The sequence below is a fragment of the Heloderma suspectum genome, chromosome 6 (assembly GCF_057233095.1).
Source record: "Heloderma suspectum isolate Gila_16-S chromosome 6, 16-S_ref, whole genome shotgun sequence".
NCBI classification, from domain to species: Eukaryota; Metazoa; Chordata; class Lepidosauria; order Squamata; family Helodermatidae; genus Heloderma; species Heloderma suspectum.
Genome location: NC_139463.1, coordinates 128,105,006 through 128,361,973, shown reverse-complemented (window position 1 = coordinate 128,361,973; position 256,968 = coordinate 128,105,006). Strand labels below are relative to the sequence as shown.

General features: G+C 49.8%; 8 protein-coding genes and 1 long non-coding RNA gene across 19 annotated transcripts; 4 read left to right on the top strand and 5 right to left on the bottom strand.

The window, feature by feature from the left end:
- Window positions 1-5,265: 5,265 nt before the first annotated feature.
- Window positions 5,266-13,155, top strand: EPO (erythropoietin). 3 transcript variants are annotated; one of them, XR_014784009.1, is made up of 6 exons: window positions 5,266-5,958; window positions 8,191-8,318; window positions 9,340-9,429; window positions 9,524-9,691; window positions 11,147-11,370; window positions 12,402-13,155. XR_014784009.1 is itself a non-coding variant. In XM_084806845.1 (5 exons), exons 1-5 carry the CDS (start codon window positions 5,946-5,948, stop codon window positions 11,282-11,284), a joined length of 537 nt encoding a protein of 178 aa, XP_084662971.1. In that variant the 5' UTR covers window positions 5,338-5,945; the 3' UTR covers window positions 11,285-13,146. The 3 variants fall into 3 exon arrangements, 2 of the variants coding, with proteins under 2 accessions (XP_084662971.1, XP_084662969.1); XM_084806845.1 differs by having other exon boundaries at window positions 5,338-5,958; window positions 11,147-13,146; XM_084806843.1 differs by lacking the exon at window positions 5,266-5,958 and adding an exon at window positions 6,041-6,260 and having other exon boundaries at window positions 11,147-13,155.
- TFR2 (transferrin receptor 2) lies at window positions 11,863-34,914 on the top strand. Its single transcript, XM_084808124.1, has 24 exons — window positions 11,863-11,926; window positions 13,132-13,200; window positions 14,378-14,416; window positions 14,731-14,941; window positions 14,995-16,057; window positions 16,105-16,192; window positions 19,215-19,276; window positions 19,800-20,034; window positions 22,651-22,834; window positions 23,635-23,775; window positions 23,888-23,999; window positions 24,908-25,030; window positions 25,403-25,519; window positions 25,739-25,878; window positions 26,056-26,228; window positions 26,464-26,583; window positions 26,878-26,960; window positions 27,872-27,935; window positions 28,270-28,337; window positions 29,885-29,961; window positions 30,421-30,505; window positions 31,380-31,607; window positions 32,660-32,800; window positions 33,883-34,914. Exons 1-24 carry the CDS (start codon window positions 11,863-11,865, stop codon window positions 34,123-34,125), a joined length of 3,930 nt encoding a protein of 1,309 aa, XP_084664250.1. The 3' UTR covers window positions 34,126-34,914.
- A 1,969-nt stretch (window positions 34,915-36,883) lies between these two features.
- On the bottom strand, window positions 36,884-76,091 carry LOC146343187 (phosphatidylinositol 4,5-bisphosphate 3-kinase catalytic subunit alpha isoform-like). The gene is made up of 21 exons (XM_084806831.1): window positions 75,838-76,091; window positions 74,201-74,363; window positions 73,879-74,088; window positions 71,941-72,191; window positions 70,742-70,984; window positions 69,572-69,657; window positions 68,937-69,042; window positions 68,396-68,548; window positions 67,702-67,836; window positions 65,617-65,741; window positions 65,399-65,480; window positions 64,888-65,052; window positions 56,862-56,965; window positions 52,832-53,003; window positions 51,872-51,978; window positions 51,577-51,698; window positions 41,037-41,115; window positions 39,372-39,542; window positions 39,009-39,126; window positions 38,766-38,917; window positions 36,884-37,820 (listed from the first exon to the last, which is right to left on the bottom strand). Exons 1-21 carry the CDS (start codon window positions 76,024-76,026, stop codon window positions 37,535-37,537), a joined length of 3,219 nt encoding a protein of 1,072 aa, XP_084662957.1. The 5' UTR covers window positions 76,027-76,091; the 3' UTR covers window positions 36,884-37,534.
- Window positions 76,092-88,113: 12,022 nt separating this feature from the next.
- Window positions 88,114-150,768, bottom strand: ZCWPW1 (zinc finger CW-type and PWWP domain containing 1). Of its 6 annotated transcripts, none has more exons than XM_084806834.1 (18): window positions 145,409-145,505; window positions 142,840-142,919; window positions 133,807-133,864; window positions 128,323-128,591; window positions 126,110-126,188; window positions 121,635-121,692; window positions 119,266-119,414; window positions 118,769-118,906; window positions 116,694-116,810; window positions 103,814-103,934; window positions 95,955-96,030; window positions 95,558-95,662; window positions 94,054-94,137; window positions 91,550-91,616; window positions 89,971-90,068; window positions 89,657-89,720; window positions 89,369-89,506; window positions 88,114-88,932 (listed from the first exon to the last, which is right to left on the bottom strand). In XM_084806834.1, the coding sequence occupies exons 3-18, from the start codon at window positions 133,829-133,831 to the stop codon at window positions 88,610-88,612; spliced, it is 1,911 nt and encodes a 636-aa protein (XP_084662960.1). In that variant the 5' UTR covers window positions 133,832-133,864; window positions 142,840-142,919; window positions 145,409-145,505; the 3' UTR covers window positions 88,114-88,609. The 6 variants fall into 6 exon arrangements, with proteins under 6 accessions (XP_084662960.1, XP_084662959.1, XP_084662962.1 ...); XM_084806833.1 differs by lacking the exon at window positions 145,409-145,505 and adding an exon at window positions 145,206-145,402; XM_084806836.1 differs by lacking the exons at window positions 142,840-142,919; window positions 145,409-145,505 and adding an exon at window positions 150,743-150,768.
- Window positions 147,699-157,601, top strand: MEPCE (methylphosphate capping enzyme). Its single transcript, XM_084806839.1, has 4 exons — window positions 147,699-149,456; window positions 153,852-154,070; window positions 154,912-155,038; window positions 155,995-157,601. Exons 1-4 carry the CDS (start codon window positions 147,885-147,887, stop codon window positions 156,045-156,047), a joined length of 1,971 nt encoding a protein of 656 aa, XP_084662965.1. The 5' UTR covers window positions 147,699-147,884; the 3' UTR covers window positions 156,048-157,601.
- Window positions 157,602-157,624: 23 nt separating this feature from the next.
- PPP1R35 (protein phosphatase 1 regulatory subunit 35) lies at window positions 157,625-163,801 on the bottom strand. 3 transcript variants are annotated; one of them, XM_084806841.1, is made up of 5 exons: window positions 163,622-163,801; window positions 162,673-162,898; window positions 161,790-162,114; window positions 160,251-160,381; window positions 157,625-159,514 (listed from the first exon to the last, which is right to left on the bottom strand). In XM_084806841.1, the coding sequence occupies exons 2-5, from the start codon at window positions 162,871-162,873 to the stop codon at window positions 159,341-159,343; spliced, it is 831 nt and encodes a 276-aa protein (XP_084662967.1). In that variant the 5' UTR covers window positions 162,874-162,898; window positions 163,622-163,801; the 3' UTR covers window positions 157,625-159,340. The 3 variants fall into 3 exon arrangements, with proteins under 3 accessions (XP_084662967.1, XP_084662968.1, XP_084662966.1); XM_084806842.1 differs by having other exon boundaries at window positions 159,179-159,514; window positions 163,647-163,801; XM_084806840.1 differs by having other exon boundaries at window positions 159,179-159,514; window positions 163,771-163,801.
- A 21,834-nt stretch (window positions 163,802-185,635) lies between these two features.
- On the top strand, window positions 185,636-233,164 carry EPHB4 (EPH receptor B4). The gene is made up of 16 exons (XM_084806830.1): window positions 185,636-186,366; window positions 198,181-198,251; window positions 201,670-202,351; window positions 206,360-206,515; window positions 206,601-206,930; window positions 210,802-210,926; window positions 212,085-212,241; window positions 215,709-215,811; window positions 216,542-216,612; window positions 217,202-217,315; window positions 219,098-219,345; window positions 220,522-220,737; window positions 228,483-228,632; window positions 229,763-229,956; window positions 231,005-231,160; window positions 231,304-233,164. Exons 1-16 carry the CDS (start codon window positions 186,312-186,314, stop codon window positions 231,425-231,427), a joined length of 2,952 nt encoding a protein of 983 aa, XP_084662956.1. The 5' UTR covers window positions 185,636-186,311; the 3' UTR covers window positions 231,428-233,164.
- Window positions 220,954-226,900, bottom strand: LOC146343183 (uncharacterized). Its single transcript, XR_014784008.1, has 3 exons — window positions 226,634-226,900; window positions 224,893-225,041; window positions 220,954-222,091 (listed from the first exon to the last, which is right to left on the bottom strand). It is a non-coding gene; the product is annotated as an uncharacterized LOC146343183 (long non-coding RNA).
- A 5,301-nt stretch (window positions 233,165-238,465) lies between the features above and the next one.
- On the bottom strand, window positions 238,466-245,888 carry LOC146343181 (C-type natriuretic peptide-like). 2 transcript variants are annotated; one of them, XM_084806829.1, is made up of 3 exons: window positions 243,830-243,962; window positions 243,164-243,456; window positions 238,466-238,782 (listed from the first exon to the last, which is right to left on the bottom strand). In XM_084806829.1, exons 1-2 carry the CDS (start codon window positions 243,902-243,904, stop codon window positions 243,166-243,168), a joined length of 366 nt encoding a protein of 121 aa, XP_084662955.1. In that variant the 5' UTR covers window positions 243,905-243,962; the 3' UTR covers window positions 238,466-238,782; window positions 243,164-243,165. The 2 variants fall into 2 exon arrangements, 1 of the variants encoding a protein (XP_084662955.1); XR_014784007.1 differs by lacking the exon at window positions 243,830-243,962 and adding an exon at window positions 245,366-245,888 and having other exon boundaries at window positions 238,473-238,782.
- Window positions 245,889-256,968: the final 11,080 nt, after the last annotated feature.

Here is a 256,968-nt window from a genome sequence, read left to right as displayed (position 1 = left end):
CACCCTGGTGCCCTCCAGGGGTGTTGGACTACAACTCCATGCTGGCTGGGGAATTCTGGGAGTTGTAGTCCAACACATCTGGAGGACACCAGGCTGGGGAAAGCTGGAAGATGCTCTGATGGCTCGAACAGCTGCGCTGCAGGTGGAAATTCAATCATTGCAGCATTTGGCTGGCACCGAAAGACCACGATGGAGGAAGCTGCACCACTTTAATTTATGCCTGTGGTGCAGCTGTTTAAAAGCACAGGGGCCCTGCTGGGGGGAGGGAGGCACTTGGCCGTCCAAGTTGGGGGAGGGGGAGGGGTGTGAGGCAGGGACCCTGTGTCCCCTGGGAGAGGAATTGCCTGTTGTGAGTCTGCTGGCTGGCAGAACACCTGGGCTCTCTGGAGGGGGAGTTAGTTCTAGATAAGAGGGGCAACAGAGTGGATCCAGGGCTTCTGGGTTCTCTATGGAAGGAAGACATGCCTGGAGATCGGTCAGTTGAGAAAGCAGCTGGAGAGCAAAATCCCTTAGTTTGCTAGCAAATGGATGAGGACTAGTGGCTTGCCATGGCTGGTGGCCTCAGATCTGGGGCAGAGGAGCCAAGTCCAACCCCCCTCCCCTCACTGACACACATGGTCAGCGCTGCACTGACTGGGCAGACTTGGCTAGTGAAAAGTCAGCCTTCTCTTTCTGTGAACGCTGAATAAGAACGGAGAGGTGGTGGGGTGGCGGCTCCAGCCCAAGCGGGTTGGGTTCCGTGTCAGGAGGTTGGGTAACTGGGAGCCGGGGCTCCTGGCTTCTCTAGCAGGAACAGGTCGGGCGGCATGGAAGACCAGAGAGGGGCGGCTGAGAGCCAGGACCCGGCATTCTCCGAGGCCAGAGTGCGCCACCGCCAGGCCTTTGGCATCTGAAGCAAAGTGACCCCGCCGTGGCTTGGACTTGGGGCACGTACGCACCAGACGGCCGAGCGTGCACTGTTCGCCGAGTGGTCCCCAGAGGTGCCCTAACTCCTGACGGGCTCTGATGTTTTCACGCCGGGCTCCACTCAACAGCATCTTGTCGCCAAGAGCATCAGACATGGGTTTTCCGTCCCCTCTTGGCTGGAGGAAGCGACAAAACAATGGCTGGAGGGATTGTATTTGTCCGCTCCTGGATGTGGGATCAGACAAGGTGGCTGCCTGTGGCGTGGCTGTTGCGTGCGTGTCTGCAGATCCCTTATTGCTGGCTCAACCTGTTTGAAACAAAGCAGAGGCAGTTTCTCCTCTCCTCATTGTGGGTGGCTGTGCAGAAGTGGATTTGTGTGTAAAGAAGACCAGACACACACAGTCACAGCATGCAATTTTCACATGAAGCAAAGAAGTGGAAGGCCGTAACTTTCACCCCTGTGCACCATCAGCCACGGCCACTGCTAGGTCCAGGGAGTCAATACTCAGGCTCTGTGTGTGGATCCTGCGATCACACATGCAAACACAGATTCTAGCACAGGGGTAAGGAACATGGGGCCCTCCAGCTGTTATTGGACTACAATTCCCATCATCCTCACCAGCATAGCCAATGGTTGGGTATAATGGGAGTTGCCTCCAACAATATCTGGAGGGCACCAGGTTGGGGACATCTGGATTGCAGAGCAGTGGGGGGGGGGTGCCCCAACCTTTTTCGGTTGGTGGGCCTGTTTAAATTTTGAGAGTGTCAATGGGTTCTGTCACAAAATGACTGACATGGGGCAGGGCTTGCCCATTTACAAAATGGCTGCCATGGTGGACAGGGCCAGTCATGAAACTCTCACTTCCCAGAAGGCGAACCAGTGAGGCTAAAAGAAAAGTAATTTGCCCAAGAACTGACACAGAACAAGGCAAAGGTGGGGGCTGAGCTCCAAAACACCAACCCACTGGTTTGAACCCAGATAAAGATGGCGCTGGAGGGCAGCTCTTTGCTCTGCAGCAGACCAGAATCCCAGTTAAAAATGGTGGGTTTTTTTTTTAATGCTAAGGAATAAAATAAAAACCAGGCCCCACACTTCATGTTCAGAAGGTTCTCTGGTTGAGGGAGGAGGGCAGTGAGCAGCGTGGGCTTCCAGGGGCCTTGCTGAATCATGGCCAGCTGGAGCAGCCCATGACGCAGCGGAAAGCACATCCCCCATGAATGTCAATTTGCTCCGGAGAAGAGCCCCCAGGGTCCTGCAGAACAGCCCCGGTCACCCCAGAGAGAATGCCACCGCCTGTCTAAAGTTGCCGTAATAACTCGAGGATGATGGAGGGGGCCCCGTCTCCCTTGCCCTGAGTAATGCCCCCTTTTCTTAGAGAGGTGGGTTACAAGCTAGTCTTGTGGGCTCCATACCAGACAGACCTTGGCAGCACGAGGGTTTGCACATCGATAGCTGGGAACATGGAGCGCTGGACACTCGGCCAAAGGCAAGAGGCTTGGTCAACATTTCAGCTCAGAGAACACTGGGTGCAGGCCGGAGCTGCGGGGTAAGCTTCAGCTTCAACATTGCAGGGAAGGGGTGATTTTAATACAAGGGAGAATTTGAACCTGGAACACATGCCCACAGAGATGAGAGAGCTCTCCTGAGCATGTTCCCTAAGCACCAGGTTGCCACAGCCTGCATCCCCCCACAGTCACAGGGCAGGGATTCCAGCTTTGATATGGTGGCCACCCTTTTAATGGGGGCATTAAATGTGCCTTTGATGGATGCAAGACAGAGATCAAGAGGTCAGGCGCCCTGCATTAAATAACATAAATAGTAGCTGAACAAAGTGTGGCTACATCAGCTTTGCCCAATCTGGTGCCCTCCAGATGTTTTGGACTACAACTTCCAGGATTCCTGATAATTCGCCATGTTGACTGGGGCTGACGGGAGTTGAAGTCCAAAGCATCCGGAGGGCACTAGATTGGGGAAGGATGAGCTTCATAGGTTTATGTAACGGCATGACAAGACAGGCTGCCATATTGGCCATCCTGTTCTGAATAAGCCTTCGCAAGCCATGTGCCCTTTTCACCACCGCAGTCTGAGCTGACAATCTGGGTGAGATCTGACGTACTTGCCACAACCGCAGCAAACGATGGTCTCTCAACCACCCAGAGAGTTTGGCTGTTGGGTGGCGTAGAAATAATATCAGAAATGATCCATGTTAAACTGGTAGGACTTGCAGCAGGTGGCAAGGTCTTGTGACTTCCTAAACTGCTGGAACTGGGAAAAACTGGAAGAGGATTTGTGTGTGAAAGCTCCGGGGCTATAATAGCTCTGGGCCTGAGTGCATGCTCAGAGGCATCCTGTTCCTTAATTCCAAGGGGCTTCCAGATGATGCCATCGGCCTGCAACACTGACAGAAATTTATGGGGTGCTGTGTGTGTCATAAGAACCTAACAGCCCTGTTGCATCAGATCAAGGGTCCATCTCCTTCAGGATTCTGTTCACACAAACAAAGTATTAGCGGGAAGAAATTCCCACTGCCTTGAACACAATCTCAGCTGTTTCCGGGAGTCAGCTGTCCCTATGCAATAGCAAGGAAAAGGCACTCTGCACCTGCTCAGAGACCCACGTGTCTTTATCATACGTTTCACATCTTCCAGAGATAAACCCAGACAGTGAAAACAAGTTATTAAGTGCTTAAGAGAAAAGGGGCATATATACTGCGCATTATTGTCCTGATGGTCATTAACCCTGTTGTTGCCACCCCAAACTACTGAGCTTGAGCTTCCATTGAAGCCTGAGGGGGTCAGTGACTGCTCAATGTTCATAGCAGATGCAATTAAAGTGGACTGCTCCCCTGCAGCCCCCCCATCCCATCCCACCCCACCCCACCTCTTCTCTGTATCCATGTGGCCAACTCACTGCCATGGAAAATAGAAACATCTGTTGCTTTTGCAGCTACCAGCCTGGGGTTTAGCTCAGCTGTCTGACATGGACCCATCAGCCCTTGCAAAGAACCCGGGCATCCAAGCTCCCGGGCATCAACTTCCCTCCTTAGGAACTGATGAGCCCCCCGACTGGGGTTCTGTCATAAGAACGCGGGAAGAGCCGTGGTTGGATCAGGCCCAGGGTCCATCCAGTCTAGCATTCAGTGGCCAACCAGCTGCCTGTGGGAAGCCCACAAGCAGGACAGGAGTGCAGCAGCACCCTCCCGCCCATGTTCCCCAGCACCTGCTGTACATAGGCTCACTGCCGCTGCTACTGGAGGGAGCCATTGACAGCCTTCTCCTCCAGGAATTTGTCTACCCCCCTTTTAAGGCCATCCAAACTGGTGGCGAACTCCATAGTTTGACTCTGCACTGTGCAGCCATCATGGTCTTTCACTCGGCACCTTACTGTGTTTCCCCACCGTCTTTTTTTCTTACTTCAGAAATTACATTAAGGAGGGAAAGACAGAATAGCTGCAAGATGTCTACTGATTGGTTGTGCTAGACACTGGCCCCCCACCCTCCCGCCCCTGCACTCTGGAAGCATCCCCAACCTGGCGTCCTCTGGAGGTGTTGGACCACAACTCCCATAATCCCCAGCCCACATATCTGGCTGGGGATTATGGGACTTGCAGTCCAGCCCCCTGGAGGCCTCCATGTTGGAGAAGGCTGAGGCAGTAGTTCTAATGTTACAATGATAATTTACACTAAGAAATCTCAAGCAGTCCAGTTAAAAAACTTGACAGCAGGAAGGAGACGCTGTCATAAGGAGAGCTTTGCCTGTTGGATCTTTGCCAGCTGTGCAGGCAAGGAAAAACAGCCCTTGTGAAATGGAACAGCCTTAAGTTGTAAAAGGGAAGCGCAGGTGTGTGGGGGGATGTCCTGGAGCCAGGAGACCGTGCTCAGAACTAGACCGCGGAGTGTCTACTCGGAGAGAGAATGGTCCCTCTGGGGCCCAGGAGGCCTCATGCGCTTTGGGAGAGGATGTGGAGGAGAAGCGCGGGGGAAGCTGAGAGCCCGGATGCCTGGGTTCTCTCCCCAGGAGAGGTCTCCTGCCCTGAGTTCTCTGGGGCGACAGCGTCATCTGAGGAGTGTCGCCCTGGACAGGCGTGAGGAAGCGGTGATCCTCGCACCCTTTTTGGCACCGCTCAGCCTGCGAGATGGCTGCCGGCCAATGGTGTGACCTTTTCCACCTTCGCGCCTTAACCTGTCTGAGCCTGGCCTGTGGCCCAGGGAGAGACGTGCTCCGTCTTGCGTGGGCCCTTTTCTTGAAGCCTTCTGAGCTTGGCTGTGACCTGGAGACAATCCCTGTTGGCTTCCGGGCTGGCGGAGGGGGGAATCGTCCATCTCTCTCCTGTCCTGTCCAGTGGCATTCCTGCATTCAGAGAAGCAAGGGTGCTTGCTGGAGGGGTGGGGGAGAGGGAGAGAAAAGCCACCTCAGACACAGGGCACAGAGATCAGGCGGATGAAACATTAACCGCGCCGCGTGCGTGTAGTGTCGCAGCTTTGCAGGCTCTGGGGTCTGCAGGGGAAGAGAAAGGGGGTCTCTTTTTCCCCCAGAGCAAACATAGGTGGGAAAATGTGCACAATGCAAGTCATGACCCACCACTGCTGGCAGAGCCTTCGCCGCATTCGCAGAGACTGAGCCCACGTCCCCAGGTTTTCCAGCGGCTGGAGAAGAAATCGGGTTTTGCAAGTGGCCATTAGGATCCTGAGGGAGGAGGACGTTGCTGAGAGCTGAGGCCTGGTGGCAGAGCCAGCGTAAGGCCCCCCAGGAGGCACCGTTGAGAAGAAGGTCCTTTGCAAACTCACGTAGCCGTGTGGATTGTGGCCGAACGCCTGTGCTGTCTTCCTTGGGCAAGCCGGTTGGACTCTGAGTGACCTGAAGAAGGAGGCAGGCAGGCAGGCAGGCAGGCAGGCAAAAGGGGGGCATCTTCACCGCCCGCCACCACTCGTGTGACCCGGACGGAAGCCGGTCCAGTCGGTAGCCCCGAGGTGCCTGTCCATGGCTAACCATGGCACACGCGGAGTCCACTAGACTCTAGGACCATGAAGTTTTGGCTATGGGGATGCCTGGTGAGTAGTGTTGTCTCCAGCGGCTGCCAAGGGGGAGGTCAGTGTGGCGGCGCCAGCCGTGGTGATCGATGCAGTTGGGCACCTGCCAGAAGGAGCTGGCCGGGGGTGGCAGTGGCCCACAGGGAGCCGCCTCTGGCCGGGCCTGATGCTCCGTCCAGCACCGCCCAGGATTGTGTCCTCTGGCTCCCAGCGGCTCTCCAGGGTTTCAGGCAGAGAGACAGGGCTTCCCTTCACCCAGCGCTGGACCCATCTTACCTGGAGATGCCAGGGGTCGAACCGGGGACCTTCCCCTTGTACAGCAGGTGCTCAACTGTTGAGCTGCAGGCCCTAAGGCAGAATCCCCCCCCCCTGGCTAATACTCCCCTTCCCTGATCCTCCCAAGGTTTTGAAACCAGAGCTCTTGCCATTAACATTGGTCACAGCAGGGTCTGCTGAGGTCTACCGGTTAGGAAACCCTACTCCTGTGATTAGAGATTGGGGAGGAGGTGATGGCAGACAGGTTCTGGGATGGGATGGGGGCTTTAGATAGGCAACTGCTGGGGGGACCCAGAGGCCCTAGGGTAGGAGCGTAGCGTAGTGTAGCTGAGAACAGAGGATGTTGTGGGACCCCAGATATTTGAGAAAGATGGGCCAGGAGATGGGGGGTAGGGGAAATGGTGTGTGTGTGTGTGTGTGAGAGAGAGAGAGAGAGAGAGAGAGCGAGAGAGAGAGAGAGAGAGAGAGAGAGAGAGTTACAGCCAGGATTCCTGAGGTTATATTCCATTTCATCAGTGCAGGATTTGTGCATGGAAACCTGATAACCAGCATACCTGTGTTCTCTGGGAGTGGGGCAGGGGGCCTTGGAGCCAGGACTTCTCAGCAATGAGGGTGACAAAAGGGGTGTGGGTCTCCCACAATTACAGTGCCTCATGGATATAATCTCAGTCCTTCTTACCACCAGCCTTGTCAGGTAGGTCAGCATGATCATCCCCATATTGCAAATGGGAGAGAGCTGGGGGTGTGCTTGTCGAAAGCCAGTGAGTCAGGATTTGACCTGGGCACTCACAGACCACACCTTTTAGCTGCTCAGAGCTCTGCTACATCAGGTAGAAAATGGGGCTTGTTTGCATGTCCCCTTCTGGATAGCCATGTCTGGAGGGCTGCTTATAGGAGTAACTGTGTATATGGGTCGGGATGCAGGGAATTTGTGCTGGGCTGTGCGCAGTTTTCAGACAGACTAGAATGAAACTGAATCAGTTAAAGCATGAAGGAATGGAAGGTGCTGATAAGGCGTCTGTCAACACTGCAGGCTCATAACTACGGTTGAAGTGGATCTGAAATGCCAAATTTGAAACTGGGTGTGGAATTTGGAACGGCAGCATCGCAAACAGAGCAAAACAAAACAACTAGCCAAGGATGCAAGAAGGGTGACAGAACGAATCTGTCAACTGCAGATTCTGAAGCCCTATTTAAAACCTTGAAAAACCGTGCTGGGGCGCTGGGGGAGGCTTCGCCTCCGTGCCTGCCCTGCAGTTGCTCAAGGCACAGGGTGCCAGTCCTGCTGCGTGGGGAGACTGGGCACCCCTGGGGTCCGAGGGCCCCGAGCGTGGCTTTCGGGGATCTACAACTGGAGTTTGAGAGCAGACTTCCACAGGCCGTACCTGGAAGGGGCTGCACTCCAGTCTATTTGTGGGATCTCTGACATAAGCAATGTCTCATTCCATTGCTTGTGTCAGAAAGGATGGACAGGCAGCCTGATTTTTTTTAAATGCAGTGATTCCATTTCTCTACTGCCCAATAGCCCAAGTTACTGGGTGGTATAGATGGATTATGTGAATGGATGAACAAACAGGTGGATGGACAAACTAGCTAGGCGGTTGAGCGTAGAGGCACAGGGATATATATGAAGATGCAACATGGACCAGAACAGGGTCTAAGTAGCCGGGGAGGCTAGAATCATCGAATCACAGAGTTGGAAGGTGCCTCAGAGAGCATCTAGTCCAGCCCCTGCTGAATGCAGGCTCTGCACTGCAGGATGTAACTGCAGGGTCCCTGCTAGAGGGCCATTCAGCCTCTGCTTAATTGCCACTAGGGAAGGAGAACCCACCACCTCCTGAGATGGCCTGTTCTTCTGTCAAACAGCTCTTACCATTAGAAAGTCTCTGCTAATGTTTAGCCAAAATCTGCTTCCCTGCTATTTCTACTGGTTGCTTTAAGGATGACCTAGTTTTTCCTCTCCCCTCTCTCCTCCAGGGCTGACTCCTTTCCTGTTAATGTTGGGATTTCTGGCCCCGGCTCTGCTCGCTCCCCCGCGGCCCCTCTGTGACCAAAGTGTCATGGACAAATACATCCAAGACGCCAGCAAAGTCGAAAGTGAAATCGTACGTCCACATCTTTTTCCTGGCAGTGATTTCTTGCTGCTTTGCTTCCCCCCACCACACACACATCCTAGTCCTTGATCCTGGGTGCCCTTTCTTGCCTGCCTCTCTGCAGCAGGCAAAGGATTTCTCTGGACAAAATGTGTCCGTAATGTGGCACCTACACCTTGTGCTCAAGCCAGTGTCTAGGCTGTTTCGCAGTCATGGATCCTGACCCTGGGAAGTGTGAAGGGTTTGGGATGCCTAACAAGGGACTCCAACCCAACTCATGGAGAACAGCTTTATCGAAGGGGATGATCCTGAGGGTTATGTAGAACCAGCCTGACAAAGACAGGCTACCTCTGAATAACTGTTGCTGGGGAGGGAGGTCTGTAGTCCTCAGGACCTGCTAGTGAGCTCCCAGGAGGCATCCGGCTGGCTGCAGTGGGAAGCAGAGTGCTTGACTGGGGGGTCTTTGGCCTGATCCAGCACAGCTCTTCTGATTTATTCTGTCTTTATTCTTTATTTATATGTATATCCTGCCCGTCCTTGCAAGGAGCCCAGGGCAGCTAACAGCCCATATAAAAATGATACAACACATGAACACTGCTACAATCATCTCTAAAATTACAAATACCCAATAACGTACTCCATCACTACCACACCAAAAGCAGAGAAAACACTTGCCTGTATCCCCAAATGTTTGTCCAAATATATCTTTAACTGGCGCCTGAATGACAACAGTGGAGGCAGGGGGACAGCTGAATTTCTCCTGGAAGGGTGTTCCAGAGTTGGGGTGCCAGTACCGAGAAGGCTTTTCTCCATGCAGTGTGGCCCCATGGGCCACATTTCTCAAGGGCATCTCAAGCAAAGCCCTCCCTGACCCGGTAGATCTTAAAACCCAGGTGAGTCAGGCGGTCCTTCTGACATTCTTAAAATGACACTGTTCCCAGAATTCCTTGAGGGAACCCACGCCAGCCAAGCAAATGTCAAGGCAGCGTAAATTTGCAGCACAGACATGAAGAGAACTTTGCTTTCTTTGCAGCTGGAACTTTGCAGGACTTCCTGTGACTTACCTGAACATGTCATGGTGCTGGACACCAGCGTGAATTTTCCTGCGTGGAATGCTATGAATGTAAGTTTGATCTGGGGGAGGAAATGGGGGCAAGGCAAGGCCTGATGCAGTGGGAGATGGGCTCATCCAGTGACTTGACTTCTGCTCTCCCCAGAGGTCGAGGCAGGCATCTGAGGTGTGGAGGGGGCAGTCCCTCCTTTCGACAGCCATCAGCCAAGTCAAAAGCCAACAGCCGGCAATGCAGCCATTTCTCCTCCAGCTGGAAGTGATAGAAAGTTACTTACGGAGCATCAGGGAGATTCTGCGTGGCCACAGTGCCCAGGTGAGTACCGAGTGGCGAGGGAGGAAGGGAACAGGGCTGCTGCTGAATGGGGAGGCTGGTGTTCCATGCTGTCCAGGTTTCTTGCTCTCTTCTGCTCCTTGACGCCAGAACCGGGCTTGGCTTTTTGATGAGAGAAATGTGCTTTGCATGTGCTCAGAGCCACCCAGTCAATAAAGATGCCCAATTTGCCTGAAGTCATGCACCCCAGCTGAGCCGTGCTGCCTGCCCACCCCAGGTGCCTTGGGGTCATTTGGGTTGACCTAATGGTGAGATACTTTGCTTATGCTTAGAGGCGGTCTCTTTTCCAATGCAGAGAGAAACTGTTTTCTTGGCATTCATTCACGTATTCCTGGTGAGTGGCAATTGTGAAGCTGCAAGATTCTTTTTAGTAAGAAACACAGGTGCAAATGTATGGGGCGGGGGGGTGGAGAGAATTCTCAGAGCCATTCTGCAGATTCAGATTTGCCTGCACATTTTCCTGACTTGCATTGGATATAGACCAACCAGCAAAGGTCAGTCCCTTCTGGAGGCAAGATAAGCAAAGAGAAATGCCTGTGTAGCAGCCTGGCAGGGCAGTAGCACCAGGCCAGACCAAGCCGGGCGACTCCGAGGGCAGAAGCACTGCAGCAGCCCTGTGCGCCTGAGCAGTGCTGACCATCCTGGGCTCCTTTGCTCAAGCTTCTCTTTCTAGCAACCAAATTCAAACCGTAGCTTTGCCGGCCTCATCTGCCTGCCTGCCCTCCTAGGTCTGGCTTCTAAGACAACCCCTCTGAATCCCAGTTCAATGGACAGGTCCAAGGGCTCCATTTTTGCTCCCTGAAAACATGAGCCAACTTTATACATTTGGTTTATTTATATTTAGAATTTTTATTTCATCATTCACCCAAAAAAGGCTTCCAGAACAGCTTACAAAGATGAATAAAGAGGCAGTCCCTGCCCTCAGGTTTACAGTCTAAAAGACACGAGACAAAAGGAAAAGGGATTAGGAGGGAGGAGGAAAAAATAAAACTCAGACACCAGTTCTTAGTTTCAAAGTTAGGGAAGGGCGAGACACGCTCCCTGCAGCTGCTGCTCCTCTGGCTGATAAATGGGGCCAGGTGGGCCTCCCCCTTGCCACGAAGTTTTTCCTGGGAGGTGGCGGGAGGTAGCCTCCGCATGGCCCTTAGTTCTCTGGCCAACGGATTGCCCTTGTTCTCCCTGTTTCAGGAAAGTGGTTTCCCCAGCAAAAGGCAGGCATGGCAAACCCCTTGATTGCCCACTATGTGGAAAAGGAAGGGGGAAAGAGAAACAAGGAGGACAAACAATGCCAGCAGCCATAATGGCAGGACAATCATTACAGGGGCAGGCCTGGGGCAGAATTGAGGAGCACTGAGAAAGGCAGAGGAAGAGCAGGTTTTTGCAAAGAGACAAAGAGTTACGCTACATTTTTGTACCTGCTTTCCACCTCTCCTACAGGCTGCCCCCCTAGACGAGATCTCGACCCGCATGTTGAGCGTACAAACTGTGAACAAGCTGTTCAGCATTTACTCGAGTTTCCTTCGCGGAAAGGTGAATTTGTTCATCGCTGGAGCCTGTAAAGGCAACGGCAGGTGACGGCGGGAGGCCTGCAGCACCGCTCACCACTCCGCATGCCGGCCCCCTTGTGAGAGGCCCTTGTTTTGCCACCTGATAGAATGACAGCTTGATTGATTGGCAGGGTCGCACGCACACACGCACCATGACTCCGTGTGGATTGCAGTTCTGTCAAAGGGAAGCCTCATCTCACTGGAAGGGATGGCAACCCAGAAGCCATCCCCGCACATTGACCTGCCTGCACACAGGCACTTGGTTGTTGCACACGGCTCCTTCCAGCTCCAGGTTCCACAGCTGAAAATGAAAGCTGGGATAGTTTGCCCTTGCGGGATGGGTATCTTTCTCCGTGAGTAGATCAGGGCGAGGTGTGAGCTCATTTGGCTGAATTTCTCTGCCGCAAGGCTGTCCCCGAATTTTCAAGAGGGAAAGGAGACACATCTATGAGACGGAGCACTGCAGCACGGACATAAAAACATCAGAAGAGCTGTGCTGGATCAGAACAAGGTCTGCATCATCCAGCATTCTGTTCATGCCATGGCCACCAGCTGAGTGAAGATGCCCTTCTGTGGTGGTGGGAGGAAAGCCATGTTGCCATCGGGATGGAGGCAAAGCCTCTCCAGCCACCCCCACCCCTGAGCCCGGAGGAAACGTGTCCCAAGGGAGGTACAGTGCGGGGAGGAAGGAATTCTTAACAAATCTCAAATTCAGCCACGGAACATCCCCGGGGTGCCTTTTCCAGGTCTCGGAGCTGGTTTCTGGGAATCATCAATTTCACAAGGCGGAAAAGGCCTGTGAATATTTTGGGGGTGGGATTGGGGTGGCTCTACACACACACACACACACACACACACAGAGAGAGAGAGAGAGAGAGAGAGAGAGAGAGAGACTGATACTGGGAAGCTGACGGGATGTTTTCACCATTCTGTTCAAAAGGTTTTTCTGCATGGGAACAGTTGAAAGTAGCTTCTTTCAAGCAGCAATCCTACGCATGTTTACTTGGGAGTAGGCCACCTCAAATTGAGTGGGGTTTACTTCTGAGTAAACATGCATAGGATTGCACTGTGGGATTTTAGAGCATTGCTGATGGTTGAATGGAGCAACTGGGAATGGAACAGATGGATGTAAGAGAAGAGGTGAGGCTTGATAATGTAACTAGCAGGTCTCAGTCATCTCACTACCAGGCTAGGAGGACTGCAGATAGTTTGAAGTGCCGACGTGGAGTGTGTGTGTGGGAACAGTTGGCAGTTCTCCCACACTATGCCTCAAGGGACAATAAAGCCTCAAAAGATGATTGGCAGTTGTCAATCTCTTAAATGTGGCGGAGAAAGAAGCAGATTGTCAGAATGTGACTTGAATAAATGTCAGATGAACTCCATCAAAATAGGTCCACCCCCTCCTCTCTCTTCTCGCAGAATGTTAGAAATGGGTGTTGCAAATATTTTCTGTGAAGCCTAGGTGGGTGATTGACAGCTGCCAGTCTTGTGCACCGAATTTGCTGAATCAAGCATTGCTTCTTGAGAACCATTGTTTGGTTCTTCCCCAGAAGGGGATAAAGGACCTTCAGTGTCACTCAGTGCATAAAAGAAGAGCCTTGTGGCACCTGAAAGACTAACAAATGTATTCTGGTATAAGCTTTCGTGGACACTCTCTACTACATCGTATATACTTACATGTATATATGTATAATTTTGTTCTAAGGGACTTTCATGAGAGTTTATATTTGATATTAAGTTAAACATGTACAGTTTTCTGTATATTTATCTTGTAAACTTCAGAGAGCAGCTGGTTTGTACACTGGGTCCAGGAAAGGAAGATTCCTGGTGGATGGGATTTTGTTTTTTTGTGGTTCTCTTTTATCTTTATTAAAGGTTGTTATGCTTCCCAGAAAATCCAAGACTTGCAAGGCTTGCATTTCCGGAAGGAGAGCTATCCAGCTTGTGAGGAAGTATTGACAGGAAGAAATTCCCACCGCCTTGAATAACCCTGCCCCAACCTCAGCCATTTCTGGGAGTCCACTCTTCCTATGCAATAGCAAGGAAAAGGCACTCCGGGCATCAACTTCCCTCCTTAGGAACTGATGAGCCCCCCGACTAGGGTTCTGTCATAAGAATGCGGGAAGAGCCCTGGTTGGGATCAGGCCCAGGGTCCATCCAGTCTAGCATTCAGTGGCAACCAGCTGCCTGCGGGAAGCCCACAAGCAGGACAGGAGTGCAGCAGCACCCTCCTGCCCATGTTCCCCAGCACCTGCTGTACATAGGCTCACTGCCGCTGCTACTGGAGGGAGCACACGGCCATCAGGACTCGTACCCTTGATAGCCTTCTCCTCCAGGAATTTGTCCACCCCCCAGGAATTTGTCCACCCCCCTTTTAAAGCCATCCCATTTGGTGGCCATTGCTATGTGCTGTGTGAAGAAGCCCTCCTTCCTTTTATCCATCCTGAATCTCCCACCAGTCAGCTTCATGGGATGACCCCTTTGGGTTCTAGTATCATGGGAGAAGGAGAAAAAAATATTTTTTAGGCAGATCACTAAAATGTGCTGTGCGTTTTGAGTAGTGTCTCTTCCTCAGGAGCAACTGATCTCTTAGGCAAGCCTCCTTCTGTCGAAACTTGTCAGTTCTGTCAGCTGACATAGTCTCAAAACACATCCAACATTTTAGTGATCTGCCTAAAAATAAACAATTTTTATATAGTCCATGAGTACTTTAGAAATCTGCACAACAAATAAATAACTATTATGGTCCATACTCAGCGGTGCTTTTGGATTTTTTCCTTTTTGGTGTTTTTTAACACAGTCATTGCAGCATTGCTCAGGACGTGCTTTCGGAGTATGGTCTGTTATTTCCTTATGGAGAAAGGCCAGCAGGTCTAGCTTTCCATTCACATTGCTAAATTATTCACATTATTTGTGTAGTACTGAGCAATCTTGTTTCCTCCCATTTGCCCAATAGTTTAGCACCTGTAATGGCCCAGGAAGCCACAGCCTGTATGGCAATCCAAATGTGTAGAATCAAACATTGCAGTTTGCTTGAGAATTCTCCCCCACATTTGTTTGGGGTGTAACCCAAGCCAGATTTCCCCTGCCCCATCACACATTCCCCTTTTGGCCTCAGCAGGGTCCCACTTGCTAGCCCCCATTTTGTTTGGGCCCAAAGGTAGATGCTTGTACTGAAAGAGAAGTTTCCACTAAATCATCCTTCCCCAACCAGGAGCTTTCCAGATGCGGGGAAGGTGGCACTAAACTGTGGGTGGAACAAAGCAAATATTCAGCAGAGATGAATGGATCTTCTTTAAAAAATGGCCCCGTTTCTTCCTGGTGTGTGTATGTGTGAAATGGATCCAAGGGTTAGGCAGGCAGGCAGGCAGGTCCAACGGCCATTTCCCTCTTCCGTGATTTACCCAGAATATTACAGAACTGGGTTCACTTCCGTCCTTGAAATTCCCTTCCTCAAATCCCCCTTATCTTAAGAAAACATGACAGAAGGGCCCGGGGCTGCGTTTCCCGGATACCATGCAGAACGGCGCCCTTGCAAACAAGCCATAACGCAGCCTCCGCCAAGCTGGCGCTCTCCAGATGTGCTTGACTCCAACGGCCGCGACCCCCGCGGGGGAGGGGGCTTTGGGGGCGGCCCAGAGGCCTCGCCACGGAAGAAGAGGGGGCTTTACTGGCTGGCCCGAATGTGACCAAATGCAGCCGGCCACAGCGACGCACCTGCTGGCGTCCCCTCCTCAGCACGGCCACGAAAGGGGCAGGAGCAGCCCTCCTGCGCGTATCAGGGGGGATCTGGCACCCGGCCCTAGCCGAAGACTCCCCAACGCTCGGACTGGGGGGCACGGAAAGTCCACGGCGCGCGACAAACGCGGGGGCCACGCTGCGGAAGGCGCCGCTCCTCTCGCAGGGGGCGCCGCCTGCGCGTCACGCCGCAGCCCGCCGCCCCTCGCGGGGCCCCTCAGCGCGGCTCCCGCGGCGGGGGAGCGCCGCGCCCGGCGGCAGGCGGGGGCCTCGGCTGCCCTCGGCCCGCCCGGGCCTGGCCGGGGGCGCCTCGCGCGCTCCCTCCCCGTGGACCTGCGAGCGGGGCGGGAGCGCGAGGCGGCCTTCCCGGCCTCGGGGGTGCCCGCTGCAGCCCCCGCGCCGGCCCGGCCCGGAGCCGCCTCCTCGGGCGGGCTTCTCGTGCGCCGCTCCAGGCGCCGCTAGCGGGGCCCCGCCTGGCCGGGCGGCGCTCGCGCGGGGCGCTCGGCGGGCCCGGGCGCCTCCCGCGCAGGGCCGGCGTGCGCCAGGGCGCGCTCCCCGCGCGCCGCCTCTGGGCGGCCTTCCGGCCCTCGGGGGCAGGCGCCGGCTTGGAAGGGCACGTCGAGCCGCGCAGAGTACGCGGTGCGCGGCCCCACCGATACGGGAGTTAGAGGGAGTTCACGAAGGACACGCACCGCCGGGGAGCGTCGAGTGCCCCGAGCCCGGCCCGGGGCTGGAAGCGATGCTCGGCCCGGGTCGGGCTGCTCCGTCGCGACAGCCACGCTCCGGCCCGGAGCACCTCCGGGCCAGGTGTGGGGCCACGAGCCCCATCATCCTCGGCCAGCGGAGGGCCCCTGAAGAACGGGCAGGCCTAGCAGCGGATGCGAGCAACTTCGAGCAGCCGCCTCGTCGTTCTCGGATCGCCAACCGGGCGCTTCCAGAGTGGCCGGCAATGTTCACAGGCGTCCGCGCAGGGGCCGTCGGGCAGCTGGAGCCCGCGGACGGAGCCCCCGCCCCCGCGCGCAGCCCTGGACGGCGCGGGCTCGGCTCGGCTCGGCCCGGCCCGGCTCGTCGAGGGGAGGAGCGGCGCAGAGGGGGAGTAACCCGGGGCAGGGAGCGAGGGAGGGGAAGGGAGGCGGACGCCGAAACAGACGGAGTCCGGCGCTGCCTCCGCGGGCGCAGCGGGCCTCCCCAGGAGCTAGTGAGTCGGGGCGGGGCGGTGGGGAAGCTCTTGGGAGTGAGGCGGCGGGGGCGCGGGTGCGGGTGCTGTGGTCTGTGATGATCCACAGTTCAGGGCGGGGGGATCCCAGGGGAGCAAGGTGTTGGGGGACTCCCTTGGGATATCCCCGGGCAGCCTGGCTCAACTGGGGGCCCTCCAGACACGTTGGACTACAACTCCCATCCCAGGAATGATGGGAGCCCTAGTCCGACATACCCGGAGGGCCCTGGGTTGGGCGACACGGGCCCGTCTCCCAGCCAAGGTGCCCCCTCCACTCACACACACTGAGCCCCCCCCCCCCCCCTGGACACCAACAGCAGGCCCAAGATGCCTCACCTGGATGGTCTCCCCTCCATCGTCCAGAATCCCCCTTTCTCCTGTGTTCGAAGTGCTGGTGGCGGGGAGGAGGCGGTCCTGGTGCAGCAGAGAGGGCCACCTGTGCGTGCTAAAAGAGGCCAAGCCAGCCACCCAGTGTGGGCAGGTGGGAGATTTCTGAATCATCTTTGCGAAGATCACTTCTCCCGCTGCCACTTGGCCCGCAGGGGAGACCAGGTGGGGGGAGGACCTCAAAGGCAGAGAAGCACCAAAGATGGAGGTTGGAGGGTCACGGGATAAGGTGACACCTCCATCCTGAAAAACGAGGACTAATTTTTCTGTTGGCCTCTGGGAAGGGAATAGGAGGCGGACGGGTGAGATCAACGGGGTCTCCCACCCAGAACACCCTGCCAGGTTAGAAGCTGGCTTCAGGGACCACCCAAAACTGTGGCTAAAGGTCAGGATCCCTGGTCTGTTCTCTGCAAAGATCATGCAACTTAGGAAGGTAGAATAGAACGGCCAAGAACCAGGGCTCCTGGGTCTTTCTCTGGAAGGAGAAAAAGTATCTGTGGGACAGGGTGGCTTAACTTCTGCAGGCCTGTCCCAGGGCTGTCTCACGCAGGAGCTAATCTTTAACCTGGGTGGATGAGGAAAGAAAGAGGGTATTTATTGAGCAGAATGTTAACCCTAAAGAAACTGGGCCAGCTTTCCTCAACCTGATGCCCTCCAGAGGTGTTGGACTACAACTCCCATTGTGCTGGCTGGGGATGATGGGAGTTGGAGCCCAACACCTCTGGGGGGTGCCAGGTTCAGGATGGCCTTCCTCCAGGGCAAGTGATCTTGGGTACAGGAAGAGAATGCCAGGTGGTTAGGCAGGAGGGGACACAGTGCTGAAGAATATTTGTGGAGTTGGGGGTGGAAATGTTCTAGAAGAGCCCTTCTTGTCATTCATTTCGTTCATTCACTACATTTCGATACTGCCCAGTAGTCAGAGTCAATGGTACCAATACATAGGTTTGCCTTTTTTTAGCCCCTGTGTGGCAGTGGGGTGAATTGGAGGTGGGGAGTGACGGGGGAAGGTTTAAACCTCCCCTTCGTGCTGTGGTGGTGATCTGGATTGGTGCCCTGCATGCACACTCCATGGTAGAAAATAAAGTCACAATCAGCTGCATGTTACTTAAGATGAAGATTAGGAAAGAAAACAGGATGCATTACAATAATTTTACTTATCTGAGTTGAGTGCACAGTATTACATGAGTGTGCGTGTAAATAAATACATTGTGGTTGTGGCTTGCCTACGTCCTCTACTTTCTTGGCCGGTTGGCTAAGAGTATCTGTGTGGGCTGTTTGTGCAAACTGGAACTTTGAAAGTGACTGCGGGAGACCGAGAGTCTCCCTACCTGGTGGCCTGCAAGGAGTCCGGTGTGGACGCAGAGAGAGCGAGAGCACACAAGACGACGCGCTTTGACATATTCCTCTTGTAAGTGTAGCTGCATCTTGTATTAATGCTCCTAAGTGTTTGAAGGAGACAATATACTCCAAAGAGCATCCGGAACTGTTGTTTAGGTAAACCTGCTTCTCAACCTCCTGTAAACTTTCACCTCACCATTAGTCCCTAATTTTATGCTGGCAAGAAAAACGACAACAGCATAGTAGAAATTTATTGGGGGCGGGGTAACCCACTCATCCCTGTAGCTGCAGGAGGTTCAGTTTGTGTTGCAAGCGGAACTCCCACCTCTGGTTGCATCATCCTGACTCTGAATTGCAATAATAAAGAAAGGAAATAATAAATATGAAAGTTAAATATTATTAAGAACATCAGAAGATGCTGCATCAGACCAAGGCACTGGTCATGCAGTGGCCAACCAGCTGCCCGTGGGAAACCCACAAGCAGGACAGGAGTGCAGTAGCACCCTCCCGCCCATGTTCCCCTGCCACTGGTGCACATAGGTTCCCTGCCTCTGATACTGGAGGGAGCACAGAGCCCTCAGGACTAGCAGCCATCGATTGCCTTCTCCAGGAGCTTGGCTAATCCTCTTAAAGCCATCCACATTGGTGGCCATCACCACATCTTGTCATGGCAGCAACTTGCATGGTTCATGCGCTGTGCGAAGAAGGACGCCCCTTTCTCTGTCCTGAACCTCCCACCGCTCACCTTCCAGGGGTGGCCTCCAGGCGTGTTGGGCCACAGCTGCCGGCATTCCTCGCCAGCAGTTGCAGCTTGACACAACTGGAGGCAGCAGGGGAGGGAGAACGCTGCTCCAGAGCATCTCCTCTCTTCCTGGGCCTGCAAGGATCTCCTGAGAGCAGGCTGCCCACCCTGGGGGGCTCCACACTGCGCCTGCTCTGGGACGGGGCATGGCTGATCCCTTCTGCTGGATGTGTTTTCAGCACTGCTGGGAGTGCAAGCAGGGACGGCACCCTGGGTCCCTTGTGCTCCCCTCTGCCGAGGAGGGGAAAGGTGGGGCTGCTGGGCCAGTGTCAGGGCTGGGTGTCTGCCTGCAGGGGATGATAACAGCCCTGAAGCCCAAGTCCCTGATAAAATGGCCACGGCAGTCACGTATTCACCGTGAGCTCGCCTGCCTCGGTGTGGGGGAGGAATGGGGAGGGGGCATCCCGATATGCGGTGGGGGCAGGGCGGGAGCTCTTCTGCACACTCGAACGCTTTCTGTGTCCATTTCTCTGCCAGCAAGGGCCGGCGTAGGACCCAAGGACGCCCCGGCGCTTTGGAGAGCCTGGAGGTGGAGCATGGTAAGATCATCATCAGCGGCCCTTCTCGGTGAGCCCCTGCCAAAGGAAGTGAGGCGGGTGGCTACTAGGAGGAGGGCTTTTTCTGCTGTGGCACCCCGGCTCTGGAATGAGCTCCCTAGTGGGGTTCGCCTGGCGCCTACATTGTATTCCTTTCGGTGCCAGGTGAAGACCTTTTTATTTTCCCAGGCATTTTAGCATTTTAGCTTTCTAAATTTTTCTTTGCTGTTTTAAATCTGTATTTTAAACTCCTGCACTGCTGCTAGGTTTTATTGTGGTTGTATTGTTATATTGTGGTTTTAATGTTCTGTATATTTTAAATTGTTTTATTGTGTGTTGCTTGGATTTAATTTTTGTGAACTGCCCAGAGAGCTTCGGCTATTGGGCGGTATAGAAATGAAATAAATAAATAAATGGTAAGGCCGGGTGTCCCGTGTCCGCAGCCCAATGAGTGCTGGCTGACGCACACCCACCCCCCCCGACCTCCCACACCAAGCCCCCTTTGCTGCCCTCTCCCTCCCTCCAGAAGAGCAAGAAGCCACCGCGCCGCTCATACACCATCTACCGCAACGCCACCGAGGGGGACGGGGAGCCCAGTGCGGAGGGGCTGCAGATGATGGTCGTGGCAGGGGACAGCCCCGCGGCAAGCTTGGCCCATGGCGGCAGGGAGAGGGCCAGGGAAGTGGCACGATGCCTGTGGCGGGATCCCTGGAGGGCCGTGGTGTACCTCGTGCTCGTGGGTCTGCTGCTCTTCATTGTAGGTGAGAGGAACTAAGTCTGACCCTGCTGACATATGTGCAGCTCCACGGCCACAAACGGCTTTTTCTGGCCACCAGCCCTGTGCTCATTGCTGTGGCTGTTGTTCGCTATTTTGCACAGCCTTCCCCATCCTGGGGCCCTCCAGATGTGTTGGGCTACAACTCCCAACACCCCCCAGCCTGCAGGAGTGTAGCCCAACACATCTGGAGGGCAACAGGGTGGCAAAAGCTGCTCTGGATGCTGTTGTTATTCTTGATCTGCTGGTTCCGCTGTCTTCATCTTGCTGGCTCTGGCTTAGGATTGCAGCTGATTTTATTAAGAACAAGAGCTGTGGCTCAGGGGTGGAGCCCCTGCTTTGCAGGCAGGAGGTCCCTGATTCGATCCCCAGCAGCATCCCTGGGTTGGGCTGGGAAAGACGCCTGCCTGAATCCCTGGAGGGCTGCTGCCGCCAGGCCGTCTGACTCCACCTAAGGCAGCTTCCAGTGTTCCAGTGAGGCCTAAGTGCAGCCTTGCTGGATTAGACCAGAGGTCCCTTTCATCCAGCAACCTGTTTCCCAGAATGGTCAGCTGGATGCCTCCAGGAAGCCCACAGGCAGCAGTGCAACTAGGTAATTTGAGACCCTGGACTTAATGGCCTGGGGGGGGGGGGCATGGTGATGTCTGTTATGTCAGTGGCCAAGCACGGAACTAGCATTTCTCTGCCCCTGCCCAGCCACTCCTGCATTCCTGAGAGGTTAGAGCCAAAACCAAAGCCCCAAACTCGGCTTGCTCACCCCGATTAAAAGAAAGAAATACTCTGAGCACGTGTAGTGTTGCATTTTAAACTCACCTAAAATCACAGCAGCACCGTCATGATGCCAGGACCGAAACAGAGTTTGCTCCTGCTGTTTGAGTACAAAACACCTTGACTTGGGAATGAGCGCCACTTCGTTGTTGAAAAGGGGCATGTGGTTTAAAAGTAAAAAAGGATGAAATGAGCATCTGTAGCCATGTGCGTGCTCAGACGGCCGTCCTGTAACCACACAGTGTTGCTCTGAATGCCCATGCTGGCCCAGGTGCCAATACGGCCCAGTTTTCTGCTCCCTGATCAATTGCCACTCTCTGGGCCGTTTGCGGGGGAGGGCTGGACGTTGGCCTTGAGTTCCAGCCCTATATCAGCACCACTGCCCACAGGCACAACAAGATAGCAGCAACACTCCTCCAGCATCTGGGATTTAGGGGTAGACTGCTTCTGAATATGCAAGTTCTACTGAGCTATTATATGGCTAGTTTCCAGCAAGAGATCTCTCCTCCTCCTCCATGAACCTAATTCCCCTTTTAAAGCCATCTGCACCAGTAATTTGCTTCAAGACCATGTTTTTAAGGGCAAAAGTGGGAGTATACATTATTTAAATAAATACGTATATGTTTTTGATCATGATCCACGTACACTATCCTATTGCCACATCACCCCAGGCGCTGACCTGGCATCCACTGGCCAATTCCTCTCAAACCATACATCATCATCTTCATCCTCCTCCTCTTCCTCATATAATTTATATCCTACTTCTCTGCCAAAAAATTGCCTTCAGGGCTGCTCACAATATAATCTAGTTTAAAAACAAAATCTGAATTAAAACATAACATAAAAACCAAATAAACACACAAAAACACATCAGTAAAGGAAACAGACAGCACCCAGCCCATTAAAAACCCCTCCAGCCAAGGGGCCTGCCTGAGTGAAAATGTATTTGCCGGCCAGCAGAAGGAGGGGGTGAGCCCAGCCTCCCTTGGCAGGGTGTTCCAGAGCCTGGGAGCAGCCACGGATGTGCCTCTGGCGGTGGCGGGACGGAGTGAAGGGCCTCCCTTGAAGCAATTAAGACCTGGCAGGCTGGCCTGGGAAAAGGCGGTCTTCCAGGTCAGTTGGCCCCAAGCCTGATAACCCCACCTGCATGCCCCCAGATCAGAAACTCTGTTTGGGGCTTGGACTGAGGGCCTCATGATGGGTGGCTGGGGCCGCTACTGCAGGATCTGTGTGCATGCAGACTCTTCCTTGGGAAGGGGGGATTCAACAGTGGCCCCTCCAAGAGGCAAGCAAGGCAAGGGCTCCACATGTCGCTGCACCTGACGGCAGGGGCATTGCTAGGCCTGGGCCTAAATCTATTCCTAGGGCCCTGGATCTCTTCCCCAGAGCACAGAGTGTCTGTTGGTGCCAATGGAAGGTTTTTTTCCCAGCACAATTGCCGTGCAGGGGGTGATTTTGGAAGGGGATTGCAGCTGGGGGGGAAGGGCTAACTCTCCCATCCCCACATGCTACAACAGCCCCCCCCCCCATGGCAATTAATCTTAGAAAATTTTTCCATTGGCTTGCAGTGATCTGAGAAATTAATTGGCTGGCTTTGCCTCCTGTGAAATCTAAATAAATCCTAGTAATTCTTTCTACAGTTGCACACGTAGATATAAATGCACATGATGGTTGTCCTTTGGGCCTGGCTCCCAAATCTTTTGAGTGCTTAGCAGCAGCACCCCTGCCAAGCTTTCCAGAGTTAGGATTGGGTCCAGCCGCTCACAGCCTTGGCGCCCTGTTTCCCCGGCTTTAAAACCGGACTGCCTGTCCTCCTGTCTGCTGGTCTTCCCAGGGTTCCTTCTGGGGTACATCTCGTCCCGCCACTCCTCCTGCACAACGTGTGCAGACATCCTGGTGAACGACGACGGCCCATACGAGGTGGAGGACAACCAGGGAGGTGCCCCCATGTACTTGGCTGAGCTGTGGGAGATGTTTCAAAAGTACCTCAACGAGGAGAAGATTGAAGGGACCATCCGGTGAGAGTCTCCCCGCAAGGGGCTGATGTGAGGTGGGATATCCAAGTGGCATCATTCCCCTTCCACTCGTTCATGCAGGGCACAATCTGGCAGTGCATTCTCCTGCACAAGCCCCATTGAAATGAAGGGAAGTGCGCAAGAGCGCCACTGTGCTGTTGCGTGCCTCCCATTCATTTAAATGGGGCTTGTGCAGGAGAACTTGCCACCAAATCGTGCCCATGGCAAACTGCACCTGCCTGGCCCTCAGATGCTTCTGTACCCCCAGTTTCGCCGCATGAGACGGGATGCCTCAGACACCTAGGTTTCTGAAAAGGGGTCTGAGCAGCAAGCAGGAAAGGTGTTTGGGGAGTTGTCTGGGAAGATCTTGGCTTCCGTGAATACGGTTGGACTTTGCCAGGACACCTGGGTTCCTCATCCTGCTGCTCCCATGTGGGACTATCCAGAACCCGCTCCAGGTTTTGGAGGGCCCCTCTCCCGGCAGGCCTGCCTTCTCGCCATCACCCTCGCCAGCTGCGCCCACTCCTGCTCCTCCTTGCCTCCCTTCGCTTGCTTGTGAGCCAGGGAGCGTGCAGGCTGCGGCCCCTCCTGTCCCCCCCCCGCCATGGTCTGGGCAGGGGACAAGCAGGTGGCTATGGGAAGGGGAGGAGGGGCAAGTCCAAGGGGCTCCTGCCAGGGTGTGGGCCGTCAGCAGGTGCCCAGCCAGGCCGGCCCTGGGATTCTCCCCTCACGTGGGTTCCTTGTGTCATGACAGGGGGAGGGGATAAGTGTGGGTCTTCTAACATTTCTTCCCCCCTGCACAGAATGATGAGCGAGGCCCCCCACCCACCTGGCTCCCCTCGCCTTGGCGCTCTCTCCAGACACATACTCGGCTCCTTCACCTCCTACGGCCTGGACCACAGCTGGACCGACAGCCATTATGTGGGGCTGCAGCGCCCCAGCCGGTCAGTGGAGGACCCCAGAGGGGGACTGGGAAGCTGGGGCAGGTGCTGGGAAGGCTCTGTTTTGGGGTGTGCAGGTGCGCCTCTTTTAACACCTCCTGCCCTTCTCCTTCAGGATACAGCCCAATTTTCTGCACCGACTGGATGCCAACGGCATTGTGCTGGAGAAATTGCCCCTGGAAGACCCTGAGGTCTATTGCCCCTACAGTGCCGCTGGCACTGTCACGGTAATACTAGCTCAGCGCCAGCAGTGCAGACCCTCTGTGGGGAGGGACTGTGGGTTGCAATTCTGCCTCTGGGCCCTAGGTGGGGACTTAGCTGTGCCCAAGAATCTGGAATATTAATACATCTGTCAAAGATGGTTGCCTTTAAAGGGGCAGCAAATTGAAAACACTGTCTGTCTGTCAAGTATTTATATGCCACCTTATAGCAGGGGGGTTGAAGCTCTTTCAGCCTGAGGGCTAAATTCTGTGTCGGAGGAGCTCTCAGGGCTGCATTGTAGTGGTGGGTGGGGCCAAGGGCAAAAGGGGCGGGGCCAAAATGAAAAAAACACACCAGCCTATTTGAGCTTAGCACTCTTCCTGCCTGCCACTCAGCGTCCCTAAATCCTCCGGAGGCATTTCAGCTTTTGAGAACCAGGGGCAGGGGGTGGAACGGCAGCCAAGACACTGTAGACCAATTGGTGGCTGAGGGAGAGGGTGTGTGGCCATCTGGGGGGTTCTGGGGGGCTGGATTGGGACATCAGGTGCAGCCTGCAGGGCTGGGTTCCTACACCCTATAACCAGGACAGCTTATCACAAGAATAAAAACAAATTAAAAATACATAACAGTAAAACAAGCCAAGAGTAAAACATTTCTAAAAGTCATAACAACAGTAGCGAAGATAAAACACATTAGAGCTGGAAGCAATTAATAGGACTGGGGAAATTAAAAAAAAAATTACTTGGTGCCAACATTGGCATCAAGGGAGGCACCCAGAAAAACCTCAGGGAAGAGGTTCTGAGTTGCATTTCTCCATTGCCCCACTGCCACCGCCGCTCTCCTTCAAGTGTCGGGGGACACCTGGCCTTTCCTGCTTCTGAAATCCTCTTGCCTCCCCGAGCTTCGCTTTCCCACGCTGTCTGTCTGTCCACAGGGTGGCCTGGTTTTTGCCAACTATGGACGCCGAGAGGACTTTGCTGTCTTGAAGCAGCGTGGCGTTAATCCATTGGGTCACCTGGTCATTGTTCGCGTTGGGGAGATCAGCTATGCTGAGAAGGTGAGCCTGGACCCTCGGCGCAACCGTCTGTTAACAGCTGATTGGTCTGTTACATGGTGTGGTGAAGCCCCAAGGATTCTTTCGGCAAGAAGAGCAGGTGTGAGCGAGTGTGGATGTGACTGGCTGCAATTTTGCCTCAGGCCACATGGCAGAGCTCGAGAAAATGACTTGGAATATTAATCTGCCAGCCAAAAAAGATGGCTGCCTTGAAAGGGAGGAAAATAATAACACCATTTTGAGGACTTGGAGGGAGTGAAATAGAACATTGCGGGCCCGGAAGCCAGAGCATCTGGCTTCTCTGTGTGGTGAGAGGGATATTGTGGGTTAAATCTAAGAGGGACTCAGTGCCTGGACTGGTTCTTTTTGTCGTAGGTCGCCAATGCGGAGGCTGCCCAGGCCAAAGGAGTCCTCATTTACCCAGACCCCTTTGATGTCCCGCAAGACCCCCGTAAACTCGGCCTATCCCCAAACACAGGCATTTATGGACACGTGAGTGGGGGCAGGGGGCCTATACTGGGATCTCAACAGAAAGATGGGATGGGAGCCTACATCAGAAGCATCCTGCTCGATCACACCCAGTGTTGGCTCCAGGTTGCCATGCCCAGCAACTGCTATTCCCAGGTAGACGTCCCCCAGACATGGAGGTCCCACTTAGCTGTCGCGGCTTATGGTGTTCTCTCTTCCCCAAATCTCCCCGTGTGTGTGTAGGTTCACATGGGCGCTGGAGACCCCTACAGCCCTGGCTTCCCTTCCTTCAACCACACCCAGTTTCCCCCAATTCAGTCCTCGGGTCTCCCCACAATCCCTGCTCACCCCATTAGTGCTGACGTTGCCGCGCATCTTCTCAGGTGAGTCAGAGGGTGGGTTTCCTCAGGGTGTCGGGAGGGGAAGTGGGTTAAACAGTAGGACGATAGATGGGGAGGCAGGGAGGCAGGGAGCACCCTGGGGTCTCAGAGAAGATGGCGGCGGAGGCCTCTCCTGTCCTGGTTGCCGATCCCTGGACCCTCTTTTCATTTTCCCTGCAGACGGCTCATGGGTCCTGCTGCCCCCCAAGCCTGGAAGGGGCGCCTCCCCGGTGTGCTATACCAGCTTGGCCCGGGGGAAGCTGGTTCCCGCCTGCAGCTGGGAGTTCAGAATACAAAGCAGTCAGTGATGATCAGCAACGTCTTTGGGTGCATTGAGGGTCGATTTGAGCCAGGTGGGTAGGGCTGGAGGTCTCCTTGGTCTCCTAGGGAGGGGCGAAGGGGTGGGTGCTCAGAACACCTGTGTTTTCTGAACGGGGGTGGGTGGGCATTGCATTAACTGTGGAGTGATGCAGAGGGACTGCATTGATGAGGAGTTTTGCAGACAGGAGTTCTTCCTCCCTCTGCATGAGAAAGTGGGTGGTGCGGTTTTGTTTTTTATACACATGATGCATTACCTCTGCCCGCTAGATCATTATCTCATTGTGGGGGCCCAGCGGGATTCTCTGGGACCAGGAGCTGCCCGTTCTGGTGTGGGAACAGCCATCCTGCTGGAACTGGCCCGTACCTTTGCAGCCATGGTGCGAAATGGTGAGCAGTGCTGGGGTTTGGACGAGTCCTTTAGTAAGTTGGACACACCGTGAGTCAAAATGGCAACCCTTTTCTTTGCCCAGAGCAACACTGGAAACATATGTGACGTGGAATGTGTCTGTCTAAAAAGGTGGCTGCCTTAAAGGGGATGGAAAGAAATACACCATTTTGAGGAACAGGACCTGATTAGCGCTAGATTGGTGGGTGTGGGGAGACATCCTAGGATCCTGGATGTTACGATTTTGAGGGAGGGGGTTTGGGAGTGCCCTCTTTGTTCTCTTTTCACCATTGTAGGGTTCCAGCTACGAAGAAGCTTGCTCTTTGTGAGCTGGGATGCTGGGGATTTTGGCAGCGTGGGCTCCACTGAATGGCTGGAGGTGAGCAGGCCAGGAAGGAGGGTTGTCCCTTTATGACCTATGGATGTATTGGGCTGCTTAAGAAGTGGATGTTTGAAAGAGAAGAGGGGGCCAGGCCACCCGATGTGTGTGTATTCATGTCTGTACGCACTTTTCACTTGCCCACCTTTGATGGCAGCAAGGTGGTCAAGTACACAAGGGACAGCTTTATGCATTTTTTGCTGCTTTATTACTGTACTGAGTTTTAATGATATGGGATTTTGTTGTTATCAGCTGCCTTGGGAGGGCTGTTGCCCTGAAATGCATCCTAGGAGTATTTTACATACAGAAATGTGTCAAAATGCTGGTGGCCAGGACACCTGGGTTCTCTGAGAGGGCATCTGGCCAGGATGGGGTCACTCTTTTGAGCCTGGGGAAGCATGGGGGAACCTCCCAGATGTTGTGCTGAGCCGAGAGGGATGGCCCACTGCTTCCCTCACCACCCCTGTGTTCAGGGTGGGGCCGTGGTGTCACCATGAAGACCCCTCCCCTCCTCAGGGAAGGAAAGGGGCAGATAGACAGCACGTGCTGGGGCTGGCTGCAAAGGCCAGGCAAAGTGCGTGCCCCCTCGGCAGGGGAAATCCTGGGCAAGATGACACTGGTGGTGGTGGAGGGGAGCGCCGTCCAGTTCCTCTACGAGAGGCTGCCCAGCCGTGGAGGATCCCCCTTGTTTCTGACTGCCCCTTCCTCTGGTGCAGCCCTGGCCAACTTGGCGCCCGCCAGATGCGTTGGACTACAACTCCCAGCATGCCCTAGCTAGTGATGCTGGGAGTTGTAGTGCAACACATCTGGAGGGCACCAGGCTGGCCAAGGCTGAGCCTTGTGCTTGGTTTATCTTATTCACCTGCCTTGCTAGGTCCCTCCTCCCCTAAATCCCACTCTTCTCTTTGCAGGGGTACCTCACTATGTTGCATCTCAAGGCGGCCGCATACATCAGCCTGGACAATGCAGTTTTGGGTGAGTGAGGGAGTCCTGGGCGGGTGGGTGGCTTTGGGAAGGTTTTCGGCCTTGTGGGCAGTGTGGTCGTGGAATCCAGGCTCCTGGGTTCTCTGAGAGAGCGAGAAGGGGTCCAGGGGATAAAGGGATGGGATGCTGGATTCCTTGAAGCCTCAGTCTTCTGATGCGGGTGTAAACCTATCTGGTGGAGGGGTGGGCAACCCTTTTAAGGTTGAGGAAAGAAGTTGGGAATTATGGGTGAAGATGATAGGGGGCAGAGAGGCGGGCAGCATTAGGTGTGAGGACCAAAACCTGGACACTGATGCTCAGCATGTGTTTTCTCTCCTCATTCCAGGAGATGACAAATTCTTGGCCAAGACCAGCCCAGCTCTGATCAGCCTCATTGAAAGTGTCATCAGACAGGTGAATTGGACCCCTTCCAGGACCCCCAGGCGGGGGTGCCTCTGGGTTAAAGCAGTAGATGGGAAGGCCGTCAGGGTTCTAGGGTTCTCTGGGGGAGGCATGGGGTGCAATAGGGTTACAACTGGGGGCCAAGATGGATGCAATGTGGTGCTTAGGATGGGGCAGGGAGTCAGGACTCCTGGGGCGACGGTTCTCCACAACAATGGAAGGAGAAGCGAATGGAGGCTCATCCAGATTTTCCCAGGAATTGGCTTTGGTCTGTGCAGGGCTCTACGAGTGAGTGCATTGCACCAGCATAAGTCTCTTCACAGAACATACTTCCGGGGACGGGGGGTGGAGTGAACATCATCTGATTGCAGGGGCTGCTCAACCAATAAAAGAGGCTCTCTGCCATCCAGGCTCCCCAACCTTTCTCCTTCCATAAAATCCTGGGAGGTTTCCTCCTGTGTCACAACAAAAGCGCTCTCCTTCTCTCCCCCCCCGCCACATTAATTGCTTCCTTACAGCTTGAAACATTACAGAAACACAGCTGTAGATCCTTCTCCCTCCATTAAAGCTCCTGATGTTGTGATAGCGCAAAGCCCCACATTAACTACTCCCTTACAGCTAGCAAAGCATTTCAGAGCCTTTAGGAGACCTAAGCCTGTGAATACGTGAAGCACCCTGGCTCCAGCCAGCCCTTTTTCTAATCTGCTTTCTCCTTTCCCCTGAAGCTGCCAATGCTGCAAAGGAGTGAAACTGCAAATTACTTCCAAAAAGAAAGGAAGTAAACATCAAAGAGAAGCCTCATTGAACACAGTGGGAGTTACTTTTGAGTAGACACACATGTTTGTGGTGGGAAACACAGGGACGGGAAAGCAGCCCCCTTTCTAACCTGATGCTGCGCACGAAGGTGCGAATTAGTTACTTCCGAACGAAAATAAACCAAACAACGGAGAATCACAGCTTCAAGATAGCACTTTACAGCCTTTAGGGAAATAGTGCTTTAAAAGGTGCTTTTTTGATTGAGGGGGATCTCTGTAAATTCTGAAGTGCGCATTCAGGGGACAAGCTTCATTGACCACAACAGGAGTTACTTCTGGGTAGACACTAATTGGTTTGTGCTGGAAAACACGGGATGGGAAACACAGGGACAGGAAACACCCCTTGATCAGGGTCATGGTGAAAGGCACACCCCTGGGCTGGGCTGGCATACCTGAGGTAAATGCAGGGGTTGGGGCTCACAACAACTATACTGGGGAGAACCCGACTTGAGGAAAAGACTTTAAGCACTCTCTGGAAATACGGGTTTTCCGCGAAAAGCTCCAGGGTGGCTGTGGGATGGCCATGACGGCATGTGCCCCGAACAGCCTCCACATGGAGCCAGCTTGCAGCAGATCGACTGTGGAGGCTCCCCACTGGGTTCTCTGGACTGGACATTTTTACAGGGCAAAGGCAGCCCTTCGAGTTTCATTAATTGTCTGAGTAACGGGTTCAGGGAGTTTGGTGCTTTAGCTTCAGGTCAAAGATGAGGGTTTATTCTCCATCTCCTGACCTCTTTTTGGCAGGTGGATAGTCCCAACCGCAGCGGCCACAGCATCTTTGACCAGGTGACGGAGCAGGGTCGGCGCTGGGAGAGCGAGGTGTAAGAGCTCAGCCTTGCCATTTGACTCCCCCCACTCCCATCCCTTGTGATTTTGAGGTCCTCCCTGTGGTCCCGCTGCTTTTGACTCCCAACTCCATTTATCTTTCTCTCACTTGATCCAAGGCTGAGCCCTGAAATCCACCTTCAGGGTTGGAGCTAGAACCTGGAAAGTAGCGAGTAATGCTAAAGGAAAGAATGCCCCTGAGCATATGCAGAATAACCACACCAATGAATAAGAAGTTTTTGTTTCCGCCCACAACTGCACAAAAAGTGCTGGAAGGAGAATATCAATGCGGCTGTCAAAAAAGATGGCTGGTTTAAAGGGGGTGGAAGTAAATACACCACATGCAAATCCAACCCAAAGAGGGACCGTACCCCCAAATTAGACCTCCCCTACTTTCCCTTTCCTTTTTGTTTCTCCTTTTGTCCTCCAATTTTTTTATCTCCCCATTGTATCAGTATCCGTCCTCTTCCCATGGACAGCAGCGCCTTTGCTTTCACCTCGTTTGGGGGCGTCCCTGCTGTGGAATTCTCCTTTGCAGAGGTTAGAGCTCTTTGCCTGTGTTCTGGGTATGGTTTCAGGGCAGAAAATGTGGACTGAATTTTGGGGGATTTGTGGAGGGCTGGCTGCAAAGCCCACATCTCGCTCACCCCCTCAACACTGAAATACATTGCCAGCATTTATTTCTTCACTCCTGTTAATGTACTTGGTGTGTGGTCTCTCTGGGCTCATTTTTAATAAAAGGGAGGTGGCGGGAAGATTATTCTTTCTCCCTACCACAGCCTCTAAATGTTGGGGAAAGACTCTTCTGTCCCAGCAGATAGATATACACATACCAGCCCCGCGGTCTGCCAGTTCTAGATTTCCCACAGCTTTGCCAAAGTCCCTCAACCTCTAACTTGGGGCGGGCAGCGGGGAGGCCCCTCTCTGCCTCTGGGCCAGATTCAGTTTCGGAGAAGCTCTTGGAGCCACATTCCAGATTCCAGTGGTGGGCGGGCCAAAACACTAGAAACGCCAGCCTCTTGTAGCTCGGCTCTTACTGCCAGCCATGCACCACAAGTTTCAACCACTTAGAACTGGGGGAAAAACTGCACAAAAGCAGGGAGACCCCCAAATGGTCGCAGGCTGGGACAGTGGAAGCTGGTGGCTCCGATGCCAGTGGGGCGGTGACTCTGGTCCGGGTTTCAGTCAGGACTCTATAAAGGAGCACCCCAAGGTGCAGATCTCTCCAAGGTGCGGAGCTCCCCAAGGCATCACAGAACCTTGGTGAGCTCCAGCTGGCATCGGAGCCACCAGTATCCACTGGTTTGGGGGGCATGGGGGGGCCATGAGAAGGAAGTGTGGCCATCTGGTGGGCCAGCTTTGGATCCAGACCGGATGTTCCCTGCCCCTGCTTTTGCTGGCTCTCTGTCTGTAGGACTCTCGGCCATACCCGTTCCTCAATACTATGGCGGACACATACGATAACCTCAACCGTGCGCTCCACGGGCGTCTCCCTGCCGTGGCGAAGACTGTGGCTGAGGTTGTGGGCCACTTGCTGATCAAGTTGACCCATGACCACCTCCTGCCCCTCGACTACTGGTGCTACGGGGATGTCCTCTTGCAACATATCGCTCGCTTCAATGAATACACCACACAGCTGAAGGTAGGGCACAGAGATTTTCCTGGGGGTGGGGGGGGAGGGATCCTGCAGCGATCCCTCGAGATCTACTCCAGAAAGGGAGAGAGATTAGGAATGTGGCTGAGCCTGACAAGAGCTTCCCCAGGCGGTTGTCCTCATGCACTCCTAACCAGGCACACATAAGAAATAGGAAGTGGGCCAGAGGTAGACTTCTGTGATGCTCTTCTCCTTGCATGCTGGCATTCCTTGTCCGAGTCTCCCTTCCTTCCTGCCATCAGACATTTGGATCAGAACTGGGCCAGCATGACACATCTGTCATCTGGGTATGCTCCCACTGGTGACGATCAGACCCAATACATTGTTCTGCCAGGTGTGTTCCCAGTTATTTTCCCCAGGGGGCACAGGGTCCTGGATGTGCCTTCAGTATACTCTGGCACCATCTAGTGGCCAGAATGTGCAGCTGCAGCCCTGGGGGCTTGAACTTCCCTATAGAATGGGACCCCTTATTCCTCGACCAGCCTCCAGTACTTTCCAACCCACTCGTTGCCTGTGTGACGCTGTTTGTGTGCATGGCAAGCCTCCTTGCCTGCCCTTTTCAACACTGCACCAGAACCTTCCATGCTTCCAAATCTTAACTACCAGTGTAGGGGTAAATGCGGAAATGCAGGCACTCATCATGACAGCCCCGACATAGCCACACCCCCAAGGAGAGTTCAAAACTGCAGGCAGCTGGTTTGATCTGTATCAGCAGTTCTGGCAGCTTCCCTTCCCTCTCCACCAGGAGCAGGTCCTTTGTAAAGCTACTGGGTCTTAATTGCCCATTTAATAATGGGTCTAAAATACTTTACGTTACAAGGAACAATACTGTTGTAGGGAAAATTCATTTGCCCCCAGCTGCTGTGAGGATTGTAGCTGCGCTCAGAGGGAACGGAGGTCTGAGTGGGGCGGCACATGATGTCAGAGTCCATTAGTGAAAAAAGTGCAGGTGTTGCATCCCTGTTAGCCCCACCTCCACACCACCACTGATCTTAACCCCACTTTCTGCCTCCCCTTGTTATCCTCTTCCCCTGATCAAGAGCCGTGGGCTGACCCTGCAATGGATGTACTCTGCCAGAGGCGATTACACGCGGGCAGCAGAGAAGCTGCGAAAGGACATCTACAGTTCTGAAGAACATAATGAGAGGCTGTTGCGCATCTACAACGTCCGGATCATGCGGGTGAGACAAAACAGGATTTGGGGTGCATGGGTGGGGCCTGCCAGCATTTGTCCTCTTCTCTCCACCCATGAATAGCATTGAGTTTATACATACGTTGGTGGGCAAGGGTGCCCCAGCACAATTTGTCCAGAGCAATGACCTCTTCCTATACCATAGCTACTCTTTTCAGCTCCGAATCAGAGTGGCTTATGGGTAGCAAAAGGCAGCCGTCTCCTGCTTTCCATGTATACTTTGTCCTCGAATTCACATTAGCAACTGCGAGTGCAGGAAAAGAGGGTGGCAGTAATTCTGGACAAATTAGCCTGGAATAAAAGGGAGCAGCCTTTTTGAGATGAGGCGTGTGTGTTTCCTCCTCCATCATGGGCATAGCTGGTCCCTCTAAACTTGCAACATGGGACAACCCAAATGATCAAGGGGCTGGAGCAACTCCCCTAGGAGGAAAAGTTATGGCAGCTGGGATTGTTTAGCTTAGAGAAAAGGTGAGTGAAAGGAGACATGATAGAGGTGAACAAAATGATGTGTGTTGTGGAGAGGGAGACATTTTTCTCCCTTCTCTCATACCACGAGAACCCAATGAGGTCATCCCATAAAACAGATTGGAGATTCAGGACAGAGCAAAGGAAGGACTTCTTCACATAGTGTGGAGTTAAACTATGGGTGGCCACCAATTTAGATGCTTTAAAACAGGAATTAGACACATTCACGGAGTATAAAGCTATCAACAGTTACTACTCCTGATGTTTCCATGCTACCACCAGCATCTGTGGCTGTGTACCTATGCATATCAGTTGTTGGGGAACTTGGGTGGGAGGGTGCTGTGGCACTCCTGTCCCGCCTGTGGGCTTCCCACAGGCAGCTGGTTGGCCACTGGGAACAGAATGCTGGACTAGATGGACCAGCCATTTTGATGGTCCAAGATGGACTCTTAATTTGGTCTGGCATCAGGGCTCTTCTTACGTTCTTAACTTTGCTGACACACCAGCTTCTGACTCCCCTGCACGGAAGGCTGCTAGGTGTGGGGGACAAAGCCATGGACTTTAGGGTACCTCTGCTCCACTAATTGCTCCCCTTTTCTGCCCCAGGTGGAATTCTACTTCCTATCTCAGTATGTGGCGGTCACAGAGACCCCATTTCGACACATCTTGCACGGCCGGGGGTCCCACACACTGGGAGCTCTTCTGGAACACGTCAGCCTCTTGCGGGAGGCCCCGGAGAACTTTGATGAAGTCTTCTTCCGTCGCCAACTGGCACTCGTCACCTGGACATTGCAGGGGGCAGCGAACGCCCTGAGTGGGGATGTCTGGAATATTGACAATAACTTCTGACCCCAGGGAAATATGTACAAGGATGCCCCCTCCCCGCTGGAGCTGAAATGAAATTTTGCACACACCAAAAATGTGCCAAATGTAAGTCTGAAGTTTGAAATCTCAATATTCAGTACTGAGAAATCTTCAGTGTTCAATATTCTCCCATTTCCCTCAAATCTTCTAGTATCTAACAGCATCCCTTATTGGAGAATGTTGCAAAACAGTTCAATTAGGCAGAATAGAGATGTTTTAACTTGGGCAAGCAAATTCTCGAACACACACGCACGCAGAGTTTCAGCTCCACCTCCTAAACCCTTCCATATTCTCTACTCAACCCTGGTCCATCCCCTATTCTTAATTTATCAGTGACAGGGGTCACTATAAATTGTTCATATATTGCTATGCAATGGGATAACATGCTGTTGTTGTATTCCCCCAACTTAATTACCCCACTTCGTTAATTACCTCATCGTTACTTTCCCTCCTAATTCATCAGTGGCAGTGTCTGCTATGAATTGAATTGATTTATTGCTATGTAATAGAGCAAAATCCTGTGCTTAACTTCCACCTTTTATTTTGCAGCCCTCCCACCCCAATTTCCCATTTGTTAATTGCCCCTTTGCAATTAACAAATTGCACAGCTTTGCTGATCCCCTCCAGCTTAATTAATTTATCAGTGGCAGTGATCACTATAAATGTTTATTGCTATGAGATATGATGAAAATCTACCTTACTTACCTAGTTAATAATAACTGAAATCTTATTAATGTATCAGTGGCAGAGAGCACTATAAATTATTTCTTATTACATCTGTGTGATTATTTCTCCGCATATCGTATTATCAAGCTAATCAAACAAACACACAAATGCTAGAAAGGACCCAATTCGATGGCTGCTTGTTCCTTGGCCCCCACCCCACAGTACAGCTTTTCCCAACCTGGGGCCCTCCAGAGGTGTTGCAATATAGCTCCCATAATCCCACAACCAGAGAAGATGGGAGTTGTAATCCAGCACCTCTGGAGGGCCCCATATTGGAGTAGGCTGGTATAACGGGGCGCTGGGGTTCTGTCAGACAGGAACGGAGTGAAATTCACATCATCAAAATGCAGCAGGTGTTATTTTAGAGTAGTTGTTCTGAGATAACAAACCCAGTTTTTATGCAGCTAAGGAACTGCAACAGTTCATTGCCTTGGTCATGCAACCGGTCCCTGGCGATGCGGTGGCCCTGCAACTCCGTGTGTTTCTTGATGGATTCATGAATGCCACCCACCTATTATTGCTGATGTGAGAGATGAGCCAAGAGCCCTGACCCTGATAAACAAGGGCTGTAGACTATCCTGTAACCTTACTCACCCCTTGAATTTCTAACACTACAGAGCTCTTACTGCCAGAGTTTGGGGACTCTTATTCCAAGATACTTATTGCCAGCTGACCTGAGAAACGCTAACCCTGTGAGGTAACTGTCTTTAAAGACACAGGACTATACAGGCATCCACAGGTGAAGTTTGTAAGGGAACTTAATTAAGCGTTAACACCTACTAATGGTTATAGATCCAACTGCTGTTAAAGGGATAGCTAGAAGAAGACAGCTGAAACTGTGGCAACCTTCCTGCCTAATCATGGAAGCAGGCCTTAAAATGTGGGCCAGGGCTGGCAGGTCTCAGGGTCCCCATAATGTGTAACTGGCCTCTTGCCTCAAGAGATCTCAGGCTAAACCATGGGGGGATGTGCGGTTTTCTGTCCATGGGGAACCATTGTGAAAGTGTGCATAGCCGTAACACTGGAGATGCTTGACATGCAACTCCAGTCACTAGGATGGGCGAGACATTGTAATAAATATGGGGAGTATATTTTCTTGGGCTCCTAAATCTTTTCTGTGCACAACTGGAGATGCCAGGGATCGAACCTGGGACCTTCTGCATGCAAAGCAGGGGCTCAACCGCTGTGCCATGGCCCCTTCCCAAAAGTATGCACCTGCTTTGCATGCAGAAGGTCCCAGGTTTGATCCCTGGCATCTCCAGGTAGGGCTGGAGGGAAAATGACGGGCCTGCAACCCTGGAGGGAGAGCCATGGCTGCCAGTCAGGGTCAAAAATCCTATTTCTAACTATCACAGGAATGTCGGAAGTGGCCTTCGATTGAGGCAGACCCTGGGTCCATGTAGCCCAGGATTTGTATTTATTTTATTTATTTATTTGCAATATTTATATACCCCTCCACATCAAAAGATTTCAGAGCGGTGAACAGCAAGGATAAAAGAATAAAACACTATGTTAGAACAATGAAAACATTTTAAAAGAAACAAGTTCCGATAAGACCGGATTTAATAAACCACAGTGTTATCAGGAACGTGTTTTAAATGTTTTGATGGTTTTAACATGGTGTTTTATTCTTTTATCCTTGCTGTTCACTGTTGCGAAATCTTTTGATGTGGAGCGGTATATAAATATTGCAAATAAATAAATAAAAATCCTGGGCTAGACAGACCCAGGGTCTGACTCAGCCAAAGGCCACTTCCAACGTTCCTGTGACTGTTAGAAATAGGAGCTCTCCCACTGGAAGAAGCCCTTTAGATAAGCCTTTGGTCTTATGTCTTATAACAACTAAACTCACTCCAGATGCATTAGCATCTCATGGCCCTGGATGGTGCAAATCATCTCCCTTTCTGCCTCCCACTTAACAGTGCAAAGAACAGGGGAGGGAACTGTAAAAAAGCCAGGAAGGTTCAGAGTCCCCCACCTTTCTAATCCAAGGTGAAATTATACATTTTCCAGATCATCTTTTTAAAAGTTTATTTGGAAAACAAAAAACCTTTCCAACTCAGGAGATGTTCAAGTATTGTCACTTTCTCTTTCTGCCCACTCCCCAACAGTAAAAGGAGCCCACTCTTCTCTCCACCCCCACCCCCCTGGCCCACCAACAGCTCTCATACTCACTCTCCCCATCTTCTTCCCAAGGAACTCCAAGAAGGGGGAGAGAAGGGGGACATTCAATTATAAGCTGCCTGTAGGGCAGGGGAGAGATTGGTTCCTGTTTAGCCTGGAAATGAAAGCGGGGAAGAGAATTACAGTTCCATGATGGAAAAACAAAGGCGTCTCTGGAGGGAAGAGGCTCAGCTCCCTCTCCAGAAGGCGAATGGAGACCAGGATGCCTGGGTTCCCTTTCCGGCGACCCACCCTCAGCCTCCGATCCCTTAATGCGCGGGGCTTCCACCCGCCCTCTCCTTTCTCCTTGCCTCTCTGGGCACACCAGCCCTCCTGGCTCCTCTCTGCTGGAGTCAAGAGAGATCCAGGGACCTGGTGGCCTAAGGTAACGTGGGCCTTTCCCCCGTGGTATTGGCAAGGAGCTGGTGACCCTGCACTTGGCCTCCCATGGCGCTTTGGAGGGCTTGTGCACACTCCCTTAGCCGCGGAGGCCCCTGTGTGGCCGTCAGTCATGGCTCGCCTCACTCAGGGGCATGTGGCGGATTGTGTGGAAGATCCAGTCCATCTTGGTGGTCCAGCCGCCGTGGTGGGCCTCGTTCATCTGCTTGGTGAAGTATTCGAGGGCCTCCTGCTCGGACTTGTCCAGCGCCAGTGTCTTGCGGAGGTAGGCCACGTCATCAAAGGACTGGAGCTCTGGCATGCCTGAGCCCAGCATCATGGAAAAGAGGTTGATCAGGAGGTTGGCGTGCTGGCGGATTGTCAGGTAGGCCTTGTAGCACATCTCCTGGAACCTGGTGCAGGGGAGACATTGGTGGTGGGGGGGACTCAGGCAAGAGGCGGGTGGGCTGGGAGCCAGGATGCCTGGGTCCCTTGGGAAAGGCACTGAGGGAGGGTCTAGACCAGCTTTCTCCAGCCTGGTGCCCTCCAGAGGGGCTAGACTACAACTCCCACCATCCCCCAGCTAGCATGCCCGTGGGAGTTGTAGTCCAACCTGTCTGGAGGGCACCAGGCTGGAGAAGGCTCATCTAGACATACATAAAAACAAATGTCAATAATAATAATTTATTATTATTATTGACATAGAAGCCCTAAACACTGAAAGATTGTCTCCACCCATATGGACCCACTAGACCACTACGGTCTTCAGGGGAGGCCTTGTTGTCTGTGCCGAATTCCATCTGGCAGCAACACAGCCTTCTCTGTGGGGGTGCCTCCCTTTGGAATGACCTCCCCTCTGCGATACGTCAGGCACAGATGATCTTGTGCTTTCGACACTTCCTAAAAAGTTACTGGTTTACCTGGGCTTTTCCAAATGATCAACTTACCTAAATGCTGTTATGCTTTTAATGATATATTGTTTTGTAATACCACTGCAGGATTTTTAAAATGGGAAGTGGTGTATAAATGTCCTAAAATAAATAATAAATAACAAGAGCTGGTGCTGTTTGGAAAATGCCCTCACCATGATTTTGTCCAACAGGCCTACAATTGGGGATGTACGTGAATACCATTCCTGTCTACAAACCATGTGAACACATCCCGTTCACAACCCCGAACCTGAATGCCAGCAGGAGCGCAATCCTCGGGAAATTTCCGCAACTACACACTTCCGAAAATGTGTGTTTCCACCCAAATGCAGCCTCAGAAAAGCTTCTCTGAAATGGAATCGGCCCTTGGGCTGAAAGAGGTCCACAGCCCTGCTGTAGGAAGATGTGCCCAGATTCTGTGGTTCCCACCTCTCAAACTCTTTGGTCTTGGTACATTCCTGCACCCCTTTGCTGATGACAATGAGGAAGTCTTGCGTAAGGACGAAGGGGACCCGTTCCCGCTTGTAGCCAAACTTCTTCTTCTTGTGGTCCAGGAAATGCCCGAAATCAATATGGAACAGCTGCGGGGAGAGCAGTGTCACTCTCACTTGTCTTCCCGATGGGGTTCCAGCATCAAAGAGGAAGAAGGCTGAGGGTGGGGAAATCACTCACCTGCCCGTCGTCCTTTACCATGATGTTGCTGTTGTGTCGGTCCCCAATGCCCAGGATGAAGGTGGCAACACAGTAACCGGCACAGGAGCGTGTGAAGAGGTCGATGGCTGCATCGTACCTGAGCCAGGAAGCGGAAGGGTGAATAATGGTGCAACTGAACTACTCACACCCCAGGATTTCTCCCCACCTCACCCTGTAATCCTTCCAATACCACCCCCATAATTCTGAGTGGCACAGCTCTCCCTGCACCACACCCTTGGGGGAGAACTGAATGCCCTCTGCACTACAGAGCTCTGTATGGGACCTCCTAATCCACCCCCTCCCCAGAGGAGGAGCCTCTTCCAGCCCATGCCCCCAACTGACCCCTCTCCCTTGTTCTTGTCCTTCAGCCAGTGGTGCAAGGCGTTGCTGTTGAACTGCAGCGCCCCCTTCAGACCACCTTTGCACTGGATCTGCATGATGGTGTGGGAGCTCTTGACCACTTCGATGAGGCCCACACAGTCCCCGATGGACAGGCAGCCGTAGGGCAGCATCCTGCAGAGGGCCAGAAGAAAGCCAGGAAGGTGGAGGGCTGGGTGAGGGGAGGGGGACAGCTGCACGGAGAAGCCCAGCTGTTGCTGTTCATTGCGATGGCAGAGTGGAGCCCCCGTGCACAGGGGGCAGAGCTATGGCAGCAGGGGGGCAGAGCTGCGGCTTGCTGGTGGGTCTCTGTCCCAGAGGTATCTGGTCAGCCCATGGGCTGCTGGTCCAGGCCAGCAAGGCTGGGGGTATGGATGGGGCCCCTCTGGGATGGGTCCAGCGAACAGGCTTTCCATCGCTACGCAGGGCAAGCCACTTGTGAGGCGTGCCATTCCCCTTCCAGCTGTGTCCGTCTCGACACAGGCAGCAGTGTACGAGGGAGACCGGAAGCTGCTTGGTACTAGGCCGGGCCCCTTGTCTGTCCAGCCTAGGTGGGCCTGCTCCAGCTGGCAGCAAGCAGCTCCCCGAGGCCTCGGGTGGAGGGGGGCCCTCTCCCACCCCCGGCTTCTGGATCCTCTCAACACAGGGATGTCAAACAAGAGGCCCGTGGGCCAAATCCGGCCTGCCCCCTCCCCAGGATCATGTGCTGGTTTCCTGGCTTTTGCGTACTCCCCTCTGCTCCTCCATTATGAAAGGCTGAAGCGCCTCTCCTGAGGTTTAGTTCCTGGCAGTAAGAGCTTTAAGCTACAATACCCTGGGTGGTGGGGGCAGCGGGGGTGACTTGTATTTGGCCCCATCACCTTGGCCCTCATCCCCTCCCACCCCTGGAATGCAGCCCCTGAGAGCTTCTCCAAAATGGGATTTGGCTCTCGGGCTGGAAGAGAGGCAACACTTTGACTGGAGATGCTGCTGGGACAGACAGCGGGGGCTTTGGCAATCAAAGCAGGGGCTCTAGGATGGAGCTGTGACCCCTCAGGCAGAAGGTACCCAATTTGGGTGAGGAGATGCTGTGCTGGGACACCTCGCCGTGAGGCAGGCGTCCCCTGCAAGTGCCGCCCCCGATCCTCAGACTGCGGAATTCTACGCCAACACAGAGCCAAAATGGTGGCTCTTTAAGGCAGGGATCCCGCTGACCCCTTTCCTCTGGGGCAGGGAGCCTGAGGCTCTTTGTGGGCTACCTCCTGCTTTCCCAAAATGCCATGAACATTTCCAGCCCTCTGCCAGTGGAAACCCCCATCTCTGAAAAGGTCTCACAATACTTCGGGAAGGTGCTTCAGTGTGAAGGGCTCTGGGGGATCTCCAGAGGGAATGCGTTCGCTTAGAACAGCCTTCCTCAGCCAGATGCCCTGCAGGTGTGCTGGACTGCAACTCCAATGCCGGCTGGGAGTTGCATTCCAACACACCTGCAGGACATTTGGCTGGGGAAGGCTGGTTTAGAAAGCGAAGGGCCAAATCAGGGAGTTCTGGGTGGGAACAGAGTCTGACTCCAGGCTGCTTTACACACCCATCTCCCTGATCCCAGGTCTGCTGTGCTCCTCCCCACCCCACCACTATGCATTGCTTTAATACCGAAGGTCTAGTCCTTGGTTCTGCCACATACTCTCCATTATCCTAATGATTTGCAGAGTCAACATGTCTTGCCGGAGATCTGGGGATGACAGAGAAAAGTGGCTGTTAGGGAAACAAAGAGGTAGCTGATGTGGTGAATCATCTTCCTAAAGGTGGGACAGACAGGGGGGGAAAGGATGCAGAGCTTGGTGGGAAGAAAGATTATTGACAGTCCATCCCTGTGTTGCCCTGTTGATCTGCTTATTAACTGTTATGCTTTTAGCTTCGGTGTTAAACATTTTAACTTGTATTTAAATGTTTCAAATGTTTCAAATGTTACAAATACTTCTTGTATTTGCAATTCGTTTCAGGATATCTTTTGATATAGTAAATGCTATATAAATTGATTCAATAAATAAACTCATTAAATAAAAGTTGTGTGGAGAGAGAAAATAGTGGTCTCTCTCCAAATTCCAGAACTTTGGGTTGACTGGATGTTACCTTATTTATTTATTCATATATTTTGTATCTCATCTTTCTGCCAAAAAAGGGTGCTCAAGGCAAATACCATTAAAATCTAGATTAAAAACATCTTAATTAAAACACAACATAAAACCAAATGAATTGAAATCACAATTAAAACATACTAATCAAAGAAATGAACAGCACCAGCAAATTAAAGAAAAAACTATTCAGGAAAAGACCAGTTTAGAACACAATCCTATGTATGTTGAGACAGAAAAAAGTCCTGCAGCTCCCAGTATTCCCCAGCCAGCTTAGCTAAGAGTTGGAGGACTTTTTTCTGTCTCAACATGCATAGGATTGGACTTTTTTGTGTCAAAGGTCTGCCAGAATACAAATGCCTGTGCCTGCAGGTGGCACACCAACAGAGAGGGGCCAATGTAGACTCCCTCAGCAGGGCATTCCAGAGCCTGCGAGTGGCCACCAATGGCAGTAGTCCCAAGAGAAGGGTCTCCTTGGAAGAACTTAAAAACCGGGCATGGTCATATGGGATAGAAATGGCGACTATCGTGCATTTGTTTTAAGGGCTAGATACATAGCTGGTGGGTAGAGCTGTGTCGGTGCCCTCTACACCTGACTGCCAGGTGCCAGGCAGTGGGCTTATGTCAGGGAACGGATATTCCAATCCCGCTGCGTGCGAGCCTGCCTGAAATGCCCAGCTGGACAAAGTCAGATTGTTTACCTGTAACTGGAGTTCTTTGAGTGGTCATCTGTGCATTCACACATATGGGCTCTGCGCCTGTGCAGAGCCTCGATTCAAGAAACTTCTATAGCTGAGAAATTTTGGCAGGAACCCCTCCCCCACCATCCCACTGCGCATACTCCAGCAGGGTTCCCGCTCAATCCCTCAGTTCCAAGGAGACCACCAATTGTGGCCCCTTAAGACCAAGGAACCTCAGTACCAAACCAATGGACAAATAACAAGCTTACACACATGGAGGTGGGTCAGTGACCTTATCGAAGAACCTCTGACAGCACTGTCTGGTCGAAGGAGCAGTCCTTTCGGGCCTGAACATTGAGACGGTAATGCTTGACAAATGTGGAAGGAGTGGCCCAGGTTGCAGCCCGACATACAGCTGGTATCGACACCCCTCTCTGAAAAGCCACCGATGTTACTATCACTCTGGTTGAGTGGACCCTCACTAGACCAGATAACTCCAAGCCCTGTACTTCATATTAGAGCTTACTAGCATGAAGTATCCAGGATGCTAAACGCTGGGATGAAACTGGAAGCCCCTTCTTAGATCCCCCATAACAGACAAACAATTGCTGAGATTGACAAAATGATTCTGTCCTCACTTTATAGAATGCTAGAGCTCTGCGAACATCCAATGTGTGCAGTGTCTTCTCGAGCGCCGTTGCAGGCAAGGCGAAAAAGGCAGGGAGAACAATATCCTGAGCCAAGTGAAAACCTGAAATGACCTTAGGTAGGAAAGCAGTATCAGGATGAAGTACAACTTTGTCCCTATGAAATCATAGGTAAGGATCGTCCACTCGCAGGGCACATAGCTCTCCAGAACGCTGTGCTGGTTAAGAATGCCAAGAGAAGATGCAAATCCATGGTAGTGAGAGGCTCAAATGGTGTTTAGGTAAGAGCACGTAGTACAACAGACACACTCCATGTCGGTATCAGAGGTTTAACAGGAGGAACAAGATTTCTAATTCCCTTCATAAATTGATGGATCAAAGGATGCGAGGAAACCGAGGAAACATTCTAAACAAGCCAGGAAGCCGAAATGGCTGCAAGATAAACCTTCAAAGAACTTGGGAGTCCTTGCTCATGAAACAAAAATAAAAACTTCAGAATATCCTGTATAGAACAACGGACAGGATCAAAGTCATTGTCCCTAGCGAAAAGTGTAAAATGTGTCCATTTACTGGCATAAGATTTTCTTGTATCAGATTTCCTAGCTGCCTCCAGAACAGACTGCAGTGATGTAGGTAAGTCTACCCAATCTACTACCGGATTCTCCATGCTGTGAGGCGTAAGGTCAGTAAGTCTGGATGTGACACCTTGCCTTTGTCCATGGATAACAGTACTGGTGTAGACGGGAGTCAAAGGTAATCCCCTCTGGACCACCAGAGGACCTTGGGGCTGCCTGGGCCACCACGGTGCAATCGGGAGACCCTCTGCCCCGTCTTTCTCCAGTTTCACAACCACCCATGTGCGAAGAGGAAAAGGTGGAAACATGTACATGAGACCTCCCCTCCAATTCCTGGCAAAGGCATCCCCAAGAGACCTCGCACCTCTGCCTGAACAGCTACAGAAACGAAGGCATGCTGCATTCTCCTCTGATGAGAAGAGGTCCAAGGATGGGCGACCCCACCAGTGGAACAGGCGATTGCAGACACTCGGATTGAGCTCCCATTCATGGGAAAGAGCGGCTCAGATGGTCGGCCAAGATGTTGTCTTTGCCTGCAATATGGATCGCCGTAAAAGTGATGTCCCGTGGAATGCACCATTCAAAGATTTGTATTGTCAGTCGAATCAATGGCACCAAATGAGTCCTGCCTTGTTTGTTTAGGTGGAATACCACCATGGTGTTGTCAGATGCGATTTAGATGCAATGACCATGAAGGACTACTTTGAAAGCCTTCAAGGCTTTGTCGACTGCAAGCAGCTCCAGGACACGGATGTGGCTATCTGCCTCTGCCTTTGACCAGAACCCTTGCACTTTGAAGTGAGTGCAGTGAGTGCCCCAGCCTGACACTGAGGCATCTGTCATGACTGTCAATGTTGGTGTGGGAAGCTGAAAAGACAGACCGCTTATGAGGTTGGATGACACAGTCCACCACTGAATGGAAGTCTGGACCACCGGGGTAAGCTGCAGTCTGACTCTCCGGGAGTCTTGCCACAGGTCGAGTGCCCTGATAACCCAGTTTTGCAATGTCCTCATGTGGAGGCGAGCATATGGGACCACTGCAGTTGTAAGTAGCCACCATCAGTCCTAGTAGTTTCTGTACCATGTAAGCTCATATGGTACTAGGAATGGACGGACTGCTTACCATCTGATCCGCAGCATTGTCCGCACGCCGGCTCCGGACTGCTTCCAATACAGTAATGGCAGCTGCCATTACCGTATCGCAAGCGGTCCAGAGCCAGCATGCCATTCCGGAGGGAATCCTCGGGAGGTGGAGGTAAGTGATCCATTTCCGCTGTGGGTTCGCGGCAAGCTAGAACATCCGACACAAGTTGCATTAGCACCTGTGCTTGATCCCGAGGCAGGAATGCACAATTTACTTGGGAATTTATGGAGGCCCTAATAAACTGCGCAACTTGGGATGGCACTAAGAATTATTTTTCCATGTTCACAAACAAACCGAGGTCTCCTAACAGTTCCAGCATAATTTGACACTTTCCAGCAGTCAGGCCCTTGATTAAGCAACTAGGAGCTAATCATTGATGTAAGGATAGATCTGGACCCCTTGAAACCTGAGATGGGCGCACACCACAGCCATGCATTTTGTGAATACTTGTGGAGCTGTAGCAAGCCTGAATGGCAACACCCTGAACTGGTAGGTAAGACTGTCGACTGAGAAGCAGAGAAAGTGCTGGCTGAACTCTATTGCGATATGAAAGTACGTGACTTTCAAATCGATGGTCGTGAACCAATTTCCCATCTGTAGCAAGGGTAGGACTGAAGTCAATGTGGTCATTCTGAACTTTTTGGGTGGAATGAACAGATTGACCCCTCTGAAATCCAGAATTGGGCAAAGTCCACCATCCTTTTTGGGCACTGCAAAATATTGGGAATAGAAGCCCTCATGCAGCTCTATCAGAGGGACCGGTTTGATTGCTCCCTTTGAAAGGAGTTTATCTACCTCTTCTTGAAGTAGTGGGGATGACGGCGCCAATGTGATGCCCGAGAAGGGGGGGAAGAGTGTCGAACTCGATTCTGTAACCTCAACGAATAATAGCATGGACTCACAAGTCTGTTGTTATTCTCTGCCATGATGGAAAAAAGACTGCGAGGTGGGAGTGGAAAGGGGGAAGATGATCCTGGGAAAGAGGCAGTTCCAGGGACAGTCAAAGGCATTGCTTCTTTGTAAAGTCAGGACTCTTATGAGAAGACCGGAAACGAGATGTCGAAGCAAATTTACATTTCTGTTGGAAACCTTGTTGCTGTTGTACCGCTCGATCCTGATGAGGTCAAGATTGAGTGAAAGCCGACTGTCAATGCCAGCAGCATTGTCTAATAGGCAGTGGAGCCTGCGAGAGATCCATCTTTCTTGCCGTGTTCTTGGCCTTTTGAATAGTGTCCATGGCCTCATCGGTTCTGGAGTTAAATAAACCCTCACTGTCAAAAGGGAGATCTTCGATATGGGAACGTGCCTCCTGTGCAAGGCCTGCCGACCTCAAGCAGGCATGTCTGTGAAGCACTAGCCCCTACCATAGCCTTGCCATCACAATCAGCTTGGAGTCTGGCAGTGTTAACTTGTTGCCTAGCTACCTTCATGGCCTCTGCTTGAAAAACTCTTGCCAGTTCATGTTGATCATCTGGTAGGTAGTCACAGAGGCAGCCAATCTTTTCCCAAAGAAAAAGCTGGTACCGAGCCATAGTTGCTTGATGACCTAAATCATATCCCTTATGAATATACAGTGGAGGTGAGGAATAGATTTAAGGGATTGCGTAACTCAGTGAAGCCATAAGCTATGCTGTGCAGGGCCACCCAAGACGGACAGGTCATGGCAGAGAGTTCATACAAAATGTGGTCCACTGGAGAAGGAAATGGCAACCCACTCCAGTATTCTTGCCAAGAAAACCCCATGGAACGTATCACAAGGCTAAAAGAGATGACGCCGGAAGATGAGCCCCTCAGGTCGGAAGGTGTCCAATATATACTGGGGAAGACCAGAGGGTATTTCCAAGTAACGCCAGAAAGACTGAAGCGGCTGGGCCAAAGCCAAGAGGACACTCAGCTGTGGATGTGTCTGGTGGTGAAAAGAAAATTTGATGCTGTAAAGAACAATATTGTTTAGGAACCTGGAATGTCAGATCAATGAATCAAGGTAAGCTGGAGGTGGTCAAACATGAGATGGCAAGATTGAACATCGACATCTTGGGAATCAGTGAACTAAAATGGACAGGCATGGGCGAATTTAATTCAGGTGACCATCATATCTACTACTGTGGGCAAGAATCCCTTAGAAGAAATGGAGTAGCACTCATAGTCAACAAAAGGGTGGGAAAAGCAGTACTGGGATACAATCTCAAAAACGATAGAATGATCTCAGTACGAATCCAAGGCAAACCATTCAACATCACAGTAAATCAAGTCTATGTCCCAACCACTGAGGCCGAAGAAGCTGAGGTTGATCGGTTCTATGAAGACCTACAACACCTTCTAGAACGAACACCAACAAAAGATATCCTCTTCATCATAGGGGATTGGAATGCTAAAGTAGGAAGTCACAAAATCACCAGGATAAGAGGCAGGCATGGCCTTGGTGTACAAAATGAAGCAGGACAAAGGCTAATAGAGTTTTGCCAAGAGAACACGCTGATCATAGCAAACACTCTTTTCCAACAGCACAACAGACGACTCTACACATGGACATCACCAGATGGTCAATATCGAAATCAGATTGATTATGTCCTTTGCAGCCAAAGATGGAGAAGCTCTATAGAGTCAGTCAAAACAAGACCTGGAGCTGACTGTGGCTCAGATCATGAGCTTCTTCTTGCAAAATTTTGGCTTAAATTGAAGAACGTAGGGAAAACCACTAAACCATTCAGGTATGACCTAAATCATATCCCTTATGAATACACAGTGGAGGTGAGGAATAGATTTAAGGGATTAGACCTGATAGACAGAATGCCTGAGGAACTATGGATGGAGGCCCGTAACATTGTTCAGGAGGCAGCAACGAAATCCATCCCAAAGAAAAAGAAATGCAAGAAAGCCAAGTGGCTGTCCGATGAGGCTTTACAAGTAGCTGAGGAAAGAAGGGAAGCAAAAAGCAAGGGAGAAAGGGTATATCCAACTGAATGCAGAGTATATCCAACTGAATGCAGAGTTCCAGAGAATAGCAAGGAGAGACAAGAAGGCCTTCTTAAATGAACAATGCAAAGAAATCGAGGAAAACAACAGAATGGGAAAAACTGGAGATCTCTTCAAGAAAATCGGAGATCTCAAGGGAACGTTTTGTGCAAAGACGGGCATGATAAAGGACAAAGAATGCAGATGAGATTAAGAAGAGGTGGAAAGAGTACACAGAAGAACTATACAGGAAAGATCTTAATGTCCCTGATAGCCATGATAGCGCGGTCACTGAACTTGAGCCGGACATCCTAGAGAGTGAAGTCAAGTGGGCCTTAGGAAGCATTACTAACAACAAAGCTAGCAGAGATGACAGTATTCCAGCTGAGCTATTTAAAACCCTAAAAATGATGCTGTTAAAGTGCTGCTCTCAATATGCCAACAAATTTGGAACACTCAACAGTGGCCACAAGACTGGAAAAGGTCAGTTTAGATTCCAATTCCAAAGAAGGGCAATGCCAAAGAGTGTTCTAACTACGGTACAATTGCGCTCATTTCACATGCCAGCAAGGTGATGCTCAAAATCCTACAAGCTAGGCTTCAGCAGTATGCGAACCAAGAACTACCCGAAGTACAAGCTGGGTTTCGAAGAGGCAGAAGAACTAGAGATCAAATCGCCAACATTCGCTGGATCATGGAGAAAGCAAGAGAATTCCAGAAAAACATCTATTTCTGCTTCATTGACTACGCTAAAGCCTTTGATGGTGTGGATCACAACAAACTGTGGCAAATTCTTAAAGAGATGGGAGTACCAGACCACCTTACCTGTTTCCTGAGAAACCTGTACGAGGGCCCAGAAGCAACAGTAAGACCAGACATGGAACAACCGATTGGTTCAAAATTGGGAAAGGAGTACGACAAGGCTGTATATTGTCGCCCTGCTTATTTAACTTATATGCAGAGTACATCATGAGAAACACCGACCTGGAATTAAGATTGCCAGGAGAATTATCAACAACCTCCGATATGCAGACGATACCACCCTAATGGCAGAAAGCGAAGAGGATCTAAAGAGGCTCTTGTTGAGGGTGAAAGAGGAGAGTGCAAAAGCTGGTTTGAAACTCAACATTAAAAAAACGAAGATCATGGCATCTGGCCCCATCACTTCCTGGCATATAGAAGGGGAAGAAATGGAAGCAGTGACAGATGTTATTTTCTTGGGCTCCAAGATCACTGCAGTCGGTGACTGTAGCCATGAAATTAAAAGACGCTTGCTCCTTGGGAGGAAAGCTATGGCAAACCTAGACAGCATAGTAAGAAGCAGAGACATCACCTTGCCGACAAAGGTCCATCTAATCAAAGCTATGGTTTTCCCAGTAGCAATGTATGGCTGTGAGAGCTGGACTATAAGGAAGGCTGAGCGTCGAAGAATTGATGCCTTTGAACTGTGGTGCTGGAGAAGGCTCTTACGTGTCCCCTGGACTGCAAGGAGGTCAAATCAGTCAATCCTAAAGGAAATCAACCCTGACTGCTTATTGGAAGGACAGATAATGAAGCTGGAGCTCAAATATTTTGGCCACCTAATGCGAAGAGAAAACTCCCTGGAAAAGACCCTGATGCTGGGAAGGATTGAAGGCAAAAGGAGAAGGGAACGGCAGAGGATGAGATGGCTAGATAGCATAACCGATGCAATGAATATGGACTTGAGCACACTCCGGGAGAGAGCGCAGGACAGGAAGGCCTGGCGTGCTATGGTCCATGGGGTCATGAAGAGTCGGACATGACTTAATGACTGAACAACAACAAAGTCCAAGGGAAGCAGAGGAGTAGATGTGCCTTCCCATCAAATTTAGTCTCCTGCCTTCCTTGTCTACTGGGGAAGAATGCACCCGATGAGACCTGCCCTGTGACGATTCCATAGTGACTGAATTGGGTGGAGGATGGGTGAATAAAAACTTCGCATCCTTCTCTTGGATTCTATACATGGTCTCCAGCTGTTTAGAGGTTGGAGTCATGGCGGACGGAGCCTTCCAAGAGAGCTGTACCGTCTGTAATACAGTCGGGAGAAATGGAATGGCAACCGGAGTGGTTGAATCGGTGTGGAGGACAACAAACATTGGGTCTTTAACTCTCTTCACGGGCTGAGTCTCAAGACCAAGTGACTGGGACATTCTAGAAACTTGTTCTGCAAAATGACCCATATCCTCCGAGGGAGACGATGGGTCCTGGGAGCCCACAGCAACATCGGGTGACAACAGCGACAATGGAACGGATGAGACTGAAGCTGAGCCAGACTGATAATCTTCCCTCGGGGAGCAGGAAGACATTCACTGAGTATCCCAGTCATCAGGCTTTGGGGCCTCAGCCTGAGGTAGTGGAGAAAGAGCTTTGCCTCCATCTATGCTCTGCATAACTAATGTTTCCGGAGCCAATTGGTGAGACGGCTGTAAGGGACACCTCGTAGCAAGCACCGGCAATGCAGCAGACGGCACCCGTACTGGAGGCGGCAGAGGCATAACCATCTCCTGCAGCGGTGGCCAAGCTAAAGCAGCCGATTAATAGGCGTCGCAGTCATGTCAATAATCACTGGAGTAAGTGTAATGACCATAAGGATACTGATGAGGTCAATAATAGTTCCAATCATCCCACCTGTGATGACGTGGCGGAGGACGAGACCAATCCAATCCTCTTTCCCAACCCGAGTGAGGGAACAAGACCTGTCTCTGTACCAAGGCTGTGGAAACTCTGGTGGCTGGTCGCCCCTTCGGGAGCAGGTGGAGTAAGCCGAACACGGAGAAAAATCTCCACGTTGACTATGTGGTTTGGTCAAACCCAACCTCTCCTCAATCCCGAGTCAGTGTTGAATCCCTAAGCTCCCCTTCTGACATGGAAGGCATTGGTGGTACCATGGTCGATACTGAAGGCACTGAAACCATTGGAATCAGCAACTCTAACATTGGAGGTGGCTCCGGCAGCCGAGCTGGGGTCCCAGGTCAGGAAATTAGCTTTTTTGACTCCTTCCCCTTCTTCTCTCTCTTTCTGACTTCGGAGGAGTGAGAGCATCGTGCCTTTTTCAACAACGTTTTGGCGAGGGAAACTGCCAAGGAGTGGCCCGGGGTTGGAGGGTCAGAACAGCCCATGGTTAGAGCCAGAGCAGACTGGATAGGCAAATTCGCCAACTTCTCAGGAACCTCTGTTTGAGGGGCCTTATCTGCACCCTTAGACCAACTTTTCGGCTGATCTAAAGCCGATGCCATGGGCTGTTTAGGGGCGTCCACCGCTTTGAGAGCCTTTTCTCACAGGACCACTTTAAGTCTATCAGTGCAATTTTTTCTCGCCTGCTTACTAAAGGACATACAATGATGGCAGGCCTCCACGATATGACCTTCATCCAGGCAGAGAAGGCACAAGGAGTGCCTGTCCGTGGGAAGCAATTTTGCCCCACAACACATGCACTTTCGGAAAGGGGCCTTACCGGCCATACACCCAAAGGCGCCACGCGATCAACTATTGCAAGACCGACATAAAATTGTAACCCAAAATGAGAAAACAGGTAAATGCAGAAATCTAGAGAAAGAAGAGAGAAAGCCAGAAAAAATATATAATTTCTCCTCAGCCAAAGCCTAACGAGAAGTCCCTTCGATCAAGTGCTACCACAATGGCAGTCGATGAAGAATTGAGGGATTAAGCAGGAACCCTGCTGGAGTATGCGCAGTGGGATGGTAGGGGAGGGGTTCCCGCCAAAATTCCTCAGCTATAGAAATTTCCCGAATTGAGGCTCCGCACAGGTGCAGAGCCCATATGTGTGATGCACAGAGACCATGAAGAAGAAAGTCAGGAGAGAAGGCTGCTGACGGTCTTTGGGCTTGCTGCAACAAGCAACTCTCCAGCTCTTAAGAACATCTAAAGGGCCCTGATGCTGGATCAGACCATGGTTCCTCCAGTCCAGTCTGCTCCCAAGCGGCCAACCAGATGCATCTGTGGGAAGCCCGCCAGCGGTTCTGTCCCCTACACCCCCAGCCTGGCGTCCCTTCCTGCTCAGCTCTCCTGCTCTCACCATCTCCATTTTTGAATATGATCTCGTGGTTCGTGAAAAGCAGCTCCGACATGATGTCCGGATTCTCCCAGTTGAGCCACAAGGGGCGCTTGGCAGAGGACATGATCCGGCACTCGTCCAATCTGGCAGAGAAGGAACATCTGTTGCAGCCACACGCTTGGAGGCCGTGTTGAGTGGCTCCTGTTCTGCTAGTCCTCTTCCGAGGAATCCAGGAGTCCTGGCCCCTTTCCTGCCACCCCTGCTCGGCCCCCCACCCTTGCTGCGTGAAATGGCTGAGCCTTTCCCTTGCTCTCACCGGAGGTTGCCCAGCTGGTGCACGGGGTTGAGAGGACAGATAAAGCCCTGAAGTGCCTCCATATAATCCGGCCTCCTCATTTGTTCCACCAGGAACTTCATCTGCATCTTGTGAGGAGGGGGAAGGGAGCAAAAGACACAAAGAGGGGGACACATGCAGGGAAACAGTTCCTCTGAGTATCTACAGAGCACTTCCCTTCATGGCTCCAGTGACCCCTTTTGCCACCACCCTTTTAAGGTAAAATTAACCACTGTTTAAGTCTGGGGTGCAGAACCACAGTATCCCAATCCAGCTCTCTGGGGTGATCCAGATGGCCATGCTCCTTCCCCTGGCCACGCCTTCCCCTAGCCACGCCCCTTCCCCCGATCACCAGTAATTCAGTGGTTTTTGTGCAGTCCCCCTGCCCCCATTATCGAAGGCTGAAGTGTCTTTTTAAAGACCCAGGGATTGGCAAGATGCCAGTCCCTGATGCTGGCCCCACCCCATCTACCTTCACCCCATCCACCCCTGAAGGTGCCCCTGAGAGCTTCGCTGGAATGGAATTTGGCCCTGGGATTAAAAAAGGTTCCTGGCTTACATTCTCCCAGTTTATTTAGCCCTTCCTTATGGGATGTCCCCCTTAATTTGTCTGTTCAGGAAAGATGAGGGGGCTCTTCCCAGTGTTCAAATTGCAGGGGAGTATAGAGATGGCCCGACCCCCTTAACTTGTATGAGTGACAGCCCTCTGAGTTACTGTTTTTAGAAGGTTAGAGGGGATGTGATTTGCAGGGGAGGGTCTGTGGATTTCTTTATCTCCCCCCCCCCCCCGCCTTTTCCCCAGTAACTCAAGTACTGGCTTTGGCCTCTCTGAGGATGTGCGAGAGTTGGTGTGTATTGGCCCGTCTGTGACCAGCCACTTTGCTGTGGTGGCAATGAGGAGGCAAGCCAAACACAGGATGTGATGGGATCCAAGGCGGATACCTTCTGCGTCTCGTCTTTCTTCTCTTGCTTGAGGATGTCAGTGAGGTTGATGAGTTTCTCCATGGCCTCCACTTGCCGGTTCAGGTGTTTGAGGTACATCCCACAGCCGCGGCAGAAGGCCTCCAGCATTAGCCCGAAGCGCTGTGAGACCGGCTTGCTGTGCATCTCTGACCTGTGGGAGGCAACAAAGGCCATCTCAAAGTCCTGCTCCTGACACGCCATCCAGGTCTGAAAGACCTGAGACCAGCTTGTGTCTTCTGGGAATGACCCTTTGGAACAAAGCAGGGAGCAGCTGTAGCTCAATGGCAGAGCACAAAAATCAGACCTGTAACAGAATCTTGCAGCATGGAGTGCTCCCCATTCAGGGTGCCAGCCGGCTGGCCATGCCCTCTTCCACAATACTCTAATCCATTCCCCAATAAGCTCAGTCATGACTGGGCTGCTTTAGGTTCCCCCTGCTTTGTTGTTGTTCTAACCAATTTTTTGGACATCTGCAAACTTTGTGATTTCTCCAAGCCTGCTCATACCTCTTTCTTGCACATGGATGGTGCCATTTTGGCTACATACGGATCCACACTTGGAAAATGAGTTTGCTAATAGTATGTAAGAGCCTCCTGCAACCAGGCACCCTCCAGATGTGCTTGACTACAACCCCCATCATCCCCAGCCAGTAGCCATGCTGACTGGGGATGATGGGAGTTGAAGTCAAACACATGTGGAGGGTGACTGGTTGGGAGAGGCTGCTTGAGAAGACGCTTTGCAAGCAGATGATTCCACATTAAATTCCTGAGATTTCCAGTAAAAAAAACCCAACAAAAACACCAGGTGGGCATATGATGAGAAAAGTACTTGGAAAGCCATTTCCAGATATTCTGGCATGGCTCAGTAGAAGACAGCTCCCAGAGTGCCTTGTGTGTCCATTTTCCTCCCTGTGACCTGTGTGTGTGGGTCCTTCACATATCTATGTTTCAGCTCATTACCCACGGGACCTTTATCTGGCAGCAAAGGCCTGTCATCTACGTAATCAAGGTGTTCCAGGGTGTTTGGGGCTCTTTCCCGTCTCACTCATCAGATTGACTTCTGTGGGGTATCTCCTCTTTGTATATTGCACTTATACATGGCTTTTCAACTTTGGAAAACGTTTCCAGGCAAATTTAATTTGCCTTGAAAATTTATCTCTTTAAAAAGACAAAAATGTACTGAACTGAACAGGAAAAAGCAGCACAAGGGGTAGATTTAAAACCTGCACCCCCAACGGCCTTTGTGACCCATTGAAAAACTTGCCTTTTGCTTTGAGAGTGGAGACTGGGATGGTCCTGCCTTGGGGGGCAGCAGGGGGGCCCTTCCAACTCTGAACGTTCAAACTGGACCCTGATAATATTTCCTTCCTGACCCCAATTAATCCATCTGCCTGCTCCTGCCCTCCACTCCTGCTTCCAAGGGTCATTCTCTTGGGAGGCAATGCCACCTTCTTGAGCTTCTTGGGAGGCAAAACAAGTCCTTTCTGTTTCACCAGGGCTCTGGAAGGGCCCTCAAGGCTGCCGCTAGTTTTAGAGTTATATTCCCTCAAATTACTCCACCTTTTCTCCCTTGCTTTTCTCCCTTACACCTAGAACTACCTCCCAAAATACCTGTATGATGCCATCTTTTATGAGAACATAAGAACAGCTGTGCTGGAGCAGACCAAAGGCCTCTCTAGCCCAGCATTCTGTTCACATGGGGGCTGACCAGATGACCCCATGGGAAGCCCACAAGCAGAACATGAGTGCAACAGCACCCTCCTGCTCGTGTTCCCCACCAACTGTTATACGTTAACATACTGCCTCTAATACTGAAAGGAATATATAGCCATGAGGGCTAGTAGCCATGGATAGCCTTCTCCTCCAGGAATTTCTCCAATCCCCCTTTAAATCCATCCAGGTTGGGGGCTATCATTACATCTTGTGGTAGTGAATTCCCTAGTTTAACTCTGTGCTGTTGAAAAAGAACTTCCTTTTGTCTGTCTTAACTCCCTCTCACTCTGCTTCATTGGATGATCCCACTGGGTCCTAGTATTATCTACTTATTCCGCACTATGCATAATTTTGTGCACCTTTATTGTGTACCTCCTTACGCAGCATTTTTCTAAGCAAAAAAGCCCCAAATGTTGTAAACCTTTCTCAAAGGAGAGTTGTTCCAGCCCCTTGATCACTTTGATTGCGCATTTTTGCTCCTTTTCCAGCTATACAATATCCTTTTTGAGCTGCGGTGGCCAAAATTGTACACAGTTTTCCAAGTGTCATCACACCACAGATTTATATAAAGGCTTTATGGTACTGGCAGTTTTATTTTGGTTCCTTTCCTAACAATCCCCAACATGGAATTTGCCTTTTTCATAGCAGATGCACACTGAGTCAACGTTTTCATTGAGCGGTCCACCATGACCCCAAGATCTCTTTCCTGGTCAGTCATTGCCAACGCAGACCCCATCAGCATCTACATGAAGTTAGCATTCCTTTGCCCCAACGTACATCAGTTTCCAATTGCTTGCATATAACTGCATTTGCCACTGAATGCCCATTCCCGCAGTTTGGAGAGATCCTTTTGGAGCTCATCGCAGTCCCTTTTTTGTTTTAACCACCCTTAATAATTTGGTGTCATTGGCAAACTTGGCGACCTCACTGCTCACCCTGAACTCCAAGTTAGAAAGCACCAGGCCCCCTACAGATCCTTGGCTGACCCCACTGCCTATATCCCTTTCTGTTGGGGGAACTGTCCAGTTATTCCTACTCTTTACTTTCTGTTCTTTAACTAATTACCAATCCATAGGATTACCTCTCTGTTTAACCCATGGCAGCTACATTTGCTCTAGAATCTTTGGTAGGGGTGTACAAGAATTTTGTTCCTGTTTGCAAATCATGCAAACATGTCCCATTTGCAACCTTCAATGTGAACATGAGCAGAAACACAATTATCAGGAAATTTTTGCAGTTTCCTGAACTTGCATTCACATTTGAAAATGCACACTTGTGCAAATCCCCCCCAAACCTGTATTCCCATGTTTTAGCCTAGAGGGAGAAATGCACATTTTTGGTTGGGGAAAAATGGGCATTTTTAAAATGCGTATCATTCATTCATTCATTCATTTATTTATTATTAATTTTTGTGAACTGCCCAGAGAGCTTCGGCTATTGCGTGGCATAGAAATAAATAAATAAATAAATTCATTTCTGTACTGCCCAATAGCCGAAGTTCTCTGGCTTCTTTCCATTGGGAAAAATGGCACACTTTTAAAATTTTGAATTTTTCCCAGTCAGAAAGAAGGCATTTGTGTTTGGCAATGCAAATGAGGCAAAAATAGCCTTGAGGAAAAATTCGGAGAAAATCAGCAAGCTCAAACATTGCATGTTCTCCCATCCCTGGTCTTTGGTGAAGGACTTTGTGAAAAGCCTTTTGGAAGTCCAAGAAAACAATGTCAATCAGATCACCCCTGACCACATGCTGGTTGATGCAGGCTTGTTGCTAAAAGTAGGATGCCTTTGGCATAACACCTTAGTCCCTGTGCCCTGCTATAACCTAGTGGAGTACATATAACTGAAAAGAAAGATATTTTTCCCTTGCCTGCCCCTGCCTCCCTCTCCTTCCCCTTCCTCCATTATTTCCCTATGTTGAATTTTAGACTGTAAGCAAACTGGGGCAGGGACCTGTCCTCTTGAATTTTGTAAAATCCTGTGCACACTGAAGGTGCTACATAAACAAATTAATAATTTTCTGTAATGATGACTATGCCGCTGTGATTTTGTTGTGGAGGGTTGCTGTTTTTAACTTGTGTTTTGTGCGTGGTGGTATTTTAGTTATTTTAAAAGGAGTACATCACTGTGGGTACTTAATGGGTGGAAAGGCATTTCAGAAACATTAAAAATAAATAACCCAGATAAACACGCTGTCCCTACCTCAGGTGGTCAACCTATAGCTGCTGCAACCTTTTGCCAACCTCTACTGTCACCATCCAACCCACCTCTGCAATTCCTCCCCTCTCCCTGACACTTACTTGAGATGCCAGAAGTAAAAGTGCCCGATCCGCTGGTTTGTCAAAGCCTTCATGGTAAGGAAGCGAGCCAGGGGGTTGTCCAGGTACTGCTCATATTTGAGAACCTTCCGGAAGGAGAGTCAAAGTGGTCAGGCAGGTTGATCTCTAGCTAGGGGGCAGGATGTCATGCAGGAAGGGCACTCAGCAGAGGTAGGGGTGCAACTTGCCCTTTTTTCCTGTAACCGCCAGCAGCTGCGTAACAGGCAGAAATTCAACAAATGCTGCTTTCCCCATCAGTGCATTTCTGTATTGTTATGCTGCCCCACCCCGCTTCTGAGCAGCGAGAAGTCCCGGGGCAGTTAGTGCTACTGGCCTGAGTTCAGTTTATGAATGTATCCCCCTTTCCATACAACGTATAGTCAAGGCAGCTTATGATAAATAAAATAAAACACAATAGCATTCAATAAAACCAACACCAACAACAGAAATACAGCAGGATAAAAAAAAACTTTTCAAAGAGGCAACTTTTCAAAAGGTCTTAAAGCCTTGCTCAGACAACACTGACTTTACTGCCCTTCTGAAAGCTGGCAGTGATGGGGCTGGACCTACCTCTAGGCAGGAGGGGGGTACTCCACAATCTGCACTCACAGACAAGTAACCTGCATCCCTCGTGGGCACCCGTCACACCTCTGACAGTGAGGGAACACGGATAAGGACCCCAGGAGAGGAACAACAGCAATTCTTTACACAATGTCCTTGTAATATTATCTTTATTTACAGAGCATATTGGATGCAAATAGGCACTCCTTCTGCAGGTAGATCTGCAGAGAGTAATTTGAGCAGCCCCCCCTCCACCAAGACTGCACCGTGAGTTTCAGCTAGCTCCAAATGGAAGCTCTCCTCTCTCTCTCACCCCCCATTCAAACTGCTGAGTCCTCCTCCTCCTGTTCCTTCAGTTGGAGGATACTCGGCTGGCGAATATGCCTGCCCAGTTTGGTATAAATCAGCACATGCTGGGCAAGTTGATGTCGCTTTGACTGAAACAAGTAGAATCATTACCGGATGTTTAAAACCTACTTCTCTAGATAAGATCTACCATATAGCTGGCATTGTCCCGCCTGCTGTTCGTAGAGAAGCAGCAGCATACAAAGAGAGGCTTAAATCCTCAATATCCAAACAACACCCTCTTAACGGCCTACAACCAGCTCCTCAGAGATTAAAATCCAGGAAAAGCTTCCTCAGATCGACGGAAGACTTGATGAATTCAAAAGTAGAATGGACTTATGGAAAGCTACAAAGAATCAACACTGGAGGGAACCAGTAGAGGAGCTGGCACCCGGTTTCGATGAAAGCTGGGAAGTTTGGAAATCATTGAATAGACTGCGTACGGGTGTAACAAGATCTAGAGATACTATGAATAAATGGGGTTATCCGGTAATCTCTGCCCTATGTGACTGCAGAGACTTGCAGACAACAACACATATGTATACTTGCCCTTTGTGCCCTGACCAATGTACACATGAGGACCTTATGACAGCGCGACAGAACGCAATTAATGTTGCTAGTTTGGGGGCAAGATTTGTCTAATTTTTATATATTTTAACTTCTACATTTTATATTTTAAATGTTATGTGTTATAGTATGTTTTTTAATTGTGATGCTTCTGACACGAATAAATAAATAAGTTGGAGTATATCACCTTCTCGAAGCTCTGCTGAAGTGTCACATTCCAAAAGCTGAGCAAGATACCTAATGATCCATCAGGAGAACTGCCACCATCTCCCATTGATGAATCATCAACCAACCGCACAGGGCTCTTAGCAAGCCAGTGAGCGGCTTTACAAGAGGGGGTCTGTCAGCATCAGCAACCAATGCCAATATCCTGGGAAGAACTTTCTCTGTTGAATCCCTTCCTGTGATGCATCGCTAAAGGCACAGAAGCCCCCTGCCAATCAAAAGAAGGAACAGCCCCACAGAGCTACACAGAATTTCAACGTAATGTTTTAAGTCCCCAATTTCATCACATATTTGGATAGGACGGCAGCAGGGGGCAAAGGATTAAAGCCCCCCTACCCTGCCCCCCTCCATATCTGCCAGGGTCCCAATCTGGACTGGAGGATTCAAACCTGCTATTTATGTTCTTCCCCTTCATGGATCACTGCCTTGTTGTGGCGAAGGGGCTTGCGTAACTCAGTGAAGCCATAAGCTATGCCGTGCAGGGCCGCCCAAGATGGACAGGTCATGGCGGAGAGTTCTGACAAAATGTGGTCCACTGGAGAAGGAAATGGCAACCCACTCCAGTATTCTTGCCAAGAAAATCCGATGGAACGTTTCACAAGGCTAAAAGAGATGATGCCGGAAGATGAGCCCCTCAGGTCGGAAGGTGTCCAATATACTACTGGGGAAGACCAGAGGGTATCTCCAAGTAGCGCCAGAAAGACTGAAGCGGCTGGGCCAAAGCCGAAAGGACACTCAGCTGTGGATGTGTCTGGTGGTGAAAAGAAAGTCTGATGCTGTAAAGAACAATATTGTTTAGGAACCTGGAATGTAAAATCAATGAATCAAGGTAAGCTGGAGGTGGTCAAACATGAGATGGCAAGATTGAACATCAACATCTTGGGAATCAGTGAACTAAAATGGACAGGCATGGGCGAATTTAATTCAGGTGACCATCATGTCTACTACTGTGGGCAAGAATCCCTTAGAAGAAATGGAGTCAACAAAATATTCATAGTTTTGAATATTTTGAATAGTTTTGAATAGTTTTCAAAGTTTTGAAAATAGTTTTCAAAACTATTAGTTTTGAATAGTTTTGTTGACTATAATACTCATAGTCAACAAAAGGGTGGGAAAAGCAGTACTGGGGTACAATCTCAAAAACGATAGAATGATCTCAGTATGAATCCAAGGCAAACCATTCAACATCACAGTAAATCAAGTCTATGCCCCAACCACTGAGGCCAAAGACGCTGAGGTTGATCGGTTCTATGAAGACCTACAACACCTTCTAGAACTAACACCAACAAAAGATGTCCTCTTCATCATAGGGGATTGGAATGCTAAAGTAGGAAGTCACGAAATCACTGATAGAAGGTGTTGTAAAACCACTAAACCATTCAGGTATGACCTAAATCATATCCCTTATGAATACACAGTGGAGGTGACGAATAGATTTAAGGGATTAGACCTGATAGACAGAGTGCCTGAGGAACTATGGATGGAGGTCCGTAACATTGTTCAGGAGGCAGCAACTCAATCCATCCCAAAGAAAAAGAAATGCAAGGAAGCAAATTGGCTGTCTGATGAGGCTTTACAAGAAGCTGAGGAAAGAAGGGAAGCGAAAAGCAAGGGAGAAAGGGGAAGATATATCCAACTGAATGCAGAGTTCCAGAGAATAGCAAGGAGAGACAAGAAGGCCTTCTTAAATGAACAATGCAAAGAAATCGAGGAAAACGATAGAATGGGAAAGACTAGAGATCTCTTCAAGAAAATCGAAGATCTCAAGGGAACGTTTTGTGCAAAGACGGGCATGATAAAGGACAAAGGTGGTCTCTGATGTGCGTGTACAGTCCCCTAACTTATTGGTGTTGGGGGACTTCAACGTACATTCGGAGGCCATCCTCACAGGAGCACCTCGGGACTTCATGGAGACCATGGCCTTGTGGGAGCTGCACCATATTCTAACTGGGCCCACCCATGTAGCCGGTCATGCACTAGACCTTGTGTTTGTTTCTGGAGAAGCGGGGAGTGATCTGGAAGTCTATCCACCACCCCCTTGTCATGGTCAGATCACTATCTGGTGACGTTGGACTTCTCGGTTCCACAACCCCTCCGCAGGGGTGGAGGACCCATTAAAATGGTCCACCCCAGGCGTCTTATGGATCCAAATGGATTCCTGAACGCGCTTGGGGATTTTCTGGGGCACACCAACGGCCACTCGGTCGAGACCCTGGTGGGTGGCTGGAATGCCGCAATCACTGGGGCATTAGATCAGGTGGCTCCGAAACGCCCTCTCCCCCTGAACAGGGCTCGGACTGCACCATGGTTCAATCTGCGGTTACGAGCTCTGAAACAAGAGGTGAGACGGCTAGAGCGCTGGTGGCGGAAGTCTCGCTCCAAAGACAATCAGACACGGGCTAGAGCTGTATCTTCAGCCTATCACGTGGCGGTGAAGGCAGCAAAAAAGGAATATTATGCTGCCTCCATCGCGTCTGCAGAGTGCTGTCCCAGGAGGCTGTTCCAAGTGGTCTGGAGCCTGGTCGGTCCTGTGGCTCCGGAACCACTGGAGCATTCTAAGGCCTCCTGTGAGGCCTTGGCAAGGCACTTTGCAGATAAAATTGATCAGATTAGGTGTGTTACTCTGCACGCTGTGGATACAGTTAGTGAGCAAGAGGCGGCCTGTGGCAAACCGGTTTTGTGGGATCGGTTCCAGCTTCTTCCTCCTGATGAAGTGGGCAAGGTGCTTTCATCTGTAAGGCCGACCACCTGCTTACTTGATCCTTGCCCATCTTGGCTCATTATGGGCTGCAGAGAGAGACTGGGTGAGGGGATCAGGGCGGTGGTGAACACCTCCCTTGAGGAGGGAGTGATGCCATCAGCCCTCAAGGAGGCAGTGATAAGACCGCTCTTAAAGAAGCCCTCCTTGGATCCTCAAGTTCTGAACAACTTTCACCCAGTCTCAAATCTGCCATTTTGGGGCAAGGTGATTGAGCGGGTGGTGGCGGTGCAGTTGAAGGCACACTTGGAAGAAACTGATTATCTAGACCCATTTCAGTCGGGCTTCAGGCTTGGGCATGGGACAGAAACAGCCTTGGTCGCCTTGGTAGATGATATGAGGAGGGCTCTGGATAGGGGTGAATGCTCCTTCCTTGTTCTCCTCGACCTCTCAGCGGCTTTTGATACCGTTGACCACGGTATCCTCCTGGACCGCCTGGAGGGGTTGGGCATTGGAGACACCGTATTGTGGTGGTTCCGGTCCTTCCTCTCCGGCAGGTACCAGAGGGTAGCACTGGGAGAGGAGGTTTCAGACCCGTGGCCACTCACTTGTGGGGTGCCACAGGGTTCCATCCTCTCCCCGATGCTATTTAACATCTATGTGAAGCCGCTGGGGGCTATCATCAGGAGGTTTGGGGTGCAGTGTCATCAATATGCAGATGACACGCAGCTCTACCTCTCATTCAAATCTTCACCAAGGTTGGCCGTAGAATCCCCATCCAAATGTCTGGAGACGGTGAGTGGCTGGATGGGGAGGAATAGGCTGAAGCTGAACCCTGACAAGACCGAGGTACTTTTGGTGGGAGACAAGAGGAGGCTAGGGGATGTTGACCTGCTGTTGAATGGGGTACGGCTACCCTTGAAAGACCAGGTCCGCAGCCTGGGGGTCACTTTGGACTCCCAGCTGTCCATGGAGGCTCAGGTGTCAGCTGTGAGCCAGACAGCGCTGTATCAACTCCATCTGATACGGCGGCTGCGCCCCTTCCTTCCCGACCATCTGCTCCCATCGGTAGTACATGCCCTGGTCTCCTCTCGTTTAGACTACTGTAATGCGCTCTACATGGGGTTACCCTTGAAGACGGTTTGGAAGCTGCAGCTGGTACAGAATGCAGCGGCTCGCCTGATTAAAGGCAGCCGCCGGCGAGATCACATCACTCCAGTGCTGAAGGAGTTGCACTGGTTACCAGTTGTTTTCCGGGCCAAATTCAAGGTGTTGGTTTTGACCTTTAAAACCCTATATGGTTCCGGCCCAGCCTATCTTAAGGAGCGCCTCCAGCAGCACCAGACAGGCCGCTTAACAAGATCAGCCTCGGATGGCCTTCTCTCTGTCCCATCAGCCAGGACAGCTAGACTGGTGGGGACGAGGGAGAGGGCCTTTTCTGTAGTGACCCCCACTCTGTGGAACTCCCTCCCTAGGGAACTCCGTCATGCCCCCTCTTTAATGAGCTTCCGTTGTGCATTAAAAACGTGGCTGTTCAGGCAGGCATTTGGGGTGGGTTAGGGTATTTTAGAAAATGTTTTTATTGTAGAATTTTATTTATTTATTTATTTATTTATATTTATTTATTTCATTTCTATACCGCCCAATAGCCGAAGCTCAAAATTTTATTGTTTTATTGTATGTTGTACATTGCCCAGAGTGGCTGGGTGACCAGCCAGATGGGCGATTAATAAATTTAATAATAATAATAATAATAATAACAAAGAAGGCAGGGACCTAACAGAAGCAGATGAGATTAAGAAGAGGTGGAAAGAATACACAGAAGAACTATACAGGAAAGATCTTAATGTCCCTGATAGCCATGATAGTGCGGTCACTGAACCTGAGTCGGACATCCTAGAGAATGAAGTCAAGTGGGCCTTAGGAAGCATTACTAACAACAAAGCTAGCGGAGATGACAGTATTCCAGCTAAGCTACTTAAAATCCTAAAAGATGATGCTGTTAAAGTGCTGCACTCAATATGCCAACAAATTTGGAACACTCAACAGTGGCCACAAGCCTGGAAAAGGTCAGTTTACATTCCAATTCCAAAGAAGGGCAACGCCAAAGAGTGCTCAAACTACCGTACAATTGCGCTCATTTCACATGCCAGCAAGGTGATGCTCAAAATCCTACAAGCTAGGCTTCAGCAGTATATGAACGGAGAACTACCGGAAGTACAAGCTGGGTTTTGAAGAGGCAGAAGAACTAGAGATCAAATCGCCAACATTCACTGGATCATGGAGAAAGCAAGAGAATTCCAGAAAAACGTCTATTTCTGCTTCATTGACTACGCTAAAGCCTTTGATTGTGAGGATTACAACAAACTGTGGCAAATTCTGAAAGAGATGGGAATACCAGACCACCTTACCTGTCTCCTGAGAAACCTGTACGAGGGTCAAGAAGCAACAGTAAGAACCAGACATGGAACAACCGATTGGTTCAAAATTGGGAAAGGAGTACAACAAGGCTGTATATTGTCGCCCTGCTTATTTAACTTCTATGCAGAGTGCATCATGAGAAACACCGACCTGGATGATTCACAGGTCGGAATTAAGATTGCCGGGAGAATTATCAACAACCTCCGATATGCAGACGATACCACCCTAATGGCAGAAAGCAAAGAGGATCTAAAGAGCCTCTTGTTGAGGGTGAAATTGGAGAGTGCAAAAGCTGGTTTGAAACTCAACATTAAAAAAACGAAGATCATGGCATCTGGCCCCATCACTTCCTGGCATATAGAAGGGGTAGAAATGGAAGCAGTGACAGATGTTATTTTCTTGGGCTCCAAGATCACCGCAGACAGTGACTGTAGCCATGAAATTAAAAGACGCTTGCTCCTTGGGAGGAAAGCTATGGCAAACCTAGACAGCATAGTAAGAAGCAGAGACATCACCTTGCCGACAAAGCTATGGTTTTCCCAGTAGCAACGTATGGCTGTGAGAGCTGGACTATAAGGAAGGCTGAGCGCCAAAGAATTGATGCCTTCGAACTGTGGTGCTGGAGAAGACTCTTACAAGTTTCCTGGACTGCAAGGAGATCAAATCAGTCAATCCTAAAGGAAATCAACCCTGGGTGCTCATTGGTAGGACAGATACTGAAGCTGAAGCTCAAATATTTTGGCCACCTAAAGCGAAGAGAAAAGTCACTGGAAAAGACCCTGATGCTGGGAAAGATTGAAGGGAAAAGGAGAAGGGGACAGCAGAGGATAGGATGGCTAGATAGCATCACCGATGCAATGAATATGAACTTGAGCACACTCTGGGAGAGAGCAGAGGACAGGAAGGCCTGGCGTGCTCTGGTCCATGGGGTCACGAAGAGTCGGACACGACTTAACGACTGAACAACAACAACAACAACTTATGTTCTTAAAGCCATCCATGTAACTGCCAGTTCTGAGGAGAATGGCATCTCACCTGGTGCGGCCTGAACATTCCCACGTTTAACGGACTCAGGTGGCTTTAATTGGGTGGCACCTTTAGCCACCACATGACACGTGAAACACCCCGAAGCCCAGGCAGAGTGGTACAGTTCTGTGTTGCTTGCTGGGGGGGGGAAGGGGGGGCTGTTACCTGCACAAGCTGGATAAGATACTGTGAGAGTTTGTCATCCGTGAGTCCCTTCACAAGGCACTTCAGCGCAAACTCCCTCACAACTGGGTCTGGGAAGTTGCAGTCCAGGAGCTCCATAGAGAGTTCGGGCTTGATCAGTGGCCACTCCCGGAGAAGGCAGTACATCTATGGGGGCGGGGTGTGTGGGAAGCAAACGGTGGGAATTCAGATGGATTCTATCAGGGAAAATGGTCAAATCTCAGCCATGCGCCTGTGGGGAGGTGGCCTATTGCTGTGACATGACAGCTGCCTCATACCACATGGTACAGCCAGTGGGGAGAGGCCGCAGCTCACTGGTAGAGCCTGTGCTTTGTATATGGAAGGTCCCAGGCTCAATTCCCAGCAGCATGTCCTGGCAGGGCAGGAAAAAATCCTGCCTGAAACCCTGGAGAGCCGCTGCAGCCAGTCAGTGTTGACAATGCTGGCCTAGATGGACAAAGGCTCTCACTCCTCTTCTCCTGTGTAACCTCACCTGTGCCACCTCATCCCGTGAATTCCACTTGACAGACAGTAGTAATTTGGGGAGGGTCTCTGGTATGTTGACACAGTAGTGCCTGGGAAAAAAAGAGTGGATAGATGGGACCAGTCCTCCCTTGCGAATCCAGCCATCCTGTGCCTCTCCCCCCGCTCTAATCCCCCGAGATTGGCTCTGCACCCAGACAGAGCAGCCTGGAGCCCTCGCCCACACACCGGTGCCTCCACAGGAAGTCCTTCTCTTGTTCAGTGATCTCTGAGAGGGGGTCCCGGTTGCATATATTTCGGAGCTGCTCCAGTTCACTTTCATCAAGGGAGCTGTCCCGGGCCAGGCGGTTACTCTAGAAGAAGCAGGTGGGAGGAGAACATGATCGCTCTGGCTCCAGTTTCCCAATTGTTCTTCCCTCCCTCTCCAAGCCAGGCCCTTCCAGATCAGAGCTGTGTGGCCTCAAACTGCCCCACCCGGAACTGGATGTTCCCTAGCAGGTAACCAATTAGATAGCAAACAAGGCGTTAGCAACACAGGAGCCATCTTGAATCCATGTGCCCTACATCTGGCTTCCCTGTCAGTTGCTAGCTAAAAATACAGACTCCCTCAAGTAGGAAAGGTTTCACTATGGAAACAAGGAGACTTCTTTCTTGTTTTCTTTCTTATGTAAGACCTGCAGTTTGGTTTTATCTAGCGTGCAGCTTTCATGTGTTCTGTGGTGTGATTGTTCTCTTATCCCCATCCCGGGAGAGCAGGGGCTACTGTGCAGGCTCCTTGAGACCTATGTGAGTAAGGGGGCTTTCAGACAGAGGGCTCCTCACACTACGTCTCAGAAGGCATGGTGCAGGAATTTTGTCTTTCTTTCCTTAACAGATTTTCTGCAGTAACAAAGAAGATGAAAGAAGTGGTGGGAAAACACAGGAAGACAATGACATATGTAACCCCGTTAAATCCTGTGAATGAGGCAGGGCAGTGGCACTATACAAAGCCCCACCTACAAGCCCTTGGAATCTGATGTCCTTCCCCACTCCCCCTTGAGATCCATCCTTCTCCCAAAAAATGCCAGCTCCATGCAGCAAATGTACAAAAGATGCATTCAGAAATTAGGAGGATTTGGAGGCCCTTCTGCATCCTGAACATCTCTGCTGATTTCCCCCTGGGGCATCTGGACAAGAAGCAGCCATCCTAAAACCAGATGCTTCAGACTCAAGGCTGTCCAAAGGATTGGTAAACACAATGCATAACTAATTTATGGAACTCACCACCACAAGATGTGATGGCGATGGCCATTAGCTTAGAGGGCTTTTTAAAAGGGCTGGGACAAATTTATTATGATAGCTCAGTGGTAGAGCCCCTGCTTTGCATGCAGAAGGTCCCAGGTTTCATCCTGGGCATTTCCAAATGGGACTAGGAAAGACTCCTGCCTGTAATCTTGGATGGAGAGCCACTGCCCATCCGTGTCAACAATCCTGGGCTACAGGGATCAAGGGTCTGACTCCGTATGAAGGCAGCTTCCTCTGTTCCTGTCATCCTTATTTATTAATTATAATTAATAAATACATTCATGGCTATCCATCAGTGGCTGTTCACCATGATTGTTATATGGAACCTCCACATTCAGAGGCAGTGTATCTCTGAATACAAATTGCTCTAGAGACGACTGTTGCCTTCATGTCCTACCAGTGGAGGCTCTGGCTCCAATGTCAATGGGGCGGTGACTCCGCTCCAGGTTTCAGTTTTGCTTCGCACATTGGAGAGCTCCTTTAGAGTTCTGACTGGTCTGACTGAAGCCTGTAACTGATTCACCGCCCCACTGACATCGGAGCCACCAGTTCCACTGTGTCCTGCTTGTGGGCTTCCCAGTGGCATCTGTGGCAAACACGGTGCTGCACTGGGCAGATCTTCGGTATCGTCCAGGAGGTCTCTTCTTACATTCTTATGAGGTACTACTTGCCTGCTAAATTCCACAAGGGCAAAACTGCCCTGACCGAGGAGGAAGCAGGCAGCCTGCCACCCCCTGGGCTGGTGGTAAGCAATAAGGCAGGCAGGAGGGGATGAGGGCAGATGCGCCTATTGGGTCAGCCTCCCCTTGCAATCCTACGCACATTTACTCAGAAATAACTCCTGATGGGTTTGGTCAGCCCCTCAGATTACAGTCTTAGTGGGCATTGTAACAGAGCAGACAATAAGCCAATAAACCTTTGCTGGCTTTGGCTGTTCATCTGGCTGGTGCTCCATCCCCCAACTTGGTACCTGGGGCAAGTATCAGATTGAACAGACAGAATATTTGGTGTAACAGATGCTGCCCTCACCAGTCCCACCATACAGTAGTTGAGCCCGAGTTCCCGAGACATGGCCCAATTGGCGTGTTCCTCTATTTCTGCGGCATCAGCAAATTTTACCGTGTGGCTGTACCAGGTGAATTCCAGCTCAAGGCATGGGGTCTCCTGCAGAGGGCAAAGTGGGGCAGCAAATCAAGACATCAAAGGTCCTCTTTAGAGGCTCTACCCTACTTTCTAGCGCTGTCACACTGGGGAGTTTATGCTGGTTCAAATGAACCCAGAAGGCTGGGCCTCTGCTGCTTAAAGGTTCACGTTTGGCAAGCTGTAACTTGGACTTAAATTAGATCCAGCAGTGGTTGGAAGCACTCCTGAGAGCATGTAATAGGCTGGTCAGGAGTAGAGAGCAGCTGCTTAACAGCTTGCAGAGAAGTGGCTTTAAACTGGCCAGGATGAGGCCATAGGGATGCAAGGAATGGGGGAGAGCTTACTGGTGGGCCAAGAGGTAACATGGTGAAGGGGGAAGCATTTGTGACCAGTGGCTACAGTCTGAGAGTCACCCCTCGGAGATCTTGGTTTGGGTCACTGGACGAGTCGTCCCCTCCAAGCCTTAGCTTCCCCTATACACAAGATGGGCACCACAGAGGCTACCTCACAGGCTGCCGTGAGCTCAACACTGTAAGGGCTGGAAAGGGCTTTGCAGAGCAGAAGTGCCGCGCTGCCTCACCTTGTTGGGGTTGGAGCCTCCCACTCCAATGGGGTTCAGCAAGTCTTCTAGGCCATGGGGAACAGGCCAAAGGTTGAGTGCCATCTTCCCAGCCACGAGGGTGTCTTTGTAATCAAAGAGGTTGACATTGCCCCAGGCAAGGGGGCAGTGCTCCTGTTGGGCAGGGTGGGGAGACCAGGAGGAGTTGAGTCAGACGCAGGAGGGCAATCTTCCGTCCCTTGAACCAGTGTATCCTGGGGCAGTGGAAGCCCCGCTGCCCCACATTCAGCCAACCCGTGAGTCTTGGCTCCCAAGTCATTCTCCCAGCTTCCAAAGGGAGAGGCACTGGGGCTCCAGCACTGCCTGAGTGGAGCATCCAGTCCCCTCACTGGGTGGCTGCCTGGGGCTCCGAGCAGGAAGGCCTCGCACCCCTGCTCCGCCACTCTCTCTTCATTGCTGCCCTCCCACATGCTGGAAGACTAAGCAGACAAGTGCTGGGGCTCCACTCAAGCATGGATTAAAGCCCAGGCCCCTTCCAGATCCTGTCCCTCAACGGGCTCACCTCCTTTGCTCCCTTTCGGCCTTTCACCGAGCAAATGGAAACGCAGAGACGAGCGGCTCGTGGCAAGTCGGTCAGATAGATATCGTACGACAGCCACTCATTCCACCTGGTGGCAAACAGAGGGCATGCCGGAGTCAATCAAAGGGGGAGTCAATCAAAGGGAGACCCCCACCCCCACCCCAGTTCAGAATCCACTAATCCCTGTGGTGTTCCCCTCCCCCACAAGGAAGGACCACTGCTTGGTGGCAGACCACTTGCGTTGCCTGCAGGAGGCCCCCGGTTCGATCCCCAGCAGCATCTCCAGGTAGGGCTGGAAAAAATCCTGCCTGAAACCCCAGGGAGCAGCTGCAAGCCAGTTCAGACAATCCCAGGCTAGACTTTAAAGTATTGCAGTGAGTTGCATAGTTTACTTTCTTTTTTAAGCTTCTGATTTTTTTTAATTTATGATTTTATCATAGAATATTGTGGCATATTTGATCTTTATGCCTCTTGTATACCCCCCTGATATCCTAGGTTGAAGGGCAGATTAAAAGTATTTTTAATACATAAATAAATGGATGGACTGAGGGTCTGACTCAATATGGGGCATCTTCCTATGTTATTTATTCCCTCCCCCGACCCCCATCCACTGTTACCGAGGGTTGGAGCACGGAACACGCTGGGTGTTGACGTTATCACAAAGAGGCTCCCCACCATGGAAGATTCCTGTCCGGACATAGATCTAGAAGGAGGGAAAAGGGGAGGAACAGCATTCATGGGTCCACCCGGTCTAACTCTTCTAGTCCCTCCCTCTCCCAGAGAATCCAAGTAGGCCCCACACGCCCTCCTCAAAGGGGAAATCTAGCAGAATTGGCCATCATGTTTATAGTTCACTATGATTTCTAGTTTATGCTGTTCAAGACACCCAAGAAATAAGTGGCACCTGCAACAAAATATGGCAGTGTGGAATACTCCCGTCCAGGGATTGAGCCAGCCATCCCCTCCTCCACAATACTCCCCTGCCCATTTCCCCCTCCCCTCCAGTTGCCCATGTCCTCCACCAAGTCCATCAGACTTTTTTACTGGGTTGTTTTGAGGTTCTTGCCCCACCTCTTAGGGTTTTCTTTCTAAAGGGTTTTTTTTTTTTTTTTACTTCTGCAACCCCTGGTGTTCCCCCAAGCTGATATCTCCCCCTTGCATATGGGTGGCGCCATGTTTGGCTTCCTAAGGATCCACGCTCAGAGAGTGGGTTTACCCTTTGTATATACCAGCCTTCCCCAACCTGGCACCCTCCAGTTGTTCTGGACTACAACTTCCAGCATGCCCCAGCCAGGCGAGCATGAGAGGGCACCAGGTTGGTATATATACCAATTAACTGAAAAATGCTGTCCTGTCTTAACTGGTGAGCAGCTGGTGACTCTACAAGGACAGGGCCACTCTGCTCCTGGGGTATCTGACCAGATTCCCTGTTACAAGATCTCTGATCTGCAGTGCTCTGGTTCCTCAATGGCTGACCTCAGAGCTCTCCAGACCTCGGCCTTTTCCTCTCCCATCGCCAGGGCCTCCAAACAAATAAGTGTCAGTGCGGGGTGATAGATAACTGTTGCTGTGTGGAAATAAATATGAGGCTTTTCTTGTTACCCACAGGGTTGGCCGCATTTCACGCTATGTGAAATGGGGAACCACTGGGATCCTCAGGTGCACAGGAAATACAGGGGCAGATCTGGAAGTGGGTCTGGTCTTCCTGCCAGTGTCATTTGGGCTGTACAGCCACCTGCTCCTATCCCGAGAAGCTCTGGTAGCGTCTGGGCCCACTCAGTCCCAACCTTATCTATGTCCCGGATGTTGACGTTCACATAAGTGGCGCACAGGATCTTGATGCGCAAGAGGCTGTTGATGGACCAGAGCGACTTGGTGGGAACATCCCCGTTCACGTGTGAGGAGGTGGCTGAGCGACGCGCATAGGAGGGCAGCACAAACACATTGGCGGGCAGTTGGCTGTAGAGGCTCTCCTTGCTCATGAGCATCAGGTGGGGCAGGCGGCCAATGGTGATACAATTCCTCATGTACTGGGGGAGAGAAAGGCAGGGGGAGGGGGAGACAGACACATTGCAAGCAGCCACTTGTTTCTCTTGGAATGCGTAGACCCCATTTCCATTCAGACTGAACTTCCAAAGTGGTTAACCATAAAAGAGCATGAAAACACACATCAAAAAATTGTCAAGTACAAGAACCACACCAGCAGAGGAGTCAAAAATAAACCAGCAGAATAACAAAAACATATCAGAGCCAACTAACCCAAACTCTACAGCAAAAGCCCACCAGAACCTATTTGGTCTTGTTTTCTACAGTGCCAGGAGTGAGGGGCCCACTCCCAAAGCCCGGGTTGAAGAGGCCCTTTCCTGTGTACTCACCTGTCTAAGGTCTGAGAGTGGGAGGCGAGGGGAAGATTAGGGTGGAGGAGAAAGAAATAGCCCTTCAGCTGCCCCCATCTCAAAATAAAATGAAATTAAAACCATGTAAGCCTTTCAAGGTCAATGCAAGCATGGGTTCCAGAAGCAAACTGTGAGACAATGAAATTGGTGCAACGTTGGGTGTCAGGTGCTCCTTGTGGTTTGCTCAGAACTCCTGCTGAGTTTTTCCCCAGTTGAAGCTTCCAAACACATTGTAAAGGTGGCCCCATATTCCAAAGAACTGCCCACTGGATTGTATCTGCCTGCCATTCTGGTTCCCTTAATGCATGGAGCGGCGGGGGTGGGGGAACAATCTCCTGCCCGCAGGCCTAATCTGGCCCACGTAGGTAGCCCATCCGGCCCACGGAGGTTTGGGCTTCCTCCACTCCCCTCCTGTTAAGGCTGAATGGACCAAAATCTGCAACAGGCGCAAATCAACAGAACAACAGTCCTTCATTTCTTGTGCTGCAGCTGGGAGGCAAGGAGAGTTTCCCTCACCTGACAACAAGGTGCACGGGCAAGCAGTGCTCTGAAGCAGGGGCACTGGGTGTGGGCAGAAAGGGTTTCCTCACCTTGTACTGGCTGAGTGGGTATTTCTCAAGCAAATACTCGTCACAGCCGCACACCTTGAGGAGGTACTTCCCCTGGTATTCCTGAACACACAGACGCAGCTGCTCTGGCGACAGGTGCATGCTGCGCGTCTTCTTCCGGATGGCCTCAGCAATCACCTGCTCTGGCAGTGCGTCGTGGGGGGTCTTGAGGGTGTATTTCTGTTTGTCGTTGTTTGGAGACACAATAACCCAAATGGTAACTATGATCCGACCTTCAGGAGACGGAGGGGGGGAAAAGCAGGACAAGCAACCGTCATTTGGGTGAGCACTGCACACAGCATATGGGACTTGGGGCAGGGCCCATTAAAAAAGGCAGTGGGGGGGTGACCCTCTGATCTGTCACTAGCTCGCAGCCTGGCTTTATATCACAGAGTTGTCTTGCACTATGGGACACTATTTTCGGAAGCTAGGTAAGCGGCAACAAGAAATAGGGCCCTAGTGCTCTTATCAGAATGCCTCAGCTGTAGAACTCCCTGCCCCCGGAGGCTGACTTGGCCCAACCTTTTGTTTCCTTGCAAAAAACGGGGGAGACATTCCTCTTCGGGGAGGCATTTGGGTGTGACCTGATTGCATTAAAAAGCAGTGCTGTTACCTATCATATTTTATTATAGCTTTGCTAACACCACTTGGGTTCTATTAATTTCTAACCCACCTTGGGTCTGTGTTTTAGAGGAAAATGGATACGAAATGTCATACATAACTATTAAATTAAATCAATATAAGGGAAAATGGTTTGAGCTCCTCAGAGGAAGGGATACAAGTGTGATATCCATAAAATGAAGTGTTTGCACGCTTACATTTTGGCCTTTTAATGCCATCTTGTAATTTAAAAACAACAAAGAGTCTTGTAGCTCCTTAAAAACTCACACATTTATGGCACAATCCTATGCATGTTTAGATAGTAAAGAAGTCCTACAACTCCCAGCATTCCCCAGCCAGCATCTAGGGGAATGCTGTCTGTCTAAACATGCATAGGATTGTGCCTCTGCATGTTTCTGTCTAATCATACATAAGATTGCACCTTAAGTCTGGCATAAGCTTCCGTGGACACTGTCCACTTCATCAGATGCATGAAGTGTTAACCTCACACTGACAGATTTAAAAATTGAGCTTAACACTTCATCCATCTGATGAAGTGGACAGTGTCCACAGAAGCTTATGCCAGCATAAATTTGTGAACCTTTGCTGCTGCAACAGGCTAACACAGCTACCCTTGTGGATTCTGTCATTTGCCACTCGTTTGAAGCCAGTTGCAAACCAACCCACCCCAAACTCTCCTGACCAGGGCAGGGCACTTGAGCCACAAACTACCCAGGGGCTCCATGTCCAATGCCCTGCTCCCTGCTGCCTATCTCCTAGCAGTTTCCCAGTGACTCAGGACAACCCAGTTGGCCTGTATCATGAATCTCCACATTGTATGTAGTAGACGTGGGTGGGGAGAGCTTCGGCTGAGAGGCAGCAGCTCTCCTACAGCCTCATGGATGTGGTGAGATTGGAACTGGGCCCTTCCTGGCTCTACAGTCTCATGCTCTTGGCCACAGCTGTGCACCAGTTCTCACTGACCATAAGCATTTATAGCAAGTTGGCTCAGACATGTGACACATGTCGGAAGGACTTGAAAGGATTTTGTCACACCAATACAAAATAAACTTGTCTCTGTAGAGAAGCTACAGAGAAAATCATCCAGTCAAGTTGATTTAGGGAAAACTTGCCTTTTATCTTTCCTCCAACCCCACAGTCCCCATTTTTCCTAGCCAAGCCTTAGACTTTTAAAAAAGTACAGCACAGCAACCCCTCACAAATATTTCTCTCTCCACACCACTGACCTACATACAAGTCAAGCCTCTGCTTTACATCCACCCACTCCCTGTAAACCCCCTCTCAAAACTCCCAGCTTACCTTTGTCCAGTTTGCTGAATACATGTTTGGGCAATTCTGGGCTGGATTCCACATTGGGAGGGTAGACATACAAAGCCTGACTTTGGGGGCCCGCAGACCCCCGTGTCTCCACGGCTTCACGGCAAACTGACAGGATGTTCCGCCGGAATTCCTGCACCTCGGGGTCCTTGACCAGTTCAAATTCGCAGATGGGCATCCCGATCGCAAACCCTAGGGGCCAAGAAGACACGGGAGGGATGTGGAAACGTGTGACCAAAGGGCCCATCGATCATGGCCCTCCTTCCACAACCCACAAGCCTGCCTGGCCTGGCCTGGCACCCACCAATCTCCCGGCTGAGGATCTTCTCCTCCCGGTTGCCCACGGGCTCAATGACCTTCAGGATGGGTTGGAAGAGGCGCAGGTCGCAAAGACGCCGGGACTCATCAAAGAATTCTTCCCGTTCAGCTTCTTGCGTCACACCCACAAAGATATAGGAAGATTCCTCCTGGGTGGGGTGGGGGGTCAAAAAGAAAGAAATTGGAGATGCCAATCTTGCCCACCAGGACACTTCTCTTCCCATTATAGCTCAGTGGGGTAAGATTATCGCTCAGCGACAGAAACCCTGCTTGGCCTGCAGGAGACCCCAGGTTTGATCCCCAGCAGCATCTCCAGGCAGGCCTGGGAAAGAATCCTGCCTGAAACCCTGGAGAGCCATTGCTGCCAGTCTGTGTCTACAATGCTGAGCTAGATGGACCAAGGATCTGACTCAGTGTAAGGCTGCTTCCTGTGTTTCCACCCACAAATCCAAGCTCCTAGGATTCCTGCCATGACTCACTACATCCCTGACTTATTTAGTATATTTATTTAAAGCACTCTTACCCCACACCTCAGCCCCCAAAGACCCCAGAATAGATCACATAGGGTCAATATCAAACAAGACAGGCTCACAATGTTAAAGACATGTCACAAAAAGGAAAAAGGGAGGGGGGGAGCAGAAATCAAGCAAATGCAGGTGCCAGTTCTTCAAGTTTAAAAGTTCTGACAATGACCAGCTCAACTGAAACAGCTCAGCGTGAGGAGGAGACAAATGGCAGCCAGTGAAGTGCCCCACTAGCTGCAGGTGAGACTACTCAGGAGGAGGGGGAAGTGTGTGTAAGTACCAGCCTGGATCATGGCTCAGCTGAGAGCCAGGAAGGGGTGGGGCCTCCAACTCCTATATAAGCTCTCAGTTGGAGGGAATCACTGCTAAAGCAGCAGCTGCTTTGGAGTCCCTTTATGCTGGGGAAATTAGCTTTAAAAGGGACTAGACAAAATAATGGAGGATATATCAGGCCACGGATGACTATTAGCTCATGATCGCTAAATGGAACTGTTAAGTTCAGAGGCAGTCTGCCTCTAAATCAGGGATAGGCAACATGCAGGCAGTATGTGGCCCAACACAGCTGTTTGTGCACCCCCCTAGTCCCTGCTACTGCCACCCCCAGCTCAATTCTGCTGGGAAACAAGGTGGAAGGGGAGCGTGCACGTTGTTTCTCAGCAGGATGGTGCTCCCGACACAGCCAAACAGTTGTTCAGTGGCCTGTCAGGAGCATGATTCTGCTAGGATTCCAGCAGTGCAGCCACTTCTGGTGGCGGTGGGGAGGGATGCAATAGGGTTCCACGGTAGCCAATGCTGCCCCCAAAAACTCCGGAGTTGCCTGGCCCTGTTCTAAATACCAGCTGGGGGGGGGGGGACACAACAAGGCCTTCATGGCCTGCTTGTAGACTCTCTAGAAGCCTCTGTTTGGCACACTAGATGAGATGAACCTTTGGTCCGATCCAGCAAGACTCTCATACCTGTATCTCCCTGAGAACCCAGGAGTCCCAGCTCCTCACCTCCCTTGCTTTGACTCTCAACTCCATGCTTGTGCAATGAATCCAAGCATCTCTTCTGTTTTCCAACGGGGGGGGGGGGGGGGCTTTGCCTTACTGCTGCTAACCTGAAGCAGATGGAAGAGGGGATATTTCCTGGCCTCCTTAAAAAGGTCATGCTTGATGCCCAGAAGGGTGGCTTCCCGCAGACATTCAAGAGTGACAATCATGCCATTGGGGAGGCAGCAATCCACCATGATCCGCGGGGGCATGAGGTGGAGCCCCCACAGCTCCCCGGATGAGGGCCGCGGCGGCATAGCTGCGACGGGGCAGGAAGACTTCAGCACGTTGCTAGAAATGTTTCAGGAAGCTAAAGCATCTTGTCCACCTGTTGAGTGGGGAGAAAGAGAAAAAAGCGGGTGGTGGGTAGGGTTTGCTGCAAGGGTAGAGGCGGCGCCAGGTCCAGGTTTTGGAGGGCCCTTGGACAAGGCCCCCTCCCTCAGTGAGTCTACTTTCTCATGGCCATTGTCACCAGCTGCTCTTGCTCCTCCTCCTTACTTGCTTGGCAGTCAGAGAGCCTTGGAGCAAGGAGGCGGCGGCATCTCCTGCTGCTCCTTCTCGCCAGCTCTGTTGCCTGGGCCAGAGCGAGAGGCAGAAGAACAAGCAGGCAGCAAAGGTGGAGAGGAGGAGCAAGTCCAGGGGCTCTTGTCAGCAGGCCCCTGCTGGGCTGTGGGCCCTCGGCAGGTGCCTGACCATACTGACCCTGGACACCAGCCCAGGCAGACGCCAGCCTCAGCACCATATGTGAGCTCTGCAGGCCCATTCGCCCCAGAAGGCTGGGCTTCTCAGGTCCCTCTCATTGACATCCCCCCACACACACTTCCTATTGGCCACCCAAGGGTATATAAATACAGAGCAGGAAAGAGGAAATCATTTCAGTCAATGACTCCCCTAACTTCCACATTTATGGGAATGTCTTCTTGCAGATGCACCATCTGACTCAGAGGGTAGCCCATCTCTGTCTCTCTAAACCTTACCAGCAATGGTGGGGTGCAGCCAAAGAAATTTAATTTGTTTGTCCTGGGATAAAAAGGGCTCCCTCTGTCTCAGAGACTTGGCTGGAGGAAAGTCTCAGCTTTTAAGTCCTAGGAGCCTGGACTGTTTTTTTCAGTAGGGTGGGGGGTTGCTTCTTCTCCCAAAATGCTGGAATGTGAGGTCACTCAATAAAAGCGATAGGCAGGAAACTCAAGAGAAAGTCCTTCTTCACACCATGCACAGTTCAATTAAGGGATTTGCTGCCCCAGGGTATGGTGACAGCCAATGGCTTAGATCAGCCTGCTTGAACCTGGTGCCCTCCAGATGTGTTTGGACTACAACTCCCAGTATCCCCTGCCATGTTGGCTGGGAGTGCTGGAAGTTGTAGTCCAAACACATCTGAAGGGCACCAGGTTAGAGAAGACTGGCTTAGATAGCTTTAAAAAGGCTCTTAGACAAATTCAAGGGGGAAGAAGATCTATAAACAGCCACAGACAAATGCAACCTTCAGGGCCAACGGCAGTCTACCTCTGCATACTACTTGCTGGGGTGGAATCTTGGGAGAATATTGTTGCGCTCTTGGGGGCTTCCTGGAGACATCTGGCTGGCCACTGCGGGGAACAGCATCTCTGGATTAGACGGTCCCATCCAGTGGCACTTTTCTTACATTCTTATGCCCTGATTCAAACTTTAATATCAAACTGCTAGCAAAGTAATATTGCAGATGTATTTCATTAGAAACAAACCAGCCTTGGGGAGGATTACAATTAAAAATGCACGTTTAAATAAAGCCGAATTAAAGTAGACCCTGACAAGATTTGGCCCTTGGTTGCCAGAATATAAATATATTTTTTCTTGTAATGCTTCCAGAAAGTGGTAAAGCGCTCAGGCCAGGACTTTGGTGAATCTTCAAGAGGACAAAAAGAGTATTCTCCTAGTTATGACATAGCGAATGAGGACAACCTCACTCCATGACACTCCTGTCTGAATGGGGCACACAAATAGGGGACATTCTCCATGGATATGAGTGATCATGGTGGGACAGAGGAGAAATGGCTGTCCCGGAGGTCTGTGTGTACATCTTGAGTCATGCTCATGCAGCCCAGGTGCCTGACACTTCCTGTTTATAGTGACCCTTATGGGGGACACTGACATAGGGTGCAACCAGAGAAGGGAGGAGGACCTTACATCAGCCTTCCTCAACCTGGTTGTGTTGGCTGGGGGGAATGCTGGGAGTTGTAGTCCAACACATCTGGAGGACACCAGGTTGAGGAAGGCTGCCTTACATTATACAAAACACCACTTTGGGGCAATGCAAATATGAAATGTTCTACACTGTCCAGCTCCAATTCAGCTTCATGGACACAGCTTGGCCTCCTCCCACAAAAGGTTTTTCAGTCATACTAGCCATCAAGTCCCCTTTTTGCTCCACTGAGATTGGTGGTGCCTCTTTTAAGTGCACCCCTTCCAAGGATACCGGCCAGGCATCCATGCATCCCCAACCACTCTCCCCAAAGCAGCTTACTCTAGAGCAAGGGATGGGAAACCAGAAGGGTTAAGCAGGAGGAATTTTTTTTTTTTTGGTGGCTGGAGCTGTGGGCTAGATCCCACCGTTTCCTTAGGAATGCGTCACAGGGCTCCTGACCACCGTGCTGTGCCTCATAGCTGTCTCTCTTCTATGCCAACAGACGGTTTTTCTCTTTCTGCAGTCAAAAACTGTCGCAAAAAATAAAATAACATTTAAAGAGACTGTGAAGGGGGGAGGGCAGAAAAAGGAAGGCTGTGGGGGGGGGGAGTGTAGGTAGAATGTCTGTCCCTATCCAAAACATCTACATACATATCTGAAACATCTTTTTTAAAAGGGAGAGACCCCCACCCCACCCCCAAGAGCAGCCACCCCCCTAGCTCCCATAAACTCAGGGTAACAGTTCTGCGTATGGAATATAGACGGAGGTGGGGGCTGTTATGGATGGGTCTGATGTACGCTTCACCAATGTTGCAGAGAAAGAATGTTCTCTTTCCTAGTTAAGGTGGTGGTGGTGGTGGTGGGGAGCTAGCCAGCTGGAGTTCCCAAAGGAAAGATGCCTCAAGTGACAAGTAACCCCATAAAAATATGACAGTGCCCCCCCGCCCCCGCATGGAACTTGGCTGGATTATATGTCTCCCTCCCCACAGCACTGGAAAGGGATTTTGTAACAAAAGAAGGCTACTTACATGTCTCCAAGTCCTGGAATCAGAGCAGCAGGCGAGCCTCAGGCTTGGTTCGCAGGATGCGGAGGCTCTTCCTCTCCTCTCCCGCCCCCCCACATCGAAGGATCCTTCTCCCACCCCCTACCATCAGCTCCCATTCCTCTCTCTCCCCCCCCCACCTTCCAGCAGCTAGAGAGAGCTTTTGCAAGTGGTGTATCCGGCATGGGAAAGCACGGATTTCCGTTGGATCCGGGGTTTCTCACAGCTGGGAGGGGAGAGAGAAAAATCGGTGTCTTTTCCTGCAACACCCAAATTAAAGCAGCCTTTTCCCAGAGAAGATGCAACCTCTCACTGCCCCAGTCCACGACATCTTTCCCGTGCCAGGCAGGAGGCACACTTTTTGGAAATGGAGGGGTTTGGGGGGGGCTGGCAGGGGGGATGAAAAGGTATTGCAGCAGTGTTTTCTCTTTTATCCTCTCGGGGGGGGGGGGGAAGAGCAGTTGTGGAGAAAATGGATTCAACACCGCTTGTGTAAATTGATACAGACATTGGCACAAAAGCGGGTGGATGGGAGAGGGCTGGCAGCAGCTTGCGAGCATGTTTGTGTGCGCGAAATTCTGCAGCACTTTCGGGAGAGCCTAATTGGAGAGTTGGCTGTAAAGCAGCACAGGCCAGAAAAACCTTCCTGGAGAATTAGCCATGCTATATGGTGCAGTAAAGCCTTCCCCAACCAGGCACCTTCCAGATCTGTTGGACTACAACTCCCATCATGCACACCCAGCCATACTGGGAGTTGCAGTCCAACAGATCTGGAGGGCAGACAGTTGTAGAAGGCTATAGCTGGAGAGACCCAGGGTCAAATCCCCGCTCAGACCCATGAAGCTTGGGCGCATCATTCTCTCTCAGCCTAATCTACTTCTTAGGGTTGTTGTGAGGATACTGTGTGTGTGTGTGTGGGGGGGGCAATTAGAGCTCCTTGGAGGAAGAACAGGCTATGGAATAGGATATATAATAAGTTTAGGAGGAAAAAGGTGAATAAAATAAAGCAAGATATGGAGAGAGAGAGACGTTTCTCCCTCTCTCATAACTCTAGAAGTTGACGGAGATAATCCCACGAAGATAAATGGTGGGAGATTCAGGACAGACCAAAGGAAGGCCTTCTTCACACAGCACATAGTTAAAGTATGGAATTCACTGGCAGAAGATGTGATGATAGCTTTCAAAGGAGGTTCATGGAGAAAGCTATCAAGAGCTAATAGTCCTGATGGCTATGTATTGCCTCCAGCAGCGGGGGCAGGATGCCTCTGAGTCCCAGGGTGGGAGGGTTCTTTTGCCCTCATGTCCTGCTTGTGGGCTTCCCGAAGGCATCTGGCTGGCCACTGTGGGAAACGGGATGCTGCGTGTCACAGGCCCAAGGTCTTATCTAGCAAGGTTCTTCCTAAAATCTAGGGAAGAGCTGACTTGTTCTCAAGCCTTGGGCTAGCCACCGAGCATCTCTACACCAGCCTAAAATCCTGCATTTAAAATGGGGCTTTCTGCTTCTGTTTTAAACACAGGATCACGACAGTCTCCCTTTACACGTGCTTCTTCCCCCCACCCGACTTTCCCCCCTCCTTTTCCCCCTTATCTGAATCTTCCATATGTTTCATTATACAGCTGCTAGATGGTGCTGTGGTCTAGCTCCTTTTATTTCGGGGTTTCCTTTTTCATGAGGGAACTCAAGCAGAACTCAAGTGCTGTAATTTGGTAGCCCATTATCCCCAATCTTTGAAAAAATTGAATAAAAGTCATTTAGGGTGCAATCCTATGCACGTTTAGACAGAGAAAAGGCCTACAACTCCCAGCATGGCTGGCTGGGGCATGCTGGGAGTTGTAGGCCTTTTCTCTGTCTAAATGTGCATAGGATTGCGCCTTTAGTGCGAGAGACACCCTGGAGGTTCATGACATCATCTAAAGGACCCACAAACTTCTGTGAGTAACCAATCTCAATAGCAGGATAAAAGCTCCACCTCTCAGCCTCAGTTGTATTTTGTGTTGTTAAAGGGGGTTGACACAATAAAGACCCTCCAAAACTAAAAGGGAGAAAGATTTGAAGGGTCAGCAAGGGGAACGCATGCATGCATGTGTATTAGTGTAAGAACAAGGAAGTCTTGTGTAATCTTAAAGACTAGCCAGTTTATTATGGCATAAACTTTCATGGGCCACAGCCCACTTTATAGGATGCATGAAGTGTTAGCCTAAGTTCCAAGTGTATATACTGTATATAGTATACATACATTTGGAAGGGGGGTGGTGCACACAGAAATCCCCACAGATTTCTAGAATCTCAGATCGGAGTTAGCAGTGGAGAGTCCCTTAGCAGGGGGTCGTTTCCTCAAAGCCCCACCCACCGGAGGAAGCCCAGAAGGCTTTGTGGGCTGGATTACGGAGACCAGTGCGCTGGATTGGGCCTGTGGGCCAAGGGTCCTGCACCCTTGATTTATGCACACACACATGGGGGGGGGGAATTGGGGGGGTGCACTATTGTCTATTTCTTATTTTAACTTCTGTTTTGGAGCATTTTGCCAGAAACGTATAAAAGAAATAAATCAAACAAGGCATTTTCTCATTTTTGTTATGGTGATCCAGTTGGGTGACCTGCTAATTGTGGGCAGTACACAAGAAGAGCCCTTCTGGAGGCCCATTTGATCCGACTTCCTGCCTATTACAGTGGTCAACCAGACGCCCCACAAGCAGGCCATGAACGCCACAGGCTGCCATCGCAGCTACTCCCCAACAGCAACTGCACTTACCTCCATGGAGGTTGTGTAGAGCCATTGTAGCTCCGACTCTTTCTCCTCCTCCATGAATTTGTCTAATCCCCTTTTAAAGGCACTTAATCTAGTGGTCATCACCGTATTGTGATATCAGTGTTTCTTAAGCTAACGATGCATCGTGCTGACACTTATCAGGAATCAGCAACATAGGTGGTGCCGCCTTGAACAAGTTCATTGGAACTCATCTGGAGTGAATTGAGGGAGAGTCTGAAACATAATGTTCTTGTTCGCAGTGCCCAAGCTCTGGAATTCCCTGCCTCAAGAGATCTGTCAAGCTCCTCACAGTTGGTCTTCCACCATCATCATCTTAAGGCAGCCTTCCCCAACCTGGCACCCTCCAGATGTGTTGGACTACAACTCCCATCATCCCCAGCCAGCACGGGCAAGGCTGAACTAAAGTATTCCTTGTTTCAGCAGGCCTTTGGCCTGGCTTCTGTGTTTTCTCTCTCACTGGATGATGTAGGTATTGCCCTGATATTTTGGTTTTCAAATTTTGAATTTGTTTCTATCCTGTTTGTTAGCCATGGCAAGTGCTTTGTTTTAAGTGAAAGGGTGTGTGTGTGTGGGGGAGAAACAAACAAATTACAGGTCTGTGTAAACACCTCATGTCTCTTGTAAAGGATTTTGCCCAAGCAAAGTCTCATCACTGTACGAAAAAAAACTGCTGGACTCATTCAATCCAGCTGACCACAAAAATGAGTATTTCTCGACATCAGACTAGGGGATCAGCCTGGAACTCACAAGCCATTGAAGCCAAATGCTGATTCAGTCTGCAAAAATGCTGCATGAACATCAAGCAATATGGTATTTCTCTTTCTTTTCTTTAAATATATATTTTTAAAAAATCTTGGCCTGCTTTGTTGTTGTTCAGTCGTTCAGTCGTGTCCAACTCTTCGTGACCCCATGGACCATAGCACACCAGGCCTTCCTGTCCTGCGCTCTCTCCCAGAGTGTGCTCAAGTCCATATTCATTGCATCGGTGATGCTATCTAACCATCTCATCCTCTGCCGTCCCCTTCTCCTTTTGCCTTCAGTCTTTCCCAGCATCAGGGTCTTTTCCAGAGAGTTTTCTCTTCGCATTAGGTGGCCAAAATATTTGAGCTTCAGCTTCAGTATCTGTCCTTCCAATGAGCACTCAGGGTTGATTTCCTTTAGGATGGACTGATTTGACCTCCTTGCAGTCCAGGGGACTCGTAAGAGTCTTCTCCAGCACCACAGTTCGAAAGCATCAATTCTTCGGCGCTCAGCCTTCCTTATAGCCCAGCTCTCACAGCCACACGTTGCTACTGGGAAAACCATAGCTTTGATTAGACGGACCTTTGTCGGCAAGGTGATGTCTCTGCTTCTTACTATGCTGTCTAGGTTTGCTATAGCTTCCCTCCCAAGGAGCAAGCGTCTTTTAATTTCATGGCTACAGTCACTGTCTTGGGTGATCTTGGAGCCCAAGAAAATAACATCTGTCACTGCTTCCATTTCTTCCCCTTCTATATGCCAGGAAGTGATGGGGCCAGATGCCATGATCTTCGTTTTTTTAATGTTGAGTTTCAAACCAGCTTTTGCACTCTCCACTTTCACCCTCAACAAGAGGTTCTTTAGATCCTCTTCGCTTTCTGCCATTAGGGTGGTATCGTCTGCATATCGGAGGTTGTTGATAATTCTCCCGGCAATCTTAATTCCGACCTGTGAATCATCCAGGTCGGTGTTTCTCATGATGTACTCTGCATATAAGTTAAATAAGCAGGGCGGCAATATACAGCCTTGTCGTACTCCTTTCCCAATTTTGAACCAATCGGTAGTTCCATGTCTGGTCTTACTGTTGCTTCTTGGCCCTCGTACAGGTTTCTCAGGAAACAGGTAAGGTGGTCTGGTACTCCCATCTCTTTAAGAATTTGCCAGTTTTAAGAATTCTTTAAGAATTTGCCACATCTTTTGTTGGTGTTAGTTCTAGAAGGTGTTGTAGGTCTTCACAGAACCGATCAACCTCAGCTTCTTCGGCCTCAGTGGTTGGGGCATAGACTTGATTTACTGTGATGTTGAATGGTTTGCCTTGGATTCATACTGAGATCATTCTATCGTTTTTGAGATTGTACCCCAGTACTGCTTTTCCCACCCTTTTGTTGACTATGAGTGCTACTCCATTTCTTCTAAGGGATTCTTGCCCACAGTAGTAGATATGATGGTCACCTGAATTAAATTCGCCCATGCCTGTCCATTTTAGTTCACTGATTCCCAAGATGTCGATGTTCAATCTTGCCATCTCATGTTTGACCACCTCCAGCTTACCTTGATTCATTGATCTGACATTCCAGGTTCCTAAACAATATTGTTCTTTACAGCATCGAATTTTCTTTTCACCACCAGACACATCCACAGCTGAGTGTCCTCTTGGCTTTGGCCCAGCCGCTTCAGTCTTTCTGGCGCTACTTGGAAATACCCTCTGGTCTTCCCCAGTAGTATATTGGACACCTTCTGACCTCAGGGGCTCATCTTACGGCGTCATCTCTTTTAGCCTTGTGATACGTTCCATGGGATTTTCTTGGCAAGAATACTGGAGTGGGTTACCACTTCCTTCTCCAGTGGACCACATTTTGTCCGAACTCTCTGCCATGACCTGTCCGTCTTGGGTGGCCCTGTACGGCATAGCTTATGGCTTCACTGAGTTACGCAAGCCCCTTTGCCACAACAAGGCAGTGATCCATGAAGGGGTGGCCTGCTTTATTATTTTCCAAATCTAAAACCCTCTTTGGGTTTTACCAATCAGACTTACCAGCAATTTATCCAAGAAATTTCCACAGTAAAAGGAGATGGTGGGAAATAAACAGAAGTATAGTGGAAAAGGCATGTCCTGTTAACTAAATATTTTGAAAATGGGTAATGGTGTATTTTTTTGAGAAATTGCTTTGGAACTCTAGCACTCTGGGTGCAAGTATTGTGCCCAGTCATGTATTAATTGAGTGGTGAACTGCATGCCAATTTCCTATGAATAGGCTGTGGCAGCATGCATGGAAGTTAGGAAATGGGGATTTTTTATTTGTGTCTGTGTCTTGGATGGCCTTGGGCAAAATGCCATTTCCCCCAAGGCTGTGGTTTATGTCTTCCCCTCCCTGCCTCTTGGATGAAACCTTCAAGGGCATGAGGCAGCTGAGAAGGATGGTGGAGGCTGCAAGAGATAACTTTTTGGGTCAAGACCCTGGTGGTCTCTTTCAGATCCCACTGGCCAGGGGGAAGCAAAGTTCAGAGGAAGACACATTAGGGAAAGATGGAGTGATCCATCCACATGTTATTCTACCCCACAATGCAGGTACACCCTGAACATGAAATGGTAAAGTCAATGTAACTGAAAACTACTGATAAGCAAATCCATACAAAAGGTTTACAGGAAGATCTTAATTATACTCTGTGTACTATGTAATCTGCACCCCCCAACATACACACACACACACACACACACACACACACAAAGACAATCTGTGACCAGGGAAACCACATCTGATCAGAAGAAATTATGCAAATTAAGTTAATTACTTAGCTTTTCATTAGTTAACCTGCTTTGAAGAAAGAGATTTTTGAACAATCTGCCTTATCTCTTTTCCTTTGACAAGGAAATGACTGGAAAAAGAGAGTAAGTTGGAAAGGGGAGGACATAGGGAAACTCTTAAACTGTTCTCTGAAACGATGATGGAGAGAAACTTGTCTGACATAATTAAAGAATGCTTAGGCATAATAGGCATCTCTGCCCCCTTCATTGGTTAGTGGGGCCACCTCTCAAACTGTACCTTTCTGAGTAAGGGACTCTCATTTAAAGATTTCTGGCTGTGATAGACAGAGAAAGATTTATCACGATCTGTCAACCCCTTCAGTGCCCCATCATTCGGTGAAAGCAGATTACATAAGGAGTTACTTACAGTAAAATTGTTCAAGATACAGCTCACATGCATGCACCTGGACCACCTAAGCCTTTTCTGGATTCCAGAATTTCCTATCAGCTGTTAAGTGACAGTTAGAGGCAAATACAGTTCCAAACGTTGGCATGCGTTCTGAGAGGCAGTGTGAAGGCATAGGAGAAGTGTGAAGCTATTCACTACTCAGTTCTTCCTCTCAGGCTTTCCTCTGCTTATAGCTAGATGTTCAGCAAGTTCAGACAAAGGGGGATTCAATTTAGCAGTAAATTATCTTGCTGAACAAAGGGTTTTAGGTGTTTTTATTATTAAGTTAAAATTTGATGCTAGTGCTATTACTATTCTGTTTCTATTGCATTTTTATCCCACCCTTCCTCAAGGTGGCGTGCTTGGTTCTCCCTGCCCCATTTTATCTTCACAGCAACCCTGTGAGGTAGGCTGAGATAGTAACTGGCCCAAGGTCACCTGGTTAACTTCATGCTCTTCCTGGGTCTCCCTGGCTCTAGAACAACACATCAACCACTCTACCACACTGTTCTGAGGTCTTGGGGTAGGGTGAGCTAGAAATACATGCTTGCATACACACACACACGAAGAGAAGAAAGCAAAATGAGAGAATACATGTATACAGAGAGTATCTCAGGGAAACTATGGGTTCTTATTATCCTGTCTCCTCCCGTTTCCCACAATCCAGGGTTGCACTCCTTTGAACTAAAGCAGCCTTTCCCAGCCTGGTGCCCTCCAGATGTGTTGGACTACAACTCCCATCATCTCCAACCAGTATGGGAGAGGCTGAACTAAACAAGTATTAAGGAAACAACTCCACCCGCTGATCATTAGAGGAACAATGATGCAATGCACTTCAGTGTACTTTAAGGCAGGGATGGACAGATTTTAGTCTTGTGGGACCAACTTTGTTTTTCACTAGAACCCAAAGATCCATCAACTCAAGCCTGTTGCAAAACACAGACACTGAAATTTTAAGAATTCTGAGCCCAGGAATTTCTTCTGAGTCCCAGCAAGGAACAGAGCGTAAAGTACTTCCACACACAAAACTACGCCTGGTTACAATCCAGCCACCCCTACCCCCCAAGCTTGGATAAAGCTATCACTGGCTACTAGTCCTGATGGCTATATGCTATCTCCAGTATCAGAGGAAGTATGCCTATGTACACCAGTTGCTGGGGAATATGGGCAGGAGGGTGCTGTCACACTCATGTCCTGCTTGTGGGTTTCCTGCAGGCAGCTAGTTGGCCACTGGGAACCAAATGCTGGACTAGATGGACCCTTAGTCTGATCCAGCATGGCTCTTATGTTCTTACGCTTTCATTTCAGCAATACACACACACACACCCCAACATATATGAGGGGGTGGTGATGGTGATGGCAAGTCTCTGTTGTTGCTATTGTTATACAGTTGCAAATCAGAAATCCTTGCTGAGGTGGCTGCAAATCACCTTCTACCAATCCCTGCGTTAATGCTACTCAGCTAACTCTCGTACACTTTGAATGAAGCATGGAAACAGGTGGGTTAATGCGGGAGCTACATCTGGCTGGCATAAGCATATTGTGCCACTCTACTGCCTTTTCTTCCTTATCAGATTTTCTGCGTTAAGACTGATGGAGTGTTGGGAAAAAACATGGGAGGATTACAAGTGTATGCCAACTATGTCTGGACCCCCATAAAATTTTATGAATGAGGCAGGGCGACTGCACATCAAAAGCCTCGTCTAGAAGCACCTTAAGACTGAGTGTCGTGTGTGTGTGTGTGTGTGTGTGTGTGAGAGAGAGTGTGAGGGAGAGACTGACTGAACTTTGTGGACCACTGCAACAGCCCTTCAAAACCTTTAACTTGGCCATGCTGGAGGGCTTTTTCTGCTGTGGCACCCCGGCTCTGGAATGAGCTTCCTAGCGAGGTTCGCCTGGCACCTACATTGTATTCCTTTCGGCGCCAGGTGAAGACCATTTTATTCTCCCAGGCATTTTAGCATTTTAGCTTTCTGAACTTTTAGCTTTGCTGTTTTAAATCTGTATTTTAAACTCCTGCACTGCTGCTAGGTTTTATTGTGGTTGCATTATTATATTGTGGGTTTAATGTTCTATATATTTTAAATTGTTTTATTGTGTGCTGTTTGGTTTTAATTTTTGTGAACCGCCCAGAGAGCTTCAGCTATTGGGCGGTATAGAAATGAAATGAATGAATAAATAAATAAATAAATAAATGCTGATACACAAAGCTCTTCTCAAAGTTTTCTGATACAATTGTACTGGCATCTTCATTGCAAGCAACAGCCTATGAATCCATAGGCCGTGTTATGCAAGTGACTATAACCTACTCCTCTGGATTTGGGTGGGTGGGTCTGCTTTCTTTAAGCCTTTCATTTTTAAATTAGTGTATGTACAAGTGTGCAGGCATGCTTCTAGCATCTGTGGTGTTGATAAAATTGAACAGACACAGAGGACTCCCAGTTCAACCCCAAACTAGACTTTAATAGAGTTTTGCCAAACTGTAACAAAACAATTAGTGGGGGAAAAGCTGAATATCTTTAACACAAACAAGATGATTGTCAATAAATTGGTGCAAAACAATCCCCAGAAAACATATACGTTTTTATTGCTGTTTGCCTGGTTTCTCTTTCGCACTAAACATTAAGCAAGTCCAAGTTACTAGGGGGTGAATTTATTTTCCAAGTCTTGTTTATGGTTATACTTCTAGTTAACTGTTTAATTAAGGAATGGAAACAAGCCATCACCAAATTCCTAGGTGGATGAAACTCAGGAATCAAAACTGTAAAGGCCTTCTCCACACATCCCTTCCTCTACTTCCACTCTCTGATGCTATTTATCCTTGCTTTCACCCTCATGCTACAGTTGGGTATCTGTAGTAGGTTCTGGAGGGAGAAATAACCCATTCCTTTCATTTTGGGGGTAGGTAGAGAGGCTCACCTCACTCTGAACAGCTACTCTTCAAACAAGACCAAGGAAAACTCTTCAGGGGAGTAATTTTTCTCCTCAGCAAACACAGCCAACTCCTGGCTGCTGAAGATTTCCTCTTCATCTTTTTCAACTGCCATAGCTCCGTTTGATTCCTCATGGCCCATAACGCCCTTACTCAACATCAGTTTGCTTTCTGCCATGGGGGAGCTCTTGGCCTTGTTCAAACTGTCTTTCTTGCTTGCATAACTGGATAGCACTATGTTAGTGGTGCTGTTGTTTGCACAAGAACTGAAGTGTTCAGCTTTGGTATTCTTACACTGTGGCATAAGGAACGATTTCTTAAAACCTTGAAAGGAACACAGAAACCAATTATGGTCTCCTAGAGGAGCAAATGGTAATTCTGTGTGGAAAGAACAATATCCTCTCCCACTTTTAAGAGGATGTTGAGCAACTCTAGTCCCTACTGCACTCATGTCCCACTTGGGGGTTTCCCAAAGGCAGCTGGTTAGCCATGGTATGAACAGCATGCTGGATTGGATGGACCCCGGTCTGATTCAGCAGGGCTTTTCTGATGTTCAAAAGAAAAACACCCTTTCCATGGCCTTGCTTTGTTGGTGCTAAATAAATTTTAAAATAATTATAAATTAATAACAAAGTGCTTCAAAGCTTGGGATTCTGTTCCCAGTTGTGATTTAGAAAGTTCTTTCTGGGCCCACTTGGTCATAAGTTTTGTTGCCAAAAATATACTTCTCATGTATGCAAACAGATGAGGGTTTTCTTACCTTTCTGGTCATTCTGATGTTCAATAATTTTGCCAGATCCTTTTGGCACAGTTGCAGCTTTGGGGGGTGGCAGCTCTCTTCGGCTCTTCTTCGACAACCGGGAGGAAGCTTCAGGTGCTAACTTGCTTTTTCTGCCCCCTGCATGAACATGTTGGATATATGCCATGCAAGATTCTATCATTCAAGGTTGATCCTGCCAATAGCCTATGCTTGCTTACACTCACTCAAGGTTATGGAGCATAGCTTAAACAACAGATGACAGACCTGCTTTATTGGACAAAAACTCACCATCCATGTTGATTTTTTTCTTGACGTCTCCATCTGGTTTCATCACTGCTGTCCCAGGAAGAAGCTAGAAGACAGATATTGTTTGTTAATAGAAAAACAGAGAGCATAATAGAAAAACAGAGAGCATAATAGAAAAACAGAGAGCATAATAGAAAAACAGAGAGCAAACTTAACCAGACCGCTATGTTCTACTGAAGCAATTTCTAACAACTTTGTGGGATAATGTCTGAGAGCCTTCTTCAGTGGCCAAATTAAATAAGGGCATTGCCTAAGCATTTCTGCTAGTGGAAAGACTGAACCCTCTCTCAGCCAACCTTTTCTTGACTCTTGTGTGATGTTGCAGTGTTCTTGTTCCCACCCCTTGGTCCTTGGATTTTCTTGGCATGAGGCTTGCTGGTAATGTTGCCATGATCTACAACACAAAAAGGCGCAGAGAGGCTGTGAGGCACCTGCTAGATAGAGACCAGGGGGGTGTTTCCACCAGCAATTTACTCCGAGCCGGCTGCGTGTTGAGGTCATTAGGGATACATAACGTAGTGGCCATCCAGCAGCCACCCTGGAGCTTATCAGGGAAAAACAGGATTTCTTGAGACTGCTTAAAGTCCGATTCTTTTCCTTAAGTCGGGTTCTCCCCGGTATAGTTTTGTATGCCCCAACCCCGCCCCCCATTTAGCTCTGCTATGCTAGCCCTGCCCAGGGGTGTGCCTTTCAGCATGACCCCAGTCAAGGGGTGCTTCCTCCCATTGTGTTGAATGAGGCTTGCCCTCTCAGTGACCACAGAAATAACAGAGAACCCCCCCAATTGACAGGGCACATATCAAAGCCCAATTCTTTAAATACGATTAAGTGCCATCTCCAATTCATTGCCTTAGGACGTAACTCCTTCACAGCTTCCTTATAGAGATCCTGTGCGTTAAAATGGGGGCTGATTTTGGTCTCTTTCCCACATTAGTGTCTCCCCAGAAGTAACTCCGATTGTAGTCAATGAGGCTTGCCTTTGAATGCCCACATCAGAACTTACAGAGATTCCCCCTCAATTGAAATGGCACACTTTAAAGCCCAATTCCTTAAGTGCGATTATGCATGAGGGCTCCGATTACGTCACAGCTTCGTTACAGATTTCCTGTGGGTTACAATGGGGGCTGGTTTCTGTCTTTGTGTTTACTGGTCTCTTTCCCATAACAAACCCATTACTGTCTCCTCAGAAGTAACTCCTATTGTGGTCAATGAGGTCCTGTGGGTTAAAATGGGGGCTGGTTTCCTTGTTTGTGTTCTCCCCCCATCTTTCCCAGCACAAGCATATGTGTGTCTACTTGGGATTAACTCCCATTGTGCTCAATGAGGCTTGCTCCTAAAATGCAGGTGCATCTGGACTTTCACGGGAAAGAAGAAAGCGGGGGAGAGGGGGGAAGCCTCTCTTATTGGTTGAGCAGCCCTTGCCAGTCAGATGACGTTTACTCCAACCCCACCCCCACCAGGAAGTATGTTCTGTGAAGCCATTTTTACTGCTGCGGAGAACCTGTTCGTGGAACCCTGCTCACAGCAAAGCTGAATCCTTTAAAAAATCTGGTACTCCTCCATTAGCTTCTCCTTCCATTGTCATGGAAACACGGCCTCTGCCTTTTAGGGTGCTTCCTGATGCAGAGCTCCTAGAGCTACCAATCAAAAGGCATTGTGCAGCTATTTCATCTTTCCTTCCTTAATATATATATTTTTGTGGCAAGTAAAAAGATGGAAGAAGTGAGAAAATATGGGAGGATTACAAATGGAAAACAGTTATGTCCACCCCCACCCCCAATTCTGTGAATGAGGCAGGGCAATTTCACAATAAACACTTCATCTGGAAGCACCCTACATTTCTGAATTCTGATCCAATATAGCACTAAAAACTACCTTTTACGTCTTTGTGTGACTCTCTCCCACTGAATCGGCTGAGGAATCCAAACATCCTTATTCTCTCCTGGTGCAGCAAAAGGGAAAAGTAAGAAGTACTGACATGCTAATACTGTAAAGACACACAGACCAGTCTGTAGTAGGGATGTCAGAGAATTCCGCCATGGATCTCGGGGAGGCCGAATGCCAGTGCATTCGGCCCCCCGAAATTGGTGGCAGAACGGCCTGCCCCCCTGCCCCCCCCGGGACGAGACTTACCTGGGGCGGATCTTCCGGGCGGCGGCAGCTGCGGCGGCGGTTCGGCAGCAGCTGCGGCGGCCGGTCTTCCTACCAGCTGCCACCGCCACCATTTCCAGTTAAAAAAAAAGATGTGATAGGCTACGTAAAGATTTACGTAGTCTATCACGGCTAGGTTTAAAAAAAATAACACGGTGATAGGCTACGTGAATGTTTACGTAGCCTATCACGTCTGACTTAAACAAAAAACAAAAAACCACGCGTATGCAAATGGCATCGGCTACGGCCGCCGCCATTTGCGTTCCTTATTTTGGCACGTCTTAGTCTACGTCAAGATTTACGTAGACTAAGACGGCAAAAATAAGGGGAACGCAAATAGCGTAGCGGACGCTACGCTATTTGCGTTCCCCTTATTTTTGCCGTCTTAGTCTACGTAAATCTTGACGTAGACTAAGACGTGCCAAAATAAGGAACGCAAATGGTGGCGGCCGTAGCCGACGCCATTTGCGTACGCGTGTTGGTGTTTTGTTTTGTTTTTAAGTCAGACGTGATAGGCTATGTAAACATTTACGTAGCCTATCACGGCTGACTGCAGGGACGCAAACGGTGGCGGCTACGGCCGCCGCCATTTGTGTCCCTGCTAGCCAGCAGCCGGATGTCTGGCTGCTGGTGGAGCCGGCTGGCGGCTCCGCAGAATCCCTGCGGAGTGGAGCCGGCCGGCCAGGATTCTGGGAGGAGGGACGGAACACCTCCCCCCCACCATCAACATAATCCACGAACAGGTAAGTGACTTTCGTACATCCCTAGTCTGTAGTCCTCATTTTCTAAGATGAGGGTGCTGGGGCTTAAGACTGCCTGGCTGTCATGCCTTTTGCCCTAAAGGGCCCTAATCCCAAGATGCTTTCAGATAAGATGTATTCTGTCTTTTATCTTACTGCAGAAAATCTCTTAAGAAAAAAGACAGAATTGTTGCATCAAGCCTTCCGATTGGTAGAGCTAGGAGCCCACTGTTTGGAAGAACCCCCAGATTTTGGTGGGTGGTTGAGCTGCTTATCCAAGTGGCCTTGAAGAAAGAGAATTCTGCACAGTTTCAAAGGACTCTCCTCTTATGTCACAGGTTCCAAAATGGAACCTTGCCATTGAAAACTGTTCCTCGGGCTCAGGCTTGCTCAACTGAAGCCCATGTTAGCTTAAACCAGGATCTTCCTCCCCAAATATACACACATAAATTTGAACCCAGAGACCTATTCCCCATGCCTGAACCTGAATTAGGCTGGATGAGCTGAAACAAATTCTTGCAGCAGGGTAAGCCAGGCCCAGCTACCGTACATGGACATTATCCAAGGAGATGTGCCTAACTGCTCAGTTAAAATACCCCACAGCGGGGCTTCCTCATCACACAACAGAAGAGACTTGACCACTTTCCCATTTAAAAATTACAACATGGCAGACTTCAGGCACGAAAATAAAAGTCTCGTCAGGAGAGAAGTTAAAAAAAAGAAACCGGGGCAAATCTGCCGGCAGTAAGCATGGGTACTGCATCTCCTCTGCTTATTTAAATGGGCTTTGCACAGGTTCCCCCATGCAAGCGCCTCATAAATTAATGGCGTCTGTGCATGTGAACTGCTTGCTAAGTTGCTACCCAGCCACTGAGCTTCTAGTGATAAAAGAAAAAAAAAGAAGGAAAGAAGGAAAGAAAACCAGTAATTAAAGTCTCCTCCTCCCTGCTCTGTCACAAGGAACAGAAACGGACTTCTTAAGGAGCAATGCATCATGAATCCCCCAGCTGCACTGGATGGGAAGCAATAATGGGCAGAAGCTCAAAGGAGGAAGCTTTTCTAGTAAAAGATTCATGGCCCTGAAGACCCTCTGTAGGGGATAATGAGCTATTAAAAACTGGCAGTTTGAATCAATTTGCATCTAAGCATGTAATGACAGATTTGTGCTATAACAAGCAGTGCCATCTAGTGGCTTTATAATGAAACATATAGAACTTGCAGATAAAGGCAATCCCCAGAGGGAAAAAAAAAAGAGGGGAAAAAATAGAGGAAGTGCACATGAAGGAGCAAATCTTAATCCCGCAAAGAATCCGGAAGGAGAAGCCTCAGTAAAGCTGCAGGGTAAAAAGCCTGTTAAGGAGAAGCCCACTGTCTGGCTTCTGTGTGAAGAGCATGGGAACGAAGGATGGCAGTTATTCCAGGAAAAAAAGACTAATGTGAAAGCAGGTTGGGTAACCTTAGGGACTTGGAGCCTGCCCCTAATCACACCTGAATGCTTATTTGCTCTGCTTCTTTTGCCATCTTCAGAGCAGCTTCAAGATTCTTTTTGCCACCTTTACTCTTGAGCTTGGCCTGAAAGAGGAAACACAGAACATATTCAGCTGGCTCTTATTCAGGAAATTGGGGGTACTGCTTCTTTCAGTACATCCCATCCCCAAATACAAATGACTGCCTTTTGGCTTTTTGCAGGCATGTGCACGTTGCAAACGTACAAAGCTACTACCCATGGAACCCTGGGAACTGTAGTTCTAAGAAGGGCTTAGGGAACTCCGGAAGAATTCTCAGCACTCTTAGTAGATGTCACACTGGCAGATGTGTGAGTTTATACCCAAATCTGTCCCAGACATATAAAAAGATCAGAGTGTGGAGCCTAGTTTTATCTTCAAAAGGGAAGTGTTGACAGGGGCTGCTAAAACCTCCTCCCGCTCATGGCTCCCCTCCCCAAAGTCTGTTAACATGACCACTACCAGTGCCTTCCTCCTCAGAATGCCTCTAGACAGAGGACTGGACGAGATGGCTGTCCAGCCTCTGTTCAAGACGAGGCTGGACAGCCATCTGTCAGGGATGCTCTGACTTGGATTCCTCTATTGAGCAGGGGGTTGGACTTGATGGCCTTGTGGGCCCCTTCCAACCCTACTACTATTCTATGATTCTATGACTCTTAGCACTAGCAATTGGAAGGCATTGTGCAGCTGTCCCATCATTTTCTCCTTAATAGATTTTCTGCATTAAGGAAAAGGCAGAAAAAGCAGTAAGAAAACACAGGAGGGTCACGAGTGAAAGACGTCATCATCTGAATCCTCTGAAAACATCCGTGGATGAGGCAGGGCAATGGTGCTATAAAGGCCTTGTCTGGAAGCATCCTGGAAATAAGCTTGGCTGGAAGGAAAGTGCTGGGAGGGGTGGGGAGTGAGGAGGTGAGAAATGAAAGGGGGAAGGATTCTGCATTCCTCACGCACATGCTGCTTTTCCTGTTAAAATCAGGCCCACAGGCGCCTCTCTCTTGGTTACTGAGGCAAAACCAAGTCTAAATATATGGCTCTGGTGGCATCTAATCTAGCTTGCTCCTCCCAGAGCTACAATTCCCAGGATACCTTGGGGGAAGCCATGATAACTGGACAGCTTTGACTGAAACTAATTTAAGCTAATCAGTCAACATTCTTTCCCAATTGCAAAGTACAGCAATAGCGAAATATTAGAGAGGAAAGAGAAATGAGGCAGAGGTGGAGTAAAACAAAGTGCTCCTCTGATCATAGAAACCCTGCCTAACCTCCCCCCCCCACACACACACACACGTACACACATATATATCAGCTCTGCCGGCAGACTGTGCCTTCACTTTTCTCAGCGATTCTTTGTAACTTTCTACACATCTGTGTTCACTGTCTAAAGGCATCTCCCCTACATTAGGCTCTCCATGGTACCCGCAGCTTTCTGATACCCAAGTCATCTTCTGTTATAGATAAGCCCCACTAAGCAAAATCCCTCTTACCAAACCATTTCCCTCCACATTTGGTTCACCAAAGTTCCTCAGCATGGAGGCAGAGATCCAAGCCCGGGTCACAGACTTGCCGAAAAAGGTCACATGGTACTTGGACTGAAACGGGAAAGGAAACAGAGCAGCTGTCAGCTGTCATGGATGGCCATGCTTATGAGAGGCAGCATATGGACACGTGTCAAATAACCACCATTCTGTAGGGGGACCCTTCACCTGAAGCAGAGATGCAACTGCCTGAGATGAAGACAGCTGCTCATATATAGGGATCCTACTGGCATGCAAGCATGATATCAAATATCATGATATCAAGCCGCCTTGGGTTTCTTGCAAGAGGAAAAAAGGTGGGATATAATTGCAATAAATAAATAAATAAAAAAATGTGATACTTAACAGGAAGTGAATCTGTCCGGGAAGAAAACAGGAAGTATTCTCCAATGTCAGGATCAGCCTCTACAATCCCAGGCCACCTACAAGCATATGCATGAGGAAGAGCAAAAATACTGTTGTGAGTGAACCACCAGGCCAACCCTTGCTTCTGTTAACTGCTTTCCCCTCGCAGAAAGTACAGATGTATATTTTTGGAGAGGAAAACAACCCCTCCAGTTCTTCCATATGACATTCACCTGAGAAATTTTGAAGAGCTCAAATGTGAAAATCATTAACCTTTTAATTAACGAGTGATAACTAAGATAACGAGTGATAACTAAGGGGCTAAGATTGGCCCCTTCCTGGAGGACTGGAAGACAGGTGATGTAAGACTAACATCCATCAGAAGAAAATTGGTCGAAAATGTTTTGAAGGCTAAAATGGTTAAGCATAAGGAACATCAAGCTTTGCTAAAAAAAAAAAAAAAAAGAGAGAGAGAGAAAAGAATCAGCATGGCTTCCGTAAAGGGAAGTTCTGTCTCACCAACTTTTTAGAATTCTTTGGAAGAGTGCCAAACACAGAGACAGTGTGGTAGATGTGGGCTGCTTCTATACTAGCCCATTTCTCTGCAGTTGCCATGATTCACACTCACTTTTTATGGAGCATCCAAACATTACTTTCAGTCCATTGCATTCCAGTGTTTTTCTGTGTTGTCCTATTTTTTTTCCATTTCTGATTTGTAGTGTTGTTGTTGTTGTTATTTGGGGGAGGGGGACTGCAATACAGCACAATTGCAGCACCTCTCTATCTAGGTGGCCTGTCCAGTGTGGACAAGGAAAGCACTACTGAGGCTTTTCAGGGCTGCTGTACCTCTTAAACACTTCTTGTTTCCAGCTTTACCCCATTTTATTGCTTCCTGATGAGCACAGGTAGGGGATTAGTAATGAACAGCCTATTAATTGTCCCTTACAAATTTCAAGCAGAGGATGGAGAGGTTTTAATTAGTGTTTTTGTCTCATTTTTCTTTTGATAGCAAAAAAGTTGACATTGGGGCAAAAATTGACATTGGGGCTATTCAAGGAGCAATTAGTGGTTCGAAATGAGGTAGGCAACTTGTGGCCTTCCAGCCCATGCCAGCATAGCCAATGGTGAGGGATCATGGGACTTGTAGATGAAAACATCTGGAGGGCCACAAGTTGCCCACCCCTGGGTTTGAATGTTGAAATATAGCTCTCTCTCAACTGTAACGTACCTCACAGATTTGTTGCAAGGATAAAATTATGGTGGTGGAATAAATGTGGGGTATAAATAGGGTATTCATCACTAATCCTCCACCTGTGCTTATCAGGAAGCCATAAGACAGGCTGAACCTACACAGGGTAAACTTTTAATAAATGTGGCTAGGACTTTTGCTGAACAGGACTTATTGTGAGTCAACAAGAAGCATCTTGACTATGGGTGTTTCAAAGCTGATGGACTGCACTCCACAGACTCACACAGACACTGTCTTCCAAACAAACCTGTTTTATTTAAACAAAGACTTTCCACTGAGCTCTCTCAGGCAGTAGCCTCTCTCTCCTCAGGCCAGAAGTAGTGGGTATTGCCCTCAACCACTTCCTGGCTCCTCCTAGGAAGCACAACCCACTCAGGCCATTTCCAGTACTTCTTTTATAGATTCTTTCTCTGTTGGGATTGAAAAAAGAAACAAAAATAAATGGGAACTTTACACATAGTCTTTCAGGTGCGCAGATCTTTTAATAACTTGCCCACTTTGAGCGTGTCTGGGTTCAGTGATGACATCCTTCATCTGCCATCCTTTATTCTGCTTCCTTATAGGCTCAGGGTGTGTCCTTGCTCAGTCTCATCTTCTTCAGTCATCTCTCATGGACTATCCTCAGGTGTGGCTCTGCCCAGGTCAGCATATGCTTGTCTCATCCCACAGGATCCTCTGCTGGTGGCATGCTTGTTTCTCATTCAAATTCATGGCATCACCCAATTCTTCTGTTGTTTTCCTGAGGTGTCTTCTGTTATGTCTCATTATTGGTCCGCTGTCCATCTGTACCTTATATAATTGTGGGTTATCATGTGGAATTATGGTTGCCTTCTGCAAGATTCTCTCCTATTTCTTTAAGGTTTGGATTCTCAATGTGTCCCCTGGCTCTAGGCCTGGAAGATCTCTGGCTGATTGATTGTAATAGAGGGCCTGTCTCTGTTGCTGCTGTCTCCTCAGTTCACCAAGGGATCTTCCTGTAACCCCTGGCTCTAACAGCCACCCACTTGTTGGTAAAAGCGTCTTTGTGCTTCAACTCATTAACCTTTGTGCTGGACTTGAGTTTAGGTCTTGAGATGGAGTGTTACGATGATCTAGAAGTGCTAGATATGGGTCTGCCTTGCCACGTTTGCTTTCCTCAAGGGTTTCTTATCTGTTTTTACTGCGGATTCTACTTTGCCATTACTTTGAGAATACCGAGGTGATTCTGTGTTCAAAATCCCAGTCCTTGCTGAATTTCTGGAATTCTACTGTAACAAACTGGGGCCCATTATTTGAACACACAGTGTCTGGTATCCCATATTGTGCAAAGTGTGCTTTTATCTTACGTATTACTGTTCTGGCAGAGATATGTGATAAGTAGTCTATCTCCCCCAAAATTGAAAAGTAATCTACAGTGATCATGTATTCCTTGTCTGCCCAGCTAAACAAATCCACATCTACTTTTGCCCAAGGTCTCTCTGGAATGTCATGCTGTAATGGTGTTTCTTTGGGTTGGTGGTCTTCCCAGGATCTGCACACTTCACATTTCCCCAAGAATGTCTTCAGCTGCTCATTCATTCCTGGCCAGTAGACTGCTTCCCTGGTCTGTTGTAGATGTCCTTCAATTCCCAGATGGGATTAATGCACTTCGTGCATGATTTCCATCCAAAAGGCTTCTGATATAACTGCTCTTTCTCCATGGAAGATGATGCCATTCTGTACACAAAGTTCATCCCATATCTGGAAGAATGGTGTTATCTCTCACGGTACATGATCTTTTGTTTCTGGCCAACCCTGTAATATGACTTTTAGTCTCTGGAGGTTGTTGTCTTCCTATATTTGTTGCTGAATGTCTCTTGGTCTTTCCTCAAATATGGGTAAGTATTGTACCATATTGATGGTTTCTATTTCAGCTTCTACTGAGCCTTCCATGGCAGTTTCTGGCAGGTATGCCTGGCCCAGGGTATCTGTTAACACTAGGTCTCTGCCAGGGCGGTAGTTGATGTGTATATCATACTTCTGCAGATGCATCATCCTGCATGGTAGATGTTTTGGTGGACTGAGTAAAACTTTTTCTATATATTGTCCAGGGGTTTATGGTCAGTCTGGACATCTACTGTGCGTTCATATGTGTACTGGTGAAATCTCTCCATTCCAAAAAGTATTGCAAGTAGTTTTTTCAATTTGGGCATAGACCTTTTCTGTTTTGGGTAAGGCTCTGCTCGCAAATGCAACTGGCTGTTCTCCTTGCAGCATGGTAGTCCCTAGACCTGTTTCTGATGCATCACATTGAAGCATTAATCACTCTTCTGGGTTGTAATATTTCAAGATTGGGGCTGTTGCATTCATCTCCTTTACCTTTTGGAAAGCATCTTCATGTAGGTCCATCCACTCCCACATTGTCTCTTGATGTGTCAACTGCCTCAGGATCTCACGGTTCTCTGAGGTGTGTTTACAAAACTTAGCTAAATAGTTGGTCATTCCCAGAAATCTCTGGACTCCCTTGACATCTTGGGGTCTTGGAATGTCTCAAATAGCTCTTACTTTTCTGCCTTCAGGCCCCCTGAGGTCAGTAAATGGCCAATATATGGTACTTCTGTGACCCTCAGTCTGAGTTTGTCCCTATTTAATTTGATATTCCTTTTACTGCATCTTTTCAGAAATGCTATTAGTTTACAATCATGGTCCCGCTGTTCTTGCTGTAGGTCATCACCCTCTCCCAGCACATCATCAGCTAATGTCCAAATTCTTTCCAGGCTTTCCAAGACTGGTGCCAACCTGTTCTGAAATACCTCGGAAACAGGACTGGTGCCCATTATCATTCTTAGCCAGCAATGTCTCCCATAGGCTGTGGAGAATATTGTCAAATAACTGAATTCTTCATCCAGCATAATATGCCAGAATCTGACATCACAGACGGATCTGCTTTTGGATAGATCTGGCAATATATCTTCAGTAGTGGGCAACAGAAAATGACTTATCCTCAGTGCTTTATTTAAGGGCTTTGGATGTGTGCATATTCTGATTTTCTCTGATGGTTTCCGGATCACCACCAGACTGCTTATCCAGTCTGTACTTTTCTCTACTGGTTGAATAATTACCTGCCGTTGTAGACTTCACAACTCTTCCTTCAGAGGCAGTACTAAAGCCACCAGTACTTTCCTCTTGAGTAACTTAAATGACTTCACACTTGTAACAATCTCTAGTTTGTAAACTCCATCTAGCTGTCCACCTCCCTCAAAAACATCCCAGAATTCCCTCTGAATGCTTTGTTTCCAGCTTCATCTGAATTTTCTATCACTCTACTATCCACTGTCAATATGTACTGAAATTGTACTTTTATCGGTGTCATAGACCGCCTTAAGACCTAACAGTGGTACTGCTCTCTGGTCTTCTACAACCACAAACTCTAGCCTTTATTTCTTGTTCATCTTTGGGTTAGAAATTTTGAGTTTGCATTTTCTCGGTGGTTTTGATGTAATGTGATTTTAAAATCTTAAAAGGTGATTAGTCTCTTCCAATGGAACATTGGGATTCGCCAGGTGGATGGGGATAATGTTGCAACTGGAACTACAGTCTAATTGAAATGGTGATGCTTTATCTCCCAGGCACATGGTTGCATACAATTGTTTATGTTGTCCTGCAGTGTGTTTACTACTTGATCTGTTCTCCACAGAATATCTTCACCTGCATAGCTGCTCTCCATATTTACAGTGTGCTCTTCAGCTTTGGGCTTTTTTATGTTTTGATAGACACTTGGATGCATAGTAGTTAAGTTTCTGACAGTTCTGGCATTTCTTCCCATAAGCTAGGCAACTCTCTTTTTGTTTTGCATGTTTCCTCCCACAGTACTTGCATTGTTCTATGTTCACTAGTGTTCACTGATATCCTTTCATCTGGTTCCTCCCTCTCTTCCTTCTGTACTATATGGACAGGCTTCACTGTCTGTCCTTCCAGGGATCTAATCCTGTCTTTGGACAACTCAGCTGCCCTGCAAATCTCTAAGCTTTCCTCTAAGGTCAAGTCTGCTTCCCTCAGCAATCTCTCTCGTGCTCATGTGTCCTGTATTCGACACGCTACCCAGTACCTTATTAAGGAGTCTTTGATATCTCCAAAATTGTAGTTGGGTGCTAAAATCTTTGAACTGGTACAATATTCCTCAATGCATTCCCCTATTGCTTGGTTCTAATTGAAAAAGCTACATCTTTCCACTGTTTCATTCTTTCTGGGGTTGCAATAGGCATCAAAACAACCTATTATTGTAGTCAAAATACATTGTACTTGGGGAACGTTTGCACACAGTGTCTCACTTATTTCTCTCCCACTTTCTCCAATCAAATATAGAAACAGTTTCATTTTCACAAGCTCCTCTTTATCTGCCATTGCAATGTCCACATAGAGATTTAACTCCTCTTTCCAGGTTTTCCATATCTATGTTAAGTTCTGAGCTTGCAGGTGTAATGTGCTTGGTGGCTTCAGGCCCTCCATTTTCACTCTCTCTTCCTTTCTCTTTCTCTCTCTCACAGTTGGTTATTCTTCTTCTGCCTAGGATTCAGTCACTGCTGCCATCATGTTTCAAAGTTGGTGTACTGCATCCCACAAACTCACAAGACTGTCTTCCAAATAAGCCTAAGTTTTATTTAAACAAAGACTTTGCACTAAGCTCTCTCAGGCAGTGATCTCTCTCTCCTCAGGCCAGAAGCAGTAGGTGTTGCCCTCAACCACTTCCTGGTTCCTCCCAGGAAGGACAACGCACTCAGGCCGAATCCAGTACTTTTTGTATATTGTTACAATGGGGAAGGACATTGCTGGATAATATAACACTATAGGAAGTGCATAGTGGAACATTGCTTTAATTATGCTTCCATGTAATTGTTAAAATGCACCGTCTTAGCAGCACTAAAAGGCTCTTCGTGTGGAAGAAATCATTCACATGGAAGCTTGGACCTTAACCTTTGGTAACCCTTCCCCAGCCTGGTGCCCTCCAGATGTATTGGACTGGCTGGGGGATGCTGGGAGTTGTAGTTCAGCACATCTGGAGGGCACCAGGTTGGGTAAGGCTGGCTTTGGTTAAAGTATCTCTGCTGCCACCACAGCAGCAATTTTGTACTTTTCTCAAGCCAATAATGTGCTGTGCTCTGTACGGAACACTGCCGTGCCTCTGCCCTTAACCAGAAGGTTTTAAAAATCAAAGCAGTTCCTAGAAGGTCAAACACAATCAGGACTGGTGCCTCATGTGGCTCTTCCATAAAGCTTAAATACATAGTAGACATCTAAGGAGGCACAGCATAGAAAGGGGTGTTTCCAGGGAGTTCCCCCTTATGTGGATTAGAGGCCCCATTCTTGGCCAGTTTTCCATCAAAAGACTGTAGTTGCTGTACTAGAAATGGTGCTAAGAAAACTTGGCTACTTTGGCTAAGCATCGCAAGGAGGGTCAGCCGTTGAAAAGACTGCAGGGAGCCAAATACAACTGGGGCTTTTTGTAGATTTTAGGTTGGTTATTTTTAAATCACTGTGTGATGCTTAGGCCAAGTGTATTTTACATTAGTGTGTGTGTAGGATTGGGGCAACTAGTGGAATAATTGCTTTGTGCTTCAGGCCTGATCCTGATAGAGAAACAGAACACTGGACTGTTTAGCACAGTGCAATGTCCTGCTCACATAATGACCACATCTGGAAGTCAGGGTAAACCAGATTTTAAAAAAAAAATCTGGCTTACTGTGAATGAGCAAACCCTGGTTCATGATGAGCATTTCTACGCCAGGCTAAAATCCCACAACTTTACTGGGGCTTTATGTTTCCGTTTTAAATACAGGATCATGATGGGCTTCCTTTACACGTGCTTCATTCATTCATTCCATTCATTTATTATATTTCTATACCATAGCTGAAACTCTCCGGGCAGTTCACAAAAATTAAATACATTATATAAAATATAAAAACCATTCACATGGTAACATAAAACAAATCCCTTCCCCCCTTATCTGCGTGATTCTGTTTCATTATACAGCCACTAGATGGCGCTGTGGTCTAGCACCTCTTATTGCAGAATTAAGAATTTCCTCTTTTCTGGAGGGAACTCAATGTGCTGTAATTTGATAGCTCAGTATCTCTGCTTTAAAAAAAAAATAATGGGATATGGGTCATTTAGTGTGGGAGACAGCCTGGAGGCTGACGACAGCTAGTAAAGGACCTGCAAACTTCTGTGAGTAACCAATCTCAATAGCGGGATAAAAGCCTGTGTGAAGCCCTCTGGCTTGCTAGGAGAGGAATAAGCCAGAGTTCCAGTTCAGACATCACGCTAAACAAACCACAGACAAACTGTTCAGCCACTCTTGCTGATAGGAGGAGCCAAGCGGAAGCAATTGAGGAGCCTGCCAAAAACTTCTGGCTCATCATGACATATGAACTGGGCCAGTCAGTACTTATTTGCCACCATACTGCATGATACCCCTGTAGTCTGACTTCTACAGCCACCTTGCTAAATTTATGGTTCTTTCTTTCCAGTTTGGCACTTGAAATGTTTCTATCATTTCAATGTGACTTGTATCTATGTAAGTGTGCTTAGGTTTCCTGTCCAAGTTAAGAGATCATAAGTGGAATATGACTAGGTTTGTTTGCTTGTTTCATACCATGGGTATCCATATTGTTTGGCCCACACGATTGACCCTGGAATATAAACTGCATAGACCACCTCATTTTCAGATCCTGACCACGTTTCCTCAGGAATGTTGCAGCTGTTGTACTGAAGATCTGCAACACAGGCAAGAAATACTGCACTGAAAATCCAGCTAAATGTAATTACTAGAACACTGGTTATTGAATGGATTAGAAATGTAAGAAATAAAATAATGGTGTGCCTCCATTTCCCCACACTATTCTCATTGCCTCCCCTGTGTTGAATTCTACATTGTAAGCCTCCCAGGGTAGGGATCCTTCTTTTTGTACTTTGTAAGGCACCATGCTCTTTGATGGCACTAAATAAATAAAGGTATCATAGAGAAGGGGGAAGGTTGTTGTATTTTTAAAGTAACCCATTTCTGGGTTTGGAAGAGGCAATGGACTCCCAGAAGTTGTAAGCTTTCTCGTTTTGAAAGCATAGGTTTTATAAATGAGGAATGTATGAAGCGGACTTATAATGAGTCACATGGTCATTAGTCCTCCAATACCACGACTATCTATTCTGACTGGCAGTGGTTCTGCAGTGACTCAGGCAGGGAGAGAGTTGCCTTTCCCATCAGGAGCACTTTTTACCAGAGTAGGCTGGGGTGCCATTTGTGATCCTATCTGGAAAGGGAGGATCTTGCCTCAGTTTTCATGCTCTGGTGACATCCAGGCTGGAATATTGTAATGTGCAGTATGTGGGGCTGCCTTTGAAGATGGTTCGGAAGCTTCAGCTGGTGCAGAATTCGGCTGCTCAGATATTGGTGGAGGGTGAGCTTACATGACACTGATACTGCACCAACTGCACTGGTTGCCAGTGTGTTTCCAAACCCAATTTAAAGAGCTGGTTTTTAACCTTTAATGGTTTGGGCTCAAGGTACTTGAAGGACCACTTTCTCTCATATCAGCCTGCCTCCATTCTGAGGTCATCAGCAGAGGCCCTTCTCACTTGCCCACCACCAAGGGTGGTTAGGTTGATGAGTACAAGGGAGAGAGCCTTCTCAGTGGTAGCCCAACACCTCTGGAACCAGCTTCCACCAGGGGTTCAATCAGGCCCCTTCTTTGTTGATCTTCAGGAAAGCTCTGAAGACCCACCTGTTTTCACTGGCCTTCCTGTAAGTCTGGACTGTTGGTTTTTATTGGTAACTTTTGTTTTTATTTATTTTAATTGACAATATGTTTTTATGGATTTTCATTGTATCAACTTCATGTGGGGTTTTCCCTTGTACACTGCCTTGAGAGGGTTCCACCTTTAAAGGTGGCCTAGATAGATTTAGATAGATCACCTGTTACCTGATTCTTTTTAACTGAAGATGCAACGGTTTGTAGCTCTGCTCATTGGGGGGGGGGGTCAGGTGTACTGGGGACAGAGGCCTATAGGAGCTGTAGAATGGAATGGAGGAAAAACATTGGTCAAGATAAAAGTCTGGGTCGTGGATTGATTTGTAAAGCATGCCCATCTTTCTTGATAGCAGACATCTGCCTGGACTCTGAAATGTGGGCAAGACAGAAAATAGAATCACTGATAAAGCTGAAAGCTGGGCTAAGACAATGGACCAGCATGAAAAGATAGAAAGTTTGGTGTTCCCAATGTCCTGATGCTCTGGGTGACGTTCATGGGCTTTGCATGGGCCTTGGTATCCCAAAAAGACTTGAAAACCAGTCAGTCCTTGAAAACCATGGAAAAGTGTCTTTGCAGATTTCTGCCCCCCAACCTGTTATTAGCCAATATAAAATCAAAATTTTAGTGAGACAAGTGGGAAGAAAGAAAAGAACCAATCCAAAAATAAAGCTATTTTGAGGTATTAGGGGATTAAAAAGAGATTGCAACTCAGTATGGGAGCTCACTACTTCACTTCACTTGTTTTTTTACTTTTTGTTTAACTCCATCTTTGCTAGAAAATCATTACTTTTTCCTGGGGTCTTTTGGATCCTAATTTCTTTTTCATTTTCTTTGAAAGAAGGGATTCCTTAGTTGGACAGATAGCCTTTCTCTACTATTAAAGCTGTTGCCTGTAACTTTTTCAGCTAGCTTTCTGGGACTGCTTACTTGGTTCATGAATAGCTTTGAACGGATTTAGGTTTTTCTTTTTCCAAGTGTCATTTTATTCTATTTCCTGTTTATTTCTATTTCATTGCCCAAATGAGGGAAACAAAAGGCAACACAAGCTTGCACAAAGGTGATGCAAGCAGACAATAAGAGATGCAAAAAAGTATTTTGAAGAGCATAACGCTAACAACATCAAGGCCAATAAAGAATTCTTTAAATATATCAAAAGCCGAAAACCAGTTAGGAGGCAGTTGGACCACTGGATGACAATGGAGTTAAAGGAGTAAAGAAGGAGGACGAAGAAATTGTAGAGAAGCTGAAATGAATTATTTTTATCCATCTTCACTGCAGAAGATACAAGACAGGTACCTGTGCCTGAACTGATGTTTTCAGGGAGTCTGAGGAACTGAGGCAAATAGTGGTGACAAAAGATGAGGTTCTCAACCGTATTGATAAACTGAAAACAAATAAATCACCAGGCCCAGATGGTATCCATCCTGGAGTTCTCGAATAACTCAAATATGAAATTGCTGATCTTCTAACCAAAATATGCAACATGTCCCTAAGATCAGCCTCTATACCATGACTCTATAAGATGGCCAATGTAACTCCAATTTTAGGGATCCAGGGGGGATCCGGGAAATTAAAGGCCGGTTAGCTTAATGTCTGCTCTGGGTAAATTGGCTGAAGGCATTATTAAAGATAAAATTAGTAAGCATATAGAAGGACAAGCCCTGCTGAAAAAGAATCAACACAGCTTCTGCAAAGGTAAGTCCCGTCTCGGTAACCTTTTAGAGTTCTTTGAGAGTGTCAGTAAACATGTAGATAGGGGTGATCTGGTAGACATTGTTTACTTGGACTTCCAAAAGGCTTTTGACAAAGTCCCTCACCAAAGACTCCTGAAAAAACTTAGCAGTCATGGAATAAGAGGAAAGGTCCTCTTATGGATCAGTAAGTGGTTAAAGAACAGAAAGCAGAGTAGGGATAAATGGTAAATTCTCCCAATGGAGGGAAGTAAATAGTGGGGTCCCAGAGGGAACTGTATTAGGACCAATGCTTTTCAACCTGTTCATAAATGATCTGGAATTAGGAGTGAGCAGTGAAGTGGCCAAGTTTGCAGATGACACCAAATTATTTAGGGTGGTTAAAACAAAAAGGGATTGTGAAGAGCTCCAAAAGGATCTCTCCAAAATGGGAGAATGGGCATCTAATGGCAGATGTGGTTCAGTGTAAGCAAGTGTAAAGTGATGCACATTGGGGCAAAAAATCCCAACTTCAAGTATAGCCTGATAGGATCTGAGCTAGCGGTGAAGGACCAGGAAAGAGATCTTGGGGTCATGGTGGACAGCTCAGTGAAGATGTACAGCCACTGTAAAAAAGGCAGACACCATGTTAGGCATAATTAGAAAAGGGATTGAGAATAAAACTGCCAACATTATACTGCCTCTATGCAAATCTATGGTGCAACCACACTTGAAATACTGTGTACGGTTCCAGTCACCACACCTAAAGAAAGATATTGTAGAGCTGGAAAAGGTGCAAAAAAAGGCAACTAAAATGATTAAGGGCCTGGAGCATCTGCCCTATGAGAGAAGGTTACAAAAGCTGGGATTGTTTAGCTTGGAAAAAAGGAGGCTGAGGGGAGACATGAGAGAAGTCTACAAAATTATGCATGGTGTGGAGAATGTGGTTAGGGAGCCATTTTTCTCCCTCTCTCAAAATACTATAACCCAGTGGGGTAATCGTATGAAGCTGATTGGTGGGAGATTCAGGACAGATAAAAGGAAGGCCTTCTTCACAAAGCGCATAGTTAAACTAGGGAATTCGCTACCGCAGGAAATACTGATGGCCACCAGTTTGGATGGCTTGAAAAGGAGGTTAGACAAATTCCTGAAGGAAAAGGCTATCAACGGCTACTAGTCCTGATGGCTATGTGCTACCTCCAGTACCAGAGGCAGTGACCCTATGCTGGGGAACATGGGTGGGAGGGTGCTGGTGCGCTCATGCCTTGCTTGTGGGTTCCTGATTGACAGCTGGTTGGCCACTGTGTGAACAGAATGCTGGACTAGATGGACCCTTGGTCTGATCCAACATAGAATCATAGAATAGTAGGGTTGGAAGGGGCCCATAAGACAATCGAGTCCAACCTCCTGCTCAATGCAGGAATCTAAGTCAAAGCATCCCTGACAGATGGCTGCCCAGCTTCATCTTGAATGCCTCCAATGTGGGAGAGCCTACCACCTCCCTAGGTAATTGGTTCCATTGTCGTATTGCTCTAACGATCAAGAAGCTTTTCCTGATGTTCAGCTGGAATCTGGCTTCCTGTCACTTGAGTCCATTATTCCGTGTCCTGCACTCTGGGATGATCAAGAAGAGATCCTGGCCTTCTTCTCTGTGACAATCTTTCAAGTGCTTGAAGAGTGCTATCCTATCTCCCCTCAGTCTTCTCTTCTCAAGGCTAAACATGCCCAGTTCTTTCAGTCTCTCTTCATAGGGCTTTGTTTCCAGTCCCCTGATCATCTTGGTTGCCCTCCTCTGAACCCTCTGCAGTTTGTCTGCATCCTTCGTAAAGTGTGGTGCCCAGAACTGGACACAGTACTCCAGCTGAGGCCTAACCAGTGCTGAGTAGAGGGGAACTAGTACTTCCCGGGCATTTGGAAGCTATGCTTCTATGAATGCAGCCCAAAAGAGCATTTGCCTTTTTTGCAGCCACATCACATTGTTGGCTCATATTCAGCTTGTGATCGACAACAATTCCAAGATCCTTCTCGATTGTAGTGTGGTTGAGCCACGTATCCCCCATCTTGTAACTGTGCATTTGGTTTCTTTTTCCTAGGTGCAGAACTTGGCATTTATCCCTATTCAATGTCATTCTGTTGTTTTCTGCCCAGCGATTCAGTCTATCCAGATCACTTTGAATTTTGTTTCTGTCTTCCAAAGTATTAGCTATCCCGCTCAATTTTGTGTCATCTGCAAATTTGATCAGCATTCCCTGCACCTCCTCCTCCAAGTTATTCATAAAAATGTTGAAGAGCACTGGGCCCAGGACTGAGCCCTGCGGTACCCCACTCGTTACCTCTCCCCAGTTTGAGAAGGTCCCATTGATAAGCACTCTTTGAGTCCGATTCTGTAGCCAACTGTGGATCCACCGGATTGTTGTTTCATCTAGCCCACTTTGAGCTAGTTTGCTCATCAGGAGATCATGGGGCACTTTGTCGAAAGCTTTGCTGAAGTCGAGGTATATGATGTCTACAGCATTCCCATGGTCTACAAGGGAGGTTACTTGATCAAAAAATGAGATCAGATTTGTCTGGCAGGACTTGTTTTTGACAAATCCATGTTGGCTTCGAGTAATCACGGCATTGTTGTCCAGGGGCTTCCAGGTGGATTCCTTTATCATCTGCTCCAGAATTCTCCCAGGGATTGATGTCAGACTGACTGGTCTGTAGTTCCCACGTTCCTCCTTTTTACCCTTTTTGAAGATAGGGACAACGTTAGCCCTCCTCCAGTCATCTGGCACTTCCCCCGTCCTCCATGATTTCTCAAAGAGAATAGACAGCGGTTCTGAGAGTTCTTCTGCCAGTTCCTTTATTACTCTAGGATGTAGTTCATCTGGCCCTGGAGATTTGAACTCATTCAAAGGAATTAGGTGTTCCTTGACCATATGACTATCAATCTCAAGCTGCAGTCCTGCCCCTTCAGCCTGTACTTTGCCTTTGCCAGGGGGGTCATAGACCCTCTTTTGGGAGAAGACTGAGCCAAAGTAGGAATTGAGCACCTCTGCCTTTTCTTTGTCATCTGTTATCGTTTTGCCATCCTTATTTAATAGCGGAACCACCATTTCTTTCCTCTGCCTTTTACTATGCACGTAGCTGAAGAAAGCCTTTTTGTTGTTTTTAGCATCCCTTGCTAACCTCAGCTCATTCTCAGCTTTAGCCTTCCTGATGCCATCCCTGCAATTCTGTGCTATCTGCCTGTACTCTTCCTTTGTTACTTGGCCTTCTTTCCACTTCCAATATGTGTCCTTTTTTGTTTTCAGGTCATCCCTAAGCTTTTTGTGAAGCCACATTGGCTTCTTCTGTTGTCTTCCACCTTTTCTTCTTGTTGGAATTGCTTGTGATCGTGCCTTGAGAATTTCCTTTTTTAAAAGCTCCCACCTATCTTGGACTCCTTTTCTCGTTAGCGTCGCTTGCCATGGGACCTTACTGATCATTGTTCTGAGTTTATTAAAATCAGCTTTCCTAAAATCCAGGGTACGCATTTGACTACACTCAGCTTTTGCTTCCCTTAGAACCAAGAACTCAAGTACAACATGGTCACTTTCCCCCAGAGTTCCTGTAACAGCTACTTTCTCCACTAAGTCATCTCTGTTGGTTAGGATCAAGTCAAGGATAGCCGATCCTCTAGTTCCTTCCTCTACTTTCTGTAGGAGGAAGTTATCCGCCACACAAGTCAGGCATTTCCTGGAGGGGCCATGTTTTGCAGAATTTGTCTCCCAACAAATATCGGGGAAATTGAAGTCCCCCATTACTACTACATCATGCTTCTTTAAAACATTGGCTATTTGCTTTTCAAAGGTTTCATCCTTGTCTTCTCCTTGATTGGGTGGCTGGTAGTAGACTCCGACCACCAGGTTCCTTTTATTCTTTGCTCCATTTATTTCAACCCAGACGCTCTCGATGGGGCTACCAAGCTCCTCCTCCTGGATTTCTGTGCAGAGATATGTATTTTTCACATACAGTGCAACCCCACCTCCCTTTCTGTTTCTCCTGTTCTTTTTGAACAAGTTATCTCCTTCAATTGCGGTATTCCAGTCATGAGAGTCATCCCACCAAGTCTCAGTTATACCTATCAACATTTCCCTCTTGTATTAAGAGTTCAAGTTCGTTCTGTTTGTTTCCCATACTCTGGGCATTAGTATATAGACATCGAAGACCATGTCCTTCATAGTCTGGCTTTCTTCCTACATGTGTCTGAAGACTATTATTGGGCGCTATCAGAGCTGTTCTCTCCGTTGCAGTGCATGCGCCTACGTCCATTGTTACCCCCAACATTACATCTCCCTTCCCCGTAGGATTCAGTTTAAAGTCCTCCTGATGAAGTTCTTCTTGCTGTGGCCAAACACATTCTTCCCATCCTTTGTGAGGTGCAACCCATCCCTAGCCAACAGCCCATCTTTCAGGAAATATAGCCCGTGGTCCCAGAATCCAAATCTCTCTCGTCAGCACCACCTTCGTAGCCAGTCATTCACCCGGAGTATTTTTCGTTCCCTTTCTATCCCTCTTCTAACTACTGGAAGGATGGATGAGAAAACAATCTGGGCCCCAAAGTTCTTGAGTTTCCTTCCCAAAGCTTCAAAGTCTGACGTGATCTCTTCGTAGCTCCGCTGGGCAGTATCATTTGTTCCCACATGGATGAGAAGAAAGGGATACCTGTCAGTGGGCTTTATGAGTGCAGGCAACCTTTCAGTCACGTCTCTAATCTGTCCTCCTGGGAGACAACATACCTGGCGAGTCCACGGGTCTTTGCAACATACTTGGGTCTCGATCCCATGCAGCAAGGAGTCTCCCACTACTACCAGTCTTCTTCTTCTTGTAGGCCTGGGTTTCATCGCCTCTGTTTGACTGACCTTCAGCCTCTTGCTCACTCTCATGCAGGTTTCCCTGTGATTCTTCCTCTGCAGACTGCCCTCCAGTCTCATCCGCAAGTACCTGGAATCCGTTCCACAGCTCCACTGCTTCCACTGGTGCAGAGTGGCGTCTAGTTCTTCTTCTCCTAACTGTCACCCTTTTCCAAGGAGTATCCTCTACTCCATTTTTCTTCACCTCAGCATTTCCCACTGCCTCATCTTGCTGTTGCTCTTCAAGCTTCTGGTCTTCCCTTTGCTGCTATAGTTCCCCCATTCTGTCCAAGAACTCTTTGTGTTCTCTTATTCCCCGGAGGGTCGACAGTCGCCGCTCCAGTCCACTTACTTTTTCTTCCAGCAGCGTGATCAACTTGCACTTGTTGCAGGTGTAGGCCATGTTGTTCTCAGGCAAGAAAACAAACATTGCACACACCTTGCAGGTCACCACCACTGGAGAGTCTTGTCCTTCCATAGCCTCTTTTCCCTTTTTGTGTCTAGCTTTGTGATTGTTCTAGACTAGCCTGTGCCTGCTCCTCTACTCAGTAGAGGTTAAAAGCAGAGTCCCACTCTTAGCCTCTGTCTCCTTTGTCTCTTCAACCACTGCAACTCCCCTGGCCAACTCCTGTTTGCTCCCCCTGTTTGCTCGCTCTGTTCGCTCGCTCTCTGGTAGCTTTCCTGCTTCTGTAGTCCCTGGATCAGCTTGCTCTGCTCTGCTCTGCTCAGCTGGGAGGCGGGAAACAGACTGAAGCTTCCCGCCCAGTCAGCTGCTGGGAATACTCAGGCCAAACCCCTCCAATTCAGTTGGAGCTCTCAGAAGCACCTGGTGAGCTCACAGCCAATCAGAGGGATAAAGGGCAGCCCCCTGGGCTTCCTGCAGCCCACTTACCTCTTAGCTTCTGTCTCCTTTGTCTCCTTTGTCTCTTCAACCACTGCAACTCCCCTGGCCAACTCCTGTTTGCTCCCCCTGTTTGCTCGCTCTCTGGGAGCTTGCCTGCTTCTGTAGTCCCTGGACCAGCTGGAACAGCTTGCTCTGCTCTGCTCTGCTCTGCTCAGCTGGGAGGTGGGAAACAGACTCCCAGCTGAAGAACAGACATGAAGAACAGACATGGTTCTTCTTATGTTCTTATTTAGTTGTGAGGCTTAGGTTTTGCTATTTTATATTTTTCTTCTGTTTTTTCCTGGACTAATTTTTCCATCTGAATTTTCCTGGATCTTATATATTGGATTCCAGATCTATCTTCCTCAGCCTTTACATGAGTCCCCAGTAACCTGCCTCTTGGACCACTGCCTGGATAGGTAGATATAATTTTCCTTTCCACTCCCCACCTGCTTTCCTTAGTCTTAGCTGAACAGGTATTCAGCTGAGAACATAATACACTTTAACTAACGTGATATGACGTAACATGATAAAGGACAAAGAAGGCAGGGACCTAACAGAAGCAGATGAGATTAAGAAGAGGTGGCAAGAATACACAGAAGAACTATACAGGAAAGATCTTAATGTCCCTGATAGCCATGATAGTGCGGTCACTGAACTTGAGCCGGACATTCTAGAGAGTGAAGTCAAGTGGGCCTTAGGAAGCATTACTAACAAAAAGCTGGCAGAGATGACAGCATTCCAGCTGAGCTATTTAAGATCCTAAAAGATGATGCTGTTAAAGTGCTGCACTCAATATGCCAACAAATTTGGAACACTCAACAATGGCCACAAGACTGGAAAAAGTCCATTTACATTCCAATTCCAAAGAAGGGCAATGCCAAAGAGCGTTCATACTACCGTACAATTGCGCTCATTTCACATGCCAGCAAGGTGATGCTCAAAATCCTACAAGCTAGGCTTCAGCAGCATGTGAACCGAGAACTACCGGAAGTACAAGCTGGGGTTCGAAGAGGCAGAGGAACTAGAGATCAAATCGCCAACATTCGCTGGATCATGGAGAAAGCAAGAGAATTCCAGAAAAACATCTATTTCTGCTTCATTGACTACGCTAAAGCCTTTGATTGTGTGGATCACAACAAACTGTGGCAAATTCTTAAAGAGATGGGAGTACCAGACCACCTTACCTGTCTCCTGAGAAACCTGTACGAGGGCCAAGAAGCAACAGTGAGAACCGGACATGGAACAACCGATTGGTTCAAAATTGGGAAAGGAGTACGACAAGGCTGTATATTGTCGCCCTGCTTATTTAATTTATATGCAGAGTACATCATGAGAAATGCCGGGTTGGATGAATCACAGGTCGGAATTAAGATTGCCGGGAGAATTATCAACAACCTCAGATACGCAGACAATACCACCCTAATGGCAGAAAGTGAAGAGGATCTAAAGAGCCTCTTGTTGAGGGTGAAAGTGGAGAGTGCAAAAGCTGGTTTGAAACTCAACATTAAAAAAACGAAGATCATGGCATCTGGCCCCATCACTTCCTGGCATATAGAAGGGGAAGAAATGGAAGCAGTGACAGATGTTATTTTCTTGGGCTCCAAGATCACCGCAGACAGTGACTGTAGCCATGAAATTAAAAGTCGCTTGCTCCTTGGGAGGAAAGCTATGGCAAACCTAGACAGCATAGTAAGAAGCAGAGACATCATCTTACCGACAAAAGTTCGTATAATCAAAGCTATGGTTTTCCTAGTAGCAACATATGGCTGTGAGCGCTGGACTATAAGGAAGGCTGAGCGCCGAAGAATCGATGCTTTCGAACTATGATACTGGAGAAGACTCTTACGAGTCCCCTGGACTGCAAGGAGGTCAGATCAGTCCATCCTAAAGGAAATCAACCCTGACTGCTCATTGGAAGGACAGATACTGAAGCTGAAGCTCATATATTTTGGCCACCTAATGCGAAGAGAAAACTCCCTGGAAAAGACCCTGATGCTGGGAAAGATTGAAGGCAAAAGGAGAAGGGGACGGCAGAGAATGAGATGGCTAGATAGCATCACCGATGCAATGAATATGGACTTGAGCACACTCCAGGAGACAGCACAGGACAGGAAGGCCTGGCGTGCTATGGTCCATGGGGTCATGAAGAGTTGGACACGACTGAACGACAACAACAATAATTAAAACTGTTGCTAGTTTTTTTTGTTATAATTTCTGCATGAAAATTGAATGTTGGACTTATCATAATAAGTCCATTTTCTACAGTGGATGGAGGATATCCAAGAGTAGGTTGTTCTTCTCACTTGAGGAAGACCTATTTGAGGATACCCATCTCCACTGTAGGAAAAGGTTATATTACCCGATGTTTTAATACAGCTTAGTTATATTTCATTGTCCTGGTATAGTAAGAGTTAAATGCTACTTTATTTTGTGCTTTTTAATTATAGTGTGTAATAGCTGCTCCATCTTGTGCTATTTTTCCATGTAATCACATTTTATTTTTACCTGTATACATTGTTCTTTGTATTCCACCACTATCACCACCACCATGTTTAATTTATGTATAATACTCTTTTGTTTTCTCTGACTGTTTGTGTATCAGTCTTTCACCTCAAAAGCCTGGATTTATTCCCTACCTATCTGCTGTAAATTCTAAAAAAATGTTTATGATTGATTTCACATAAAAGCTGTCTCTAGTCCTTCCCAGTCCAACCACCTAGCTCTCTGGAGTGATTAAGGAACAGGTTTTTCATAGAATCATAGAATGTAAGGTTGGAAGGGGCCCATAAGACAATCGAGTTCAATCTCCTGCTCAATGCAGGAATCTAAGTCAAAGCATCCCTGACAGATGGCTGTCCAGCCTCGTCTTGAATGCCTCCAGTGTGGGAGAGCCCACCACCTCCCTAGGTAATTGGTTCCATTGTCGTATTGCTCTAACGATCAGGAAGCTTTTCCTGATGTTCAGCTGGAATCTGGCTTCCTGTCACTTGAGTCCATTATTCCGTGTCCTGCACTCTGGGATGATTGAGAAGAGATCCTGGCCTTCCTCTCTGTGACAACCTTTCAGGTACTTGAAGAGCGCTATCCTATCTCCCCTCAGTCTTCTCTTCTCAAGGCTAAACATGCCCAGTTCTTTCAGTCTCTCCTCATAGGGTTTTATTTCCAGCCTCTTGATCATCTCCCTTGCCCTCCTCTGAGCCCTCTCCAGTTTGTCTGCATCCTTCTTAAAGTGTAGTGCCCAGAACTGGACACAGTACTCCAGATGAGGCCTAACCAGTGCTGAGTAGAGGGGAACTAGGTGTGATTTGGAAGCTATACTTCTATTAATGCAGCCCAAAATAGCATTTGCTTTTTTTGCAGCCACATCACATTGTCAGCTCATATTCAGCTTGTGATCCACAACAATTCCAAGATCCTTCTCACTTGGAAACTGGTAAACTTGTAAACTGGGCAGGCTAAACATGCCCAGTTCTTTCAGTCTCTCTTCATAGGGCTTTGTTTCCAGTCCCCTGATCATCTTTGTTGCCCTCCTCTGAACCCTCTCCAGTTTGTCTGCATCCTTCGTAAAGTGTGGTGCCCAGAACTGGACACAGTACTCCAGCTGAGGCCTAACCAGTGCTGAGTAGAGGGGAACTAGTACTTCCCGGGCATTTGGAAGCTATGCTTCTATGAATGCAGCCCAAAAGAGCATTTGCCTTTTTTGCAGCCACATCACATTGTTGGCTCATATTCAGCTTGTGATCGACAACAATTCCAAGATCCTTCTCGATTGTAGTGTGGTTGAGCCACGTATCCCCCATCTTGTAACTGTGCATTTGGTTTCTTTTTCCTAGGTGCAGAACTTGGCATTTATCCCTATTCAATGTCATTCTGTTGTTTTCACCCCCGCGCTCCAGACTATCAAGATCACTTTGAATTCTGTTTCTGTCTTCCAGGGTATTAGCTATCCCACCCAATTTTGTGTCATCTGTGAATTTGAACAGAATTCCCTGAACCTCTCCATCCAAGTCATTAATGAAAATGTTGAACAGCACTGTTTCATCTAGCCCACTTTGAGCTAGTTTGCACTGTTTCATCTAGCCCACCCCCCGCGGACGGCAAGGTAAGGGATTTGTACATCCCTACCCTAAACCGGGGCCTATTTTCATGCTCTACTACTACTAACCTATGTTTCTAAGTCAGTTACCCTGATCTGGGTCTATAGACAATCTTCCGGTTTAATTGAGGGTAGGAGAGGCCACGAAATGTGTCAACCCATGTAGCAAAAAGCCTCACCTCTGCCTTCTGTTTTACCTGTGTTCTGGCTACAGGACCAGTCCTCGGGCAGAATGGAGGGGTCTATGTCACTGCTGAGCTGCCTCCATTTCTCACAGGTTGGATAAGAGCACTGAACCCAAGCCATGCACCAGCCTAGGACAATAACAGGAAAAACATGCGGTAGTAGATGGAGTATTCTTGGAGCTGCACAAGTGAGTGATTGTCTCAGTGGTGGTGCCCCATTTATGGAATTCCCTCCCTAGAGAGGCTCAACCTCATGCCAACATTGTCACCTTTTTGATGCCAGGCAAAGACGTTTTGTATATTTCCCCAGGCTTCAGAATAAATTGTAATGTATTATTTTTAATATGTTTACATTTTACTTGTATTTTATCTCACTTTTGTAAACTGCCTTGGAAGCTCTGCTGATAGGTGGTATAGAAACCTTTTAAATGAATAAAATCTTGCATCTGTGGCATAGATGAGCATCACTCATTGTCTAAGTGTGCAGTTTCTTCAAGTTCAAACATGAATTGTAGTCTTGAAATTAAGGGCTACTGTGTGAAGATGTACTCTAATAATCTTCTCTGATCCTGAGGGGAGGATACTGTTCGAAGAGACTCCACAGACATACCTGAGAAAGACTGAGCTTGTAGGACCCTTTAACTGTGGATCCATCTATTGCTGTTCCTTGGGGCTTCAAGAACTCAAATGGCTCAGGGACTTTGAAATGTGGGATTCTCCAGAAATACCCAGGACAGCCACGGAAGAGAAAGTGGCAGAACATTACTTGTGGTCACATACAGCTCCTGTCTAAAACCACTCCAATATATCAGCAGTGATCTGAAGGCCATCCTAGACAAGGGCACTTCCCTCTCACAGACCTTGGGTGATAGGCCTATCTTTGCTTACAGACAGCCCCCTGATCTAAAACAGCTACTCACTAGCAACAACAGGCCACATAACAGGGACACAAATACAGGGAGCAGACCCTGCAAGATCTAGATCCCAACTCTGTCTCCATATCCGCTCAGGTACCACTATTATTGGGCATCAGCCATAACAACAGGGGCTCATTCACTTGTTCATTGTCCAATGTGATGCCCACCAAAAATATGATTGCCCACCAAAAATGGACAAAATAGGACAAAAATAATAATAACAATCCTACATCCACAGTAGGGCTAGATGTTACGCAAGACAAAGGTGAGGGGAAGAGGAGAGAAAGCTCGTATTATGTTAAAGCCACAATATAGCAAACGGCAAACTTTGTGGCTTGAACATCATGACAGCTTTCATCCAGCCTGATGAATGGTTCTGAAGAACTTGAAAGCTTACTCACTGTTTTGTAACATTTTGATCCTAATAAAGGTATTGCCCTACTGTAGTTTTTGGATTTTTTCTCCTATTGACCAACATAATAAACAAAACATCTCTGCTTTTTCCTGTACATAGGACAAACAGCCCTTACACAAGAATAGATGGACATAAATCTGGCATCCAAAATGGCAATGCTCAGGAATCAGTGGGAGAACAACTGAATCTCCCAGGACACTCTGCTGTTAACCTAATGTCATTATTCAATAAAAAGTAATTCAAAGGGAGACTTGAAGATGAAGTTTCTGAATTAGAACTTATCAGTAAGTTTGAGTTTGTTTAGACCTGAATTGAGACAATGATTTCCTCTCTCACTACAGTTCTTACCTTAACATAGTAAAACTAGGACATTATTGCCATCAGACTAAGTCAGCCTTGCCCAATCTGGTGCCCTTCAGATGTGTTGGGCTACAACACCCATTGACCATTCTGGGTGGGGATCATAAGAGTTGCAGTTAAACAGATCTGGAGGACTCCAGGTTGGAGAAGGCTGCATTAGGTATTATTTATTTATTTATTAAATTTATTAATCGCCCATCTGGCTGGTCACCCACCCACTCTAAGAGTCCAGGACTTCCCCCCCATGGACTTTCTTACAAAACCACAGCAGTGCTGCCCACTGAATATCCCAAGCTTGTCTGACTGAAGTTGTTTAAGGCTTTTGATCCCCAACCTATTTGTCCACCTTCCCTGAAACCCTTTGGAACAGCAGGGAGGGCTTAGCTCATTGCTACCACTTCCTCCGTTTGCCTTCTCCTCCTCCTGCATTTCCTCTTGGTCAATGACGACTCGGGCGCTGCCTTGAACTTTTTTCTTGGGCACTCCTTTCCGGTTTTCCTTACGCCCTCCATTGTCTGCTTCTAGTTTCTCATCTGCCAGGAGACAAAGAAAAACAAGTCTTTTGTGCATATGTGTGTGTGTGTTTGCCTCTTTATAAAAACATCAGGAAAGCGTTGGGGTGGCGACAGCAGAGCTGGTGGCTGGAGGAGGAAACTAAGAGCTGTCTAGCAGACAACAGCAGTGACTTGTTTTGGAACTTTGGAAAGAATGTGGATATCCACTCTGTCCCATACAGCTCTGGCAGCCCCTCCTGCTAGACTGTGCTGTCACTTCCCTTGCTGTACTTCCCACCACGTCTGGTGAATGGTGCTGCACTCCTGCACAGCACCTTTTGTTGAACAGAGGTTTGTCCCAGTGTATTTTTCTCGAAGTTTACATGCAAAAGACTTACTCTTCTCCTTTCTGTCCTTATTCACAGAAACTTTGCTGTGTTCCTTTGTTCTGAAAAAATACTCCTTCTGTTCTGCTTCTAAAAGCATCATTTCACTTTTCCTTCTAGAGGCACCATCATCTGCAGCTGGAGTTGCCCCCAAGGTCTCTCTGAGAAAAACAGCACATGCACACAATTGAGGTCCACTTCAGTAGGGTGGAATGTTGAAAGTTAGTCTTCTTGGGGCAATTAAAACAAGCCACACTTGAGATGCTTTCAGAGAACTAATCTCTATGAAACTGGGGAGGGTAGAGCTTATTCCTGAGCACATCTGAACACCCAGGTCCATTCCTCAGTATTTCCTCTTAAAGAAGCATAGATAACCGGTGCAATCTCCTCTTCCATAGAAAAGTGTTCCTATAAACTAAAGGCTCCCCTGAACTTCCCATCACTCGTAAGAACATAAGAACACCCAAAGAAAAGGAGTGGAAAACAGTAAGGTACCTTCATTCTGCCCCAGCCAAGGAGCCAGCTACACATTACGCACAAAGGAAATGCAGAAAGCCTCAATGTCGCTCATTTTTAAGAAAAGCAGCTGGGAGGGGTGTGTGTGTGTGTGTGTGTGTGTGAGACTTACCTTTTCCTTGCCACTATTCCTCTGCTCCAATTGCCTTCCATACAGCTTTTCCCTCCCCCACAGATTTCAAAAGGCACATTTACTCTCATTTTGAAACTTGCATATGGAGGGGAAAATACCCAGAGGCATGACTTGGAACAGAGAAATGATGGGGTCCAGAAATAATTAAGCACCCCCTTCCCTCTGCCACCTCTTAGTAAATATGTCCCCATTGCAGAAATGAACAGACCTTCATGGGAAGAGAGAGAATTTCATGGCCTTAACACCTTGTTCCACCCCCAGTTTCCAGTTAACAAAACAACAAGACAAGGGTTCCCTCCCTGTTGCAAAAAAACCCTAGTTTTTAGAACAGCCTTCACCAAACTGGTGCCTTCCACATATGTTGGACTACAGCTCTCAGCATTCCCAGCCAGCAGGTCAAATGGCCATGCTGGCTAAGAAATATGGGAGTTGCCCTCCACATGTGTATATCACATGTGTACACATGTTGACTATACCACACATGTGTGTACACCACATGTGTACCCCACAAGTTGGCAAAGGCTGTCCTAAAGAGTGTGCCCAGGAATGGCTCATAATCAGCAGCTAATAGCCTGGCCAGCTATCTACATTGCCTGTGCTTGGGCACCACCATGAGGCCAAAAAGTAGTTTTTACATTCCTGCAGGCTGCTGTGTTGTTTTCCTAAATAATATTGATGCGGAGTCTCAGAGCATTTTCACAGTTGAGGCTTCAATCAGCTTTTGCCAACACTGATTTTTAAGTGTGAATGAAAATCCCATATTGTTAGCAGTGTACGTCAGTCTTTCTTCCACAGTCTGTCCTTCAATGAGTAACATTCACATATGGCCCAAACAGGACTCAAGCTGGTTAACATCTCATGTGAAAACACCTGATGTACTGCACCCATAAACTAAATAAGGCCTTACAATGGGGTATTGGGAAGCTGTCGTCACCCTCACCATGTGAGGGGAAAATGCTGGTAGAGGTCTTCAGTTTATTAGCCTACGTCAATTAACCCTCACAGGAACACTATGCCAAGATTAATTCATTCTCTCTCTCTCTCTCTCTCTCTGACAATGGAATCTGTCCCTTGCCCTCTTAAGACAGTCCTAAACACGTTTCCAGCTTCCCGTCTTAGTTCACATAAAGCTCATTATCATTTCTATGCCACTTTTTAGCACAGAAATGGCACCACATTTCGTATTTCACTTGTCTTCACAACAAGGGTTGCCAACACTTTTTTTTGGCAGGGTTCCTATGCCTTTCACAGAAGCATGACAGGCAAACATTAGTCAGGTGAAGTGACCCCATCAGCACATTTGCATGCTGCAAAAAGCCTCACCTGATGAATTCCTGCTTGTCATACAGTTGCTAAAGGCACAGGTGCCTTGCTAGGGAAAAGGTTTGATAAACCTACTTTACAACATCCCTGTCAGATAGGTTACGCCGACAGAAAGTAGGCCTTTGTTCCTGCACCATGAAAAATGGAAGAAAAATAGATCTGGAAGACAAATGAAACAGGTGTTACCTACAGTTCTGTCACCCTTTAGGATTTGTCTGCTTGTATCGCTTTGGTTTGTGGCAAGGTCCTCTGTAGTGGCTAAGCACAAACTGACAATATATACATTATAGAAATCAGTTGTTTTTCTTCACATGAGGAAAGGCCGCAGCACTCTGAGAACACGCAGAGGATGCCTTTTAACACCACATTAGAACAGCCAACCCTACAGAAACAGAGTTGTGGAACCCACCTTTCCAGACCGCGTTGCTCAGTAGGCTCAGCTGAAGTAGTTCTCTTCCCAGAGTTTTCTAGAAATAAAAATGAAACAACTTTAAATAGCTTTGCCATCTTAGCCCCAAAGAAGTTCATAAAGTTTAAACGGGGAAAAGGTTTGATGTTGGCTTGTGTGATAATCAACGCCAACTCCCAAATGTTACCTTCAAAAGCTGACAGACTTCCAAATTGCTCAAAATACTGTTAACTGCGCAGTCTAATACATGTCTACTCAGAAGTAAGTTCAGTTGAGTTCAATGGGGCTTACTTCCAGGTAAGTGGGTATAGCAGGGGTAGGTAACCCTGGAAATCTTTCCTGGCGCCTGCCACACCATCCTATATATTTGCTTACTGGCAGCTGGAATTGCTGTGAAATAGTTTTCTGTTGGTGCTTGAAACTGTGGGTCCAAAGGGGTTGTTTAATGTGTTGGGGCTCAGACCCCACCTCTACCTCATACTCAGTCTTTTGGGCAGGTTATTTGTCCTTTACCACAGCTCCCATGACAGCCATTTTGTGGTGGTGTCCAGGACAGGTTCACAAATTGCCAAATGTGCCCATGGCCTAAAAAGGTTGCCTACCGCTGGGGTATAGGATTGCAGCCTTGGTATCACACCTCACTGTGGTCTTTATGACACAAGGCAAAGTGTGTGTGCCCCAAGAGCTGAAATGGCATCCAATGTGAGCCAAACGAGGTGGACCAGTTCAGCTCTGCCCTGCCGATCTCTACACCCTCACCCCATTATTCCTGCTTTCTGTAGGCACAGTATTATGTGACTGCTAGGAGAAAGTGTCATTCAGAGGGTCCTGAGTGCAGCACAAGATGCTTGTAATCCTCTCCCATTCTGGCCTTGCCCTTCAAAATAACTGTATAAAGTTTAATTGAATAAACCCAACTGAAATTATGACTGGGGGTGCTTACACACGGAGTATTCCTAGCACTATTAATTAGAAGGCATTATGCAGCTATTCCCCCTTCATGGATCACTGCCTTGTTGTGGCGAAGGGGCTTGCGTAACTCAGTGAAGCCATAAGCTATGCCGTGCAGGGCCACCCAAGACAGGTCATGGCAGAGAGTTCTGACAAAATGTGGTCCACTGGAGAAGGAAATGGCAACCCACTCCAGTATTCTTGCCAAGAAAACCCCATGGAACGTATCACAAGGCTAAAAGATATGACGCTGGAAGATGAGCCCCTCAGGTCGGAAGGTGTCCAATATGCTACTGGGGAAGAGCAGAGGGTATTTCCAAGTAGCGCCAGAAAGAGTGAAGTGGCTGGGCCAAAGCCGAAAGGACACTCAGCTGTGGATGTGTCTGGTGGTGAAAAGAAAATCCGATGCTGTAAAGAACAATATTGTTTAGGAACCTGGAATGTCAGATCAATGAATCAAGGTAAGCTGGAGGTGGTCAAACATGAGATGGCAAGATTGAACATCGACATCTTGGGAATCAGCGAACTAAAATGGACAAGCATGGGCGAATTTAATTCAGGTGACCATCATATCTACTATTGTGGGCAAGAATCCCTTAGAAGAAATGGAGTAGCACTCATAGTCAACAAAAGGGTGGGAAAAGCAGTACTGGGGTACAATCTTAAAAATGATAGAATGATCTCAGAACGAATCCAAGGCAAACCATTCAACATCACAGTAATTCAAGTCTATGCCCCAACCACTGATGCCGAAGAAGCTGAGGTTGATCGGTTCTATGAAGACCTACAACACCTTCTAGAACTAACACCAAAAAAAGATGTCCTCTTCATCATAGGGGATTGGAATGCTAAAGTAGGAAGTCAAGAAATCACCAGGATAATAGGCAGGCATGGCCTTGGTGTACAAAACGAAGCAGGACAAAAGCTAATAGAGTTTTGCCAAGAGAACATGCTGATCATAGCAAACACTCTTTTCCAACAGCACAAGAGGCGACTCTACACATGGACATCACCAGATGGTCAATATCGAAATCAGATTGATTATGTACTTTGCAGCCAAAGATGGAGAAGCTCCATACAGTCAGTAAAAACAAGACCTGGAGCTGACTGTGGCTCAGATCATGAGCTGCTTCTTGCAAAATTTCGGCTGAAATAGAAGAAGGTAGAGAAAACCACTAAACCGTTCAGGTATGACCTAAATCATATCCCTGATGAATATACAGTGGAGGTGAGGAATAGATTTCAGGGATTAGACCTGATAGACAGAGTGCCTGAGGAACTATGGACAGAGGTCCGTAACATTGTTCAGGAGGCAGCAACTCAATCCATCCCAAAGAAAAAGAAATGCAAGAAAGCCAAGTGGCTGTCTGATGAGGCTTTACAAGTAGCTCACGAAAGAAGGGCAGCGAAAAGCAAGGGAGAAAGGGGAAGATATACCCAGCTGAATGCAGAGTTCCAGAGGATAGCAAGGAGAGACAAGAAGGCCTTCTTAAATGAACAATGCAAAGAAATCGAGGAAAACAACAGAATGGGAAAGACTAGAGATCTCTTCAAGAAAATCGGAGATCTCAAGGGAACGTTTTGTGCAAAGACGGGCATGATAAAGGACAAAGAAGGCAGGGACCTAACAGAAGCAGATGAGATTAAGAAGAGGTGGCAAGAATACACAGAAGAACTATACAGGAAAGATCTTAATGTCCCTGATAGCCATGATAGTGCGGTCACTGAACTTGAGCCGGACATCCTCGAGAGTGAAGTCAAGTGGGCCTTAGGAAGCATTAGTAACAACAAAGCTAGCGGAGATGACAGTATTCCAGCTGAGCTATTTAAAATCCTAAAAGATGATGCTGTTAAAGTGCTGCATTCAATATGCCAACAAATCTGGAACACTCAACAGTGGCCACAAGCCTGGAAAAGGTCAGTTTACATTCCAATTCCAAAGAAGGGCAACGCCAAAGAGTGTTCAAAGTACCGCACAATTGCGCTCATTTCACATGCCAGCAAGGTGATGCTCAAAATCCTACAAGCTAGGCTTCAGCAGTATGCGAACCGAGAACTACCGGAAGTACAAGCTGGGTTTCGAAGAGGCAGAGGAACTAGAGATCAAATCGCCAACATTCGCTGCATCATGGAGAAAGCAAGAGAATTCCAGAAAAACGTCTCTTTCTGCTTCACTGACTACGCTAAAGCCTTTGGTTGTGTGGATCACAACAAACTGTGGCAAATTCTGAAAGTGATGGGAGTACCAGACCACCTTACCTGTCTCCTGAGAAACCTGTACGAGGGTCAAGAAGCAACAGTAAGAACCAGACATGGAACAACCGATTGGTTCCAAATTGGGAAAGGAGTACGACAAGGCTGCATATTGTCACCCTGCTTATTTAACTTATATGCAGAGTACATCATGAGAAATGCCAGGTTGGATGAATCAGAGGTCGGAATTAAGATTGCTGGGAGAATTATCAACAACCTCCGATATGCAGATGATACCACCCTAATGGCAGAAAGCGAAGAGGATCTAAAGAGCCTCTTGTTGAGGGTGAAAGAGGAGAGTGCAAAAGCTGGTTTGAAACTCAACATTAAAAAAACGAAGATCATGGCATCTGGCCCTATCACTTCCTGGCATATAGAAGGGGAAGAAATGGAAGCAGTGACAGATTTTACTTTCTTGGGCTCCAAGATCACCGCAGACAGTGACTGTAGCCATGAAATTAAAAGACGCTTGCTCCTTGGGAGGAAAGCTATGGCAAACCTAGACAGCATAGTAAGAAGCAGAGACATCACCTTGCCGACAAAGGTCCGTCTAATCAAAGCTATGGTTTTCCCAGTAGTAATGTATGGCTGTGAGAGCTGGACTATAAGGAAGGCTGAGCGCCGAAGAATTGATGCTTTCGAACTGTGGTGCTGGAGAACACTATTACGAGTCCCCTGGACTGCAAGGAGGTCAAATCAGTCCATCCTAAAGGAAATCAACCCTGACTGCTCATTGGAAGGACAGATACTGAAGCTGAAGCTCCAATATTTTGGCCACCTAATGCGAAGAGAAAACTCCCAGGAAAAGACCCTGATGCTGGGAAAGACTGAAGGCAAAAGGAGAAGGGGACGGCAGAGGATGAGATAGCTAGATAGCATCACTGATGCAATGAATATGAACTTGAGCACACTCCGGGAGAGAGCGCAGGACAGGAAGGCCTGGCGTGCTATGGTCCATGGGGTCACGAAGAGTCAGACACGACTGAACGACTGAACAACAACAACAATGCAGCAATTCCATCTTTTCTTCCTTAACAGCTTTTCTGCAATGAGGAAAAAGATGGAAGCAGCAGTGGGAAAACACAGAAGGGTTATGATGAGTAGAAGATGTTGTTGTCTGAACCCCCTGTAAAATTCTGTGAATGAGGCAGGACGGTGATGTGATAAAAGCCTTCTCTGGAAGCAGCCTCAGTGGGATGCTTCAGATTTTTAGCTCTCATTTGTATTTTCAGCACCTCTTTGTCTGTCTCTCTGCCCTTCTATCAACATACCCATGCACTCCCGTGAAGTCTTCTGAAGCACACTCTGGACAATCTCCTCAAATTGTGCATCAGTGAGGCAACCTTCTTCCTGCCAAGGGATGAGCAAACAGAACAGCAGTACTAACAACATACCCCATCGTAAACATAGGCTGCTCTTAAAACAGGTTGGAAACTTCAGTAGGTCCAAATGCAGCAGTCAGACTGTTATTTGATGCCCAACAAATAGAGAATATTAGCCCGGTCTTGTTCTAGCTCCATTGGTTATCTCTTTGGATGCTTCCAGACGGAGGGCTCCTAGCAGTAGCAAAAAGAAAGCATTGCGCAGCTGTTTCATTTAATGGATTTTCTCCATTAAGGAAAAAGACGGAAAAGTGGTAAGAAAACATGGGAGGTTCACAGGTGGAAGACGTCGTTGTCTGGACCCCCTGTAAACTTCTGTGAATGAGGCAAGGTGATGGCACCATAAAGGCCTCGTCTGGAAGAACTTTTTGTTTGCAGGCTCAGTTTAAAGTTCTGGTCCTAGCTTTCAATTGGTCTTGAGCCTGATTACCTCAAGGACCATCTGCTCCTGTATCAACCTGGCTGGACTTTAAGAGGCCCAATGCAGTGGTCAAGGAAGTGAGACAGGGCCTTCTCAGTGATGGTACTGAGGCTTTGGAATGCCTCTTCACTGGAGATCTGCCTAACTCCTTCCCTGTTGTCTTTCAGACAGAAACTGGAAACATTTTTATTCACACAAACTTTTAATGCCTAGCTTTGCTCTTAATAATTTTCATTGATACTAATTCTGGTGGTTTGTTTTTAATTCTGTTTTAATATTGTATGTTTATTCTTTAATGTGCTTTTTCACCCTTTTTGTAAGCTCCTCATTTGCTTACTGGAAGAGGAGGAGGATTAAATATGAATATTTAATCATCATATCATAGCACTCATTCCATCCCACAAAAACAGAACTGCAAAATGAGCCCTGTGCAGTGGGGCACTTCCAATGCAAGATTTTGCATTTGTCTTCAAAGAGGTTCAGCCTGCCTCGTGCAGGAGGAGTTATATCTAATTGTTTCCCATGGTACCACTCACTCATAGCCTGAAGTTATTTCCACATATTAGTTAATTTGCATCTGGGTGGTGCTCTTGTCTTTCAGGATTATAATGTTAGGCCTGCTGGAGAGGCATAATTGAACTTTAGAAGGAAGATGTATATAAGACATGTGAGTTAGCAATTTCCATGTTTAATAACCTCTAAAGAAAAGCATAATATCTTGTAAATTATCCTCTCCTTCCCCTCCACCCCCGAAAAGAGAGAGAGAAAAGAGAGGGTATCAATATCTTGTGGGCCTTAAACTGACTTCACCTCAAGGAAAGGGAAAGTTCTGTTGACTGTAAACATGACATTTCCCAAATTGTCTCTCTGGAAGAAAACCAAACTGAATTGGCACTAGAATAAAGGATTGCTGAAGTAGTGTTCTCCTCTTACATGTCCATAACATCATAGCTACAGCAACACAGAGCATAATCGTGGTGTCTTAGATGTATGGAGCTAGACGTAACTCATGCACAATCATCACAGCTTAGTTTGAGCCAGACTAACTACCTTTCAGCCACTGCCAGGGGTCAGCCCTGGGGCATGTGAAGGAATAAAGATGAGGGTGCTACTAAACATGCACAGAGTGTCTTTCCCTCACCACAACAAGTAACCACGGTAACCACAACAAGCCCGTCCCCACTCAGGGCATCTCTACACCAGCCTAAAATCCTGCATTTAAAACAGGGCTTTCTGCTTCTGTTTTAAATGCAGGATCACAACTGACTCCCTTTACGCACACTTCCTTTCCCCCCCCCCTTCCCGTATCTGATCTTGCTCCTCTTCTTGAGGCTTTAACTCTTTTCAGGGAGGAAACTGAAGTGTAATTTGATAGTTCATTATCTGAGATCTATTTAAAAACAGGAACAAAGGGCATTTAGTGTAGGAGACGCCCTGGCGGGTCATGGCAGGGTGACCACATCATGTAAAGAGCTGCAAACTTCCATGAAGGAGCAATCTCAATCGCAGGATAAAAGCTCCATGTGAGGGAGCCCCCAGACTGAGCCCTTCCACAGTTCAGAACATACCTATCCTGATGCCCTCCCACTGTGTTCAACTACAACTCCCAGAATCCCCCAGCCAGCATAGCTTTGACTTGGAAATCCTCCTTCAAGGGAGTGAAATCTACATTTCCACCTACATCTTTGGTCATTTCTGGATCCTCCTTGCAGTTTGGTTCCTTTTCTATACTAGAAGTGCTCCCTTTCTGCCTGTTAGGTTGGATTTTTGGTGCTTTAATGGGTTTGGTTGCAACTCCATCACATGCAGCATGGCTCAGAGGAGTGGGAATCCCTTTTGCTTTGGCATCTTCCTGTCTGCCCTGAAGCCCTGATTCCCCTTTCACAAACGAAGTATCTTGGAGTTTAGCTACCGGAGGGGCAAACATTCTTTTGGACACTTTCTTGAGTTCTGAAATAATGAAAAACATGGTTCACTGTTTAGTAAATAATCATATAAACACAATAGTACATAGTAATATATTGTAATAGAGGGATGGCTTAAGACATTTTGGTGCCTGAGACAGAAAATCCAGGAAGTAGCCCTACCCTGCATGCACGTTTATTAACATGAGGCTCTATCCACCAGGACGCTCTCCTGTGCAAGCTTTCTAAAACTGTTAATTGTTGCTATTCATAGAATCATAGAATAGTAGGGTTGGAAGGGGCCTACAAGGCCATCGAGTCCAACCCCCTGCTCAATGCAGGAATCCAAGTCAGAGCATCCCTGACAGATGGCTGTCCAGCCTCATCTTGAATTCCTCCAGTGTGGGAGAGCCCACCGCCTCCCTAGGGAATGCGTTCCATTGTCGTATTGCTCTAACAGTCAGGACGTTTTTCCTGATGTTCAGCTGGAAATCACAATTCCAAGATCATTCTCACTGGTAGTGTTGTTGAACCACGTATCCCCCATCTTGTAACTGTGCATTTGGTTTCTTTTTCCTAGGTGCAGAACTGGGCATTTATCCCTATTCAATGTCATTCTGTTGTTTTCTGCCCAGAGCTCCTGTCTATCCAGATCACTTTGAATTTTGTATCTGTCTTCCAAAGTGTTAGCTATCCCGCCCAGTTTTGTGTCATCTGCATATTTGATCAGCATTCCCTGCACCTCCTCCTCCAAGTCATTCATAAAAATGTTGAAGAGCACTGGGCCCAGGACTGAGCCCTGCGGTACCCCACTCATTACCTCTCCCCAGTTTGAGAAGGTCCTGTTGATAAGCACTTTTTGAGTCCGATTCTGTAGCCAACTGTGGATCCACCGAATCGTTGTTTCATCTAGCCCACTTTGAGCTAGTTTGCTCATCAGGAGATCATGGGGCACTTTGTCAAAAGCTTTGCTGAAGTTGAGGTATATTATGTCCACAGCATTCCCACAGTCCACAAGGGAGGTTACTTGATCAAAAAATGAGATCAGATTTGCCTGGCAGGATTTGTTCTCAACAAATCCATGTTGGCTTTGGGTAATCACTGCATTGTTTTCAAGGTGCTTACAGATGGATTGCTTTATCATCTGCTCCAGAATTTCCCAGGGATTGATGTCAGACTGACTGGTCTGTAGTTCCCACATTCCTCCTTTTTGCCCTTTTTGAAGATAGGGACAACGTTAGCCCTCCTCCAGTCATCTGGCACTTCATTCGTCCTCCATGATTTCTCAAAGAGAATAGACAGCGGTTCTGAGAGTTCCTCTGCCAGTTCCTTTATTACTCTAGGATGTAGTTCATCTGGCCCTGGAGATTTGAACTCATTCAAAGGAATTAGGTGATCCTTGACCATATGCCTATCGATCTCAAGCTGCAATCCTGCCCCTTCAGCCTGTACTTCGCCTTTGCCAGGGGGGTCATAGACCCTCTTTTGGGAGAAGACTGAGCCAAAGTAGGAATTGAGCACCGCTGCCTTTTCTTTGTCATCTGTTATCGTTTTGCCATCCTTATTTAATAGCTGAACAACCATTTCTTTCCTCTGCCTTTTACTATGCATGTAGCTGAAGAAAGCCTTTTTGTTGCTTTTAGCATCCCTTGCTAACCTCAGCTCATTCTCAGCTTTAGCCTTCCTGATGCCATCCCTGCAATTCTGTGCTACCTGCCTGTACTCTTCCTTTGTTGCTTGGCCTTCTTTCCACTTCCTATATGTGTCCTTTTTTGTTTTCAGGTCATCCCTAAGCTTTTTGTGAAGCCACATTGGCTTCTTCTGTTGTCTTCCACCTTTTCTTCTTGTTGGAATTGTTTGTAATTGTGCCTTGAGAATTTCCTTTTTTAAAAGCTCCCACCCATCTTGAACTCCTTTTCTCGTTAGAGTCACTTGCCATGGGACCTTACTGATCATTGTTCTGAGTTTATTAAAATCAGCTTTCCTAAAATCCAGGGTACGCATTTGATTACACTCGACTTTTGCTTCCCTTAGAACCAAGAACTCAAGTACAACATGGTCGCTTTCCCCCAGAATTCCTGTAACTGCTACTTTATCCACTAAGTCATCTCTGTTGGTTAGGATCAAGTCAAGGATAGCCTTCCTTTCTCTATTTTCTGTAGGAAGAAGTTATCCACCACACAAGTCAGGAATTTCCTGGAAGGGCCATGTTTTGCAGAATTTGTCTCCCAACAAATATCGGGGAAATTGAAGTCCCCCTTTACTACTACATCATGCTTCTTTAAAACATTGGCTATTTGCTTTTCAAAGGTTTCATCCTTGTCTTCTTCTTGATTGGGTGGCCGGTAGTAGACTCCGACCACCAGGTTCCTTTTATTCTTTGCTCCATTTATTTTGATCCAGATGCTCTCGATGGGGATACCAAGCTCCTCCTCCTGTATTTCTGTGCAGAGATATGTATTTTTCACATACAGTGCAACCCCACCTCCCTTTCTGTTCCTCCTGCCCTTTTGAACAAGTTATATCCTTCAACTGCGGTATTCCAGTCATGAGAGTCATCCCACCAAGTCTCAGTTATACCTATCAAGTTGTAATTTCCCTCTTCTATTAAGAGTTCACGTTTGTTCTGTTTGTTTCCCATCCTCTGGGCATTAGTATACAGACATCGAAGACGATGTGCTTCATAGTCTGGCTTTCTTCCTACATGTGTCTGAAGACTATTATTGGGCGCTATCAGAGCTGTTCTCTCTGTTGTGGTGCATGAGCCTTCGTCCATTGTTAGCCTCAACATTACATCTCCCTTCCTTGTAGGATTCAGTTTAAAGCCCTCCTGATGAAGTTCTTCATGCTGTGGCCAAACACATTCTTCCCAGCCTTTGTGAGGTGCAACCTGTCCCTTGCCAACAGCCCATCTTCCAGGAAGTATAGCCCGTGGTCCCAGAATCCAAATCTCTCTCGTCGGCACCACCTTCGTAGCCAGTCATTCACCCGGAGTATTTTTCGTTCCCTTTCTATCCCTCTTCTAACTACTGGAAGGATGGATGAGAAAACTATCTGGGCCCCAAAGTGCTTGAGTTTCCTTCCCAAAGCTTCAAAGTCTGACGTGATCTCTTCGTAGCTCCGCTGGGCAGTATCATTTGTTCCCACATGGATGAGAAGAAAGGGATACCTGTCAGTGGGCTTTATGAGTGCAGGCAACCTTTCAGTCACGTCTCTAATCCGTCCTCCTGGGAGACAGCATACCTGGCAAGTCCACAGGTCTTCATGACATACTTGGGTTTCGATCCCATGCAGCAAGGAGTCTCCCACTACTACTACTCTTATCTTCTTGTTGTTGTAAGCCTGGGTTTCATTGCCTCTGCTTGACTGACCTTCAGCCTCTTGCTCACTCTCATGCAGGTTCCCCTGTGATTCTTCTTCTGCAGGCTGTCCTCCAGTCTCATCCTTAAGTACCTGGAATTAGTTCCACAGCTCCACTGGTGCAGAGTGGCGTCTAGTTCTTCTCTTGTCACCCTTTTCCAAGGAGTATCCTCTTCTCCATTTTTCCTCACCACAGCATTTCCCACTTCTGCCTCAGCTTGCTGTTGCTCTTTAAGCTTCTGGTCTTCCCTTTGCTGCTGTAGTTCCCCCATTCTGTCCAAGAACTCTTCGTGTTCCCTTATTCCCCAGAGGGTCGACAGTCGCCACTCCAGCCCACTTACTTTTTCTTCCAGCAGCATGATCAACTTGCACTTGTTGCAGGTGTAGGCCATGTTGTTCTCAGACAATAAAACAAATATTGCACACACCTTGCAGGTCACCACCACTGGAGAGTCTTGTCCTTCCATAGCCTCTATTCCCTTTTTGTGTCTAGCTTTCTAATAGTTCTTGACTAGCCTGTACCTGCTCCTTTACTCAGTAGAGGTTAAAAGCAGAGTCCCACTGGTGTGGAAGTGTGTGTTACAAGACAAATAAATGAAAAAAAAGTTTTTTAAAAAAGAAAAAAATGTTTTTATTGTATAATTTTATTGTTTTAAACTGTTTTATTGTATGTTGTACATCGCCCAGAGTGGCTGGGTGACCAGCCAGATGGGCGATTAATAAATTTAATAATAAATAATAATAAATAAATTTTAAAAAAATGTTAGGGGCCTTCCCCTTGACCTCCCCTGCTGAACTTCCCTGGCCAATTCCTGTTTGCTCCCCCTGTCCACTCGCTCTGGTCACTCGCTCTCTGGGAGCTTGCTTGCTTCTGTAGTCCCTGGACCAGCTGGAGCAGCTTGCTCTGCTCTGCTTAGCTGGGAGGTGGGAAACAGACTGAAGCTTCCTGCCCACACAGCTGCTGGGAGTACTCAGGCCACACACCTCCAATTCAGTTGGAGCTCTCAGAAGCACCTGGTGAGCTCACAGCCACTCAGAAGGATAAAGGACAGCCCCCTGGGCTTCCTGCAGCCCACTTACCTCTTTGCTTCTGTCTCCTTTGTCTCTTCTACCTCCTGGTGAGCTCACAGCCACTCAGAAGGAAGAAGGACAGCCCCCTGGGCTTCCTACAGCCCACTTACCTCTTTGCCTCTGTCTCCTCTGTCTCCTTTGTCTCTTCTACCACTGCAACTCCCCTGGTCAACTCCTGTTTGGTCACTCTGATCGCTCACTCTCTGAGAGTTTGCTTGCTTCTGTAGTCCCTGGACCAGCTGGAGCAGCTTGCTCTGCTCTGCTCAGCTGGGAGGCGGGAAACAGACCTTTAAACTATTCCTTTATTTTAACCCTCCAAAGGCTGAATGGTCCCCCCACCACTACCACTTTCTTTCCTCATTCCATTTGGAAGCTGTGGTGAGCTCCCACTCTCACTGGAGACTTTGGGAATTCTTGTCAATCTCAATCCCCAACTTTTGATAGAAGTGAAATTGACAAATTTCATTCTTGGCATTTCCAGCTGAGGCTCTTGGCTAGAGTAGGAATTGAAGACATACACTGAATTGAAAAACAATCTTCCTCTGTCTAGTTCTGGACTGCACATCTAATGGGGGGCAGGCACATATTATCATGGCTCTGCTTCCCCTGCTAATCTAGAACTGAAGGAAGGATTACATGCAGAACTCTTGTCATTTCTTTAAAGGAACTTGCACAAAGTGGGGGGAAGTGGTTTGGTTGCTCTTAGCAGCACTGTGGGGTTCAGCGCGCGCACACACACACAACACACTAGTGAGCAACACACCCATCATCCTCATCCCAAAGTTCTTTCTTTAAAATAAAGAAATAAACAGCGCACAGGTTGATCTTACCGCCTGTATTGTTCTGACTTGTCATTATGTTATCAGGAGGTGGTTGCTTTTCATCCAACTTATTAAGAAAAGAGGGGTGTTGGGGGAGGGAGAGAAAGCAATAAAAGTATATGCTTAATGGTGTATCTTTAAAACAACAAAACATTACTATGTTCTTTGAAAAGATAAAAGACAGGGAGATTCCCCATGATTTCCCCTCAGCCAAGTCTTGCCTTTAGAGTTTATCTTAGTTGCATAATCTAACCACAATTAAATCCATGAGAATTCATGGTCACTACATAATTTATAGAAGTGTGTGTGTGTGTGTGTGTGTGTGTGTGACTGAGAGAGAGAGACAGAGACAGAGAAGAAAAAAAGCAAGCAAGCGATATTTTGGTTTCTTGTCTGCAGACCTGAAAAGCACATGCTCAGGAAAGCAAAGAGAAGGTTGCCTACAAGGGAGTCAGAAAATTCTAAGTCATAGGTTTTATTGTGGTTGTATTGTTATATTGTTGTTTTAATGTTCTGTATATTTTAAATTGTTTTATTGTGTGTTGCTTGGATTTAATTTTTGTGAACCGCCCAGAGAGCTTCGGCTATTGGGCGGTATAGAAATGAAATGAAATAAATAAATAAATAAATAAATAAATAAATAGCAGATAAAAATGTATGATGGTTATATTTAAAAATCGAAGCGGATACAAACCTACAACCATCTGTGCTGCTCTGCTACACAGGAAGTAACCTGTTTCTTTACAGCAGTTACACACACCAGACTGGCTTAGATAAGGTTGTATAGGTGGTTTGTGGGATTGTGACCATGTAGAGGTACACATGTATGCTTTAAGAACATAAGAGTCCTGCAGATTAGACCAAAGGCCTATTTAGTCCAGCATCCGGGTTACCAGAGTGGCCAACCAGATGTCCCTTGAAAGCCCACAAGGAGGGCATGAAGCAATAGCCCCCTCACACTCCCAGCTGGTATTCCATGGCATTGTTGTTGTTCAGTCGTTAAGTCGTGTCCGACTCTTCATGACCCCATGGACCATAGCATGCCAGGCCTTCCTGTCCTGCGCTCTCTCCCGGAGTGTGCTCAAGTCCATATTCATTGCATCGGTGATGCTATCTAGCCATCTCATCCTCTGCCGTCCCCTTCTCCTTTTGCCTTCAATCTTTCCCAGCATCAGGGTCTTTTCCAGGGAGTTTTCTCTTCGCATTAGGTGGCCAAAATATTTGAGCTTCAGCTTCAGTATCTGTCCTTCCAATGAGCACTCAGGGTTGATTTCCTTTAGGATGGACTGATTTGACCTCCTTGCAGTCCAGGGGACTCGTAGGAGTCTTCTCCAGCACCACAGTTCGAAAGCATCGATTCTTCGGCGCTCAGCCTTCCTTATAGTCCAGCTCTCACAGCCATACATTACTACTGGGAAAACGATAGCTTTGATTATACGAGCCTTTGTTGGCAAGGTGATGTCTCTGCTTCTTACTATGCTGTCTAGGTTTGCCATAGCTTTCCTCCCAAGGAGCAAGCGTCCTTTAATTTCATGGCTACAGTCACTGTCTGCGGTGATCTTGGAGCCCAAGAAAATAAAATCTGTCACTGCTTCCATTTCTTCCCCTTCCATATGCCAGGAAGTGATGGGGCCAGATGCCATGATCTTCGTTTTTTTAATGTTGAGTTTCAAACCAGCTTTTGCACTCTCCACTTTCACCCTCAACAAGAGGCTCTTTAGATCCTCTTCGCTTTCTGCCATTAGGGTGGTATCGTCTGCGTATCTGAGATTGTTGATAATTCTCCCGGCAATCTTAATTCCGACCTGTGATTCATCCAACCTGGCGTTTCTCATGATGTACTCCGCATATAAATTAAATAAGCAGGGCAACAATATACAGCCTTGTCGTACTCCTTTCCCAATTTTGAACCAATCGGTTGTTCCATGTCCGGTTCTTACTGTTGCTTCTTGGCCCTTGTAAAGGTTTCTCAGGAGACAGGTAAGGTGGTCTGGTACTCCCATCTCTTTAAGAATTTGCCACAGTTTGTTGTGATCCACACAATCAAAGGCTTTAGCGTAGTCAATGAAGCAGAAATAGATGTTTTTCTGGAATTCTCTTGCTTTCTCCATGATGCAGCGAATGTTGGCGATTTGATCTCTAGTTCCTCTGCCTCTTCGAACCCCAGCTTGTACTTCCGGTAGTTCTCGGTTCACATGCTGCTGAAGCCTAGCTTGTAGGATTTTGAGCATCACCTTGCTGGCATGTGAAATGAGCGCAATTGTACGGTAGTATGAACGCTCTTTGGCATTGCCCTTCTTTGGAATTGGAATGTAAATGGACTTTTTCCAGTCTTGTGGCCATTGTTGAGTGTTCCAAATTTGTTGGCATATTGAGTGCAGCACTTTAACAGCATCATCTTTTAGGATCTTAAATAGCTCAGCTGGAATGCTGTCATCTCTGCCAGCTTTTTGTTAGTAATGCTTCCTAAGGCCCACTTGACTTCACTCTCTAGAATGTCCGGCTCAAGTTCCGTGACCGCACTATCATGGCTATCAGGGACATTAAGATCTTTCCTGTATAGTTCTTCTGTATATTCTTTCCACCTCTTCTTAATCTCATCTGCTTCTGTTAGGTCCCTGCCTTCTTTGTCCTTTATCATGCCCGTCTTTGCACAAAACGTTCCCTTGAGATCTCCAATTTTCTTGAAGAGATCTCTAGTCTTTCCCATTCTGTTGTTTTCCTCGATTTCTTTGCATTGTTCATTTAAGAAGGCCTTCTTGTCTCTCCTTGCTATCCTCTGGAACTCTGCATTCAGCTGGGTATATCTTCCCCTTTCTCCCTTGCTTTTCGCTTCCCTTCTTTCCTCAGCTACTTGTAAAGCCTCATCGGACAGCCACTTGGCTTTCTTGCATTTCTTTTTCTTTGGGATGGATTGAGTTGCTGCCTCCTGAACAATGTTACGGACCTCCATCCATAGTTCCTCAGGCACTCTGTCTATCAGGGCTAATCCCTTAAATCTATTCGTCACCTCCACTGTATATTCATAAGGGATATGATTTAGGTCATACCTGAACGGTTTAGTGATTTTCCCTACGTTCTTCGTTTAAGCTGAAATTTTGCAAGAAGAAGCTCATGATCTGAGCCACAGTCAGCTCCAGGTCTTATTTTTACTGACTGTGTGGAGCTTCTCCATCTTTGGCTGCAAAGTACATAATCAATCTGGTTTCGATATTGACCATCTGGTGATGTCCATGTGTAGAGTCGCCTCTTGTGCTGTTGGAAAAGAGTGCTTGCTATGATCAGCGTGTTCTCTTGGCAAAACTCTATTAGCCTTTGTCCTGCTTCATTTTGTACACCAAGGCCATGCCTGCCTCTTATCCTGGTGATTTTGTGACTTCCTACTTTAGCATTCCAATCCCCTATGATGAAGAGGACACCTTTTTTTGGTGTTAGTTCTAGAAGGTGTTGTAGGTCTTCATAGAACCGATCAACCTCAGCTTCTCCGGCCTCAGTGGTTGGGGCATAGACTTGAATTACTGGTTTGCCTTGGATTCGTACTGAGATCATTCTATCGTTTTTGAGATTGTACCCCAGTACTGCTTTTCCCACCCTTTTGTTGACTATGAGTGCTACTCCATTTCTTCTAAGGGATTCTTGCCCACAGTAATAGATATAATGGTCACCTGAATTAAATTCGCCCATGCTTGTCCATTTTAGTTCGCTGATTCCCAAGATGTCGATGTTCAATCTTGCCATCTCATGTTTGACCACCTCCAGCTTACCTTGATTCATTGACCTTACATTCCAGGTTCCTAAACAATATTGTTCTTTACAGCATCGGACTTTCTTTTCACCACCAGACACATCCACAGCTGAGTGTCCTTTCGGCTTTGGCCCAGCCGCTTCACTCTTTCTGGCGCTACTTGGAAATACCCTCTGGTCTTCCCCAGTAGTATATTGGACACCTTCCGACCTGAGGGGCTCATCTTCCGGCGTCATATCTTTTAGCCTTGTGAGACGTTCCATGGGGTTTTCTTGGCAAGAATACTTGAGTGGGTTGCCATTTCCTTCTCCAGTGGACCACATTTTGTCAGAACTCTCCACCGTGACCTGTCCGTCTTGAGCGGCCCTGCACGGCATAGCTTATGGCTTCACTGAGTACACAAGCCCCTTCGCCACAACAAGGAAGTGATCCGTGAAGGGGATTCCATGGCATAGTGCCTCTCAACTGTGAAGGATTGTTCTTAACTTCAGAACATCATACCACAGAACTCTTGTATGGGGCTAAAACAAGGCTGTCTACACTGAATATATATCTATATTCTAAACAAATTTCACAGTTGTGCTTTCGCTCCCAGGAATGCTGGTATGTGAAGCATTCTCACAAATTACATTCATCCTCAGAGACTCTTCCAGGAAAACCATGAGTTAAACTGGCTTAAAACTAATTTAGATTTGGAAGTGTGGGTTTGTAGTTTAGATGTGGCTATAGCTTTAGCAATTCCAGAATGTGTTTATCATGTCCACCAGGTGTAGACTGGCACCCATTATGTTCAAGAAAATGTTCAACACATAGTTAACTTATGCCACAAGATGTGGTGACTGACAGCAACTAGATTAAAAGGAATTAGACATATTCATGAAGGAGAAGGCTATGAATGGCTACTAGTGCAGACAAACTGGACTAAATAGGCCTTTGGTCTACTAGAGGAACAGAAAGGGACATGGGGTTGCACTGTATGTGAAAAATACATATCTCTGCACAGAAATACAGGAGGAGGAGCTTGGTAGCCCCATTGAGAGCATCTGGATCAAAATAAATGGAGCAAAGAATAAAAGGAACCTGGTGGTCGGAGTCTACTACCGGCCACCCAATCGAGGAGAAGATGAGGATGAAACTTTTGAAAAGCAAATAGCCAATGTTTTAAGGAAGCATGATGTTGTAGTAATGGGGGACTTCAATTTCCCCGATATTTGTTGGGAGACAAATTCTGCAAACCATGGCCCCTCCAGGAAATTCCTGACTTGTGTGGCAGATAACTTCCTCCTACAGAAAGTAGAGGAAGGAACTAGAGGATCGGTGATCCTTGACTTGATCCTAACCAACAGAGATGACTTATTGAATAAAGTAGCAGTTACGGGAACTCTAGGGGAAAGCAACCATGTTGTACTTGAGTTCTTGGTTCTAAGGGAAGCAAAAGCCGAGTGCAGTGAAACGCGTACCCTGGATTTTACGAAAGCTGATTTTAATAAACTCAGAACAATGATCAGTAAGGTCCCATGGCAAGTAACGCTAATGAGAAAAGGAGTCCAAGATGGGTGGGAGCTTTTAAAAAAGGAAATTCTCAAGGCACAATTACAAACAATTCCAACAAGAAGAAAAGGTGGAAGACAACAGAAGGAGCCAATGTGGCTTCACAAAAAGCTTAGAGATGACCTGAAAACAAAAAAGGACACATATAGGAAGTGGAAGGAAGGCCAAGCAACAAAGTAAAAGTACTGGCAGGTAGCACAGAATTGCAGGGATGGCATCAGGAAGGCTGAAGCTGAGAACGAGCTGAGGTTAGCGAGGGAGGCTAAAAGCAACAAAAAGGCTTTCTTCAGCTACGTGCATAGTAAAAGGCAGAGGAAAGAAATGGTGGTTCAACTATTAAATAAGGATGGCAAAATGATAACAGATGACAAAGAAAAGGCAGAGGTGCTCAATTCCTACTTTGGCTCAGTCTTCTCCCAAAAGAGGGTCTATGACCCCCCTGGCAAAGGCGAAGTACAGGCTGAAGGGGCAGGATTGCAGCTTGAGATCGATAGGCATATGGTCATGGAACACCTAATTCCTTTGAATGAGTTCAAATCTCCAGGGCCAGATGAATTGCATCCTAGAGTAATAAAGGAACTGGCAGAAGAACTCTCAGACCCGCTGTCTATTCTCTTTGAGAAATCATGGAGGACGGGGGAAGTGCCAGATGACTGGAGGAGGGCTAACGTTGTCCCTATCTTCAAAAAGGGCAAAAAGGAGGAACCTGGGAACTACAGAACAGTCAGTCTGACATCCATCCCTGGGAAAATTCTGGAGCAGATGATAAAGCAATCCATCTGGAAGCACCTTGAAAACAATGCAGTGATTCCTCAAAGCCAACATGGATTTGTCAAGAACAAGACCCGCCAGACTAATCTGATCTCATTTTTTGATCAAGTAACCTCCCTTGTGGACCATGGGAATGTTGTAGACATAATATACCTCGACTTCAGCAAAGCTTTCAACAGTGCCCCATGATCTCCTGATGAGCAAACTAGCTCAAAGTGGGCTAGATGAAACAACGATCCGGTGGATCCACAGTTGGCTACAGAATTGGACTCAAAGAGTGCTTATCAATGGGACCTTCTCAAACTGGGGAGAGGTAACGAGTGGGGTACCGCAGGGCTCAGTCCTGAACCCAGTGCTCTTCAACATCTTTATTAATGACTTGGAGGAGGAGGTACAGGGAATGCTGATCAAATGTGCAGATGACACAAAACTGGGCGGGATAGCTAACACTTTGGAAGACAGAAACAAAATTCAAAGTGATCTGGATAGACTGGAGCGCTGGGCAGAAAACAACAGAATGACATTGAATAGGGATAAATGCCAAGTTCTGCACCTAGGAAAAAGAAACCAAAGGCACAGTTACAAGATGGGGGATACGTGGCTCAACAACACTACAAGCGAGAAGGATCTTGGAATTGTTGTCGATCACAAGCTGAATATGAGCCAACAATGTGATGTGGCTGCAAAAAAGGCCAATGTTCTTTTGGGCTGCATTAATAGAAGCATAGCTTCCAAATCCCGGGAAGTACTAGTTCCCCTCTACTCAGCACTGGTTAGGCCTGGGCACCACACTTTAAGAAGGATGCAGACAAACTGGAGAGGGTTCAGAGGAGGGCAACAAAGATGATCAGGGGACTGGAAACAAAGCCCTATGAGGAGAGACTGAAAGAACTGGACATGTTTAGCCTTGAGAAGAGAAGACTGAGGGGAGATATGTGTCAAGGGCTCCTTGGAGGTCTCTCTCTGTCTAAACTAGTAGCCAAGTCCAGACACAGACAAAGGAATTCCTTTCAAAGCTTTATTCTTCTTTTATAACTTAACAACTATACCGATTGCAACTAGATCTGAGCAGCACAGTACCTATGCCCTAAGTTGGAACAGTTGGTCCCCGTTTGAAAGGGAATTACTGGCAGACCCCTGAACTTAAGGACTAGGGAGAGTCCCTCCCCTTTTCCCTTGGAGCCTCTGGGCGCAGCCGCTGTTTGCGCGCCAACCTGGCACTTCGCCTCCTTTCCGCGCCCTCCATCTGGTGCCGCTCTCTGAGTCTGCGTCGCGCATCCACCAAGTCTGCTATCTGTGCTTGGTCACTCCCTGGACTGCTAACTAAACTAGGAATGCTGGTGGGAGGAATCTCCGTCAGCTGTTGGTCCTGAGAAAGAGGAGCGCGCTCCTCTCCCAGGAGTGACTGCTCTTCCTCAGAATCAGAACTACTCTGGGATTCTATGGGCTCAGTGTCCACCCTGACAATATGATAGTGCTCTTCAAGTACTTGAAAGGTTGTCACAGAGAGGAAGGCCAGGATCTCTTCTCGATCATCCCAGAGTGCAGGACACGGAACAATGGGCTCAAGTTACAGGAAGCCAGATTCTGGCTGAACATCAGGAAAAACTTCCTGACTGTTAGAGCAATACGACAATGGAACCAATTACCTAGGGAGGTGGTGGGCTCTCCCACACTGGGAGTGTTCAAAGCGAGGCTGGACAGCCATCTGTCAGGGATGCTCTGACTTGGATTCCTGCATTGAGCAGGGAGTTGGACTCGATGGCCTTGTAGGCCCCTTCCAACCTACCATTCTATGATTCTAGTCCTGATGGCTATCTGTCACCTCCAAGATCAGTGGCAGTTTCCTCTGAATTACTAGTTAATGGGAAACAACAGCTGGAGACTGCTATAATCTTCATGTTCCTCATGTGGGCTTACAGAGGCAGTTGTTTGGCCATTGTGAAAAACAGGATGCTGGACAAGACAGGCCTTTGGTGTGATCCAGTGTTCTTCTTATGCTCTTAAATAATATGCAAATCAAGTTACACTGATTTCCATTATGCATTACAGAAACTAACTGTAAAGCATGGGTCCAGAACCTCTTTCAGCCTGGGGGCTGAATTCCATTTCGGAGACGCTCTTGGGGCCCGCATTCCAGTGGTGGGTGGGGCCAAAGACAAAGGGGGTGGGCCAAAAAGCAAAAGGGGTGGGCCCATAACACCCAAAATACCAGCATATTTTAGGTTAAAGCTCTTACCGCCAGTGACTAAGCCATATATAAGACATTTCAAATTTTCAGAATGGGGAAAAAATGCACAAAAGCTGGGAAACCACCAAATTATGAGTAGTTGGGGAAAAGTGGGTGGGGCCAAGAGAAGAAACAAGGCCATTGGGGGAACCCCATAGGGCCAGATTGGCCCCCAGGCAGACCAGATTTGGCCTTTGGTTCTGCATTTCTGCTGTAAAGGAAAAGGGCTAGTTATATGGTATCAGTTCAACTAGTCCATAATCCCTGTGTCTACAAATCCCTGAGAAAGAAATGTTAGCTGCTGAAATTTTGTGAGATAAAGTTGGAAGAATGTCTGGTTTCAAACAAGTGGGGGCTTGTTTTTGGCTTGGCTGTGTGGGATTTATCTTGTTAAGTATGTTTTCTCTCACACAATTAAAAAATAGATGACATATGCTGATTCCGCATATTTGCATTTGCTTAAGAGATTTCCACCCATTTGTCATAATCATAAATGTGGGATTGTGTTTATTTCCTTTCTGAATATACGTCTTTAAAGAAAGTGGAATAGAGGGGGGTGTTAGTTTAAAAGGTTTGGTGTTTTTCTGCAGAGCTAGAATTCCATCATGAGCACCCCACCCAAAGTCTCTAACCTTGATAGTACAAGAAATTGTTTCTTTAAAAACAGAATTCTACTCTTTTAACTGCAGATCCTCAAATGCTGGAAGTACAAAATAACAAATGATTGAAAGCACATACTACTTACTGTTGGTTCTGAAGTCCAGAGGTTTTATCCAATTATTTATTGAAATAGTCCTCTACAAGGATTTAAAAATATTTATATTCCTGAAAAGATGAACCATAATACAACATAAAGTTAAGCACCCTCAAATCTGTTGTGATAAATGGGCTTAAGGATGCTTAAAGCTGCAATCCTATCCACACTTTCTTGAAAGTAAATCTCATTGAACTTAGTGGGCCTTACTTCCAAATTGTATAGGATCACGCTGGATGTCTCTGTTGGATTATGACAATTATGTTGGCCTCTTCTGGGAAATTTAGAGCCAGGGAACCAAGTTAGCATACCTTGGGCTCCAACTGGACACCAACAGCACCTAAGCAACCCTTAAATATGCTGGGTGTGATTCAGCCAAATTTAAGAACATTTAAAACTCTCCTGGGGATAGATGATCTGGCCACAATTATCCATACTCTGGTAGCATCTGGGCTTGATTATCACAATGCATTCTATGTAGGGCTGACTCTGAAAAGTGCCTGGAAACTTCAACTGATGCAGAATGCAGTGGCATGGGCCTGCCATGTTTTTTAGACCTTTATACTGCTGCTGGCTATTACTCTGGTTTTACTTTGGCTTTATCCTGTTTCTAAAGGTTTTTATATTAGGTTTTATTATATTGTTGTATTTTGTTTTTAAGTTTTGTAAACCACCCGAAGAGCTTATACTATTGGGTGGTGTATAGAAATGTAATAAATAAATAAATATTATTCATTGGTTAAGAGATCTTCAGTGGCTTCCAGACTCAGTTCAAAGTGCTTCTCAAAAAATCTTTAAATCCAGGGGTAGGGAACCATGGCCTTCCAGATGTTGTTGGACTCCAGTTCTCATCAGCCCCAGCCAGCATGTATGACAGGAGCTGTAGTCCAACATCTAAGGAGTACAGTTTCCCTAACCCTGTTTAAAGCCTTACACAGCCTGGGGCCTTGATATCAAAAATACAATTTTTCCCCAAATGAACCTGAGAATACTTTGGAGGTTAGCCACGTGGCTATCAGAGAGAGGGCCTTTCCTGCGGTGGCATGCCAATTATGGAACTTTCTCCCTAGAAATGTTCACTTGGTGCCTTCCTTACTATTTTTAGGCACCAAGCAAAGTCTGCCCTGTCCTCCCAATATACCATCAGTAAAAATATTTGATTGCTATGTTAAGATGTTAACTGGTATTTAATATCTTTTTGCTGTTAAGAGAGTTTTGCTATTTTGTTCTGGCACTTTAGCTATGTCTTTTAATGATGTTTGCAACTTGTTTTATTTCTATTTTTGCCTTAAGTATTGTTTACTAGGAAAGTGGGATTAAGACACCCTTGTTGTTGTTTATTCGGTCAGTCGCTTCCAAATCTGCATGACTTCATGGACCAGCCCACGCCAGAGCTTCCTGTCGGCCGTCGCCACCCCCAGCTCCCCCAAGGTCGAGTCCGTCACCTCCAGAATATCATCCATGCATCTTGCCCTTGGTCGGCCCCTCTTCCTTTTGCCTTCCACTTTCCTTAGCATCAGCATCTTCTCCAGAGTGTCCTGTCTTCTCATGATGTGGCCAAAGTACTTCAGTTTTGCCTTTAATATCATTCCCTCAAGTGAGCAGTCTGGCTTTATTTCCTGGAGTATGGACTGGTTTGATCTTCTTGCAGTCCAAGGCACTCTCAGAATTTTCATAAATAAAATATTTATGTGGGACAGATTTAAGCATATGCTGGACTTTCCTGTCAAAATAAATGGAACTGAAAAGTGTGTTGTGCTCACAAAGGGTAAACTTTTTTTGTCAGACACCTTTTCAGAATTCAATGAGATTAGCTCATATATAATTATATGTACATGTGTACATTATATTACCCTTTGGATCTTTTTTGGATTGGCAGCCAGGCAGGGCACCTGTTAGGATTGTAGTACAGAAAGATTCCAATACCTGAGGTTAATTTCATGAGGTAAATATTAATTATAGGATCAATAGTCCCATCAGGTGGGATTTCCTCACAATGACATGAACACTTTGGCAGGAGTGGGGGTGAACGTTAATTTCAGCACTGGCAATTATCACGGTTTATCATTAATATTTTTGGCACACGTGAACCACCCAGGAGTCATTGTGCCTTTCATGAGGTAAAACAAAATCAGATTGTGCGTGTAGGTAACGCTCATGATGTCATCGTCCTGGGATCTTTTAATGTGAACTATACATATCCAGACATGATGCTGAGATATATATGAAAATGCTGAGATAGTGCCTTTTTGTCATATAGATATATATATAGATAGATAGATAGGGAGAGTGACAGACGAAAGGCACTCTGTCATTGGCTTTATGAGGCAAAAAGAAGCCCTTTCTACCATTCCTACCTCACGGGTACAAACTGTATTTCTTTTCTTTTTTAACTTAATGTGCAGCACTAACCACCGCACTTCAAGATCATTTGCTGAGGGAAGCGCTAGCTCCTCAGGTTGGAATTTCGGCGCCTTCCCGCCTCGGTCGCTCGCTCCCGCCAAAAGACACCACCGCGGCGCGCGCCTCACCGAACGACTGCTCTAGCGCGAGAACTGACCTGCGCACGCGCCCCAGCCCAATCCGGGTCCTTGCTGCATTAGGGGATATAGAATATGAATGACTCATGGAAAGTAGACGGGACCCGCCTCGCGCATGCTCGGAAGAGCTGGGGCTTTGGACTCTTAGAGAGGGCAGGGCCACGGACCTGCGCACTTGGAAGCGAGCCCGCCTGACACAAGCCCCACGTGGCGTCAGCGGGAGGCGGATTCTGCCCCTGCTGCCTGCGAGCCGGGGCTGCGCGTGGTGGGGGGTTTGCACCGCCTCGAGGCCTGTCGGGGTGCTGCACGGTTACTTGCGAGTAAGCCCCAGTGTGCTCGCAGCTTCCCCCAGCGGGTTCTCTCCAGATGGGTTGGGCTCCAACTTCCAGCATCCGCCAGCCATCATTGGGGGAATAGGAGCGCGCTCTAAAAGGCCTGGAAAACGGAAAGGTCGAAACTGCGATCACCTGCTAATGGCTGCAGATCCCACTGTTATTGAAAGGCACCGCTAGAGAGGCCAGGCTGTTAGGCCTCCATTTACTCTGCGGCGGCCTTTCGGATAGACCGGGTTCTGAAGTAACATATGTTAGCGGAATGACCTTCAGAGTTTCCTGTGTATTGTCAAAGCAAAGAGCCTTGAGGCAATTATTCCGGCATTATCTTACAGGAATACTGGCGGTGTCCACGAAAGCTTCTGCCAGAATAAATGTGTTAGGGCACAATCTTATGCACGTTTAGTCTTTAAGGTGCCACAAGACCTTTTTGTTTTTGCTGCAACAGACACGGCTACCTCTAGAGTAGAATCTCTGGAATTTGCATGGTTAGTCTGGCTTTCCCCCAGCCGTGAGCTATCTTTGTACCAAGCTCATGATACTATTGTGTGTGTTTTTTTGTTTCTTTTTATTCTTTTGTAAACCACTTCAGGATTTGTTTGAAACGAAAGTGGTATATAAATATTGGAAATAAATAGTTTACTATCACATTGGAAGGAAAGCTGGCGCATCCCCCAAAAGGCAAGGGAGGAGCAGGTAAGAGGAGGCGGTGGTAAAACGCCTACTCTCCACGCAGGTCTCAGGTTCAGTCCCTGGCATCATCGGGTAGCGGCAGGTGAAAGGCAACTGCTGCCGGTCAGAGACGATACCGCACTAGATGGACCAATGGTTTTGATTCGGTTTAAGGCAGCTTCCTATGTTATTTTATTTCCAGTAAACCCACCACCCATCCCCTTCTGGGAATAGGGCCGAGGTTGTCAGGAGTGGTTCACCAGTTCCCGTGACTATAAAGGCAAGACGTACAGCGGCACCTTTTCCAACTTCATAATCCTCCGCATAAGAGAAAAGGAGCTTCTTTTGTATCGCGGGGTGGAGTCTGTTTACACAACTGATACGCCTGCGCGGGTTGGGGAGGGGGATTATTAGCGCATGCGTAAAATCCTGGTCCTTGGCCCCGAAAACTACAGGTCCCAGGGTGTTTTGCGCACGTCGGCCTAGGGAAGTGAAGCCATGTGACCACTGTCCATATTGGGAGCCTTTAAAAAATGTTCTTTGCTTGGTTTTAATTTACAAAAAGGTAGAATGCAGTGGTTCCTCATCGCCTTTCTGCTTAATCTATAAAGATAGGGGTCTACAATACTTTTTAAAGGGCAATGTTTCTCCTCAGCCAAGATCCGCGAGGTTCGTTTAGGAGACTAAATCAATGCCTGGAAAAAACAATGACTAGATTTGGGGGACTAATTTTTCGCGGTGGTCAGCTTGAGCTCTGTGATGAGAAGTTTTTATTCACGATTTCCGTCAGGAAAAATATCCTTTCTGTGGCTTTTGAAGCCTGAAAAAATACTGCCACAGGCGCGTAGTTAAGACCGCCCTGTACTAACAAGGACCCTTACCCACACCTTGGAGAAAATTAGTTTCGAGGGTTGACCTCTTATTGGTTACAGACGCTCTAAGCCTATTCATCTATTGGTTAAAGAGGAAATAAAGAGGCGGGAGGAAGAGAGGGGGCGGAGGCTTCTGGAGTTCCGTCTTGAAAAGATTTCGATTGGTTATAAATCCACGCGGGTGGTGACAATGCTGAGCCGAGATTGGGCTCTGCTGCGTGAAGGAGGCGTGTCTTTTGACGACCCCACCCTCCGCGTATATAAGTCCCGGTCGCAGGGGGAGCTTGCCATCACGGGAAAGCGGGAGACGCGAAGCGTTTTTCCTTTGGTGGCGGCCTGGGTTGCGCATGCGTCAGGAGCGAGGAGGCGCGTCCGGCGGTTGTGGAGGAATGGCTGCGCGTCTGCGCGCTGGGACCTAACTCGAGCGAGGGAGGAGAACTGCGGCTGCGCACGGAGAAGCGGCCGAGCCTGCGCACAGGCGGGGAGCCCGACGGCGCACGCGTAGGAGGGGCTCGAGCGGGGCGGGGGAGGAGCGAGCGCCTCGAGCTCGGCCTGCGGCGAGGGCAGTGCGGCGGCGGCGGCGGCGGCGGCGGCGGCGGCCCCCCCGGCCCGCGCGAGGCATGATCGAGATGGCTACGGACAAGGAGACCTTCCTAGTCCCGGCGCCCCCGCCGCCCCTCCTTAAGGCCCCCACCAGAGGCGGCGGAGGGGACGTGCCCCTGGGGCAGCTGCGCCAGGGGGCGGCCGAGGGGGGCGGAGGGGACGTGCCGCTGGGGCAGCTGCGCCAGGAGGCCGCCCCGGCCCACGAGGCCCCCCGCGCCTTCCCGCTCCCGCCGGGCGGCCCGCGCCGAGCGGGCGGCCCCGGCCCCCTGCCCAAGGAGGAGGACAGCGTGGCTGAGCTCCAGCGGCCCCGCAATGGCTTCCAGCCCCACCCCCACCAGCGGCCCCCCGGCGGGGGCAAGAGGCGCAACAGCTGCAACGTCGGGGGCGGGGGCTTCAAGCATCCTGCCTTCAAGCGCAGGCGCCGGGTCAACTCTGAGTGCGACCCCGTCCTGCCGTCTGAGTTCTTGCTGGGGGGCAATATTTTCGACCCCCTCAACCTCAACAGCCTCATGGACGATGAAGTCAACCAGGCCCTCAATGCCGAGACCCCCAAGTCGTCGCCACTGCCCGCGAAAGGCCGTGACCCTGTGGAGATCCTCATCCCAAAGGACATTACTGACCCCTTGAGCCTCAACAACGCCCAGGAGGACCCCCCGGTGTTGGCGTCCCCCATTAAAGCTGGGCGCAAGAGACACCGCCATCGGGGGGCACAGCGCGGGGTGGGCAGCGTGGAGGGTGGCAGCAAGCCTGCCCCGTCGTCCTCTTCCTCCTCCTCTTCCTCATGCAAGTCATGCCAGAAGACCTGTAATGGGGCCACGCCACAGCCCTATGAACTCAACACAGCCATCAACTGCAGGGATGAGGTGGTGTCTCCTCTGCTGCCTGCAGGTGCCGAAGCACAGCAGAGCCAGCAGGCCTCTGGGTGTGTCACCCCGACCTGTGCTTCTGCAAGCTTTTCTGCCAGCACTGGGAGCCGTCACCACCACCACCATCGTAAGAGGCGCAGGACTTGTAGCAAATCCGAAGGGGCCGGGGCCAGGCATCCGGGAGGGGCTGGGCCAAGCATGCAGCCAGGCAGAAACAGCCCAGACAGGGGGCGCAGTGTGCCACGGTGCCGTCACCCCCAGGCAGCTCCTGCACAGTTGCAGCCTCAGCGGCAGGCGCAGCGCAAGTTCCAGTTCGGCAACTACTGCAAATACTACGGCTACCGCAACCCCAACTGTGAGGACTCCCGGCTGCGGGTGATGAAGCCGGAGTGGTTCCAGGGCAAAGAGGTCCTGGATGTGGGTTGCAATGTGGGGCACCTCACCTTGAGCGTAGCCAAGAAGTGGGGCCCCGCCAGAATGGTGGGGGTGGACATTGATGGGGCCCTCATCCACTCAGCGCGCCAGAACATCCGGCACTACCTTTCTGAGGAAATGCAGGAGCAGCAGCCGCTGGGCGGCAGTGGTGATGGTGAGGTGGCTGGGCGTGCCAAGAAGACCTTTCCTGCCTCTCTCATGGCCAGCCGGGGGCCAATCGCAGCACCAAGGGTGCCCCAGGAAGGGGTAGATGCCACAGTCTTCCCCAACAATGTGATCTTTGTCAAGGTAAGATGAGGGAAGATCCACCCAGTTGTCTTCTGCCTGGCCTGTGACAGCTCGATTTGAGTCTCAGCCAGGCTGCTTCTGTATGTGGCAGTCTGCTGGCTTGGGTCAGCAGGAGTTGCTCTAGAGCATAGATCTGTGCAAGAGTAGACAGGTCTGGCTTCTTAGCCCCGCCTTCCAAGGGGGTTGGTGAAAAGCACATCTACACTTACTAGCTTAGGACTGATTTGTCACCAGTTGAACTGTTGCAGAGTCTTTGCTGCCTTCCCTATCCCATCTTTCAAATTCCCAGCATTCCTCAGTGGAAGCCTTGGCAGGCCTAAAATTCAGGTTTGCATGCGGTGCAGGCAAGGCCTGGTCGACATGTGTAGACATGCCCTTAAGGAATAACAATCTGGAATGGGGGTGGAGCTTGAGGTGGGGGAGTCAGCATTCAGCCATGGCCACCAACGATTGGACTTCCATCAGAGTTGGAAGGCAGGAGCTAACGAAAGGGGCAATTTCAACACTTTCTCTGAATGGGCTTCCTTGGCTGAGTTGGTGGCATGCTGGGACGTCATTGACCTGGCCAGGGTGGGAGGGTGAGGCTGACACATGAGTGGCACCCAGCTTCCTCTAGAGGGGACAGGTGCATGCTGGGCAAGATTGGCTCACAATATTAGGATTTCTGGATTACTGGTGTGCTAAAAACATGGAAAAGGCTCTCTGGGCCCCATATAAAAATGACTGGGGCTGTTGGCATTCCTGGCAGGTCATGTGAACTGATGGGCCCTGGATGGTCTTGCAGAATTTCCTTCAAGAGAATGGTAATGAGGTTTCTCACAGGCTCGAACCCTATTCCTCCTCTGCACTGATAACTAGGTTAGCTGTCAAGGTTACAATAAATCCAGTTGCCAGATCTGCTCCTGCAACTTCTGTTCAAAAAGTACAATGGGGTTTCTGGATCTAGTTCTCCCCCATCCTTATGCTGGTTTGCTCCCCTGGAATTCTTCTGTGTTTTTCATTTTTTTGAGCCCCTTTTTATCTTCATGTGGTATGTCTGCTCTAACAATTGCGGTGTTGGGGCTGGTATACAAACTGGACACTGTTCTTCTGCATTGGACTCAATGGCCTTTGTTCTATTGGCTGTTTGGGGTGTGTGTGCCACACAAAGAGAGGGAGGGGTTGCAGATATCTGCCCCACCGCTGGGAAAGAGTGAGATGTGTCTCAGTTCTGTCAGCCCCCTTCCAATTTTGTTTCTGGAGTGAGCTGTTTTTGCCAGTCACTGGGGAGGGGGTTACTTTGTTACCTTAAATGCGTCTTCACCTTCATAAGGACCAGGGATGAAACTGAGTAGGACCCGTTGTTTAGTAGTAGTGTAGACTGGTATGTGGAAGGACCCAGGATTAGTCTCCAGTTAATGGATCTCAGGGAGCAGGTGCTTGGAAAGACCCCCCTCAGGGCCCTTGGAGAGTCTCTGCTGGTCAAAGCAGACAGTGCTTGGTTGGATGGACTAAGAGTCTGCGGTACAAAGTACAGACACCTTCCTAGGCTCCTCAGGGTGTGTAGAGCATTGGCATGAGAGGGTGCTCTCATTCCAGGTAGCAGACTTCCTGCATGGTGGTGGCCCCCTGTGGCCTTGGTTCTTGCCAGCCCAGGTGTGGGGGAGTGTGTTGTGTCCCAGGGCTCAAAGCACTTGCATCCTCTTTCTTGCAAGGGCAACAGGGATAGAGACCTATAAGCCAATTCTTAGATTTAACAGTTATTGTCCATTTGGGTGTTTTTTTTAAATAAAATAACAGCCAAAGCAACAACGAATATTAAAGAACCAGCTTAATGATCATTATACATAGGCAGAGGGGTGCTACCCATGGAGTTGCAGTCAAGACGAGGCTGGGAAAGGCTTCGCTGAAGGAACAGGGTTGTGGGGGAGGTGCAGGGACAGCCTTGCTGAAGGTTGAGGGATATAGGTGAGGCGGGGGAGGAGGGCAAGAGCAGCTGAGCTGGTGCAGAGCCAGAAGAGAGTGAGGGGAGGGTAGCTGCTGAGAGCGCGGCCAGGCCAGAGACCTCATGTTTTTCAGGCAGGTTTGCTAAAATCCTCTCTGGGCTGCTTTGTAGTTGTAGCCTGTCCTGAGCCCAGGGATGTGTTGGGCTAGAAAGCAAGATCAAAGCCACCCCGCCCCTCTGTGGCATTGGGTCTAGTGGCTGCCTGGGCTGTTAGTGGCCACCTGGCTTCTGCCAGCCCAGCCAGGGTTGGTGCCCTGCAAGTAGTGCTTGGTCCCATGGGGCTCCTCAGGCAGCACAGGCTCCCCCTCATCCCATCCAGGGCTTAAGAAGATGTTCTGCCTAACAGCAGTCCTTCATCCAAGACTCCTGGGTTCTCTGAGAGGCAGAATGCCTGAAGCTCAAGCTTGTTTTTTCTTAAAAAAAAAAAGAAAAGAAACACCAGCACAACACTGAGGCTGCTTTGGCACTTGCTTGGAGTGAGCAAGGAGCTCTGTCAGAGCTGGCCCTTGAGCAGAGCAGTGCAGAGTGGAAGAGCGGGCTGCAAGGAGGCAAGATGAGTTTGGGGGCTAGTGATGTTTTCTTCTGTTCCTGCAAAGCTGTTCTTCAACTTGGCTTCCTGGAGCTCTAAGCACAGCCTGCACCTGGAAGGGATCGCAGCTCTTTCCACAGGCTGTGGGATGGCTGGCTTCTCCTAGGCGCTTGCCAGTGTGGGTCAGACTGCCCACTGAGCTGCAACTGTAAGCGGAGAAAGCACTCAGAGAGCTGCCCTTTCTTCTCTTCAACTCTTCTGTGTGTATAAAAGGGGGTGTTAAAAGTGTATGAAGTGGCTTGGAAAACTACTTTGGATGCCTCTGTTCTGGCACTGCCACCTCCATGTGTAAAGCAACTGCTTTGTGCAGGCACAGCTGAAGTTTGAACTTGGGGGTTCTCTGCCTTGCCAAGAACCCAGGTGTTGGTGCCAAATCATAGGTATTTACCTGCCTTCCCCTTGGGGGCAGGCAAGTGGCTTCTAGCTGGTCTACTTGATTAGCAAATATTTATCCCGTTTGCTCTAGGGCAAGGTTGACCCCCTCACCCCACCCCCACAGGCTATTTAACAAGGTATTGAAAATTGCTGAGTTGTTAGTCTCAGCAGGCTGGAGTTGGAGATAAACGGGGAGGGAGGGGCAGCTTGACTTTTTACTGCTCCCCTCCCCCCTGAGAAGGACAATCACAATCACAATGCCACCAAGACACAAAGCTGGGCTCCTGTCTGACCATGCTAGCCTTGAAACAAAGCTGACCCCTTGCAAAGTGTTGAAGACCAGACAGACAGGGTTTCAGCCAATTCCACCCCTTTTGCCATCTTCCAAGCAGGCCTCAAGCTTTGCTATTGCTGTGTGGGAGCTTAAAAGCAGTTTTGGGGGAGGTGGTGGGGGTCTCCAATGTTTGATTGGCCAAGCTAAAGTTCATAGTCACCACTCCACCAAGGGAACAGCCAAATGCAGGTGTGTGTGTGTGTGGGGGGGGGGAACTCTGCACTGTTGGGACACTGCCTGACTTTCCTCCCGACTTTCGTGATGAGGTGGTGATGGGGATCGCTGCTGAGTTGCTTAGACAATTCTGCCCACATTGGAAGGAAGGCTAACCACTTGTCATGCTTAAAATCAAAAAGGGGAGAGGCCCTGAAAGCAGGAAAGAAACAGTTCTCAAAAGTGCCAAAGGGATTTATTTATACGCAATGTATTTTGGAGCAAAATTCCTTCAGAGGCAATCTAGGAACACATCACAACATACTTAAACATAATCAACATTTTGAAAGGTTTTTAAAAAATGCCTTTTCCCCCAACTAGACAATTTCTTGTAAGAAACTGGTTTATTAGATTTTTTACGTTTTTAACTTTTTTAATGGTTGTGTGCCAAGTGTTAAAAATATTTCTAATATGTTTCTACATTACTCCTGAAGAAGGAATTTTGTTCTAGAACACACTGAGTGTAAATAAATCACTTTAAGAGCAGTTCCTCTCCCACTTATTCCTGCTCATCATGCTTGCCAGAGGGCGGTGCTGCACGTGCCATGGCAGTGAATTTGTGTGTGATGCCTTCCTTCCCTGCTCTTGGGGCTCTTGAATCTGAGTTTTGCCAAGGCAATTGGCGTGGGTGGTTTTACCTTCTCAGATGGAGGGTGGCTGTGCCTCTGAGGGGTGGCTCCTGCTTTGTCCCAGTTCTCCCACACAGAGAGTCTGAACCTTCAGCATATCCCATCTGTAGTGAGATTGTACTTGGGTTTGTTGAAGAGGAAGTAGCTGATGGGGCCTGGTGGCTTCTGGGTGTTGGGAAGGGGGCCGCAGTCTGGGGCTCTGTGCTCCTTTGGGCAGCTGAGGGAGTGCTTGGTGGTCAGTCTTTTGCAGGCCTCTTCTTTTCTCCGGCAGGGCAACTATGTGCTGGAACGCGATGAGCTGCTGGAAGCTCAGAAGCCAGAGTATGACGTGATCCTTTGCCTCAGTCTCACCAAGTGGGTGCACCTCAACTGGGGTGATGAGGGGCTGAAGCGCCTCTTCAAGCGCTTCTACCGCCACCTGCGGCCCGGCGGCATCCTGGTCCTCGAGCCCCAGGCCTGGTCCTCCTACAAAAAGAGGAAGAACCTGACGGTGAGTAGGAGGCTCGCCACAGGGCCCTTGCTGCTGGCAGCGCTGGGTGGAACCTTGGTCTTGTTCTCATCCTGGCCCTGTTAGCAGGTGCAGAGGCAGCCGCCAGGAGACCTTGCTGTGCATGAGAGGGAGGCTGTCAATCCTGCCCTCATTGAAATACAGCCCCTGCCACGTTGCCCAGGGCAGCAGTGAGATCACAGCCCAGCCAGAGAGGTTCAAGCCCACCTGGAAGCTGTGTGTGTTGGTTAAGGAACCTCATTCCGTACAGGCCCAGACCATCATGTGTTCCAGGACACCAATGTGTGTTGGGAGTGGGGAGAGGGACGAAGACTGGGCTCAGGGGAGGGACTGGCCAGCACAATTCAATGTGCCTGACACACGCACTGGGACTGAACCAAATTGAATGCCCATTGCTCTTCCCGTGGGAGTTCCCATGGGGGAAAGGCCTCTCACTCCATTGCGGTCCCTGTTCGGCCCCCCAAGTTCTGGCTTTGTGCTGTAGTGCTAGATCAGCCTTGGAGAGAGGCTGTCTGCATGCAGCCCAGTGAAAGGAGAGGTGCTAAGGTCTGGAGGCCCGTTGTTCTAATCCCAGGTATGAGGGGGTGACACTAGTTGTGCACTCTGCACATGCACACAGCCTTACCAGTATATTACATGCATTCTGGGGCAAAGTACTGCTACTGCACACAGGTTCTGTGGCTTTGGCCTCATCCTGTTTTAAGCTCTGGGGCTTTTGAAGAAGTCCATCTTGCCCCATATTTGTTAGGATTGGGCACATAAAGAAGTAGAGGCTCCCTCATGTGTTTTCTGGCATCAATTCTTCCCCCTCTGCCTTTCCTAGGAGGCGATATGCAGACATTACCACCAGATCAAGCTGAAACCTGACCAGTTCCCCTCTTACCTGACTTCATCTGAAGTTGGTTTCTCCAGCTATGAACTGGTGGCCATGCCCAGGAACGCATCAAAAGGTGATTGGGGCTGCAGTTCTTATAGGAACCTCTAAATTGAACATTTTGGTTCCAGGGATGGATGGAGGATTCCTACACAATGTTAGGTATTAATACCAGTTTGTTGTCTTACTCTGAGGAGAAAGACTCTTAAGTCATGAGCTGGGCTTGGCCTTCAGTTAAATTGTGACAGACCCGGAGGGTTAAACAGATTTGGGGGCTAGGTTGGGCTGAACAGAACTGGGGTCAAATGGGACCAAAATCCCCTGTGGTGCCCCCCGTGCCAGCCTCTGCAATGCAGACCAGAGTGCATGATGTGAGTGGAGACTGGGCCAGACATGCTCCTGACAGGCCCCCCAAGTTCCCCGGGAAGGCGGGAGAGAAGCAGAGGCAGCTCTAGGATCACTCCGCCCCCCCCCCCTTGCCTTCCATTTCAGCAGGTTCAGATGCCCTGGAGGGAAAAGGGGAGTCCCCCATTCAGATGCAGAACAGCAAATGCAGGGCAGCTCTCATAAGCCCTGCTGCTGAGGCTCTTTGCACCAGCTGTTGTCCCCAGGAAATGTATCAGAACTTCACCCTCCTCTGACTTGGACCTGAACAGCCTGCCTCCTGCTAATACTTGTAGTGGGCTATTTCAGGGGTGAACGGAGCTGGGGCAGGCAGGAAGATGACTGCTTTGGAAATGCAGCGCCATGATCCTCCAGTTGGGAATGAGACTTAGCTTCTCTGTGCGCACTTGAGTTGTGCCCTCTGAGGATATGAAGCTTTCGCACCCTTGGTCCCTCAAACTCAAGACTGGCAGCAGCTCTCGCTGAACTTGGCCAGGAAGAGGTCCTTTGCAGAGCCCAGCTCCCTGCAGGGATGCTGGGGTTTGAACGGGGTGTGTGTGGGCAGTTTCTGTAGGCAAAGCTGTAGGTCCCCCTTAGCTGCCCCTCGGGTCCCTGACATACTGCCTCTTCTCTGGGCTCTCTCCACAGGCTTCCAGCGCCCCATCTATCTCTTCCACAAGGCCCGCCCCGGAGCACACTGAGGAACTCTGCCCTGGCTCACATGCTGCTGGTCCTCGGCTGTCCCTCACCTCTCCTTCCTTGACCTGCTATGGCCACTTGCTGGGGAGGTGGGCTGGCATGCCCCCCACCTACGAATGATGGATGCTTTGAGAGGGGGAGACAAGCCTTTTCTCCCAGGTGTGATGGAGCAAGCTGGAATTGGTCCCCTGGCTGCCTGGGCTTGACTTGTGAGCACCTTTGATTATTCTCAGATGGTGAAGAACAGCACATCTGGGAATCACTTGGAGCAGAACCTGAGCTGCTGCTGGAGGGGTGGCAGGAGAACAGTGCACTCCAACATGGAGGTGGGGTGTGTCCTCTTTTGTCTTAAGGTGGCTTCCCCCCATTTCCTTTTGAATTCCCAGTGGATAGAAAGCAAGGACCAAGCCCAAGCGATTTGCTCTCTCTGCCTCAAGCAGATGGGGAAGAGACGATCATAACCTGCTTCCACCAGGCCCATAGAAGGGAGGAGGTTGGGAAGGGATCTGTAACAAAGGGCTTCTAGCCCAGCAGGCCAAGATGGAGGGCAGTTTTCTTTCCTAGCTGTCCTACAGACACAGCCTCCTTGCCATAGCTGGTGACTACTGCTTCCTTCCACCTCCCTGTTCCTGCGAAGTGGGGGGGCGAGATACTTCTATATGTAAACAGGAGAAGTCTTGGTCCCCTGGTTCTCTCCTCTGCTGCCTGAAGTGTCTGTATGAGGGGTAGCAGAGGTGGGGGGGGGAGTTTGTGGGCAGGATAGTTGTATGTGCAGATCTAGCTGAGGGGCTGTCAGCTTAAGAGCTTCTGTCAGGGAGGGAGGGAGGAGGGAAAACTGGGCAAGGCAGCTGCTGCTCTCAAGATGGCATGCCAGTGCCCCCTCTCTGGGTGAGGGTTCTATAGACCTTGTCTGCTAGTCACTACAGCTGAGCAGAGGAACCTCCCCTGACAGTGGGCAGCAGCCAGTTGCCTTGATGTTACCAGGTTTTGCTCCTGTTCCAGGCCACCACCCCCTTCCTGCCAGTTCAACTGTATAACCATCTCTTCCCCGAGGACGATTTTGTGCCTGTGCGCGCACACTGTGTGGAGCCTGTACTAGCAGAAACACACCCCAGAATGTGACGATTTCTGACCTAGAACAGAAGCAAGAGTCGTTTGTGGGTGTGGGGGCCAACCTCTGCATACACTGTGGTGCTAGCTTGGTGAGGAGAGACTGCACCAGCCTGTAGTCCCAACTTCATGTTACCTGCTAATCTTCGAGGGGCTTGTCTGATCCACCTGAAGAAAGGGGCAAGTCAACCGCCCATCCCTTGTGAGATAACACATACAAACCCCATTGCTTGCTGGTTGTGATGCCAACAAGGAAGCCTCTTTTCTGAGCTGTGTGCCTCTTAGAGGGCTCAAAGGAGATACCTGCCCTGCCCACCTCAGTAGCCAGGAGATCCTGTTCGAGCTGCAGTTTTATCTTTAAAAAGATGTTGATTCTATATATAAATAAAGCCCACAGATTATTACCAACTGCTGTCCCAGTTTGTGTAAGAAGGGTGGGGGGAGCAGGCAGACCAAAAGTCGAAGCTAGTCTTGGAAGGCTGCAAGGCTGTGGAACGTTGCTATCTGCTCCAGGAAAAGATGGCAACAGTCCTGGTGGCTAACCAACCCAGTAGCACCCTTATAAAGAGGAACTTGTTACTGACACTGGGCAAAAATATGCTAAATCTGCAAAAAGGAGGAACCTGGAAACTACAGACTACTCAGTCTGGCATCAATCTCTGAGAAAATTCTGGAGGAGATTATTAAGCAATCGGTCTGTAAGAAGCTTGAAAACAGTGCAATGATTACTCGATGCCAACATGGATTTGTCAATAACAAATCCTGCCAGACAGATCTGATCTCATTTTTCGATCAGGTAACCTCCCTTGTGGACTGTGGGAATGCTGTGGACATAATATACCTTGACTTCAGCAAAGCGTTTGACAAAGTGCCCTATGATATTCTGATTAGCAAACTCGCTAAAAGTGGCTAGATGAAACAACAATCCGGTGGATCCACAGTTGGCTACAGAATCGGACTCAAAGAGTGCTTATCAATGGGATCTTCTCAAACTGGGGAGAGGTAACGAGTGGGGTACCACAGGGCTCAGTCCTGGGCCCAGTGCTCTTCAACATTTTTATTAATGACTGAGAGGAGGTGGTGCAGGGAATGCTGATCCGATTTACAGATGACGCAATTGGGCGGGATAGCCAATACCCTGGAAGACAGAAACAAAATTCAAAGTGATCTGGATAGGCTGGAGTGCTGGGCAGAAAACAGAATGACATTTAACAGGTATAAATGCCAAGTTCTGCACCTAGGAAAAAGAAACCAAATGCACATTTACAAGATGGGGGAATACTCGGCTCAACAATACTACAAGCGAGAAGGATCTTGGAATTGTGGTAGATCACAAGCTGAATATGAGCCAACAATATGATGTGGCCGCAAAAAAGGCAAATGCTCTTTTGGGCTGCATTCATAGAAGCATCGCTTCCAAATGCCCGGGAAGTACTAGTTCCCCTTTACTCAGCACTGGTTAGGCCTCATCTGGAGTACTGTGTCCAGTTCTGGGCACCGCACTTTAAGAAGGATGCAGACAAACTGGAGAGGGTTCAGAGGAGGGCAACAAAGATGATCAGGGGACTGGAAGCAAAGCCCTGTGAGGAGAGACTGAAAGAACTGGGCATGTTTAGCCTTGAGAAGAGAAGACTGAGGGGAGATATGATATCACTCTTCAAGTACCTAAAAAGTTGTCCCAGAGAGGAAGGCCAGGATCTCTTCTCAATCATCCCTGAGCGCATTACACAGAATAATGGGCTCAAGTGACAGGAAGCCAGATGCCGGCTGAACATCAGGAAAAGCGATGGACCAATTCCCTAGGGAGGTAGTGGGCTCTCTCATGTTGGAGGCATTCACGTTGAAGCTGGACTGCCATCTGTCAGGGATGCTTTGACTTGGATTCCTGCATTGAGCAGGGGGTTGGACTGGATGGTCCTTAGGCCTCTTCCAACCCGACTATTCTATGATTCTAAATGCCAGTAGTTGCCTGTTAATCCTCCAGGTGAGAATAGGGTGCAGGGGGAAAAGAGAGCCACAGGACTTGGTTGCCATTAAATTTTATGTATAAAAACATGGGGGGGGGGGTGAAGAGAGGAGAAAGGATCTTTTCTCAATAAATAGCCCCACGCAAGACAGTAGAGTCCAGTTTGGGAGATGGTGGCGGCAGCAGCAGTGTCCAAAGCTCTTGTGCCCACTTCTCCTCTTAACTATCCCACTGCTGCAGCTTCCGGTACATAAAGAACGTGGTAGCTGGATCCCGCGTCCGAGGTCGGAGCTTGAGGGGCGGCAGTCCTTCAACCTCCAGGAAGGGGCTCTCTGTGAACAACTCCTCTGGGTTGTAGAACGCCAGGAGATCAGGGCCTGTGCAGCCCAGCTCCTGCCAGAGAAGACAAGAGAGAGCGCGCCTGGTTATGAGTGAGAGCCCTTCCGAGGGTTGCCCATTTCCCAGCTCAGCCACTAAGGCAGCAGGTGCCAGTGAGACAGCCAGGGCCCCTTTTTCCATGATGTACTTCATAACTACCCCTCTGCTGTTGGACCATCATGTAGATTAAGCACGGAAAACCTCTGGCCTGCAAACTGGATACAGAGTGCAGGGCCCCAGGCAGGGAAAAGCTGTTCTTTCTGATCAGCAGCTCGTCCAAGCTGAGAACTTTTTCCCTGCTGGTCTTTTATGCCCATTGTGGCGAACTGGACAGGGAAGTTTAAGCCTGCCTGCCCAGCACACCACAGCAGGACTTCATATTGCCCCAGCCTGCTACTCAGCTGATCCACAGTGCTGACCTTTATCCCCCTCATGGCATGCTGAAGATGCTCCCTCCTCAGCCAATCTGCATGGATCAGCTAAGGGTGTGCATGGGGGGGAGAGAAGAGGTGAGAAAAGAACAGGGTGGCTCCACCCCGCTTGGATGCAGCTCTCGGGGAGGTTTCCCAGGTGGCAATCTAGCCCTTAGGTGAAATAGGTTCTCCACTCTTGCTGTAGATACACACATAACCCAGCATAGTAATTGGGGCTTCATTCCATGCTATTCTATGACACTGTTGTGGGGGGGGGGGGGGTCTTGCTCTTCTTCAGGTCTGTGACATATTCACTGGGACAAGAGCCCTTAGCTCACCTTCCTGGCTTCAGTACGGTGCCGGACAAGCGCAAGTTTCTCCTGCACGGCTGAACTGAGCAATTCCTCCTCCGGCACGAGCAGGCTGACGAGACCTTGATAAAGTTGCTGGTCTCGAGGAATGTTCATACCTGTAAGATCAGAGGCAGTTGGGCCTGAATCAGGTGTTTAGAGAGCACAGAAGCTGCATCCTGCGGGGGGGGGGGGGTCGGGGTCTGAAATACTTCCAAGACTCATCCCACTTCTCTTTATAGAATAAATTGAAAGCAGCTTAGAAACCATGCAGCACTAGAAACCATACAGCAGCAGCAGACAAAGGGTTGGATCTGCTTCACTTCACTTCAGTTGAAAGGTGTAAAAAATTAGACATAACACAGTTCCTCTTAAAATCAGTGGGTCTTCATTGAGTGCTACTAACTCAGCCTGGTTCCATCCCATTACCTAACACAAACTGGTAATAGAGCAAGAGAGACAGCCCGAGCTGGTCTGAAGAAGCCAGGTTCCCAATTGGACTGGGAGGGCATACAATCAGGGGGCTAGGTGGCCTTCCCTGGAGAGGTCATTTCACAGAGCTAGCAGTGCCACCACCAAAAATAACCCTGCTCCTGGTAGACTCTGGCTGAACTAGAGTAAAGGAACCCAAAGCAGGACCACTGGAGCATTTCACCAACTATCAATAGAAAACGAATTAACTGAATTAAGATGCAGGAGAAGGCAGAAGCCATTACTTGGCCCTCCTGCTACCATTTATAAGGCATTTCCCAAACCTTGGTATGTTTGCAGCAGGTCACCCTAACAGATGATGGAGCTGAAGCTGAGACACACACACACACCGGATGGTACCTTGTATTAGGTTATTTATAAGCCACCCATCAAAAGATACTGGAGTGGTAAACAATAAATACAACACAAAGTCATACAACCATAAAATGCAGTGCAAACAACATACAACTGAGTCAAGACTATTTGTAGTCCACTATGAACCTCTTTCAGCCTGAAGGCCAAATTCCATTTTGGAGGAGCTCTTGGGGGCAGAGCTCCAGTGCTGGGTGGGGCTAAAGGCCAAAAGACCAGCATCTTTTAGCTACAAGCTCTTAATGCCAGTAACTAAGGAGAGGCATTTCAAGGGGGGGGGGTGGGGGAGACATGCAAAAGCAAGGAGTCCACCCAATGCAGGGGAAAAGGGGCATAGCCATCTTGAACCCTGCTGTTCAAAACCTCTGGTTTACACTGGCTGGCTGTGGTTGTTTAGGGTTTGGGGGAGGGGGGGTCTTGAACTTTTCTCCCAGTTCCTACTGCAGCTTTCTAGCCACTGGGCAACACTGCCTTTTCAGTCTTTCTTGGGGAAGAAAGCACTATGCTACAGACTTTATCGCTCCTACTGTTTTCATTTGTGATGGTCTGGGTTGTTCGCCACATCCCCGAATATACTCTTTGCTAAGAGGCTGCTACAGGTTGGAACTAGAGGCCATCTACTGGGCTTCTCAGCCTCCCTCCCAAATTCAACAAGCAGGAGCCTTTTTACTCCTGGCCACTCACCCTCAGCCACCCGAGCTTCCACAGCACAGCGGGCAACAAAAGAGCGCTGTACTAGTTCCTCTGCTGCCTGCCGGGCATTGAACTCCTGTTCTCGCACAGCCTGCACCTCTGCCCCCAAAGCAAGGGTACTGTGGGGAGTGGGGGTAGTCAGCATATTGGGGGTCTGATGCCATCTGTCCCCGGCCGGACCCCCACTGGGCTCTCTTTTCAGTGTGATGGTGATGGGGGGGCTGCCGGAAGCACTCTGGGCCTCCTCCACTTGTCTGGGGGGGTCCAGGCTGCTCTCCCTGACTTCCTCCGAAATGGATCCCAGCCTGAAACGAACCTACAAGGGAACAAAAGGAAGCCATAGAGTAGGGTTTGAGACAGGTGAGGAGCAATTGCTTAATTTCTAAACTGAGGTTCTGGAGGCACTTCTTTCCTCCTCAGTTTCAGACATGAGTGAGGCAGTGGTTGTAGCTACTCTGATGAGGGGGAGAGGCACTTTGTACATGCTCAGATATCACAGTGCAACAGTTTCTAGAACTGAGCCACAATGCTAAAGCCATTTGTCACTGTTGCTCCTGTGAGTACTAACCCAGACGGAATACCTGGAACATAGGGCCTTTGGACATCGAGTCAGGCCCTGGGTCCATCTAGCTTAGTATTATCGACAGCTCTCCAGGGTTTCAGGCGGGGATTTCTCCAGCCCTATCTGGAGATGCCGGGGGTCAAACCTTCTGCAGGGCAAGCAGGGCTCTGCCACTAAGCCACAGTCCCTGGGTGGGCACAGTGAGAGGTGTGGCCCTCCGAGCCCCTCTTGCACAGGCTTCCCAATAACAGGCCACTGGGCAGTTACTTGGGTGGTATGGAGCGCCCGCCCGCCCGCCTGCCTCCCGTTTACTTGTCTGCGTGGGAGTTTCTCCTGGCGGTGGTGCCGGAGGATGCCGCCTCCTGCTCCTCCAGGGCAGCTCCGCTCAGGGGTGAGCACCACCTCGGGAGCAGGGCTCAAGCTCTGGGGCTGCGGAGGCGGGAGCGGAGCGGGGGCAGTGCACGGGAGGCTGTCTCTGTCGTCCCCATAGGAAAGATGGAGGGTCTCCGCCATCGGGTGAGGAGGCCAGCAGCTCTTCCTGTAAAAACGAGAGAGAACGGGGCCATCAGGATGCAGGGCAGCCTACCCCAAACCGGTGCATCCGCAGCACACCAGGCTGGGGAAGGCCGATGTCCGCCGCTCCAGGCGTCCAGTCCCCGCCACCAGAGGGAGCTGTTTCTCGCAGCTCCGCAGCCGAGGCGACGTGTGAGAGCCCCTGCTTCGCATGCAGAAGGTCCCAGGTTCGATCCCCGCTTCTCCGGGTAGGGTGAGGAAGGAATCCCGGGAGGGCTGCCGCCAGTCAGAGTTGCCAATAATGGGCTAGATGAGCCAGTAGTCTGACCCAGCAGAAGGCGGCTTCCTGCGTTCCTAGAAGCAGCCGCGACGGGCACGCGCTTTTGCGGGAAGGCGCCGAAGAGGAGGCCCGCAGGCTGCGCGACGGAAGGAGCCGCCTCTTTCCGCGGGCTGCCAGACGCCCGCCCGCCCGGCATCCGCTGAGAGGCCCCCGCCTTCGCGCCTCCTCAAGGCGCGGGAGCCCCGCTTGGCCTCTGGCCACCCTCGGCCGGAGGAGGAGGGCTCGGCCCCGGGAGCGGCGGGTGCTGCTGCGCTCCCGTCCCGCTCACGGCTGCCCGCCGAGGCAGCTGGTGGGAGCCGGCACGCTGCAGGAGCGGGCGGACGCTGCTCTGGCCACCGCCCGCCCGCCCCTCGCGCGGCTTCCCCGGGGCAGCTCCCAGGGTCCCTGCTGGTGACGGCAGTGTCTCACCCCCCGCCCCAGAGCGCCTCGGCACCTCTCTCCTTCCAGGCCAGCCAGCAGCGCCCCTTCCCCAAGACCCGTTTTCACGACGCCCTTGCACGTCCCCCCACCCCCCCCCTCGTTCCAGCCCCGCCGCTTCTCCCTTCGCTAAACTCAACTCTTTCCCCTCTCGCTGGTCCGAAGCTGGGGACGGTTACAGGGAACGGAAGGAGCAGCCTCGTTTCCAGTCCAAGATGGCGCCGGCCTGAAAATACCCTATCTAAAGCCATGGAGCAATAGAGTCGCACGGCAGCACGGTCCTTCCCGGCACTTCCGGTCTCAAATGAATAGCCCTTTTCCAATGGAAAGCTGTGGTCCATGGGGTCCATGGACACGACTGCTATGGTCCATGGGGTCACGAAGAGTCGGACACGACTGAACGACTGAACAACAACAACAATGGAAAGCCGACAAAGATCTTTCGTCACGGAGGTGCCAAGTCCTAGAGCGGCACCACCATTGCGCCCCCTGGAGACGAGAGGCGGCTTCACACTCATAATACGGGGCTCGTTCGATGACGTCACTGGAAGGGCGCAGAGCACGCTTTAGGCTAGCCTCGGTTTGAATCGAAGATGGCGGCCGAACTGGAAACGCTCTATATAGCCAATGAAATGGCGGCGGGGGGGGGGGGGTAATCCTCTGGGTCGAACATGGCGGCCCGGAAGGGAAGCCGCGCCTGCGTATTTGCCACTTTCTGAGTGAAAGATGGGGGCTAAAGGGAGATTTAATCGATGGTTCGAAACTGACCCTGGACAGTTGAGATAGTATTACAATGTGGAGGGCGTCTTTTATTGTAAATCCTTAAAACGAAATAGAGTAAACAACAGCAAAGTTACTCCCTGGAAAAGACCCTGATGCTGGGAAAGATCGAAGGCAAAAGGGGTAGGGGACAGCAGGGATGAGATGGCTGGATAGCATCACGGATGCAATGAATATGAACTTGAGCAGACTCCGGGAGACAGCACAGGACAGGAAGGCCTGGCGTGCTGTGGTCCGTGGGGTCACGAAGAGTCAGACACGACTGAACGACTGAACAGCAACAACAGCAAAGTTATCAACACAAATCAGTTGCCCTTTAAAATAACCCGCATCACTAGGCCAAGAATTAAAAGCCAGAGATGTTCCCGGAAAAGAAGGGCGTGTCCCCTGTATCTCAGGGTAGGGGAGGAAGATGGGGGTCTGCCCCTTTTCCCTCCCTAATGGGTCCCATCATGTTTTCTTTCTGGCCCTGCATAGTTCCCCAAATTAGGCCCTCTTCCCACTCCCTCCACAAGCACAACACTCTGAAGGAATGTTAAGGCTGCAATCCTCCAAACACTTGCCAGGATATTTCCAAAATCCACCTTAATGTAACACCTTTATTGTTGTTCAGTCGTGTCCGACTCTTCGTGACCCCATGGACCATAGCACGCCAGGCCTTCCTGTCCTGCGCACTCTCCCAGAGTGTGCTCAGGTTCATATTCATTGCATCGGTGATGCTATCTAGCCATCTCATCCTCTGCCGTCCCCTTCTCCTTTTGCCTTCAGTCTTTCCCAGCATCAGGGTCTTTTCCAGGGAGTTTTCTCTTCGCATTAGGTGGCCAAAATATTGGAGCTTCAGCTTCAGTATCTGTCCTTCCAATGAGCACTCAGGGTTGATTTCCTTTAGGATGGACTGATTTGACCTCCTTGCAGTCCACGGGACTCGTAAGAGTCTTCTCCAGCACCACAGTTCGAAAGCATCAATTCTTCGGCGCTCAGCCTTCCTTATAGTCCAGCTCTCACAGCCATACATTACTACTGGGAAAACCATAGCTTTGATTAGACGGACCTTTGTTGGCAAGGTGATGTCTCTGCTTCTTACTATGCTGTCTAGGTTTGCCATAGCTCTCCTCCCAAGGAGCAAGCGCCTTTTAATTTCATGGCTACAGTCACCGTCTGCGGTGATCTCGGAGCCCAAGAAAGTAAAATCTGTCACTGCTTCCATTTCTTCCCCTTCTATATGCCAGGAAGTGATAGGGCCAGATGCCATGATCTTAGTTTTTTTAATGTTGAGTTTCAAACCAGCTTTTGCAGTCTCCTCTTTCACCCTCAACAAGAGGCTCTTGAGATCCTCTTCACTTTCTGCCATTAGGGTGGTATCGTCTGCATATCGGAGGTTGTTGATAATTCTCCCAGCAATCTTAATTCCGACCTCTGATTCATCCAACCCGGCATTTCTCATGATGTACTCTGCATATAAGTTAAATAAGCAGGGTGACAATATGCAGCCTTGTCGTACTCCTTTCCCAATTTGGAACCACTCAGTTGTTCCATGTCCGGTTCTTACTGTTGCTTCTTGACCCTTGTACAGGTTTCTCAGGAGATAGGTAAGGTGGTCTGGTACTCCCATCACTTTAAGAATTTGCCAGAGTTTGTTGTGATCCACACAATCAAAGGTTTTAGCGTAGTCAATGAAGCAGAAATAGACATTTTTCTGGAATTCTCTTGCTTTCTCCATGATCCAGCGAACGTTGGCGTCTTGATCTCTAGTTCCTCTGCCTCTTCGAAACCCAGCTTGTACTTCCGGTAGTTCTCGGTTCGCATACTGCTGAAGCCTAGCTTGTAGGATTTGGAGCATCACCTTGCTGGCATGTGAAATGAGCGCAATTGTGCGGTAGTTTGAACACTCTTTGGCGTTGCCCTTCTTTGGAATTGGAATGTAAACTGACCTCTTCCAGTCTTGCGGCCATTGCTGAGTGTTCCAAATTTGTTGGCATATTGAATGCAGCACTTTAACAGCATCATCTTTTAGGATTTTAAATAGCTCAGCTGGAATACTGTCATCTCCGCTAGCTTTGTTGTTAGTAATGCTTCCTAAGGCCCACTTGACTTCACTCCCGAGGGTGTCCGGCTCAAGTTCAGTGACTGCACTATCATGGCTATCAAGGACATTACTATCATAGCTATCCAGGACATTAAGATCTTTCCTGTATAGTTCTTCTGTGTATTCTTTCCACCTCTTCTTAATCTCATCAGCTTCTGTGAGGTCCCTGCCTTCTTTGTCCTTTATCATGCCCATCTTTGCACAAAACGTTCCCTTGAGATCTCCAATTTTCTTGAAGAGATCTCTAGTCTTTCCCATTCTGTTGTTTTCCTCGATTTCCTTGCATTGTTCATTTAAGAAGGCCTTCTTGTCTCTCCTTGCTATTCTCTAGAACTCTGCATTCAGTTGGATATATATTCCCCTTTCTCCCTTGCTTTTTCCTTCCCTTCTTTCCTCAGCTGCTTGTAAAGCCTCATCAGACAGCCACTTGGCTTTCTTGCATTTCTTTTTCTTTGGGATGGATTTCGTTGCTGCCTCCTGAACAATGTTACGGACCTCCATCCATAGTTCCTCAGGCACTCTGTCTATCAGGTCTAATCCCTGAAATCTATTCCTCACCTCCACTGTATATTCATAAGGGATATGATTTAGGTCATACCTGAATGGTTTAGTGGTTTTCCCTATGTTCTTCAATTTCTGCTGAAATTTTGCAAGAAGCAGCTTATGATCTGAGCCACAGTCAGCTCCAGGTCTTGTTTTTACTGACTGTATGGAGCTTCTCCATCTTTGGCTGCAAAGGACATAATCAATCTGATTTCGATATTGACCATCTGGTGATGTTCATGTGTAGAGTCGTCTGTTCTGCTGTTGGAAAAGAGTGTTTGCTAGTATCAGCGTGTTCTCTTGGCAAAACTCTACTAGCTTTTGTCCTGCTTCATTTTGTACACCAAGGCCATGCCTGCCTGTTATCCCGGTGATTTCTTGACTTCCTACTTTAGCATTCCAGTCCCCTATGATGAAGAGGACATCTTTTTTTGGTGTTAGTTCTAGAAGGTGTTAGAGGTCTTCATAGAACCGATCAACCTCAGCTTCTTTGTCCTCAGTGGTTGGGGCATAGACTTGAATTACTGTGATGTTGAATGGTTTGCCTTGGATTCGTACTGAGATCATTCTATCATTTTTAAGATTGTACCCCAGTACTGCTTTTCCCACCCTTTTGTTGACTATGAGTGCTACTCCATTTCTTCTAAGGGATTCTTGCCCACAATAGGAGATACGATGGTCACCTGAATTAAATTCGCCCATTCCTGTCCATTTTAGTTCGCTGATTCCCAAGATGTCGATGTTCAATCTTGCCATCTCATGTTTGACCACCTCCAGCTTACCTTGATTCATTGATCTAACATTCCAGGTTCCTAAACAATATTGTTCTTTACAGCATCGGATTTTCTTTTCACCACCAGACACATCCACAGCTGAGTGTCCTTTCGGCTTTGGCCCAGCCGCTTCACTCTTTCTGGCGCTACTTGGAAATACCCTCTGCTCTTCCCCAGTAGCATATTGGACACCTTCCGACCTGAGGGGCTCATCTTCCGGCGTCATATCTTTTAGCCTTGTGATACGTTCCATGGGGTTTTCTTGGCAAGAATACTGGAGTGGGTTGCCATTTCCTTCTCCAGTGGACCACATTTTGTCAGAACTCTCTGCCATGACCTGTCCATCTTGGGTGGCCCTGCACGGCATAGCTTATGGCTTCACTGAGTTACGCAAGCCCCTTCGCCACAATAAGGCAGTGATCCATGAAGGGGAACACCTTTATTAGGCCAACCAAAATATCACAAAAAAGGGTGCACATTTTCTGTGATTTTTTTTTGGCTTAATAACACTATTGCATTAATAAGGAGTTTGGTAGTTTTCTTATGGTCAAACACCTTTGCTGTTTTTGGTGTTACCTGGAAATAAGTCTCCCTAAAATCAGTAAAGATATGAAATATGATTGATTTTTTAAATTTTTTTAATATATGTTGTCTCTGTGTGTGCTGTTTTTATGTAAATGGTTTTACACTTTGTGTATTTTTAATGGTTTTTAATCTTTGTAAACCACTCAGAGCTTCAGCTATGGGGCGGTAGACAAATGTAATAAATAATAACAATAATAAGTATGAACATAAGAAGAGCCCTGCTGGATCACACCAAGGGTCCATCCAGTTCAGCATTTTGTTCACACAGTGGCCAACCAGATGCCTGTGGAAGCCCACAAGCAGGACAGGACTGCAACAGATAGTTAGGAATGTAGGAAGCTGCGTTATCCTGAGTCCATGTTATCCTGAGTCCAGCTCGGTCCATCTAGTCCAGTATTGTTGACACCGACTGGCAGATGCTGGGGATTGAACCTGGAACATTCTGCTTGCAAAGCAGGAGCTCTACCACTGAGCTACAGCTCTTCCCCAAAACAGGCTGTAGGTGTTCTAGGTCTCTCAAGAGATTTCTCAGCAGGCAAGCAATTCTGGCTGTCTGCCTCCTCACCCACTTCCCCAGAGGAAGCAGGGGTCCTGTATCTGAGCCTCAATACACACACACACACACACACACACACACACAGAGAGCTGCTGCTCCTCCTGCCAGAAATCGGGGCAGCAGGCTGGGTGGTGGGGAGAAGCCTGCACACTGCTATAATTTCTGAGCGTCAGCAAAATCTATTATTTGGTGATTTGCTTTATTATATCTCTTTTTCCCTCCACCCCCCCTCAGGAAATTCCTCCAGCTGCTGCCAGGCATTCATCTGCAGAGGGTTATTGTTCTGTCACCAACTGCAGCGGAAAGCATTATCAGAGGCGAGGGGCAGACCTGTTTATGCAAAGGGGTTTGGGTGGCTGTTCGGATGGAGGCTCCGTGCCCCTTGCAAGGAGATGGTGGTGGTGGTGGATGCTGTTGCTAGTGGTTCTCACTGGACTGTGATCTTAGTAAATAATGTCCTCCGCTGCACCCCGCCTGCCCACCATGGCATTAGTCCCATTTTACAGATGAAGACACCTAACACTGAGCCAGAGCAGTGATCTATCTGGCCCAGTATTGCCCCTACTCTCACAGGCAGTGGCTCTCCAAAGGCGCAGGCAGAGAGGGGCCCTTCCTAGTATCTGTTCCCTGGGCTCATAAGAACATAAGAAGGGCCATGCTGGATCAGACCAAGGGTCCATATATTCCAGCATTCTGTTCACACAGTGGCCAACCAGCTGTTGACCAGGAACCCACAAGCAGGACATGAGTATGACAGCACCCTCCCACCCATATTCCCCAGCCACTGGTGCACAGAGGCTCACTGCCTCTGGTACTGGAGGTATAACAGAGCCATCAGGACTAGTAGCCACTGATGGCCTTCTCCTCCAGGAATCTGTCTAACCCCCTTTTTTGTTGTTCAGTCGTTCAGTCATGTCCGACTCTTCGTGACCCCATGGACCATAGCACGCCGGGCCTTCCTGTCCTGCACTCTCTCCCGGAGCGTGCTCAAGTCCATATTCATTGCATCGGTGATGCTATCTAGCCATCTCATCCTCTGCCGTCCCCTTCTCCTTTTGCCTTCAGTCTTTCCCAGCATCAGGGTCTTTTCCAGGGAGTTTTCTCTTCGCATTAGGTGGCCAAAATATTGGAGCTTCAGCTTCTGTATCTGTCCTGCCAATGAGCACTCAGGGTTGATTTCCTTTAGGATGGACTGATCTGACCTCCTTGCAGTCCAGGGGACTCGTAGGAGTCTTCTCCAGCACCACAGTTCGAAAGCATCAATTCTTCAGCGCTCAGCCTTCCTTATAGTCCAGCTCTCACAGCCATACGTTGCTACTGGGAAAACCATAGCTTTGATTAGACGGACCTTTGTCGGCAAGGTGACGTCTCCGCTTCTTACTATGCTGTCTAGGTTGGCCATAGCTTTCCTCCCAAGGAGCAAGCGTCTTTTAATTTCAAGGCTACAGTCACCATCTGCAGTGATCTTGGAGCCCAAGAAAATAAAATCTGTCACTGCTTCCATTTCTTCCCCTTCCATATGCCAGGAGGTGATGGGGCCAGATGCCATGATCTTCGTTTTTTTAATGTTGAGTTTCAAACCAGCTTTTGCACTCTCCACTTTCACCCTCAACAAGAGGCTCATTAGATCCTCTTCACTTTCTGCCATTAGGGTGGTATCGTCTGCGTATCTGAGGTTGTTGATAATTCTCCCGGCAATCTTAATTCCGACCTGTGATTCATCCAACCCGGCGTTTCTCATGATCTACTCTGCATATAAGTTAAATAAGCAGGGCGACAATATGCAGCCTTGTTTTACTCCTTTCCCAATTTTGAACCAATCGGTTGTTCCATGTCTGGTTCTTACTGTTGCTTCTTGACCCTCGTACAGGTTTCTCAGGAGACAGGTAAGGTGGTCTGGTACTCCCATCTCTTTAAGAATTTGCCAGAGTTTGTTGTGATCCACACAATCAAAGGCTTTAGCGTAGTCAATGAAGCAGAAATAGACGTTTTTCTGGAATTCTCTTGCTTTCTCCATGATCCAGCGAACGTTGGCGATTTGATCTCTAGTTCCTCTGCCTCTTCGGAACCCAGCTTGTACTTCCAATAGTTCTCGGTTCACATACTGCTGAAGCCTAGCTTGTAGGATTTTGAGCATAACCTTGCTGCCATGTGAAATAAGCGCAATTGTGCGGTAGTTTGAACACTATTTGGCGTTGCCCTTCTTTGGAATGGGAATGTAAACTAACCTTTTCCAGTCTTGCGGCCACTGTTGAGTGTTCCAAATTTGTTGGCATATTGAGTGCAGCACTTTAACAGCAGCATCTTTTAGGATTTTAAATAGCTCAGCTGGAAGACTGTCCTCTCCGCTAGCTTTGTTGTTACTAATGCTTCCTAAGGCCCACTTGACTTCACTCTCGAGGATGTCCGGCTCAAGTTCAGTGACCGCACTATCATGGCTATCCCGGACATTCAGATCTTTCCTGTATAGTTCTTCTGTGTATTCTTTCCACCTCTTCTTAATCTCATCTGCTTCTGTTAGGTCCCTGCCTTCTTTGTCCTTTATCATGCCCGTCTTTGCACAAAATGTTCCCTTGAGATCTCCGATTTTCTTGAAAAGATCTCTAGTCTTTCCCATTCTGTTGTTTTCCTCGATTTCTTTGCATTGTGCCATCCAATTTGGTGGCCACCACTGCATGTTGTGGTAGCGAATTCCCTAGTTTAACTCTGCTGCATGAAGGAGTCCTTCCTCTGACCTGTCCTGAATCTCCCACCAATCAGCCTCATGGGAGGAGCCCGTTGGGTTCTAATATCATGGGAGAGGGAGAAAAAAGTCTCCCTATCCACATTCTCCACACTGTGCATAATTCTGTACACCTCCATCATGTCTCCCCTTACCTTTTTGGTGGGGATGCGAAGTGCTGAATCTGGGGTCATCCACATGCAAAGCATGTCAGTGAGCTACGGTCCTGCCACAGGTCTAAAGTCCAATGCATTAGATTCCACCCGACATAGTCTCTCTCACAGAGTTGCCACCTCCCATGGAAATAATTTCCTCACTATCATGTACCAGGCTGTCTGGTCTCTTGATCATCATGTAACTCAAGGGCTCTGTGTGTGTGTGTGTGTGATTTGCAGGGCTTAATTCAAACTTGGGCTTAGTTTAGCTTACTAAATATTAATTTATATCATGCTTTTTTCTGAAAAAACAACCAAAGTAAACTACTTCTTAGAGTAAAAATAGGAAAATACAGTTGAACATCAACAAAAAACAAAGTTAAAAGCAAATCAGTAATAACAACCAAACAGCAATTAAAATATTAATAAACACCACTTCAAAACTAAACGCTCTAGCAGGAAACATTTCAAGTGTTAAATTGTAGATTGTCCAGTAAAAACCAAGTGGACTTTTGTTGTTGTCGAAAAGAAAGCCTTCACTGTCTTAAAACAGACGAAGAGGGAGCTTGGCCCGGGAGCCTATTTGCAGTCTCTAGAACCTCCAGAACGTATGACGCAATCATAAAGAAGAGAGTGCCTCTGCGCACGTACAGAGTGCCTCTCCCTGGGATTACGCAGAAGGGGGGCCAGGGCAGGAAGGGTGAGGTGCGAGCATCCTGGCCTTCTGGCGCTCCGCTCTCCGGAGACGGACACCACGCCATCTCTCTTGAAGGAGTAACGAGCGGGGGCGCTCGCCCCACCCCCGTCTCCCCCCAGCCCGTTCTGGGAGCGGCGGCTGGGCCGTCGTGCCCTTCAGCCGCGGCCCGGCCCGGCCCGGCCCGGCCTTTGCGAGGGGACGCCCGCGTGCTGCGCCCGGCTCTGGCGGAGGGCAGCTCGGGGCACGAGTCGGGCGTGCCCAGACCCCGCCTGGGGCGTGGAGGGAGAGGGGCTCCCCGAGGGGGTCGGCTGCGGGCTGGCGAAGAGGGCCGTGGAAGGGCAGCGCGGGCCACCTCCTGGCTTCGCCCCCCGGGCTCCCCGAGAGAAAGGAGAGAACGAAGGCCGCCTCCGGCGGGGGGGAAGGGGGCGGGCGGGGCGCGCCGGGAGGCGCCCGGGCCCTTCGGCGGGGGGTCCAGGGATCGCGCCGTGCCGGGGGCGGCTGGCCATGCGGAGCGAAGCGGGCAGCGGGGGCGGCAGGGCTCCTGGGCTGCGGGAGACGGAGAGCAGCTCGCCCCGGCGGGGACCGGGGTCCAGGATCCCGGGGCCCCTTGCGCGCGGGGGAGCGGGCTGTGCTTCGTCTCCTGGGGGGCCGCGGCGTGGGGCGGGAGACGCGGCGTTCCTGGGCCACGCTCGTAGGAGGACACGCAGACAGGAGCGGCTGCCGGCATGGGGAGTGGGGAGCAGCCTGGTTCGGATCGCCTCGTCTAGAACATCCACCCTCCCCACAGAGTAGGGAGCTGCAGTGTGTGTGTGGGGGGGGGTCCCAGCCGACTTGACTTCTCCACCCAGCGCCATGCCCCCCCCCCTCCATTTGCCAGCTCCTGTGGATTTTAAATATCGGTGCAGGGGAAAGATAAATGGAGATATTCAAAACACACCGAGATGGCCGACGGATGAGGAACATCTGGGCAGATGTGTTGGGGGCAAGCCCCCCTCCACCCAGGATCCGATTCCATGTTCGTCTGTCTTCCAACTCCCGGCCCGCCTCAATCTCTCTGTGCGGGCATCACCAGAGGGTCATTCCCTACCCCAATCTGGTGAAACCAACAGGGTCCACTGCAGGTACCCCTAAATCCTCATTTGCTCACAGAGGGGCTTCTGACATCCGGCCCACTCTCTTCTACCTCATCATCCCCTGCACCCCTATCCAAATACAGACTAGAAATATATCGGGGTGTTGGGTAGGAGTGGAACAGGGCCAGCATAATTCAAAACAGGCTGGGTTTTTATAGAGCACTCAAAGTAGCCAGCCGAAAGACCACCATCTCCCCCCCCCCCCGCCTTTCCTGGTGATGTCTGTCTGGAATCAATTTGTATTGGGGGCGGTGCAGCCTTCTCCAGTTCCTCCAGTCAAAGAGGCCTGGAGCAAAAAGGGGGCCAGAGCAAACACCCCCCTGGCATAGACCTGCATTTGCGCGCCACTGTGGTTTAGGGCCAGCAGGGTGCTATGCGCTGCACATGTCACGGACATGGCCAGGGGGGCAGGCTCAAGGCCAGGCCAAGGCGGAAACAGTCAGGATGGAGAGGGGCCGGGTGGGTGCAGAGGAGTGGGCCAGTTTGGGGTGGGTGGAAACTCTGCAGAAGGCCTGGGAAAGCGGCCTGGGAGGCCCTCGGTGGCATCTGTGCTATGTACAGCACCTGGCACCTTTCTGGCCCAGAACGACAGTCGTGGCCAACAGCACAAGGTTGTTCCAGGCCCAGCTTGACAGAAAGTGTCTAGGTGGATGGGGAAAAAGAGGCAAAGTTGGCCACAGATTAGTTCTTCTTGACGGAGGTGTGGCCTTAAGGTTCGATCAGCACATCTCGTACCTTACGGAAGCCTTCCGCAGATGCATTGGACTACAACTCCCATAGCTGGCTGGGGATTATGGGAGTTGTAGTCCACCACATCTGGATGGCGCCAGGTTGGGAAAGGCTGAACTAAGATGAGTGACCCAGGGAGGGGAGGGGGAAAGGGGCTGGAGGCTGATTGAATCTCTGGCTACAGCAGAAAGCGGTACTCCCCTTCTTTTTCCTCACTTCCCAGGTATGTTCCAGGAGGGGCTGAGGCCTGGCAAAAGTGAAGCCCAGTTTGTGTGTTTGGATTTATAGCCCTGTCCTGAGGGCTCTGGGCAAGAAAACTCCGAGAGGGCCACCCAATGAAACAGGAAATCAACACCCGTTCAAAACGAAGGACTCTATTGGATGTCTGAATGGCCTGAGATGTGATGAATCCCCACCAGTCACTTACAGAATCATAGAATAGGAGGGTTGGAAGGGGCCTACAAGGCCATCGAGTCCAACCCCCTGCTCCATGCAGGAATCCAAGTCGGAGCATCCCTGACAGATGGCTGTCCAGCCTCGTCTTGAAGGCCTCCAGTGTGGGAGAGCCCACCGCCTCCCCAGGTCATTGGTTCCATTGTCGTATTGCTCTTACAGTCAGGAACTTTTTCCTGATGTTCAGCCGGAATCTGGCTTCCTGTAACTTGAGCCCATGATTCCGTGTCCTGCACTCTGGGATGATCCAGAAGACATCCTGGCCTTCCTCTCTGGGACAACCTTTCAAGTACTTGAAGAGTGCTATCATATCTCCCCTCAGTCTTCTCAAGGCTAAACATGCCCAGTTCTTTCAGTCTCTCTTCATAGGGCTTTGTTTCCAGTCCCCTGATCATCTTCATTGCCCTCCTCTGAACCCTCTCCAGTTTGTCTGCATCCTTCTTAAAGTGTGGTGCCCAGAACTGGACACAGTAGTCCAGATGAGGCCTAACCAGTACTGAGTAGAGGGGAACTAGTACTTCCCGGGATTTGGAAGCGATGCTTCTATTAATGCAGCCCAAAAGAGCCATTTGCCTTTTTTGCAGCCACATCACATTGTTGGCTCATATTCAGCTTGTGATCGACAACAATTCCAAGATCCTTCTCGCTTGTAGTGTGGTTGAGCCACGTATCCCCCATCTTGTAACTGTGCATTTGGTTTCTTTTTCCTAGGTGCAGAACTTGGCATTTATCCCTATTCAATGTCATTCTGTTGTTTTCTGCCCAGCGATTCAGTCTATCCAGATCACTTTGAATTTTGTTTCTGTCTTCCAAAGTATTAGCTATCCCGCTCAATTTTGTGTCATCTGCAAATTTGATCAGCATTCCCTGCACCTCCTCCTCCAAGTTATTCATAAAAATGTTGAAGAGCACTGGGCCCAGGACTGAGCCCTGCGGTACCCCACTCATTACTTCTCCCCAGCTTGAGAAGGTCCCATTGATAAGCACTCTTTGAGTCCGATTCTGTAGCCAACTGTGGATCCACCGGATCGTTGTTTCATCTAGCCCACTTTGAGCTAGTTTGCTCATCAGGAGATCATGGGGCACTTTGTCGAAAGCTTTGCTGAAGTCGAGGTATATGATGTCCACAGCATTCCCATGGTCTACAAGGGAGGTTACTTGATCAAAAAATGAGATCAGATTTGTCTGGCAGGACTTGTTTTTGACAAATCCATGTTGGCTTCGAGTAATCACGGCATTGTTGTCAAGGTGCTTCCAGGTGGATTCCTTTATCATCTGCTCCAGAATTTCCCCAGGGATTGATGTCAGACTGACTGGTCTGTAGTTCCCAGGTTCCTCCTTTTTACCCTTTTTGAAGATAGGGACAACGTTAGCCCTCCTCCAGTCATCTGGCACTTCCCCCGTCCTCCATGATTTCTCAAAGAGAATAGACAGCGGTTCTGAGAGTTCTTCTGCCAGTTCCTTTATGACTCTAGGATGCAGTTCATCTGGCCCTGGAGATCTGAACTCATTCAAAGTAATTAGGTGTTCCTTGACCATATGCCTATCGATCTCAAGCTGCAATCCTGCCCCTTCAGCCTGTACTTCGCCTTTGCCAGGGGGGTCATAGACCCTCTTTTGGGAGAAGACTGAGCCAAAGTAGGAAATTAGCACATCTGCCTTTTCTTTGTCATCTGTTATCGTTTTGCCATCCTTATTTAATAGCTGAACCACCATTTGTTTCCTCTGCCTTTTACTATGCACGTAGCTGAAGAAAGCGTTTTTGTTGTTTTTAATCCTCCCTCGCTAACCTCAGCTCGTTCTCAGCTTTAGCCTTCCTGACGCCATCCCTGCAATTCTGTGCTACCTGCCTGTACTCTTCCTTTGTTGCTTGTCCTTCTTTCCACTTCCTATATGTGTCCTTTTTTGTTTTCAGGTCATCCCTAAGCTTTTTGTGAAGCCACATTGGCTTCTTCTGTTGTCTTCCACCTTTTCTTCTTGTTGGAATTGTTTGTAATTGTGCCTTGAGAATTTCCTTTTTTAAAACTCCCACCCATCTTGGACTCCTTTTCTCGTTAGCGTCGCTTGCCATGGGATCTTACTGATCATTGTTCTGAGTTTATTAAAATCAGCTTTCCTAAAATCCAGGGTACGTGTTTGACTACACTCGGCTTTTGCTTCCCTTAGAACCAAGAACTCAAGTGCAACATGGTCGCTTTCCCCCAGAGTTCCTGTAACTGCCACTTTCTCCACTAAGTCATCTCTGTCGGTTAGGATCAAGTCAAGGATCGCCGATCCTCTAGTTCCTTCCTCTACTTCCTGTAGGAGGAAGTTATCCGCCACACAAGTCAGGAATATTCTGGAGGGGCCATGGTTTGCAGAATTTGTCTCCCAACAAATATTGGGGAAATTGAAGTCCCCCATTACTACTACATCATGCTTCCTTAAAACATTGGCTATTTGCTTTTCAAAAGTTTCATCCTCGTCTTCTCCTTGGTTGGGTGGCCGGTAGTAGACTCCGACCACCAGGTTCCTTTTATTCTTTGCTCCATTTATTTTGACCCAGGTGCTCTCGATGGGGCTACCAAGCTCCTCCTCCTGTATTTCTGTGCAGAGATATGTATTTTTCACATACAGTGCAACCCCACCTCCCTTTCTGTTCCTCCTGTTCTTTTTGAACAAGTTATATCCTTCAAGTGCTGTATTCCAGTCATGAGAGTCATCCCACCAAGTCTCAGTTACACCTATCAAGTCATAATTTCCCTCTTGTATTAAGAGTTCAAGTTTGTTCTGTTTGTTTCCCATACTCTGGGCATTAGTGTATAGACATCGAAGACCATGTGCTTCATAGTCTGGCTTTCTTCCTACATGTGTCTGAAGACTATTATTGGGCGCTATCAGAGCTGTTCTCTCCATTGCAGTGCATGCGCCTACGTCCATTGTTACCCCCAACATTACATCTCCCTTCCCCGTAGGATTCAGTTTCCCCTAGGATTCAGTTCAGCTTCCATAAGCCCCCCTCAAACCCGCCTAGTGTGCCCCCCCCCGCCTAGCTCCAATGCCTTGTGACTGACTGGCCTTTCCAGGCTAGCACTGCCCCTTCTGTTTCCTGCCCCGTGCCTGACCTGCCAGGCGGGAGGGAGGTGTGTGTGATTGCAGCTGGCCAGGGAAGATAACGGGGGGGGGGCGGGGGATCACAGGTTTTCTGGCTGATGACCTTACATAATGGCTGGAAATTTTTCCACCAGGAGTGGGATTGGAGGGATTGGGAAGAGGTGCTGGTTAATTAGCCAGAAAGAATGAAGGGAAAAGTGAGCTTCACCTGAGGTAGGATGTGGCCCCAAATCTATTTTCAATGCTGGAAGCAACGTCAAGTGTCCCTCTGAGCACACGTGGAGTGCCATCCAGTTGCCAGCGAGGAACTGCAACACGCCTGTGATTTGAGGGGAAGGGCTTTTCAGATCAGGGGGTCCAAGAAGGCTGAAGTCCTGGCACCCCGCATCTCGGGAATGAAGCGCCCGTGGGTTCCGCTGTCCGTGAACCCGTTGGCCGTGGAGGTATGGTGGGAATTCTAGTCCAAGACGTTAGGGGCGGCTAATATGGCCTGTCCGCTCTGACTTGGCAGCTGGTCTGCAGGGGCCCGGCAGAAAGAGACCCCTTCCCGGGAGGCCCCAGGGCGGCGGGAGAGGCCACCTGGAACCTTCTGCATGCATAGTGGCGGCAGCTGTCTCTCTCGCCCTGAGCAAGAAGGACCCTTCTCCTTGCACCATGCCAAATGGCTGCCAGGTGCGATCCGAACCAGGATCCTCGCGATCTTTGCTGGCACCCTTAGAAAGAGTGCCGGGCGCTCTCCACGGGTGGCTGCCTCCTCTGGGTGTGCCAGCCCTGGATGGGAGCGCAAAGCGCAGCTGCCGCAATGCGTAAAGCGCTTTGGCAGTGGGTCTCTTGGGGGGAGGGCAGAAGTTGCCCACCTTGCCTTAGACAGGGTGAGAACAGGGGTCCATCTCCAGTCCTACCTGGAGAAGCCCAGGGTTGAGCCTAGGACCTCCCGCATGCAAGGCAGGGCTCTACCACTGAGCTATGGCCTCCTCCCTGCTATTGGAACCAGCAGAGGCTGGTGGCTCCGATGTCCGTGGGGCAATGCATCCGCTCCGGGTTTCAGTCAGAACCCTAAAGGAGCTCTCCAAGGTGTGGAGCTCTCCAAGGCTCCTTTAGAGTTCTGACTGAAACCCAGAGCGGATTCACCGCCCCACGGACATCAGAGCCACTGGACTCTACTGATTAGAAGCATTGGTGGATTCTAATGTTATGGGGTGGGGGAAGAATGGAGCCAAGACTAACCTACGAGGCATGCTGGATCAGACCAAGGGCCTCTAGGTGAGCATTCAGTGGCCCCCCCAGATGCCCAAATAGGAAACCCACGTGCAGGACAGGAGTGCAACAGCACCCTCCCACCCATGTCCTCCAGCAATTGGTGTGCGTAGGCAGACGCCTCTGACACTGGAGGGAGCGCATCTCTATCAGGACTAGTAGCCATGATAGCCTTCTCCTCCAGGAGTGTATCTGGTCCCCTCTTACAGCCATCCAAATTGGTGGCCATCACCATATCTCATGGAAGCAAGTTCCATGGTTTAACACCGTGCTGCGTGAAGACGTCCTTCCTCTTGTCTGTCCTGAACCTTGACTCTGGAGTTCAAGGAGCACCAGGAATGAGGCCCCTCAGGAGCCAAAGCAGGGGTAGTGGGATCCAGGACACCTGGGTTCTCTGGGGAGGGGTTCTTGGTTTGAGGGCTCAGAGAGAGAGAACGTAGATCCTCTTCTCCAGGCCGGCAACCAGAGAGCTGCTGCCCGCCTCCCCACTGCCCAGTGCGGCTTTTGCCAGCACAGACAGAATTTTATCTCCCCCTCGCCCCCCCCCTCGCCCCGTGCTGCTTTTCCAGCATCATCCTCCCTGTATGATTGTAGCAGCTCCGGCCTGGGAGGAAAAGGCTGGGAATTGTTTCATTCAGGATGGCTGGAGCCAGGCAGGAAACAGCAGGAAACTCAGCCTCTTGCGGGTCAGAGGCCTGGTTCTGCCAATGCCCCCTCAGTTCCGACCCACACATCCCCCCCAGACCCTTCCCCCAGTATCCCAGCCTTAGGGATACTGGCCCTTCACACACCGTCTTCTCAGTGGGCCTGTCAGGCCAGTGCTGGACTGACTTGGTTAACACGAGCACAGCTTGCTGGCCTGGGCCGATTGGATGTTTATACAACATTTACGGACCGTGTGTGTGTGTTGTAGTGCCCAGCGGGGGGCAGGTCTGGGTTGGCTTTTCATTTGGAGGAGCCGGGTTCAAGTGACACCTCTGCCACCGATGCCCATTGAGACCTGGGCTGGTCTCTCTCTCTCAGCCTCAGCTGGGAATTGCTGGCCCCCGCTGCAAAATGGCATTTACAACCACTTACGTCATAGCGTCGTTGCAGCCTCCTCCAACCTAACGCCCTCCAGACATGTTGGACTACAACCCCCATCACCCCCAGCCAGCTAGGGATGATGGGAGTTGTAGTCCAACACATCTGGGGGGTGCCAGGTTGGCCACTGTGGGAAACACAAAGCTGTGGTAGTTCTTGCTGCTTTCACTAGGGATATGTTTGTTTAAAAGTCATCTTTATTCTATTTCCTGGGTTTGGGGCAGGCTGCTCTGAGAAGTCATTTAAAGGGCAAGATAGAACTCCTGCCAATAAATTAAAAAGGAGACAAAAGGGGAGGGGGCTGAGCAGGCAGTCACTGGGGGCTGCTTCTGTGTGTGTGTGTGTGTGTGCGTGCGCGCGTGCAATGGTACTGTAGGTGGGTGCAGTTGTGTGCAGGCAGACCGAGCAGCCCCAAATTGGGACCAGGGGGCTAGGGAGATGTCTGTCCTGGTTGCGGGGGGCACTCTCCCCTGGAGGGACCAGGGTCACAGCCAGGGGGTACCCAGGGCTGTAATGAGACAATTTTCATTGGGTGAGCAGAAACAAAAATTGCGGGGCGGGGGGAGGAGGTTGGGGCAGCGGTCACTATAAAAGAGTTTTCATAGGTAAAATGACAAAAATAAACCCCAACTTTATGCATTTTAATTAGGAACTATGACTTGTGAAGTTTACAAAAAAGCAAATAATTTAAAATAGAGTATTTTCCACATGCAAAATAGCTGTGTAAACTGAATAACAGTGACTAGGAAGTAAATGTATGTTGTGCAAGTCATCCTGCCATAATGATCTGAACTGTTAATGAAGTCTAACGTGCATGATTTCTCTGCAAGCTTGGGGAGGAACTGTTTCCTTGGAATTCCTTCAAAAATGTTACTTTCAAAAGCCAAGATTACGAAGTTTGCTTTTCTCTGATAAAGTATTGAATATCTGTATGGTGTCAACACATGTGTCAAAGTTGAGAATGAATTTTATTTTTATTTATTTATATTCCACCTATCTTCCATCATGGAACTCAAGGTGGCTACGTGGGGTTCCTGGGTGATCTCCCCTCCAAGCACCAACCAGACTCAGACCTGCTTACCTTCAGCAAGGTGGCTGCCTCATGTGCCGTCAGACCAGGCCCTGGGACACGCAGGGCCTGTAGATGTGCCAAAGGCAAGTCCTACAACATTCAAGTGTACATGTGTGGAAAGGCTTCTTTGTACCGGTACAGTGTTTTGGCAAGCTCATGAAGTGTTGGGGTTTTGCAGGATTCTGCCATGTACTTCCTCAGTAGATATGTTTGAAGTTCCTCGATTTTTGAAGTGCATCTGGAAAGTTCACACAGTGGTGTACACTTCCTTGGTCAAGAATGTTATCTGTGTGTATTCTTTAGAGCTTGTTTGTCAGCTGCAATGTGCACATTCCTTTCACACAATCAAGCTGCCATTTCACCTTTCGCTGTATCAATTGCACTGAAATATATTCTCTTAAAAGTCTCATCCCATGGTACAGTTTTCGCTCACAGCCTGGACAACGCTGCATTTGTACATCAGCATATTTTGTAGGTGAGAGCTAGATCTGCAAACCCTCTCTGGCATTGGTCTTATTTCATTTGCGTGATCTGGTGGGTCTCCGTCATCTCTAGTCTTCAGTCTTGCTTCTTCAAGAATGCTTTGAAAACTGCCATCATTTTGCAATGATGTAATTTCTTCTGAAACTGCTGTTATGACATCAAGGGCTTGCGAAATACCCACTGAAAATTACTATAGAATAGCATTTAACCATTTTAATTTAATTTTTAGTTTTAAAAAGGAACAGCCCACAGGATCATTCCATATACTCCTGTATACTCTGTGGAAAGACCCTGTGACATGGAATTTGTGAGCAATGCACATTCCGGCTGTTTTCTACTAGGCCTCAACTGCCCCACAACTGTGAGTTCGGTTCTTCTGGGGCAGCTGCTTCCCATGACTAACTACCCTGGTCTCCTTTGCCATGTCAGGAAAGCAGTTAAGAAGTTTCACTTTAAAAATTAATTTAGTACCTATAAACATCACTTTTCATAAGGAAATGCTTGACAGCACGTCACATAAAAACTATACGTCTCTCCGAACTACAGGAGCTAGAATTAACTGTACAAGCACATAGTCTCTGTTTTGTAGAAAGGCCCTGGGCCAGCCAGCTAACACTGCTTCTGATGGCTCAACCAGCACATCTCACACACCCTATTTTGGTAGTACATAAGTTTGCATGAGAAAAGTTAAATAAGGTGAATTATAATGATAATTTGCATGGTTGGGTGGAGGTCTAAAACTGTTCAACGAAGGCTCTAGTCACATTATACTCTTCAAAACCACTTTGAAATGGAATCAGCTTGAATGGATATACTTTTTAACTTTTAAAAAACAAACTAGAGAAGAAATGCCCCCCAGACACACACATAGAATAGTCCAGCTCCCTGTTGCCTGGTCTAAGTAAGGGTCTCATTAGGCTTCCTGGGCCTTGGAGAGTCCACTCACTCACCTCTGCACCTTCTCACTCACCTGCCCTGGCCTAGGCTAGGCTAGGCTGCTGCACAGCATAGGCCCAAAAGGCTTGGCTCACCCATCAGATGCACTAATAACACCCACCACCTACAGAGGCTGGCTGAACAGGAGGGGGAGATGCTCTGTAGCGCATAACAATGCTGCCCTTCCCACCTTTCCTTCCTCCAGTTGCAAACTCCCATCCATTGGGATTTGTGTTCACTTCACACCTATTCATCTGAATGGGCCACATTAACTCCAAACTCATCTCTTCATTTCCTCCTGTCTTTCTGTAGTAATGTTCCAGTTTGTTTTTCTGCCCCAACCTTGGGTGCATGGGTTAATCTTATTTCTCTGAACATACATATTCCTACTTCATTTTACGGTTACATGTAATTCTCATTGTACTGTGTTGTAACTAAAGACCACCTGATACTGATAAGACACCAAATATTTGCTGCATTTGCATTCCCTTGGTGATTTTGTTCTGCCACCTTTCTTTGGATGCCTAAACTGTAAGAGCCCTACTGAAGTTTTAAGTTACTGCAATGCTAGAAATTCGGGGATGGAAGGGAACTTTCATTTTGGGGGGCAGAATTATCATTTGGGGGTCAATGCCCTCATTTGCCTCTGGTTGTTATTCCCCTGGGGGCACTGCTGGAGCCCCCCCCTTGCTCCAATATTCTCTGGTGGCCTGGACTATCTTCTATCAGCTCTGGCAGATACGCCGGCCAGCCCTGCTTCTAGAAAGCTGAGATTTCCAGATGGGAAGCCTTGCCCAACTCCCATCACCCCCCATGGCCATTGGTGGTTGTGGATGATGGGAGTTGTACTTCAACTCATCTGGAGGGCGATAGACTGGGCAAGGCTGGACTGCTGTAATGCACTTTGCAGGGAGCTGCCCTTGAAGATAGTTCAGAAACATCACCTGCTGGCAGTTGTAGACTGGTTCCCCCCTATTTCGCTTCTCATCAAATAATTGCACTGGCTGCCCATTTACTTCCAGGCCTAATTCAAAGTGCTGGCTCTGGCCTCTAAAAAGCCTCGAAGCACTTCAATCCTAATGACCGCTGGGCTCGTCTCCCCCCATATGGAAAACCCACCCACTCCTGGCTCCAGAGCTCTTCTACTGATGCCTGTTCCAGATTCCATCTTACACAGAGGCTAGACGGGCCCTCTGCAAAGAGCAGGGCTTTCCCTGGGGCAGCGCCCAGCTCTGGAACTTCCTCCCAAGAGAAGTTGGCCCTGCCTCCCCCTTGCTGCCCTTCTGGACACAGCTCAGGCCTTGGCTATGTCATGTCAGTTTTTCTGTGCTGATTGTTCTGTTCTTTCACTGGGGTTGGAGTTTTCTCTGATTCATTGTGGTGACTTCTTTTGTTTTCTGTCAGATGGTTCACAAAGAGCGGTACAAAAGGCACTTAAGTAGAGTAAGCATCCACATCGAATGTGTGAGCTGCTGCCTGGCGTGGACACTTGGCTTTTTTTTTTTTTTTGCCTGTGCAGTCCCATTTTCTTGCAAAGTTTTCTTTGGACCCAAGCGCCTCCAAAGGATCATGACCCTTCACTTTCCCCTCCTCTCTTTTTCCAAAAAAGCAACACAAACATAATTCCCCAAAATACTTTGTACTCTGAAAAGTGCTAGGAAATTAGCCACCCTTCCATCAACAATGATTTCTCTGACTTTTCTACGCATCCATGTAGAACGATTATTAATTAACATTTTTGTTGCCGTGAGCGGGGTAGGATCCAGGCTGAGTTAGTCGAACGTGGCCCCCGCTGAATCAGGAACAACGTGATCATGGATTCACTTAAGACCCACTGATTTTAGTAGGGGCTAATTGGTGCGGCTCGAACCCGGCGCTCTGATACCACCGAGGCCTTGGCGCGTTGACACGTTCGCCCGGGGCGCTCTTCGCGTGTTTCGCGCGTGTTCCGCCCGGCCGGCCCCCCGCCCCGCGAGGCAACCCGCAGCCCGAAACTTTGCGAGCTGTTTTTCTTGCAAGCAAGTGACGCGGCGGATCGCGGAGATCTTGAGCGGGTAGGGAGGAGATGTGTAAAGGACCCCGCCTTCAGCCTCCCCCAGCAAATAGGATCGCCTTCTGGGGAAACGGTCCCCCCACCCCTCACTTCCATTGTGCATTCCCAGTCTGCCCTCCATTGCATCGAGGGAGGTCTGAAGGGGCTCCTTAGTTCGTCGAGATTAGCAATTCCAGGGTTTGGTGGGGGGAGTGCTTTGCAAAGATTTGGGACCCGTCTGCCCCATGCAAGGGGGGGGGGCAATCCCCTTCGCTTTGCAGAGGTTTTCCCGGGGGGCGGGGCTTGGTTTGCAAATCTCTGTTTTGCAAAGATTTGGGAGCAGCCTTTCATTTGCAGGTATTTGGGTGCACAGACGCCCCCCCTTTCTCCCTTTTCCTGCAACTTTCTGGGGGGTCTGGAAGGCTTCAGGGCCAGTTCCTACTGTTCCCAGGGAGGTGCAGGGCGAGGGGGCTGAGAATATAGGATTTCTGATGAAATTTTTTTGTCCCTGTTTTGCTGTGGAGGGACAAACCGGCCAGCGCTTTGTGCAGATCTGGGGGCTGTAAACGGCAGAGGAACTTGGAGGGCCGCGTTTTTTTCCGTTTCACTCCCATTTGGGGGGGGGGGGCGGCGGGGAAAAGTATTGCGGGAAATCCAGGCGGGAGTCCAATGACATATGCAGAAGCTGGTAAAAAGTGACACTTGGATTCCCCCAAATTCCTAACCCGGATCCGCTCGCCCCTCCCCCGTCCCTCCCCGCGCGCTCTCCCCGCCCGTCGCCGCCCCCCCCCCCCGGTCTCCTGGCCCTCACCCAGCCCAGCGCAGACTTTGCGCTCCACAGTGCGGCCGGGGCTCCTTTGTCCAACGCGTGCGGGGATACTCTGCCGTTCCGGACTTTCTGGTTTGCCGGAGGAGCGCTCGGATCGCGGCTTTGGGGACGGCGGCGTCTCGCTCTGGTCCCGGGACGGGCGGCGTCGCCTCCTCCGTCGGCGCCGCCGCTCCTGCCTCCCCCCAGGGCCCGAGCGAAGCGAAGCGAAGCGGCGCCGGGACGGGCCTCTTCCCGAACGGGAGGCGCCGGGGCGCCCGGTCTTCGCTCGGCCCGCTCCGTGGCTCTGGCGCCCCCTGCCCCCGCCGGACGGCGCCCCCGCTCGCAGCCGCCTCGCGGCGGGACCCCAGCCAGGCTTCCGGGCGCCCGAAGTTCTTCCCCGGCGAGAGCGCGGCCGCCCCGCGGAGCCCTTGGGGCGGCGCGCCTCCGCGCGGAGCGGGGCCCCGAGGCTCCCGGGCGCATTTTCGCCGCGCGCCCCCGGCCCGCCCTCCGCGCGAGGAGCCTCTGCCGCGCGCCCCGGAAGCTCCGCTCGCCGGCCGCCGAATGAAGTCCGGGAGCGGCGCCTCGTGGCCGCGGGGGCGCTCTCGGGACTGAGCGGCCCCGACGCGGCGTGCTCGTGGGGCGGCCGGCCGCGGCTTCCTCGTCGCCGGCGACTCCCCTCGGCGGAACTCTGGAGCGGCGCGCGCGATGGAGCGGCGGGGCCTCCTCTGCCTCTGGGTCCGCCTGGCCCTGGCCGTGGAAGGTGAGGCGGCGGCGCCGGCGGGCGGGCGGGCGGGCGGGCGGCGCTCCGGGCCGGGGGTCCCGACCGCGGACCTGCGCCGCGCCCACGCGCGCCGGGCGGGGCGGGGCGGGGCGGGGCGCGGGCAGGAGGAAGGGCCGCGGGGCCCGGGCTCCGGGCTTCCTCGGGGAGCGCCCTTGTCCCGGCGGGGGGAAGCGGGGCGCCACGTTCGGAGACGCCCCGGAAGGGAGCGGGGCTCCTGGGGTCTCTTCCCCGCAGGGGGCGATGGCGGCATGCGGGGCTGCAGACGTAAGCAGCCGGGGGGCACTTTTCTCTCCTGCTGCCTGCTTCCCCTCCTCCCTGCCCCGCACAAGTTCTGGCTTTCCAGCCCGATCTATTTTTAAAGCGTCCGTTCGAAGTGTTTCGAGCCCGCATTGATCTTTGCAGTGAAGCCCTCGCTCCCAATCAATTCCCCTTTTCTGACACGCGCCGGCTTCTTCTGCCTCCCTTCCCACACCCCTCCTCGCAAAGCAGAAAGGACAACGATTTGCGATGGGCTTTCATCTCCAAACTCCCCTCCTCCGTTTATCCTTCCGGGCCTCCCGCCCCGCCGCTGCCTTTCGATTCCCCCTTCTCCTTCCTCAGCAGTCTGTCCACTCCAAAAAAGTTGCCCCAGGAGACTGGCGTGGCTGCTGACTTCCTGCCCGGTTGCTTCTGGCTCTTTTTCCCCTTTCAAAATACAGCTTTGCTAGGCGATATGCGCGCGGGGGGGGGGGGGGATTCTGGGTATTGGAACACCTGAGGCCCCTGGGAGGGTCGGGGGGGGGGGCTGGCGCTAAGGAGCAGGGCAGAATCCAGCCATGACGCCCGCATCCGCCAGGGGAGGTCTCCTGTGTGGAGGTGGCAAGACCCAGGAGCCCGGACCTCTAGGTCTGTTGCCAGGGGGGTATTTAGGAAATTTGGTGATTTGTAAGAGAGAGAGGGAAAGTATTCTGGGACTCCTGGGTTCTCTTGGAAGCAGTGGGATTGGTGGGAGCGGGCTAGTGGGCCAGAACAGAGCAGGACCAAATGGCCAGAATTCCAAGTTATTATTAGGGGTCAAGGCGGATGCACTCCCACCATTGTGCTGGAAGAGGAGTGGGGCCTGCTTGGTGGTGGGTCCCCCCCCCCACACTCTGCTTGTTGCAGGGTGAAAGTTTTCAGAGTGTGGACGGGGTGCTGTTGCTGTATATCACCTGCAGAGCTACTCTGCAAAGAAGAAGAAATTAAGTCTGTGGATAAAGTTTTCACAGTATTGGCAACATTTAGCTGAGCTCTTCATCAGTTAACTGGGTCTCTGAACACCCTGCCCCTCCACACACACATACACTCCTCACACACACGCGTTCACTTTCTTACCAGAGGACCCAGGAATCCTTCATGCTCCTCCTTTCTCAGAGGGCCCAGAAATCTTGAAAAAACCCCAGCAATCTTGGCCCCCAGATCCCACCTGCAACCGGAGCCCATGGCCCCCTCTTTTGATGGAGCTGCTTCCTTTTTTCCCTTCCACCCTCAACCTGCCCCCCCCCCCCGCGTGCCTTCTCCCTTCTCTTTATTTTCACTCTTTCACTCATTCATCCCCTGGCAGGAGCTCAAATCTCATTGAAAAAGGATTAAGAGAGGACCAGAGAAACTGCCTTTTCCTAGTTCTGTTGCTCTCAATCCCCCCCCCCAAACCCAGAGCTGAGAAAAACAAGGAATTGGGGGGGGGGGACTAAAACGTTACAATCTACAAGTAGGGCTAGAGGCCTCCATTTCAAAAAGACACAAAGAAATCAGCCCCCCCTCCACCCCCACCATGCCGGACTGTAAAATCTCCCCTCTCTGTCTGTGCCTTCCCGCCACCCACAACTCCACCTTTCCTCCCAAGATCTCTGTCTCTTTCCCTCCATCCTGATCTCCTCCTCGGAGGTCAGGTCTCTCCCAAGGCTGTGAAGGAGCGCTGGAGCATATAACGCATTAATTGAATTCCTCTATTGTGGCTTCTCCAGCCAGACCCACGTGGGCCATTCAGAAATTCTCCCCCCCCCCCCCCCGATCACCCTGCAACCATAAGATGGGACTTGGGAGTTTTGCTGCTTGTCTCAAAGGCTGGAGGGAGGGCAGGGCTCCGTCCCCACTCAGGGCTTAGCGCCTCCCTCGGAGAACAGAGGCGTCCTGGCTCCCTTGCACTGCACACCTCTCCCAAAGAACCCCCGGGGTCCTTATTCCTGAGCCCGCTGCCCCATGGGAGTAGCACTGATTTCTTGCCCAAAGGCTCATCCAGCCCCCTTAAGAAGATGTCGGTGCCTCCCGTCCGTCCCCCCCGCTGCCACTCCATCCCCTTGCTTTCCCGCCTGGGGCTCCTAGTTGCTGACCTCCAGCACAGCCTTCGCTCTGGTTGCAGGAATCCTGGCCCAATCCAGTGTGTTAGATCCTGCTTCCACATAAGAAGAGAGACCACAAATCCTGATTCCCAGCTCTCAGATTCATTTCCCGCCCTGTGTACAAAGCTGCCTTACACCATCTGTTCACAGAGTCCAGCGTTTATCTTTTATTTATCTGTTTTATTTGTACCCTGCCTTTCTACGAAAAAGTGACACTCAAGGTGGCTGAAGCTGTCCACTCCAAGCAGTTCCTGGACAGGGGTCTTTCCTGGTTGGTGTGACTCAGGCTTCCCCTCCCTGGGGCCCTCCAGATGTGTTGAACGACAACTCCCAGCATCCCCAGCCAGTGTGGTGTAGTGGTTAGAGTGTCGGACTGGGACTCAGGAGATCGGGGTTCTAGTCCCCACTCAGCCATGACGCTCCCTGGGTGACTTTCCGCCAGCCACTAGCTCTCGGCCCAGCCTACCTCACAGGGTTGTTGAGAGGATAAAATGGAGAGGAGGAGGAGGGCCATGCAAGCCACCTTGGGGTCCTTGGAGGGAAAAAGGTATGGCACAAATGCAACAGTCACCCCTCTCCCCTCCTCATCTGGATGGCACCAGGTTGGGGGATGCTTATTGAACTGGAGGCCCACGGGCACATGCTGAGTCACTTCTCACAATGCCCCCCGAGACCTGATTCCCCGGGTGCCTTGCTGCAGCCCCAAACTGTCTTTCCTGTTTCATCTAGCCCAAGAACCTTGGTTCCCAAACTTGTGTACCGGGGTGGAGATGGCTGCAAGAATGGAATGCGTAGACCGGGGCGAGGGTGTTCTGTGTGTTGCTGTGGGGCAGAGAATTCAAATGGTGCTCTGGGCATCGGCCCCATGGGGTTGCCAAAAGTGATGTGTGTGTGTGGGGGGTGAAGCTGTGCTAACCTCCAAGTCTCCATCTTAAATTGGGGGAGCCGGTTGACCCAAATGGTTGGGCAGCCTGCCAGCTCCGGGGCCCCACGGGGAAATCGTGAGAGCGGCCCCGGAACGCTGCGATTGGGATTGGCACACCACTCCCCACAGCGCGGCAGAGGAGGCGTTTCATCTCAGCGCCTGGCTCAGTCATCAAAGGAGAGGCACTGGCTTCCCTTCTTGCATCTGCCGAGGCCTATAGTCCCTCAGCTCCTTGGGGAGGCGACTGCACCGCTTTCAAAGGTGGAATTGCACCCCCTGTTGCAAACGTGCCCACACGGTTCCTGGCCCAGAACGGGATGGGGTGCGGGTGAGGCACTGTCCCCTGGCTAGGGTCAGCCAGCCTCAACCTGGCTCCCTCCAGATGGGGGAGAGAGCTGGCTGGGGGATGCTGAGACTTGTATTCCAACCCATACAGAGGGAGACAGGTGGGGGGGCTGGCCAAGAGTGTCTGATCAGGGCCATAGCAACACTAGGGAAGCATCCAGCGTCCAGGAAGCACCCACAACGGGAGGAACTCGATCACCCTCTGAGTGTCAGATCGCCGTTCACACTGCCAAGAGGAGTCTCGCCCGTAGCAGCACTGCAGCAGCCCTGCCCCAGCCTGGCACCCCCCAGGCTGGCCGGGGAGGACTGAACCTGTGGTCCACTGCGACTGGAGGGTGCTGGGTTGAGGGTGGCTGCGTGAAAGGGCCGTGGCTTCTCCGGAGTTGTGGGAGAGGCGCGTCTTAATCCTGAGTCTGGGCTGCGCCTTCCGGGTGTGTTGGCTCCTGCCATCCCTCACCACTGGAGTTGTAGACCAAAGCACCCGGAGGGCCAGAAATTGCCCACCTCTGTCCTCAGTGGGGTCCAAGACTCTGATGCCAGCCCTTAGAAGCCATCTGACCTTGGATTCCTGAGAGGAGGGCTGGTTACCTCCAGCATGCCCAGGAGGGTCTGTCCTAGTTCAGATCTCAGCACCCTCTTTGGCCCATGACCACTTTTAGTAATTTGAGGAACTGTCCTGGGCACCAGCACAAAATGGCTGCCATGGGGTGCTGCTCACCCAGTTCAACTAACCATGCCCCAAGGATGAAGTACAAGGTCCCTGCCAGCCAGGGTCCCTGCCAGCCAGCTCACTCCTCCTTGCCTTTTTTCTCTCTCTCACCCTGGATCGCCATCCAGACACTCGCTCGCTTCAGCTCTCCTTAATTAAAAAAAAGGTGGGAGGGCCCTGAGAGAGGTGTCTGGGGGAACAGCCATGCTCAGGCACACCCTATCGCCCACCCCTGGCCTAAGTGCAATGGGAGAATTTTCTGCCTTGGGGGGCAGAACAGAGGTTCATTGTCTGGAAGCTCCACTGCTTGTTAGCTGGATGCTGCCCCACAGAGGCCCCAAAGTGGAGATGCACAGTTACAAGATGGGGAAAATGTAGCTCAACAACACTACAAGCAGGAAGGATCTTGGAATTGTGGTAGATCACAAGCTGAATATGAGCCAACAATGTGATTTGGCTGCAAAAAAGGCAGCTGCTATTTGGGGCTGCATTAATAGAAGCATAGCTTTTAAATCCCGGGAAGTACTAGTTCCCCTCTACTCTGCACCGGTCAGGCCTCACCTGGCATACCGTGTCCAGTTCTGGGCACCACATTTTAAGAAGGATGCAGACAAACTGGAGAGGGTTCAGAGGAGGGCAACAAAGATGATCAGGGGACTGGAAACAAAGCCCTATGAAGAGAGACTGAAAGAACTGGGTATGTTTAGCCTTGAGAAGAGAAGCCTGAGGGGGAGATAGGATAGCGCTCTTCAAGTTCTTGAAAGGCTGTCCCAGAGAGGAAGGCCAGGATCTCTTCTCGATCATCCCAAAGAGCAGGACACGGAATAATGGTCTCAAGTTCCAGGACGCCAGATTCCAGCTGAACATCAGGAAAAACATCCTGACTGTTCAAGCAATACGACAGTGGAACCAATTCCCTAGGGAGGCGGTGGGCTCTCCCACACTGGAGGCGTTCAAGACGAGGCTGGACAGCCATCTGTTGGGGATGCTCTGACTTCCTGCATTGAGCAGGGGGTTGGACTCGATGGTCTTATAGGCCCCTTCAAACCCTACTATTCTATGATTCTTTGACATGGCTTCCTTCTCTTGTTGGTGCTCCCCTGGTATTCAGAGATACACTGCCCCTGGCCACAGAGGTTCTGACGAGCAACGGTGTCACCTAGTCGTGGACCATCCTGCCCCCATGTCTTGTTTCTTGTCCTTTTCCTTGTTAAGCTGCTAGACATCAGTACAACTAGGGGCAGCAGATCCCATAAGTGAATTTTGTGTTGGGGCAAAGGGCGGCATCCTCTCGTTCGTGCCTGGCTCTTTCCACCCGCTTTCATGGGATGACTCTGAGCTCTGGTGTTACAAGCAGAGGAAATTATTTATGATTCCCTGCTTGCTGTTTAGAACTTCATCAGCCTCTGTCATGCCCTTTCCTCCAAGCCCTCCTGTTGTCTCTCTATTTTTCATAGCTAAAAAAATAATTCCCAGCTTTGTAGGGAAAACATCCCAACCTCATGACTGTCATGGTTGCCTTTTTCCAGGTTCAAAATAACAAAATTGATGCTTTGCTATAGTGCAAAGCGCTCTCATGCATTATCTTGTCTTTGCTACAACAGCCCTGTAAGGCAGGCCAGTACTACTGTCCTCATCTTGATATTGTTGGAGGACCACACCTCAGAGGGAGTGGCTTTCCCGCTGTGTTCATGAAGAGGCATGTTTTGACCTAGGGCCTTAATTCATACCCTTGGGGGTGGGCAGAAGTCTTAGCGTGCCCCCCCACGGCAATTTCTGGAGGACCACCTATCATTAGTTGGTTGCAGGGATTCCTGCAAAGAATACTGAGACATAGGATTCAGGGTCCATCTAGCCCAGTATTGTTGACACTGGCTGGCAGTCACGGCTCTCCAGGATTTCAGGCAGGAGTTTTTCCACCTCTACCTGGAGATGCTGCTGGGGATTGAACCTGAGGCCTTCTGCAAGAGCATAAGAAGAGCCCTGCTGGATCAGACCCAGGGTCCATCTAGTCCAGCATTCTGTTCACACAGCGGCCAACCAGCTGCCGACCAGGAACCCACAAACAGGGCGTGAGCACAGCAGCACCCTCCCACCCATGTTCCCCAGCAACTGGTGTACAGAGGCTCACTGCCTCTGGTTCTGGAGGAAGCACGTAGCCCTCAGGACCAATAGCCATGAGTAGTGGCTACTTCCTTTTCCTCCAGGAATTTCTCTAACCCCTTTTTGGTGCCATCCAATTTGGTGGCCATCACTGTATGTCGTGGTAGCGAAGTCCGTAGTTTAACTCTGCGCTGTGTGAAGGAGTCCTTCCTTCAGTCTGTCCTGAATCTCCCACCACTCAGCTTCATGGGAAGACTCCACTGGGTTCTAGTATTTTGAGAGAGGGAGAACAATGTCTCCCCCTCTCAAATGTATGCCAAGCAAAGGCTCTACCACTGAGCTACAGCACCTTCCCTTGGACTGGGGGGCTTTGTTTGATCCTGCGAGCTGTGTTCTAAAGCAACAGTTGGATACTCACTTAACTAGGAGTCTACCCATTTGGACTGGCCATGGCAGCGTCTTGGGAGGGGCTGTAGCTCGGGGCAGAGCCCCTGCTTTGCCCAAAGAAGGTCCCGGCTTGATCCCTGGCAGCATCTCCAGGTGGGGTTGGAAAAATTCCTGCCTGAAACCCTGGTGAGCCGCTGCTGCCAGTCAGTGCTGACAGTACTGGGCTAGGTGGACCCAGGGTCTGACTTCGCATAAGGCTGCTTCCGATGATGCCACGCTGTATGCAAAAGCCAGGAGTGACTGGGGGCTGTGGGGGGAGCCCCCAGGCCCACAGTCACTCCTGGCTTTTGCATACAGCGTGGCTTTTGCATACTGCTTCCCTCCCCTGCTCTCAGCTGGGCCTGTGTGTCATCTGCAGGGGTGTGTCATCTGCACCCCTAAACGGACAAGAGTGATCCAGTAGAAGGCCCATCCATAACACACTAGATTTGTTTGGCTTCTTGCAAAAAAAAAGGGCAGAAAGTCTCACAGTTTTCAAAGGTCCACCAGGATGTCAGGGCAGTCCCTGCATAACTCCCAAACCTGGGGAAGGACAGGGGGAGGGCTGTCCTTCTTGACACTGTACTCTCCTGGTTAAAAGATGCACTCACCAGCAGCAAGCACATTTGAATTAAAGCAGGTCAGCCGTTTGTTTACTCCTGCAAATGTTGCCCTCTAAAGAGCTGGCTTTAACCTAACAGACCTTGAGTTTGTGCTACATTTTCACTTTGAAAATATAAAATGTCACGGGGTGGGTTGTGGCAATTCTAGTTGTTTTAAACCAGGCAAGGCTGACATGTTGGCTGCTGTACGGTAGTGGCTCATGTGAAATGGGCGATTGAAGATGGGGTAACTGGAGATATGGGCGAGCCTGAGTTCTGGAGCCTAGGTCTGGTGTTCCCCACTCCGGCACCCTCCAGATGTGTTGGACTGCAACTCCCAGTTGTAGTCCAACACATCTGGAGGGCTCTAGAGTCGAGAAGTCTGGGTTAGGGTGATCCAAATGATTCCTCCAGTGCTGTGTGTGTTTTGGGGAGGGGGCGTGCTGTGGTGCTCCCTCCCATTTGCAGATTCCTGCCAGGGGACAGAAATTATATGGCATTTTTTCTTTTTTCCAAAGGGGCTATTAAATGAGTGTTTATTAGCCCCACAGACACCTGGTCCCTCTCTGCCCATGGGGGCAGGATGCGGCTGCCTGTAATTAAGCAATAAGCGGTGTATTAACGAGTGTACTGGGAACAGTGCCCTGGATTTAATTAATAAACTCTCTACACAGTGCAGGGCGTGGTCTTTTTTTCCATGCTGGGTGGGTGGGGGCAGGAGAGGAGGTGAGGACTCATAATTCCTTCTGGAAGGCGTCTGCTGGTGGTTTGGGGAGCTGCCGGGTTGGATGGGGAAAGAACCCAGGCGTTCTGGCTCCCCACACAATTAATTCAACCTGCTGTAACCTGTTCCCCTCCCCGCTGCCCCGAGAACCCAGGTGTTCTGGTTCTCAGCATTCTCTGCTCTAGCAAGTGTCCCCTGCTCCGTTCCCAAGGAACTCAGGAGTCCTAGTGCCCCCTAAAACCCACTCTCGGCTCTTGTAGTCAAGTCCTCCCACATCTGGGATGGATTTAGGCAGGAATGAGTGTGTGGTGATGGGTGGAGAGAGCCTTGGTGTGTTTGACGGAGAATTGGGGTGGGGGGTGAACTGAAATAGATGTGGGCTGCTTGAAACTGGGGGCCCTGATCAAGGTTGGGATTGGCTGGATCCCGCATTCCCCATAAACAGCATGTTGGCGGCGGGGGGGGGGGGTTGCCATGTTAGTCTGTTGCCGAAAAAACCCACCCAGATCAGCCTTCACCAGCTTGGCTCCCTCCCTCCTGCTGTATTGGACTGCAACTCCCATCATTCCCAGCCAGCATGGCCAGTGGGGATGATGGGAGATGCAGTTCAACACATCTGGAGGGTGCCAGGTTGCAGGGGGAGGCGGACCAAGGTTCTTGTGTGGCTCCATAAGACCCACAGCTTTATGGTGGCAGAAGCTTTTGCAAAGGCCCACGCCATAATCTATTGCTTAGTCTTAGTGCCACAAGGTCCTCTCCTCCCTGCCTATGCTCCCCATATGCAGAAATACACCCCCATCCCTTGCCAGCCGGCCCCCGCTCAGAAGCGGGACCCTCCATGCATGGGTGTGGCTGTGTGTGTAAGAGAGAGAAACTGCTTCTCTCCTGCCAAGCTCCCTTTGATGATTTTCCCCCTTTGGCTCCCTTCCCATCCGGTTTTGCCCCTCGGGCATCGGAACCAACCATGGCGTCACCCTGTAATTACCCAGAGTTCCCAGTTGCTCCAGCTGACACCCTCCCCTCCTCCAGGTTATCCCAGCATCCACTTACCCTGATGGGGAAAAGGAAAAAAGTCCTTTTGTGTTTTTAATTTCCTCTTGTGCTTTATCTTGGCCAGGTCTGTGGGGGTCAAAGTGGGTCCCTCTTGTCAGCCAGGATGTCTCTTTTTGGGGAGGGGTCCTTTCTTCTGCCTCCTGGGTCACTGCTAGGATGGGGGACCCACTGCAAAAAGAAGGAGGAGGAGAAGGAGGGGTGCAGGATGGAGAAATGGGGCAGGACATGGTTCTTTGCCATCTGTTTGGGCTGGGGGGCGAGAGGCGGGGAGAGAATTTATGGAGGGGGAAATGTCAGGACCTGCGGGTTTCTGGTGGGGATGAAATGGCTCCCACAGACAGCCCACGAGAAAAAGTGAGAATGAACAAACATGCGGCTAGATTACAGCAACTTCATCATTTATTTAGCCTTTTTTAATTTTGCAAAGCACTGGCTGGTTTTGTGGCAGTGGCCCTCTCAACAAGCACCCTGCAAGGTTGGCCTCTTGTATCTTCCACCGTTCTTTCCCCCCAGTTTGGGGGGAACTGAGGCCATGAGAACAAGAGAGCACGCAGCATGCCCACGGCGATAAGGCAATGAGTTGGTGGTAGAAGTAGCCCTTGAACCCAGGTCCCTTGGATGCACAGCTGGCTGGCAGCTCTTTGTCTCTGGAGGAGCTGGCGTACCAGGAAAACTGGGCCATGGCAGGGAAGACAGCTAGACGTCCTAGAGTTCCGTGCCTTTCCCCCCTTTAATGGTGCCATGCAAATGCGCTGCCTGTGGCCGCTGCATCACCTCACCTCACGCAGGGAACCCAGGTGTCCTGGCCGGCAGGTTCCTCAGCTCTGCCCCACTGCAGACCCTCCCGTCCTCCAACCCGGGCAGGAAGGAGTGTGCGTGTCTGCTAACACAAGGGGCCTTTTGTTCCTCAGGTGACCTTGGCAGCCGAGAGGGGCCGCTTCATATATCCCTCATGCCACCATGTACCAAGAACACGTGTGTGTGTGTGTGTGTGTGTGTGTGGGGTGTGTGTGTGCTGGTTTGAACTGAGGGGAGCTGTTCAAACTGGGGGGTGGCAGAGAAGCAGTTCCGAGCAGGGATGTGTTTGGTGAGCCAGGCAGAATGAGTGTCGTGGGGCGGGGTGGGGATTATAAATGTGGAGCGAGGGGGTATCACTGAAATGGTGGGAGTTGGTTTCCTGGCTCTGGGCGGTGGCGGCAGCTGTTTGGGGAAATGACGTGAGTCCGGCTTTTTATAAATATTCCGCCACCGAGCGTCCACCTTTGACCCTTTGGGAGTCCTGCTCTGTTCCCAGAATCCCACACAGTGAAGAGTAACAGAGGACACAAGTTTATATTGGCCCAACAAGTCTGTGCGTGTGTGTGTGTGTGTGTGTGTGTGTGCGCGCGTTTTTTTAAACAGGGCGGGGGGTGAATTTGGTTTGGATTTCTTACCACCTGGCTGGTGAGATATTATTTTGGAGTTCAGTCTCTAGGAAATCTGCATACATTTAAATGAATTAACTAGGTACCTACAATGTCCATGACTTTGGCTTTCTCCGCTCAGGTAGAGATGATAATCCTGAAAGTGTGGTGTGAGGGGAGATGTGGGGTGGTTGCTGCCTTGTGAGGAGACAGTAACAGGAGAGGAGGTCTATTGAGCACCTGTTGCTCCCACAGAGAACCCAGGAGTCCTAGCTTCCAGTTCTCCATAAATCTCGTAATTTCCTTCAAGAGAACCCAGGAGTTCTGCTCACCTCCCTTTGTTCCAACTCACAAAGTGGGTGGATGGACAGATTGAAACCACAGTGTTCTTACACCATGTTTTGAACCACCTTGAAAAAGAGCCGATTTCAAATTGTTGATTTAAGTATCATTTTGACTTTCTCACTTGCATTGCACTGAACAGGTAGGCATCTGACCTGGTTGCTATAACAGTGAAACTATCTTTGTCTGCAATCACATACAACTATGTATGTCTTCGCTGTGAGGCTGAAAGTAGATGCCCATGCCATTATCTGGACAATATCCAAATTTCCATAATTTGCACCATAATGAATGCAAGCAGTGACTGACAGTGGTGTACTTGGAAGGCTGCTAAACCTCAAAAAGTTGCAGTTTTGGCCCTGGTTTATTCTTCTACACAGAAAGCACTCTTTAACTCAAGAGGGTCATGGGTTCAGATTTAAAAGATTTTGAATGTAGACCATAATCTGTTTTACTTTCGGATAACATTTTACACCTGGATTGGCTTTTTTTAAGGTACACAAGTTGAGAGTGAGAGATTGAGAGAGAGAGAGATCAGAGAGCAAATTTTGTTTTTAAAATCAGTGGTTTTTGTTGTTCATGTCACTAGGGCTCACTCCAGTAGATGCTTTGCCTGCTCACCCTGCCTGGGCCAGGCCAGCACATCTTGTGGGTACCAGGTTGGGGAAGGCTGCACAAGACCATGAACCCTTCTGCTGCAACTTTTTGGGCAAAGTTAGCACTGTTTGTATGCTCTGTATTGTAAATTGCTCACTCCTGGCAAGAGATAAATGCTCCCCCATCTGTCTGCATGTCTTTTAGAAAGCCTCATGAACACCAAGCTAGAGACGGCTGACCTGCAGTGGACGACGTACCCACCTATAGATGGCCAGGTGAGCGGTCACTTCAACATGGCATCAGGGGGAAACGCCTGAGCTCCCAAGGGGTTCTTGGCCTAGGTCAGCATTCCTCAACCTGACGTCTTCCAAATGTGTTGGGACTACAGCTCCCATCATCCCCAGACAGCATGGCCAATGTTATCAAGTTGAGGAGGCTGGTTTCGGTGGGCTTAGGGCAACTTGGAAAGTTGGAGCCATATCCCTTGGAGGTCTATTAGGTGAGGGAAAATATCAGCCCAAACTCAGAACGTTTTATTTAAATATCAGAAGATACGTTCTGGCTATATAAGGAAAAGGGAAGGCAGAGAAACCCAGTGTTTCTCATCTCAGGTGGGGTGGGGTGGGGGTGCATGGGGATGGAAGGGCTTCAGTTTCCCAATTTCTGAGTGTATTTCCAAATATATGAAGTTGGCATACAAACCTGAGTAACTTTGGGGGCATGCAGATAGCATTTTCCTCAGTCCTGAATAATTGCAGCCAAAGTTCACGCAAACTTTGCATTTATGTCTCTGTTATTTATCATTGTGGGGCTGCGGTGGCTTAGTGGTTAAGACGCTGAACTGCAGACTGGAAGGTCGGCAGGACAGCAGTTCGAGACCCGAGTGCCGCGTGACGGAGTGAGCTCCCGTCTTCAGTCCCAGCTCCTGCCAACCTAGCAGTTCGAAAGCAAGAAACTGCAAGTAGATAAATAGGTACCGCCTCGGCGGGAAAGGTAACAGCGTTCCGTGCACCTGGGTGTTCAGTCATGCCGGCCACATGACCACGGAAGCGTCTTCGGACAGCGCTGGCTCTTTGGCTTAGAAACGGGGATGAGCACCACACCCTAGAGTCGGACACGACTGGTTGTTTACCTTTACCTTTTATTTATCATTGTACATATTCATTAGTCTGCTCTTTAGCCAAAGGACTTTCAGGGCAGCTTACAGGTTAAACAAAAACCATGAAACAACTGCAACAGATCATTAAAAGCAGCAGTGGCAGCAGCTCAGGCTCATAATAAAGCAAATAAAGCTCCAAGCTAAAATCTACAAGTTAGCCCTGAAAGGACCAAGTGAATAATAAAAAAAATCTTCACCAGGTTGACACCAAGTGATAGAAGCCGGGTCCCACCACCCAAAAGGCCCTTTCCCCAGTTAACACCTGCTGGATCTCAGAATGTGGTGGGAGAGCCTGGAGAAGGGTGTCTGAGGATGATTTCACTGCAGCAGGATTGTGTGAGAGAAAGAGGGGGGACTGAGGCTCGTTTGGGGCTTTAAAGTTGAGCGCCGGCATCTTGAGCTGCGCTCTGTCTCTAATGTGCCATTTTCCTGCTGAAAGTTTGTTTGTCTGTATAATTTCTATCCTGCCTTTCCGCCCAGAAAAAGGGCACTCGAGGCAGCTAGCAATAAAATCCAGAGGAAGAACAAATTAACTGGAGCACGGCATAAAGACACACACATCCAAGGCGCAGCAATGAGCGAGCTGGACAGCGCCGCCCGCCCCGCCCTCCGCAGCAGCAGGCCGGCTTCCAGGCAAAGGCCCGCCTCCACAAAGGCGCCTCTGCTGCCGGCAGAAGGGCAGCAGAGAGGGGGCCGCACTGGCCTCCCTCGGCAGGGAGTTCCGGAGCCTGGGAGCGGCCACCGAGGAGGCCCTCCCTGGCGTCCCCACCAGACGTGTCTCTGATGGTAGAGAAGGGCCCCCCTCGAAGAGAAGACCTGGGCAGGCTCTTCTGGGAGAAGGCGGCCTTTCAGGCAGCAGCCATCAAGTGTTACTGATGGGAGCCAATGCTAGGTTTGGGGTAGGTGGGGAAAAACTGGGGTGGGTGAGGGTTAAAATGTCCTCCCATTGTGGCATAGTCCCAATGCAGGCGGCGGGGTGGCCTTGGCCTTTTCCTTCTTGCCAGCAAAGTGACCTGGCCCATCTAAGCACGTTTTCTGGATCACGTCCCATCGGGCTTGAGTCTTCGGGGCCGGGTGGTCGTCCAGGTGCGAGGGTGCTGCTTCCTGCTGGAATTGAGGCCGGCCGACCCTCCCGCCACCTGCCCCTCTTCTCCCTTTTTTGGGAATTAACCAACGGATGGAACTCGTACAGAAGCACATTCTGTGCTCAGACTTGACTTTCTGTTGCGGTGTGACGGGTAGAACCGACGGCGGGATGCCAGCCAGCTCTCGGGCAGCGGCTGCCCGCGACTGCCCAGATGCCCGTGCCTGCGCGCTCTCAGCAGTCAGGGCCCGGAGGGGACACAGGGGAGGCAGACTGGGGTTGCTGGCGGAGGGGCCACGTCGCAGTACAGGGCCTCCCCCTTCAGAGGCGCTCGGCCTCTCCAGCCTCCCCATGCCAGCTGCTGGCAGCCAAGCACGGTGGGGGCCCGCTCGGCACTCGGCTCGCAGGGCACGGGGCGGGTGCAGTTGGGCTGCTGGGCTGCGGCGGGGGGGGAGGCTCCGAGGCCGGGGGGTCCGCTCCGGGTTTCAGTCAGAACTCTAAAGAGGCTCCCCAAGGGGCTCTGTGGAGTCAGACCCTTGCCCCGCAGGGACCCACCGGCCCCCAGTGGACTTTGGCTCAATCCAGCAAAGCGAAGCAGGCGCTCCTCAGCTTCTGCTGGCTTCGCTGCAGCCTTCTGCTTCCCCGCCGCCTCGCCTGTCTTCTCCTGCAGGCTGAGGAGGGGCGTGGATTGTCACTTGTTCCTGAGCATTCTTCGACTAGTCCGGCCCTGCCCAGCCTGGGGCCCTCGAGATGTGTCGGGCTGCACCTCCCATAATCCCCCAGCCAGTCCTCCTCCATCGGCCAGAAGACTAAGGGCCACTGGGGGGCTGAACCCCCTGGCTCCAGGAGGAACATCGTGGCCGGGGAGGGTCTGGAGCTCCATGGTAGAGCCCCTGCTTTGCAAGCGGAAGGTCCTGGGTTCGATCCCCGGCAGCATCTCCAGGCAGGGCTGGGAAAAATTCCAGCCTGAAACTCCAGAGAGCCGCTGCTGCCAGTCAGTGTCAACAGTACTGGGCTAGTTGCATCCAGGGTCTGACTCGGCATAAGGCAGCTTCCTCTGTCCCTGTGGCAAGGGTACTGCCAACCTGGCCCCATACTTCATCCAGAAAGGGAACAGCTGCAGGGAGCTTGTTTCGCCCTTCCCTGCCAGAAAGAACACCTAGGAGACCTTTGAAACGAAGAACAGGTGCTTGCCTTTTGCTTTTTTCCCTCCTCCCTCCCAGTCCCTTTTCTTTTTGTGTCATGGCTTTTAGATTGCAAGTCCGAGGGCAGGGACTCTCGATATTAATGTTTGTAAGTCGCTCTGGGAGCCTTTTTTGATTGAACCGCAGGGCTAAAATGCTGTAGCATCATCGTCGTCATCATTGTTATTGGCATTGTAGTGCAGCACAACTGGAGCGCGCCGGGCTGGGGAAGGCTGCTTTATTCACCTGTCCTTCCTCCCTGGCAGTGGGAAGAGCTTAGCGGGCTGGACGAGGAGCAGAACAGTGTGCGGACCTTCGAGGTGTGTGGCGTCCGTGACCCCAACCAGAACAACTGGCTCCGGACCACCTTTGTCCCGCGCTTGGGCGCCACCCACGTCTACGCCGAGCTCCGCTTCACGGTGGTGGAGTGCTTCTCCATCCCACAGGTCACCCGCTCGTGCAAGGAGACGTTCAACGTCTTCTTCTACGAGGCCGAGGCTGACCTGGCCACTGCCACGTTCCCCCCGTGGATGGAGAACCCCTACGTCAAGGTGGACACGGTGGCAGCTGAGCACCTCACCCGGAAACGGGCGGGCATGGAGGCCTCTGGGAAGGTCAATGTGAAGACCCTCAAGATTGGGCCCCTCTCCAAGGCCGGCTTCTACGTGGCCTTCCAAGACCAGGGGGCCTGCATGGCGCTGCTCTCGGTCCGCCTCTTCTACAAGAAGTGCCCCTCCGTCACTGTCAACTTCACCCTCTTCCAAGAGACGGTCCCCAAAGAGCTGGTGATGCCTGTGGCTGGGCAGTGCGTGGCCAACGCTGTCAAGATCAGCTCCCGGCCACTTAGCATGTATTGCCGGGAGGACGGCCAGTGGGCGGAGCAGACTGTCACTGACTGCACCTGCGCCCCGGGTTACGAGCCCTCCGAGGAGAACAGCAAGTGTCGAGGTGAGAAGACTGGAGCAGGATCACGTGGGGAGCCACAACGCTTTCTGATGGGATGGGATGGTAGGAAGGACGGGCGGTCAGAAAGCCTGGGTTCTTTGGGGTAAGCTATATAGACGTGCATAGCGTTAATCTGTGGAACTCGCTGCTGCCAGGTGTGGTGATGGCCACCAGTTTGGATGGATTTAAGAGGGGATTGGACCAGTTCCTGGCAGAGGAGATGGCTTTCAGTGGCTGCCAGACCTGATGGCTATAGGCTGGAGAACACGAGTGGGAGAGTGCTCTTGCCCCGCTGCCCTGCTTGTGGGCTTCCCATGGGGTTATCTGGCTGGCCAATGTGGGAACAGAATGCTGGGCTAGGTGGACCTTCCGTGGCCTGATCCACCTTCAGGGTGCTGCTTCTGTTCTTCTGGACAGATACAGCAATGCAGTTCTTGCAGGATGGGTGAAATCAGGATGCCTGGGTCCTTTTGGAACAGAAGAGGTTTGGTGGGGAGGAGCAGGACGGTGGTTTTTTTAAGGGGTGATATCTAGTGGGTGAGGTCAAGGTTTATGGCATCTGGGCAACGGGTGGCCCTCCAGATGTTTTGGCATGCAACACCATCAAGCCTAGCCAACATAGCCAGTGGTGAGGGATGATGGGAGTTGTAGGCCAAAACATCTGGAGGGCCCCCTGTTGCCCAGCCCTGTTTCAGGGGCAGGGGAGGACTGAAAAACCGTGGCTTTGTTATGAGAATGGAAGAAGAGCTGTCCTGGGCCAGGCCAAAGGTCTGTTCAGTCCAGCATTCTGTTTGCACCACCAGCTGACTCAGTGGGGGGCCCACAAGCAGGGCATTGAGCCCATGGCCCTCCCTTGCTGCCATCCCCAGCGGCTGCTATTCAGAGGTAGACTCCCTCTGAGCACTGAGGCTCGATATGGCTACGATGACCAACAGCCATGGCTGGCCCCTTCCACCTCCTCTTCCATGGATTCATTTCCCTCTTAAAAGCCACCTAAGCCCAAGAGCCCCCCTTGCATCTTCTGTCAGCAGATTCCGAGAAGTTAAGGATCGATTGTGTAATGGAGGACTCCCTGCCCCCCATTCCTTTTGGTGTCCCGTCCTGAATCTGCTGCCAATCCATTTCATTGGATGATGCAGAGTGTGATCAGAGAGGGAGAAAAGCACGTCTCGACCCACCCCCGCTCACTTTCTCCATATTATTAACCATTTTCTAAGCCTCAGTCACGCCACCCATCTTTGTTGCCAATTTTCTACCCTCGCAGGAGCGTCGGAAGCTGCCTGATACAGAGTCAGACCCTGGGTCCATCTATCCCAGAATTGGGCCAGATGGACGACTGACTGGCAGCCACAGCTCTCCCTGCAGGGTTTTGGGCAGCCCTGCTGGGAGCAAACCCGGGGCCTTCTGCCTGCAAAGCAGGGGCTCTGCCCTTGAGCTGTGGCCCCTAAAGGAGACAGTGTCCCCTTGGCCAGAAATTGAACCTGGGTTCCGCTCTCACATGGAATCACCGATGCAACTGGCTCCCAAACCCTCAGCTCTTCTGCCATTCCTTGTGGGGAGCTGCTGCAGCCCCAACTATTTTGGTTGCCCAGTTTGGTCCCTTTTGCAACGCTCCAACATCCTTTTTGAGATGTGGTGTCCAGATCTGCCAGCAGTGTTCCAGAAGTGGCAGAAGCCCAGCGTCTTTCTGGGGCAGGGGTGGTGGTGGATAGAATTCCTGGCTTCCCTCCTGGGAGGAACAAGGTGGGTGCGTTGGGTGTTTGGGGACGCAGTTCTCTGTGGTGGTTGGGGGACAGCTGCATTGGGGCCTCCTGGGTTCAGCACAGGCCACGTATTGGATAAAGAGACGTGTCTGGAAGCCCGGGCCCCCTGGGAGCTAGGAGTCTGGGGTTCTCCAGGAAGGCAGTGGGGCCTAGTGGGTGAGGACAAAGCGTTGGCAGGCTAGGAGTCCCAAAGGTGGTGGCTAGAGGAGAGCAAAAGAGGCCGGGAGGGGGCTGTCCTCCCTTTGACACCATAGCGGCATGCCTGCCAGTCCTCCCCGCGGCCCACTCTCTGCAGGGAGGGTGGACTCATCGCTGACAAGGCCGCTTGTCTCCCAGGAATGCCCCCAAGGTGGCCCCTCTCCCCACCCACTGCTTGCAGCTGCTTTCTCCCCCCCCCCTTTGTCTTCCTCTGCCCTTGTCTCCCCTCTGGATGGGGAAGGAAGGGTCTTTGAACTCATGGCCGGCTGGATGGCCCAAGGAATGCCAAATATCTACGGGTCAAGGGGAACTGGCTAGGAGGCGGGGAGGGAGGATGCCTCGAAACAGAGGCTGCTGGGATGGGGTGGTAACTTAGGGGGTGCTGGACAATAGCGAGTGGGACTGAGCGGGGGGGGGGGAGAGGTGTCCTTGAACGTAGCTGCCTCTTAACCCTTTGTTTACGACGTGCCTTCATGGTGGAAGGGCCATGCTCACTGGCGTGTGTCTCTCTCTGTGTATACGTGTGCGTGTGTCTGGACGAGATAGATGTGTGTGAAAAATGCGCCTCCTCCCCGCCCTTCCCCGCCCCATCTCTTCGCAAGACGAGGCTAGTTTAGTCATGCCCTGGGGCGATAATCCCAGCGTCCGACTCTGCCTGCGTGCAAGAGAGGCAGAGATCGCCCTCCGCTCTACAGTGAACAGAAGTGGGGCGCCCTAAGAAGGCTTGGAGGAGAGGGCCCTATCCTTGCCATGTTCACAGGGACTAAGAATGTGGGTGTGGGGAGTATGTGCCCCCCTGGGAAGAAGGGCCTGTCCTCTCATTCCCACCTGGCTCCCTGCCCCTCCTGAACAAGGAGGATCCTTGCTCTCTAGCAAGCCACCTATCTATGGCTCCCGGTCCCCATGTATGGACAGTGAAGTCAAAGTGAGGGCGTTTTGATGGACACATTCTTCTGGTGCCTGGGCCTGTCTTACTTTCCTTCCTTCTTCTGCTTCTTCTGTTTCTTTGGCCCAATGCTGACAGACTGCTGATAAACAGACTGGTTCCGATTGCAACATAGCTCCTTGTGGGGCTTTAAGAGCACAATGTTTTTTTGGCTGAATTTTTCCCATTAAGATAAATCGGCTAGAACAGTGAAGCTTGTCAGGCTGCACTTAACAGCTGTACATTCCCTGTTAGAACTGGGGATATCAGCTCTTGCGCCTCCTGTCAGGACTGAGACCATGGCCTCAAGCAATAACCCGAGGGGCCTTCAGGTTAGTGGGGATGTCACCCCTAGTGCCCCTCATCTTTGAAGGAGTCGAGTCCCTCAGCCCTTCCTGTTACACCATCTTTTGACGTTAGTCCATTTTGAGATAAAGAGACAGAGGTAAACGGCTCTGGGTGTTTCAGTTCCAAAGTAAGTAGTAATTTGAAGGCTGCTCATTCCAGCCCAAGTCTTTAGGATTCCATGCTGGCTTTCAGTGAAAGCCTGGGAAAATGAAAAATAGGTCTTCACCTGATGTTGAAACCCTTTCTTCATTTTCTCAGGCTTTTTAGTTCTTTGGTTTGTTTTTAAATGTGGGTTGTTGTGTTTTTAGATCTTTCCCTGAAGCTGCTTTTTACTCTGTTTTTATTCTGTTAAAAACTGTTAAAGGTTTTACATTATGTCTCATTATGTTGTATGTTAGGGTTTTCACTTTTGTGAACCACCCAGAGAAGCTTTAGGCTATTGGGCAATATAGAGATGCAATAAATAAAAAAATCAAGTAAAATAAAAGAAATAAACTGAGCAAGGGGAACAAACCGAAAGGGAGCAACATAATACTGCTTATAACAGAGTATTAAGTAAAACCAAGGCCAGTCACCAGCTCTTACCAGAAAACAGCTGTTACGGAGAATTAACTGCATAGAACAGCCTCCCCCAACCTGTTTCCTTCCAAATATGTTGGACTACAACCCCCAGAACCCCCAGCCAGCTCTGGGGGGAAACAGGTTGGGGAAAGCTTGCACAGAAGTTCTGTTGGTGTGGCCCTAGCAGGGTGTTCTGATCTTCTTTCTCACCTGCAGCCTGTGCTCCCGGGATGTTCAAATCTTCCCAGGGGGAGGGGTCTTGTCAGCCATGCCCCTCCTTCAGCAGTTCCCAGTCCCCAGGGTCGAGCGAGTGTCAGTGCCGCGTCGGATACTACCGGACTGAGAAGGAGCCTCCAACAAAACAGTGCACTAGTGAGTCATGGCTATGGGGAGGAGCTTGGAGCCGGGGTCTTTTGGGGTTTGGTGGGCCTAACCTTTGCCTCTCTCCTCTGCTCAGCCATGCCGACCGCCCCACGCAGCATCATCGCCAAGATCAACGGCTCGGTGGCCGTCTTGGACTGGAGCGAGCCTTTGGCAAGTGGTGGCCGGGATGACGTGGCTTACCACATTGTCTGCCACGAGTGCCCAGAAGGGCAGGGTTGCCGGCTCTGCTCCCGGGTGGTTTATGCCCCCAGAGCCAGGTGGCTCGTGGACCGCACGGTCACCGTGGAGGGGCTTCAGCCATACATCACGTACTCCTTCCAGATCCAGGCGGTCAACGGGGTCTCGAACAGGAGTCACAACCCGCCTCATTCAGAATCCATCAATATCACCACCAACAAAGACGGTGAGTTGTCCTCTAAAAAAGCAATGGGGTCTGGGCCTGAAGCTCCTGAATAACCTTCCCTAGCCTCGTGCTAGCTGGGAGTGATGGGTGTTGCAGTCCAACACATCTGGAGGCCACCAGGTTGGGGAAGGCTGAACTAGACGATACCGCCCTCGCATGCTGCAAGGAGAGGCGGCCATCTGTCCTGCTTGGCTAGATTTCCCTTGGCGTGAGGGCTCATAGGGGGAGAGGCAGTTCTGAGATTATCAGTCCCTAGGGAGCAAGAAAATGATCAACGACTAGCGAAGCCAGGGCGCAAGTGACAATGGAATGATCATAGAATCATAGAATAGTAGGGCTGGAAAGGGCCTACCAGGCCATCGAGTCCAACCCCCGACTCAGTGCAGGAATCCAAGTCAGAGCATCCCCGACAGGTGGATGTCCAGCCTCGTCTTGAACACCTCCAGTGTGGGAGAGCCCACTGTCTCCCTAGGTAATTGGTTCCATTGTCGTATTGCTCTAACAGTCAGGAAGTTTCTCCTGATGTTCAGCCGGAATCTGGCTTCCTGTCACTTGAGCCCATGATTCCGTGTCCTGCACTCTGGGAGGATGGAGAAGAGATCCTGGCCTTCTTCTCTGTGACAACCTTTCAAGTCCTTGAAGAGCACTATCATATCTCCCCTCAGTCTTCTCTTCTCAAGGCTAAACATGCCCAGTTCTTTCCGTCTCTCCTCGTAGGGCTTTGTTTCCAGTCCCCTGATCATCTTTGTTGCCCTCCTCTGAACCCTCTCCAGTTTGTCTGCATCCTTCTTAAAAGTGTGGTGCCCAGAACTGGACACAGTACTCCAGATGAGGCCTAACCAGTGCTGAGTAGAGGGGAACTAGTACTTCCCGGGATTTGGAAGCTATGCTGCTGTTAATGCAGCCCAAAATAGCGTTTGCCTTTTTTAAAGCCACATCACATTGTTGGCTCATATTCAGCTTGTGATGGACAACAATTCCAAGATCCTTCTTGCTTGTAGTGTTGTTGAGCCTCGTATCCCGCATCTTGTAACTGTGCATTTGGTTTCTTTTTCCTAGGTGCAGAACTTGGCATTTATCCCTATTCAATGTCATTCTGTTGTTTTCTGCCCAGCTCTCCAGTCTATCCAGATCATTTTGAATTTTGTTTCTGTCTTCCAAAGTATTAGCTATCCCGCCCAATTTTGTGTCATCTGCACATTTGATCAGCATTCCCTGCACCTCCTCCTCCAAGTCATTAATAAAAATGTTGAAGAGCACTGGGCCCAGGACTGAGCCCTGCGGTACCCCACGCTTTACCTGTCCCCAGTTTGAGAAGGTTCCATTGATAAGCACTCTTTGAGTCCAATTCTGTAGCCAACTGTGGATCCACCGGATCGTTGTTTCATCTAGCCCACTTTGAGCTAGTTTGCTCATCAGGATATCATGGGGCACTTCGTTGAAAGCTTTGCTGAAGTCGAGGTACATGATGTCTACAGCATTCCCATAGTCTACAAGGGAGGTTACTTGATCAAAAAATGAGATCAGATTTGTCTGGCAGGACTTGTTTTTGACAAATCCATGTTGGCTTCGAGTAATCACGGCATTGTTGTCAAGGTGCTTCCAGATGAATTCCTTTATCATCTGCTCCAGAATTTTCCCTGGGATTGATGTCAGACTGACTGGTCTGTAGTTCCCAGGTTCCTCCTTTTTACCCTTTTTGAAGATAGGGACAACATTAGCCCTCCTCCAGTCATCTGGCACTTCCCCCGTCCTCCATGATTTCTCAAAGAGAATAGACACCGGTTCTGAGAGTTCTTCTGCCAGTTCCTTTATTACTCTAGGATGCAGTTCATCTGGCCCTGGAGATTTGAACTCATTCAAAGGAATTAGGTGTTCCTTGACCGTATGCCTATCGATCTCAAGCTGCATTCCTGCCCCTTCAGCCTGTACTTCACCTTTGCCAGGGGGCTCATAGACCCTCTTTTGGGAGAAGACTGAGCCAAAGTAGGAATTGAGCACTTCTGCCTTTTCTTTGTCATCTGTTATCGTTTTGCCATCCTTATTTAATAGCTGAACAACCATTTCTTTCCTCTTCCTTTTTCTATGCATGTAGCTGAAGAAAGCGTTTTTGTTGTTTTTAGCAACCCTCGCTAACCTCAGCTCGTTCTCAGCTTTAGCCTTCCTGACGCCATCTCTGCAATTCTGTGCAACCTGCCTGTACTCTTCCTTTGTTACTTGGCCTTCTTTCCACTTCCTATGTGTGTCCTTTTTTGTTTTCAGGTCATCCCTAAGCTTTTTGTGGAGCCACATTGGCTTCTTCTGTTGTCTTCCACCTTTTCTTCTTGTTGGAATTGTTTGTGATTGTGCCTTGAGAATTTCCTTTTTAAAAAGCTCCTACCCATCTTGGACTCCTTTTTTCGTTAGCATTGCTTGCCATGGGACCTTACTGATCATTGTTCTGAGTTTATTAAAATCAGCTTTCCTAAAATCCAGGGTACACGTTTGACTACACTCAGCTTTTGCTTGAGAACCAAGAACTCAAGTACAACATGGTCGCTTTCCCCCAGAGTTCCTGTAACTGCTACTTTATCCACTAAGTCATCTCTGTCGGTTAGGATCAAGTCAAGGATCGCCGATCCTCTAGTTCCTTCCTCTACTTTCTGTAGGAGGAAGTTATCCGCCACACAAGTCAGGAATTTCCTGGAGGGGCCATGGTTTGCAGAATTTGTCTCCCAACAAATATTGGGGAAATTGAAGTCCCCCATTACTACTACATCATGCTTCCTTAAAACATTGGCTATTTGCTTTTCAAAAGTTTCATCCTCGTCTTCTCCTTGGTTGGGTAGCCGGTAGTAGACTCCGACCACCAGGTTCCTTTTATTCTTTGCTCCATGTATTTCAACCCAGATGCTCTCGATGGGGCTACCAAGCTCCTCCTTCTGTATTTCTGTGCAGAGATATGTATTTTTCACATACAGTGCAACCCCACCTCCCCTTCTGTTCCTCCTGCTCTTTTTGAACAAGTTATATCCTTCAAGTGCTGTATTCCAGTCATGAGAGTCATCCCACTAAGTCTCAGTTACACCTATCAAGTCATAATTTCCCTCCTGTTTTAAGAGTTCAAGTTCGTTCTGTTTGTTTCCCATCCTCTGGGCATTAGTATATAGACATCGAAGACCATGTGCTTCATGGTCTGGCTTTCTTCCTACATGTGTCTGAAGACTATTATTGGGCGCTATCAGAGCTGTTCTCTCTGTTGCAGTGCATGCGCCTACGTCCATTGTTACCCCCAACATTACATCTCCTTCCCCTGTAGGATTCAGTTTAAAGCCCTCCTGATGAAGTTCTTCATGCTGTGGCCAAACACATTCTTCCCATCCTTTGTGAGGTGCAACCCGTCCCTTGCCAACAGCCCATCTTCCAGGAAGTGTAGCCCGTGGTCCCAGGATCCAAATCTCTCTCGTCAGCTATCAATGATGATAGCATTGATCCATGTATGTAGATGTTCGGTAAGGTTCGATAAGCAAGGAGAGAAGTGGATTTAACTGGTGTAAAGATAGCATCTGCTAACCCTGGAGCAATAAAGGGTCTCTGACATCTTGCCAACGGAACTGCATTTAGCAGATCTGCTTTTCTAGTTGCTGTGTGAATTGGTGGTTCAGCAGTTGCCCCGCCCACCCATTTCTTATGGTCTTAAATTCTTTTGGGCATGGGAAGCCATCTCTGGGGGTACGCAGTGCATATTTCTATGTGGACCACTGAGGGATTTTATTCTATTTAGCAGTATATAATAAATACATAGATAAATCTTTGATGCGTGAAGGGGTCGCCTACACCTTTTGTGGCAGGTGAGCTGGACTTTCACACCCATCCCCCCTTCTCTCCCCAGTCCCCCAGCCAGTTTCCGAGGTCCAGCCGACATCTGTGAGTCCCAATGGGGTGACCTTGGCTTGGCCGTCCATCCAGCCACCAACGGGGAGCATTTTGGATTATGAAGTCAAGTATTATGAGAAGGTGAGCAGAAGGGGGAGGGCGGAGGAAGGAGAGGAGGCCGCCTCCAGTTCTCTTTGCACGACCATTCAGTTCCTCCTTAGCCAATGTTTGTACTTGTAATCAGGCTGGTAATATGCATGTTTAGACAGAAAAATGGCCTACAACTCCCAGCACTCCCCAATGGCCATGCTGGCTGGGGATTGGGAATTATGGCCCGACACATTTGAAGGGCGCCAGGTTGGGGAGGACAACCCCAGGGAGTTAAGGGGTGGACCCCTGTGTACACACCCTGAGCAACCTCACCTTAAGCTCCAGCAGTAGAGGGCTCTGGGTTTCCCTTTCCATACAAGAGCAAAGTTGTCCACTGGGTATTCTGAGCACCCCTCCTAGTGACGGTGAACGTGGATCTGGGAAGGGTGGCAGTCGTTGCTCTGGATTCATTAACCCTGATGAAAAGGGAGGGATCGTGCGTACATGCATGGCATCAGGGAGTGTGGGGCAGCGGGGTGAGGGAAGCTGTGGGTGCAAGGCAATAGCAGTCCAGCCCAAGAATTCTTCAGTGGCGGAGGTATTCCCACCCCTCCCATCCTGCACCTGCAGAATGAAGTGCTACAGTCTAGCAACAAATGCATGCCATGGGCGACGGCTGGTCATGTGGCTTCGCTCCTAAATCTGAAAGAAGCGCAGCGCAAAGACGCGCGTGCGCAGGGGAGCACCTCAGCCCCGGCATCGTGCGCTGCATTGCGAGCGGCTGTTGCGAACTCCCCTCCCTGGGTTTCAAGAGGAGCTCGTGATGTTCTTGGTGGGGGGGCTGGGAGCTGCAGCTCACAAAGCGTTCAGAACAGCGCTGCTGCACAGGCAACAAAAGGCTCCCAAAATCCAGTGGAGGCGGGTGGCTCCGAGGTCAGTGGGGCAGTGAATCCGCTCCGGGGTTCAGTCAGAATGAGTCAGAACTGCTGCACACCTTGGAGAGCTCCTTTAGAGTTCTGGCTGAAACCCAGAGCAGATTCACCACCCCACTGACCTCAGAGCCACCTGCCCGCAATGCCAAAACTGGGTTCATTCATGTCAATTGAGAGAGAAGGATGTGGAGACACGGGATCCGGTCTGTTTGTTTTTTCTCTGGGGAGCTGATGGAGGGTCAAGATCTGATTCCCCATTCCTCTCCTCCTGCTCCAGGGTGTCGGAGGGCCCATGTTTGTGAAGACCTCTGAGAACCGGGTGTCCCTGACCGGGTTGCGTCGAGGAGCAATATATGGTGTTCAGGTCCGAGCCCGTTCTGAGGCTGGCTACGGAGGTTTTGGGCCCGAACGGGCCTTCCAGACTCAGGGAGCTGGTGAGTAAAAGATGGTTTCGTGTTACTTTGTCACCAGCCACGTGCTGACAGTGTGCAGAACACAGAGGTGCTGCAGGCGCTGCCCCAGGCAGTCAGGGCTGCAGCCTGAAGCTGCTTTGCTTTACTGGGGCTCTCCAGCAAGGCCTGGCGTGCTATGGTCCATGGGGTCACGAAGAGTCAGACACAACTGAACGACTGAACAACAACAAAGAATACTTCTAGCATTTAGGATCACCTTTTGTGGGTGGGAAGAGCTCTGAACAATGCCAGGGCAAAACAAAGAACCTTTAAACAAAAGGTGGATTTATTTACACAAGTGTAATAGAATTTTAAGCCCAACAAAAGATACATGAAATAGCACCCTAGCTAAATACTCTTATTCTTTCTAAGGGGAAGGAAAATCATTTCTCCCCTCTTCTCCGGCTTACTTTCTTGATAAAGTCATGGGGTACTGTGAAATTAAAAATGCTCAATGTTGACCCGTTCCACGCTTGGTGATATCCTTGGAGCTTAAAAGGAATGTGTAAAATAGGCCTGCCTTGGCCGGATCCATAGGGTTGTCAGAGAAATCTGAATTGGATCCAAATGACTTTGGATTTCTGTCAGTTCGACCCGTGGATTCCACAGCGGACTGGCATCTTCCAAGTCGCTGGGATTCCACAGACTCACCGGCCATTTTTTTTACTTTCTAGAATTGTATGCAAATTTAGTTGAATTACTGGAAAATGGGCTGATACATGTTACTCAGGTCCCGTTTGTGGGTTAAGTGCTGGGGACAAAGAGCTTATAAGGGAGCCATGGACTGGAATGGGAGTGAAACTTAGGTTCACAAGCCAGCCGGTCTTTCCTGGAGGGTGGAAAATCCTTGCTGCCTGGAGCCTAAGATGCAGACAGTTATGCTGACAAAGCTGTGGTCAAGCTGTGGAGCAATGGACCAGTATGGCAAGAAGTTACAATGTTTGTTACCCCTCACAGCTCACAGCTCCATGAGTCTGGAGGGTTCCCATGTACCCTGATAAGGCCTGGGGTAACATCAGCTGCCTGAAACTATGGGAAAAGACCATTTTTGCAGGTTTCTGCTCACCCAACATATCTTTCACCAGTCCAGAACTGAATTTCTAGTTGGCAACTGAAAAGAAGGAAAAAGGCCAATCAGAAGACAGGAAAGTTTAGGAGAGTCAGTGGACCAGAAAGCAACTGCACCCTAAGAGAAGGACTTTGTTTTCACTTCTTTCTTTTATTTTTCTCTGTTTTGCATAGCTCTGGTTTTTGCTAACCATTTTTTTGCCAGTTTGGGGGCCTTTGAGTTTGCATGTTTGCCTTCTTTTTGAAAGAACAGGGAATGTCTTACTTTGACCATATCCCTCTTTCAGTTTTTAAGGCTTCACCTGGCCATCATTTCTGCACTAGCTTTTGGGGGCAAGATGTTGGGCTCCTCAGTAACTTGGAACAGATTCAGTTTTTCCCCACTTTTTGATTTTACTCATTGGTGAGGCCCAGACTTCACCACCCTTTTCCATTTTAAAACATTTTCTTCACTTTCAACCCCATCTGGACTCTGCTGGGTCCCACACCTTGGACCCTGGGAAAGGTCTCCAATTTTCCTTTGGTCCACAAGAGCCTGTTCCTCACATCTCTGCTTGGGATAGGTAGCTATAATTTTCCATTTGATTTTTGCCCTTCCCAGCCTCTAAAAGTTTGGACTATACTGCTACACAATTGGAAGCTTTAAGAATTGCATTTAACTAGTTTGGACTGGTGGGAGTTTAAGTGGAGCTAAGTAACAATTCAAACAGCTGCTAATTGGGGCTGCTATATGTCATACCTATTCCGTGTCGTGCTCTAATATAGTATTCCTAATACTGCTGTTTAATAAGCCTCAGCTTATTGTATGTCATACCTATTCCGTGTCGTGCTCTAATATAGTATTCCTAATACTGCTGTTTAATAAGCCTCAGCTTATTGTATGTCATACCTATTCCGTGTCATGCTCTAATATAGTATTCCTAATACTGCTGTTTAATAAGCCTCAGCGAAAGTTTAACTGTAGTTTATTTTGCATGGTGTAATCTTTGTATGTAATAATCACACAGCTTTGTGGTTCATGGTTACAATTGTATTTTCTCTGTAATCATTACATGTTTCACATTTTACATCTGCATGTAGTGTTCTTTGGCATTTACTTTTCTCTGTAAATCATTCGTATCTTGATACTTCCTGTGTGGCATGTTTTTATTTTTCATAAGCTAAAGGTCATTCACTGTTTTCCTGCTTGACTTTCAAAAATATTTTTTCAAATATATGTAACTTTTAAATAGTCAGCTCTGGTTACTCTTTCTTGCTCATTGGGACAAAGGTCAAAACTCATTTTCAATATATATGCAATTTTTTGTAAAAATAACAACAACCCCAAACATTTTGTGCATCTCTGATCTTCCTTCAGCCTCTGGAGTGTAGCAGTCTTTTTGTTCTGTTTTTTGTACATTTTGCTCATTAATCATATGCTTAGGTGAGTAAAATATGCAAAATGTTAGGTGCCAGCAAAAGTTGCAAAAATTGTGGTGGACTTTTCCGTGGACTTTTCTGAAGGGGGGAAATCTCTGATTCCATCAATGAGTGGACGATGGAACAAAAGACAGCTGACAATCCGCAAAACACAGAGCAGATTAAATAAAATCTGTACATCCCTAGTAATCCATGCAATTTTTTCAAGTTTGTGAAGACGAAGCCAAGAAAGTACTCTACTAGCGAGAGAGCATTTAATCGGAGAGCTTCCTTAAAATAACAAGGGAGGAACTGGGCAAGGCAGATCTCTGCACCGCCACGTTTTCCGGATTGACTGTCTGGCCATATTCGTGCTGCTTCTGACCCTTGACTCTTAAGTCTTCGTCCAAATTGAGCTTTGTTCTTCCCTTAATTCCTTGCTGCAGTGGCCCCACAGGGCCTCAGCCCTGAATCTATTTCCCAGCAGCCTGGATCTTTTCCCCAGAACCCTGAGTGGCCACTGGGGCCAAAGGAAGGTTTTATCATGATCACCTTAATTGCCATGCTGGGGGAAGTTTTCAAGGGGGGATACCAGCTGGGAAGGGAACAGTTAACTCTTCCCTTCCCATATGCTGCAACACCCCCTCCCCCCAAAAAAGAAATTTCCCCCTGCAGGGCAACTAAACTGAGAAAAAAACTTTTCCCATTGACTTGGGATAATCTGGATCAGGGTTCAAATTAACTGAAGCATTTATTTTACTTTAAAAGATTTGGATGAGAAATTAATTGGCTGGCTTTGCGTCCTGTGAAATTTAAATAAATCTTAGAAATTGTTTCTGATTTGCATATATAGGCACAAATTAGCATATACAGATTTGTGTCCCGTGGGCCTGGGCCCCAAATCTTTTCAGCGCCTAGCCATGCTCCTGGTTCTCACCAACCCACTGCACCCCAATCTCTCCCTCTCTCTCCACCACGTGCAGAGTCAGGAAGCAGCACGGAGAAGTTAGCGCTTATTGTTGGCACCGCGGCCTTGGGGGCACTGCTGGTCCTGGCGGTGGTCATTGTGGCGATCGTCTGCCTCCGGTATGGCGCTGCACCCCAACACTGAGGGGTGGGAGGGGCCAAGGGCATGTGGGAGGAGCATGGCAGGCAGCAATGCGTGCCCAGAATGGGATTTAGGAGGGGCTGAACCTGGTGTGCAGAGCCTCTTTCGGCCCAAGGGACGAATTCCCCTTGGGAGAAGCTTTTGGGGGCCACATTCCAAAGGAGGGCAGGGCCCAAGGCCCCAAATACCTCAAGTACCACCGTATTGTATTTTTAAGCGCCGGCTGCCATCGCGAAGCCTTAAGAGAGGCATTTCAACCTCGTGGAATGGGGGGGAAACTGCACCGAAGCCAGGAAAGCACCAAACAACTAGCGGTCAGGGGAAAGGGGGTGGGGTCTGGGGAAGGGGTGGGGCCACCTGGGCACCCCGGGAGACTGGGTTGGAACCCCAGGTGGGCTGGATCTGGCCCGCTGGGCTGCGGTTTCACACCCTGAGATAGCAGGAGGGCCGTCCGGGCTTGAATGCATGGAAGGAGCTAGAGAGAGGGAGCGGGAGGGAGTTTTCTTTTAATGAACTGGGCGAGACCAAAATGGCAGCGGGAGGAAGGAGCCAGTCGCTTTGGGAGTGCTGGGATGACCTACCAGGACGTAGGAGCAGCTAAGGAGACCGAGGGGGTGGAGCCAGGGGGCCGTGGCTGTGGCTGCGGCTGCGGCTGCGGGAGGAGCTAGGCGCTGCCTTTGTCGTGACCCCCTTGCCTCCCTTTGGCAGGCGTCAAGGTTCCTCCAGGTCCCGTGAACCGGAATACTCAGACAAGCCTGGACAGTACCTGATTGGCCACGGTGAGTGTGAGATGGGGCCAGTGGGAGGAGCCATGGGGATTGTGGGAGGGGCCTTAGGGGATTAGTGAGAGCATGCTACCCTTTACCGCCACAGAAGGTTCTCCCAAGACTGGTGGAGGATCACAGAATCATAGAATAGAATCATAGGGTTGGAAGGGGCCTACAAGACCTTCAAGTCCAACCCCCTGCTCAGTGCAGGAAGCCTGATTCCCAGGCAGTCTCCCATCCGAGCACTAACCAGGGCTGACTCTGCTTAGCTTCCGAGATCAGATGAGATTGGGCACATCCACACAAGCAAAAGGGGACGGGGAGGGAAGAGGAAAAACTTCAGTAGACTTTCAGCAGGGCTGGTGGAATGAGCCCACTTCCCCTCTCATCTCCTGGATAGTGGGAGGGGGAAGTCCCACTGGAGCAGGCCCAGACGTTCCCTATGCGTGCGCCTGTCTTAATCCCTAGAGATGCCACGGGGGGGGGGGGGGTTGGCCTGGGTCCATGGGGCCCGACCCCAAATCTAGGATCCGTTGCGTCTGTCTGTCATTCTTGGAAGGGACCTTTTGCTAATGGCTCCACCATCCCACCCCCTGCACAGGCACCAAGGTCTACATCGACCCTTTCACCTACGAGGACCCGAACGAGGCCGTGCGGGAATTTGCCAAAGAGATCGACGTCTCCTACGTCAAGATCGAGGAGGTCATTGGTGCGGGTAAGAGCACCAGTGCTGGGCAAAGGCCCTCCACGTGTCAGCCCCAGTGGGCAACCTGTGTCCTTCCAGATGTTTGGGCCTACAGCTCCCCCCAGTCCTGGCCAGCATAGCTAAGGGAGCAGGATGGTGGCAGTTGAGGGCCAAAACCTCTGGAGGGCCACCAGTTGCTCACCCCTGCCTTATGTGGAGGCAGTGAAGGGACCAAACCATCCCTCTTCCCATCTTTCTTCAAGTCACTCTAGAGAGCTGGTTAGGGGAGGTACCCAAGCCCCGTTCCTTGTGCCTTCTGTCAAACATTCTGGTTCCCCAACGTGCTTCCCGCTGGTCTGGAATCCCTTCATATGAACAGAGACAAACAGCAATAGCTCCAGGAAGCTTTCAGGGCTCCATGCCTGTCTTCACAGGCAGGTTCTGTTTCCCCCTCTGTTTTGCAGAGTCAGGTTAGTTTGGTTGAGTTCATTTATTATCAAATCTGATCTCTGACCTTTCTGTAAAGTATTCAAGGCACCTTAAAATCCAAAAGAATAAAGCCGTGCATGATAATAAAAACAAATCAGGGTTGCTAGTAGAACCCAGTGAAACAGACAAAAAAGCCAAAAAGGCAGAAGCAACATAACATCATTCCCAAAATAATAACCCTGAAATAATCATGCGAGAGAGTCATTCCTTGCCGCCTCGCTAAAAAGGAGCACTGGCCTGGCAGTGAACTGTGGCCCCTTGCAGCATTTCTCTCCACTGCATCCCCTTCCTACCAGTAATTCTGTGCACCAGGGGTACCGAGCCTCTTTCAGACTGAGGGCTGAATTCCATTTCAGAGACGCTCTCGAGGGCCGCATTCTAGGGGTGGGAGAGGGCAAAGGCAAAAGGGGCAGGATGAAAAATGCCAGCATGTTTTTTAAACTCTTTCTGCCAGCCACTCAGCCTGAGGAGAGGCAGCCTTTGAGAAGCCGGGGGGGGGGGGGAGACTGGTGGTTGGGGGAAAGGGGGTGGGGCCAGCAGAAGGAGGAGTGGCCATCTGGGGACCTGGGGTGGCTTGGGGCCCCCCCAAAGGGCCAGAGGTTCTGCCCCCTGCTGTGCACAAAGGGGGCAGTAGTCAGTCCATCCTCCATTCCTTTGGTTGAGAAGGGAACCCCTGAGCCAGTGTGGTGAAGAGTCTGCTCCCCAGGACCCGCAGGCCGGGGTTCAGCAGAGGAGCACCAGCTCTGCATGTGGAAGGGCCCAGGCTCAATCTGGGGGAAAGGATCCAGGAGCCGGCGACAGGAGAGTCCTGGATTGCTGCTGCCGGTCAGAGCGGAGGGCGTCGGCCCAGAGGGACACCTTGTCTGGCCTGGCATACAGCAGCTTCCGATGCTTTCTGTGCTCCAGGTGGGGGCCTGCCCCCTCCCTTCTCTGGTACCTGGGGACATAGTTCAGCTACGGGCTTGAACTGGTTTCAGACTGGTTTAACTTGCCTGCCTTCTTTGAGGGAACAGTCTCTTTTGGTGAAAGTGCTGAGAATGTTGGCCCCGTGTTTTCAGCCTCCTGACCATGAAGCAGCCATTCCTGGGGAGGCGTGTCTGTCCACTGGGCCCATTTGCGAGTGTGGAGTGGAGAAATCCCCTAGCTGAAAGGGGCCCCGTCCTGGTGCCCCGGCCGTCTAGCTGCAGTCCTGTTTCTCTTCGCCGTGGGAGGGCCTCACGATGCCGTGGGAACTCCTAAAAGCCCATCCCGATAGTCCGGTTCCCGCCCAGCCGCCTCCCTGGGCTCCTTTCCCTCCTCACCTGACTCCTCTGCCTCTTGCAGGTGAGTTTGGGGAGGTGTGCCGCGGCCTCCTGAAGGTGCCCGGGAAGAAGGAGATCTACGTGGCCATCAAGACACTGAAAGGGGGCTACACGGAGAAGCAGCGCCGCGAATTCCTCAGCGAGGCCAGCATCATGGGCCAGTTTGAGCACCCCAACATCATCCGCCTGGACGGCGTCATCACCAACAGCGTCCCGGTCATGATTATCACGGAGTTCATGGAGAACGGGGCGCTCGACTCCTTCCTCCGGGTACGGGCCTGGCCCTGGCGCGCAGTGAAGCCACGGGGGGCAGGGGTTGGGGAATGAGCCGAGCACCTGATAGAGGTTTTCTTGCCACGTTAATTTCTCAAAGGGTCAGCTGCGCTGGAAACAAGATAGGCCAGCCTTCCCCCAACCTGGCACCCTCCAGAGGTGTTGGACCACAGCTGGCTGGGGGTGATGGGAGTTGTAGTCCAACACCTCTGGAGGGCGCCAGGTTGGGGGACATCTGAGACACACCCTGTAGAGTCAAGTATTTCCTAGGGATGTACAAAACTCACTTACCTTTTCGCGGAATCTTTCGCGGTGGGGGGGCCGCGCCGTCCCTCCCCCCGGAATCCTCGACAGAGGGGGAGGCGGTCCGCTCCTCCCCCTCGGAATTCTCGATGGCCGGCTCCGCTCCGCAGCCAGGCCGCGGAACAGCCAGCCAGGGCCGTCCGCAGCCAGATTTCCAGCCGCAGACAGGCTGGTGCGGACGCAAATGGCGGCCACTGTAGCGGCCGCCATTTGTGTCCAGCCAGACAGCCGTGATAGGCTATGTAAGAATTTACATAGCCTATCACGGCTAACCTAAAAAAACCCGCAGCGTACGCAAATGGCAGCGGCTACGGCGGCCGCCATTTGCTTTCCCTATTTTTCGCCGATTTATCTTACGTAAATATTTACGTAAGATAGAACGGTTAAAAAAAAGGGGAACGCAAATAGCCTAGTGGACGCTATTTGCGTTCCTTTATTGTTCCTGCCCCCTGATCCTGGAGGTGGCACAGAGCCATCAGGACTAGCAGCTGTTGGTTGACGAACCCAGGGAGGATGAGACTAGTCCCCTTGTAAAGCCTTGCCGGCTGTTGCCACCCACTTGTGGAAGCGAGTTCCATAGTTTAGCTGTGCGCTGGGAGAAGGAGTCCTTCCTTCTGACTGTGCGGCGAGGAAGCCTGACTAAAACCAGCCCTCGAGCTTCTAGCAATCTCCTCCGTTTATGCTGAAGACGAGTCTACAATGTGATGGGTGCATAGAAGTCCTAGAATTCAGCATGAGCTTTCTGGGAGGTTGTGTTTCTTGCTTAACTGTTCTGGGGATGCTGAAGATCTTCACTTGCGTCTCTGAGAGGAAAGAGCTTCTGCCCAGCCGTTGTGCCCCTAAACGGCTTTCTCTCTTGCTTGCCTGCAGTTGAACGACAGTCAGTTCACACCCATCCAGCTGGTGGGCATGCTCCGAGGGATCGCATCAGGCATGCGCTACCTCTCCGACATGAGCTACGTGCACCGAGACTTGGCTGCCCGCAACATCCTAGTGAACAGCAACCTCGTCTGCAAAGTTTCCGATTTCGGGCTGTCTCGCTTCCTTGAAGAGAATTCATCTGACCCCACCTACACCAGCTCCCTGGTAAGCACAGCTGCTCCCTTTTTCTGTCTAAAAATGTCCTCCCCCATGCTTGCCCTTCTTTTCTTTCTTTCTTTCTTTCTTTCTCCCTCCCTCCCTCCCTCCCTCCCTCGGGCTTCCCAGTTCTTTCATTGCCTGGACCAGCAACCAGCTCATGTGTTGCGAAATGAGGCGGTCTCAACCGATATGGAAGTGTTAAGGAAATATCCAAGGCAGGTTAGGTTGAACAGTCAGAAATTTATTAAAGCACATCACGGCCATGGGAGAGACAGACGAAACTGTGTCTCTCTTCCCAAAAGAAAACAGGATGCATTTATACAGACTGAACCAAACTACTTATGAGGCCTAGTCAGGCCTACTTTCACAATCCCCCCTTTGAGCCTGTCAGGCTCACCATCCATGCTTGTATTGTTGTCAGTTGTTCTATCTCTTTACCTCTCTCTGTTCTTTTCACATTTCTCTTTGCATTCTACTGACCATCTGGTGCAGTTCAGCTTTATGTATACTTTTAGTAAGGAATTTGATACAACATTTAATCAAATCAAATGATCACATGGAACAAAACAATACAAACAACAATTATGCTTATTACATTGTACATCTTGCTAGGTGGCTGTTTCTGGTAGATCTAAGTAATAGGGTTTAATCATTTTAGTCTCATTTTGTGGAATTGGGATCATTGGTATGCTTCTATGAGCATGGACTGGCACATGGCTGCAGATCTAGCAGCTGGATACATTCAAGTCTACTTGAATCTGGTTCAAAAACTTTCGGGAAAGTGTTACTTGCTTTCACGCAACTAAAGATGTCAAGCAGGACCAGGATGCAGGTGGGCCACATCATGAAAATGTATCTCTGGTGGAGGCTGAGACAACTCTTTCTTCACTAACAGGAGCTGAGCTCACTGTTAGACTTATGCTCACCTTGCCAGCAAGTGCTTGCCTCATTACTGGTCCTTTAGAGGTGGCTATTTTGTAATCCAGAGGAGGCCAAAGTGCCAAAAGTCTAAGAAGATCTTACACGATAGCAGGAAAAAGGGCAGCAAGCCAGTACCATGATGGCAACCAGGTCCAAAGCGACTCAGAGGGCTGATGAACTCTGTATTAGGGCACATCTAGCATTGTCTGGTTCTGGGGCACGTCGTCTCCAGGGGGCAACACTTTCTTGCAGTGGGATGTGGGATCCAGGTAGGCTGTCTTTGCAGCTTCAAGCAGTGTGGTGGTCAACAGCACCTGTTGGGATCTTCTCCCATGAGGCCCAAAGGAAGACTTCTTCTGATGGACTTTGATGTAGACTCAATCTCTAGGCTACAGGTTGTGACACTGTATTGTAGAAACGTCCAGAAGCACTTTTTGACCTGTGAATGGAAAGCCTTCACACACTTCATTAATGCTTGGCAATAGTTCAACACACTCTCATCCCTTACATGTAAGTTAGTATGATGTTCTTTAATAAGTGCTGAAGACAGGAGTCTCATGGGCTTCTTTATAAGGATCTCCTGGGCACTGAGCACAGTTTGTCAGTGTGAAGTGGCACATATGTTTATCAGGGCCAAAGGTAGAGCATCTGGCCATTTAAGTCCAGCTTTAGTACAGATTTTGGGTAATTTGTTCTTTAAGTCTTCATTCTTTTTTTTTCTACCAGCCCTGCTGGCTGGGGATGGTAGGGGCACTGGAAATGCTGTTGAATTTGCAGAGTTTTGTACACACAACTACTAATACATATTTAAAAGAACAACATTTCTTCATTTGAATATTAGCATGTTAAAAGAAAGCATACACATCTCTTAACTCTCAGTTTAGTCACTCTGGTTTCCAGGGGAGTGACAGGGTGCCATACTCTGGGGCTGGTTATCTGAGCAGATGGTGCACTTTCTTTCTCTTAGATGAGAACAGATAACAGACTAATTCACTCAGGATTTTATACAGCAAGTCTCACTAAGTTAGAAAACTGTCAGAAAGTACACACACTGCTGGCCCCTCTTCACCAAGGCCTTTCTCTTTTGGCAGCAAAATAAGTTCTGTCACAGTACAGAAAGAAGCATTCCTTATCATGGAATACATGGAAGGTATACAGTGTGAAGAGTGAATACGGTGCATTATTTTAGCTTCTCTGAGTAGGGAAAAATGTGGCTTTGTGAATACGGCTATGAGAACAAACTCTAAAATCATGAAAACTGCTAACTTCTTAGCCAATCAGCGTGCTTGTGCTATTGATCACTGCATTATTACTGCATATGATTCTGGGCAAATTCACATCTGACTGCTTGCCATTTTTCTGAAACAATCTAATACACTCCTCCCTTGAATTCTCACAGATTCTATATGCAGTCGTTTATTAAACAATTAAAACAAATCATTTATCATTAAGCTTGTTAGGCTATATACAAAGCAAAAAGACAACACAAGAAAATAACAATAACTAATACAACAATGGGACATAGCTTCCAAATCCTGGGAAGTACTAGTTCCCCTCTACTCAGCACTGGTTAGGCCTCATCTGGAGTACCGTGACCAGTTCTGGGCACTACATTTTAAGAAGGATGCAGAGGTTTCAGAGGAGGGGCAAGGAAGATGATCAGGGGACTGGAAACAAAGCCCTACAAGGAGTGACTGAAAGAACTGGGCATGTTTAGCCTTGGAAAGAGAAGACTGAGGGGAGATAGGATAGCGCTCTTCAAGTACTTGAAAGGTTGTCACAGACAGGAAGGCCAGGATCTCTTCTCGATCATCCCAGAGTGCAGGACACAGAATAATGGGCTCAAGTTACAGGAAGCCAGATTCCGGATGAGAATCAGGAAAAACTTCCTGACTGTTAGAGCAATACGACAGTGGAACCAATTTCCTAGGGAGGTGGTGGGCTCTCCCACGCTGGAGGCATTCAAGACGAGGCTGGACAGCCATCTGTTGGGGATGTTCTGACTTGGATTCCTGCATCGAGCAGGGGGTTGGACTCGATGGCCTTCTAGGCCCCTTCCAACCCTACTATTCTATGATTCTATGAATGCACAACACATAGGATTTCAAATCCACTGTTACCTCAGTGTACAAATATATCTCACCAGTGACTTTCAATAAACATTTACACTTACTTAGACCACTTTAAAATCTCATTCTTGTCTTGACAGCACCATTCTAGCTCATGCATCATCCCTCTAGCACATGCAGCATCCCTCAACAGTCAGTTTAGCTTGCATTTTCTTCTTTGTGAAGTAATCTTACTGGTACACACAGCTTGAGCTACAATACATGTTCAAACACATTAGCTAATACATGACCATACAGACGATCTTCATCCAACACTCACTCTCTATTGCCAGTCACACACAGTCATTGTATCTTGATTTACATGGGAGAAGCTGATGCTATTATAGGTTTTAGGTGGCATCTAGGACAATCTGTCTAGCAGACTCAAAGGACAGGCATTTGATGACTAAGAGGAATAAAAAGCCCACACTCTCACATGGCAAGAACCATAGCCACAAATACAGATATAAAGACATTTTCTCTAAAAGCAAAAACAAAGTTGCTGAGTACATTAAACACATTATCCACATTTATGCAACTTGCTTGATCTAAATCATTGTGGCACCTTCACCTCTTAGGGGATTGACTCAATTGACTCTGCCCTTCTTATCTGCTACTACAAGGTGGGGAAGAAGGACCAGGGGAGCTACCAGGCGGCCGTCCAGGGAGCGCCACAGATGATCAGTGTACTGAGAACAACCAGTCAGTCTCCACTTTTGCTTTTCAACATTTGGGCCTGATTTTGGAGTTGTGCAACATCTTCAAAAGTTGCCATGGGAGACTGGCTTATTGCTGAAAGGAATAAGACAGTAGCCCTAGAGAGGGCGAAAAGTTCTGCCACTTAAGCAGAAGTACAGTTAGGCAAAATAATTTTGTTCTATTACAACATGGGAAGTACAGGCAGCATCTCTCTTTAGCATTTCTTTGACAAGACCCGTCCACAAAATATACACAATCTACATTAGTCAGTGGCTCATCTGACAAGTCTGGACGTGGCTTTGCTAGGTGCTCACCCACTTCTAAAGAATCATAAGGGATACTTTCAGAAGCATCAGGCAGCAAAGAAGCAGGATTTGGAGTGGAACAACGTTGCACTGTAATATAACTGCTAGAGAGAAGCAAAATGTCATACCTGAAGAGGCGTGATTGAGACAGGTGCCGAGTCTTTGCTGTAAGTAGAAGAGCTGCCACTGAGGTACACAAAGAGTTAAAGGAGGACATAGCACAATATTTTCAGAGGCTTGAACAAGGAAGGCAGCGGCTGCAGAATCAAGGAAAGTCCTGTAATATGTTACCGGTCAGTTTTTATTTCCATGCTTTTAGGTAAACACACTAAGAGCACAAGATTATTTTTTTTTTAACAAAAGAGCCCAAGTTGTTTTAGAACAGTGCTTGTTTTGGAGCAGTGGAAGCAGATTCAGCTTTGGAAGACCAGGGAAGTGGCTCAGGAATATCTGAATATACTCTGTCAGGGAACAAAGATAGTGCAACCAAGTGTACCCAAAAGGTCTCTGGTCAATAGAAAGAAAAAGCTACAAACCTCTCAGCTGTCTTAGAGGTTTTGAGAAGGAGGGGGAAGCAGCTGGGAGGTGTGAAGCGGCCAGGCTGGCGGGGTCACTTATCTTTCTAATGCTTAGCTTGGCTATAGAAAAGTGGCATCAATGCTTGAATATTTTTTTCAAAAACGTCTTTAGACAATCCATGTAGTCTGCTGTAGTCTCACTTTTGTTTTGCTTACAATTGATTTTTATTTTTTTTTAGCCTAATCCGTTTTCTGCAGCATCTGATGTGCACTTGCTCTAAAGTATTAAGATCAGCTGGTTCTTGATTTGGCCAGTTTACTTGTTCCTTTAATCTAGTGCACACTTCTTGGGGCAAAATAACTCACCTGAGTTGATTCATGCTAGCACAATTAGGATTTTAACAAGTGATCACTGTTTTTATAAATTTTTTGTGGCTTTTCTGATGTTTCAAAATTTGACCTGGTCTTTCAGTTTTTCTTGGGAGTCCTTAAGACTCCACTCCCCGGGACTTAGGTGACTTTTTTTTTGGTGACATCTCAACATACCAGTCAAAGGATGCATTCTCATTGACCCTGTGCCACCTTAGACCTCAAGATTCCAAGGCTCCCTTTAAATGCACAGTTCTGTCCAAATCAAAGGTCCCAACCAAGGGAAATTGTTTGGATGGGTCAAGTTCGATTTGTCCAAAATGTGCACGTCTTAGGTCCATAATTCCTGTGCAGGTACATTGAAGGCAACCTTTTTGGGGCTATGGAATTTCTTTGGAAGAATCCGACCCCATCCTCAATTTGCACAGGAGGGCACAGGAAAACAATCGGGAGGTCTCCACAGGTTGCGAGAAACGAAAGGCACTGCCAAATGCCGAGGTACAGTCAGAGATCGACTCTCACTGAATTGGAGGCACAATCAGTTACTCATGGTCTAGGGAGCTCATACCATGGCAGGGAGTGAAGGAAAGGTCGGGTCACTCACTGCAATCTCCGTTCATTCAGGAAAGGCTTATTCAGGAGGTCTGGTGCCTTGACAGCCAGCTCATACCATGGAGGGAGGGAGGAAAACCCATTCCCACAAGGTTCCAGCAACGATAATTTGCCCTGCTGTTTTTTCCCCTCAGTTCATACCAGGCAACTCCCGTTCTAGTCTTTTCCTCAGTTCACACAAGGCAACTCTCATCCACCTGACGCTATATCCCACAGACCTCTGTAACCCCCCCAAACAAACAAAAACTTGCCAAGTGCTTAAATTACTGACTGCCTCTTTAAAGGCGGTACCCTGTCAGCCAAGGCAGAATTGTCCCATGGGCAGCCTCATGCTGAGTCCCAGACTCAGAGATTTCAAAAGGTCTCTTACCTTGGTGCGCACTTCTGGGATGTTCAGTGAATGGCGGTCCAAATTGGTTTGATTCTCCTCAGCATTTGGGATCCAAGTCACACCACCAAATTGTTAAGGAAATATCCAAGGCAGGTTAGGTTGAACAGTCAGAAATTTATTAAAGCACATCACGGCAGCGGGAGAGACAGACGAAACTGTGTCTCTCCCAAATAAAAGAAACAGGATTCATTTATTCAGACTGAAATTTGGAGAACAAAGAAAATACACTACGCATGCTCAGAACCCAATTAGTACTCAGCACAGGCTTATCAGCACAGCGGCCTTCCTATCTTTAGGGATGAGTTACTTCGGTGGATAGGAATTTCTTGCTTATGAGCAAGTTACAATTACCTTCTCATGGCCCCACACACACACACACACACACACACACACTCAATCAATCCCATCAGGCACCTTGCCTGAACCAAAACTACTTACGAGGCCTAGTCAGGCCTACTTTCACAGAAGGGTTGGGAGGCGGGGGGGGGGGGGGGGAATCACATGAGCCAGGACCCCTGAGTTGTCTGGGAGACGGAGGGAGTCTCCTGGTTAAATGGGGGGCTGGATTGCTCTGGGTTCTCTGGGAGAAGGGGAACATAGGAAACTGCCTTCTACTGAGTCACACCCTGGGTCCACCAGGCCCAGTATTGCCAACACAGACTGGCAGCAGCACCTCTCCAAGGATTCAGGCAGGAATTTTTCCAGCCCTACCAGGAGATGCCAAAGATCAAACCTGGGTCCTCCTGCCTGCAAAGCAGGGGCTCCACCGCTGAGCCACAGCCCCTCACCAGGGAGTCAGGTTGGAAAGCAAGGCGCAGGCAAGAACATAAGGAGAGCCCTGCTGGATTAGGCCAAAGGGCTGTCTCGTTCAGCTTCTGGCTTCCTTGCCATGGGGCCAACCAGATGCTTCTGGGACGTCCACATGCAGGCCAGGAAGGAAGCTGCCCTTCCTTGTCTCCTCCCTGCAATTGGTAGTCAGCGGTACACGGCCTTTGTATATGGGGCTCCCACTGAGCTCTCATGACTGACAGCCGTGGACAGGCCTCTCTTTGCCTACGGATGGGTCTAATCCCCTTTTAAAGCACCACCACATCTGGTTTCTTTGGAGGAGCAGGGGGCGCATCAGGGCAGGGCAGACTTCCCCAACCTGGTGCCCTCCAGATGTGTTAGCTGGCAGCTCCTATCATTCCCAGCCAGATGTGTTGGGCTGCAACTCCCATCATTCCCAGGTACGGGGGAGACCAGGAGTCCTGTGTTGTGTCAGCTAGAGCCAAGGGGTGACTCTGCGGCGGAGCAGGGACGCCTGACGAGCTGGCAGTGCCTCAGATGGAGTGAGGCCTCCTCACTGGTCCAGGGCGCGAGTTCAGGCCTGGAATTCAGGAAGGGCGGCGCTTCCCTCGTGCTTCCTCTAGGGATGTACGGATTTTGGTAAATCTGTCTGTGTTTCACCGATTGTCAAGTGTCTTTTGTTCCATCATCCCACTCGTTGAAGGGGGTTTTTTTTAGGGATCTATGAGTATTTCATTCCACGTATTAGCATATTAGCTAATAGCGCTAATATTATTAATGCACATTAGCCCAAGTGCCCATGAGTGCTGATGTGTATTAGCACAAGTGTGAATTTGCAGGGGGGGGGGGAAACCCAGTAAAAATTGCTCTGCGAGTCCATGGAATCTGTGCAATGCAGAAAAAGCCAGTCTGCTGAGGAATCTGGAGGTCAGATACATAGATATTTGAACTCATTTGACTGTTATGGATAACTCTGACAGCCCTTGTGTGCTCCCTGGTTGATTCTTCTCCCTGCACCCCCCCTCAAATCTCTCCTCAGGGCGGGAAGATCCCGATCCGGTGGACAGCCCCAGAAGCCATCGCCTTCCGCAAGTTCACCTCCGCCAGCGACGTCTGGAGTTACGGCATCGTGATGTGGGAAGTGATGTCATTTGGAGAGAGGCCCTACTGGGACATGTCCAACCAGGATGTGAGTGCTGGGTCCTGCACCAGGCTGCTTCAGGGCACGCTCTGGTGGGGGTGGGCACGGCTGCATTGACACCCCCCTCCGGAAAGTCTCTCTGATAAGGCTTCTGCTTCCCCACCGGGGGCCTTGCTCCCCTGGCAGTGTTCTGCGCTATGGATCATGGAGGCTGGTTGCCATCCTTGTCCTAGCTGCCCCACCTTTCCTTCAGATGGGCAACCCCCCCCAGACCCATTTCCCTCTTCATTAATGCATGTTTTATTGTAGAAAACAGTTTAAAAACAAAGAGATACCATGTAATATACATAGCACATTGTCTCAGTAAAGACCACATTTTAAGATAGGTCGATATACGCACATACACATTGATACAGATCAGGGCTGTGGAACCTCCCACTGCCCAAGGGCCAAATTCTGTTTCAGAGCAGCAGTCGGGGGCCGCCTTCTGGGGCAGGCGAGGCCAAAGGGAAAAGGGAGTAGGAGCAAAGGGGTGGGGCCAAAAATGCCCCCGATGCCCACTTGTTGCGGCTTCAGCCTCTTCCTGCCAGGCCCTCAGCCTGAGGAGAAGCATCTCAAACTTTTCGAACGCCAAAACACTGCGCCAAAGCCGGGAAACGACCCAACAGTCAGTGGCTGGGGGAAAAGGCGTGGGCAGCCACCTGAGTAATTTCCAAGGGCCAGACTGGATGAGCTGGATTTAGCCCACAGTCCTGAGGTTCAACACCCCGATACAGATATACAGACACGCAACAAAAAACAGCTAGGGCATCACATATAACAAACAGAAGTTTAACCCTCTTAATTGTCCACACAGTCTACATAACAGTTGGTACTTGTTGCCTAACTTTTACATAAGGTTTTTTCCGAGAAACAGGTACCAACATTCCAGGGAACCTTTCTCTGCTTTTGAACCCTCCCAGTTTCTGTTATAATATGTGCAATTTAGACATACGTCCCTTCCCCCCCCGCCACAATTTTCTCTGCCCCAATCCCATTTTCTGAGGAAACTCCCCCTCTCCCCCAGGCTCAAAATCCAGATTCTGGGTGGGCTCCAGACAGGAAAGGTCTCCTCCCCCATCCCCAGAGGCAGATTTGGAGTCCCTGTGACCCTCCCTCCATGTCCCTCTCTGTCCCAGGTGATCAATGCAATTGAGCAAGACTACCGGCTGCCGCCCCCCACCGACTGCCCGACGTCGCTGCACCAGCTGATGCTTGACTGTTGGCAGAAGGACCGGAACGCCCGGCCCCGCTTTGCCCAGATCGTCAGCTCTTTGGACAAGCTGATCCGGAACCCGGCCAGCCTCAAGATTGTCTCACGCGGCAACGGAGGGTAAGTCGAGGTGCCCCTGCCTCCCCACCCTCCAAGATCAGATCTCCAAAATGCGTGGGCAGAAGCGATGTCTGAGGGCTTCTTGACACAGTCAGATGTCCATGGTGCCTATCCCAGGGGTGGGCAACTGGTGGCCCTCCAGATGTTTTGGCCGCAGCTCCTGTCAGCCCTAGCCAGCATGGTCAAAACATGATCAAAGCATCTGGAGAGCCACAAGATGCCGGCCCTGCCTCCAGGTGGCAGCCTTTCTCTCTGACCTCTCCGGGAGGTCAGGTGCTCTCTCCTCTGGAAGAGAACGCCGGGGACGGGCCGAGGGCGAGCCGGAGGCGTGACGTCTGCATCGGGCGCCTCCCTGACCCGCCACAGAGTGCCTCCTGAGCCGATGCATGAGCAGCCCTGTGTCGTGAGGAGCATCCCGGGGGCCTCGCCTTGCCCAGCCTGGGGCCCTCCAGATGTCTCGGACGACTACGGCCATGGCCTCCAGCCAGCACAGAGGATGCCAGCATCTGGAGGGCACCGCGTGGGGGAAGGCTGTCTAGAGCAGCCTTCCCTGGCCTGGTGCTGTCCAGATGCTTGGGGCTAACTCCCATAAGCCCCAGCCAACAGGGCCAATGGTCAGAAATGCTGGGAGGTGTAGTCCAAAACATGTGAAGGGCACAAGGCTGCAGAAAGCTGGTCTTGGCCAGGGGTGGGCTGAAGGCAGCTCTCCAGGCGTTTTGAACTTCAGCACCCGTCTCCCAGCCAGCATGGCCAGTGGTCAGGAAGGTTGGGAGCTGAAGGCCCAAACATCTGGGGATCTACTTTCTGCCCCTCCCGCAGCCCCGGAGGGTCCGCCCGGGCTCCCCCTCCCTTTGCCGAGTGCAGTGGATCTTGTCTCCTCTCCCTAAGAACTGCCCCGAGCCCGACAGCCTTGCCTCGGGGACCCTGGAGTCCTGGCTACGAGCTGCACCGTCCAGGGCCTCTCGCGAGGGATGCTGGACTCCTTCCCCACCTCCACCCCAGCCCTGGTGACCCTGCGGGGACCTCCCTTTCCCTCCTTCTCTCCCAGGCCGTCGCACCCACTCCTGGACCAGCGGCTCCCCCACCACTCCTCCTTCGGGTCTGTGGGCGACTGGCTCCGAGCCCTCAAGATGGGCCGCTATGAAGACAACTTCGCCAATGCGGGCTTCACCTCCTTCGAACTGGTCAGCCAGCTCTCCACTGAGTGAGTGCGTGTGCAATGCCAGAGGGAGTCCGTTGGTCAAAGGGCCCTTGGGGTGGGGGGCAGCGTGGGCAGGGCGAGGGCTGCAAGGGAGGGGAGGAAATGCCGCTTCTGACCTCTGCGCCTTCTTTGGCTTCCCTCTGCAGAGATCTGCTGCGAATCGGGGTGACTTTGGCCGGGCACCAAAAGAAGATCTTGTCCAGTGTCCAGAACATGCGCGCCCAGAGCAAAGGCGGCCCGTCGGTCGGAGCCAAGGGGGGACGTTACTGATCCCAGGCCGCGAGGGACAAGAATCAAGTGTATTTCTTTGTAACCTTCCTGGGGGCTCCAGTGACCAGGAATCGAGCTCTGAAGATGTGGCCTCTTGACTTGGGGCATCAGCTGCCTCCGCCCCCCGCCCCCCAGGCCCATTTTTCTTTTTCACTTTTTCTGTTGTGGAGCAGCATATTCAGCAGGGTATAAGCAGCTCTCTTTCATTCTCCTCCAAATATCTTTTTCATGGGAAGGGCTGCCAAGATATTTTAACTCCTAGACTGGCTCAACGAAGATGGTAGATTTGGGGGCGGGGGGTCCAGTCAAGTTATCCAGTGGCCACATCTAGATTGGGGATTTGTTATCCTTTCAAAGTGGCTGCTCTCCACACTGGCAAAGATGGCTGCCAAAATCTGTGTCTTCCGTCCCTGGCCCTGTCGTTTGGGTCTCTCACTTTGTGGGTTGCTGAAACTTCCAAGGCATTGGTGCCTTCACGTAGCCTTCCAAACCCTCAGGATAGTGGAAATGCCAAAGATGGCCTCACATTTGCCAGTTTTGCTGTTGTGTCACAAAATGGCAGCCCTTCTGTTGTCTTCGGAATGGCTGTTCTGTTTGTTGGAGATGCCAAAATGGCTGCTGTGCTTCTAAGATGGATGCTGGGCTGAAATGTGCATGGGAGGGAAGAGGACATGGAATTCTTTCACTGTTTCCAAGGACTGCCTGGTTTTCAAGATGGCTGCCATTGCAGGAACACTAAAGTTTAGCAGTTAGATTTCTGAAATGGAGGTTGTGGATTTGCTGTACCACTCTGCCATCTTTTTTTAAACCTTTGCCTCACCAGAGTGGTGCCCTGTTTGGAGAACATGTATGGGATAATCACCAGAGGCCTTATAAAATTTGTTGCCGATACTTTTGAGGCTCTGTCCGAGGAATGGAGTCTTACTTGAAGAAAAGCTGACCTATGACAAGGGGGACGGAGCTGGGGTTCCTGTGCGCTTGAGGGTGCCACCCCTAACTCTCCGTGGCCTAAAAGCCAAAGAACGACTGGCGTCGGCATGTTGAAGCACTTGTCAGTGTCACCTGTAGAAGAGTGGAACTTTTAGATGATGTCATATCCGTGCAAAGCGGGAGGAAGCTAGCCGCTGTGTAATGTCACCGGGAGCAGGAGTGACAGCATAACCTCTGCCCAATCATCCTGGAGCAAGAAGCTTTAATGGAAATGCCCTGAATATGGGATGAACCATTGTGATAATATAACCGTTTGACAATCAGAAAACGCTGCACTTTCTGATGATGTCATTCATTGTGATGATGTCACAGGAGAGGAAAAAGTGAAGCCTTGGATGGTGGGTATTTCATGTTGCCTTTAAGGGCACTGGCCATGTAAGACCAAGAGTAGCTTGGAAAAGACTAAGGATATCCTGGGCACTTGACTGTGATGTCATTGTGGTGTGACAGCAAAACCCAGCTGTTCTTTCTGTGATGTTAGCTGTGATGTCATCTCTGTGTGACTGCTGTGCTGGGATAGTGGGATGCAACTGCAGAGGAGCTAGAGCTGGTGAAAGGAGATTTCTAGTTTCACTGTACTGACATCAAAACAATGTGCCTCTGAATAATAATGTGGGCGCTGATAGATGTCATAGGAACAGGCCTGTGATGTCATAACCGAGCGCTGCTTCTTTTGTATCATGTCTTTAACCTTCATATTGAAGGTGGTGATGTTGCTTTTTATTAAAAAAATGTATCTTATAAACCAAAATTAAGGGAATGTTGCCTGGGGGTGGGGGTGGGGTTGCTGGTGGTGGAAGAGTTTGGTGCTATAATTGTAACAGCCTTCCTCCATTCATCCTCCATTTTTCTTTTCTGAAGCTGAAAGTGGTGAGGCTCCACCACAAGGTTCCAGGGGCCAAATTAAGGGATGGGATGCCAAATTCCACACCAGGAGGGGTTCCAGTTCTCCTTTGTACCTGGAACTGTGAACCTTTTTTCTTTCCAAAGGAATAGTGACTGTCCAATCCGAGATCCAGATAAATTATGTCTAGGACTACAGATGTTTTGCTACTTCAGTCTTCCCCAACCAGGTGCCCTCCAGATGCATTACAATTTGCATCATTCCCAGCCAGGATGCCCTATGGGATGATCGGAGTTGCAGTCCAACATATCTGGAGGGCACCAGGTTGGGGAAGGCCACTCTACTCGGTGCCTCTGAGATCCATTATAGAATCATAGAATAGTAGAGTTGGAAGAGGCCCATAAGACAGTCGAGTCCAACCCCCTGCTCAATGCAGGAATCCAGGTCAAAGCATCCCTGACAGGTGGCTGTCCAGCTTCATCTGGAATGCCTCCAGTGTGGGAGAGCCCACCACCTCCCTAGGGAATTGGCTCCATTGTCATCTTGCTCTGACAGTCAGGAAGTTTTCCCTGATGCTCAGCCAGAACCTGGCTTCCTGTCACTTGGGCCCATTATTCCGTGCCCTGCACTCTGGGATGATCAAGAAGAGATCCTGGCCTTCCTCTCTGTGACAACCTTTCAAATACTTGAAGAATGCTATCCTATCTCCCCTCAGTCTTCTCTTCTCAAGGCTAAACATGCCCAGTTCTTTCAGTCTCTCCTCGTAGGGCTTTGTTTCCAGTCCCCTGATCATCTTCCTTGCCCTCCTGTGAACCCTCTGCATCCTTCTTAAAATGTAGTGCCCAGAACTGGGCACGGTACTCCAGATGAGGCCTAACCAGTGCTGAGTAGAGGGTAACTAGGACTTCATAGGATTTGGAAGCAATACTTCTATGAATGCAGCCCAAAACAGCATTTGCCTTTTTTGCAGCCACATCACACTGTTGACTCATATTCAGCTTGTGATTTACCACAATTCCAAGATCCGTCTCGCTTGTAGTATTGTTGAGCCGAGTATCCCCAATCTTTGTACCTGTGCATTTGGTTTCTTTTTCCAAGGTGCAGAACTGGGCATTGATCCCTATTCAATGTCATTCTGTTGTTTTCTGCCCAGCGCTCCAGTCTATCCAGATCACTTTGAATTCTGTTTCTGTCTTCCAAAGTATTAGCTATCCCGCCCAATGTTGTGTCAACTGCACATTTGATCAGCATTCCCTGCACCTCCTCCTCCAAGTCATTCATAAAGATGTTGAAGAGCACTGGGCCCAGGACTGAGCCCTGCGGTACCCCACTCGTTACTTCCCCCCAGTTTACGAAGGTCCCATTGAGAAGCGCTCTTTGAGTCCGATTCTGTAGCCAACTGTGGATCCACCTGATAGTTGTTTCATCTAGCCCAGTTTTAGCTAGTTCTTGGGGAGGTGTTCCTCTTTTTGAGATGCTGGGGGAGTGTCTTCTCTGAATCTCTCAACCAAACCCCATGTTGAATTTGAGAGGAAGGTAGAGAATTGTGTTTCCTTTAGCTCTGGTTGGAGTTTGGGATCCCCACACCGCCCCACATTCCCAGCCTTTTGCTTCTCCGGCTGTCTCTTGGATTTCTTGTAAGTAGAAGGGGGATGCTGGGTGGGGGCAGAGGTGGAGTTGCAGAATGGAGGCACTTCTGAAAGCCGCTCCCTTAAAAATGCTAATTTAAAACATTTTTTAAGTATCTTTTTTGGTTGTTTAATAAAAGGTTCTCTCTCTCTCTTAAAACACACACACACAGACTGGGCTGTTCACACAGTACACTGGGAGAGAAGTGATTAGAAGTGGGTTTAAAGGGGGTGTGTGGACAGTAGGACACTTGAGTACCTTGGAGGAGGGTGGGCAGAGGGAGGCCTTACTAGCAGAGGCGGGTGGCAGGCAGAGCAGACAGGCTTCTGGGTTGCCTGGTGGCCAGCACAGCAGAGTCTGAAGGGAATCAGTCTTGAGGGGGATAAAAATCCATCTAGTCCAACTCCCCTGCCACCTAAGGGAGGGCCCAACATTTACTAGTTCTTTTCCACACCCCTCCCCATCAGCTCTGCAGTCCAGGTGCGGAGTGCAAAAGGTGCCTGCACATCAAATACCTGCAGTTGGGCAATACTGTTATTGGGATCAACCCAAACTTCCACAGAACTTTACAAGTTTTTGAGTTCTGCAGAACTCTTCATCAGGCTAGGTGATAGAAAAAGCAGCGGGTGGGGGAAGAAACAGCAAAGTGCAAACATTCAGCCGGGTGTTGTGGCCGTGAGGCCTGCAGGATGGATAGACGCAGTCTCAGTGGGGATCTGCAGTCGTGGTAGGTGGTACAGGTATCGGATTCCACCTGGCCATGCATTTCAGGATAATGCAACAATGGCTAGTCTCCATTTCTGCAAACAAAAGGCTGACTGTAAGTGATCTGCTTGGATAATTAAGGCAGGTAAGCTTCCTTGATGCCAGGAGCTTGTGTGTGCAAGGCAGGATTTCCTGGATGCAGCGGGGGGGGGGGGTGGGGGTGGCAGTGAGTTAACTTGGCAGTGGATTTTAAAAGCGCTGAGCAAACAGTGAATGAGCCTCTTGCTGCCAAGGCAGCCTAAGCAGTTGTTGCGAGAGGTCAGGCGCTGGACTCTTCGCTGGGGGAAAGAACTCTTCCCTTTAGGCAAACCAGCCCCAAGCTGGGGCCCTCCAGTTGTGTTGGGACTGCAGTTCCCATCATCCCAGGCATTGACCATGGCGAGTTGCTGTCCAGTACATCTGGAGGGCCCCAGCTTGGGGAAGGCTACTTTATGCCCTGCTTTTGGGGATCCCTAGAAACATCTATAACTGGCCACACTGCAAACCGGATGCTGGATGGCACAGGCCTTTGGCCTCACCCTGCAGGGTTCGTCCATCTGTCTTCACCAGGAGCAGCCCCCATTTCCTGGCTTTAAATGTGGATGAGACAAATTAACAGAAGAACCGTCTTTTGATGGCTGTTAGCCCCATAATGGCTAAGCAGAACCTCCATGCTCAAGAGCAGTTGCCGTCAAACACTGGAAAACTAGGGCCATGCAACGGCGGGTAGTCGTTGCCTTCGTGTCTTGCTTGTGACCTTGTTGGTCACTGTTTGGAATAGGATGAGGCCCCAGACCACAGGTGTCAGACCTCTTCCAGCCCCAGGGCGGAATTCAATTCCGGAGAAGCTGGAGGGAGGGGGCTGCATTCCAGTGGTGGGTGGAGCCAAAACCAAAGGGGGCAGGGCCAAAACCCAGCATATTTTCTCAAGGCTGCGAGTCTTTCCGCCTTGGTGGCGGCATTTCAACCTTTTAGAACGGGGTAAAACCTGCACAAAAGTTGGGAAACTATGCAATGACTGGGGCATGGCCCTGGAGGATGGGGCTTGGTTCAACACTCTTGGGATTCAGGGACCCTCTCCCCCACCCCTGGTCCAGCAGGGCTGCTCTTGGGTTCTTAAGAGATAACAGCCGAACGGCATCGCCCTGTGGTGGAGGCAGAGTGCATCTGAATACCAGGAGTTGTGGAGGGGGGCTGGTGACTTCATGTCCTGCTTGACCGTTTCCCAGAGGGACCTGGCTGTCCCCTGGTGGAAACAGAACATTGGGCAGATGGCGCTCCCTGGCTTGACGCAGGGAGGCTCTGCTTCACGTTCTTAGGGCTACCTTTTTGGAAGTGTTTTGCTGAGAGTGGAACAGGGAGTCCAGATCACTGGATTCGTCGCCCCGGCTCTGGGATTGGGGGAGAGGACAGGAAAGGTGTGGTGTGGGTCCCACCCAAAGCTGCAGGACGTGCTGAGGGAAACCAGCCGGGCAAAGATCCATTACGAAGAATCCTTTGCAACAGGAGGGGAAATGGGAGGTCAGACTCCTTGTCCAGAACAATGGCGAAGAGGACGGGGTTAATGGTGCTTTTGATTTATAGGCATCAAGCAGAGGCCGGCCCACGAGCCCCAGTTCCCACCAGGAGGAGGGAGGGGCTCTGGCTGCCAGCCAGCATCTCAGCAGAGGCAGGAGATCCAGCCGTCCCCAACCTGTCACCCTCCAGACGTGCTGGGCTGCAACTCCCCACCTGTGGGATTGGTTTCCACAAGATGCAGCGATGGCCACCAACTTGGATGGACAAATTCCTAGAGGATGAGACTGTCAGTGGCGACTTCTAGTCACAGTGGCCAACTACCACCTCCAGCATGAGGCAGTGTGCTTCTCAATGCCAGTTGGGGGGACACGAGGGAAGGGGATGCTGTCGCCCTCCTGCCCTGTTGTGGGCTTCCCATTGGGGCCTCTGCTTGACCCCTGTGGAACAGAATGCTGGACTAGAGGCCGCTGCTCTCATCTGGCACAGCTCTTCTCGTGTTCTTCAGTGCCCGCAGTGTAGCCAAGGGGCCCCCTTCACACATGCCGCACCTCCAGAGCCTGAGGTGGGGTGCCTGTGTACCCCAGTGGCTGGGGAACATGGGCGGGAGGGTGCAGTGGCACTCCTGTCCTGCTTGTGGGTTTCCCGTGGGCAGCTGGTTGGCCGCTGTGTGAGCAGAATGCTGGACCCTGGGCCTGATCCAGCAACAGGGCTCTTCTGTTCTTCTGCGTGGGGTAACTTTCAGCCATGCTTTTTAATGCATGAGTGTTTCATTTGCACTTCACAAAGGGCTGGGTGGACATGTTCCAACCCCCGCCCAGCCACCCGCCCCTGGAGATCGCCCTCCCGCAGCACAGCACTCGGGCCAACAGCAATCACAGGTCTCATTCCAAGTTCCTCTGGAACAGCGCCACCACGTGGGCCGATTAAGCCATTTCATCCCTGGAAGCCTGAACATCGTGGGCAGTGCTTGGGCAGGCTCGGGAGACGGTCGCCACGCCAGCCCCGATGTCACTTTCAGCCCCATACGCTGTTTTGCACACCTGTGTTCAGCTCTGGAACACGCAGCTGGGTGCTTCTGCGCACGAAGTTCTTCTCCCTGAGCAGTACTCTAAACTGAGAGGTCTAAAAACAAATCCTAGTTAGTAGCCATCCCCTAGTCCCAAATGTGTGCAGGTGGCCCGGGTTGCTCAGTAGCGAGGAGGATGCACTTTGCATGTGCTCAGAGGCGTCCTAGTCAATGCATTCTGGGGCCGAGCTTTGACTCAGCAATGTTCAGTGTGATGTTTCACACATACTATTGCCAAACTAGATCTGCAGCTTGGGTGGGGCGCCAAACAGAAATAATTGTTTTTATTTTGTAAAATCTGAAGTGCGTTCCGATTGGTTACAAATGACAGACACAATATGACCGGATGGATGCTTGGCGTTTGGAGCAAGTCCTGGATTTCAGCTGGAGGAGGACAAAAGTGTGTGGGGGAGGTGGGGGAGGTTGTTCTTGTTCCAAAGCCCAAGCAGCAACTGAGGCAGATCACCTGGAGAAGCAGGAAGGGAGAGGGCTTGCAAGCACATGGGTGCTCTTGTCTTGGCGGGGTCATTCAGCCCTGTAAGGGCTTCGTCACAGGCATGAAACCTACAAGAAGGAAAATCACGGAAAGTGGAAGATTACCCCTCAGTCCCAAACACGCAGTGGAGGCTGGTGACTGTGATGTCAGTGGGGCAGTGCATCTGCTCCGGATTTCCGTCAGAACCAGTCAGAACTGTAAAGGAGCCTTGGGGAGCTCTGCACCTTGGAGAGCTCCTTCAAAATTCTGAGTGGTTCTGACTAAGACCCAGAGTGGATTTACTGCTCCAATGACATCGGAGCTCCCAGACTCCACTGCAAGCATGTGCTTGTGGAAATAAACAGGGGTGCAGGAGAGAGAGGAGGGGTGCAACTGATGAGGCTGGGCTTAGGAATCAGAAGGTGTCTTTTGGCTGTCCTATGAGAGAAGATCTGAGAACTAGTTCTTCCTGGAAAGAAGTTGGGCTGAAAACCTGAATCAATTAGATTAATTCATAGAATCATAGAATAGTAGGGCTGGAAGCGGCCTACAAGGCCATCGAGTCCAACCCCCTGCTCAGTGCAGGAATCCAAGTCGGAGCATCCCTGACAGGTGGCTGTCCAGCCTCGTCTTGAATGCCTCCAGTGTGGGAGAGCCCACCGTCTCCCTAGGTAATTGGTTCCATTGTCGCATTGCTCCAACAGTCAGGAAGTTTTTCCTGATGTTCAGCCAGAATCTGGCTTCCTGTCACTTGAGCCCACTACTCCGTGTCCTGCACTCTGGGATGATCAAGAAGAGATCCTGGCCCTCCTCTCCATGACAACCATTCAAGTACTTGAAGAGTGCTATCATATCTCCCCTCAGTCTTCTCCTCTCAAGGCCAAACACACCCGGTTCTTTCCGTCTCTCCCCACAGGGCTCCGTCTCCAGTCCCCTGATCATCCCTGTTGCCTTCCTCCGATCCCTCTCCAGCTTGTCTGCATCCCTCTTAAAATGTGGTGCCCAGAACTGGACACAGCACCCCAGATGAGGCCCAACCAGTGCTGAGTAGAGGGGAACTAGGACTTTCTGGGCATTTGGAAGCTATGCTTCTATGAATGCAGCCCAAAAGAGCATTTGCCTTTTTGGCAGCAACATCACATTGTTGGCTCATATTCAGCTTGTGATCGACAACAATTCCAAGATCCTTCTCATTTGTAGTCTTGTTGAGCCACGTATCCCCCATCTTGTAACTGTGCATTTGTTTTCTTTTTCCGAGGTGGAGAACTTGGCATTTATCCCTATTAAATTTAATTCTGTTGTTTTCTGCCCAGTGCTCCAGTCTATCAAGATCACTTTGAATTCTGTCTTCCAAGGTATTAGCTGTCCCACCCCATTTTGTGTCATCTGCAAATGTGATCAGCATTCCCTGTACCTCCTTCCTCCAAGTCATTAATAAAAATGTTGAAGATTAAAACCTTTTAAGGCTATAATCCTTTGCACACTTACTTGGGAGTAAGCCCTAATGAACTCAGTGGGACCTACTTCTGAGTAAACATGCATAGGGTCACACTGTTAAATGATGAAAAAGGCCTACTTAGACATTTTTAAAATCCCAATTATTTTAAACATAAGTCCTCATAAAAACGGCAGATGGCAGGGCACTGTCTTAGAAGAGGCCTTCTGCTTTTCCTCACCTTGAGGGTGTGTGTGCACGCGTGCGCCTCTTTCAAGATGGCACCTGCTGTGACATTCTCTCCCCCCCTACACACACACACACACACACATTTATCCCTTCAAAACTTTTCATAGAATCATAGAATAGTAGGGTTGGAAGGGGCCTACAAGGCCATCAAGTCCAACACCCTGCTCAATGCAGGAATCCAAGTCAGAGCATCCCTGGCAGATGGCTGTCCAGCCTCGTCTTGAACGCCTCCAGTGTGGGAGAGCCCACCACCTCCCTAGGTAATTGGTTCCATTGTCCCATTGCTCTAACAGTCAGGAAGTTTTTCCTGATGTTCAGCCGGAATCTGGCTTCCTGTCACTTGAGCCCATGATTCCGTGTCCTGCACTCTGGGATGATCAAGAAGAGATCCTGGCCTTCCTCTCTGTGACAACCTTTCAAGTACTTGAAGAGCGCTATCATATCTCCCCCCAGTCTTCTCTTCTCAAGGCAAAACATGCCCAGTTCTTTCCGTCTCTCCTCATAGAGCTTTGTTTCCAGTCCCCTGATCATCTTTGTTGCCCTCCTCTGAACCCTCTCCAGTCTGTCTCCATCCTTCTTAAAGTGTGGTGCCCAGAACTGGATACAGTACTCCAGATGAGGCCTAACCAGTGCTGAGTAGAGGGAAACTAGTACTTCCCAGGATTTGGAAGCTATGCTTCTATTAATGCAGCCCAAAACAGCATTTGCCTTTTTGGCAGCCACATCACATTGTTGGCTCATATTCAGCTTGTGATCAACAACAATTCCAAGATCGTTCTCATTTGTAGTGTGGTTGAGCCACGTATCCCCCATCTTGTAACTGTGCATTTGGTTTCTTTTTCCTAGGTGCAGAACTTGGCATTGATCCCTATTAAATGTCATTCTGTTGTTTTCTGCCCAGCGCTCCAGTCTATCCAGATCACGTTGAATTCTGTTCCTGTCTTCCAAAGTATTAGCTATCCCGCCCAATTTTGTGTCATCTGCACATTTGATCAGCATTCCCTGCACCTCCTCCTCCAAGTCATTCATAAAAATGTTGAAGAGCACTTTTTTTTGTTTTAGTCTAGTCCAATTTATGCAATTAAGATTTCTTTAGCTGGGTGAGAGTCCTAGAAAGAATGCAATTGGCTTAAGAAAGAGCTGGCCAAATGCACAGAGGATATGTTTGGCCTTCCGATGGCTTGTCCCCACTAGAGCCTGGGAACAGGGCAAGAATACAATCACCCTCCCTCTGGGGCAGCAAAGGCGAGGCATGGGTGGGGGCTGAAGTGGAAAATGTCCGGAGGGCAACCTCTCCCTTCTTTTGATTACCTCCCCTCCCCGCATCCATCACAGCCCACGAATTGCCTGTCCTACATTTATTTATTTAAAGTATTTTTATGCTGCTCCTCAGCCAGAAAGGCTCCCAGAGCCGTTAGATGCAATAAAACAAGACAGTCCCTCACAATCTGAAAAGACACAACACACAAGGAAAAAGGGATCCGAAGGGAAGAGGAAAACACTGAAGTAGCCTCTCAGCATGGCTGGCAGAATGGCATCGCTTCCCCTCTCATTTCCCTCTGTTTCCTTCCCCGGATGGGTTCCTATTTTGAAGGCTGACCTGCCTCCGTTCTAGAAGGACTATGCACATACCCCTTGTTGGCCCCCCCCAAACCCCACTCTCCTCTTCGGCGGCTAATCTCTTAAAAGAGATGTAATGGGGTTTGGAACATGCCTGGAAAGTGTGCCTTCCTTAAATGCACTTTGCATGGGCTCAGGGCTACTATTTTCTTCCCATATGTTCCAGTGCTGAGTCCTGGCCTTCATGGGAGGTTCTGGAGCACAGACCTGGAAAGCACTGGCTCGAGTTAAATCCTGCCTTAACCCCCACCCTGCAAAAGAGGGATACCCAACCCCTAAGCAGCCATCCTGCCTCCCTCCCAGAGGTCCCAGATATTCAGGCCAGTACAAGACTGGTTTATTGTTGTTACCAGGATTTATTACAACTTTCCCCAACCTGCTGCCCGCTGGATGTGTTGGACTGCAATATATGCATTGTCTAAGGGCATCCCACGATCACTCTTTCTTGAGCTCCTCTGCAGCCTGGAGCCCCCAAAACTGCCTTTTCACAGCCCCCGACCTTTACCTATCAGGGTTAACCCATGCTCATTTGGGGAACGGCTGTCTGAAAGCAGCTGGAGAATCAGAGGAGACGTGCCACCCACTACCCACCTTCATCCTGGCGTATCACCTCCCTGCGGTGTTGGCGAGAGCCAGGACGGCCAAAAGGAAGCACCACATCTCGGCACAACTGACTGTGAGCCTCAGAAACCCCCTGCTGCAGCATCGGGGGTGTGGGGAGAGAGGCTGTGGCTCCGACGGCTTTCATGGGGCGTTAGGCTCATGGAGATGCAGAGCTCCAGCTGTAGTTATAAGCCGTGAGGGCTAGATAGAAGCCCCGGGGTTGGAGAAAGTCTACCTCTCAGAACCCAAATGCTGGAGGACATAGGATGGGGCAAGGCTGTTGCACTCATGTGCCCTGTGCTTACGGGGCATGTTGCTGCCAAGTGTACGAAAGAGCTTCTGGCTGAGACAGAGAAGGCTCAGCAGCACCGAAAACTGTTGAAAATGCCCGGGTCTCCAGGGGCTCAGTAGCTTGAGAACGCAGAGAGCAGGAACGTTTTGCCCCTGGGGAGTAGCGGAGCTTCCCAGTTGTGACTCCTGGCTGCTTCCCCCCTGCCCGCCGCCACATGCTTCAGCCCAACCCCTGACCCCAAAGTCCTCTGTTATCTCTCACCCAAACTTACCATTAGCATCCAAGGCCACTGAGGGTCCCAATCCGGTCGAGCTTGATGCCAAAGCAGCCTTGTTGCCCCATCTTCTTGGTGCGCCCCCGAAACTTCTTCTGGGTATTCATGAAATCATTTAAGAAGTGGATCCAGGCACGTTCCTGAGTGGGCGTTGAGGGGCTGGGGGTGTCGCGAAGGGGACGCTGTGCACTTAGGAGTCGGGACAAAGAGTCTGGGAGGAGTGAGGGGGGGTCCCCTTCATTGTCAGCCAGGAGAGCGGCCAGATCTTCTCCAAGAATCTCCAGCAATGACTGTGGGGAGAAGGAAGGAAATAGTTGGGGGGTGCAGTTGACTAATTACTTTGATTAAGAGGCCTCCCAAAACTCATCCCATAAAGGGAATGCTGTGCCCCCAACAGTTTATCCCACATACCTAAGTATGCCATTTCCCATGCAATATTTAATCCCCCTCCCAACTGTGGTACATTGAAATGTACAACTTCATGGAAAGTGGTACACAGGAGTAGGAGAAGCGGGGTGGGGTGGACAGGATGCCTGGGTCCTCTGAGAAGAATGTGGGGCATGGGGACCAAGGGAGTGACGAGCGCCAGGTGCCCAGAAGAGCCCAATGGGGGTCCTGAGGACAGAGTAGCAGGGCTGGTGGGGTCCTGAGTCCTCTACCTACCTGGGGTGAGTGGATGGGGGTCTGGGAGGTCAGAGGCAGGAGAAGGAACAAGAGGATGGGGCACAAGAACTCCATCCTTGCCCAAAACAAAACAAAAAAGTTTATCTTTGGGATCCAAGCAGGTGGCCCTGTGGGGTGGGAGGGGGGCCGGTTTGGTTGTGTCTGGCCTCACCCCAGCCACAACTCTTATAGGGCCGCTCGGCCCACCTCCCTGGCCCATCTCCCTGGACAACAGAGGCCACCCCTTGCTGGCAGAGCCAGGGGCTGCTGCCCTGGGGGGGGCGCCTTTGTCCCCCACTGAAAGGCCCATGTTGCCCAGGGGATGGGTTCTGGGAAAGGGGGGCAAAGAAAGGGCAGGGGGAGGGAGGGATGGGTGAGCAGTGTGGCTGGGTTGAGAAAGACAGAAAGAGAAAGACAGGATGCCTGTGAGAGAGCCAGCTAAGAGGGAGGAAGAGATGGAGGAAGCAGAGAAGAGAAAAATACGAAGGCAATGTGGATGGGAGAGAAGAAAAAAGAGGAAGAGGAAAAGAAAGAGGAAGGAGAAGAGAAAAATAATAACGTGATGTGCACATGAGAGAAGAGAGGAGTGTCAAGATCATGTTAGACAATGTTGCATTTTGGACTCACCCCAAGGCGGCCCTGGTCCTTGAGAACCAGGCGTCCGAGGCCCCAGTGCCCCCGCTCCTTTCCTTTCCGCTTCGGGCACCCTGCCACCCTCATTTTGCATCCCAGCTCCGGGCGCCCCCCACACCGCCCCCTCATGACTTCCCTCCCATCCATCCAACAAGGTTCCCACCCTGCCACCCCGTAATGACCTTCTCCCCCCACAGCCCACGGCCCCAAGCCCCCTCCTAAATCCATCACCGCAAGGGGAAACCTGGAATTGCCAAGGAAACCTTCCCGGGCTGGGAAGAGGCCCGGCTGATTCTTTCCGCTCTCCAGGCGGGTTTCCCCAGAGACGGTCAAAAGGCGCCCAGGCCGCGCGGCGGCCCTTCCCGGCTCCTCGCGATGCCGCTCGAGCAGGCGAGGGCCCCGGGGCGGGCGGCGCTGCTGCGGACTGGACCGGGTCTCTCCCCCGGAGGGGCGTGGAGCGGGGAAGGGCGCAGGCGCGCGCCCGGCCCCGCGAGCCCTTCCCGCGCCACCGGCCAGGCCCGGCCCGGCGGGGGCGCGTCGTTCCCGGGGCGGGGGCGCTCGACGTGGGGCGTTCAGCGCCGGCCTTGGATTGCCCCGGGGCCGGCGGTCCCAGGCAAAACCGCGCCCTCGCAGGGCTCCGGGGAAGGTTCAAGCGCGGCGCGCGCCTGCGGGGCCCGGATGGCGCAGTGCAGCGGCGACATCGTCTGGACCGGCCGCCGTGAGCCCCCGAGGGGAAGGGCCACCGGAGTCACTCCGCGGTATTGATCCAAAGCAGCCAGCGTAAGGATCGGGGTCCTCCCCAAGCCCACCGCGCGCTGAGGAACAGCCACGCCGCCCGGCGCGAAATCCCCGGCGCGCCCGCGCGCTTGGCGCCCGCCCGCCCGCGGCGTTTCCCTTCCCGACCTGTCCGCGGCAGGGGAGTCCTCGAGGTGGAGAAACGACGCGCGAGAACGGCTGTGGACGCGGCCCCGAAGACCGCGCCGCCCGTGACGCGGCGCCAGAACGAGCGAAGCGCGCGCACGGAGACCTCGGGGTGGGGCGTTCATCGGGCCCGGGGCCTGGCGGCGTCGAAGGCGCGGCAGCCGCCCGAAGCAGAGGACCCCGATCTGGCGCTCCAGCGGGCAGGCGGGCCTCTCCCAGGGAACCCGCGGAGCCCCGTTCCCTGGGAAGGGGCCTCGCAGAAGCCCCATCGAAAAGAATGGGAACGCGACTCCCAAGCAGAGAGGCGATGAAGCCCACCCGAAAAGCACCGCAGCGCACAGATGGGGCCGGGGAGGCTTATTCGAGGGCCGCAGGTGGCGCGGGGATGTGCAGCGGTTGCTCAGCAGTGTGGGAAAGGCACTCTGCGCATGCTTGCTTCCCGTGGCCCAGCGTCGAATCCCGCCACAGCCGCCCGCGGGGCTGTGTGGTGGCTCCTTCGCACCCTAAAGAAGCCTTCCCCAGCCCGGGAGCTGCAGCCCAAGGGGGCGGGTTGGGGGAGGCGGCCAAAGCACGCCGGTGTGGCGGGTTTTCGACGGGACGCGGAGGTGGCGCGCCCTCCGCCGGGTCGTGGTGTGCGGGAGTGCCCCGCGCGTCGTAACGCACGGCCCCCGCCGCCAGGACTCAGCCGCCCGGGGAGCGAATTAAGCCGAGGGCCGTAACGCTCGATAAGGCCCACTGCGGGGCGCACGTCGACGCAGCTCTTTGTCGATCCGTCGAACCCTGAGCGGGGCCCTCCCCGCGGTTGCAGTCGTGGGGGTCCGCCAAGCAAACGGACCTTCCTGCCCGACAGGGCAGCGGCGCCGCAGCAACAAGCGTCGGGCTCGGGGCTGTCGTGGTCCTTGCGGAAGGGCTGTTTTCCCCCAGCTCACCCCTGCGCCTGAACACCCGCCTGCCAAGCAGAAATGAACGGGGCCGCTTCCTCCCCACCCCTCCAAAGCATCCTTGCGTGGTTCATTTTGCCACCGGTTGAACATCTTGGCTTCAACGCGGGGGGGGGGGCTTTCCTGGCCCGCGTGCCTGGCGGGGGATGCGAGGTATGCCTGGCAGGCGCCTCCCCCCATGACTGGCCAGACCCCATGTTATGCTGATTTTATTCTTCGTTTAAAGTTATCTTTAGGCTGCCTTTCAGGGTGGAGCCCTCTCAAGGCAGCATACAAGATTTGTTTAAAAAGACATGCAACACAGGTCCAGTAAAAACCAATCAGAACATATTCAATAAAAAAATTGGGAGTTTTTAAAAAAGGGAATGCTAAAGGCACAATTCAATAAAAAAATTGGGAGTTTTACAATTACAAATAATTCCAACAAGAAAAAATGGTGGAAGACAACAGAAGAAGCCAATGTGGCTTCACAAAAGCTTAGAGATGACCTGAGAACAACAATGGACACATATAGGAAGTGGAAGGAAGGCCAAGCAACAAAGGAAGAGTACAGGCAGGTAGCACAGAATTGCAGGGATGGCGTCAGGAAGGCTAAAGCGGAGAACGAGCTGAGGTTAGCGAGGGATGCTAAAAGCAACAACAAGGCTTTCATAGAATCATAGGGTTGGAAAGGGCCTACAAGACCATCAAGTCCAGCCTCCTGCTCAATGCAAGAATCTAAGTCAAAGCTTATCAATGGGATCTTCTCAAACTGGGGAGAGGTAATGAGTGGGGTACTGCAGGGCTCAGTCCTGGGCCCAGCACTCTTCAACATTTTTACTAATGACTTGGAGGAGGAGGCTCATGGAATGCTGATCACAGTTTGCAGAACATTGGTCGGGATAGCTAATGCCCTGGAAGACAGAAACAGAATTCATAGTGATCTTGATAGGCTGGAGCGCTGGGCAGAAAACAACAGAATGACATTTAATAGGGATAAATGCCCAGTTCTGCACCTCGGAAAATGAAACCAAATGCACAGGTACAGGGTGGGGGATACTTGGCTCAACAAGACTACAAGCGAGAAGGATCTTGGAATTGCTGTAGATCACAAGCTGAATATGAGCCAACAATGTGATGTGGCTGCAAAAAAGGCAAATGCTGTTTTGGGCTGCATTAATAGAAGCATAGGTTCCAAATCAAGATTGCCGGGAGAATTATCAACAACCTCAGATACGCAGATACCACCCTACTGGCAGAAAGCGAAGAGGATCTAAGCCTTTTGTTGAGGGTGAAAGAGGAGAGTGCAAAAGCTGGTTTGAAACTCAACATTAAAAAAACGAAGATCATGGCATCTGGCCCCATCACTTCCTGGCATATGGAAGGGGAAGAAATGGAAGCAGTGACAGATTTTATTTTCTTGGGCTCCAAGATCACCGCAAACGGTGACTGTAGCCATGAAATTAAAAGACGCTTGCTCCTTGGGAGGAAAGCTATGGCCAACCTAGACAGCATAGTAAGAAGCAGAGACATCACCTTGCCGACAAAGATCCGTATAATCAAAGCTATGGTTTTCCCAGTAGTAACGTATGGCTGTGAGAGCTGGACTATAAGGAAGGCTGAGCACTGAAGAATTGATGCTTTCGAACTGTGGTGCTGGAGAAGACTCTTACGAGTCCCCTGGACTGCAAGGAGGTCAAATCAGTCCATCCTAAAGGAAATCAACCCTGAGTGCTCATTGGAAGGACAGATACTGAAGCTGAAGCTCAAATATTTTGGCCACCTAATGCGAAGAGAAAACTCCCTGGAAAAGACCCTGATGCTGGGAAAGACTGAAGGCAAAAGGAGAAGGGGACAGCAGAGGATGAGATGCCTAGATAGCATCACCGATGCAATGAATATGAACTTGAGCACGCTCCGGGAGAGAGCGCAGGACAGGAAGGCCTGGTGTGCTCTGGTCCATGGGGTCACGAAGAGTCGGACACGACTGAACGACTGAACAACAACAACAACAACAATGCGAAGAGAAAACTCTCTGGAAAAGACCCTGATGCTGGGAAAGACTGAAGGCAAGAGGAGAAGGGGATGGCAGAGGATGAGATGGCTAGATAGCATCACTGATGCAATGAATATGGACTTGAGCACGCTCCGGGAGAGAGCACAGGACAGGAAGGCCTGGCGTGCTCTGGTCCATGGGGTCACGAAGAGTCGGACACGACTGAACGACTGAACAACAACAACAACAACAATGCGAAGAGAAAACTCTCTGGAAAAGACCCTGATGCTGGGAAAGACTGAAGGCAAGAGGAGAAGGGGATGGCAGAGGATGAGATGGCTAGATAGCATCACTGATGCAATGAATATGGACTTGAGCACGCTCCGGGAGAGAGCACAGGACAGGAAGGCCTGGCGTGCTCTGGTCCATGGGGTCACGAAGAGTTGGACACGACTGAACGACTGAACAACAACAAAGCTTCCAAATCACGTGAAGTCCTAGTCCCCCTCTACTCAGCACTGGTTAGGCCTCAGCTGGAGTACTGTGTCCAGTTTCGGGCACCACACTTTAAGAAGGATGCAGACAAACTGGAGAGGGTTCAGAGGAGGGCAACGAAGATGATCAGGGGACTAGAAACAAAGCCCTGTGAGGAGAGACTGAAAGACCTGGGCATGTTTTGCCTTGAGAAGAGAAGACTGAGGGGAGATAGGATAGCGCTCTTCAAAGACTTGAAAGGTTGTCACAGAGAAGAAGGCCAGGATCTCTTCTTGATCATCCCAGAGTGCAGGACACGGAATCATGGGCTGAAGTGACAGGAAGCCAGATTCCGGCTGAACATCAGGAAAAACCTCCTTACTGTCAGAGCAATACGACAATGGAACCAATTCCCTAGGCAGGTGGTGGGTTTTCCCACACTGGAGGCAATGCAGATGAAGCTGGACAGCCGTCTGTCAGGGATGCTTTGACTTGGATTCCTGCATCGAGCAGGGGGTTGGACTCAACAGTCTTATGGGCCTCTTCCAGCCCTACTGTTCTATGATTCTATGATCTATGAACCCCTGATAGAAGTTTATTCCAGAGGTCTGCGGCTACCACTGAGAAGGCCCTCTCCCTCATACTCACCAGCCTAACTGCCCTTGATGGTGGACAAGAGGGGGCAAAGCCGCCCTTCAAATACTATGGAATTAAATTGTTGAATTCATTACCACAGGATGTAGTGATGGCCACCCATTTGGATGGCTTTAAAAGGGATTGGGCAAATTACTGGAGGAAAAGACTGTCACTGGCTATTAGTCCTGAAGGCTCTGTGCTACCTCCAGTCTGCTGGGGAATGTGGGCAAGAGGGTGCTGTTGCGCTCCTTCCCTGTTGTGGGCTTCCCACAGGCAGTAGGTTGGCCACCTTGTGAACAGAATGCTGGACTACAGTAGATGGATCCAGCAGGGCTCTTCGTTCTTATGTTATGTACTTAAGTAGCTTAGGCCCCAAACCGTTTAAGGGAGAAGTGGGCAATTTGTGGCCCTCCAGATGTTCTGGCCTACAACTCCCATAACCCCTCACCATTGGCTATGCCGGCTAGGGCTGATGGGCCAAAACATCTGGAGGGCCACAAGTTGCCCACCCCTTATTTGAGGCTTTAAAAGTTAAAGCACTTTCAAGTGGGCTTGGAAATGGACTGGCAGCCAGTGCAGCTGGCGCATTCACAGACGCACGGCCCCCTCCCCACGCTGCCATCGTGGTGCCAAGGGAGGCTTCTTCGAAGCCTGGCTGCGGTGGGGGGGATCTTTCGAGGAGGAGGAGGAGGAGGGTCATAGCACTGGGAAGGGGTGGTAGCCAGTTGGGTGGGAGGGGGAGGGGCCTGGGGAGAAGCAGGGGGGCTCCCAGCAGGTTCTACCTGACTCAGAGGCTGGAGCTTCCCCAACTGTGCTTTAACTAGCAGGCAGACGATATGAAAGGTTTCAGCAATGACATTCTGGTTCAGTGGGTTAAATTTCTCTTCCACAGATCAAAATGAATTATAACGTAAAATTCAGATAATCCAAATTCTCTCAAAATACTGAAAGGCGGCCAAGCACTTAAGTTAAAACCCTGTCCAGACTGTTAACAGCGCAATCATTTTGAGCAATGATTCCTCCACAAAACGCTCTGGGACAGCTGAAAACATTGCTGGTGCTGTTAAGTGCCTTGGATCATGTGCTTGTAAGTTGCCAAGACACAGATGTACAGATGTCTACGTGAAATATCAAGGCCCAGCACACCTTACGTTTCCTGCCCATTGCCTCAGGCAGCTGTCCCTGACCTGATGTCCTCCAGACCTGATGTGTTGGACAACAGCTCTTAGCATCTCCTGGAATTGTAGTCCGACACACCTGGAGGGCAACAGGTTGGGGAAGGCTGCTGTGAGGCTCTCCTCCAGGGGTCCCCACCTAATGAGGGAAGGAAGGTGGTGATAAGAGCGAGGGCCTTTTCAGTGGTGGCCCCCTGGCTGTAGAATGTCCTCCCACAATAGGCTTGCCTGGCTCCTGTGCTATGGTCTTTGGGGCACCTTTTTTATTCTCCTGAGCAGTTTAAGAACTGTTTTAGTGCTTTTAGATCTCTAGTTTTATTATGTGCTGTACTGATCTTACCCAATTGCCACTGATTTTACTTTGTGTTCTTTAATTTGTCCTGTTATTATTGTTTCATTGTGATTATATATCTTACATTTTAAATCTTAAATTTTAAATTGTTACTCATACACCGCCTGTTTATTGGGCACTCTAAAAGTGCAGTAAATAAATTTTTGAACAAATCACTGGGGGGTTTGCAGGAGAACGTCCAGAGAGCTGTGATGCTGGATCAGACTCAAAGTCCACTTACACCCACATCCTGTTTCCAGCAGTAGATGACCAGGTGCCCTAACAGGAAGCCCGCGAGCCAGGCGTGAAGGCAAAAGCCCTCTCCTGCAGTTGTTTGCCACCAATCCATAACAAGAGGTAGACACTCTGGAGGGGCAGCTGTGCTAGTCAAAAACAACAAAGACCTTTGTGTTAGTCTTTAAGGCAGAGGTACTGAACCTCCGATTAGCAGGCTGATTCTGGCCCACCTGGGGTAGAAATCTGGCCCTCCAAAGTTCCCCGCTTTCCCCCCATGGCTGATCATTTGGTGGTGTCCTGGCTTTTGTGCAGTTTTCCCCCCTCCTGAAAGGCTGAAATGCCTCTCCGAAGGCTCCCAAGAGCTTTAAGTTCAATATTTTGGGTATTTTGAATTTAGCTAATCCCTTTTTCCAGGGAAGGGAGGAATTGCACCTCGGGGCCAAGCACCTGGCTTTGCATGCAGACAGGCCCACGTTCAACGACACCTGGCAGCGTGTCCTGGTCACGCAGCCTTCCCCAACTTTGCCAATGGTCATGCTGGCTGGTGATGAAGGGTGTCCATTTTAAAGCCATCTGAAGCAGTGGCCAAATAACCTTACCTGGTGGCAGCCAGTTCCATGCATTAATTACGTGTTGTGGGATTCACAATCTCCCGGTGGGTTGTACTCTGCAGGGCAGATCTATTCGTCTCCCACTCCTGGTGATTTTAGGAATCCTGGTTCTTAGCTTTCCTGCTATTTTGCAGAGAACCCAGGAGTTCTGGGTGCCTTTCTTGTTCTGTCCTAGATAAGGTAGAGCAGTGTACCTGGGGGCTTGGAAGCCCAGGAGGGGAACGGAGCCTGTGGGTGGTGGTTTGTATGGGGGGGCCTGGGAAGCAGGACTCCTGGGTTCTTTAGAATTCCACGCTTTTTCCAGCTAACCCAGCGAGACAAAGGAAAGGCTACGTATGACGTGGGCTTCACAAGAAGGGTGCCTCGGGGACACAACTAATCTCTCCTCCTCCCCAGCTTTCTGTGCCCACTTGACAGCCAAAAATAAATACTTTGACCCCATGCGTTCACAGCCCCCCCGCTTTTGGCAAGAGGTGACAGCAGCAGTGGTGCTGAATTGGAATCCTCGCCGCAGAAGGGGAAAGCGGGGCACATTCCTGGAGCAGGCCTGGGGGTTTCCCCTGCCGACCAAAGCATTCAGGCCTTGCTGAGCTGATGTCATAGCAGGCCTTTGCCTGAACGGGTGTTTGGAGGTGAAAGGCCCCATTGATTGTGCCACACTGGCCCCTCTTCTTTCCCTCCTATAGCCGGATTCTGTGAGACCTCAGACACCAAAGGATGTATGGAAAGAGCGGCCTCTGTCACGTTGATTTGTTTTGGGCCACTTCTGAAATATCTTTCTCTGATAGTCAGCTTGTAATGTTTGGAAGTGAGGGCTTGCTACCATATATGATGTGACTAGTGGACTCTACACTGTTAACGTTTTCTGCTTTATGGGAGAGGCGGTGAGAGATTGAGATAGTGGGAGCGCAGCAGAAGTGGCGTGGGCTCAACCAGAAACAAACCTCCAGAGCACTTCAAACATCAGATAAAACAGTAGAGATGTTGCAGGAAAATATCAGAAAGGAGGTGGCGGGAAACAGGCCTTGAACTGAAAATGGACCAAGTCACCTAGTTGGACATGAGTGTCCTTCCCAATATGATGGTGAATTCAAAGCCATTTCTGAAAATGTGATTTTAGTTGAATCACACATTTGGGTGTTGAACACCGACTGCAATGAAAATGGCCACCTGCTAGGAATGTTGTAGCTGCACCCTGCACTGAGCAGGGGGTTGGACTAGATGATCTCTGAGATCCCTTCCAACGCTGTCATTCTATGATTTGAAGCACCTAGGATGTCCTCTCCACCCCAGTCCCAGCATCCCAAGCTCACATGGCTCCACAGATTTTAGACCAGCAGATGTGGGCTTCCATCCATCCATAATGACATCGTTAGGGCTGGCCAAACTATAGAAGCAATCCAAAGAAATCACTTGGGTCAGTAGTATTTGTCAGGTGACAGAGAAAGTGTGGCCATATCACAGTCCTTTGCAATTCCAAGACACATTGAATGTAGTGCACCTATCAGTCCTTTGCAATGCCACATAGCATTGGACTACAAGTCCTGTGGTGGCTGGGAATTATAGGAACTGCAGTCCAACACATCTGGAGGGCACCAGGCTGGGGACAGCTGGCCTAGAGATTATTCCTTCTGCACGTGTTTCTTCCAGAGGTGAACAAGTTAAGGGGCTGACCAACCCAGGGTAGGTGGTGGTATTTGGGGTACTGGGGGCCTGCTGCTTGGGAGTGGAGGTTCTGGGTCTGTGAAGTGCCAAGCAGAGCTGCAGTGGGTTTACGTCCTGGCTGAGCTGAGCATGGTTCAAACTTAGCTTGCATGGCTGATTCTTCCTGAATCTGTGTTTGGGTCCCATTGTCCCCACCAATAATTTACATTTGGCCTATGATGAGCGATGAATCAAGTGCAGTGGCCTTCACAAAAGATTGTTTGAAAACCAGAAATCTCGAGGCAGGGGAGGGGGGCAGCACAGAACATGCTACATTCTGGCTCCCCTCCGGCATGCCCTGGCACTGTGCCCCATTACCTAAAATGTCGTCGGATTTACGGCCCATGTTTAGGAGAGAGCCATAAAGAGTTTTTACAGTAAGGATAAAGAGAGGCGCAAGTAAGCAGCCAAGGAGAAGGTCAGGGGGAGGTGCCCGCACTCACATGCCAGCCGGTGTGAGTCTCTGCCAACCTACCTCAGAGACCTGGCATTGGAGAGAGGTGCTACAGCAAGAAACCAGGGCTGGGGAAGCATCCGTCTCAGCTGGAAGGCCCTGTGATCGCAACAGGAGATCTTCACCCCGTGAAAAGCTGAAGGCGGATGGCCCACAACTCTTGGCTTCCCTAGGCCTTTCTGCATGCCCTGCTTCCCAGAAAACCCTGCAGTTTCGACGCCTGCCATCTACTCCAGAGCAACCCACTTCTCCTAACCCTGAGCCCCCAGAAGCCTTGACTTCTGATTTCCACCCCCACCCCACCCCACCCCCATTCTCACTACTGTAGCTCATTCTCATCTCAGTGGCTGGTACAGAACTTATCTTCCTGGATTCTGTACAATGCTGTGCCAGCCTTCTCCATCCTCATAGAATCATAGAATAGTAGGGTTGGAAGGGGCCTACAAGGCCATCGAGTCCAACCCCCTGCTCAATGCAGGAATCCCAGTCAGAGCATCCCTGACAGACGGCTGTCCAGCCTCGTCCTGAATGCCTCCAGTGTGGGAATGCCCACTACCTCCCTAGGTAATTGGTTCCATTGTCATATTGCTCTAACAGTCAGGAAAACTATGGAAGACCAACTATGAAGACCAACTGTGGCTGGTAGGGGATGCTGGGAGTTGTAGTCCAACACATCTGGAAGGCACCAGGTTGGGGAAGGCTGTGCTATGTGCATAGATGGCACAATCATCCTCACTGAATGAGCTTTTCTCCCAGAAAATCCAGGAGTCCGGGATGCCAGGCCCCACCCCTGGCTGACTGCTTGATTAGTCTTCTGCCCCCCCCCCCAACCTTGCTTGCTCTAGTCCACTAAGTCCACTAGATCCCACTCTAGGATAAAGTGCATCTTGACCCATGTGGCCAGTGCATCATCCATGCCACACATGAAGTGACGATTAGGACCCCTGGCCTTTAACTCCCCTCCTCTCATGCCTTTAACCCCCTCAGCTAACATTTGAGCTCAGGGAAAGGCAGTAAGATATAATTATCCAGTGCTAGAGGTCTGGTTTTCAAATGCAGACCAGCCTGGATACTGGGGGCATAGTCCATGACACATATTCAATTCAGTGTGGGGCACTAGAGTGACTGAATGTGCGCCCTAGAACAATGCCCACTTTCCCCTGTGTCTGGATATACATTGCAGAAGATCAGTCTTGTGTGAGGCAGCGCTCTTTTAGAGCACCTTTTCCTCCATATTCCTTATCCTCTCACCAAGCTGCTCCCAATAACCTATCAAGGAACCCCTTCATTTCCTGGAACACAGTTTGAAAATTGCCACCATAACTTCCCTTCAAATCTTGGATTACCCTGTCCATAGATGGAAAATATTGCACCTGTGCTTTGCCAACTGTACATGTTTGTGGAGGCCACATATTACCCCAACCTATTTCAGTATGGGTCCAGGCTTGGCTTTGGGATGGAATCAGCTTTGGTCACCCTGATGGATGACCTTCTACAGGACAGAGACAGATGGAGTGCAACTCTGTTTATCCTGCTTGATCTCTCAGCAGCTTAGAATCATAGAATAGTAAAATAGTAGGGTTGGAAGGGGCCTACAAGGCCATCAAGTCCAACCCCCTGCTCAATGCAGGAATCCAAGTCAGAGCATCCCTGACAGATGGCTGTCCAGCCTCGTCTTGAACGCCTCCAGTGTGGGAGAGCCCACCGCCTCCCCAGGTAATTGGTTCCATTGTCGTATTGCTCTAACAGTCAGGAAGTTTCTCCTGATGTTCAGCCGGAATCTGGCTTCCTGTCACTTCCTGTCACTGCGTTACCTCTCCCCAGTTTGAGAAGGTCCCATTGATAAGCACTCTTTGAGTCCGATTCTGTAGCCAACTGTGGATCCACCGGATCGTTGTTTCATCTAGCCCACTTTGAGCTAGTTTGCTCATCAGGAGATCATGGGGCACTTGTCGAAAGCTTTGCTGAAGTCGAGGTATATGATGTCTAGAGCATTCCCACGGTCTACAAGGGAGGTTACTTGATCCAAAAATGAGATCAGATTCGTCTGGCAGGACTTGTTTTTGACAAATCCATGTTGGCTTCGAGTAATCACGGCATTGTTGTCAAGGTGCTTCCAGATGGATTGCTTTATCATCTGCTCCAGAATTTTCCCAGGGATTGACGTCAGACTGACTGGTCTGTAGTTCCCAGGTTCCTCCTTTTTACCCTTTTTGAAGATAGGGACAACATTAGCCCTCCTCCAGTCATCCGGCACTTCCCCCGTCCTCCCTGATTTCTCAAAGAGAATAGACAGCGGTTCTGAGAGTTCTTCTGCCAGTTCCTTTATGACTCTAGGATGCAGTTCATCTGGCCCTGGAGATCTGAACTCATTCAAAGTAATTAGGTGTTCCTTGACCATATGCCTATCGATCTCAAGCTGCAATCCTGCCCCTTCAGCCTGCACTTTGCCTTTGCCAGGGGGGTCATAGACCCTCTTTTGGGAGAAGACTGATCCAAAGTAGGAATTGAGCACCTCTGCCTTTTCTTTGTCATCTGTTATCGTTTTGCCATCCTTATTTAATAGCTGAACCACCATTTCTTTCCTCTACCTTTTACTGTGCACGTAGCTGAAGAAAGCCTTTTTGTTGCTTTTAGCCTCCCTCGCTAACCTCAGCTCGTTCTCAGCTTTAGCCTTCCTGACCCCATCCCTGCAATTCTGTGCTACCTGCCTGTACTCTTCCTTTGTTGCTTGGCCTTCTTTCCACTTCCTATATGTGTCCTTTTTTGTTTTCAGGTCATCCCTAAGCTTTTTGTGGAGCCACATTGGCTTCTTCTGTTGTCTTCCACCTTTTTTTCTTGTTGGAATTGTTTGTGATTGTGCCTTGAGGATTTCCTTTTTTAAAAGCTCCCACCCATCTTGGCTTTTAATACCGTTGACCATGGCACGCTTTGTTTGATCCCTACGATCATCAGAGGAAGCCTCGCTGGTAGTATTGCAACCTGCAGATTGCCATCTGATGGCAACTCAGAAACGGGACTCCTCTGTGGTGGCACCCACTTTGTGG

Coding starts and splice junctions, on each gene's coding strand:
- EPO (XM_084806843.1), top strand. CDS start 6,104: ATGCTCCGTCCAGCACCGCCCAGGATTGTGTCCTCTGGCTCCCAGCGG. Junction 9,430..9,523: donor CTGCGTGGAATGCTATGAAT/GTAAGTTTGATC, acceptor TGCTCTCCCCAG/AGGTCGAGGCAGGCATCTGA. Junction 9,692..11,146: donor TGCGTGGCCACAGTGCCCAG/GTGAGTACCGAG, acceptor CCTCTCCTACAG/GCTGCCCCCCTAGACGAGAT.
- TFR2 (XM_084808124.1), top strand. CDS start 11,863: ATGGAGGCAAAGCCTCTCCAGCCACCCCCACCCCTGAGCCCGGAGGAA. Junction 14,417..14,730: donor CATTTTGTTTGGGCCCAAAG/GTAGATGCTTGT, acceptor CCTTATCTTAAG/AAAACATGACAGAAGGGCCC. Junction 29,962..30,420: donor CGGCGCTGGGAGAGCGAGGT/GTAAGAGCTCAG, acceptor CCATTGTATCAG/TATCCGTCCTCTTCCCATGG.
- LOC146343187 (XM_084806831.1), bottom strand. CDS start 76,026: ATGCCGCCGCGGCCCTCATCCGGGGAGCTGTGGGGGCTCCACCTCATG. Junction 65,742..67,701: donor ACTACTGTATGGTGGGACTG/GTGAGGGCAGCA, acceptor TGCTTCTTCTAG/AGTAACCGCCTGGCCCGGGA. Junction 41,116..51,576: donor CATATTCAAAAATGGAGATG/GTGAGAGCAGGA, acceptor TGTCATCCCCAG/ATCTCCGGCAAGACATGTTG.
- ZCWPW1 (XM_084806836.1), bottom strand. CDS start 133,831: ATGACAAGTCAGAACAATACAGGCG. Junction 126,189..128,322: donor ATCCAGAAATGACCAAAGAT/GTAGGTGGAAAT, acceptor ATCCCTTGGCAG/GAAGAAGGTTGCCTCACTGA. Junction 103,935..116,693: donor GTCCTGTAGCCAGAACACAG/GTAAAACAGAAG, acceptor CCTGTGTTGCAG/ATCTTCAGTACAACAGCTGC.
- MEPCE (XM_084806839.1), top strand. CDS start 147,885: ATGATCGAGATGGCTACGGACAAGGAGACCTTCCTAGTCCCGGCGCCC. Junction 154,071..154,911: donor AAAAGAGGAAGAACCTGACG/GTGAGTAGGAGG, acceptor TGCCTTTCCTAG/GAGGCGATATGCAGACATTA. Junction 155,039..155,994: donor GCCCAGGAACGCATCAAAAG/GTGATTGGGGCT, acceptor CTCTCTCCACAG/GCTTCCAGCGCCCCATCTAT.
- PPP1R35 (XM_084806841.1), bottom strand. CDS start 162,873: ATGGCGGAGACCCTCCATCTTTCCTATGGGGACGACAGAGACAGCCTC. Junction 162,115..162,672: donor AGAAACTCCCACGCAGACAA/GTAAACGGGAGG, acceptor GTTCCCTTGTAG/GTTCGTTTCAGGCTGGGATC. Junction 160,382..161,789: donor GGAAGCTCGGGTGGCTGAGG/GTGAGTGGCCAG, acceptor CTGATCTTACAG/GTATGAACATTCCTCGAGAC.
- EPHB4 (XM_084806830.1), top strand. CDS start 186,312: ATGGAGCGGCGGGGCCTCCTCTGCCTCTGGGTCCGCCTGGCCCTGGCC. Junction 198,252..201,669: donor ACCCACCTATAGATGGCCAG/GTGAGCGGTCAC, acceptor CCTCCCTGGCAG/TGGGAAGAGCTTAGCGGGCT. Junction 219,346..220,521: donor CGCTCGACTCCTTCCTCCGG/GTACGGGCCTGG, acceptor GCTTGCCTGCAG/TTGAACGACAGTCAGTTCAC.
- LOC146343181 (XM_084806829.1), bottom strand. CDS start 243,904: ATGGAGTTCTTGTGCCCCATCCTCTTGTTCCTTCTCCTGCCTCTGACC. Junction 243,457..243,829: donor CCCCCATCCACTCACCCCAG/GTAGGTAGAGGA, acceptor TTCTCCCCACAG/TCATTGCTGGAGATTCTTGG.